This window comes from Harmonia axyridis, chromosome 1, assembly GCF_914767665.1.
Source record: "Harmonia axyridis chromosome 1, icHarAxyr1.1, whole genome shotgun sequence".
NCBI classification, from domain to species: domain Eukaryota; kingdom Metazoa; phylum Arthropoda; class Insecta; order Coleoptera; family Coccinellidae; genus Harmonia; species Harmonia axyridis.
In genome coordinates, this window is record NC_059501.1 from 63887896 (window position 1) to 64107183 (window position 219288).

At 33.5% G+C, this 219288-nt stretch overlaps 9 protein-coding genes, 1 long non-coding RNA gene and 1 pseudogene across 19 annotated transcripts; 6 read left to right on the plus strand and 5 right to left on the minus strand.

Moving 5' to 3' along the window:
• The first annotated feature begins 4466 nt into the window (after positions 1-4466).
• Positions 4467-23033, plus strand: LOC123685982. The gene is made up of 9 exons (XM_045625884.1): positions 4467-4624; positions 13631-13763; positions 15091-15195; positions 15250-15388; positions 18058-18140; positions 18471-18686; positions 19735-19909; positions 21919-22013; positions 22858-23033. Exons 1-9 carry the CDS (start codon positions 4487-4489, stop codon positions 23010-23012), a joined length of 1239 nt encoding a protein of 412 aa, XP_045481840.1. The 5' UTR covers positions 4467-4486; the 3' UTR covers positions 23013-23033.
• A 3478-nt stretch (positions 23034-26511) lies between these two features.
• LOC123685999 lies at positions 26512-29643 on the minus strand. Of its 2 annotated transcripts, none has more exons than XM_045625907.1 (2): positions 29398-29643; positions 26512-26853 (listed from the first exon to the last, which is right to left on the minus strand). In XM_045625907.1, the coding sequence occupies exons 1-2, from the start codon at positions 29511-29513 to the stop codon at positions 26601-26603; spliced, it is 369 nt and encodes a 122-aa protein (XP_045481863.1). In that variant the 5' UTR covers positions 29514-29643; the 3' UTR covers positions 26512-26600. The 2 variants fall into 2 exon arrangements, with proteins under 2 accessions (XP_045481863.1, XP_045481871.1); XM_045625915.1 differs by lacking the exon at positions 29398-29643 and adding an exon at positions 27571-27803.
• On the plus strand, positions 28110-38490 carry LOC123685993 (solute carrier family 35 member F5). The gene is made up of 10 exons (XM_045625895.1): positions 28110-28219; positions 29388-29504; positions 31947-32094; positions 32145-32440; positions 32652-32823; positions 33819-34001; positions 34057-34210; positions 34657-34816; positions 35398-35643; positions 36122-38490. Exons 3-10 carry the CDS (start codon positions 31987-31989, stop codon positions 36195-36197), a joined length of 1395 nt encoding a protein of 464 aa, XP_045481851.1. The 5' UTR covers positions 28110-28219; positions 29388-29504; positions 31947-31986; the 3' UTR covers positions 36198-38490.
• Positions 38491-40501: 2011 nt separating this feature from the next.
• Positions 40502-55049, plus strand: LOC123672922 (annotated as a pseudogene).
• A 704-nt stretch (positions 55050-55753) lies between these two features.
• On the plus strand, positions 55754-65839 carry LOC123686012. Its single transcript, XM_045625926.1, has 9 exons — positions 55754-56017; positions 56073-56136; positions 56249-56311; positions 59151-59267; positions 59329-59415; positions 59775-60116; positions 64891-65117; positions 65199-65410; positions 65738-65839. The coding sequence occupies exons 1-9, from the start codon at positions 55987-55989 to the stop codon at positions 65819-65821; spliced, it is 1227 nt and encodes a 408-aa protein (XP_045481882.1). The 5' UTR covers positions 55754-55986; the 3' UTR covers positions 65822-65839.
• Positions 65840-66654: 815 nt separating this feature from the next.
• Positions 66655-123637, minus strand: LOC123686021 (adenylate cyclase type 10-like). Of its 3 annotated transcripts, XM_045625937.1 has the most exons (29): positions 123601-123637; positions 123519-123542; positions 123143-123382; positions 117624-117899; positions 115192-115406; positions 115059-115107; positions 112988-113095; positions 111753-111978; positions 111467-111663; positions 108601-108838; positions 108191-108446; positions 103619-103867; positions 102446-102717; positions 100160-100312; positions 96558-96669; positions 95195-95462; positions 94687-94836; positions 90203-90417; positions 88258-88654; positions 87509-87621; positions 86631-86778; positions 84051-84229; positions 83374-83630; positions 81790-81992; positions 79560-79725; positions 77480-77636; positions 69446-69543; positions 66902-67040; positions 66655-66846 (listed from the first exon to the last, which is right to left on the minus strand). In XM_045625937.1, exons 1-29 carry the CDS (start codon positions 123623-123625, stop codon positions 66703-66705), a joined length of 5274 nt encoding a protein of 1757 aa, XP_045481893.1. In that variant the 5' UTR covers positions 123626-123637; the 3' UTR covers positions 66655-66702. The 3 variants fall into 3 exon arrangements, with proteins under 3 accessions (XP_045481893.1, XP_045481912.1, XP_045481901.1); XM_045625956.1 differs by lacking the exon at positions 100160-100312; XM_045625945.1 differs by lacking the exon at positions 94687-94836.
• A 3352-nt stretch (positions 123638-126989) lies between these two features.
• Positions 126990-127610, plus strand: LOC123686030. The gene is made up of 2 exons (XR_006748390.1): positions 126990-127367; positions 127461-127610. It is a non-coding gene; the product is annotated as an uncharacterized LOC123686030 (long non-coding RNA).
• A 3788-nt stretch (positions 127611-131398) lies between these two features.
• LOC123686035 (proteasome activator complex subunit 4-like) lies at positions 131399-153690 on the minus strand. 2 transcript variants are annotated; one of them, XM_045625971.1, is made up of 19 exons: positions 153301-153690; positions 150431-150571; positions 150164-150319; positions 149801-150017; positions 148319-148596; positions 147728-148078; positions 147040-147466; positions 146740-146979; positions 145009-145220; positions 144705-144953; positions 143447-143627; positions 143111-143365; positions 141653-142143; positions 140362-140923; positions 138348-139044; positions 135805-136124; positions 133189-133308; positions 132915-133127; positions 131399-132049 (listed from the first exon to the last, which is right to left on the minus strand). In XM_045625971.1, exons 1-19 carry the CDS (start codon positions 153510-153512, stop codon positions 131915-131917), a joined length of 5457 nt encoding a protein of 1818 aa, XP_045481927.1. In that variant the 5' UTR covers positions 153513-153690; the 3' UTR covers positions 131399-131914. The 2 variants fall into 2 exon arrangements, with proteins under 2 accessions (XP_045481927.1, XP_045481935.1); XM_045625979.1 differs by lacking the exon at positions 153301-153690 and having other exon boundaries at positions 150427-150567.
• LOC123686045 (FAST kinase domain-containing protein 2, mitochondrial-like) lies at positions 153116-171705 on the plus strand. 3 transcript variants are annotated; one of them, XM_045626002.1, is made up of 7 exons: positions 153116-153235; positions 160140-160258; positions 160593-160752; positions 164379-165102; positions 168175-168673; positions 171292-171388; positions 171454-171705. In XM_045626002.1, exons 2-7 carry the CDS (start codon positions 160159-160161, stop codon positions 171674-171676), a joined length of 1803 nt encoding a protein of 600 aa, XP_045481958.1. In that variant the 5' UTR covers positions 153116-153235; positions 160140-160158; the 3' UTR covers positions 171677-171705. The 3 variants fall into 3 exon arrangements, with proteins under 3 accessions (XP_045481958.1, XP_045481965.1, XP_045481951.1); XM_045626009.1 differs by having other exon boundaries at positions 153160-153368; XM_045625995.1 differs by lacking the exon at positions 153116-153235 and adding an exon at positions 158873-159031.
• A 725-nt stretch (positions 171706-172430) lies between these two features.
• Positions 172431-190745, minus strand: LOC123686061. 3 transcript variants are annotated; one of them, XM_045626021.1, is made up of 8 exons: positions 190480-190745; positions 182023-182283; positions 179335-179556; positions 178313-178579; positions 175337-175618; positions 174139-174342; positions 173503-173687; positions 172431-172919 (listed from the first exon to the last, which is right to left on the minus strand). In XM_045626021.1, exons 1-8 carry the CDS (start codon positions 190556-190558, stop codon positions 172869-172871), a joined length of 1551 nt encoding a protein of 516 aa, XP_045481977.1. In that variant the 5' UTR covers positions 190559-190745; the 3' UTR covers positions 172431-172868. The 3 variants fall into 3 exon arrangements, with proteins under 3 accessions (XP_045481977.1, XP_045481986.1, XP_045481995.1); XM_045626030.1 differs by lacking the exon at positions 182023-182283; XM_045626039.1 differs by lacking the exon at positions 175337-175618.
• A 5962-nt stretch (positions 190746-196707) lies between these two features.
• On the minus strand, positions 196708-209862 carry LOC123686075 (proton-coupled amino acid transporter-like protein CG1139). Of its 2 annotated transcripts, none has more exons than XM_045626052.1 (8): positions 209642-209862; positions 209494-209595; positions 208702-208849; positions 207644-207765; positions 201329-201704; positions 198905-199089; positions 197991-198142; positions 196708-197030 (listed from the first exon to the last, which is right to left on the minus strand). In XM_045626052.1, the coding sequence occupies exons 1-8, from the start codon at positions 209659-209661 to the stop codon at positions 196783-196785; spliced, it is 1353 nt and encodes a 450-aa protein (XP_045482008.1). In that variant the 5' UTR covers positions 209662-209862; the 3' UTR covers positions 196708-196782. The 2 variants fall into 2 exon arrangements, with proteins under 2 accessions (XP_045482008.1, XP_045482017.1); XM_045626061.1 differs by having other exon boundaries at positions 196735-197030; positions 209494-209580; positions 209642-209855.
• Positions 209863-219288: the final 9426 nt, after the last annotated feature.

Sequence of the window (219288 nt, forward strand, 5' to 3'; positions counted from 1 at the left end):
GAAACTATCTCATCTTCTGGTCATGACCAACAAGGAGATTATACCCAAGTATCTTTCTGACTACCATGATCTCGAATCATTAGGCATTGTCCTAATAGAACGCGAATGCGCGATCATCGTAAGTTCGCGCGAATTTTACTCGTACGAACGCGCGATCAAACATATTGAACTCTAATAGGTGTCCTAACTGACAATCGCACGACGCGGTCGCGCGACTCAAATGTTTGAAACCCTATTCGCGCGAACTTAGTTCGTACGAACGCGCGATCAAACATATTGAATTTGAATAGGTGTCCTAATTGAAATTCGTGCGAAAACGTCGGAGTGGTACCGCGCCCGCGCGATTGCAATCGTCTCTGATCATATTGCATAGGTAGTCAAATGCTTCTGGTGACATAGACATATAATCATAAAATGCAGACTCATCTTCTCGTAAGTCAAAATATTGATTGTGAAATTCACCACGATTTGGTCTCATTTTCAACAAAGCACTTTGCGTCCCACGTTGTTTTTTTTCATTTCCATCTAAATCCGCACAAAACGTCATCCAAATATTTCCCGACAGAAAACATTTTGCGTGTCTGACGTCCAGGGTTGTTGGTATCGACCGTGCCACTGCCCGGTCACGCTCGCTCCCGTCGTCAAATCGCGCGAGCAAGATTCGCATAATCGCTTATTCGCGTTCTATTAGGACACCCAGTTTTTGACGTCGCGCGAACACGCGATGGTCGCATCGCGCATTCGCGTTCTATTAGGACAATGCCTTACACCTCATCATATACTGTGCAGCATTTTCAAAAGCAACAGTGCTAGGTGTGAAGCCATAATAATAATAATGCCAGAACCTCTTCCATTTAATTCCTCCTTGTTAAGGGGGTCAAATTTGAAATTTCAATTGCAATCCCCCTTGTCTTATTGCAGATTTAAATTTTATTTTGTAAGCAGTAAAAATATTTTTTTGTTAATCTGGCAACGACATTTTCCTTCGAATAGCAGAACCAGAAACCTTAATGGCATTTGCCTTGAAGTGTTCACTTCGAAGAACCCCGAAATTTCAATAAGGACTCCAAAGGAACCAATATACAGGGTGCGGCAGAGCCGATTGACGAGTTTTGACAGGTCATAACTCGGAATGTGGAGGGGGCAGGTAGGTGCGAAAGGGGTCTTCGTGTTCCTTAGAGTCAGTAGTTTTTATTTAACACCATGCATTGGACCGGAGTGCATCGAGGATTTACCGTTCGCACATTTTCAAAGAAAACAAAACAACGTCCAATTCCTTCTAGTCGAACAGTTGGTATTTCGTCCCAACTCCCAACTACACCACCAAAGATCAGCTGCTTAGAGTCGAATATGAATCAACCAGTTTCAAATGGAATCAGGTAACATGCAATATTTCTCCATATCTCTAAGGCTCTCACCGTACCGCTAGCTAGCTATGAAGAGATCTAAAGGGGTGCCACTGATTCTTGAGGAGAAATGCGACCACGTCAAGGGGTGGGCTTGGTGAATCAGAACCTGAAATGCTACAAGGGCGGATAAGAAGGGCATATAGGGGTGAATCATAATCACTCAAGCACTCTTTCTCTGAAATTATAATTATCTAATCAATCAACAAATATATAATTTAGGGTATCACGTTTTCGTGGGGATAATTAAAACACTGATGGACGACAGACGACAACTTTATTGTAGTACAGTACTTACTGTTCAGTTACTACCCGTAACTTACTCCATTTTTTCCAGTTTTATACCTGGATTACAAACAAAAAATCATATTGTACACCGTGAATTTCTTCTTCCTTTTCTTATTCTCTAAGTTGCATACCTACGCAATGGTGTAATGGTGCCTGCAGACTAATTAGGATAGGGGAAAATTATTCTCTATTATATCTTTCTGAGACCCTATGAATGAGAAAATTGTATGCACAAGTACCACGAAAGACCATTGTTACACTAATGCAGGTACATTTATATTAAGTATTATAATAATAATAATTAAAATGTTTATTTGACCCACATACAAAACTTTCTTACAATCTGTATAACATTATGCACTAATTAAACTAACAAGAGTTCCTTTAACCCTCAAAATGTCAAAAAAAACATTAGAAAAAAAATATATCTTTCCATTGGCAAGCCACTGGATCTGCCTTGTGTGGGAAATTATTATTTCATTTTTCATTTACTCAAAAACAAAGGGACACTCAAAGAGAAACAAATCAAGATGATACAGAAAAAAAAAACATCTTATCTTGAAAGGAAAGAAAAACTGAGCAAGCAGGCATCTAAACATGAACAAATGAATTTTTATACAGAGCATTTCTTCGACCGCTTCTGCCGACATCATTTTCAACCAATTTTTGATTTTCCTCTTGAATTCATTGAGAGTTGCAGAATTTTTTATTGTTGTTGGAACCTTATTGTAAATAAAGGGGGATAGGTACGTATGTGACCTCTGACCTATCGTATTGTGACGACAAATTCGGCTAGACTCAGACATTATGTCTAATTGCCTTTTGTCTCCACAATAATATACAGTGGAATTTGAGGGGATCTGTAAAATACCAATAAGTGTAGCAGGGAAATATTATCGTTTTTACTGTGGTAACCTCTGTGAATAATAATGTAATACCTAAGTTGATAAAAAAGGACCATGTTTACTACTAAATAATCCGGTCATATCTGATCGAATTTAACAGATGTTCGTACATAGAAATAGTATGCGAGAATTTATACCTAGTTAATACTTATTGAATCAGAAATTACTTACAGTTTTGTTAACTAAATTGAATTGGAACTCGTTGACTTCTTATGTATGAACTAACGTCTGAAACACATCGGGGGTTCAAATAAAACTTCGATTCCTGGACTCGAACCAGTCTCCGGATGCTACTTCCAGGACCGCCGCCAGACATTTAGGCGCCACGGCGAAATAAAATTTTGGCGCCCTGCTTAGCCTAATTTCTCTCAATTTTCGTTGAAAGAGCCTCTGGAATCGTATTTTTAAAGTTAAACTCATCTTGTCAAATTTATCCAAGGACGTTTTATCGATTTCATCAAAAAACGTTCTGCATTATTCAAAAGTATGATGCTCTATAAGTCTATACTGTCCATAGTAAACAGAAAACGTAGTTCTTAAAGGTGCATTCAAGTACATAACAATAGTTAGAGTCTATTCAATCTAAAAAAAATTGGCTCCTGGTAATTCTATTATTTTACTACAAAAAGTGGTCACTGAAAAAGCAGTTTTGTGTCAATAAATATGTCTCGTTTTATTAACTAACTGCGCCCCGGAAAAATGTCCGGTTTGTCTGTCCTGGCGGCGGCCCTGGCTACTCCTCCAATACTCAATGTTTATCTATTCTGTTCAAAATTCCACACGGTTTTACTATTGAATCGCTCCTTGAGAGTAAAATCTCCAAAAGAAACCCTTTCAGATCAGGCTAAAGGAATCTATTAACAATTATAACCCTTGGTTATAGCCCTTTGGGAATAACAACGATAATTAATTTTCACTTGAATTCAGTGTGGATTATGTTATTATAAAAAGAAAAACAACCAACTTTCTTGCCATCGACAGATAATTGTGTAGGCTTGCATATTTTTGAGTCTGGAATTCAACAAGTCTTATTTTGATCTCAAGTCTTCTTTTTGTATAAAGACGCCTCTATACTCCTATTTCTCCGATTTCCTTATTTGGTCTAAATGGGAGACTTTTCTCCGTACTGCATGTCACTTTTTTCTTCTATTTGGTTCTTTGAAAGAGGTATTTCCTCTTATCTGTCATTCTTATTTCAATCTGTAGTATCTTTCTTAATTCCTTATTTTCATGCTCTTTCAGCGTCTCTATTTCTTTTTTTTTTGTCTGTTAAATATTTCGTCCATAGTTTCAATTTTCAATTCTTCTCTAATTTGTTGGTTGATTATATACTATGGGGCGCCAACCGCTGTTCTGATTACTGTATTTAGTGTACTTTGCAACTTGTCTTTATTATTTTCTTTCATATTATACCAGGGTACTCCTGCATACGTAATGCTTGGTACCAGCACTATTTTTATTATCTCAATCTTGTTTTCTGAGGAAACTGTTCGTTAAAGTTCGTTCTTTCATCTAGAATTACTGCCGGGTGTTTTGCTTCCTTTTTCCATTCTATCGTCTGATTTGAACCAAGCTATCGAGTGTGGTAACGTTTGGTTCTGCGGTTGAATCGGTGACGTAGAAGGGTTAATTCATGACGTCACTTGTGATTTTTATGAGTTCATTTCATGATACGAGTACGTTTTCAATTACATTTTATTTCTTGGCTTTTCCAATTTTTTTCTACTTACTTGGTTCCGAGCTTGCTTCCAGTTTGGGATTCGCCTCATCTGAGAAAATTCGTTTATTTAAACGAAACAATTCGATAAAATCTTATCAATGAAGATAACAGGTATGAATTGGAAATATTGATAACCTATAGATATCATAATAATTTTTCATCATCATATGAGTCAAAATAACTATTGTTCATGGAAAAATAGTTTATCAACAATGTATCTGGTGAAAATTGTGTTATTCTTAATAGTACTTGCAGTTGTTAGTGCAGACGATTCTTCAGTCACTTGTACTGAGAAGTATTGCGATGTGAGTATGACAGATGATACATTTGTTTCAGCAGTCTAAATAAAACAGAAAAACACTGTGTGAGTTCAGGATCTTTGAGCGCAAGTTTATTCAGCCGCCTCTTGCGCAATTTGTAGACCACTGAACTACATAAGGTATACAGGGTGGGCCATGGTCGATGGTACCCTAGACTTTTACGGCGACCGGAAGGTAAAATTTCATTATTATCGATCTAAAATATTTTCAATTCTACGGTGTAGCTGCTTATATCCAAACATACTAACAACTTCGATATTTCTAGTAGATCATCCTGTATATTATTACTTTTTTCGGTTTGCCCTAGCCTCTTGATTATTATTGTATCAACTTCCTTGTCCCTATATCTGGATTATTATTATCACGTGTATTATTCACAGGGCCGTCGCTAGCCAAATTGCCGCCCTAGGCAAATACCCAATTTGCCGCCCTAACAGTCTACTCTGCAGAATGCAAAAAAATTATTTTGGGTTATCGGGGTCTTCTACCGAAATATGAGAAAGTTGAAGGCGACAGTTTGTAAAATTTTAATTATAATAACATAGAAAAAATATAAACAAAACCAACAAGTTCAAACTTGTACAAAAATGAAAATCATTTTAGGATTGGTAAGGAACAATAATAGGAATACATAATATGAATGACTAGAACAAAAAATATCTTTCCGGAAAAAATATTCAACGAATTATTCAAATATTAACTTTTCGATCATTTGAATAAATCATCGAAAAGTTAATTAATTGAATGTCAAAATTGGCATTTAAGGATTGGTAAAAACAAATAATATACATGACGAGTATAAATAAACAAATGTAAAGATAGAAATACATAATATAAATGACTAGAAGAAAAATATAAGTACAATATACATATAATGAGATAAGTTGATTAGTGATACAATTCGATTCGAATTCGAAACGTTTTTTTTTGCCGATACTTCTAAGTTCAAATTATGCTGTAAATTGTAAAGAATCAAAAATATGGAGTTTGCTACCAATATCTTCCATATTTCATAATAATATTCAATAAGGACCCGCTCTAGCGTTTCTACCGCCCCGGCAAAAATACAAGTCGACGCCCTTGTTCGGGATGAGATTATTTTATAAAAAGTTAGAAGGGTTTTATGGACGGAAAATGTATTGAGTGTAATGTGTAATTATTTCTTAAAAAAAGTAGAAAATACCTTTCTCCAATATTTGCCGCCCCTCTAGAACAGGCTCTGCGGTCTCAGGTTCTTCTGCTGAGTTCCGACTTTATAAAACGTTTGAATATTTTGTTTTTTTATCTTTAAGATGATAGTGTGTAACAATCGGATGATACGGATGAACCATTATTTCAAATTCGAATGCGCCCACCCCCAAAACTAATTAATTTGATAAAAAATCATATGTGAAATTCTTTGAAATTAAAAAAAAGTATTCAACACTTTCTTCTTGGAATTCGGATTTCTGAAAAAAATTGAAAATGCCGCCCTCCAATATTTGCCGCCCCCGGCAAAATGCCAATTAGCCAGCCTCCAGAGCGGGCCCTGATTCATTATTTAATTAAGAAAAATTTCTTCAAGGGGCAATTGAAAGTTCCGGGCGAGGGAAGTATGAGAACGTTTTAGAAAAATATTATTTTGAAATTTTTGTTTTCTCTTTCGGCACCTTACATTTTGAACATGTGAATTTTTGTTCATAAAGTAGAATATCGTAACTGAATTTAAGCGCCCCAATTTTTCTCCAGGGGGCGCCTGGACAGTTTTGGGGCGCACTACTACCACCCCGGAAACGTAACTGAAAGAAACACGGATCATATTTCTTTGGGAACATTATACCTATTTTCAAATAAATGAATATGATTTTTTCTATTAAGTCTATCTCATCATCCGACGCTTCGAACGTAGGTAGGTACTTCCCAGTGCCGAAAAATGATAATAATAAGGAAATGATGAAAATAAAAAATTATAGAACTTACCTTCAGTAATCTACTTTGAAATCCTTAAATCCAAAGGCAAATCGAAAAATTCAGAATATAACACTCACTTTGCACATACAGTACGATCAAAAAAATATTGTTATATAATGGAACGTGGTATAAAATAAAATAAACTTCTCAGATATGTATTTCTTAGGAAGGATGAGATGGAAATGATGAAATGGAAACGTTTCTCGTATATTTTGCACTCATCTGGGGAATCAGCATTCTGGTTGAAGAATTGTAAAGAAAAATATCACCGGCTACCCTAATAAAGCAATAAAATTGAGCATTGTAGCAAAGAGAAGGTCGACAAGCCTGATTAGTACATGTGTTTTTAGCATCAATATCTCCTAAACAGTAAACAGCTGTGAGGGGGTTTACACGACATCTGGATATTTATGAGTTGTTGAGTATAATGCGGCACCTTTGATGGTTTAAATTGTCTGTATATTTTCGTGTTGTTTCTAACCGATTTAAATCTCATTTCTTACTTTGAATTTCTACACATATGATTTTTGTTGATCAAGATTGAAATGCCGCCCCAGAATTTTGCCGCCCTAGGCGGTCGCCTCCCCTGCCTACCCCCTAGCGACGGCCCTGATTATTCAGTTGTAATGAAATACACATAGTAAAATGATGAAAGGGGCATTTTTTCAAATGGAATGACATGCATATCATAAAATGTATCAAAGGAAAACGAAATTTCCTTTCAGATGATATAACATGTTCGTAAACTTAAGACTCCCTAATTAAAAGTAAGTTTTCATACCAATGGCAATATTAAGATACAAATGCTTCAGATCGCTCATGTGGTGTTTCGTGAATTACGTCATTGAACTTGAATTGAACTTTTTAAATATGGTAAACATAAAAAAAAAATTCTGAAGTAAATGCTACCAGATGACTCGAATTTAATGTTCGACACTGTTGGTATATGGTATATCATAGTATTTATGTGATTTTTTCACGAAATTTCGAATGTAGAATTTAAATAGGTATAAATGAATACATGTGGTCTCCAAGGATAAAATTGAAGTATGAATTAATGAGAGATCACAAGTTCCCGACTTCACATTATTGCTTTCTTAGTTTTTCATTGTAACATATTTCAATAATTTTATTGCTCGAATAAAAAAGTTTTTTGTTATTTTATTCGAAGTTCAATGGGTATAGACACTGAAAAAAATCAACTTGTTTTTATTATGCTTTTAAATCCTTTGAAAAATGCAAGAATCCCTTTCCCTAATGATAACATGCTGTGAACGGCGGGGCATGCTTTGGATCAGATTTTAGAAAATTAATTCCTAATTTATTTACCAATAAATCACGAAACTCTCCAGAATTTTTATAGCCGGCTTATATCTCCGTAAAAGTTTTCTCATCTAATCCCAAATATGTTTTATCGAATTTAAATCTGTAGACCAAACGAATTTACCGATTTGGAACATCAGTAACTATCCCAACAAAGTGGGGCTGCAACATTATGCGCACAAAAATTGTTTTCCAATATTAATTGTTTAACATGGCATATATCGAAAGATAAACAATAGAAGAGAGGTAGGTGGGTATTTTTTTCATCTATTTTCTTTTTGCTCAAGAACAATTTCTTTCTCCAACAAAGTGATGAATAACGTCGTTTGGAAACTGATTATCTGTGTTTTCATCTTATTACTCACTTTGCAGAGTAATTGAGTGATTATATTCTTGATTATCTATACCACACGACTTTCCCGTGATCTGACAAAGCTTTACTATTCCTTCCTCCTCGGCGTTTTTGATATTCCAACTCTTTTCAGGATGGTAAAGCAAATTGCAAATGTTCCTCTGATTTACCGTACTTTTTATCACATAAAAGAATTCCAAATACGTTTTTACGTCTTCATTTTTAATTTTAGAAAAACCGTTTTTTAGTCTTTGATAAGACTTTTTGTATAATATTTCTATGTGAAAATTCCTGAAATTTTTTCGGAGTTATATATGTTGAAATGTTAGATTTAGAATGTAATGATCATAAAATAAGTAGTTCAAAGAAAGGATATTTTGTTCTATGAATAAAATGTCAAATATATTTTTCTATGTATGTAAAAGTAAGTCATATGTATAAAAATTACTATTGAGAAAAAATAAAGTTTAAGTTAATCGTTCGATGAAGTTGGAGGATTTATTGACCAAAAAACCCACTTAATATAAAATAAAACCCTTAATATTTCATCAGGTCATGGGTCCAGTTTAAGCCCCAAAGTGCTACAAAAGTAAAAACAAGCCAGAGAAGATTTTCTGAATAAGAATACATAGGCACGTGGCGTTCCAAGCCGAACAATAAAATCAAGAAATTCAAAGGATTCGAACCCACAAGACCACAGGAATTTACAAGTAGAAAACCATGCAGGAAGAATCAAATGAAATAGGCGCAATTGAGAGGCTGGTGGAAGCTGAATCTTTTGAGATGTGGAATTTTCAGATGACAGTTTATTTCAAAGCAAGTGGACTCTACGCTATAGTGACTGATTGTGAAAAATTTGAGGTTCTAACCGAGGAAAAAGATAAGAAGTCGTGGATACAAAGGGATGCAAAGGCACAGAAAATTATCATCTCTATAGTTGATAAAAAGGTACTTGTACACATGTTTAATTGCCAAACGTCTGCAGAAATGTACCAGAAATTGAAAACGATCTTCAAGAAGGATAACGAAGACCAAAAGTGTAGACTTTTACAGGAGTTTTTTAGTTCTCAATTCGAAAAAGGGAGTGACATTGCAACACATGTAAGTAAACTACAAAATTTAGCTTATAGACTGAAATCATTAAAACAAGATGTAAGCGATGAAATGATGTGTTCTAAAATTTTGAGTACATTACCTGGAGAATACAAATTCTTTAAGACCGCTTGGGAATCAACTACAAATGCTGAGAAGACACTGACGAATCTAGTTTCAAGATTGCTTTCAGAAGAAACTATGAATAAAAATGAAGAAAAAGGGAGAACACCTGTAGCGTTCCAGTGTTCTAGTCTCGATAAAACTTGTTATATATGTAAAAAGGTAGGACATATTGCTCGATTTTGCAGGAATAAAAATAAAAACTATGCATGCACTGATAAATACCAGAATGCAAATCAAACAGGTTATAATAGTCGTATGGTGAATACAACACAGGAAGTGAAATGCAGAATTTGTAAGAAAGTCAACCACACAGAGAATAACTGCTTTTTCAGGGATAAACATAAGAATTATAATAAAACCGAACAAAGTAATAATAAAATTTCTTTTTTAACAGAAAGCAGCAGCTCCAGAGAATTTAGTCGAAACGTGTTTGTCCTAGACTCAGGTAGTACAGCCCATATGGTGAACGATCATAAGATATTCAAGAATCTTACGAAAACTAACAGCGAAATATGTGTAGCCAAAAAAGGTACTAAAATCACAGCTAAGGGAATCGGAGAAATTGAAATGAAAGAATGTACATTAAAGGATGTTTTGTACGTACCAGATTTAAGTAAAAATTTACTCTCAGTAAAGGCCATAACAGAAAATCATGGTCAAGTAATATTTGAAAACGACAAAGTACATATAATGAAGGAAAATGAGAAAATATTAGAAGGAACGAAGAACGAGAAAGGTCTGTATATAATAGAACTCACAAAAGAAGACCACTGGGATGAAACTTTTCTCGTTTCAACAAAAGAAGAAAAAATAAAAAATTGGCACAGTAAGTTGGGGCACATTAATATAAAGGATATTAAGAAACTCATCGATAAACAAATGGTAACAGGAATGGACATTAAAACAACAGACTGTGATTATTTTGAGACACCGTGTGAGATCTGCATAAAAGGAAAGCAGGTGAGAGCTCCGTTCAATACAGAAAGAACAAGAGCTGGGAGACCCTTGGAAATAATTCACTCAGATCTATGTGGACCAATAGACCCTCCAACATGGGATAATAAGAAATATATCTTAACTTTAATGGATGATTATACACACTATGTAGTTATATATCTTCTTGAATACAAGAGTGAGACAGTTGATTTTATAAAAGAATATGTTGAAGAAGTAGAAAGAGATAAAACTATGAAAATAAAAAAGATAAGGAGTGACAATGGTGGAGAATATAGAAATAATAAATTAGAAAATTACTGCAAAGAGAACGGCATAATTATGGATCCCATAATACCTTATTCACCACAATTAAATGGGAAAGCTGAACGTCTCAACAGAACTCTAATAGAAAAAGTAAGAACCCTATTATTTGACATGAACGTAAATAAAAAGTTTTGGGGTGAAGCAGCTAGAGTTGCACTTTTATCCTAAATAGAAGTCCAACAGAGTCATTATCCCTTGATTTGACACCAATAGAGATGTGGACAGGTAATAAACCAGATTTAAAGAGACTACAAATTTTTGGATCTGAGGTGTATGCTAAAACCTTGGGATATCTGAACAAATTAGATAGCAGAAGTGAAAAATTTTTGTTCATGGGATATGCACCAACGGGATACCGTCTATGGGATGAGAGAAAGCAAAGAATAATGATAAGAAGAGATGTGGTATTTAAGAAGAAGGGAGACAATATGAAGAAAAACATGGTAAGAAAGTTTAATGAACATGAATTGACCGAAAACGAAGAGTGTGACTGGAGTATTCAACACAACAATGAACAAGAACCTGATATGGAAATACAACAAGACATTGAATCAGAATGTATTCAACAACAAGACAATTGTAAGGAACAACAAAATGAAACATCAATACATGAAAATGAAATAGAATACATCTATGAAGAAGTCTCTGACAACGGTGATGAAGAAGATTTGAACTCGGGACAAGGAAATTCAACCGAAAGGCAAGATACTAGAACCAGATCAGGAAGAAGAATTAATAAACCTAAGCACTATGACGATTTTGCTTTGCTAACATACAATGAGGCAAAGCAAAGTGAAGAAAGAGACAGATGGAAGAAGGCGATAGAAGATGAGAAAGGATCATTGGAGAAAAATCAGACATGGGAATATATAGACAAGAAGGAAGCTAACGGCACAAAAGTACTTACCAATAAATGGGTATTTAAAATTAAAGACGATGGCACCTATAAAGCAAGACTTGTAGTAAGAGGATGTCAACAACAAAAAGGTATTGATTACACAGAGGTGTTTAGTCCTGTAGTTAATATCAGCTCGCTACGAATGCTATTAGCCATATCAGTAAAAAGGAACTTCATACTCAAAAAGTTTGATATAAAGACTGCATTTCTTTATGGAAAAATCACTGAATATATCTACATGAATGTACCAGAGGGATATGAGGAACAAGAAGGAAAAATCTGCAAACTTAAGAAGTCGCTTTATGGCCTGAAGCAAGCGCCAATGAAATGGAATGAATGTTTCACAAAATGTCTAAAAGAATATGACATGAAACCTTTGAGTATTGATCAGTGTATATTTACAAACCAAATTGGAACTTTAATGTTAGCTATTTATGTGGATGATGGATTAGTAGCAGGAGAAAGAAATGAAGATGTAGACAGTTTATTAAGAAAACTGGAAGAGAATTTTGAGATCAAGAAGTTTGAGGAAGTCGATATGTTTTTGGGAATTAGATTGACGAAAGGTGATAACTGGATGAAATTGGACCAGAAGAAATATACAGAAAGCATTTTGGAGAGATTTCATATGGAAAATGCTAAGTCAGCAGCTACTCCGATAACCGATAATAATGATAATTGTCAGATAGAACTCAAACCAGAAAAATTCCCCTATCGTGAAGCAGTTGGGAGCTTATTATACCTATCTAATAAGACGAGACCAGATATAGCATATGCAGTTGGGTTTTGCAGCCGAAATCTAGAGAATCCAACAAGAGCAGATATAAATAATGTTAAGAGAATTTTTAGATACCTAGTGGGTACAAGAGATGATGGAATCATATACAAGAAAGATGAAAAAGATGAAATGTTGAAGGCATACAGCGATAGTGATTTCGCAGGAGACAAGATGACCAGAAAGAGCACTACAGGATATGTTGTGTTCTATTGTAATGGACCAATAAGCTGGAGTTCGAGAAAGCAACCAGTAGTAGCGTTGAGCAGCACCGAGGCAGAATTTATTGCGGCAGCTGAAAGTGTCAAGGAGGTACTATATGTGAAAACTTTATTTGAATCTATAATTTTGAGAAATATTAGTGCAACTTTGAACATTGATAATCAGAGTGCCATAAGCATCATTAAAAACGCTCAGTTTAATAGACGATCTAAACATATAGATGTGAGATTTCACTTTATACATGAAAAAGTTAATGAAGGTCTAATCAATGTTAAATATTTGTGTACAGAGGAGAATATAGCAGATATATTTACTAAAGCTTTGAATAGTGTAAAGTTTATGAAGCATAAAAATGAATTAGTTATATGAAGTTAATGTTTTTTTTGAAATTTTGTGATCATTAGGACAAGGTGTTGAAATGTTAGATTTAGAATGTAATGATCATAAAATAAGTAGTTCAAAGAAAGGATATTTTGTTCTATGAATAAAATGTCAAATATATTTTTCTATGTATGTAAAAGTAAGTCATATGTATAAAAATTACTATTGAGAAAAAATAAAGTTGAAGTTGGAGGATTTATTGACCAAAAAACCCACTTAATATAAAATAAAACCCTTAATATTTCATCAATATAATGCATGTATTTATTCTTCAATAAAAAATTCATCCAATTCTTTTTTTCCATTTGAAAAAAAAATAATAAATAAAGACTTTCTGCAATGGTGTACTCTTTAAAATGAATAATAATGAAAACCTCATTCAAAGCGATGGACACTAACGTAAAATGAAGGGTACTAATTTCTGAACTGATTGCTGAAACGGTATAGACCCCTCTTAAGTACTCTTTTGACTGAATTAAGTGGAAAGATCATGCAGAATTACATGAATACGAATTTACGTCAGGGTTTTTTGGGGAGATTAGTTTTTGGAGCTTTTTTGAAGTTATTGTAGTTATGAGATATTTTGAATGAAATTCTTTTTTTCCATTGCAGAATTATCCAGGACAAACTGATCCTGCATGCCCTACACTACCATCCTTATGCAACAAAACCAATTCTGACAGCGGATTGTTTTTGCTATCTCCTACTCCTTGCAACTGCTGTGAATTCTGTATTGCGTATTTGAGTGAGTATGAAAAACATTTCATTATGCATGATTTTGTCCTCATAACAAGAAAAATGTAAAAAAAAATAATTAAAATTCAACATTTACCGTTAACATCCAACTTGTGAATGTTGTGCCAAAAAAAGTGGAGCAACATCTAACTTGTCATTTTCCGTTTTCCTACCGAAGACGGTTGAACTACAACGTTTAAATGAAAAATTCAAAAAAATCCGTAAAGTACAAATCATGAATTCTGTATTGCGTATTTGAGTGAGTATGAAAAACATTTCGGGGTTACATAGAAAATTCCGCATGGCAGAGAACCGGAAAAGGTTTTGTTAATTACTTAACTTATCGACAAATCTTTCCTCATCTGTGTATGAAGGTCGAAAAACTTACTGAATTTACAAACTTATAATTTGAATATTCATTTCACTAACTTGCATTTAAAAACACCGTAGGCTAACTGAACAAATATTGTTTCTCCGGTAGGATTTGAAGAGCGGTAGTCATAGAGGTTCTCTGTTACTCTTCTGTGAAATGGATATACAAATCAACACTTAAAATTGAAACAACAATTTCAGCAGAATTTTAGGGGTCCCGGGCCCCCTCTGGTTCCCCCTAGTGTCGCCACTGTCGACTACACTTAATTTTCAAGAAAAATTAATGAAAAAAGTATTCGAAAACAATGAAAAGGAAGTAAAAACTATATAACATATAACATATAATTTTTTGATTTTTTTTTTCAATATAATCAAGTTCAAAAGTAAGATAAACTTAGGGTCAGTATAGCCATATTCACCTGAAGGCAAAATGTAATTGGAGAAATATTTATGTTGAATTGAATAAATCAGTATATGAATTTCCATCAAGGTTTTGTGTTATAATTGAAAGTCTTAGGTTTTTTTATGCCAATCAAAATTATTATATTTGTATTCATGTTGAGTTGAACCGGACATGTAGTAAGGTGCATTACTGGACACCTTTTCTCACACTGAATTTTCAATTTTTTTTTCTTTGTAAAATTATTTGTATTAATCTTGTATTGTGGAAATAAAGTCAATTATTATTATAATATTATTATAATGTAGGGACAGAAAAAATTATATATTAAATGTCTTGAAATTCTTCTTTATTGTTCTTGTGGTCTGCAGCCACATTTGTTTAATGAAGTTTAAATTATCATCATTTGATAAGCAGTACTGGAATTGTGCTATACATATTAGTAAATTCGAATGAGAGTATATGGATATGTAATGTATGCATTGAAAAAAAGTTTATAAATTCATTTCAATTTGTTTCTTCAAAATTAATATGTGATTATATCGGAATCATTTTCTTTCTCTAGATGAAGGTGATACTTGTTCTACCGGTGAAAAAACGAGTGATTCTCCTACTGAAATTTGTGGCCCAGGACTTTTTTGTGATCCGAAAACAGAAAAATGCGTTGCATGTGAGTCGAAAAAATAACTATTTAAGCTAACCATTTTCACTTGCTATTTTGTAGTGACAGGTACACTTTGCCTAGATGCCCAAGCAAAATATGATATGGATAAAGATATGGGTAGAGTTGGCGATTACCAAGTAAGGCCAAACTGCGATGGAGATGGATATTATGTTCCATATCAATGCATTCCTGGTGGCATGTGAGTGTTAATTTAGATTCAATCATCATACACTATGTCCGTAAAGTATGGAACAAATTCATTTTCAGCTAAACAGACCATTTTAAGAAATAATCCTGAAACACGTCGATTTTTTATTTTAATTTACCGTATTCAAAAATAATAATCTAATATACAGGGTGAATTACATTCGAGTAATGACGTCACCGTCAATTTTTTCAAATGGAACAACCCTATTTTGTCTCAATTTTCCGATTACTCTAGCTGAGCTGATTCCAAAAATGTATCACATGTGATTCCAATTGGTACAGGGTGGACAAAAATACAATAGTTTTGTGTGTGCTCATAAAGTAACGCGTAACATTCTTTATTAGTTGAATTAACAATATTATCAAAAATACTTATTGTCTAGCGGCAATTGGTTTGAATTTGAATAAAAATGAGCTGTTTCCAAACATGTTTAGTACTTGTGGTCTAGCAGACAGATTATGAAAGAAATTATTTCTTATCAATTTAAAAAAAACATAGTCAAAAACATAGTTTTTTGTGAAATGTCATTATTTGTTTAGTAATTTATTGGTGTTCAATGACAGTTTAGAACTACAATATTTCTGGTATTCGTGAATGTTTCAATTATTGCTTAGATTTAATTTATTATTTTTGTCCACCCTGTACCAATTGGAATCAACATGTGATACATTTTTGTAATCAGCTCAGCTAGAGTAATCGGAAAATTGAGACAAAATGGGGGTGTTCCATAAAAAAAAAAAATGACCGTGACGGCATTACTCGAAAATAATTCACCCTGTATATTGGATTAATATTTTTAAATACGGTAAATTAAAATCAAAAATTTCAGGATTATTCCTTAAAATGGTCTGTTTAGCTGAAAATGAATTTGTTCCATACTTAACGGACATAGTGTATATGTCGTGAGCAGCTGTTATATGAAATTTAGTAACGTTTTATTGTCATAGCAAATTGAAATACTTATTTCTCATAACCACAAGACTTCCTACGTCCTCTAGCACGTTCAAATTTGGGTCCCTTTGACCTTACGAATGGCTTAGTGTGAGAGTGGGAAACACATGGAGCTGGGCCGAAGTTTTTCACAGATTTCCTAGCGTTTCTACACCCTTGCATTAAGACTGTCTTATGTCCAAGTGGAGATGTGAGAGCAAGTTGATTGAATACCTCCTACTACTTACTTAATAAAAAATGGAAAGCTCCTTCCTGGAAACTGGGTTGGACATATGAGGATACTGAATCAATTAGATTCAAACCTCTTAGCAAAACCATCGGATGTTATGCCAACAACTTACGATTTTGAAACGCCCTTTGAAACGGTTATAAATGACCGTCCTAGTGCAATAAGTCTCGTAAATCGTTTGAACAAATAGTTATCCATATGGTTCACCGATGGATCAAAATCAGAGAAGGGCACTGGCATTGGGATATATGGACCTTAACTGAGGATCTCTAAAGCCCTGGGAAGTGAGCCCTCGATTCTACAGACCGAGATAATGGCTGTTTATGTATGCGCTCAGGAGTGTCCCAAAATGAACCTCAAGGGGGCAATATCTACATCACCACAGACAGCCAAACCACGCTGAGATCCCTGGAATCGTATTGCCAGGGGTCTCTGCTGACTTGGGAGTGCCGTAACACCATAAAGCAACTGGCCAGAGGCAATAAAGTGACTCTACTATGGGTACCAGGGCACTGTGGGGTTGAAGGAAATGAAAAAGCTGATGAAGTTGTAAAAAGTGCATCAAGGTTAACATCTGCCGGACCTGAGCATTTCTGTGGGCTAGGAAAAGACCAATATAAAGCTGCGGTCCAGCTATGGGAGTTGAACAACAGGACAATTCACTGAAATAACATTCCTAGACTTGTTCAGGCAAAGAAATTCGTGACGATTTTACCTACCTACGCCAGAAAGCTCTTGAAGCTGTCACGAGCCGAGCTTCAGGTGGTGGTAGGACAGCTGACGGAGCACTGTCGGTATAAAAAACATCATTTGTACCGTATGGGAAAGTCAGCAGACGAAATTTGCAGGCTCTGTGGATCAGAAGCAGAAACAGCCGAACACATGGTATGCAAGTGTCCGGAGCTGGCTGGCCTAAGAACCATTCACATGGGTAAGCTGGTCCTGGATACCAGAGAGGTAACGGCCAAGGCCCCTAAGGAGGTTGTCAGTTTTATCAACGCCATTGACGACCTCCTTGGGTTTCCATGAATGAGTAGGGTAGAGAACAAAAGATCTACATGGTCGTAGTTCCCGGAAGGCTTACCGAACCAAAACGACCCCAGTTCAAAATAATAGTAATAATAATAATACTTAATAAAAAAACACCACGACCAATTCTACTTTTAGCTACATCGTTGAACAGGTAATCAAATTACCTTTCATTTGATTAATCGCAATCCATTTATTTCCATTTGAAAAAATTAAGTAGAGGGGTGCAGGACATAGGGGGTGAGAAATATCATATTAAAAAAAGCACAGGATAAATTACTTTGGAAATTAAAAATCGACGAGTTCGAGGATTTTCCTTAATATTTCATCGTACAAGAATAATTGAGGAGTTACATTACTTTTTTGGCACGCTGTATATTTGTGATATATACCTAGTGGGAATTAGGTTTTTACCACACCTTTCATAACAAAATTCTCTTTTTTCTTTCAGATGTTATTGTGTCGATAAAGATGGAAAAAGAATATTTGGCAGTATTGATAACAATGGAAGAGCAGAATATGATCTACCTTGCAGTAAGTAGATGTCTGAGTGCCTTTGTATGTATATTCCACATTTTATCGCCCAGTATGAATGGAACCAAATTGAATTTCATATTTATCCCCGCATGAGAATACTTTCAAGGATTGAATGAATGGACTTCATTAATCATATTATTATAATTCAGATATCTATCTATATGTATATGAACTTGAAATATCACATGAATTTATAATTCTTAATAATGTAGGAACGGTCAAGAAGGATATTATGTGAATATTATTAATCGGAGTAGAAACTGTTAAATAAATACTACAAGAATAGAATTTTTAGTAAAATTTCAAACAACTCTTTTTCAATTTCAGCTTGTTCCCGAAAATTCGATGATATGAGTTACGTCATTGGAAGATCTTTGAGACCAGGGGAATACCTACGATGTGCCCAGAATGGAGCATATGAAACTTTGCAATGCATTGACGATAAAACTTGTTTATGTGTCGATACTATTGATGGAGCTGCCACATTCTCAAACGCTGCACCAGTGGAGATATATGCTTTATCCAATAACAGTTTATCTTGTTGTAAGAATCGAAACTTCTTGTTGACCACGTCATCAGAATCATAGAAAATTCACGCAGAATATCGGAAAAAATTAGGACAGTACTGACGTCAAATCAGGAGCTGTAGGCACTCTTTTATTCATGGATCAATTGCATCCTTGACTCCATATGTACCTATACCTATAAAGGGTGTCTCAACGAAAATTTGACCAGCCAGAACTCATAAACGAAGAATTTTTGAAGAAAAAGGTCAACTTTTGTTTTCAAGGGAACGAATTTCCTTCATGAGTTTGTTCCAAAGAAAACCACCCTCATGAAGGTGGCATCAACCCCCAACATTGTTTGAATAGGAAAAAGAGACATCTTTTTCCTTTTGTGGTTTACTTAGGTAGTTTTTTCTGTTCTCTAAACATTAAAGTAACACATCCTCCAATTCTTTCCTATGAAAATATATTGGGTGTTGTTGCTACCCTCGCCCCTCACACTCTCCATCTCTTTCCTGTGAAAAAAAATTGGAGGTTGTTGCCACTCTCAGGTGGTTTTTTCGGAACAATGTCGTCATAGGAATTCTTTCTCTCTAATACAGAACTTGGAAATAATTTTTGGATTCTTTAAAACAGTTGATGCCATCTTCATGAGGGTAGTTTTTTTCAGAACTAATTCATGGTGGAAATTCGTTCCTCTCAAAACAGAAGTTGACCTGTTTTTTTTTAATCTTCGAAAATTATTCATTCTGAGTTCTAGGGGGGCAATTTTTGTTGAAACACCCTATATACGCATCAGTGTTGTTTTTTGGAAATCGAAACCATTTCTATTCCTCCTTTTCTGCTCCACCAATGTGGTAGGATTACGATTTGTCGAAAAATTCATTCTTATGTTCAGAAAACCTTTGTCTAAAATATATCAGACACATTGGACAATAGCAAGTGATTTTTACTCATAGATATTTGGCCTTGGCATGAGAAATTAAATTCAAAATTTATTTGAATAATATAGGTCGCTGCTATTTTTAGTTTGTTGAGAGATTTACTTACATCATTTTTCATTAACAATTTGTTTAAAATTGTAGTTAATGAAACAGTGGATAGAGAAGGAAAATTTTATAGACGATGTGAAGAATTATATATGAATTTGACGAAGGAAATCGAAGAAATAGAGGATAATTACGATATAGCGCTTGCTTATGAACTTCCAGATTGTACACCAGATGGAAATTATGCTCCAGTACAGGAGGATCACCAGTAGTAAGTAAAATCGTTATACATACAGGGCGTTCTGTTTTGTTTCCGACAAACTGAAACGGGTGATAGATCACATCATTTTAAGCAAAAAAGTTCCTATGAACATGGGTCCGGAAATGCTTCGTTTCCGAGATACAGGGTGTTAAAGTTGAAAAAATAATTCGCGTTTTCTTAAATATCTTTCGACTGATTCCAAATAATTGCATGAAAGTTGGTACATGGGGTTTTTTGAGGTGAGAAATTCAAATTTGTGGTCGATTTGGTTGTATACTCTAGAGGGCGCCACTGGCAATCATTTCGTCCCCTTTAAGCCGTAGCAACTTTTCTGTGCTACCCTGAACGTCATTCTGAACTAAAAAAATCGATTTCCCTGACTTTTATAGTTAAAAAAGGTATAACTCATTTAAGTTGCTAGGGGCAACCGTTTCAGAGAAAAACGTATTTAAAGCCAAATCCATATTTTTGTAATCTCTAAAACATGTAGAAACAAATTTGTAATAATTTTAAATTAAATATTTTTTAGGAGTAACAATTTAGAACAAAACAAAATAACATAATAATTTTTAAAGAAGGTGTTCGAAATGTCCACCGTTCTGTTGAATGCACAAATGATATCTTCGAATGATTGATTGTTTTACATTCAACAATTGTTGCGGCAATAGATTTAAAATGGCTATACACAATGACAGATTTTAAGTGTGTTAGGTTCAGATGTCATTGATTATAATTATAGTTAACTAAGTTAATAGCTTATCAACAAATACAGGAAAATGGTATTGGTTACCAAAGGCCCGAACGAAGCATACAAAGAAGAAATCATCTACAGAGAAATAGGATTTTACAGACCTTCGAAGAAAATAAAAACTCAGTATTCGTAAAGCATCCCAACAACGCAATATTTCAGGAAACAGAATATTCAGAACACTTAAAAACAACAATTATATAGCATACCACTTCTACTTATTAGTGGGCAATAGAAAATCCGCATGCATTTCGCCTTAGAAATTTTCAAAAAGAATTCAAATTTAATATTTGAATAGGAATAATTTCATGAAAGGATTTCGAAGCAGTCAAAACATATTAAAGAAAACGCGAATTATTTTTTCAACTTTAACACCCTGTATCTCGGAAACGAAGCATTTCCGGACCCATGTTCATAGGAACTTTTTTGCTTAAAATGATGTGATCTATCACCCATTTCAGTTTGTCGGAAACAAATCAGAACACCCTGTATACGTAGGTATTTATTTTAGAAATGGTATGACGTCACAATGGCATATCTGAGATGTCTACTGTATTCACCTTGAATACGCACACAAATTCGGCTAATTCCTAAATTTTGTACTGTCAACGCTTTGTTATGTTGCCGATATTGATATTGATATCTATTAATGTTTTCTTCATTACTCTAAGAAAATTCATTTACAGTTTTCTAAATATCCCTTCAATGAACTTTTTTTCAGTGGTCTCTGTTAAAGCCACAAGTGTGTTTATTCTTCATAATAATTTGCCTAGTCTTGATTGACGGCAAGGGGGTAGAAATGGGGGGGGGTTAATTTTCAAAATATAAAATCTCAGAAATCCCGCAAATACGAAAAACGAAAATTTCTCCATAAAATGAATCAATAATAATCATTTTACTCTCCTTTGAAATCGACAAGTAAGTAAAAAATCGGACCTTTTTACGATTTATGAGTTTATTATCACTTTCAAGATGAGTACTTTTGTTGCACTACGAGCTAGTCTTTGTCCGAGGTTCATTATTTTCTTTTATCTATCCGCTTTCTCGGCATCGCCCCTTATTTGTCATCTGTGATTTTTGCATTCCTCATTGGCATACAACTACCCGTTGTTTTCGGTTTTTATGTATCATTCTCGTCACAAAATTTCATTATGTAGCGCCAAAGTGGAATTTCAGTTTTCCCCTTCAGAAAAATGTTGGTACAAGGAAGTAAATGAGAAAATAACATTTAACTGATAATATTTGATCTTCAGAAGTTCTCATTTTGCAGCAAATACTGTGTGACACCAGAAGGTATTCGTATGAGCGATTATATTGTGGAAAAGAATTCTTCCAATAAAGAACTTCTAGCTGACATGAACTGCAGTGAGTACAAATCTTAATTTCTGATAATAATTTTCTATTTTTATTAGTATTTGTTGAAATAAAGTTTTGTTTTTTTTTCATTCACTTCATCAAGAATTTATATACCGGCGCATTCGCCATTTCGTACAGTCACGTTTTTCATAACGTCCACTAAGTTACTTTGTATTTTTGTAATATGTAATATTTTCCAATTGGGACGAAATGATTCGAATAAGATTACCTGCTTTTTCTCGTGTTACAACCATTAGTAACACAGACATACAAAAATTAAAAAAGTGTGTATTAATAATATATAATAACCATTATACAAACGAACACCCTCATAGAACAAGGACTTCTGTAAAGAAGTTGTTCTCACTGTGCAAATATTGAAGTTTTTTGCTGACCTAATATTGTAGTGCGAATAATCAGAAAATCGCATATTAACATATTGAAATGGAATTCAAAGTTTCAAAATGACAGAGGTATAGCTTCCCTGAATATTAATTTATAACTTAAGGTGCTTTTTTTTAAAGGTTCCCATCACTACATATTTTGTTTAGTTTGGTTTGAGATTTCTTTATGGATACACTTGCTACTTGCACCAGAAAAACGCTTTCAAAATGTTTAAATTTTTACCATAATAATATTTCTGTTTGTCAAACTTATCATGCACTTTGTCCATTTTGAGTCGTATCTTCCGAGCAGTCAATTCGAATGACTAAATTAATATAAAGACAGACGTAAGACTCGGAATTTTTGTATTAATACAATTTAAGGCAAAGAATTGAATAAATAACAATTGAAACAAAGAATAAACTCTAATGTTTCTTGCACACTCACAAAATATACCTTTCTGTTTCAGAGTGTGCTATGGCTACTGCAATAATGTCGTCTGTTGAAAAACCATCATGCTTGAAAAATGGTAATTATGATCCTAAACAATGTAGGAGGGGTTCTTGTTACTCAGTGGATGAAAATGGTAATCAAATTATATTGACTCATCCGAATAGAGAATAATAAATATATTTCTAAAAATTGTTTAATTTATTTACTTACAAGTGTTTACCCTCGACTTCGCTCGCATAATAATCTCTGAAAAGACCATTGTTCCTCTCTTGAAGATTGATTTCAATCTTTTCGACCTTCCAGTATCATTTTAATAGGATGCCTCAATGATAAATTCGTCAAAAAAAAGAACTTAAGGAAAGAGCAAACATTGAGAATATTTCCTATGAAATCAGCATTCCAATTATGAATAGCCGACATTTTAACTAGTGACCATAATTCGAAAGCGAAATAATAAGAAAACTCTTACAAAAAAAATCTAACTTTCTAATTTTAAAATTCTGTAGGATTTCATCAAATAAAATTATTACAAAAACTTCATTGTTTGAATATTTTATCCTCAGGATTATTTTGAAACATTATTTGAAGATTGATAAAATTAATGTGGAAGTATCGTATAAACTAAAAACTTTCTAGGAATAAAACTAGTTGAAATATAACTCAACACTAACTTTATTTCTAACAGCATAGAACCAAAGTAGTTCTGTGGTACATGGAATATTTACAAGGGTGGGGTTTGTGGTACATGGTATACAAAATTGATTTACATCCAACAATGATAAATAAATATCAAAATTATGACATCATTATTCCAGAACGTACAATATCTGATATATTTTTTGATATATTATTTTTTGTCTAGAAATACAATAATTCAATCTGACAAAATAATGAAATGCATCATTCGAAAATGTATCAATTTAGTAAATAATCAATAAGTTGAATAACAGAATTAACATGAAGACCGACGCACATTTCGGGTTTTTTCATTTTTCAACACCATTTTTTCCTCATCAGTGTCTAATAGTTCAAAAAACTTACTGAATTTACAAACGTACAACTGTAAAAACCAGTGGCGGCTCGTGAGCTTTCATTCAGAGGAGGCCAAGCAAAAAAAATAGGTTTTTGACGTCCCAGAGAAGACAGTGACATTATTCAAAAATTTTGAATCATAGCGGCTAATGAAACACAATAGCTTTTTAAAATTTCCCCTATTATCCGAATCTACACTTTCATCATGTCCTCTAAACGGCAATTCTTGAAAACAAAGGAACATAACTGCGTCAAATAATCTTTTCAAAATATCCCTGTTTTCTTTGACCTTTTCGTTATGATCTATGATAGTTTGCCTATGACCCTGATCAAGTGAATTTACAATATTGAGTTTTCCGAACAATTTAAATTTAATTGATGCGCCTAAATGAGATTTTGATCTGCCATGTCTTTCAATAGACCTCTGTAAATTTTTTAAATCCGAATACCCTAATTTTGACCACACATTGTTTTCTGAATCGTCGGAGGAAAGTAAACAAAACCAACAAAATAATTTATTCCGAACTGTACTTCCGGTCAGCCACTCGCATTTAGTGTACCATTGGACGCAGAAGGAACGATTATAGATAGATAGATAGGATTATGCCTGGAATTGACAATTAAATTTTTCATAGCAGGCTGAGGTGTTTTTGTAGTTTTGGTAATGAAAATTTTGTCATCGTAAGGCATTTGGCTGAACTTTTTAATCAAAATAAAATCTACAATATCTTCAGTAACTCTGAGTTCCCTACTGACACTATCATTTTCATTTCTAGTTTCCGACGTTTCCGTTTCCATTTTTCTCGATAAAATATATCTGAATAGCCAGCCAATATCCTTCCTTACCTACAAACTTTGCCGAACAATCCTAACACGAAACCACAAACAAGACGCCGAAAGGAATAAAAAGTACTGGCCTATCTTTATCTTTCCCTAATTCTTGCGCTAATAAACAGAAACAGCTGAGCTGACCCATCGTTAATCGCCGTGGATCATGTTCGGGCGCTTTCGGTCAACGGAGCCAGGGCCTCCGGCACGTGATATCCAGCTCGAATTTAGACTGGCTGGAGCTTCGTATCGGGAGAAATTTGAAATTCTACGTTCAAGACAAACGCGACTAGAGAGGAATTGGGCCTCCGCGACCCGCGTCTGGAGTCTGCTGTATTCTTTAGCGCATCGCATGCCTGTAGTACGGTGCAGCGATGCGCAATCTTCTCAGTTTTGAAGTCTGTTGCGGAGAATGTATAAATATTGGGGTAAAAAGTATCCAGAAATTTGAATATTCTATTGATTTAGGTTAACATAATATAGTTGGACTTGAACTAAGAATTATAATGCGGTAAAATTTGGGGAGGCCCGGCCTCCTCTGCCTCCTCTGAGCGGCCGCCACTGGTAAAAACATTTCTCTAATTTGCATAAGAGAATAACCGAAAGAAACTTTTTCTCTATACTGAGAAAGCAATCTTAACAGGTATCTAGTCATAGTTCTTCACTCTTATTCTTCTGTGGAATGGATATACAAGTTAACATTTACAATTAAAATAAATATTTGGAGAATTTAATTTTATCTTTTGGTTGATGTTGACTCTAATTGCTTATATTAGGATGGTCATATGAGTCTACTTATAATAATAATAATTTTGATATTTATATTAGATTACTTTCATCAAGTAGATTCATATGACCATCATAATGTAATTTATTGAATACAGTAAACATCATCCAAAATATAAAATTAAATTCTCTTATATCGTTATTTCAATTGTACATGTTGATTTGTGTATCCTTTTCACAGAAGAGTAAGAGAGAAAATTTATGGTTTTGCAAACTCAAAAGTCTCGTTTATACACTTGTATCATGATATACTTTGGCAAGGCGTTCTCAACCAATTTTTATGGGGCAACTTCTCTCAGGAGATTGCATCCCGAGACCTCTGATGAAAACATCAGTATGGCGATATACACCTTTCACCTCCATAGCTCATATACCCACATTGATTCATTTTCCGACAAAATGTTCCTAGTTTTTACGAATAATGATATTCTCTAAGGAGAAATGTATATTTCTTATTAATAAAACTACTTGACCTTGAAATCCAACAACAAGGTCATATTGAATGATTGAATTCGGTCTCCTGAAGATACAGTCTTTCCCCAAGGAGTGGGTCTTTTAAAATGTATAATAGGTTATATCTTATTTTTTATAATTATTCGTTGAAACTTATTTATCCCATTAATATAATATATATAATATACATTATATAATCAGATTTTTTATAATGTTGCTCCTAATTATTTTATAGCTTCAATGTTAGCTGGTAAGATCCAAATCTCGAAAATTTATCTGAATAAGTTGGGTACAAATTTAATAGTGCTGTGGCTAAAATGACGATGAGACATAGTAACAATTAAAGTCTACAGAGAACTGAGAGAATGCAAGAACACACCACAATGATATTGTGAGATGAGTAAAAGAAAATAATAAACAGTAAAATATGTGCATTGTTTTCAAATGGCAATCTTTGATAGCATATCACTTATTACCATGTTTTTCATACCTATTCAGTTTTGAAATTGGATCATAAGAAGGTTGGTAGGTAAGCGTTGTAAAAGAGTTCGTGGTCGAGGAAAATTTACAATTTTCTGCGAAATTCCATTTATTCAAAACAAGACTTTTTGAGAAATAACAATAAACAAATTAAATGAAAGGAAGTCTTCCTCAATTACTTCAACTTCTTAGATAGCACCAATAAGGGTGGTCATATGGTATTACCAATTTATAATGCGAAGGGAGGGATAAAAGCTTCATTGTATCTGGTATCTTGTTCTGGAAATCTTCCTTATTTGCGATCCAACCATAGGTATGATTCATAGATTCTGGAACAGGTCTGATATCTCTGTTATCTTCTTCCTTGTCCGTAAAAACTTCTTTCAAGAATTCCGACTTCTTCGACATTTCATTCAACTGTTTCTCCATATTCCTGTTGAAGGATGATAATTCAGTTTGTAATTTTTAATAATTTTTTAATTCTTTAATTATATATAATATCTCAAAAAATGTTTTAAACCCCTTTGAAATTTTCAGAATTTATTTGATATTAAAAAAAAGGGTATACTTTAAGAGAAATCAATGGATGTTAGTTTCATTGTGAAGAGGAAGGTTTATGTCATTAACGATGGAAAACGATATAAGGCAAATGACCTACACGGCTACGGTTGCAGCACCATCTCCTTTTCATGAAATTTTCATTACCAATTCACATATTTGCTGGCACCACTTTATATTTCAAGTGGCCCCAAAGAAAAAAGTCTGAAGGTGTTAAATCACAATATCTCACTGATCTTGGAATTGTGGTTGGCGCTGAATGAATGACCTGTGAATTTGAAGGTGTTTTTTCTACCACCTAAACTTCACAGGTCATTCATTCAGCCTAAACCACAATTCCAACAAGATCCTCCACAGGATTGCAAGAAATATTTACAAAAAGGAATAAGATAATGGGTAGAAGACCACTATGTGTAAATCGAACAAAAGATTAAACAAAAAATCAATCGTTTCAAGACAAAGACAAACCTGCTGAAAATGATGTAGAGGAAAGGTACATAATTAAATTTCGCTGGCCATAATAGTACAGTTAGTAGGTAGAAGCAGAAATAAGTAGGTATTCAAAGTGAAATATAATTTTTAAATTCCCTACCCATACATATCCATCATCCATTTATATTTGTTGGGCCAGTGATGTGTGGTTCTGATTTCCTTTCTCACGTGCGCTTTCCATATCAAAGTCTCTCGCATTGATATTTTACTCATTTTGAATGAAACTTTTCTACTCCCGTCTAGATAAAAACTCTACCGTAAACAAAAAAAATGAAATCACGAGAATTCAATGACAATTACTTCAAGTTTTATGACATGAAAAAAAAATGATATCCTATTGCATCCGTGGAAATCCCATAAGAGCTACTTATTTTGTATGAGATGTATTACTGACATTTTATTATTTTTTTTCGATAGTCTATTTGAATATTTTATGGTTCTGATTGAGCGATAATATTTTGCACAAAGTTAGAAATTGCTATTTATATTCACTTGCAAAATATCTGCTTGGTAGACCTCTTATAACGGAAATATTGAGTATTGTTTCTCAATTCTTAGTTAATCTTTTTGGATTTTTTTCCTGTTGTGGTGATGCGGTCGAAATAAAATATTGCATAAAGTTTGAAATTGTACATTATACGTCTACATCCATACCTTTTCAACTTCGAATTGAGACTCAACAAAATCAAACTGTTGGCTAAACAATTGTTGATATTGAAATATTTGTGGTGATCAATTCGTGCATAATTGTGAGTTTTAGATTGTGCGTAATTTCAGATATTTCCTTTAGTATTAGTTTTTATTGTTCATTTATTTCTCTTTATTGTTTTTTTTAATCAATTGCTTTTTTCAACTGCCTAAAGTTTTGAACGAAGTGCATGCATTGCTTATCATGGAGAAACTTTTGAACTTCAGATAATTTTCTTTAGTATTTTTTTTTATTTATTCATTTTTCCTTATAGTTTTTTCTCATCAATTGCTTTTATCGATCATCTAAAGTTTTGAACAGAGGGCATTGCTAATCATGGAGAAACTTTTGAGCTTCAGATAATTTCCTTTATTATTATTTTTTCTCATTCATTTATTTCTCCTTATTGTTTTTTCTCATCAATTGCTTTTATCAACCGTCTAAAGTTTTGAACATAGGGCATCCTAATCATGGAGGAACTTTTGAACATTTAATTAGGAGAAATGTGTTATCAATTTAATTATTGTGTGCATTTTTAATCGAAAAAATAATTTTTGATTTCTTATTCGTCTCTCCATGAATACTCATTTCTTCAAATATGCCTAGTATTTTGTGTTGAAGATTCTCATCATAACCATTCTAAGCATAAAACATCTCATATACTCACATTGATTTATAGTACGACAAAATTTTCCTAGTTTTTAAGAAGAATGAGAGAATGAGATTCTCTAAGGAGAAATGTATATTTCCTATTAAAAAATCAACTTGACCTTGAAATTCAACACCAAGGTCATATTGAATGTTTTAATTCGGTTCCCTAAAGACTAAGAAATTTGAATTTGATTTTTTTTTTGATACATGCTTTCCCCAAGGAGTAGATCTTTCAAAATGTATAATAGGTTATATCTTATTTTGTATAATGTTGCTCTAAATTATTTTATAGCTTCAATGTTAGCTGGTAAGATCCAAAATATCGAAAATTTATCAATATAAGTTGGGTAAAAATTTAACAGTGCTGTGGCTTAAATGACGATGGGGCATAGTAACAATTAAAGTCTACAGAGAACTGAGAGAAAGCAAGAAATTCTCCTAAATCGTATACAAGCTCCAAACTTCTGAAACATCCCAAAGAGGCTTTGGAGAGTCGGTATAGAAAATATTGAAATATTGATCTCTACAAAAATGCAATTCCTTTTTTCATTTTAATTAATGTTTTATTCTTTTGGAAGATTCACTCACCGAACATCTTGTCCTACCCAACCCCATCTTTTCGGATACGCTTTTGCAGCTTGAACTTCCTTTGCAACCCTTTGACGCCAACTGAAATCTCTCTCAATGGGTGTCAGGTAAACCATATTAATATTTTATATTATACAACAATAGAACTATATATTATAAATGCACTTAAATACGTATACGTATATAGGTATATAATGAATTCACAAAAGTATACACAAGTCAATGACACATATTTGACTTTATCTCAATTTTGATTAATAATCACAGATAATCTACTGCTCACTACCTATATTGAATAATTTTAGATGAGAAGAAAGTAATTATTTAATATACAAGTGGGATAAAGGCATTATTACTATATGAGAGTGTAAGTTAATGCGACCGAGTGCGTAGCAGGATTTTAGTGTAAGCACGCGAGTAAGTTTTCAGAACTTTATTTGGAACTAAGGAATTTATTGCCTAACAATGAATAAGCTCCAGTATTTAGCAGATCGTCTCTGGAACCAGAATGTGTCGATTTGATTGTTTCTATTGGCTAAAATAGTCCACGTTCCGTCCGAGGGTGGTTAATTTCATTGGCTGCCTATGCACTTCTAGCACTTATTAATTATCTCTCTTATAATTCGCAAAGACCAGTGCAGTCCATAGAAGGATAGGAAGAATGATATGAGCATTTTTACTTGATTTCAGTTTGTGGGTTGTGGTCCTTATATAGTGACTAACACGTAGTTCACGGCCAAGGAAAAATAAGGGAAATAAAAGAACGGGATAAAACACTTATTCAATTTAATTCCAACCCACTAAAAGAGTTTGAAGAAAATGATATTTAGATTTTATCGATTTTAAAGGTCGCTGGCCACTTCTCGTTGCGGCTCGGTCGCAGGACTTTTCGCCGATCTCGGGAACAGATGTGAAAATCTTTACTCTTCTCGTTGTCGGTGCAAGTGTTGCACATATGTTGTAGTTGTAGATTGGACTGAACTCAATTGAATTATTCGCCCTGAAATGCCAAGTATTATGGGCATTCGGGCCATTTTCTTTTCGACCGTTAGCAAAGCCTTTCTACGGATCCCTTAGGGGTGTGGCTTTGCTGATTCCATTCTCCTGTTTTTAGCATTTTGGTTCGAAATTTAACTCAACTCTAATATTTTCGAGGGAATCGATAGATTCCCTATAAGTTTTTGTGCGACTCATTTTTCTTTTTATTTGGATAAAGTTTATTCAAACTCACATGAAGTGGGCTAGAATATTTCTAAGATATGAGGCCTTTCCAAGTTCCTAAAAATGTATTAGGGAGCAGGGAATTTATTGTCTCCCCAGTCCTTTCGAATGAATCCCAGTTGATCGTCTATCGAAATAATATGGGTCGATTTGGTCACTTTCATTTCTCGAAATGGTACACGTGCTACCGTGTGGCAATTTGATCACTCTTATTGGTGGGAATTCTGCTCATATTTACATCTAATCAACAGAACTGGCTTGAGGAGTTATAACAGTCATTTGAGAATAGTTATTTGCAGAAGGAATTGATATTCTTCCACGAGTTTTTGAATGAATCAGTGTTGTTAGAATGAGCCATCTGTCCTATTTGTTTTTTTTTGTTACATTCATTCTATATTTGTACCAGTTCTCATAAAAAATAACGTGTTGACATCCGCCTATTGGATAAATTTGAGGTCGAAAATAATTTCAACCTCAACAACTCAGGCGTATTATCTGTTGATATTTTTTCTCTCAAAAACCGTGAATTTTAGCAAAAATTACCACAGACCTTATTCGTTAAGAATGGATCAGTCTATCCAAAATTAATTTTTTTATTTTAAAATATGAATAAAGAAAAATTTATTGCGAAACAAGTTTGAGGAGTGGCTTTTTCTACCCCTTGAAATCATTGAAATCCTGGGTATTTCACAATTGAATTTGAACAAAGCGTACCGTACATTTGAGAAAGATAAAATTTCCACAAAACTACTTATTATCCGACTAAAAAATTCATTCAAATGTAACAAATGATGTGCGGACACACAGACAGACATAGGTATAGACGGACAGATTTGAAACCAAAGTTGTTCATGATAGTCTGAAATGCATTTTGCGAATGGAAATTTGAAACCGAAGACTAAAATTTTTTTTTGAGCACAATGATTCCAATACCTTCGATAGTCTCGTTAATCGGTATAAGATAATTAGAATAATATTTGAAACAATCTGCCAGTAAGGTGCAAGACTCAATTTTCCATAAACTCATTGTAACAAATTAAATTGAATTAGTTTAGGGACTTTTAAAATTTGATTTTCTAAGGAATCACTGAAAACTAAAAATCCCAAAGTTATTTAAATTTCTTCTCTGGTTATCTTCCTGTCAGAATTGGGAATATAACCTATATTCAAACACGTCAGACTTGAAATTTTAACAGACTGATAACAGTTCGAAAATGATCACATAATCGAAGAATGTTGATAACATCTCGATTTTGAGTTGAAATATCGACGTTAGCATTCATTTACAAGTCATGTTTTGCTTCAATTTTCTTTGATATACTTTGTAGCAGGTTCTCGTATCCTTGAGTATCCAAAAAATTTCAAATAATGGAAGTAAATAGTATTGGACAAACAAAAGCCCATCGTTTCGTTTTGGGTTCAATTCTATTGTTATTAGTTGATTTGTTTTGGGTTTCTTCCTCAGAGTTAACAAAGGTTTGTTGTTTTAATATAGTATATACAATATTAGACATAGTTTTTTTCAGTTTATGGAAGTGAAGGAGACATTTCAGAAACCTTTTTTTTGTACTTATGTCAAGAATTCAATGTTCACTTTGTATCTTTTGGGATTTTTGTTTTGGCCACCATGGAGAGAATCATATACAAGACCACCTATAGCCTACACCTACTTAGATGAAGAACCTGATGAAGAGATATATAATAATGATTTGAGTAGGAGTCTTAGCAACCCTGTGTTTGTACCAATAAAAACTTCTGAATGGGACATAAGAGATTACAATTCTGGAACGGAAAGTGATGATTCTTCTGTGAAATCTGTTAGGTATGTTTTCAAATTTATAAGGTTCTTTTGATTTTGTTGAACACTTCAGTTTATTTTGGTTGTTTGATAGAGCAATGACACAGTAAATATTTTGTTTTTTATTGTTTAATGTTGAATCAAAAGCAGAATTGGACTATGAAGCCCCAATAATTTCATCTTATATTATTATAATGAAGATTGACCCAATTGATATTTCAATGTTCATTTACAGATTCAGTAAATTAGCTGAAGTGAGACAAATGTCGGAGACTGAGGCTGCAGAAGCTTTACTAGCAAGGTTATCTTATCAAGCTAGCTTGAGGGCTGGGGAGTTAGCTCAAAGAGCTGCAGCAAAATTTACCATATTTCAAGTAGCAAGCATTGCTTTCTTATTTTGTCTTTTGGTGAGTTTATAATTTGCTCATAATATTTTCTTTGTATTTTGATATGAATATTGGCTCAATCTGATAAATTGATATAAGTTGATACTAAGAATTTGAACAAGGACCGCATCATTGTGTTTCTCTCTTGAAATTGTTCATCAGGTGGGTAAAATTTAAACTTTAGAAACTGACAATTAAAAATCTATCACACATTGACATTAACAATATCATTCGTTAATTTGTATATTTATGGGGCCAAAGTATTGCATACTTTCCAAATTTATATTATAACTGATGACAATTAATATTGAACATTATCTTGATAAAATAATAGTGTATCAGAAAAAATTTAATATGTGCAAGATATAACCAACACAATTGACCTAATATAGAAACTTGTACTGCAAATTAGCCCATTTTTAGCATTTCTACTTAGCTTTAACTTGGTTTTAATCGATCAGCCAGGAAATAAATTCTCAAAAATAAGATTTGGTTGCATGAGAGGTCTGAAGAACCTAGTATAGAAGTCAAAATAAAAATATAACATAAAACTCCTTCGAAATTGTGCAATAATAATACTGAATGAGTAATAATTGATATTGATCAAAAATATATTTTATAACTTCCCTTAAATCCATATATCTTTTGAGATTAATACCAAAAAAAAAGGAAATAGATAAAATATAATTGATGACATGTGTGCAATAGTTAATCATTTTTCTGCTTCAAAAAAGCAGTTTTTGATTAATTAAAACTGAATATCTGAGAATAAGTATCTTCTCAATTGATTTATTTCATTAATTTTGAACCCTTGGTAAGGTTTATATTCTTAAGACTGAATCTTTCAATATAAAATTTGGAAAATTGAAATTTTGAAATGTTCTTTAATAGAATTTTCTTCCTTAATCTAATGCATGAATATACTGGTGTTCCAGACTATTACATGATCTATAGAATATGTCATCCTATTTTCATTGGATTCTTGAAAACTAATTTCAAATGTTGTTTCCTTGTAGTGGTTTACTGGTAATTATTTTTATCAGTTAGCATTGATGAAGACAGAAATAGGTATGGTAAATGTGCTCTCATCCACCTCCAGTTTGTTTACACTTTTTTTAGCTTCTCTCTTTCCATCTGGAGGGGTGGATAGGATGTCTCTTTCTAAATTATTTGCAATTGTTATGAACATTGTTGGAATAGTAAGTAGAATATTCTGGTGCAATTATTCCAAAATTTAAAGTTTTTTTTTTGCAGGCCATAATAAGTTATACAGATATGACGTTGAGGAGTGAAATAACTTTAGGGGCCATGTTAGCACTATTTAGTGCAATCCTTCATGCTTCTAGTTTAGTTTATTTGAGAAAAAAAGTGAATAATGAGGACAAAATGGATATTCCATTGTTTTTTGGTATGTTGCACATGAGTTTTTCAAATTATCTCAATGAATCTTGATTTGCTTCTCTCTTTTTTCTCCAACATTGATAAGTGGATATTCTTTCAAATCAAGTTTTCGAATCATTGTATCTAATACCAGAGACTGAATATCATTTTTGCTTAACATTAACATCATAAATTATTCTTCATTCAGAAAAATTTCATAGTTTTTAATGAATTTGTTTCTCAACTTGTGTTCCACTAATGTTGAAGTAACAACACTACTATCTATGTAATCTTTGCATACCTTTAACAACTTTCGACAACAGTGTTGTCATTTTCAGAAAAAATCTCTACTTTGTTTTGGAAAATGCCACATCATTGCTGAAACGTTTTTGAATATACGTGAAGATTTGATAGATAAAAGTGGAGGTACTTCTATTTTAGTATGTTTCTATTGAAATCAAATTTTGCTTACAGGATTTATTGGATTTTTCAATCTCATTCTCTTGTGGCCTCTTTTCTTTTTCCTACACTTCAGTGGTTTGGAAAAATTTGAACTGCCCTCAAAGGAGCAAACTCTATTTTTGCTATTAAATGGCCTCATGGGAACTGTGATTTCAGAAGTTGTATGGTTGTGGTATGTTAGAGATTACTTCACATCTCTTTTCAGTTTACAGAAAAGTATATATTACCATCACGAAAACTCGAAAGTTTTTTTACAATCTCCTCATCATATACAAAACATGCTAAATTATTGATTTAAAAGATTACTAGAATTATTTCGGAGGTAGTAATCCCAATTACCAAATCTAATTTTTCTCACAAATTAACAACTTATGTAGAAGATATTCATTTATTTTTTGTGAACTTTTTGTGGCAGATTTATTTTTCGTCAAGCTAAATCTGATGAGTACATAGTATTTCCATTCAAAATTGTCAGGAATCCGCTAATGTTTGTTGATCTATTAATATTTGGAAAAAATATACAATATGGAGCAGAAATGTATTTAGATCTATTTTACCACTTCATTATGGAATTATTCATAAGATTAAAACATTAATGCACATTTGAAGTATTTGCCTCTATTTTTTGATTAGATAAAAAATGAATCTGGATTTTCCAAGTTTTTACTTTTGTGATTATTCGCCCACGTTTTTTTGTATAATTTGGGTTTTACTGTACATACAAGAAAAAAATGGAATATTTTTTATTTTTAGGGGTTGCTTTTATACGTCCTCCCTTATTGCCATAATGTCTATCAGTTTGACGATTCCAATGACTACCATGGCAAATGTTTTACTCAAGAAGATACCATATTCCAACTTGTTCATGACCGGGACAATACCAGCAGTTACTTCATTTTTCGTTGTAATAATTTTTTCTCATTATGAAAATTGGGATCCCATCCTGAATTTGTTACGTTGTGTCTACTTCAGTGTATTTAGAAGGACCAGGCTTATACGGTAAGAATTTATTTAAATGATGAAAGTTGAGGATTCTACGCAATAATATTTGTTTGAAATTGTTTGAGGAGCATTTTTTTTTATTTAAAAAATCACCACCTCAATTCTTTGATCACATATTGATTTCTCGAAAGCAAATAAAAAATCATAAGAAGTCATATGCTAAGAAGTATTTTCGTTTTCTTTGCCAACGAAATGACTATTTTTGGAATATCCTTCAGTTCTAAATGTTATCTTTCATAATTTTCTGTAGAAAAATAATTCAAAAGAACCAACTTATAAAAGCTGATTATTACAGATTTTTTCAAATGATGCGCCTCTGTTTTAGGGCTGAGCATGATGAAATAATTTGATTCATTTTGTTTGCCAAACATCAATAAAATTATGTAACAATACCAATGTAATTAAGTATATTTTCATTTTTATATAGCTCCAGCCCCATACCCCTTTGTTTTTGTTCCAAAAAAGTTTGCTTCAGTTTCAGATTCTCAGAAATGCCTTCGGAACAAACAGAATCATTGATAGGCATCAACAGCAATGAACATGAGGCCTAACTGAGTATACTGATGGTTCCTGTCTATAGTGGTGCTTCATTACGTGATGGCTTTAATTATGTAATACATTCCTATTTTATTTAAAGTGATATGTTATTTTTTATTTCACAATGAAATACTGAAGTTATAAAAGAGAATAATATGAAAAATTTCAGCATTTCAATGGTTTTTGCCATTTTAATTTCAAAGTGATTCCTACATATTAAAGAGCACAAAGATTTAAATTATATTATGAGCAGATGCAATTCACAAATTTTGTTCATATTTTAGACTTTTTTATTGTTTTTAAAAACGTATAGTAATGGACAATAATGTTTGTTCATTGTTTGCTGTTTACAATTTTCTTTCCTCTCATCATAAAGAGGAAAGTAGATTATAATTACAATGAAAAAAAGCAGTGCTTGTCACACCATTTTGGCACAAAGTTATTGGGAAAAATATAAATAACTTATATCTGATTTTTTATTAATGTTGAAAAAAAAACTTGTGGTATATAATATATTAGTATTTTCATTAACTTTATTCTCTGTTTTGTATATCTAATCATCAAAAAGTTTTTTTGAAATCTCTAGTTTTGTATATAGACCATTAAAATTAATTTTATTTTATATAATATAATGTTGAGATTTTGTGTTCCTATTACCACCATATGTTGTACAAAAAATTTTATAAGAAACATTGCTCCTTGGTGTATAATCTATTTGAAACAATATTTATACTAGATATAAATGAATATGATTAATGATACCTTTAGATAATTATGGGCTTGCTGTATGTGGTGAAAATTCCACATAAGATTTATCCTACAGTTATGGTAGGAGCTTCCAAAATATCTAAGTTTGTATCATAATGATATTTTTCTTATCAGACGCCTCTCACTGATGTATTTATACCTCTACTGAATTGTCTTTAACAGAATTATTTCATTATCTTCTTTTTTATTTTTATTGAAACTTTCTTATGTCGTTCTGATTTTATAACACTTTGTTAAGGTTGTGAAAAGTCCATTCAAACCTTACCGTGACCGTAAATGACAAAAAATTCTACAACAGAAGTGATTTAGATAATGTGAAAGTTCAGCCATTATACTCGATCTTACATAAACATTTAAAAGCTCAAGTAGTTCTGAGAGTAAAATCGAATTTTCAAGTAGATAATGATTAAAATACTCAAAATCTTTCATATATTGAATTTGGTTATAGAACCTATTTCAGTTTGATGCTCAAGAATAGTGATTCTCAATTTTCAAATTTTGGTCAGTGCATCGTTTTTCTACACTGTCAAAAAATTTTTGTTTCAAATCTTATATTATAAATCCTCTGTGAAGTTAGAGCAACATTACTATTTTTCTGAATTTATGTGTTTTTGACTGAATTTTTCTTGATGAAGTTTAATTCTTAGGAATTAGTGATGCATATATCATGTATGACCTTATGAACTACACGAATTGAATAAAATTGAGATGAACATTTGCTTCATATTAAAGAAAAATTGGAATATTTGTGGATATATCATAAATATATTTCACTTTCAATCAATTTCAAGATGAATATTCATCTAGTGGAGAGAAAACGAAACAAAATATATTGTTTTTACATATGGTCTCCTTGAATGAAATACAATTTATTCTTGTTCTACTGCCACTGATCACATTATGAGAAAAAATGTAGCTATTTCTCACTCACTGTATGATCTTGCTTTTTGTAATTTTATCTAATCAGTATAGTGAGTTATATGTTGAACATTGATTATAGATAATTGGAGAGCCTATTTGCAAATTTATATTTCCAATTTGGTAATATATGATTGGATAACAGCGTATAGTTTTGCAATGAAGTAATTTTCTAACAGAATTTGATTTTTATATCATAGATTCATCAAATCACATCACATATGCCCCACAAAAAAATCAAGGGCATTATCATCACATACTTCGTGTTTATTTTGATCTAGATGTTAAACACTGTAATGTATTCAAAAATAGAAATTAATTGTTTCAAGTTTAGTATCACTATACAAGAGAGTTATATTTTTTTAAAACTAGAATATCACAAAGATGTATTATTAGAATAGATTAGTTAATTCTAAAGAATTTGAAAATTTTGATTTCACATGAAATTCTTTAATTTTGAATCTGTGATCTTTTTCTTCTGCTTATGATGATTTTAGTAGTTCCATTCCATTGTATATTTGTTATAATAATTGGTTTTAATAACCATACAGCATTTCATGAATATATTTTAAATGATTTGTAGAAAGTTTATACATCAAATATATATCTTGTAAATATTTAGTTTTTTTTGTATTTTTATGAAATTCCTGCATATAACGTTCATAGATTTGATTTTGAACGATTATCATACTCATGGAGGGACTGTTAGATTTAATCATATAATAACAGTAAAGCTCATTCGAAAAATCAACAACCAACAAAAAACACTGCAAATTTGACAAAATGGTTCATTATTTCTGCTTGAAAATTATTCCAAATACAAATATTATAAAAAAAATACTGCAGATTGTGGGTTTATATTCATATATCATATTATTATAATGTTAACTGAACGCTAAAAGCTAAGTTTTTACACAAAATTTGGTGTAATGTCGTTTGTGGAATGACTAATTCCTAAGGTCCCCGAGGAATGGACAAACCAGGGTTTTCATGAAAACTACGGGCTACAGAAGCAATATTCTTAGCTGTTCTTGCGTGGTGGACACGGTTTCGATTCTTCACATCTCTAACTTGCCCCAACAGCTCGAATTTTTCCACCAATTTCACTATTTCGGCGGAGAAGGTGCTTCACGACGACCCAAAAGTGCTTCAGTTTGGCGAATTATGACTGCAAATTTTCCACCTTTTTGTAGGGAATTTTAACAATTTCAATGTGTTATTGAGGGGTGTATCGTTCCATTTTTAGCAGTTTTCACTTATCAAATGTCAAAATATGACAGCTTCAAAAATGACAGCTGCCCAGATAGCAGGCTATTCAAAATTGGAAAACTCTATACTTATCCGATTTTGGAGAAAACTATGAATAGTCGCCGATTGGTTTAACAATAATTGGCTAAAAATTTAAGCTGGAGAGTGCGTGTGAAATTTTTTGGACCTAAATATTTCGAGTTTTACTGGTTCGATATATGTTTATAAAATTCAGTAGTGATATTGAGTCTGTGTATCGAAACCTATTTCCGTGCAAATTTAAACTTTTTAGATATATGGTTTGCATTATGCACTCCCAAACTTCAGATTTAAATATACTGTTCGCATTATATAAGCATGCACAAATAATCGAAAACGTCTCTATAAAGAACTTATTTTAGGAATAAGGGACGAGGAAGCATTCTGATAGAGCCATATACCTATTATAAGTTTTTCAACGATTCACAAAGTTCATATATTATATTAAGTAAAATAAACCTCAATCCATTGTGAAACTATGTAGGTATAGACCTATCGATTTCATATTGAAAGCAACTCTCATTAATAATTTTATTTTTATTTATGAGCTAGGATTCACGTGAGATAATTGTTTCCATCATGTCACATAGAAAATGATAAGCGTTTTTTATTCAAGAGTACACTTTTCTTGTCAAATGCTCTATCAAGGGGGAATTGAGTTGGTGTCATTCTTATTCTTCTCCCACTTAACATCCATGATGTACTATACTAAAATAATTTTTTGTTTATTCAGTATTTCATTTTTTTCTACTGAACAAACCGATGATTCTATGAAAAAAATAGCGAGAGATTTCATGGAATTGAAATATCTCAATTATATTTCTATATTTGGTTGTTTTGATAGATACGGTAAGTGATGTATTTAAGCCCTATTCAATTGAGAAAACTACCCAATGGGCACCGTTTGAATTTTCACGTTGTCATTTTGGTTTCAGAATTTAACGTGTTTTAGATGCGTGTAGATAATTGAATATATTCAACCTATTTTTTCAACGGTTAGTTTGGAAACTATATTTTATTTTAACTATAATACGTTATTCTGGTTCATTATTAATATGCTGATAGTAGACGTTATTTCAATATTGCATTGAAACCATTCAATAAAACCACCTATCTATAGAACACGTTGATTTTACGTTTTATAATAACTACTTCTAATAACACGTTTCCATTCAACGTTGATCTAAACATAATCTACTCTTTATTATTTATTTCGGTAACATACATGTTTGTGTTCAACATTATATCATCGTTCATATTGGATATATCTTTTAATCGACCTCTCAACCTTTTTTTTTGACTCAAATGGTTGATAGTGATAATGAAATATCCGTTTCAATCGATTATGAAACTACGATTTAATCAAGTAAGTCTATCACGTTGATATATGCCCTATTATTCCAAGTTATTCGTACATTATCAAGTAGCGGTATATCCCCATTATCTCAGAAGCTTTCAAAAAAATTTACATTTATGATGAACCCGGAAGTTCAAATAGAAAAATTAGTCTGAAATTGTCTCTAAACCATTTAATTCTAAAAACAGGGCCAATTTGCAAAAAAAAAATTTTTTGGAAAACATCATATTGACGGGTCACTTTCAAATTTTGCTCGAAGAATTGATCACCAAATCCAGTGAACCACCTTTTACAAAATTTGATTTTCTCTTATGTTCGTTATAAGTAAGAATATTTAGAATACATAGAGCTATTTTGAATAAACTGGAAGTACAAGAATGATATTTCTTTATATTTATCAAAACATCTACACAACACATTCACTTGATAATTTAAACGGTTGGTTAGTATATTATACATTATATACATTTGAAGTGACTCTTTGCTATTCCAGCAAAGTCACCCATAACACACTGAAATTGTCAGTTCACTTTAAAATACTGAAGCGAAGTAGCGCCGATTGCGGTTAGGACTTAGATGAGAACACTGCGTGCTGTAAGCTTTAAAATTATTTCCTTCAGACAAAGTCTTCCGCTGTGAAAATATAAGGTGTATTTTGCAGATATCACTGAGTGCTAAACTGACGATTCTATCATTGATCTCATGAAACAATGAAATCCCTCCAAACGATTCCTAAGGCTAATTATTGAAAATCATAAATCAAGACGCTTTGTTAGTTCTTCTCAGCCAGTGCTGAGTAGGCCAATGGCGATTCTTGTTCCAAATACTTTCGAGTCTGCAAAATTATAGATGACCTGTTTCAAATGAAGGATATCAAGCAAACTAAATAAACAATGGGTACCTACCATATATACGGAAATTTTGCTTTTGAAAAGAACTCTTTTGTGAGCTTTTATATACGCCGGTATTACATTTTTCTCCCCTAAAAAGACGCATATTTCAATTTGCTTGACATTTCAATTAATTTTATTTCTAATAAGTAGCTACCGTTTCCCATTTTATTAATTTTTTTTTCAGAAAAACTCAGCATTACTAAATACATGTTTAAGAATTTTTTCTACGTCGAAATGATATCATTAAGAGGTAATGATTCAATAAATATACTCCCGAACAAATTTCATAGTGCCGTATTCTTATACGCTAATTGCAAGGAAATTGAGTATTTTTTGTTAAGGGTAAGAAGAGAAATTTCATGGTTAATCATTATTATTATAAGAATTATGTATGAATGGAAAATTATAAACAAAAAATTAATGAGAAATTATAAGAAATATTCCGTGTTGCATTCACGACTTTGTGACTCGTTCACCAAACAGACAGGTACTGGGTTATCCATGTCGAACAAAACTCTCATCCGAAGCTTCATATAGTTGAAGGTCAGCCATTTAAAAATATGGATCGTTTAACGTGTGAAAATTGTGAAATAATGATTCCGTAGTAAGGATCACGTTGATCTGTAACTGATGTCTTAAGTCCCATACATCATCGAAATGCACACTCGATCGAAAATATTACTGCTGCAAGTCAAAGTGTTGAAGAAGACCTAAATTCATCCATTCCTCGGTGCGCACAACATTTGGACCTCTCTTACGGTATGCTGAGTCGATTTTGCATCTGTATTTGCACTTGGTGGCAATGTAAACAAACAAAATTGTCTTAAACAGGCTAGTGAAAATCCTCATGTAACTGCTAAGAGACATCACATCCACAAAGAGTCAGTGTATTTTGTGCAATTTGGTCTGGTGGAGTGATTGGCCGTACTTCTTTGAAAATGAAGGTTTCACTCAAACCGTTAATTCTCAAGGTTGAAGCCAAATTAATTGATTACCGATTTTTCGGCCTGAAATTAATGATAGGTATGGAATTGGAAGACATGTGGTTTCAGCAAAAAGGTGCAACAAGCAAGAAAAATTGCTAGGACACGTAATTTCTCGTTACTAATACACTGCTCAACAATTGATAGAGATCACTTACTTGTTCTAAATTTATTTCTGAAATATTCGCTCCAAGATTATAAATTTAGTCAGATATCAGAGTATTTTCAGTTTATAATATGGTTCACTTGAGAAAAGAATGAAAAAATGGAAAGTTGGAGAGAAAAAAAGACTTTATTAGGAACACTCAAAATTCTGTGTTTGAACAACATAAAATTTTTATGATGAAACCACAAGAAGGCTGAAGTTTCGGTTAAGCTAGTACCTAGTTGGTCCCCCACGAGCTCGTCTCAAGCATTCTACCCTACGAGGCATACTTCGATCAAACGATTTATAAAATTTTGGGGCAAATTCGTCCAAATATCCCGTAAAGCGTTAGAAAGGTCCTCCAGGTTATTGATCGGTTGTTCTAAGGTTGAAAATTGTCTAGACATCTCAGACCAGACATGTTCGATGCAATTCATGTCTGGAGAGCGAGCTGGCCAGTCCATCCTATCAATAGCATGAGTTTCTAGCGCTTCATAAACCAGACGACTACGGTGTGGACGGGAATTATCGTCAATTAAAATGAAATTCTCGCCCACGGCAGCCGCAAACGGAACAATTATGAGTTCAATAATCATATCGTGATATCTCTGGCTGGTCATGGTGGTGTTCTGCAGAACAACCAACTCTGTGCGTTGGTTCAAACAAATGCCTCCCCATACACATATAGGACCTCCGCCAAAAGCTGTTGTGGGTACCATAAACTGTTCTGCATACCTTCGACCTCTTTCCCTCCAAGCAAGAATACGTCCATCGGAGTTGACCAAACGAAATCTAGACTCATCCGTAAATAAACATCGGCTCCAATCTTCAAGTGTCCAATTGCGGTGCTCCTCATCCCATTGCCGTCGATGAACCCGGTGTTACCTATTCAAACGGGGATGTTGTACCCTCCTACGTGCTCTCAAACCACGAACATGTAGTCGTCGTCGAACTCCTGTTGCAACTCTCAGTGGTCTATTGAGCCGCGACGCCGGGTAAGTGGGATTTCTCCTAGCATTGAGGATCAAAAGACGATCTTGGGCAGCTGTTGTACTGCGCTGCCGACCTCCCCCATGAACATACGCTACTGAGTCGTTTTGGATGAACCTATTCCAAGCCCGACTCACGACACTTTGCGAAACATTCAACCGCCGGGACACTTCTCGCTGGGACAAACCTTCCTGTATCCACCGTATGATTTGGTCCAGTTGCACAGGAGCCAAACGTCTTCTCGGCATGACTGATAAGCTGATATTGTTCTCATTTCTTCAATTATTGTCACCTTATGTGTTTGAACGAGAGAAAAAAACAGATTCAATAACAAATACTTTTTGCTTTTCACTCCACCTATAACAGCCTACAGATAATAATCGATTTTGTGAACAAGAGCCGATGAAGTGAGGAAGACTTTGATATAATCAACTCAAAACATCTTACTTTTTCCTTAGAGAACATATAATGTACAGATATTCACGAGATAACTTGAAAAAAATACAAATGAAGAGAAGTTCATAAGTGATCCCTAGCAATTGTTGATCAGTGTATTTATCGTCTTTGGACTTTTTGTGGCGTGATGCGAATGATTGTTTTTATACCGATAATCCTCAGACTATTGATCTAAAATCCAACAGCAGTCAAATTATTGGTGAGATACTGCCTGAAATATGCCGCCGAGTCGTCGAAAATAACCTCACAAGGATCGAGTTCTATAAGAGATCACGAGGAGGATATTTGAATGTATTCCACATATAATGGCATTATATTGAAATAAAATTCAATCGATGTTTTGAATGGAAGTGTGTTTATTCACATTTACTTTCGGAACTTTGGATAATTCTTTATCATTTTGTAACAATCAGCCCTATTCTGTAACTTCAAATCGAATAGAAATAGTATGGATGGAGTAGAAATGCACCTATCGTAAAACATTCCGATTTCTCAGATTACGATTCGATTCGTTCGTTTCTATTCGAGTTACAGATTAGGGCTGAATGTCTGAACTCTCAAACGATACATTTTTAGAGTGGTGAATCAAATTTCTTTGGCATTAAACATCATTGGTTGATTCTTGGAAAGGATATTAACATCACAAATATATTGAGAGTGACTCAGCTTAATATGGATAGTGATGTTTACGTACTAATACCAAACTTTGATCAGGAAAGCAGATATTTCGATGTATTCGATGTCTACAATCCTGCTTTCAATAATGGAGGATCCTTAAACAAAACAATAATAGGAAAATATAGTGATGAAAATGGTTTTCAAATCAAACCAAGAGGATTGAAATATACTGAAAGAAGAGATATGTCTAATGTTAAGCTAAGGGCGACAATAACAGTCAGTATATTAGAAAGGTTTTGACTCACATTTTTGTTTTTTCATTTATATTGATTTTTTTTTCATTTTATCGATTTCAGAAAAATTAGGTATTCGAAAAAGAATAGCAAAATTGGATAAGTATTCTCGATTCTCTAGAGATTATTTGATTCTTGATTCTCTAGAAAATTTTTCTCGAGTTTCTGAAAATTTTTCATTATGACCATCAAACCCTAAAGTTGTAGATTGCATGTGACCAATAACGAACGAGATATACTCAGTGAAAAAAAAGGCAGTAAATATTATGAAATTGCTTTTCTACCGACCTCTGTATATGGTTGAGAAGTCAATCTGTTTTGACAAGTTGAATACCTTCGAAGGCTAGGCTAAGTAATCATATCACTTTTAGGCCAATCTTTATTTATTCTTTTGTGAGGATTTCGTTTTCTTTATAAGTCCCATTTCAGGAATAATTTTGTTTTCCAGTTACCGGTGAATTTTTCCCTACCCTTATCAGAATATTTGGTGTATGACGGACAAAGAGAGATCAACACATTCAACCGATTTCAAGGCAAATTAATATTATTTTGTCAAGATTACCACAACTTCTCGTGAGTACATTGCTTGTTTTGATTTATTAGGTCAATTCAAAAGTCCCAGGTCTGATGGCAGTGCTTGTATTAAATCCATATGATTTTTAGTTAGTAGGTACTACACCTTCAAACGATAAGTGTCAACATTTGACAGCAGTCTGATCATTAATTTGTGAGATATTGCGTTGTGAGTGTAGCTACTTTTGTTATTTGAAAAAAAAATGGAAAAAAAGAATTTCGTGTGCTAATAAAGTCTTGAGAAAAATACAGTAGGAGAAAAATCCTGGCTTGATGAATAGTTTCCGGGGTCTGCACCAGGAAAATCAACTATCATTGATTGGTATGCGAAGTTTAAACGTGATGAAATGAGCACCGAAGATGGCAAACGCAGTGGACGCCCAAAAGAGGCTGTCACTGATGAAAAAATAAAAAAAGTTCACAATATAATTTCGAGTACTGCTCTGTGCTTCGATATACCCTATCAGAAATAGTAGTTCCTCTATCAGAAATAGTACGGTACCACACTATGTAGTGCTGTCGTGCTGCAATATGCGGCTGGGCTGATTGTTGAAAAGCCTCATCCTCATTGTTTAGTGCTGTTTTTGGGATGGTGATATAATTGGGCCTTATCGTTCTTGCCTCATCAAGGTACAATCGACTATTTTGATTTAACTGGGGAAATCAATGGAAATTTTGTTCAGGAAGCAATATGTGTAAGAAACTCTATAATAGTATCACTGTTATCATGAATGGATACAAGCAGAGAATTCATAAGTCTTCAATCTCAACAAATATTATTTCCCATTGTCCTCATTCTGTAATTCAAAACAAATTGTTTTCCTTTTTCCTACATCCAAGAATTCATCTCTAAACAAAATATTTCGGCTGTAAATTCTAGATGATATACAGCTTCTTCGGAATGTTTGCCCTCGGACAACATTGCCAAGGAATTGGGAAAGAATCCGGCATTGTCTTTCAAGCGAATGGAATATGAAATATGAGGGTTGTTGTAGGTGAACAGAATATTAGATATATTTATATAGAGAGGATGCAAACAAATAATGGAATGTTCCAGGGAACTCTTATTAATCGGGGCATATGCTCAATATTTCATGGTGAAATAATAGTAGAGTCACGATGAAAATTCCATCAAAGCACTAATATATTTGTTTGATTTATGGTTGATATGACCCTTTACTTCACTACATTTCTGGATGTGAAATTTTTTTTGTACTAGTGCGGAATTAGAGTATGCCATAACAATAGTTGTAAGTAGCATGTTACGCATCACTCGAAGTTACTAACTAGTCACTAAGCGGCGATTGCGTAATTCTACGAGTGCGAGATATGTTGAATTATAAAATCGAATTTTGGCCAAAAAAATTTGTTTTACTATGGTAGACCGGGGACTTTTCAATTGGCCTGTTATATACCAGTTCAATAATACCTACAATCATTTTAGTTGGAAGAATATTGAAGTAACTGAATCATGGGGTTATTTACTACCGAACAATTCGTTTGACGGTCTTGTTGGTCAATTGGAGAGGAATGAAACAGATATTTCACTTTCTCCATTATTCTTCAGATCAGATAGATTGGAAAGAATCGATTATGGTAGAAGAACATGGATTATGAAGTATGACATGAACTTTGTTATCGAATGTCTACTGAAACTTTTCACACTTTTACAGGGTGGCATTCATTTTTAGAAATCCGAAAGTACCAGCGTCTTTCACTGTTTTCATGAAACCACTTTCTTCATCTATATGGTTAGCAACTTCCGTTATATTTGTGATTTCTGTATTACTTTATAAACTGATAAGCAAAAAAGAAAATGAGCACTTAGAAGTTAGTCCAGCCAGTTGGAGTGAATTGATTCTTTTCATTTTTGGAACTTTCTGCCAGCAAGGTAAGTGAATTAATTATTAATGTCTTTTTTCTTATTCACTTACAAAAGCATGCCTAGGTATTTCCATTTCCGTATAGGTGAGAGTTCTATCGCGAAATACATACGAAATACATACAATGAATAAACTTATTATTATTATTATTATTATTTAAAATTTCACCAAAGCATTTAAATGACAATAAAGAACGGTTTTGAACTGGAACAATAGTCTACGTGCATATAGAATTTTTCACATATACTAGGAGCATATAATTAAAAGTGGCTATATATTTTTCAACCATTTTCCAGAGCAGAGCCGTATCTAGGTGCAATTGCGCCTGTGGCAATATGTTAGACAGCGCCCCCCATTTTCGATGATTTTTTTTTCACCCATTATATTTTCTTATAATATTTTTTTATTCATAATTTGAGTCATATGCTTTCGATGAAGTTTTAAAATAATAACCAATATTATACAGGGTGTATATGATATAGTTGCTAAAAAATTCAGGGAGAAATTACTTGTCAAAAAATAGGGTGGGTTTTTCATATAAACTTTTTTTTTGCGCCTCCATCTCCTTAGCTGTAGCCCCCTAAAGATGGCTCCCGAAAAGTAGTTTTCAATTTGTGAAGGGTTTATAATTGTTGTTTTTTATTGTTTCATTCATTTCGTATTTGTACCATTTCTCAATAAAATCATCGTTTTGACATCCGCCTATTGGATGAATTTGAGGTCGAAAATAATTCCAACCTCCACAACTCAGACGTATTATTTGTTGATGTTTTTTTTCGAAAACTGTGAATAAAAGCAAAAATTACAAGAGACCTCATTTGTTAATTAGTCTATCCAAAATTAATTTACTCATTGTAAAATATGAATAAAGAAAAAGTTAAGTTTGATAAAACGCAAAAAACTCGTTAAAATAGGGGTAATAACACATGTCGAAGCTCGACCCTAATATTTATGATCTGAATGCGGCACCTTTGAACATACCGACGCTCAACAAATATATTTATGACTAGATTACGGCACGCTTGAACATAGCCATATTTATATTATTTCTTCCCTTAAATTAAAGTTTTGTTGATCTTGAGATCATTTTGGGCAAATTCTATGGAAGGCTAGCAATATTTTAAATGTTTCCAGATTTCTCGGCATCGCTCGTTGCGAGGCGTATATAGGTATAACATGAAAACCGAATTGTGATCTTCCGAATTATTTCGCCTGGACCTCCAATATTTTTTCTTTTGATATTTTCGGGCGCCTCTGTGGGCCTTGCGCCCGTGGCAAGTGCCACATTTGCCACGCCCTAGATACGGTACTGTTCCAGAGAATTCATTCAGGAAAATGGATATCCCCTCAGTATTTCACTTTGGTGAATCGAACTTTTAGATTAAAATGAGGGTTATCCATGCGAGCTTCAACCAAATAAATTTGTTCTACGACTTTATATACATGGTGAAAATCAATCAACGTAGACACTCTGATTCTCATTCCTGGAATCTTCTGATACATCTTTTGGATATACCTTTTTGTCCAAAAATTCAATACCAACTGACAAAATAGTCCGAATCGTGTCATTGTCTTTATACTAGTTGAGTTATTCAATTTCTTGGCCATTTACTAAATTCTACACTATTGGATAATTTATTTTTTTTCGATTGATTTGAATATTTTATTAGTTAGAATTATATTTCTCAACAAAAAAGTATTTATCAAAAAGATATATTAATAACAATTATATAATAATTTTTATTTTTATATTGGATTGCGTTCATCAAGTTGACTCATTTGATCTTTGAAATTTATATTGATAATATATTGATTAAAGTCACCAAAAGCCAAAATTAAATCATCGAAAATTGTTATTTCAATTGAAAATGATGATTTGAATATCCATTTCACAGAAGAGTAAGAGAGAAGACGTACGACTTCACCTATTGAAATAACTATCTCTATAAATATTAGCAGACATTTTCCTTTCAGTAAAACTACGTTGTTCTCAAATGTAACTTAGTGAAACGAATATAAAAGTTATAACTTTATAAATTCAATAAGTTTTTTGAACTATAAGGCACTGATAAGGAAAAATTGTCTGAGAAAATACAAAAATTCCGAAGCGCAAGTCTGTCTTTATTTATTTTAATTTGGTTATTCAATTTATTACGCGTTTACTCAGTTGTATAGTTTTGGATGTTTGTTTTTCTTCTAGTTGGATTTAATTTTTGTTAGTTAGATTTTTATCTTTTTCGAGACGAAAAACTATATTTCAAAAAGATGTATCAGATAGAGAAGATTTTGGCACAATTATATCATAATTTGGATATTTTGGGGGATTTTCTTATTCATTCATAAATTCATGAGTGAGTTGACCCCCTGAACAAAATTCGATCAAATATAATCACAAATTACACAGGCCAACACACATTTTGGTGCCTGCGATTTTTTAACTGTTCCTGAGTAATTTTTGGATGCAGAATGTAAAAAAGTTCTCAGATTTTGTCTATCAGATCTAGTTCTTGAGATTTTTTAAAAAATTGTGTATATAATTTACGTTATAACTGTTATAATATATAATATTACTATTGACAGTTAAAAAAAAACAAAGACACATGGATTTAAGTATTTATTGCAAAAACTTAATTTACATAATTACATTAGTCACTAATCACATAAAAATTTTCTTTTATACGATTTTCTAGAATGGAGTTTACTAGGGCAGTCTCGCTGAAGGCTCCAGCAGTAGTCCACCATCATGTGGCTATCCCATCGTCCTTGATTACGATCTTCCATAGTTTTAATATCCTGGTGGAATCTTTCCCCCTGTTCTTCACTACAATCACCTAAGTTTTCTGGAAAACGATCTAGGTGGCTGTGGAGGTAGTGAACTTTTATACTCATGTTACAGCCGAGAATATTAAAATTTGAAAGCATAGTTTCCACTAATTCTACGTAATTCTCTGCTTTATGATTGCCAAGAAAATTTTGTATTACTTGAACAAATGAACTCCAAGCGTTAGATTCAGTCTCGTTCATTGATGTGGTGAATTGTGGATCTTTAACAAGTTGCCTTATTTAAGGACCATCAAATATACCAGCTTTTAGTTTTTCCGTGCTAATGCCAGGAAATTTACGTGACAAATACCAAAAACAATTTCCATCTCGATTTAAGGCCTTCACAAATTGCTTCATTAGGCCTAGCTTGATATGCAAGGGCGGAAGTAAGATTTTTTCTCTTGAAACCAAAGGTTCGTTGATCACGTTTTGTATTCCTTGAATCATGACATCTCTTGAAGGCCAATTTTTGTTAACCCAGTGCTCATTTTTAGCTCTGCTGTCCCAAAGGCACAAAAAACAAGGATATTTTGTATAACCATTCTGCTGTCCAAGGAGGAAGTTAACCATTTTTAGATCAACACAAAATGACCACTGATGTTCTTCGTATTTAATTTTTCTCAAAACTAATGCTATTGTTTCATATTCTTCCTTCATGGTAGTAGAATGATCAATAGGAATTGAGCCATATTTGTTACCGTTATGTAAAAGAACACATTTTAAACTACGTTTTGAACTGTCAATAAAAAGGCGCCAATCATCTGGAGTGTATTCAGGCAAACCCATTTTTTCTAAGAGCCCTTTTATATTGTTACAGAATACCAAGTCATTTTCCTGAGTGAAAAAAGGCAGCAGATCCTTATCTCTTTTACGATAAAATGTAATATTAGTACCTCGACAAAGTAGATTTTTTCTTTTAATCTGGATGCAAGTAATTGAGCGGATTCCTTTGAGAGATTCAGGTCTCTTATAAGATTTAACCTGTAACTCAAAAACTAGAGCTGATAGAAAAAATCTGGTGGCATTTTTTGGAATCAGCACATTAAAAACATCTAAAATCAGATGTTAGATTTCTGGCACCAAATTTTTTTTTTCATTTTGTTGGCCTGTGTTATAGACAAATGTATTCTCAACACTAATTTCAATCATCATATATCACCAAAACGGAGAACTGTTTGTGTTTTCGGTTTTTAAATCTACAAGATAGGTCCCTTACATCAATGAACAATGGCTGTCAAGTTGCGGGATACCTTATTATAAACCAAAAATTATTCTCCTGATGACTCCTAAAGTGTTTTGCATCAAGAGGTTTAATTTTTCTATTGAAAAAAGGGGATGTTTTAAGGAAAAGCAATGGACCAGTGATTACTGACTAAATGTGAATTTTTAGGAACAACATTGAATTCAACGCTTGTTTGTGGACGTATTGTTATACTATTTGCATTTATATTATCTCTAGTCATCTATCAATTTTATTCTGCAAGTATTGTATCGATTCTTCTGATGAAACCTCCAACTCCGATTAAAACGCCTGAGGATCTATTGGCTTCACAAATGGAATGTAGATCTGAAAATATTCTATATAATAAGGACTATTTCAAGGTAAATAGCTTTTCATAATTGAGATTGAATACAGGTACTATAAAGAATACTCCATTCGATAATGATTTATCAGATATCTATTTCCTGAGAACATTTATGTAATTTAGTCTCAATGTCAGTAAAGCACTATAGACACCTGAATGTATGAAAAATGGTTACCGAATTATTTCAAATGTTATTAGTGTTATTTGTAGACATTTATGCCCTTAATGACAAAACCACATTATAAGTTGTGCAAAGTAGACATAACTACTAAAGCTACAAATGAAAGATTATCATAATTTTTGAACCAGGGAACATATTTGAATACCTTTTTCGTACTTTGCAGCTAAAAAGGCTATTTTTTTCATTGATCGCTAAGGTTTTTGAATTTTTTAGGGGTATTTATCGTATTTATTTATGAGTTTCATGGCTAGAAGGAAATAGTATATTCTAAAATAAGCTGCAGAATGGGCTCCTATTCCAACACGAATGTGTGTTGGAATTGCCTTCTGCAACGAATATTAGACGATATTTTCTCTGTTTCAGTCAATTTTTGTGAATTATTGTCGAAATTCAATGAAAAATTGCCTTATGCCTTCCCAAAACATAACTGATCCTCCTTAGTATGAAACGACTTCTCCAGCAAAAGATAGTCTTTCGTGATGCCCCTCTCCAAAATCCTCAGCAGAAAATTCATTCAAGATAATTGACAAAATGAAAAATTTAGCTCTTCTTTTCAAAGAGTTTTCGACTTTAATAGTCCTCGAGATACCTATTTTCACTAGACAACAAATTTTGTTTGGACGGATTTACACGCAGAGATTATTTCAACATCGAATTCTTCGAATTAAGATATTCAGGCAAAACGATAGGCAGCTGGTTTCATAGCGCAAAAATGAAGAAAATTTGAAATTCTTTGTTTCAAAATATATCAACATTAATTGTAGTCTTATAGAGATAAGATTGAAGTAGAAAATGTGCTTGGTATTTTTAGAGAGCGAAGGATAAAACTTCATTAGACATATTTCGTTATAAACTGAATGGTGATGAAGGTTTTGATCATTTTCTTACACCACAAGAAGGTTTGAAACTTGTTTCTAAGGAAGGATATGCTTTCAACGTAGAATTGGCAACTGCATACCCAATAATAGAAAAAACCTTTCCGGAAGACATCATTTGCGAATTGAAAGAAGTTCAATTGATGAGAGCCCTTCAAATGTTTAGCTCTTTCCAAAAAGGTTCTCCGTTCAGAAAAGTAATAAGCGTAAGGTGAGTAGAACTATAAATAATAATTGTGATATAGATATCGCATGAAACATTTTTCATACGATATAGCACAATCAATATTCTTCCAATAAAAAAACTGGTGGGTGTAGGGGTTAACTTCAAAGTGGATAGAATTAATTTTGAGAATAGAAATCGACAGGTGAAAGGATTTTTCTCAATTAATATTGTGTGGCTCGTCTGACTTCGTTGAATGTCAAATCTTCTTCTTCTTCATCGTCCATTAGGACAGTCCTGTGTTCACATCAATGATTTCCTAGTTGTAGCTGCGATGAAAAAGATCATCTTTTATACCATTTTATAGGTGGTCATCCTGAAGGTCGAGATGCATTTGTGTTTTTCCTTTGCAATCTTTGCCAACCGATCACCCAACATTCTGTTTACGTAGTCTCTCTATACCCTTTGCCGGTTTCTTGCTCATCTTACCACATCCTGGATGTCACATATCGCTCTTAAGTCTTCGCTCCTCTTGTGGTCAAGTAACTTGTATCTCGCTATTGATCTCAAAGTGCTCATTTCATTTTTTTCAGAAGCCGTTTAGTTATGGTCTGGTCTCGAACGTATTTCATCATTGGTCTTACGCTGGTCTAATACAGGGTGAGTCTTTAACTTGTACATATATTTCAACCGAAGATTCCTGAGGTCGAAAGACACACTTTTTGCTGTTACCATTTTTCTGATTCAATTTTTTTTCACACTTAGTATGGCGGCATTCTGGATTTGTCTGGACTTTGATAAAAGTTTATATTCAGAAAATATTCATCACATCAATAAAAAACTATATTCTGAAGATGATTCTCTTCGATTCCATTCCATTTGCGACATAAAAATAAAACAACATTTTTTAAAGGATTTTCAACAGCCTATATCTCCTCAATTAAGCTGAAAAGAATGTTGGAGGAAAAAAATGTTGTCTTTGACCTCAGGAATCTTCGGTTGAAATACGAGTATATGTATAAGTCAAAGACTCACACTGTAGATTTTGATTTAGCTCCTTGTGCTCATATATTTATTCCACCAAATTATTATGTATATCCCAAGTACCCTGATGTTAATGTTTGGGCTTTGACTTTATTCTTCAAATTCCTATTACTAGTTATGTTCATTCCTCGATATTTGGATTCCACAACTTGTTCCACACTCTAATCGTAGGTATACAGCAAGTTTATATCTTCTTGGTTCTTTAGAAACTGTGAGAGATTTTGTTCACTTCACGGATTTTGCATGTTAAAAACTTTCCCTTTTTGCTGCAATTCAAACAGAAGCCTTTGTAAGTTGTCTTCATCTTCTGAGATGATCACTTCGTCATCAGCATAACACACTATTTTTATTTCTTTGTTTCCCATGCGGTATCTCCTTCCAGCTTCTTTTCTTTGTTTATTATGTCATCCATTATGATGCTGAGTATTAAATCACGCATAAATATCGCTGTTTAGTCGTAATAAAACAAAATACCCTTCATTTTGCAGATTGCAGAGATTCGCAGAAGTTGGCATCCTCGACCGAGAAATAAAACATTGGCTGCCAAAAAAGCCAGTGTGTTTGGATACGTTGAGTTCTTCTAAATTCACAGTGGGAATAACCGATTTATATCCCGCTTTTGTAATGCTTTTTCTTGGATTGATCTTCACATATTTGATTTATTGGATGGAAGTGGGAAGCAAAAAGTTTGATTTGCATAAATTAAATAGAAACAAGATACCATTCACTAACTAATTTGAATTGTTTTTGTAGCGCAAAACAATATATTAGATATTAAAATCACCTAGACTATTTTTCCAAACTAACCATCATAAGCCAATTTGCAGAAAATCAAATTCATAATAGTTTATGTGATTTTATTCGTAATTTAGGGTATTTATATTGTATTTGATTATATTGTAGAAACGTTAAAATCGATCACACTCCTTATGAGTGGCAATATGCTCAAGACTGGTTTTGAATATTCTGGTAAAAAAAACTACCTATATTTTATACTCCTCGTCTCCCCCATTTTTTTCATAAGAATCTCATTAACTCATGAACAGTTGAGTCCTGAAAATATTTTAGGGAGGAAGATCATTGTCTTAATACCCAACATGTAAATTTTCAGCACGATATTATGATTAATTTTCCATAACTGCCCAATAGGCCATCGCGGTGAATCACACTGTTTTAAAAAAACTTTGTTCAATAATAACAGAAAATCCAATGGGTTTCTATCTTCTTAAAAATGGTTAAGATTTCTTCTTTTCAGTTTACAATGTCGATAGTGGTAGATAATATTTTTATTATATGTACAATGAAAAACACTCATAAAAAAACACTCTGTGACAGCTTTTGCTTCAAAAAATTTTTTTAATTGAAAATAAGACGTACAAAAGGGATCAGTATCACTGGACTCAGAACTAAGATGCATCCTACAAAGGATCATCAGAACAGAACCATAGATAATTCAAGCAAAATATCGAAAAAATAGTTAATATTTCTGTGGCAGCCGATCTGACCGAGTTACGATTCAAAGTTTAAGTATAGAACAAGCTTCAGACAAAATTTCAAGTTCATAGCGTCATAAAAATCATAAGAAATTCAATTAGAATATCTAGAAAAATTAGACAAAACCATTGACCAAAGTAGGGAGCTCATTCCTTGGAGACCACAGAACTGTATAGGCATAATATGTGACATCACGTCAGTGCTTTTCTTATTTTATCCTTTTTAGAACTCTCGTTTTTTGAGTTTTGATTCAAAAAGTTCCTAATGAGCTCAAAAGATCTTCGAACAAATTACAAATAAGCATCTAAAGAAATGACATTGAAGGGAATAATTATTGAAAAATTTTCATCGGTACCTATGCTGTGAACATTTTATCTATTCGAAATTTCGATTTGTTGCGTTATAATATGTTTTATATTGTCAGTTTGACATCTTGAAAATAAACATTTTGTTAAGTTGATTTATTCATAATTATGTGTGAAAATGAGAATCCAAAAGTAATAGGTGAGAGTGCAGAACTGGTAAGATATAGCAGAATTGTTTATTGAGTCTTTTTCAGTTGATGATGATTTCTTAGACCTCAGAAATGATCAAGGAAATACTTACAGAAGAAGACCATTGAGGTGAGGACCCGCAAAAAATGCAAATACCTACGTATTATCTATAATAGAAATAGGTTTATGTATTCTTAGCATTGATTTAATGCAATGCAATAGTCATCTTTTTTATTTGTAGTTCTCATTCAATAACAAGAGGTTCATCAGTAAATACTCAAGGAAATGTCAGTACTACGAAAGAGTAAGTATTTCTGTTCAATTTATTTCAATCATTATTATTTAAAATTATTATTGTGGACATTGGGGATAAATACTAAAATGAATATCTTCTTTTTTCGTATTTTCATCTGAGATTGTTTTAAATTGACTATTTTCGATTCATTGCTGACAAATTCGACGCCAAAACCAATGGACGGCTCTCATGTGCACAACAACAATGAATGAATTGTGCTAGAAAATTTTGTTTCCTCAATAGCTTCAGATTTAAGGTTGTTTCATTGCACCGTGAACTCATGGCCTATTGTACGCCCATCAGAGCTGTTCTGGCTTTAGTCGTCGTTGTCTAAAGCTTTCCCTCCAGTTCCAAAGTTCTGAAAGCATCTCAGATGGCTTCAAAGAGCTTACTTACGCACTTCTACAAGTCTCTTGTCCAAAGCATTCTCAAGATTCTCAAGAGGTGCTTCCTGAGGCGGCAATGCCCTGTAAGGAATCCAGTGAGAAGGTGTATTCTTGCTAAGATCCAGGTAGTTCTTAGATCTCGCAGTACCAAAGTAACTTCTTGAAATGATCAAACCCAGAAAGATTCCGTCAGAATGTTTCTCATAAGGTTTTTATTTCTTCTGAAATTTTTTCTTGTGAGTAGTGACTGGACTAAACAGGCCATGTTATTCTTGCCTTTTTTGTTGAATTTCCTTCGACACTCCAATATCATCTTAAAATCGATGATATAAGCTCAATATTTTGATTGAATCTTGATTATCAGAATGTATCGGTATATCACGGTATATGTGTCTTTTACTGTATTCATTCTTCGATTACAAGTATCTCTACTCGAAATACACTTGGATAGCGTCCTAACGATAGTGAGCATTTGATTCCAGCTCCGAATATTCCAGTCTCCAGTCGTGGTAGCAGAAGCATGCGTGTGCACCATTTGATGGTATTTTTTTTGATAGATGGTATTGTGGACCTACCCAATTTTATTTTTCACTTGGTATCGTAGGAAAGGTTTTCTCGATGCTAGTCCCCTGGATAGTCTTTGAATGGCCTCATGGGCTAACCTATCTCAAGCCGAGGAGGTGGGAGGTCTGTAATGATCTCCAATGCCCTAGTTGGGTACATTCTCATAGCTCCAGTAATACAAACACATACTAACCTTTGTCTTTCACCAAAGGCACTCCTCCTGCTGTTCTTACTTGTTTTGGTCTATCTCAAGATGAGGAGGTGGGAGATCTGTAATGATCTCCAATGCCCTAGTTGGGCACATTCTCATAGCTCCAGACATACTAACCTTTATCTTCCACCAAGGGCACCCCTCCTGCTGTTCTTACTTGTTTTGGCATGCTAACCTATTGCTCCATGAGTTATCATCAGTCTCACAATCATGTTTTGAGAAGGGCACTCCTCGTGTTGTTCTTACTTGCTTTAACATGCTAGTCTATTGCCCCATGAATTATTATCAGCCTTACAATCATGACGCACATTCATCGTATTATTTTTGAGTTATATCTCCTAGTCTTAACAGCCAAACTTCTACACGTTATCAAGGCCTTTGTTTGTTCCAAAGGTGCTTGCTATCTAGGGTTATTCCCAGATATTTGATTTCCACTCTGATGTGTCCATTCAAAGAGAGAGATTTCAGGCTGGAAGTTTCCTATTTAAAATCCATGCAATTCTTCAATAAGTTATTAGAATGATACCAATTCATTCGAACTTAAATTTAGGAATCAGAGACATAATACGAAAACGAATAGAATCATATCGTTGGGACATCTTATCTATTTAATTTCACTGAAATTTGGTGATCATATGAAGTTATCCGATTATTTAGCTATGTAGCTTTTACATGGTACTTGAAAATAATCAAGATTTTATGATCTAATAACTCAAAGAACCGGAAACGGAACTGTTATTTCAAAATCATTTAGTTATTTGCAAATAGATCCTTTTTGTTCTTTAGATGACCGAAATGTGTTTCCCACATCTCTATTATCATTTTACCATTTTCTTCTACAGTAAAGCCTAACATACTACTCGTTGTAGTTATTCAATCTTGATTAGCGGTGTCCTTTTGGCAGCTTTTCTAGCCGGGACTTCCGAAATTCTGCTTGTTTTGTTGTTTGTATGGTCTTTCATTCGATCCAATAGTTTTTTTTTATATTTCTTTAATACTTCTTCTTCAATTTTTTCTATCTTCAGATTGTTGAGATGAAACTCCTGTGGCATGCCTTATAATCTTATTCTGTCCATTCTGTAGGATCTTCTTCTTGGAGTTTTTCCCATTGTGCCATGTGCTTCCTGTATACGTGATGTTAGGAATTACCACTATCTTCATCATTATTTTTCTTTTTTGGGTTTTGTTTGAACTGTTCTTCCAGTGAGTCTGCACACATCTCGGCCTTTTCTTTATTGGCAACTGAATTCAGATCTCCATAAAAAATGCGTGGAATTTTAGTTTTATATTTCTTTCCGGTTATTGTTGATGCTATTCTTCGCAATGATAAGGTATCTTCTTTTTTTAGTTTTTTCTCTCATAAATGTTTTATGAATAGCTAGTTATCTGACTATTGTTTTGACTTCATTCGTCAGCTTATCTAGGACATTCTGGTCCTCCGGATGGAGTGTTCTTCTATACTTTCTCTTCAATTCAATTTATCCATAAAAAAATGATTACATTACTTGTAATTGATTGTATTCTATTAACAAGGGAAATTTGGGGCAATAACATTCAAAACTTTGATTAGAAGACTGAATTTGGTTGTGAAATGACGGTTCGAAGCTTCATGCGAAATTTCGATAAAAATTTACATTAAAAGACGGGTGCAGAAGCTCCTAACTTGGAAAATAAATTTTACTTCTAGAGTTCTCCCAGGATTGCAGAGATTCTTGAACACATATGGTCAGAAAAAGTCAAACTCTTTCGGTTACAAGAAGAGTAATCGCACCAATGCTCAACCTGTGGATTGCAGATTTCGCAGGTTTGGATTTATATTCATGATATATTTTTGGAGATTTCTTTTAACCCCCTTTTGTTTCTAGGAAGGTGGAAAAGAAAGTGATAAGTTCAAGGTCTACGTCTATTTTACAGGAAAATGAGAGAGAGGAACAAAAAAAAACGTCCGAAAGGTAATATTGTCTTTGTCATATCTTCAGATTGAATTTATTCACATACATTCTAGAAAAAAAGGAAATTTTCTCTGTTCATATTGAGAAATGAATTAAACCCTAAGGGCCAGTTGCACCATTTGCCTAAACATTGATTAAAATTTAAACATTGATTAATTTCTGATTTCTCTTGAGAAATCATAGAGTAATCAACGTTCAAATTTTTAATCAATGTTTAGGCAAATGGTGCAACTGGCTTAAGTTTCTGATTTCTTGCTGATGTTTTCCTGATTTTTATTCGGAATACCATTAAGTGACTTTTATTAATTATAATTATTTCTGCGAATATATATTCTTCGTATTTATATATACTTTTTTAGTCATATCTCCGAAGTTTCGTCGGTTCACAATCACTCATCAGAATCCGGAAAGACGAAGAACGGACAAAAAATACAACCAACACATTCCCAAATCAGTCTCAAAGATGAAAAATGTTCGAAAATTGCAAAAACTAAAAAACCCACTCGAATTATAAGTGAGTCGAAAAAAAAAGAAGATAAAGAATCGCCTGGTAAGAATAATTTACAAATCAACGATGTAATGAAAGAATGTAAAAAGGAATTCGAACAGCAAATGAAGAAAGCACAGACTGTTCTGAAAAAGGATATCCTCGATGGAGAAACTTTGGATCCAAACAAGTTCAGCACTAATAATAACAAAACGTGAGTAACATATAATATATACTCTTTTTGATTTAAATTTTTATAGTTTCAGTAGGGCAATAATCTTGATTATATAATAATGTAAGTGTCAGATTTCAATTGTGCATGATATTTGTGCTATATTAATGATAGATTGATTATGTCATAATCATTTATTACATCCCATGATGAGACAAATTTTCGTAAGTAATTGCACAAGTGCATCAAAATTACCGATAATTTTGCATGACAGCGTGTTGTCATAAAAACTGCATGAGTTCATTTTCATTTTTGGAGAAAGAGCCCTCCACCTTCGGTGTCGGGCTCTTTCTCCAAAAATGAAAATGACCGAATGCAGTTTTTCAAGGAAAACACGCTGGAATGCGAAATTATCCGGTCATTTTGATGCACGAGTGTGATTCGGGGGAATATTTCCCGAATAAACTGTTACATCACTTGCCAAACTGATGTAGAATGGAATTGCCATAGATTCGAACTGTGTAAGATGCATAGAAACTATGCATCTATGAACAGAACAATTATCGCAGTGCAGTTTCACTTCCTACAATGCAATTATCGTAAGTAATTGCACAAGTGCATCAAAATTACCGATAATTTTGCATGACAGCGTGTTGTCATAAAAACTGCATGAGTTCATTTTCAAAAATGAAAATGACCGAATGCAGTTTTTCAAAGAAAACACGCTGGAATGCGAAATTATCCAGTGATTTTGATGCACGAGTGTAATTCGGGGGAATATTTCCCGAATAAACTGTTACATTAGTCCGGTCAATTTAGACCAAAAAATGAGAGTGAAGTTACATAAAGTCCCAACAAGCTGAATTTCTGTGAAATTGTTTAAAATATAATTATAAACGATGTCTAGTAGTTCCCCATCATTCCCCTGTGAGGAAAAAATTTAATTCAAGGTCAAAGGTCAAAAAAATGAGTTTTTCGCGATTTTCAGCAAAACGGTAAGTTTTATCATAAAAGTACCTCAGACAAAAATTGTAGATCATAAAATTATCTATAAAAATGTATCAATACTTTTTTTCTTACGAGCCACCGTTTCTGAGATATAACGATTCAAAAAGTTATAAAAGTTGTTATCGTCATAATATGCACACATTTCCACGCCACCTATAAGGTAGTGTACTTAGCGCTTTTTTTTTAACGTGGTTTCCCCAGTAGGCCTTCTCCACGGGTCAGTTGTGATCCTGTTTAATGTAAAACTATTGCAAAATAACGGAAATTTTCAAAGATTGGGAAAGATAAAAGCGATGTAAATGAAAAAAAAGTGTTGAAGTTTATTCATTTTATTCGTAAGTTATTATTTATTATTATTATTATTTTTACACGCAATAACTGGCTGTGATACGACATCTGCATTTTACAGGAGGGGTAAAACAGCAGTTTTCAAAATGTTTGAAAAACAAGATTTAATTCAATGTGCTGAAGTTTTCAAAAAGAGTAATTCAACTCAACAAGAAGTTATTACCAACGGCATCCGCTTTCTTCTTTCTATGTACGGAGCTCCTAAAAAAACTACCTGTTTAGATAAGCATCGATATGCATGTTTCGTTAAAAATACTAAAAATAAAAAACAAGTTCAATTAGCTTGTCTTCCTCCAACATCTTTTTCGAGTATATTATCAAGTTCAAGTGTGGCTTGGTTATCAGCTAGACCCTACAAACTGGGGTTGGAAGTTGGTCAACAATATATTAGAGCCAGTTCAAACTTTACTTCCACCTGCGCCGGAAAAACTGCTGAACACAATTTTTTGCAACTGCAAAAAGGGATGCAGTGCTAAATGTGGTTGCAAAAAAGTCGGACTGTCTTGTTCTTTGGCATGCACAAATTGTCAAGGCCGGTCGTGCTCTAATATTGAATCACAAACAATGGAGGATTCGTTTGACTCCGACGAAGTATCATGCGATACATCGCTATTGACGCAATTTACTTGCATCCAAAATGAAGATGAAGAAGAAGCAGGAGAAGAACAAGAAGAAGAACAAGAATTTGAATAAGACGAATAAACTTCAACACTTTTTTTTCATTTACATCGCTTTTATCTTTCCCAATCTTTGAAAATTTCCGTTATTTTGCAATAGTTTTACATTAAACAGGATCACAACTGACCCGTGGAGAAGGCCTACTGGGGAAACCACGTTAAAAAAAACGCGCTAAGTACACTACCTCATAGGTGGAAACGTGTGCATATTATGACGATAAAAACTTTTATAACTTTTTGAATCGTTATATCTCAGAAACGGTGGCTCGCAAGAAAAAAAGTATTGATACATTTTTTATAGACAATTTTATTATCTACAATTTTTGTCTGGGGTACTTTTATGATAAAACTTACCGTTTTGCTGAAAATCGCAAAAAACTTATTTTTTTGACCTTTGACCTAGAATTAAATTTTTTCCTTACAGGGGAATGATGGGGAACTTCTAGACATTGTTTATAATTATGTTTTGAAGAACTTCACAGAAATTCAGCTTGTTGGGACTTTATGTAACTTCGAATGTCTAAATTGACCGGACTACATTACTTGTCAAACTGATGTAGAATGGAATTGCCATAGATTCGAACTGTGTAAGATGCATAGAAACTATGCATCTATGAACAGAACAATTATCGCAGTGCAGTTTCGCTTCCTACAATGCAATTATCGCTGTAATTTTCGATAATTGTTCTCCATATACATAGAATTTTTGACAGGAGGGAAATATTCGCTGTAATTTTCGATAATTGTTCTCCACATACATAGAATTTTTGACAGGAGGGAAATATTCATTCATATGGTACTGGATCCAATCAAATTTTTACTATACTCGCAGGTTATGCAGTATGCACGCATATTCCATTGAACAAACATGAGTTGTATACAATATTGGCGAAGATACGTCTTGACAGAGTAAATATCTAATGCGGGGAAGAAATATACAAAATTAGTTAGTTACAAGTAGGCGTGTTTCAAATGATTCGGTCTAGATCAACTAAATTAGTATTTTGTATGAAATGATAATGATGTTTCCATATTTTAATCTTGCGATTTTTTAACACTTAATCATAATCATAATTCGATCATGTTGATACGGTTGTATTCAAGAAAATGATGCCAGAATGAGACTAAAATTTCGAATAGTAATCAGCCTAAGCAAAAAAACGAAATAAAAATGCATCATGGAAAAATATTCTGAAAATTATAAATGAAATGAATACATTAAAATCAACTTATCAGAGTAGACGTTCAATCACATGTCCCCCTTGAGCCTCAAAATAACCGCTGGTGTAACCGAGTTGCTTTAACAGATACTCTTATTCTCAATTTTTCCGATTTTTTAGGCTCCTCGTGTGAATTTTTTCAGCAATTTTTTCACCATAAAATGTGAAGTGGATTTAAATCCGGTAACCTTGCTGGCCAGAATATTAGCCTGGCCTGGTGTTACGACTCGTATCGAATACAGCTAGGAAACGTACAGTTTTTTGATTTATGAATAGCAATAGGAGCTCGCGAATTGGCGCATAGGGCGGCATAGGGCATTTTGAGTATTGGTGGATTCTATACGACACTTATGAAAGAAACAATGTCACTGTGTAAGTGCAAGTATCTAGGATACGGAAACGAAAATACGAGAGATCAAAGAACAAGCATGGAAGATCCTATATGATATATTTTGAATTCGCCCTAAAAAAAATTAATTGAACCATCCTTGAAGTTTTCACAGATAACATTTTAAAATGGGTATAATCCAAAAATCTATCGCACAAATTAATGATTTCCTTATCCACAGCAAAATATTTTGCTGAGATGATATCATGAAATAGAATTAATATACATTTTTACGATTGTAAAGTATACAATACTTTTTACATTTATAGTTTCGGCGATGAGAATTTTTGAAATTTCTTCTCGGATTCTTGAACCAATGCTGCAGACTTCAAATCTCGCCGCTGAATTGCAATTAAAAATCATTGAAATTCCATTTTTTTTCTTAACGAGTCGATATATTCTGCGTTGAAAGAGGATTTAATAAAATATAGACTTATTTGAATTCCACTCGGTTCAGATGAAAATAGTTTCTGAACTGTTCACCAAAAGTTTTTTGCAACTGAAATTCCATTAGTATTCCTTTTTTTTGTGAGTTGCTCACTCTTTGGATTTTTTACTTACCTGGCGCCCATCGAACATCTCTTTCTAGCTAATAGGGATCCACTTCCATCTTCACTGCTTAGCCGGCAAATACCCACCTGTCTCGACTGGACTATTGACCTGAACCTGTGACCTCAGTTGGAATGTAGAGATTTTGGCGCCCAACGTGGGGCCATTCATTTGAGAGAAGCTAGTAGATCAATACTCAATTTTGGAGATTTCGAAATTTTTTTGAAATTATCTTTTTTCTATTTGATTTGTTGAGATGCTTGTTCCAGCACAGTCATACGGCAATTTATTAGATGTGTTGTTTTTACCCGATGTTTTGGTACAAAAAATTTTATGTAACTTTTAACCGAAAAATCTTTTGTAGATATTTAAATCGAGTCATATCAAATCAAAAATTACTATATAAATTGAAACAAATAGCTTCATTTTTCTTCACCTAACCTAAAAATCTTGCACTTTTGTAGATATTTAAATGAAGTCAAATCAATTATTACATAAATTGAAACGAATAGCTTCAAATTTTTTCACCAATAAAATTGCACAACGAATGTATTTATACGCAGATTCAGTCTTTACAAAATCAAATTAATTTTATTGTATCTCAAACCATCTTATCAATGTTCCAGAAAATTTCAGTTAGAAGACCCGAGACTGCCAGCTTCTTATGGATATTATTTATTACCTACATTCAAGAAAAGCTGGACCATTCCATCGTTGCCTTTGCTCAAAAGACAATTTCCATGGGCAAAGCATTATAATGCATTATGTGCTAAAGTAGATCGGAAAACATACGAGTTTGATACTGAAGAATCCGTGTCAGATTCTGAGGATAACGTATCTGCATATTCTACAAGTGAGTATTTCAACTCAACATCGAACCTTAGGGTGCATAGATGGAAGTAATGTTAAAATATTTCTAATTTTTCTATTTCAGTTTCTACAAGTAACTTCATGAATCTTATTTTTTGCTTAGGATGTATTTGTGGAATCTTCCTCATTGGAGGTATTCTTACGGCCTCTGAAATTCAAGCTGATTATTTTAGGCCTATGGAATCTGAAATGGGAATGGTGGAGTTCATCTATGGTCAATTTACGTATATGATTCGTGTGATATTCAGTGTTTTCCACAGGATATTAACTCTTCCAGTAAGTGAATCTTCATTCAAACCTTTCGAAATCGATGCAAGGAAAACTCTTAACAAAATGTTCATTTAATTTCATATAGCGTGCTTTCTGGGAGTTCATTGAGAGATCTTTTGAAGGAAAAGTTGTTTAGGGAACAGATGCTTTGTTTCAAAAGAGTTCACTATTGTTATCATGTTGCTTCTCGTTTATTATTTCTTGTTTCTAAATTTTTTTGTATTTTCCTTGATTTTATTATTTGGGGTTGAGTTGAGTTGGTGCAGCTAGGCTTATGTATTATTTTCTCTTGAAAATGAAGGCCCTATTATCATTATTATTTTTATTTTTCAGGGTACGAAGTTGTTCAGATCGAGTGTGGAGCAGCCGGGACATTGGAGCTTTTTTAACAAATATTTGTATTTCATACCTCAATAGATCTCAATTAAATCGAAATCAGTTTTCATTATTCGAATTGATTATCAAATATGTCCTACGAAATATTTCCTAAGCATAGGGTTTTTACACAAACCAGTCACTACACCGATACGGGGAGAAAGAATTTTTGCTGAGGTTTTTATCTGTTCTTTTGTATCATACGTTGAAATGTATGATGCCTCGTTTATATTTCCTCTGCTAATACTCAAATTACATCTACACATGCTTTGTTGTTTGAATTTGATAATTTTTGTATTGCTCTATCTTGAAAGAATATATAAATATATCTTCCATTAAAATTGGAACTTTGTTTGAGTGGGTTATTAGGAGACTAATAATAAAATTTGATCAAGTATATAATAATTGAATAACAAATTAAAAGTAATTCTTATAATATTATTATAGTTAATAGAAATTGGATATAAAATGCCAAGCTTTCACCTCTGACTAATGAGATAGATTCTAGATGCGTGGAATCAATGAGTTCAATTATATTCCACTCATTATGATTTCTGCTTCACTGAACAGGAATTTCCAGTAAAATTATTCGTCTATTCCAAATATTGAATATTGAATACCGTAACAACAGATCCGTCTAGGTTGAAATTGAGTGTGAATACACAAAATAATATTTGCATTTTAGGAGAATCCTATCATAGAAGTCATTCTCTAGATGAACAAACCGACAATAATGTCATCCATATAATCATTAAGTATTAACCTATCTTCAAGAGTGCAATAGGCATGACTGAATGAGCACTGAAAAGCTCCTGGCTTCAAGTCGATGCTCGTACGTTCTTGTTATTATATTTATGACAAATAATTGAAGAGAATAATAGAAACTTTCGTAATTTAATATTAACAGTTAACAAGCAATGAATCTATACATATAAAGGAGTAGGTAAAGTAAAAAATCCAATATCATCAGTATTCATATCGAACTCCTGATAAAAAACTAAGTTGTTTTCTTCACAATGATCTTTCCAAAAATCCATTTTTTTCTTCGGTAACTCATTATTCCAAGCCTGTTGATATAGGAATTTATCATGAATAAAATTCGGAAAAAACTCAGAAACTCACTTTTCTAGTATGCTTGGTCCATTCTTCCATTAAAAGTATTCCACATTTTTTAGATGCTGCATAACTTTTATCCAGGTACTTTTGAGCCAACTTTTCTTGATTTCTTATACGATAATAATATGCTTTCAGTCCATACAATCTAAAATCAACTGAAATTGAGTATATAATTAACGGCTCTGCAATTATTCTTCTAAGTATTTGAAAATTTTTTAAAGACAGAATAATTTTTATGCAAATATTTTGAGTGCTTTAGTTTTATTTGTCTGCAACCACTATTGTACAGAAAATTACGCTACTAATGAAATCTCTTTTATAAATAAAAATATTATTTCACAGTATGTTAGACGAAATTTCACCAAGTTTCTGAATGTAATGTCATAGGTGTTTCTCACTGTTTTTCTCCTTCCTGGATTCTTTTGTGGGTTAATTATTCAGTTTGATAATTGTTGAGTTGTCTTATATGCACTTGGGATGTTCGGTAACTTTGAGACGTTGTGTGGCATACAAGCACTAAGCTTAGGTTACATAGGGTCTCAAGATCAAATACCTTTATAATTGTATATATATATACAGGGTGTTCTGATTTGTTTCCGACAAACTGAAACGGGTGATAGATCACATCATTTTAAGCAAAAAAGTTCCTATGAACATGGGTCCGGAAATGCTTCGTTTACGAGATACAGGGTGTTAAAGTTGAAAAAAGAATTCGCGTTTTCTTAAATATCTTTCGACTGATTCCAAATAATTGCATGAAAGTTGGTACATAGGGTTTTTTGAGGTGAGAAATTCAAATTTGTGGTCGATTTGGTTGTATTTTCTAGAGGGCGCCACTGGCAATCATTTCGTCTCCTTTAAACCGTAGCAACTTTTCTGTGCTACCCTGTACGTCATTCTAGACTAAAAAAATCGATTCCCCTGACTTTTCTAGTTGAAAAAGGTAAAACTCATTTAAGTTGCTAGGGGCAACCGTTTCAGAGAAAAACGCATTTAAAGCCAAATCCATATTTTTGTAATCTCTAAAACATGTAGAAACAAATTTGTAATAATTTTAAATTAAATATTTTTTAGAAGTAACAATCTAGAACAAAACAAAATAACATAATAATTTTTAAAGAAGGTGTTCGAAATGTCCACCGTTCTGATGAATGCACAAATGACATCTTCGAATGATTGATTGTTTTACATTCAACAATTGTTGCGGCAATAGATTTAAAATGGCTATACACAATGACAGATTTAAAGTGTGTTAGGTTCAGATGTCATTAATTATAATTATAGTTAACTAAGTTAATAGCTTATCAACAAATACAGGAAAATGGTATTGGTTACCACAGGCCCGAACGAAGCATACAAAGAAGAAATCATCTACAGAGAAATAGGATTTTACAGACTTTCGAAGAAAATAAAAACTCAGTATTCGTAAAGCATCCCAACAACGCAATATTTCAGGAAACAGAATATTCAGAACACTTAAAAACAACAATTACATAGCATACCACTTCTACTTATTAGTGGGCAATAGAAAATCCGCATGCATTTCGCCTTAAAAATTTTCAAAATGAATTTAAATTTAATATTTGAATAGGAATAATTTCATGAAAGGATTTCGAAGCAGTCAAAACATATTAAAGAAAACGCGAATTATTTTTTCAACTGTATCTCGGAAACGAAGCATTTCCGGACCCATGTTCATAGGAACTTTTTTGCTTAAAATGATGTGATCTATCACCCATTTCAGTTTGTCGGAAACAAATCAGAACACCCTGTATATATGTATTTCCGAATAAATATTATTATTATTATTCCACCCAGATGTGAGACCTACTTGAAACCTGAAATGTCTTACATTGATTTACAACAACCCCTAGCTTCAATACGAAGAAAACCTCAACCGATACCGGCGATCTCTCAATATGCGAACGCGAACGCGAGTTTTTTATTACTCAAGGCAGTATCTACATCTGGTAATTTCTTGCATCGGGGATGCGACCCAATATGGGCATGGGCTAACAGAAAGGTGATATGCATTTAGTTCATTGTTCGTGACCAGAGGCCAAACTAAACAACCGGCGATGTTTCGATTGATTGAATAAGTTGAACTAATCGATCAATGAAGCATTAGACAAGAGTCTAATTTTTCAAAATTCTTACGAACCCAGTGTTACAGTGTTATTATTATTGTATGGTGAAATTTGATTTCAGGGTTGTTTCTGAATATATTTATTGTTTGAAGATTTAAACTGTCATTTGATAGGCAACGTTTCGGGCAGTGCCCATTTTCAAGCTCTTTTATTTATATATACATATACACATTCTATTTTTGTTTCACCAACTCATTTTGTCGGACGTTATTGTGTTAATGAAGTGAACTTCATTTATTTCATTATTACATATCAAGTGATGGAATCCTAACATGTGATTAAGAAGAGATATATTTTTTAGCATTCGGACAAAAATTACCTAAGGTATGAAAGGTTATCATATTCGGATTGAACTCAGTGGGTTCAGTAAAATAAATATTATTTTATTTATTATAATACTCACTTCGCTTTGTGAACTTCCATGAACTTGGTCTCAAAATCTATGAACTTCATAAGCTGAACTATCACATCGTGATATTTTCTCGCTTCTTTTAGATTACTCTGAAAAGGAATTCATCAGATAAATATCTTCATTTCATCAAAATAGGTACTCATTTTGAATCATTCTTCACTTGCCTCACTTAGGCATTCTTTAATATATCCCTATCGAAGGAATCATTCTTCTGAAAAATTAAGTTAGACTCCCGAAGTGTATAATACCATTGTATAAGAATAATCTCCATACTTTTATACAATGATTTAGTTAAATAATATAGATTTAAAACCTTCGCATTCGCCATTTTGTCGCCTTTTCTAAACGATTAGTGTAATTCCTATATTTTGTGTCGAGAATGGCTTGAAACGACAAGGTTCAACTCACTGAAGACGAATTCGATGCGAAATTTAAAAAAATCGAGCTTCATCAAAAATCTCATCTTATTCAACTCATTCATTCATTCAGGCGAATGAAGTCATATGAGTAGGCACGATCCGAGTTGCTCCGCGGTTTGAAAGATTGTTTACATTCATCTAGAGAAGTTTTTCGAGTTGAAATATATATCGAACATATTATGGCTAATACCAGAAATAAGCCAGATCTGCAATGTATTGTGAAAGACACAATTAATGAATTGTTTTCAAATAAAGAATTCGTAGACAGAATAACTAAGTCGATAACAATGAAGGTGGGGCAAAAACTGGAACAGATGGAGAAAAAAATAACAACATTGAATGAAATATTGAAATCTCAGGAGCGTATTATTATGGATTTGCAACAGGTTGAAAGAGATAATTCTGAAAAAATTAAGAAAATGGAAATATTCAATGATCGTTTACAACAAGATCGAAGAAGAAATAATATTTGTATACACGGAGTCTCTGAAGAATTTGATGACTTGAAAAATGGTGTTATTCAATTGATCAAGTCCAACCTACAGATTGATTTGACTGCTGAGGAAATGTTATCGTGTTTCAGAGTTGGAATATCATCCGGGGTCAACTCGAAACCAAAAACTATAATCATTAAACTTGCGAAAAATGATATGAAAATAAAACTTATGAAAAACAGTTACAAGCTGAAGGGATCGAAGATGTTCATTACAGAAGATCTAACCATGTATAGAAGAAAATTACTTATGGAAGCAAAGGAAATGTTGGGATTCAAGAACGTCTGGACTTCAAATGGTAGTGTTTTTACCAAACTCAAGGGAAAATATATAAGTATAAATGCATCTACTGATATTGCAATTTTGTCACAAGGGTGATATGTTTTATATTTTTGAGTGCAATGGTATGGAATATTGTTCTTTTTGTGTTTATTCTGTAGTAAATACTTAATCTAGATGTTTGTTTGTTTCAATAGCATTAAAAAGTTTCAAGGAGCAACTACCTATAATCGTTCTTCATTGAATAACTAATTATATTATTTTGTTGTTACTATTGATTATTGTTGATAACTATGGAATTTTTTGATGACTTTGAGGATGATGTAAGGAGGGGGGCAGGTGTATGCGGGAGTCTAAGTGAGAGTATCTTGAATATAAGGGGTAGGAAACTTTGTAATATTTTACATATGAATATCAGAAGTTTGAAAAAGAACTTTAATGAATTTTTACTATACATCGAATCAGCGGATGTAAACGATTTGGATATAATTGTTCTCACGGAAACGTGGCAGATTGAGGACGTTCTTGACTTCAGTTTGCCCAACTTTGATATTTTATATAATGAGTCTCATTTCAATCAAAATGACGGGGTTGTTGTGTATGTGAGAAAATCGATCGATTATTCGAGTATCATATACCAATTTACTAATACCAGACTTCTGGAGGTAGAATTTTCGTTGAATGAAATGTCTTACAGCCTTATTGCATGCTATAGGCCACCTTCTTTAGATTTGAATGGTTATATGATGGAACTTGAACATTACCTGATGTCACTTAGAAAATTTGATATCAATATTTTTATGGGCGACATAAATATAAACTTGCTAAATTCTTCTGATATTGGAGTCAATAAATACGTTAATTTAATGCAGGGGCTGGGTTTTTTTCTTATGTGGATAGGCCTACTAGAGTAACTGCGAATTCTTCTTCTCTGATTGATCACATTTTCGTTAAAATTACTAACGAGGCAATAAGAAAGATTGATATAACAACGAATGTCATAACTACCCACTTAACTGATCATTATACATTGTCATTATCATTTTCGAATAGGGATCCAATAGTAAAAGCTAATTTTGTTAAAGCAAAGACCAGAACTAGTTTAAATAAACGTGAATTGAAAAAAGTTCTTGAGAAAATAGATTGGTCGGATATTTTCAATTCGGATAATTGTAATTATGCATTTGACATTTTTATCCGAAAGATCTCTGCTAGTATCGAAGAATGCTCAAAGGTTCAAAGAATATTTCAGAAAGTTCATACTAAGTTGAAACCGTGGATGACACAGGGACTAATAAATTCCATAAGACATAGAGATAGGTTGAAAGAAAGATATTTGAAGAAGGTAACTGCTGAGTCATGGACAGAGTATACCAAATATCGTAATTTTTTGAACAGTCTTATAAAAGTTACAAAAAATAAATTTTATGAGGATAAATTAAACAAGCGGACAATAATTATAGGAAAATTTGGCAACAGATAAATGAGGTAACGAATACGGCGCTCGGGAGGGTTGAGAGTAATAAATACCGAGTTATTGATGAGAGGGGAGAAAATATAAATAGTGATGAAGAAAAAGCAGAATACTTCAATAAATTCTTTGCTAAGGTTGGCGAAACTATGGCTAATAAAATAAATACAACAAATATGTCTGAGATTCCCCTCAGGAACTCAAGGGTTCGTGGTTCACTGTTTCTTTATCCTGTACAGTGTAATGAATTGATAGAAATTATTTCAACATTGAAGAATAAGGCTGCTACAGGTATTGATGGTATATCAGTTGAAATTATAAAAGAATTTCATCAGTTTTTCTTGGCCCCCCTATGCCACATAGTGAATATGTGTTTCATGAACGGATGTGTCCCGGATTCTGTCAAGCAATCTGTAACCGTACCAGTATTCAAGAGTGGTGATAGAAGACTTGTAACTAACTATAGGCCTATTTCTATCATTGGTAATTTCGCAAAGATATTCGAGAAATGTGTAAAAAAAAGATTAGTAAACTATCTGGAGAAAAGTGGGATTTTATCGCAGGGTCAATTCCGGTTCAGGGAAAATCGATCTACCGAAGATGCAGTGAATAATCTGGTTGGTACTATCTTGGAAAATTGCGATAAAAATAAAAAATGTTTGTCTGTATATTAAGACCTTGCGAAAGCATTTGATACGGTTAACCACGCCAGATTGTTACGAAAAATGGAACAAATGGGTATTAGGGGAGTAGGTCTTAGACTGTTCACGGACTATCTAACGGGTCGAAATCAAACAGTCCGAATCGGAGAGCACCATAGTGGATCGATTCCTATAACCATGGGGGTTCCACAAGGAACGGTACTTGGGCCCATCTTGTTTTTGATTTATATCAATGATGTTTTCGATATTCTGGATATGGATGCATTGATTATATCTTATGCAGACGACACTGTTATGCTTTTCGCGGAGGATGATTGGAATCTTGTTTATAAGAAAGCCGAGGATTGTTTAAAGAAAATTTCGTGTTGGCTAAGATGCAATCTTTTGAGTTTGAGCACACAAAAAACAAAATTTATGACCCACTCCTCAACAATCAAAGACCAACCAGAAAAAGAGACAATTAGGATACATGAATTTAAGTGTATGTCGGGCTCACTCTGCCACTGCCCAGTCATAAAGAAAACAGCATCAATTAAGTATTTGGGAGTTATGTTTGATCAGTTTACACGCTGGGATGTGCATATTGGGTATCTGGTTGAAAGGCTAAGAAAACTAGTTTATAAATTCTACCAACTAAGAGCTATATTAGATAGAAAACTACTAAAAACTGTTTACGTTGCACTGGCAGAGTCCATACTTAGTTATTGTATCACAGCATGGGGAGGTCTTGCCAAAGCCCATCTCACCATTTTGGAGATGGCCCAAAAAACCCTCATAAAGATAATTTTGAAAAAAGAAAGAAGATTTCCTACAGATGCCCTTTACAAGGAATCCGGTTTGCGCGAGGTGCGGATGATATATATTTATCGCTGTTTTATGAGATTGTTGAAGTCGCCATCTTTAGAATATCATACCCATCAGGTTTTTACTCGCTCTAGGGTAAACATGCCTCTAGTAGTTCCATTGTATAGAAAAACGCATACACAACATTACATTTCGTATCTAGGACCAAAATTCATCAATATATTGCCTACTTCATTGAGAGATGTAAGTACCTACTAAAAGAAAAGTTGAGAGATTAAAATTATTTTTAGTGGAGAATATCGCAGTTTTTATGGATTTGTTTTAGATTAATTTCCGACATCCCCTGCATCACCTGCTTCTTGATTTCTCATTCCGATTTTTGTATGTTTTCACTATTTTATGAATTTAATTTTTTTTTCTCGCAATAAATGATGTAACAAATGATGTAATAATGGTCTAAAGGATAAATATATATTATTATTATTATTATTGAACTTGCCTAGTGTAATTTTTTTTGTGAGTTCATATTATTAGGTACACTTGGACGAAGTTACACAACACAAGCTTGGCTTAGGTGTCTCGTCCAAATATTGAACTTTGTTTGTATATTTACTTTCCTGAATAAATTGATTGATTGATTGATTGATTCATGTCTCTAGAACTAGAGAACATCAAGAAGAAATTTTCCAATATTTCTGGCACAACAGTTCTTACAGATTTGGGATTTTTCTGGTACCTACATAAAAAAAAATAATTTTATTTTTGCATTCAGTGTTGACTGGGTCATCAGAACCATAGAAAATTCTAGCAGAATATCGAAGAAAAGCAAATATTTCAGTGACAATAGATTGTTGATATAGATGTAGATATAAAATTATAATAATGATCCTAGCTTGGCCCCGTTTCTGTCGGCTTACCGCGTTTGGACAACGACCGTTTTTGCTTGACGTTGTCGTAAATGATCCATTTTTCATCATCAACCACCAACTGCTTCAAAAATGGGTCTATTTTGTTGCGCTTCAGCAGCGATTTGCAGATGGAAATTCAGTTTTATTGCGTTAACTCGTTTAGTACCCATACATCGAGCTTCTTCTGGTGACTAGCCTTATGCAAATAGTTCCAAACGGTTTTTTTGCAATCTTTAGCATTTGGACAATCGAAAAATTATTTTATCGACATTTTCGACAATTGGCCTTCCAGTGCGTAGTGCATCTTTGACATAAAAATTACCGAAACGGAATCGACAAAACCAAAATTGTGCATGATTTACTGTTACAGTATCAAGACCATAAACAATATTCATATTTTCAGCCGAGTGGGTTGCATTTTCGCCTCTATCGAATAAAAACTGTAAAATATAGCGTATTTTCTTTTTGCTAGTGTCCATCTTTGACGCGCACTCAAACTAAACTGAGCCAACTGTTCTCTTGTATCATACGTTGAAATGTATGATGCCCCGTTACATTTCCTCTGCTGATACTGAGATTCATCGACACATATGCTTGATTGTTTGAAATTAATATTTTGCATTGCTCTTTCTCAAAAGAATATATATCGGGTGTCCCAAGGTGAGTGGCCTATAAGATTATTATAGAAACTATTGATGGTGAAGATTTCAAATTTTGTGGATAGATATTTGGCCATGTAAGGTACATTTTTAAAATAATTTCACATTTCCAGTGTTGCCGGATGTACAACAATTAGGCAACAACTTTGTTATTTTAAATGGGACATCCGGTATTTCTATTTTTTTATGATACTCCATAAAATATTAAATCTATTCACTCTTACTTTTCCATCCCTATCTTTAATGGTTTTTGAGTTATTAATTATTTTTCGAAATTTTAGATCAAATTGGCGTATTACGAAAATGACTCTAGTTCGCTCAATATTTGAGATTTAAGTCTGAAATTTTGCAAGTCGTTAGATATTGATTTGATCTGTGTAACTGCTTTTGAATTATGGTTGTCAATAATACAGGACGGACCGAAAAAAATCATCATTTGCCAAGTTCCAAAATTGTAAAAAAGTCTATTTTTTCAAATTAGACACCTAGTTTATTTTTCAATTTTTGGAATCAGGACAACACACTCTACAATTTTTCTATTCACGTCCCTATACCTATCTCAACTGGATTCCGAGTTATATGCGTTTATTAGATTTCACATTGATTCAATAAGCGTTAATTTCTTTTGTATTGTTATTTTCTCTATGTCGTTCATAGATCGATATATCAATGAATCAGTTCAATCCATAAATGTCAAAATAAACAATTATTGCCTAACAGGTGTTTTGTTCCGAGGTTTTTCTATAAATAATGGCTCAAGAAAGATATACACATATAACGCTTATAACTCGGAATCCAGTGGAGATAGGTATAGGGACGTGAATAGAAAAATTGTAGAGTGTGTTGTACTGATTCCAAAAATTGAAAAATAAACTAGGTGTCTAATTTGAAAAAATAGACTTTTTTACAATTTTGTAACTTGGCAAATGATGATTTTTTTTGGTCCGTCCTGTATTATTGACAACCATAATTCAAAAGCAGTGACACAGATCAGATCAATATCTAACGACTTGCAAAATTTCAGACTTGAATCTCAAATATTGAGCGAACTAGAGTCATTTTCGTAATACGCCAATTTGATCTGAAATTTCTAAAAATAATTAATAACTCAAAAACCGTTAAAGATAGGGAAGAAAAGTAAGAGTGAATAGATTAAATATTTTATGGAGTATCATAAAAAAAATAGAAATACCGGATGTCCCATTCAAAATAACAAAGTTGTTGCCAAATTGTCATACATCCGGCAACACCGGAAATGTGAAATTATTTTAAAAATGTACCTTACATGGCCAAATATCTATCCACAAAATTTGAAATCTTTACCATCAATAGTTTCCATAATAATCTAATAGGCCACTCACCTTGGGACACCCGATATATACAGAACTTCCAGGAAAATTTTTGTATTACGAAATCTCATCTTTCTAAAGCCATCTAGTGGAACCTGATCGGAATTATATAACTCAAGATATAAAAAACTAAAGCCATTTATTGAAAAATGATACTGCACCTAATGTGCAACATGCTTGAATGGTTATTAGTCATGATAAAGCGCGTCAAATTTATTTCTCATTGAACCATTTGTTTTTGTATTCCGTATAAAAATATTCAAAAATAAAAACGAATTTATTTTCTATTTTTTTTCAACCATTCGTATGATTGACATTGCGATTATAACATTTCACCATAGACTTGAAATTGATACCACTGCGAAAAGATGTATGGGTACATAATTATGAATTTTAGATAGTAGCGATTGTGCATATATCTTTGATTCCTTTATTTCTTCTTGTTTTTTCTCGTTAATTGATGTTTTTATCGACCATCTGAAGCTTGGAAAGAGTATAAAATTGTGCAATAATAATCATGGGAAAATTTCAAAATATTTAATTAAGTGAAATAAGCTATTGATTTAATATTGGTTTGATTCATTTGATTAAAAATTGATTTTTGATTTGTTATTCGTCTTGCTATTGAAATTGTTATGGTGTACCTTTAAAAATTATTAACTTCCAAACTGAAGGTAAAAAAATAAATTATTACACAAATGGATTCTACTAAAAAGTACCTAGGATGTTTTTGTTTCATGATAATAGCACCAATAAAGTAGAAGTTATGAGAACTTTTCATTTCACGCCATTTTACGATTTTCTCTTATAGATTGAAAACAGTTGAATTTATGAAGTTGTGGTTTTCACCGAATTAATTCTCTCAAAATTCGAGCCCGAAAATGTGGCATTTATTTTTGTCTAGCCCAAAGGGATTTTGAGATTTCCCCACTAGGTGACTAAATTCATTATAACGATAAAAACTAAATATACCTACTCACCCGATTCAACTTATGCACTAAAAGCAACAAGAATCCTTCTAGTATATATATCACAGAAAGTACCGTCCGTATGGTTATGGGTGCCAAATTATTGAGACAATATGTCACATAGTGAACAAATCTCGAAGCTCTTTCCCAATGCTCATTTCGAACACACCTGAAATTATAGAAAAAAGATCACAAAATTATAAAGGTTTTTCATGGGATTGTTTCGAATTGTGTTTTTTTGTTATAATAAACTTCTGTTTTCCTAAAAACTTTCGGTTCATTATGGCTCAACTAAATTTTCAAATATTATACTCCTTCCTATAAGAGAAGTGAATGATTTGTGAGTACTTTTTTTTTATGAGGGTCATCCTGAGTTTTCATATATGTATATTTATACTTGAAAATTATCCAAGCAAAAAGCTTAGAAGTAATGGCCTTCCGAACGTATAAGATATAGTCATAATGAAAAACATTACCCAAGAGTTCACGCTAGAGACAATGGAAGATGGCATATCGAACCACAACATAAAGCATCCACATGGTGAAACACTAACAGCGATAAAACAGTTGATAAAGACAAATAGATGGAAAATCTACAGAACTTCAAATACACAAGAAGATAAGAAAGAGCTGAATATACCTATATAGCCAAATGCTAAAAATTGCACTATGAGAACTGAAAACAGAAAGATGAAAGCAGAGGATTGAAAAGCTAACGCCATAGACCATTCTGTATGGAATATACAAAATTGTTCACAGCGTGAAAAAATGTAATTCCACCACTACATGGATCAAGTGGGATGGAATCCTCAAAGCTTGAAAAAGCTGAAGATTTAGCTGATATAATAAAAAGAGAAGCCAGAATTAACAACAGAAAAGGTTATGAAAATAGAGAATTAATGTTGAAACCACTGAATTGCGAAACCATTCCAAATGCAACAACATCAATAGAGATCAATAAAGTCATCAATGAATTGAAAATCAGTAACGCTCCAAGTAAGGAAAAAATAGGAAAATTTCATCTTACAGAAGATGTCAAGAACAATAAAAAGCAGCGCTAACCAATATAGCCAATGGAATGATGAGAACACATCAACAGAACACTACCCAAAAAGATGAGAAAACAGCAGAAATTATTGTGATCAATAAGCCAGGTAAAGATAGGAGATTCCTACAAAACAATTGCCAGTACTCGAAAAATTAGTTGAGAGAATCACTGCAAGAAGAACAAAGATTAAACAAAAGTGCTGAATCTGATGCTACGGATTCAGAAGAGATTATTCCACAGAACTGCTACTACTAAGGCTTACCGAACATGTTACTGAACAATTTCAGAACAAACCACAGAACTAGTGCTATAAGATGTTCAGAGAGCCTTCGATCGAGTCCTGCAAAATAAAAAAAAAACTACCGGGGAGATAGGAATTTCTACGTCAAAAGAGATGACGCAGTATCTACAAACAGACAGCTAGCAGCAGGAGTCCTTCAAGGTTCAATTCTGGGACATATATTCATACGTCATCCCAAAAAAGAAAATTGTTCACCCTATATGCAGATTACAGATACGGAAATAACAGTCAGAAATCGACTATAACAGACAGCATAATATGCAGAAGTCTGGAAGAAACACTAGAAGATATAAACGAATGTTTCATTGAAAGCAAAATTCAAATAAAAATAAAGTGAAAGAGCAAGGCTATTTCCTACAGAAAAGGGGACTAGAGATCAACTCAAATCTAAGAATAGATGGAGAAGAGATAAATCTTGAAATGTATATTATTAGGCAAATTCAAACTTTTTGAGATAGGAAACATATTGTCTCACATAATATCTAATATATCAACCAATATAAGTAGAAAAAAATCTTTTAATGTTTATTATATGGCAAATTCGCACTTTGTGCGAAATGCTATGCAAAATGAGGAAGGTTTTGACGTGAAGTCAGGATATTATGTGGTCTCCAAGGATGCAAGTGGCCCATGAATGACGAGCGTACCAACTCTCCCGACTTTACGTCTCTCTTAGTCTCTTAGTTTTTTTATGAATAATCTTCTGATTTCCTCAATTAAAAGAATTAAGTTACATTACATACCACAGCCACATCAAAACCGTCAGTCGTTTAGTTGCATCGTCATTTTTGAGGTCTATATTTTCGATAGCTTGTATTTCAAGGAAACTCAAACACTGCTGATATGGCACTATGCAATATCCAACTTCCATGTGGAATAGAAGCGATTGCGAATGAAACCAAACTTGCGCTGAAAAAACAAAATAATATATTCCGATTTTATTAGGAATTATTATTCGAAAGTATATTTTTTTCTGATTGACAGCAAATATTAATATTGGAGACACATATACATCAGCAAAGTATTACTTTTCCTGCCTAGGCAGCAAAGTAAGGACTTTGTTACCTAGGCAGCAGAATGATTATTCTCAATGGGAATAAAAATTCCATAAGTTGACAAAATACACTGCTCAACAAATTATAGGGATCACTTACTTGTTCCGAATTTATTTCTGAAATATTCGCTCCAAGATTATAAATTTAGTCAGATATCAGAGTATTTTTCATTGATAATATGGTTCACTTGAGAAAAGAATGAAAAAAGGGAAAGTTGGAGAGAAAAAAAGACTTTATTAGGAACACTCAAAATTCTGTGTTTGAATAACATAAAAATTTTATGATGAAACCACAAGAAGGCTGAAGTTTCGGTTAAGCTAGTACCTAGTTGGTCCCCCACGAGCTCGTCTCAAGCATTCTACCCAACGAGGCATACTTTCGATCAAACGATTTATAAATTTTGGGGCAAATTCGTCCAAATATCCCGTAAAGCGTTAGAAAGGTCCTCCAGGTTATTGATCGGTTGTTCTAAGGTTGACAATTGTCTAGACAACTCAGACCAGACATGTTCGATGCAATTCATGTCTGGAGAGCGAGCTGGCCAGTCCATCCTATCAATAGCATGAGTTTCTAGCGCTTCATTAACCAGACGACTACGGTGTGGACGGGCATTATCGTCAATTAAAATGAAATTCTCGCTCACGGCAGCCGCAAACGGAACAATTATGGGTTCAATAATCATATCGTGATATCTCTGGCTGGTCATGGTGGTGTTCTGCAGAACAACCAACTCTGTGCGTTGGTTCAAACAAATGCCTCCCCATACACATATAGAACCTCCGCCAAAGGCTGTTGTGGGTACCATAAACTGTTCTGCATACCTTCGACCTCTTTCCCTCCAAGCAAGAATACGTCCATCGGAGTTGACCAAACGAAATCTAGACTCATCCGTAAATAAACATCGGCTCCAATCTTCAAGTGTCCAATTGCGGTGCTCCTCAGCCCATTGCCGTCGATGAACCCGGTGTTCCCTATTCAAACGGGGATGTTGAACCCTCCTACGTGCTCTCAAACCACGAACATGTAGTCGTCGTCTTACAGTGTGGTTCGAAATTAGAAATCCTGTTGCAACTCTCAGTGATCTATTGAGCCGCGACGCCGGGTAAGTGGGATTTCTCCTAGCATTGAGGATCAAAAGACGATCTTGGGCAGCTGTTGTACTGCGCTGCCGACCTCCCCCATGAACATAAGCTACTGAGTCGTTTTGAATGAACCTATTCCAAGCCCGACTCACGACACTTTGCGAAACATTCAACCGCCGGAACACTTCTCGCTGGGACAAACCTTCCTGTATCCACCGTATGATTTGGTCCAGTTGCACAGGAGCCAAACTTCTTCTCGGCATGACTGATAAGCTGATATTGTTCTCATTTCTTCATTTATTGTCACCTTATGTGTTTGAACGAGAGAAAAAAACAGATTTAATAACAAATACCACATTGCTTTTCACTCCACCTGTAACAGCCTACAGATAATAATCGATTTTGTGAACAAGAGCCGATGAAGTGAGGAAGACTATGATATAATCAACTCGAAACATATTACTTTTTCCTTAGAGAACATATAATGTACAGATATTCACGAGATAACTTGAAAAAAATACAAATGAAGAGAAGTTCATAAGTGATCCCTAGCAATTGTTGATCAGTGTATAATTATTCTGGACATATATGTACATTCCATAGCAATCAATCATTCCAACAATTGCAATTTCTATCGAATTTTGTTTTAATATATCACTACAGAAATAATAAAAAGATTGTGAGAATTGTAATACTTCTGTCTGAATGTTTTATAGGTACTCGTATAAGTAGACACACCAGAGTTTCTAGGCATCTCAGTATAGACTATATATCAAAAAACATAAAATAAATGAAGTCGTCACTTCCTCACTAATGATTATTAAGCAACTTCTTACCTGGTGTATCATCAATATTATCCGAACAGAATTCCAGCTCCAGGAGAAGACTGGCAGCTTCCTGTAGGAAAAGTTTTCCCAAAAGTACAGTTACTAAGTTGGATGATATCAACAATAATGTTTCTGTATCATTGAGGGATGCAGCCATGCGGACTATAATGTAACCCATATGTATACCATAATCTAATTCAGATCTTATCAATCTGCAAAATGGATATTCATTATTCAGTTAACAAAATGAACCCCAATGCACGTTTATTCAATAATTTGAAATAAACAAACTTGAGAGCCAATATCTCCCAAAATATATATAATTTAATTCTATAAAACTTTGAGCTTTGAAATTAATCTTTTTGCAGTCAGTCCGCAAGCGTTTTACTGCTCCATCTTAGTGTTATTCACCTATGATGAAGTAATGAATGCTGCTCTAACAAGTGGTGCAAAATGTCAGTTAAACGTTTTTGGGTAACTATAAATTATACAGTCTTTGTGCCAGTCCATATTTGGCTTAACATGCATTTCCTAAGCAGGTGCCATCTTTGGTATCTTGTGTTTCTCCGGGGCTTTTACATCGTAGTTGCAAGCCTTCCTTATAAGGGGGTTTGCGTGATTTTTGGGTTTGTTGAAAGTCTTCAAATTTAGTTTTATTAAATAGTCGTCCAGGAATGGTATTTGAAAGTCTTAATGTATATGTACATTGCTGACGAACCATGGTGCATTTACTGCTCATTTCAGGATTGCATTCTGCACAACTTGTCTATGTAGTTAGAACTTTACCGAGTATAAGTCATGACAGGACAAATGATGGACTAGAAGAGAACTTATTGGAAAAAGACATTTTACTGCTTTTGCAGAGAAGCGGTTGATATAACGTCGCTGTTGTCTATCCCTCAGCCACCTCTGATATGACGTGTTGTTTCCAAGTGAGGTTCTTATCAAGTATCACTCTCAGATACTTGGCTGCATTTTCCATTCGATCCTCCTGCCAAACATTACCACATATCCATGAGGATTTTGCCTCTTCCGGCTGAAGAGAACAGCTGAGCTCTTCTCATAGTTCACTTTGTTTCTTCCTCAAGCAAATCATGATATGATTCTTGATATGGCTTCTTGCAGGTACTTTGTTACCATTTTGAACACCACGAACTGGCAAGAATGACGGTATCAACAGTGTAAAGTTTCATGAAAGTTTTCTCATTTTCGACATTTAATGGAAACAATAACAGCGACAGCAGGGATCCTTGCGGTACTCCGGCTGAGAGTGCCCTCCCTGAAGACAGAACTCAACTTTGGCTCTAAACTTACGGGAATGCAGGTAAGAGGCTGTAAGTTGTACCATGGAGAGTGCAAGCAGTTTTTATATTGTTCCTTGCAGTAGATATCCACTCTATCGAGACGTATTTTTGCCAATCTTCTATATATTTTTATTTCTACGGTTGTGCTCACTGATGTGATGTGGTCAGATGGTAATGGCGTGTAACGGTGTTTACTGAATGTTAAATCACTAGGTATAGATTTGTGATCATTTTTATATCAAGAACTTGATATTATTGGTCTCGCACGAATTGTGTTCAATCAACTTACTTTCCTGTGAAAATTGTCAAGTACAATCTACAAACTGCTGATAATTCTGAACTTTCAACTCTATTGGTTTTACGATAGCAATATCTCAATGCGTGAACCTCAAGTGCTATACAAATATTACGTTTTTTCATTAGTATAACTATGGAAAGCAGAGTGGAAAAACAATCACATATCCTGACAAAACTCGTTTGAGCATTCAAGGCTCTGTATAAGGCTTTGACGGCGATGAATTCAGCTGCTTTCCATCTTCCAGCTGCCTAGAAAAGGGAAAAATGAATAATTTATATATTATTAGACAGAGTTTCTGGATTCTGGTGAATAAACCAGGTAATTTTGAGCATCTAATGAGCTCATCACAAAATTGAGTAGTTTTTTTGTCGGTTTATTGCCTCATCCAATATTTTAGTTGTCATTTCGTTATCGATGAAAATTTTGACGCGAAATTTCAGTATCAGCGCAATGAGATTTTTAAAACAAGCTATTGCATACTCCTCACCCCTATTCAAAATCATGGACTTGTTCCGTTGGGGAATTTAAGTAACAGGAATGAAAAAATCATTCAATTTATTCCCTCTCGAATCGGAAAACGATGGGCAACTACTAATCAGATTAAAGGAGGAAAATCGAGGATCACTCGAATGCTTCAAATGTTGTATAATCCGAACATGTGAACTCACCATTAGTACTTCTGCATACATATTGAGTGCTTCTGCTATATCATTGTAATATTGACAAATGCTCAGGCTCAACTTCTTCGTATGTAACTCAGGAAAAGCATAAAATGTTAACCATTTCTCAAGCTTCACCTTGGTTAATCCGATAGCTCGTTTAAATTTATTTTTAGTATATTTCAAACCTTAAAAAATAAACTCGTGAGAAATAATTCTTGTATCTCATTTTCATTTTCAATTTGGACAGATATTACTTGAACTTTCTGTTTTCTCAGTTACACACCCGATCTATGTGAATCTTATATTCGAGAAGGTAGGTTGGCTGAGATATAATTTAAAAAAAAATGAGGAAAGCATTGACGTTCAATCGTGTTCACATAATATTTTTTTCTCCTGAATTACGGTCCTAATCTGGGAAAATATTGACAGATTACCAGAAAGTCATGTGGTAATGTTCCCTCTTAACTTTTCATATCCATATAAATAAATACAGTGGACTCTCATTAACTCGAAATCCTCGATAACTCGAATTATTCTCAATCCCCTTGGAAAAACCTGTCTAAGACGAAAAAATTTCCATGCATAACTCGAAACGATTTACGGATGTGTTTTACCATTTTTACCTCTATAAGTCGAAGACCTATTTACCTCTATAACTCGAAGTCAGTAGTTAATTCAAAACCCCGCCGCACAAGTCGAAACGTGTCGGTGAATCGAGCATATTTAATGATGCAATAATTGCATCGTGAGGTTTTATGAAATTTTGTTTTATTTGTTGCTTAGTTATGTAAAGGAAGAACTTATTTAGAGTTTTCACTCTCAGCTTCTGAAACAAGCTTAAAAAATTTGAATAAAATGCTCCTGCGTAATAATTGCAATAATTTGTCAGGATGGAAAAAAAGTTACCAAATAAGAAACGAACAAAACACTATAAATTAATGAACTCTTTTGACGTTTTAGAGTCCAAATCAGACTCATCCATCAGATAAACTCTTAAAATATTCAGAATTTGTCGATTGGCTTTTGTGTCAACACAAAGACACCTTGATCCATTTCATTGTGAAATTTGGTATTGTCAATTCATTTTTCAGTAAATTCATCAAATATGTACGATCTACCCTTATTATAGGGAATAAATATCACTATTCTTTATCTCTATAACCCGAATTACCATTTGGTTTACCTCTCGGCTTACCTCTATATGTCATTAACTCTGTAAGTCGAATTTAATCAAGAATGACCTGTATAACTCGAACTACGCCTATGTCGAACTATTCGTAACTCGACGAGAAATCTTGGTCCCGTGGTGTTTCGAGTCAACGAGAGTCTACTGTATATTCATATGTGAACTTTTGAACATTGTCATTTTTCCTCAACAGTGCTTTATAGTTCAAGAATTTTGAACTTTTTGGCACTGATGAGAGAAAATTGTAATAATAATTACAGAATTTCCGAAAAGTAAGTCTGTCTTTATGTGAATGAAGTTATTAAATTTGTTAATCGTTTACTCAAATTGTACAGTTTAAGTTATTTGAAAGTTTTTTTGGTTCATTATTAATATTTCATCATTTTTAGAATAGGAATTGTATTCCAAGACAAAAATAAATAAAGATATCATAAATATATAAAATTGTGAAGGGAAGAACACAATGTTGGAAATTTTTTTATTTTTATATAGAAAAACTATATTCCGAAAATCAATCCTTTCGATAAAATCATTTGCGAAATATAACTGCAAATTACATTTTTCATGGATTTCCAGCAGGGTGTATCTTCTTAACCGAGCCAAATAAAAAAAAAGGAAAACAGTGTTCTTTTTCACCTAAGGGTTTTGAAATATATGTACTATTCAAAGAATCAACCTCATACAAGCAAAATATCAACCTGATCGTATCGGTTCTCAAGGAAATATTGGATATTTCTTTTCCAATATTCTTCTTGAATTTCCTACAGTTCTCATAATGCAGGTCAGGTGGCACATTCAAATTTAAAACTTTTCATTTTGAAGGGACCAGTCATCTTAGATTTTGCGGATATTCCCCATACTCCACTTATTTCCGGGAAATGTCGGGCATTTTTAATTCAAGAAATATAATCATAGGCTGTATCGAATTTTGTGTCGAAAATTATTAACAAAATTCGATCATAACTTTCATTGTTCAAAGTAGAAGAATGATGAAATAGAAGAGATAAGAAAAAAGCTCGGAAGAAAGTAGTTGAATCGAAACGTGATACAGTTCTAAGAAGAAAAAAATGTATGCTAGGAAAATATATGTTGAAATAGAAGAGGTGAGAAAAAGGAGTTAAATAAAAACTTGATTCAGCTTTAAGAAGAACTATTTTATCGACAGTTGTTAGATACCGCACTCTCTCAATATTCCTAACGATCCCAGTCCAAAAAAATTCTTCGACAATACACAAACTTGTGTTCTTGTGAATAAATCATGAAGTGTATTTAATTTATATGTTGCAACTTAAAATAATTGGAATTTTCATTAGTGAGGTATTAGTTACATTTGAAATTTTTACTTTCACGTCGTTTTTTATTCCGCCGTAAGCATACAAAAAATTGCTGCTTCTGCTCACCATATTTTTCCATCGCAATTCTCAATTGGTCTTGAGAATCAACAAGCAGACCAAGCTCTTTGTAAGCTTTCGCAGATATAGTTAAAATTTTCGCTTCAAGAAGTTTTTTTCGCCATTTAGGTGGAGGTTTCTCTAATTCGTATAAATCCTGAAATTTTAATTAATGATTTCAGTGGTTAATAGTTTGATTCAACCAAATTGATAGGTGGAATAAATATGAACCCTTGGAACTTCAAAATAAGTTGGACATAAGATCAGAACTGTGGAACTGCAATTGGATTTCAATTTCTTGCAAAAATACTGACGCCTCTGATTGAACTCTTTGGTTCATTATTTACTCTCATCTCTTACAGAGAAAAACTTTATTTAGTCTCTCTTTCAACCTAGCTTTAACGATTCAAATGTAGGGTTCTCCAATAAGAGGTTTTATTTTGAAATATCAAAATACTGATTGATACAAAAACTGCAACACCCAGAAGAAGCTGTTTAAATTTAAAATTTTTTTGGGTAAAACATAGATAGTACAGCAAGGAGCAAATGATTGAAATTTGGAGGAAAAAACGAAGGGTTTACAATTTTTCTTGATAAATTTGTTAATAATGGGTTTGTCCACTGCAATTTTCTATACACTCCCCAACACGTCTGGGCATTGAGGTAATAAGATCAATAATTCAGAAAAACTAAGGAAATGAACACACTAACAAAAATGAATTTTGGGATAGATATGTCATCAATGAGGGAAACCTTATCATTTTGGACCATTCCCATTGATGATGACAGTTTTCCAAATTTCGATAATGATGTAGTTACAAATTTTCACGATCATTATACTTTAGAACTCTAACTTTCAATAGAACGAAAAAACAATTGTTGCTTACTTCGATGATTACTAAAGCTTGCTTCAGAACATGTTGGGCTTCGGAGATGTTCATATTCGATATACATAAATATGCATATTGTTGCATGTGGTCCAATAGTTTCATGAATTGACCTAGAAAACATATTAATTATAAAATAAAGGCAAGACGTGAAGCTTGTTATTCAATTTTTAGATATTTTGCTCCATCATATCGTTTCTCGATGGCCAAAATTGTCAAAATCCCAAAAATTCCTAACTGATGACTCAGAATCGGACATACTCGCTGAGAACTGAAACTGCAATTGATGGGCACTGAAACTGCTAAAAAATGCCAACAATGGGGTGAAAACTCATCTCAAAATACTAGAAAATTTTTTTTTTGCTGTAGCATTTAAAAAAATTGTAGTGTTTTCAAATTTTATTACAGAAAGCTTCATAGAATTAGAACATTCAAATCATAATATCCAATTTTCCGAGCACGAAGCGAATAAAATTTTTAATTTTTGATTAATTTTTGCAGATTTTACGCTTCCTTACTTATTTTGATTTTTTGTTCAGAATTCTACACTATTGGCATCTGAATTCAGCACCAAATAATAATAGCCTGGGTTCAGGAGCCATTATTTAAAATGACATGTGTAAATAACCTCACTTAACAAAATAAATATTGGTCAAAAATTACATTAGACATCCTGCATTCCGCTTCTGCTTAGAAAACTGATATGTCATAAAAAAATATGATTATCTCGAATTCCACAATTCACTCACCTGCTCCTTTACAATGAACCATCATTTCTTTATGATAAAAACTCAGAATTTGTTGACAGTCGCAGTAGGTGAAATCTGAATTGGCAAAAGTCCTTACTAAATTGAGGTCCATCCTACATTTAGAAATCCTCATTGGACCAAATATCTTTTTCTTGTCTAACAAGCGTGAATCTATTTGCATATCCTGCTCTCTGTACGATAAGTCAATGCTAATATCAAGGTGGCTTCCTGTTTGAGTTGATCTTGCAGTGGAAAATTTTGAGTAGAACGGTATATCATAGTCAAAGAATATTTGATGCATTGTAGTGTAGTTAGGATCAATATCCATATCCATTTTATTCGCCAACGTGCGCGAACTTCTTTCTTTTTTCTTTTTTTTTTTACTTTTATCTGCATACTAAAATTTCAAATTTTTCTTTAACAAGGAGCGAATTTCAAGGAAATACACTCGAGGACAAAAACAAAATCGGATATTTACATTTTACACTTTTTTCTTGAATTTTATAGATGTTATGTGGTGTTGATGAGGAGATAATAAACGATAATAACAATAAGCGTTCACTCCTAACGAAAAAAAAAGTGATTGGAAAAATTAATAACGGAAAAGAAAGTGACTCTTTCCGAATATTCGAAATATTAAACATAACATGAGTGAAACACTGCCGTCATATCGGGAGCTTTTGCGCGCTCGTTCCTTAATTCACCAATTGCACCCTTGGAGAACCACCGAAGATAGGATACAGATATGGAACAGTACAATAATCTAAACATCTAAGTGATATATCATAGGTCTTACTCTTCTGTGAAATAGATATGCAAATCAACATTTACAATTGGAATAAAAATTTTGGAGAAGTTGATTAGATTAATTTTTCAAATTTGATATTCATCATAGATTGTCTTCACCATTTGACCTTTATAAATTAAAGTGATCAAATATTGATCAGTCAACACCAATCAAAAAATAAAATTTTATTTTATGCTATTAAAGTATAAACAAAAAACATGAAAATAATATTATTCATGTGAAATATAAAGAGAAGATCAAATACATATTTGCAATCACTTTTAATCCGTCTTCTTATCGTCTTTCAATCTTAATGACTACGCAATCATTGATATAACTTACATTCAATTTGAATTCCTCAAAGCCAGATACAAGAAATATTGAAGAACTGAACACGCTCTCAATGTGGTTCAGTGCATTTGTTTCTCTAGAATAGGAAATGAACTGAAAATATTCTACAAAATTAACCCTCTTCTCGGAAAACCATATCGTGATTAGAGAAAGAACAATCATTTTTCATTTGCGAAATATCAAAGAAGCCGACAAACTTGATGAAAGTGAAATATTCAAGCAAATAGGATATTCAGTTTATTTTAAATATTGCTATATACTTGATATGTTTTGTTATTTGCCAGAAAGAAATTTGAACTAAGGATTCTGTAAAACAACCGTTCATTAATAAATTATGTATGTATTTTTGAAATTTTTCGATAAGTAATATATATTTGAGAGCCATTTTTAGTTTTTTCTTTACTTTTGAAATGCGGGTTCTTTGAAGAAACCTCTTTTATTCTTCTCAGGCATATTTTCAATTTCATATGAAATTATATTTTTGAGAATCACCTTGTCAAATTTATTCAAGAAAGTTTTGTCGATTTCATCAAAAAACGCCCTAAATTGGCGCTCCGAAAGTCTGGTATGCCGGTCCTGGGGGTGGTCCTCCGAACATCTAAATATAATATTCTTCAGAATATTCGTGAAGCTGATTATAACAGATCGTAACATGCTACGAATGTTTATCAAATCAAATGAAAATTTGAATTATTAATCTTTATTTACTCCTCATTTGAACCACTCAACTCTCACCTTATTCAAAAACATGTTTGAAGTCAATTCATGCCACACGCAAAATTTTTTATTTGGTACAGCAATACTCACATCGTCTAAGCGTCTCATATGACTATCCCAAACGAACGAATCTCTTCCACATGACCGGCATCTCTTAGTTTCTTCATGAAGGTAAATGATGACCTTGGAATGAATATCAATTTTCTGAGATTCCCTGAGTTGGTCGTAAATGTGATCTCTGAAACGTGAATATCGAAATCGCAGAAGACCACAATAGGCGTATTCTGGAAGAGTTCTGCTGCGATCTGTGGAAAGGATGGTGAAGATTATTATTCAAGAATATTTTAATTAGAATGCAAGAGAAAAATTCTTGAAATAACATAGGTTCTTTGATGTAAGTAGGTAATGAACTTTTCAAGTGAGGGTTTGTAATGTTCACTTATCTTCCTTATGGCTTGTTCGCAGTGGTGTCCCTCAGGGATCGGTTCTCGGCCCTATTTTGTTCCTTCTATATACCTCAAATCTTCCTGGTTGCCGTTTGTCGACATTGTCGATACCAAGGTCTATAATTTTCCTCTTATCGCCACAATTCTCCAATAGTATCTCGATAGACTTTCCGCTTGGTGTCTGGAATGGTTGCTTCCACCAAACCTTGGTGAATGTCATGTTTTTCTTCTGTTACCATCATCATCTCAGTCTTTCTACCCTCTAGAGGGTGCAGTGATACTAATTATTGCGGGTATTTGTTTGAATTTGTTGCCTCCACGCGCTTCTGTCTTCGGCCAAGTGTATTGCCTCGTGTACTTAATGTCCGGTCATTTTCTTCAACCTGTCGGTCCATCTCATTGGAGATCTGCCTCTAGATAGGTCTCGTTCCCTCGACTTTACCCTCAACCACAAGATTTTCCATCTACCCTGTTCTTCTAGCAATGTGTCCGAAGTTTCTGAGATACGCTTCGTTGATACGGTACATCAGGCGCTTTTCGATTTTCAATTCTTGTAGAACAGAAATGTTTGTTCTATGTTCCACCCATGACACCCTAAGGATTCTTCTGTATACCCATAGTATACAGAATTTATATATACAATTTTTTTTCGATCTATTTTCTTGAGCGTCCATGTTTCACAGGAATAGACCGCAATTGGGAAGATCAAGGAGTTTGCCAGCATTACTTCCACAGGTTTTTAATTGTTTGGTCTTTCCATATTTTTGTAAGTTTGGTTGTTGCAGTCCTGGCTATTGCCAATCTTCTTTTTACTTCCTCTGAACAGCCTCCATCATTAGTTATTAACGAACCAAGGTATATAGACTACCACTTCGTATTTCGCTACGTGTCTTATATTAGATGTGTCATTGAATCGATTGATGATCATTACACTGGTCTTTGTTTCGTTGATTTTTAAACCGAATTCCTTACTAAAGTTCTCCAATTTCTTCATAATCTCTATCAGTTCTTCTTCGTCTGAAGCAATTATCAAGGTCTCATCAGCATATCTCAAATTACTTATTTTTCTTCCTCCAATCGATATTCCACCTTTCCAGTCGTCCCCAGTCAGTGTGATTTGGGATTGACCATATCGAGAGATCTGACCTGGTCCAGTCATGTTGCTTCTATTACATCTAAAGCACGTCAACTTACCTACCTGGTTCAGAGATCCTTCTGACAGATCAATTCGTAAACTGATTTATGAGTCTTTCATACGCCCTATCAAGGAATACGCTGGAGCAATATGGTGTACTGCTCTTACTGGTGAGATAAATTCTCTCGAGTCTATCTAGAGATGGAATACCAGAATCCCATATGAAATTATCCGACCTGATTATGAGACCAGCCTCCGTCTGAATAACATGATAACATTGGTTGATAGACACACTAAAAGTGACCTAATATTCATGGAAGTTTTGGTTCTCAGGTTGAGGCCATATTCTGCAGAAACACCAATAGTCTCCGATGTCACAATTTCGAATTGAGGAAGGAGAATTTCCGGTCCATTCCAAGGCAGATGTTCCTTTCAAATAGAGCGTTCTCATCTTGGAATGGTCTTCCAGTTCTGTGGTCAAAAGCTCTAACACCAATAGCTTTAAGAATGGGTAAATTGACTGAGATGACTTTGATGATGGAGAAATGTTTACTGTGACTGGTAGTGAAGTTGTGTTAACTTTGAAATAACTTAGTATTTTTTTCTAGTCATTCATTTATTTATCTTCATTCTGGGGAAGTGTACAGTGCATCCCATTTTGGGTGAGACAGCCAGGTTTCTCGCTTGTTATTTAAGATAGAGCCTTGCGGTTTTCACGTTCCTGTCCTACTTTTTCGTGAAACTCAAGTTGGTCTAATCAGATTTTGCATAAATTTTTCCGTTCAAGAGATACAAGGTGATTTTGGAAATTGATACTTTTCGGATCCCTTCTTTATCTCCGAAGTTATTAGAAATAATGCTGAGGTAAAAACTACGTCTGAATCAGAATTCTGCGTAGAATACAGTGGCGTACTCAATATTTTTTTTCGGGGTATGGTTTTGAAGATTCAACACAAACTTATGTTTTTTTTAATGGAACACCATGTGTATCATTACTTCGTTGAATTCGTTATTTTTTTCCCTTCAAAATGATATATGACACTATGTAGGTAGGATGTTCAGAAATGTTAAAAAAACCCTAAAACATCAAATAATGATGATTTTTTGTTAATGGGCAATGGATTTCCCATAGAAAAGAAATATCAATAATGATAACAATAATTTATAGCGATGACAGCTAGATCAGATTGGTTTTTTCCCTCCAATGCCCACTTGATAAAACAATGCTCCCAAATGCATAGTAGCCATAATAACAACAAGGATGTTTGTGTCATCAATGACCTACTACTTTTAAAAATCGAAAGTAATAATCCTCTTATTGAAACATAGAAAATTCATGGCCCATTTACAAAAAAACCATCATTATTTGACGTTTTACTGTTTTTTGAACATTTCTGAACATCCTACCTACATAGTATCATATATCATTTTGAAGGGAAAAAAATAACGAATTCAACGAAGTAATGATATATAGGGTGTTTCATAAAAAAAATATAGGTTTGTGTTGAATCTTCAAAACCATACCCCGAAAAAAAATATTGAGTACGCCACTGGATTCTACGCAGAATTCTGATTTAGACGTAGTTTTCAGCTCAGCATTATTTCTTATAATTTCGGAAATAAAGGAGGGGTCCGAAAAGTATCAATTTCCAAAATCACCCTATATCTCTTGAACGGAAAAAGTTATGCAGAATCTGATTAGACCAACTTGAGTTTCACGAAAAAGTAGGACGGGAACGTGAAAACCGCAAGGCTCTATCTTAAATAACAAGCGAGAAACCTGGCTGTCTCACCCAAAATGGGATGCACTGTACATTGAATTTTTTTTTGTTAGCTTATTTAAGTGCTTATTTGAGATTATATGTGAACTTTAATTGTATTAATGATAATAATAATAAATTGAGTTCTTCCCCACTCTCATAGGCCTCCTTGAGACATCTCAGGAACAGGAACCTAGAACTTGTAGGAGTTAGGAAAATCAGTTATGTTCGGAATAACTTCGTTTCAGTGTTCTATTGCTACTTCAGATACAAAACTGTTAACAGGTTGAAGAGTCTTGCGTAACCAGAAAATTTTTTTACCTGCCCGAAGCTCTAAGTCTCGACTTCGCTTGGACAACGACCTATTCACTGGATAACTAACCTAGTCAGAATTACAATAGAACATAAAAAAATTGTTCGGAAACGATGTTCTCTACTGAAGCGATTTTTAAGTTGGATTTGTATTTGTCTTTGTTTGTTACTCTGTTGATGTCAGACTTCATTATATGTTCTATAATGGCTTCAAATCATTTGATTATAAGCTCTAATTTGGAGTACCACAAGGATCAAATTTGGCACCACTTTCTTTTATATTTATATCAATGATGTCCAGGTCTCTCTTGGTTTTCCAGCTCTGACATATGTGGATGATGTGAAGATCCAACTTCGGATTCGATGTTACTTCAGTCCAAACAGTATGTCTGCAATTTGTGTTTCCTCAACGGACTAACGCTGAATGTGGAAAAATGTTTCAACGTCACATATAAAACAAAATTGGATTATATTTGTTATATAGCTGACAATTGCACCTATTATTGCCAATAAAACTAAATTGTGTGATCTCGAAGTGTTGTTCTACTCTGTGCTGATAAACTGGGTGTGGATATGTTAAGTTTGGTCAGGTGAAGTTAGGTTCCTAGTAGTACTTTTGTCCTTTCATTTTATTGTAACTTATTACTTCACGGATGATGTTATTTTTTCTGTATTTTGTTACCGAATGATTGAGATATTCCTGCTGGGTGCCATAAAGGACTTTTATTATAATTTATTACAATTTGTATAGGTATATAACGTTTTTTTGTGTATATTTTTGTTGTCTTTCATGGGTTAGGTGGAAGAGCAGACACTCCACTTAGAGTGAACTGAACCTCACCCTTAGCCATATTTTTCAATGTTTTTTTTTTCTCTGTCAACTTCAATGAAGACATATTATTATTATTATTATTATATCACCTGAGATGAAAATTCCTCGGCATTTGCACACCAGAACGTCGTTATAACGTGGATCCACACATTTTTCTCGAGAAACTGCAAATTGCGCTCCGTCTAAGAAATCTCCTTGACCACAGCAGAGGATTCCTGCTTCAAAAAATGATTTGACAGCTGTAATCATTAAAAGAAGTGTTATCTTTTTTCAATTCCTGCAGATAAATTTTCCATTCCGTATCTATGCTTCGCGGACGTTCCATAAAATAATATCCGGATAGTTACCCGAAAACAGCTAGAGATATAGAGACAGGCAAGTTAATACATAAATAATCAAGTAATAATATACAGGGTGTTATATTTGAAATATTGGAGTTGTTAGTACTTTTTTATATACGCGGCAACACCGAAGAGCTGAAAATATTTTAGATCGATGCAGGTTCTACCCAAACCCAAGAAACCAAATTTTCAATAAAATTGTACCTTCTGTTTTCTGTAAAAGTCTAGTAAAAGTTTAAAAAGAGGGGGAATATACCTGGAGCGAGTAGACTATAATAGTCCAATGAAAGAACATGTTCTAACAGCTTTCGTGGAAATGCATCGCCCAATGTTGAACAGGATTTCAGGATCATTTGTTCTGGATAGGATAACATCTCAAACAATTGGGTTATATGGATATTATTGGTTAATTCTTCAGGTATTTGGTACATATCTAATTCTTTCTTCAAAGTACAAACTTTTATCTTATCTGTGTTCAAAAAGATTTCATAAATCTTTTCCCTCATGAAATAAAAGTGTTCATTCTGAAAAACAAAAAAAAATTAAGTAAATAATCTACAGAAATTTTATAAGCCATCTTAGAAAATGTAAAAACCGTGAATATATTTGCTTCATATCTAAAATAAGTTTGGTGTTTTAGAAAATTTTTACCTATTTATTTCAATTCATAACATAATATCGAAAGAGAAGTATCAGAAGAAATTTTGGAAATGAAGTCCTTTAATTTCCAGATCTAAGAGAAAATTGCAATATGATTAGAAGGCCAATAAATAATATCTTGATGAGAGCTAGGAAATATCGAGAAAATGACTTCTTTTCCAGAATTTCTTTTGATACTTCTCCTTCGATATAATGTTATGAATTGAAACAAATAGGTATATATTTTCTCAAAAAACTAAACTTATTTTAGATATGAAGCAAATATATTCACGGTTTTTACTCTTTTCAAGATGGGTTACGTCATTTTTAAATTTAATATCTAGTTTCAAAAAAATTCACAGTTTCATCAAACATACTCCTAATTGATATTTTAAGCAGCCTGTTACAACAATCAGTAGGTACTGAGGATTCACAATGAAAGAGAGTTGAACAGAAAGCTATAAAATCCGAAAAATTATCAGATTACATCAAATATTATTACAAAAGGAATAAAAACAGGACCGTATTTCAAGAAAGGTACATAACACATGAATTCTTCCGTTTACTACTCCTTTGAAAAAAGTGTGCCATTCGAAGTATAAATTGAATTCTTTAGACTGAATCATGTATTTTTTCATGTCAATAACGATATTTCTCCAAAAAAATATAGATTTCGAAGTCTAAACGAAAAAACTCAATAATCTGAATACTGCCCTGAAATTATTGAAATTACATTAATCGTTTTGAAGGACTGCAAGAAGTCAATGAACCCACAAAATTTGAATGGAGATCAGAAATTCAGGCCAATTTGCATTAATCACCCTGTATCTCCCAAACTAACAGTCTTAGGATACAAAACAAGCTACTTTTCTGAAAGGCCTGCATTCACCACTAGGCTATGACCAGTCACTCATGTTACACCCTGTATAACCATATGACCGATGGAAAAGTGTTCATCAGATTTGTTTCACCACACTTACCTGGAAGTTCTCAACAAATAAAAACCAGAGGATTCTTTTGAACTCATTCTTATCATAATCTCCTTTTTTCACAATAAAAACCATCAATTCTTCCTTCTGATTTTCTGACATGCTGCAAAATGTATTGTGTAAAGTATCATTTTCACGGTGTTAGTAAATATCGCGATAGTATTAACGTGATAGTGCGACAGTACTCTAGCACTATCACGATAGTAACTGACGAGTAGTTAGGAAACCTATAATTTCACTTCCTCTTTGTAATTTTTTTCTATATACCTATCTACTATAATAACTACGCTATAATAATATAGTTTAACACAAAAAATTGAGCTTACCATTTCCTATGGACGTTTAGGAAGCCTGAATGAGCGAAACAAAATTAAAAAAAATATATAAATGCACAGTAAAGGACAGAACTTTTGTTATTTGATTCTGAATAAGTACTTCAAACTGTAAATTATAAAGTATCCCATGATCTGATCTGATTTTCATTTCAAGGATTTATCACGATAGTCCAGTAGATAAATACAAAAAAGGTGGGTTTGCTGGAAAAAATTCCGAACTTAATGAAACTTGAAAAGGTGGTTCGGGGGTGTTGTGGGATGACAAGTTATCCAACACTAGGACCCTGTGCTAACTTGAGGGCGGCTGAAGAACCTCAACATTTCCGGACTTTTTTCATTTTTTTGCTCCTAACCTCTAAACTAAGTAGTTTTCGAACAAAACGTTCGTTTTCAATTTTGTAGATCATTAAATTCGTAAACCTAATATGATTTGAGATAAAGTCGATCTTTATAGTCCAGTAGTCAAAGCAAAAAAAGTGGGGTGTGCTGGAAAAAAAACTTGATGTACTTCTACAGATTATTCTGAGATGTTGTGGGATGACTCTGTCCATTTATCCAACACGAGGACCTTGTGCTAACGTGAGGAGGCCCGAAGAATCCCAACATTTTTGGAATTTTTTCGGGTTATATACAAACATTAATTTCAATTAATTCTTGTTTATTATTTATTGTTTTACCCAGTTGATCTGATTATTAAGGTTCAAAATAATTATGGGTTGAGAGGAATTTACAGTAAGGTGATAACATGCCACGATAATATTGAAATATCTACTCTCCACATAAATGTAGGATCCAGTTATTATTCCCTGTAACGAATTGAGATGGTCAACCGGATGCTTGGAGACCTATTAGTTTCTTTTAGTGTCGAGGGCATGACAGTTTCAATCAATTTATAGGGAACGAATTGTTATTGTACATAATGTAAAAAGGATGTGTTATTCTTCGGGGTGTCGAAGAATGTGTCATGTCGGTTGTAAAACTTAAGAGATTTACTGGGGTTGGGAAAGTTCTAGAACAGGACGGTTGTACCAGATGTGTTACATCTGTTTCTCAGGTTCTAGTCCTTCTAGAATATTCGATTTCCAGGAATCCGCGAAGATCTTTGGGGGCGGTACGGCAAAAGCCCTTATTGGACTAGGGGATGGTACCTTCCCCTAAGGGTGTGGTCAAACCGAGAGAAGGGAGGTCTATATTCGAGAGAGGGTAGTTCCAATCGGCAGAGAGCACAGTTCAAATTAAACCGAAGACGGGTACAGACGGTACAGTTTAACTTAAGTCGAAGACGAGACAAGTTCGGCCGGTCAACTTAAGACGTACGACGTAAAGACGGTTCGCGGACTAGATTAAGACGAGTCGCGAACAAATCAAAGACGAGACGACCGAAAACTTAAAGTACGATGAAGACGTGATAATAAACGAAGACGTTTCGAGTAATCAACAAACGAGTTGAAGACGAAATTCAGTACCGTAGTGAGAAACTTGAAATTAAGACGTAATTAGGATCTTCTCAATACTGAGTTTGTACTGTATAAGTGTGGCTTTGTGAATAGATGTAAATAATTGAAAAGAGTTTAATCACTACAAATCCAACAAAGTCACGGAGAAAAAGACGAAAGGCCAGGTAATCGAATCATACCTCTAGACGATCGATTAACCAAGCCTACATAAATATAGGCTTTTAGACAAAGCTACCTTCCACCTCCACCTCCCTATGTTTCAATATATCGATATCTCGGTCGATATTGATGAGTTATTACTATAATTACCATAGCATGTCTGGTAATTGTTATTTAGAGGAACAAAACTTTTGTTTTTCGCCAATTTTTGACATTTTGAGAAAATTCTTCTCATTTTGATTGGCTGTATCTCGGTTGATATAAGGTTTAGAAAAAAGTTTCTGAAAACAAAGTTTTGAAGAATTCAATTATCTACAACTTTGGAAATGAACGTTTTGGTCGAAAACTAATTAAGTTGAAAGTTATAAGCAAAAAACCGAAAAAAGTCCGAAAATGTTGAGGTTCTTCCTCCCCTCTTCAAGTTAGCAGAGGGTCCTCGTGTTGGATAACTTGACAGAAGCACCCCCAAACAACCTGTAGAAGTTTCATTGAGTTCGGAATTTTTTCCAGCAGACCCCACTCTTTTTGCATTGTCACTGGACTATTATTTTGATCGACTGTATCTCAATTGATATTGGGTTCACGAAGAAGTCTGTGAATACAACATTGTAGAGAAATAAATGGTCTACAACTTTGAAAATGAACGTTTCGGTCGAAAACTACTTAGTTCAGAAGTTCTGAGCAAAAAAATGAAAAAAGTCCAAAAATTGAGGTTCTTCGGCCCTCTTCAAGTTAGCACAGGGTCTATGTGTTGGATAACTTTACAGAGTCATGCCACAGCACCCCCGAACAACCTGTAGAAGTTTCATTAAGTTCGGAATTTTTTCCAGGTAAAATATATTTATCTACTGGACTACAGGAATAACAAACAAAAAATAAAATAATGGAAGTGAAATTTTGTTTTTATTCATAATTCAAAAGAAAATTGATGTTGGAACTTCGATAATTTATGTTAAGTTACTATGAAGATTTGACAAAGTGCATCAGATTTGATTTTCAAATCACTAATAAATTTATAGTTTTAAAATGTCTGTCCTGGAAGTGAATGTTTATAAAAATACCGGAAAAGGTACTTTAAAATTTTGGTAGTTCTACAGATACGGATTCAAAAGGTATTCCAACCATGGCCACCGCCAGGACCGGCAAACCGAACATTTTGCCGGGGCGCCAAATTTTAAGGCACAGTCAGTTGATAAAACAAGACAGAAAAGCGTTTTCTAAGAGAAATTGCCACTCTTTGTAGTAAAATAATAAAATTATCAGGAGACAATTATTTTAAATCGAATAGGCGCTCTCAACGATTGTTATGAAAATACAAATAGGTACTTAAATGCACCTTCAAGAACTACGTCGTCTTTTCACTATATATTTATACAGCAACATACTTTTAAAAAATGGAGGACGTTTTTTGATGAAATCGACAAAACGTCAGTTGATGAATTCGACACAGTGAGTTTAACTCAAAGAATACGATTCCATATGAAATTGAAAAGTTGCCTGAGGAGACTCCTTCAACGAAAATTTAGAGAAATTAAGCAAATCAGGGGCGCAAAATTTTATTTTGCCGGGGCGCCAAAATGTCTGGCAGTGGCCCTGATTCCAACATTCAAGTTTAAATTCATATCAATATTGTGGTACTTACGGTAATATTAAATTCAATGATGGGGCAATAAGTTTCTCCTTTACTATATCTTTATATGAGCACTCAGTTTTTTCAAAGAATTTTCTTTGTTCTAGATTTGTAAGTAAACTCTTTACGTAACCGACATTTCCATTAGCTTTCTTCTGCAGAAGACTGGAATCATTTCAATGAATTCATATTTTGTCACATACTTGTTGATCAACTTCCTAAGCCGCTAAAAAAGTTATCTTGGAACTACCTCCCCCTCACCTTTTTGTAGAGGGGGAAGCAGGAAAGACTAAGCCTACCGAGAATTTTCGCCAAGACGAAGATCAAAAATTTTTTGTCTACTTTCTAAGCACTAATTTGTTATTTGAAGAAAATAAACTATCGTTCGAATAAAAAATGATGATGCTTGAATGATGTTTATTCCTGAAATAATTAAGTAATTTTTCTTGTTCAAACAATTATGGATATTATTTCAGAGTTAAATAACTATATTAAATAAACACACTTACTAAATTGAAGAAAAATAAATTACATAAACTGCTAGCTTCTTGTAATTAGCTGAACCCAACTATTGATTTCAGAAGAATGAATTCAAATTAAAATTTTATTCATTTTATAAAAATGATTACAGAGTATTCATTAATGTATAAATTAAGAGCAAAACGACTTAAGCAGTGCTTGTATGTCATAAGTACAACCCTAAATATAGGAATGAATATCAAATAATAATAATATAATAAATGAATATTTTCTAGGTGATCTCAGATATAATATTTTGTGGGATTAAAATCAGGTGATTTTGTAGGCGAGTTCCAAGATGGTTTTCACTTTTGCTCGGGTTCTATTTTGGCGCACCCAATCCAAGTATTACTCAAAATTTTGGTAGATTTTGAAGATTTAAATATAATATAATTGTTGGAATAAGTTTGTGATTGTAGATGGCGAGAGCCGAGCAATATCAATTTGGAATTATCTATCGGGTGTCCCAAATTCGTTGTCTATTGGGGGGATCTCAGAACCTCCTTGAGCTAGATAAAAATGAATGAATGAATTTTCGAGATCGATTTTTGAGTTAATTATTTTGGTGAAAACAGCAACCTCATTATCTCCCTTCAAGTTATAAGAGGAAATTGAAAAATGGCGTGAAATGAAAAGTTCTCATAACATTTATCATTGGTGCTATTAACATACAACCTAAACATCCTACAAACACTTTTTTTAGTAGAATCCATTGGGGTAATAATTTTTAATTGCCGTAAGTTTTGAAGTTATAATACAAACTTGTGTTTTTCAAATGTAAACCATAACAATTTCTATAGAATCGCTTAATCCAAAATTTCTTTTCAAAAATATATAACATGAGTATCAGTTTCACACGTCAAATCAACCAAGTGCCCATCTATGACAATCTGTGAACTTCAGGTAATCAATATATTGTTATGGTTTACATTTAAAAAATACAAGTTTGTATCATTACTTTGAAACTAATGCCAATAAAAAATAATTTTTTACACCATTGGATTCTACTCAAAAAAGGGGTTGTAGAATGTAATTGTGTCATGTTAATAGCGCCAATAAGAAATAAGTTATGAGAACTTTTTATTGCACGTCATTTTCCAATTTTCTCTTATAGCTTGAAAACAGTTGAATTTATGAGGTTGCGGTTTTCACCAAATTAATTCTCTAAGAAATCGATCCCGAAAATGTGCCACGAATTTTTTCTAGCTCAGAAGAGTTCTGAGATCCTCTCATTAGACAACGAATTTGGAAAACCCGTTGATTTTTTTCTTCATTACAAGGTAAGTACCTGTTAAAACAATAGGTTGGTCTCCAGCTATAAAAACCAATGTACTTATTCAAAAATTACTTGATATTCAAAATAAATATGGATTCAAAGTTGAGGTAATCTATTTTAAAAAATCACTTATAAGAACTTTTTGGTAAGCAAGATTCAAAAAACTAAGAATTTGTGCTGTGAAACTATCTACGCAGAAATATACAGGGTGTTGTTTCAAGAAACATAAGCCTTTAATAATTATTTGTAACCCAGATATGAATTTTCGGATTTTCCTTGTGGTTATTGAGTACCTAACCGATTTGAGCATTACAATAAATTTGAAATATGTGTACCAAATATGGAGAAAATATTTGAGAGGTTGGCTCGCTTGTTTTAGCCCCAGGAAGACATGAGTAAAATTCATATTCCCCTGTATCTAGGAACCATTTCCATTCGACTCATTTATTGGCTCTGTCTTTGATGTGAACTCAATTCAGTAAAATTATTTCTAGATGACTTACTATTCCAAGTCTTCCGGTATAGCGAAAACTCCAAGGTGCTGACAAACCAATCCACTAATATAGTTCGGTGATAAAGCTTCTAATTTGATTCTTCTCACTGAAGAACTTTTTGCAAACAAACCAGTTCTGGAGCCATGCAATGAATAATCTCTATTTTTAGTCAGAATCAAGAAAAAAGTTTTTGTCTGCAGCAGAGGTTCCAATAATTCCCAAGACTCTACATCTACATAATCAGCGTCATCAACCGTTATTATCGAAGGGTCAGGAAATGCCTTAAATTAACAAACAATATAGTTGAATGAACGTTCATTCTTGATAGGTAAGGTTATCCCAATAATTACTTCGAATGAATAAACATTTATAACTCACGTGTTGTTTGTATAAACAATTTTATAATTTTATCCCATTTTGATGGGGATTTCATTGATAAACTCTTTTCAGAAAAAAAAATTCAGGAAATAAGATAAAAGGCATGGCTTCGATTTATGATTGCTAGTGCACAATGTAGGTGAATGATTTTTGCAATTATCAAATGACATGTTTGTACATTTATTTCAGCAGTAGATTATTGAGATCAAAAGAAACACTTTTCACTAAGCGGATAAACGTTATTTCACTCTTCACTTTGTATTAAATAATATCGTTTTAAAACATAAAAATGGGATAAAAAGAAATTCAAGAGGGGTTTATACCACGTGACTTTTTCGTGATCTGTCAAAGTTTAACTACTCCTCCCTCCTCAGCGTTTTTGATATTCCAACACTTTTCAGGATGAGTGATGCAAATTGAAATGTCAGCCTTTGACAAGACTTCCTGTATAATATTTTATGTAAAAATTCATGAAAAACTAGTTTTATTTTGGGAAAGTTATGTCATGCATGTATTTATTCTTCAATAAAAAATTAATCCAATTCTTTTTTCCATTTAAAAAAAATTAATAATTAAGTATTTTCCGCAATGACTAATGACTAATGCATAATTGTGAAAACCTCATATAAATCGATGGTCTCTAATGTAAAATAGAGCGTACTAATTTTTGAACTGATCTCTGGAACGGTATAGACCCCTCTTAAATATTATTCGAAACAAAATGATATCAAAAAGACTGAAGGTCTTATGATATTTCAGTATTCATTACTTCGATTTGGAGAAAACGAAATGGATAATACGAACCTTGCAACATAAATGTTGCAAAACTTGTGAAGTAATCAGAGATTTTTCTTCCAAAGTGAAAGGCCAGAATTCATCAGTCTCTGGAAAATTGACGTTGAACACATGGTTGATCGACCATAGATTTTTCTGTGGAAAATCGTTGAGGAGATTTTCCAGCTGTTTCTGTCTCTTTTCTATTGATACTTCAGAACAATTTAAGTTTAGATGAAAAGCAATCGAAAAAAGTTTTCGTACAAAGTAGAAGGGGATCTGGAAATTATAATGAGTCATGAAATTGCCTGTTTTCTATATTTAATCAATATATTTTTAGCTGAATAGCTAATCAGTTCACCTTTACGACATACCTACCTATTATCTTAGAATTGATAACAAATAAAATAAAAAACAATAATTTTCACATTTATTTTAATATTAACGACAATTGCTTCGCCAGAACTGTGGCTACTGCAAGTTAATTTTTGATTTTGGTAGATGTTGATTGTTGGTGTAATATTGAAATATTTGTGGAAATTATTTTGTTTTATTTTATTCGATAAATTGAAGCTCAGGTTAGGACCAAATCCATTAAATAGGATTTATATGCGAATTCCTGACTTCACAGAAATAAGCTGATAATGAATAACAATATCATCGAGAGTCAGTTCAACTAACCCATCAGATAAGATCCTATCATATTGCCAAATCTGACAGCATTCATGGATACCTTGCTCTATCTAAATATGTTAAAATTATCAGTTTCTTGTTGATAAATGTTTTCCCTATATTATTACCAAAAAATGTTCAAAGAGATGCCCTCAATTCTTTCATCGCTCGGTAGAAAACTGAGATCCCATAATTTGTTGCATTTTGTTGAGCTGGCTTCTGTTAGGGCGGCATATTGGGTCTTTGTCTAGGTAGGCTTTTTTGATAGAGACGACTGTGATACCCAGAAAAATGTAGTAGACCACTGGATTCTGCGAAAATATCCATGAATTCCCGTTTCAACTATTTCATAATTAGGTGTAATAAAAAGAAATCCATTATTTTTCCACCAGATGTCTTTAATTATATGTATCTCGCGTTGTATAAGTCCGATCGGATTGCACCAGATGATATTTCGTACTACAAAAACTTTCCTGACAGCTTTGTGATAAGTTGACTCGGTTCAGTTTGAGCGCGTGATGGACACTAGCAAAGAGAAAATACGCTATATTTCACAGTTTTTCTACGATAAAGAGGAAAATGCAAGCCAGGCTTCCGAAAAAGTGCAAAGTGTTTATGGTCCTGATACTGTAACAGCCAATCACGCGCAATTTTGGTTTCCGTCGATTCCGTTCCGGTAATTTTGATGTCAAAGATGCATCACGCGCTGGAAGGCCAATTGTCGAAAATGTCGATAAAATACTGATTGCAAAAAAAACCGTTTGGAACCATTTGCATAAAACTGATGGTAGCAAGAAGAAGGTCTATGTATGGGTACCGCATGAGTTACCTAACGCAAAAAAAAATCTCATGAACCGAATTTCAATCTGCGAACCGTGGCTGAAGCAAAACAAAATCGACCCATTTTTGAAGCGGCTGGCGAATGGTGATGAAAAGTGGATCACTTACGACAACGTCAAGCAAAAACGGTCGTGGTCGAAACGCGCTGAGCCGGCGGAAACGGTGGCCAAGCTAGGATGGCTGGCCAGGAAGGTTTTGATGTGTGTTTGGTGAGATTGGCAGGGAATTATCTACTGTGCGCTGCTCCTCTATGGCACAACTGTTAACTCGGAACTGTGCTGCCAATAATATCATCTGAAGAAAGCAATGGCTCAGAAGCGGCCAGCTTTGGCTAATAGGAGAGAAATTCTGTTTCATCAGGACAACGCCAGGTCACACACATCGATAGTGACTCGACAGAAGCTCCGGGAGGTTGATTGGAAGGTTCTTATGTATCCACCTTATTGTTCGGACTTGGCACCTGGTACCATCTTTCAATGGCGAACAATTTTGCTGGTGAAAAATTTGCTTCAACAAATGTTTGTGAAATCGACTGTTTCAATTTTTTGCCAATAGGGATTAGGGCTTCTATGCGAGAGGAATAATGATTTGGAGTATCGCGATTTCGTGCGGATTATTTAAAAACAGATGGACTACAGACGAGAACTTTATTGTAGTACAGCACTTGGAAACGCCCTTAAACACTCTACTAACTCAAATGGTAACTAACTTCACTCTCGTTTTTCCAGTTTTATACCTGGGTTACAAACATAAAATCATAATGTACACCGTGAATTTCTTCTTCATTTTCTTATTCTCTAAGTTGTATACCTGCGCAATGGTATCATGGTACCTTCACACTAATTAGTGTAGGGGAAAGATATCCTTTATTGTATCTTTCTGAGAACCTTATGAATGAGAAAGTTGTAACAACAAGTACCACGAACGACCGTTGTTACACTAATGCAGGTACAAATATTAAGTATAAATTCGACTACTAGATACAGACATTATGTTCTAATTGCTTTTTGTCGCCACAATTATATTGCCTCCAAAATGGCAACAAGTTATCGAACAAAACAGCGCATATGTAATCTGAATTGAATGATTCTAACTATAGTTATCAAAGCCTTGTTTTGCATGCCAAAATAATTGATTTCTTTTAAGCTAGGTTGACATGGCAAGTGGATCACAGCTGTGGTTCAAGAATACATGAAAAACGACCCGTGTCAACGGAAGAATCGTGCGAATATTCACGAAATGAACGATTTATCGTAGTTGACACGAGTAGTGAAGCACAGGCGAGGTTAGTTATGTGTAGAGATCGACTCGTGTCAACGGAGGAGTTGTGAAACTATTCTCGAAACGGACGGTTTCGCAGCCGGCACGAACGTAAAATGGGATATCAAACATGTTAGATATTTAACGTGTTTCGTGGTCTTTGAGCGACCATAGTGGAAGAAGACAAGGGTTATTTTCGATTTTTTTTTACTGAATTGTGCTGTACTAGGTTTGTGATACTTTGTAACTTTTTTTTTGTTACATACGACTTTGAAACTATTTCCCAAAATATGTTTATTGGGTTTCAACGGATGAAATAAATTTTTAGTACATATACTAAATATCACAAAATTCAATTAAAAGCCAGGCCAGCACCGAAGTCATAAATTTTTTGTCTTTCACAGGAATACTCAAAAATTAGAAAAAAAACTCATCCCAGCACATCTGTATTTCGATTTTGTGCTGCACTTATGGAAAGTTGTGCCTTGACATTTTCGTAAAAAAAAATTGAAGAAAGTTAGTCGTGCACTTTCGTTTTTCTTCGGCCAAAATTGCGTCTGATACTTTTGCTACATTTGTGCAGTTGCCTTGTTCTGGTCAGATTTTCAGAAATAACTCTCTACTTTTTCTTCAAAGGATGGAAATCTTTGCTTGTACATGCCCGATGCCATTCCATTTGCGAGATATAACTAAAAATTAAATTTTTTCACGGATTTCCAACAGCCCATATATTTTCAACCGAGCCGATTTGGAAAAAATGGTAAAGGAAAAAGGTATTTCCTTTGACGTCAGGAATTGCGATCTGCAAATTTGGAATTTAATTCTACTGATAAGTTTATCGCACAATGAAATTCCACTCATAAGTCAATGTTTATTGATCACCGTGTATGACAGTGCCAATAATAATTTTTGAATTTTCTCTATGAATTAATTATTTGTGGTTATAAATTCGAGATAAAATCATAAGGCACATACAGGGTGATCCAATATTTCCAAAAATAGAAAAAGTCCGGATCTGATTTGTTCCCGATTTCAGAAATATTGAAGGAAGGCGATAGTAGAGTGACTACACTTCATAATTTGAAATTTTCCTGTCGATAAGTTAAAGAGTTATTGAACTATGAAATTTCACTTATAAGGTTAACATCACCCTGTACACCCTGTACATAGCAAACGGCGATCTTGATACGAGCCCTTCATGATGACCTTTATTTATGCATCCATTTGTCGCATTCTTCCCGGGATACCCTGTCTATAGCCTAACTATAAAAAAATATTCTCAGACGAAAATTTTTGTGAAAATATTAACGGCAAGAGAAAACGAAAAAACAGTCCTATGAAAATAGACCCACAAACGTTTTGCGATTGATCAACAAAAATCACATGTTTAGAAATTCGGAATGATATTTAATTCGGTCATAAACAACAGGCAAGAATACCGACAATGTTAATTCCCATCAAAAAAGAGCCGCATGATAGTCATAAATATCTAGATTGACGCAGAAAGACATGTGCAGTCATCAGGGCTCGTCGGCATCCCTTTGTGCCGACGAAGAAACAACATAAATTTGCCAAATAGGTTATGGCGATACGAATATACGTCGTTTCATCGCCCGTGAATAAGGCGTAAAATCATTGGACGCAATGCACTACCCATGTCAACCTAGCTTTAACTACACCTTAATAACGACCTTCAAACGACCAAAAGCATGTTTTGCAGTTGCCACTGACTGCTCTTGATGTACTTTCGATGAGTTGGATATCAGTTTATCAAAACTATTGATGGTAATTCAAACAATTGATTTGAAAAATGTGTTGAAATATACTCACATCTACTTCACTATAAAGCATCGGAATGAAATGAACTCTAAGGTGGGTGGGTGCTCTCACAATCAACTCATGGAGTAGTCTGCTTTTTCCTTCCTTTGGATACCCTCTTATATAAACTGCATTGATTGTACCCGCTAAGTTTTCCTTATTCTCCAGATTTTTGAAGAATTTCTTGTAGATGTTCTCGCAAATTGATATCTCTTTATCTCGACTTAGTATAGGTTTTGAATCTATTGTAGGATCTTCGAAAAGACTCCTGAAAAATTAATATACTGAAAAATTGCTCCAACTATGATAGTTTTATAACTGATTGTAAAAGTTGTTATTACGTTGGCATTAGCTAAACATGCCCATTAGAAGTGCGTATACAATTCAAATAATCAAAAGATGATGTAAGACCTCTTTATCACCTTTCACTCGAAACAAGTTCATAAATCAATCCTTCTGGAATATTTTCCGATTCTTTAGCTTTTTCCTTCACTATAGAAAAGCAAGACGGGTTCATTTTGCTTTGTATGAAGGTATCTTGATCGCAGACGATTTTATCGCTATAAGCTAGAGACAAACCTATAGACTCCAAAACAGTCCTACCAAAAATAGTTAGATCTTGGCGCAAACTATGACCTATTACTGTGAAGTAAGCTCTACCTGAAAAAAAACTATTCGTTAGAAACAAGATGGAAACCTTGATGTTACACGTATTTTGACCATTCGTTCCGACAATATCAATTCGAATTTATTTTCCAAAAACAATTGTTTTTTTCTGCCCAGATAGCTAGGGATTCATCAAACCATGTAGCTTGAAATTTTAACAAACTACTTGACTTGAAAATCAAGCTCGTGAAAAATTACATACTTGAGCTTGACTTGATTTCAGAGATTTATTGCTTGACTTGATATCAAGCTACTTGATATTACTTGAGCTTGATGATACGCACGGATCCAACGTCATATATTCCTGCAAGCTCATGCGTGCTTAGACGGAATAAGGGGGTTCCTCGAGCTGAAAGATGACTGAAGCGATCGCCAGCAGGAGCGTAACTAGACTTGACTCGTGGGGGGGGTTTACCGCCCCCCCTTTGGAAAAGCAGAATCTTTAAATTTTTATGATTTTTTTTTCAATACAATTTTTTTTTATGTCTTTTAATCAACCAATAACCCCCTCGTTACACCTATGATTGCCAGTGTGATTTTTTTAGTAAACAACAGAGATAACAAGGTCGAATTACGATTATAATGTTACTGTGAAAACATCGCAACATGAAAATATGAAAACATCCTCATCATTTCCTACAAAACCCCAAATTCAGATAATATAGACCGAATCTTTTCAAACCACACCTACTTGTACCTTGTACCCAATCTTCCTCAAAGCGATGTTGAAAATGGAAAGTGAGAATCTTCATATTTCATATAAATCCGTTTTATGGCTTGTTTTTTGTCTTTTCCTTAAGAGTTATAAACATGAATAGAGAAAGCATATGTCATTTTCGGTAAGCAAATTTTGTCCCCAACATGACCTATCAAATTTGACATGAATCGAGCGGAAAATATCAGTGCTACGATACTTCACTCAATTCGCGAGTGTATTCACAAAGAACGCATTTCTTATGTCCCATAGTGAAGCAACGGTTCATATCAACTCAAAATATAATGAGATGAATTCCTAAATATATCAGAAATTCAGAAAACAAACTCCAAGCAAGCCAAACGACGTGAAACAGCGGATGTCACTAGGAGAGCAATAGTTGCCCAACCTTGGATTTCAGCAGGTAGATACAGAAAAAAAAATTCTGCATACTATAAATTCGTAAAATTAGAGAAAATATCGGATTCCGAATATTCAAATATGAATATTTAATTGAGAATCACTCAAATAAAGATATATCAATCAATATAATATACATTAATAATGATATAGTAATATTGTGGATTTGAAAATATGAGCGACAACGTAATTTAACTATGTTGGGGAAATGTAAAAATTGGGTAGGTAGTTAGGTACCTATACTTCCTCTATCTATATTTATTACTCTATGTCTTTACCCAAAGCAATTTTCTAATTAGGGTGGACTTCGCATAACTGTCTCATTGCCAAATCCAAGACGATAAAGACCTTTCATTCAGGGCCAAGTCAGATAAAACACTAAGGCCCAGTTTCACCAAATGCTTTAATCTTGACTTAGCTCTTAAGTGAGGCTTTAGATCACGATTAATGTAATGTAGCGTTACACCACACTCCAAAGCGCCATTTAATCGACCAATCGCGATTTAGCACTAATCGGCCATTTTTGGAGGATTATAACCTTTCAAGCTGAGATTAATAATTATTTATCACTATGGAACTCTTGTCTATGTAATTATTTTTCCGGAAATTTCTAATTTTTGGGTCAATTTTATCAAAATATGACTATATGTATAGGCTCAATATTTCCCATTTAAAATATACATAAACTTTGTTTTTGTGTTTTATGAAATTTATTGCAAAGAATAATTTATTGATATGTTTGATTGAAATATCATTTCAGAAGCAACTTGTTAATAAAAATAAATAAGTTAATAAAATTACTTACATAGTTTTTTTCCCAAATTGTGTGGTTTTGTGAAATGGGATAATTTCTTTTTAACTTCTGCAAGTTTCCGACATTTCGAAGCACATCACTCGACATTTTCGGCAAAAATTAACTTTGTTTTTTGTTTACAAGATGACAAATGTTTTGAAATGTTATGAGTTATGAATGAATGACACCTGACACCTAGCGCCAATGCAATGGTGGTCATCACTGCTAATACGATACAGAACACTATATAGCTTTTTGTTCACAATGTTGCCAAATGGTTTGACTATTTAATCGCGATTTGGTTAATCGCGATCATCTTCGGACGGGTTGATGCATGGTGAAACAGAAAACACTGTTAAGCCTGCTTTAGTAACAAGCGGAGTTTAATCAATCTGGGATCAAGTGCTGTTTGGTGAAACTGGGCCTAAGACGTTAAGAAGGTAATTATATGACGCTAAATTCAACGACAATTTTATCGAATAATTTGAAGAAGAAATCAAACAGATATGTGTAAAATAGTTCATAAAATATATTTCAATACAAAATGAAAATATTTCTTGAATTTTTTTCAAATATTATATTTGGAATGCTAAATGCAAAATATTTTATTGAAATAAAATGTTTCTATAGTGTTCACCCCCAAGTATATAATAGCTTTTCTCAATTTTTTTTTTGTTTTTCGGTATTGATCACGAAACTTAAATGAGTTACCAACCTGTGCCGATGCCAATGGTCACCGAAGTAACTTTAGGGTAGTCCTTCAGAATGTTCATAATTTCAAATGAACAATTCAATGCGGAACGTTGTTGCATCACATGTGCAGCGCCCTTCAATCCAAAAGTAACATTTATCATTGTCACATTTTCCAAGATCGAAACGTAATTTATGTAAGCTTTATATTGCGATGAAAATCTGAAAAGTTTTTTACTCTCATATAGTAATCATCACATAGAGAAATATGAGCTTGATCCATCTGTAATCAATATTTTTGATTCACTTACCTATGCACAATCTTCAATATTTCCACCGTTGCTTTCCACTTCTTCAGATACTTAGCAATGGATGTACCAACCATTATTGTTATCACCGTAATTTCCCTCAGTTCAAGCATATTTTCTATGGGTTCATCAGCTAGCAAACCATCTTTTATACCCTCCTGAAAAAACTTCATAAGTTCTCCTAAAAATACCTCACCGTTTTCCATGACTTCTTGTATCGATGGTCTCACTGAAATACGCAGGTAACTTGAATAATAATAATAAGTTTTTTATACATATTCCTTCTCAGAAAATAAGTAACAAGTTCTTGTGGTTTACGATGAAGAAATATGAAAATTATTTCAAGTTCGAAAATAAAATCATTATCACTTTCTAGAGGCTGTGCCTTGTTGTGATCTGTTCTTTCCATCCCTTACTACTTTCTTCAGGTATTCAAAAAAAAGCACCACATCTTTAAAATACAATTCCTCTATACAGGGTGAGCTCCAGCCGATGGTACCCTGGTCTTTTACGGAGAACAAAACGTATGATTTTGTTAAAAATTTAGATTCTTGAGGAAGGAACCTAGGAACTACTGCCCTATCGATCTAAAATATTTCAGCAGCTTATATGCTGCTTATATCAAAAATAATATCAATTTCGATATTTCAAATACAACATCCTGTATATTATTACTTTCTTTCGTCTTTCTTATCAATCCTGTGGTTGATACAAAATGATTGGAACCATTAGTATAAAATCCCCCTTACGAACCAATGTTTTGCTCTTTTTGCATTTTTTTCTAATTTTGCATAGCAGCTGAAATATTGAGGATGGTACTTTTTCAAATCGACACACTTCATATTCATGCAGAATTTATTGTTGATTTCATCGCCAGAATCATAGAATTTTCAGTCTAAATATCGAAAAAAACCTTATACTCGTATATATTGCAGTGATAACAGATCCGGCAAATATAAATTTTGGGTGTAGCTATTAATTAATAATCACTAAAACCATAGAAAATTCAAGCAGAATATCGACAAAAATTGGCGAATATTTCCATAACAATAAATCCTAAAAGTTGGAAATTTTGTTCACTGGAATGAACACTAATCAGGTCAGGATAATAATTTTTCAGAATTTTTAACAAGCACATTGAAATACTAGGTGACATAATTTGAAATATTGGAGCTCAAAAATTGTTTGAAGGATAAAATGAAATATTTTTCATATTGTATTACAATGCACATACTTACGACAAAATTCATTATTAAGACTGTCTTGTCTGGTCATACTTGTATTGACAGTATTTATTGTAATGAAACTTGGATTCACCATTTCCAAATAGTGGGCTGAACTATCGTCTGCAAAAAAAATTCTGTTTAGTATACGTCTAATATAAGTTGTAATATAAAGAGAACCATTATTTTTGCATGAGAAACAAGGCTTTATTAACATTGTTAGAATGATCCGATTTAGGTCAAATATGCGCGCCGTGTATTTTAATAACTTGACATTTAGAAGGTAACATCATTATGTCTCTATCATAGAAGCCCTTGTCTCTACTGGCAAAAAATTGAGAGAGTCGATTTTCACAATCCTCAATAGAACTGAAATTTTCACCACCAAAATTGTTCGCCATGAACAGGAACAGATGGTCATCATTTGGTTCCAGGTCCGGACTATAAGGTGGATGCATAAAAACCACCCACCAAGCTCCCGAAGCTTCTGGCGAGTCACTATCTCTCCGACCTTTTTTTTTGTTTAAGGTCTAGAATTTACATTCCCTACACCTCTAATTTAATTTCTCCTATTTTCTTCTGTTGTCTGATCGGGAGACTTTCCTCCCTAATTCATGTCACTTTTTTCAGCTATTTAGTTCTTTGAAAAAGGTATTTCCTCTTATCTGTCCTTCTTATCTTGATTTGTAGTATATTTCTTAATTCCTTATTCTCGTGCTCTTTCAGCGTCTCTATTGTCTTCTTTCTTTGTTTGTTGACTATTTCCTCAATAGTTTCAATTTTCAGTTCTTCTCTGATTTGTTGGTTGGTTTTATACCATGGGACGCCAACCGCTGTTCCGATTACTGAATTTAGCGTACTTAGCAACTGATCCTTATTATTATCTTTCGTATTGTACCAGGTAACTCCTGCATACTTGGTATTAGCACTATTTTTATTATCTTCAGCTTGTTTTCTAAAGAAAGTTCACATTTGGGTTTGAGCAGCGGGTACAGTCTCCCGTGCAATTGCCTTGCTTTTTTCTGTTTTCTTCTATATGTTTGTTAAAATTCATTCTTTCATCCAGTATAACTCCCAGATATTTCATTTCCTTTTTCCATTATATCGTCTGGTTTTCTATTTTGATGTTTCCTACTTTCTCTTTCTTTACTGTTGTTCCTCCGAAGTAGATTGCAACTGTTTTCGATGTATTCACTTTGAATCTCCATTTCTTGAAGTATTCCATCAGTTTATCTAGGTCTATCTGTAACTGCCTAGTGATTGTTTTCCGCATTCTACTATGATAGTATATGACAGTGTCATCTGCAAACTGGGCTTCTTGCATCTATTCATTTTCGGTATGTCTGCCATGTATAAGTTGAACAGCAGCGGTCCTATCACGGATACTTGGGGAACTCCTATTTCTCTGATCGTTGACCTGGTACTATCTGTATTCACCCTAAATTTTCTATTTGCCAGGTACGATTGTATTAATCTCGTAAGTTTCATTGGAAATTTCACCAACTTCGTTTTGTATATCAGACCTCGATGCCACATTTTATCGAATGTATTTTCTATATCCAAGAATATTACACCGGTATAACTGAGTCAAATAATCACAAAACTGTCCGAAAAGTTTTTGTAGTACGAAATCTCATTTTTTTGATGCCATCTAGCTGGACCCAATCGGACTTATTTAACGCGAGATACAGATAAATAAAGCCATCTATTGGAAAAATAATGGATTTCTTTTCACTACACCTAATATTTAGAAATCATAAAAGAGGTATAATTTCTATATTTTCATCGTGAAGATTGCAGAGCAATCTCAATATACATATAAAATAAACTAATGATCTAAATTTCTCACGAATTATATTACTCCACGCTTGAAGAAATTTCAAAAATCCCTTTAAGCATTTTCAAATGATCAATTAATTCTCCCATTATTTGACACAATGTATATCAATTTTATAAAGCCAGCAGAAAAGGAAATTTCCATTATTGTTCTATTTAGATTTTTTACGTCGTCACTCTACTACCCCTGACATAACGATTCTATTATGCGATATGTATATAACCATCAATAAAATCACTTAATGCTTACGATATTCATTTCTTCGAACCTGTTTCCAAAGTTTTGTCAGACCAACAACCTGAAAATAGAAAAATGTCAAAAAAATAAAAAAAAACTCAGACAAAAAAAATAAAAAAAATATGTTCTTAGAATTGTGTCAAACCTGATAGTATGGAACATCGCCCAGTGGCTCTAAACTGTATTCAAATGTATGAATGAATTGCATCGCGCTAGGTGATACAATAATATTATTTACTGTCACAGCCTTCCTCGTCTTTCTCACTTCTTCATAAACAGTTCCAAAAAGAATGAACTTGGTGAACTCGTCGTTGCCGAGGAAGCTGAAATACATAGGACCGGCAGTAACAGCGAAATCCACTAAAAGAATAAAATTGTATGATTGTCTAAGTGTAAGTATACAGAGTGATTCACCACGATGGACTATTAGACATTCATGAAAAACTTATCATCATTTTGTGCTGAAAATTTGCATATGAGGGTAAAAGGCTACTACTTTCTTATTTCAAATGGCACCACCAGTATATGTAATATTGCATCGTTAGATAGCTTAATTGATGGCAATAAGCCTTTACTTGAGTATAAACTCAATTGTTCATCTGTCCCATATAGGTACGTATAAAAAATAAATTTTATACATCCACGCGCAAATGTTCAAATAATATGTACGTATAGATGAAATAATAATTTCAAGCCTGATTCTAACTTTCGAGATCATTTCATCATAAAACCATAAAAAATTGAAAGAAAATATCGACAAATTTTACTTTATCATGATCGATTGAAATTCAGTGTGTGTGAAATTACCACCGGAATTTTCATGCCCAATTTCACCAGAACCATATAGGTAGGTACGTTTAATGAAGGAATCTTATAAATTAAAATCCCCAGTGCACATTTTCACCTTTGACTGAAGCTGAGTTCAAACTAGAGATTCACAGCTTGACTTGATATTCAAGCTACTTGACTTGATATCAAGTCCAGTTCTAGTCAAGTAGTAGTTTTCAACGTCAAGTCAAGTAGGTATTTGTTTATGAACTATTTGAAAGATTAACTACATTCCATCAAACTACCTAATTTTCAGTAATTTTGTTATGTAGTGTGCACATCAATAAAAAAATGATTAAATGAAAAGGAACCTTGCAAAAAACACTTCAAAAACAACTAAATAAGGGGATTCCTCGAGCGCCGAGAAACTGAAGCATTCGCCAGTGTAACTATATTAATAGTGTAAGGAATCTATCGATTCCCTCGAAAATATTCGAGTTAAGCTAAATTTCGAACCAAAAGTGTAAAAACAGAAGAACGCGGTGTGAAAACTTGGAATGATCAAAGCCACACCCATAAGGGAACTGTAAAAAGGCTTTGCTAACGGTCGAATTGAAAACGGCCAGAATGCCCATTAAAATCGGCATTTCAGGGCGAAGAATTCAATTAAGTTCAGTCCAGTCTACAACTACAACATATGTGCAACACTTGCACCGACAACAAGAAGAGTAAAGATTTTCACATCTGTACCCGAGACCGGCAAAAAGCGAGCAAAAAAGTACCTGCGACCGAGACGCAACGACCCAAGTCTCCAGCGACCCTTAAAGAACGATTAGATCTAAATATCATCTTCTTCACACAGTTTTAGTGGGTTAGAGATAAATTAAATAAGTGTTTTTATTCCGTTCTTTCATTTCCCTAATTTATTCTTGGCCATGAACTACTTAAGTCACAGTATAAGGACCACATCCCACAATAGTTTTCTCACATTTTTCCGAAAACTATTGGTAGATTTTGGTAGTTTCAGAAATATCTTTCCGAACTTGGCAAAAATGGTCAAGGATTCCATATCAACGCCAGCATCTTCAGCTCCTGTTGAAAGACAATTTTCCAGAGCTACTCTTACAGTTACAAAAACCTGCAATAGGTTAGATGACAAATCTGTAAGATGATTCATGTGTCTTAGATCCTGGATGGAAAATTATGAAATCAAACTAAGCCTGGAGGTTTCTCAATATTAAGAAATTTTATTTTTTTATTATTCTTCATTTTGTTACGATTCATAGTGATTTAATTTAGGTATGTTTCTAGTTCAAAAAAATTTGATATTTTCGGTTCTTTTATACAATAAGTTTGATAAATAAAAGTGTTTTTTTGAAATTGCAAGGTTCCTTCTCATTTCAGTCATTTCATCATTTTTTATAGATGTGACACTACACAATAAAACTACTGAAAATAAGAAATAAATACTTGACTTGAGATTGAAAAACTAGCTTGAAAATCAAGCCAAGCCGTGAATCCCTACTTACCTATACGTAGGTTATACTACTTGTTCTTGATATCTCATGTAACATTTTTAGCAATTCTGTGCATAAAATTCTGTAAATTTTAGAATTTTAGATATTCTTTGTTCAATATATTTATTCATTGTGAAAATCAAAAACACACTATGAGACTGATAAAATGCATCACTGAAAATAAATTAAATGAAGCTGAATCTCAGTAGAGTTACTAAAATATCGTATGCGAAGAAAAGTATATTTTGGTACTTTCCGAATTTATCAAAACAAGAATAATTAAAAAATTCACCTCTCAATTTTTCTCCACTTTCCAGTATGAATTTTCCGTAATGCTTCCTTATAACTAAAGCACAATCTATGGCCATATGAACGTTTTGTGTTATGTAATTTTCCCTTGTGCATTTCCATATCACAACCAGAGCTGTCGGGGAAAATCTGATTATATCACCACCATTGGAGAGAATTTCCTGAACCATTGCCCCGAAAAATGAATTCAACTGATCGGTGAGCTTGAGTTTGAAATCGGCCTTCATCTTGATATGCCTCTCGATAAGACAATGCATTCCTGGAAAAAACCACAGCTTCAATTTAATTGTGACTATGAGGCATTAGGCCTCTAATACCACTACCCAGCTATTTTTTGAGCGTTCATTCTTCGAAAAGATATTATCATTTCGAGCGTCTAATATGGCGTTTGAGACATTGAATCTGGTTCAGCCGTTCAGCCGCAATAGCCCATCAAAGACTGTTGATTTTTACAAGCTCAGCTGAGAAGTTGACAAACCTGTACTTCCAACGCCTGAAGATCGAAAAAGGCTGCCCCGATTGAAAAATATCATAAGACCAAAGGTGGAGGAAATTTAATTACCAGACGATTAAATAAATTAGAACAGAAAGAAAAAATGAGGAAGTTGCTGATTATATACGCCAGGGCAATAAATTAAAGGATCAAAATAAAATTCGAAATTTTTAGCAGTTTTTCAAATGGCTGTATTTCCGACAACAATGGTCGTATCTCAATTTGAAAAAAAAACTTTTTGAAGCTTGAAGATTATAGTTTGATTTTCGAAAAAAAAATTTTTTTTCGTTCTCTACATCAATTTGAAAAGTTGATAAAAAAAAGGCTTTTCTGAGGCTTTTTGGATAATCAAGCGCCGAATTGAAAATATGAAGGAAATCATCAGCATTAAGTGTGCGTTTTACAGTTCAATATCAAACCAAAAATCCCAGAGAATTTCAATTCAATCCATGGAGCGGTATTTTTGTTTCATTCGATCCAATTTTCAAAAACTTAAAGGATCATGAGATCTCTGAACTATAAACATCAAGCTGCAAAAAGTTTTTTTTTCAATTTGAGATACGACCATTGTTATCGAAAATACAGCCATTTGAAAAACCGCTAGTACTAGTATATATCAAAGTATGCATTTACAACTAAAAAAAGAGTATTTACAATTAACAGGGAGTTTTTAAATGTGTCATACAATTATGAGGTGATTGTGGCAGCCGTCTTCATCTTTTGGCCAGTACCTCGTCTCAGTATGTCCTATAGACGAGAGTTTCATATTAAACTGATTATCAGGAATTGCTATACTACAAATTATAAATTCTTAATTGCAATGATTTACCGTATATCAGCAGTAACGGGTTCACCTTCTTTTAGAGGGTCCGGCTTGTTCAGGGAACTCTTTTCCATACTACAGTTTTAGATACTCCTCTTTTATTGTTGATCCTTCTGTCTCCAGATCATCTTCATCTTCGTCTAGTTATGCCCTTTGCAATGGGCTCAAATTGCTGAACACTGGTGCCCTATTTTTCGGCAAAAACACACATTATTGCAACTTGTTTTGCAGGCGCAGGAAATTGAGTTTAATGATGCCTCGGATGCTGGACAGGTTTGGAAAGGTATTAAACTATCTGGAGAAGATTTCTATCCCCCCACATCTGTACCTTCAAAAACGCCTTGAAGGAATGTTGATGAGCGACCAATTCAGTTGGGTACAACGACGCTAAGTTGAAAGTTGATATTTCACTTGGTTGAGAACTGCCTTTGTTGCCTGATGAGTGAAATTCTGCAGTGGATTTCGCTCCAGTATCAGCAACCTAGTCAGAAGTGGCTTTCTGGTCGAGGAAAATCGAGATAACACTCGAGTTTGGAAGAATTTAACCTTATCTCATCGGAAAAATGTGTCACAGCCGCTGAAGGCATACAGAAACAAGATGTGTTATTCCTTACAGCCAGAGGGGAGTCGGCGCCTGGCTGCTTGGCTCCTTTGTCCTTCAACCTTCCGACCAATTCTACACTATTGAGACATATTTTCTTTTTATAGAAGAGCAACAAACTTAATTATGTGACACGTAGTGCTCAACTAAGTACTAGAAAAAATATCTACAACAAGTGATTAAAGATTGTCCTCAAATATTTAACATAATTTGAGTTCTCAGTTCGGACTAAATTTTCTACGTTGGAATGCTTTATCGGAAATTTGACGCTACGAACTGTTTCGGTTTAAAATTCATACCTTGGAGCACTGGAGTAAACGAATAGAATAGCGCCTGAGTCACAATTAAATTCCCTACTTGTTCTTATGACTTTTTCAATCGGGGCAGTCCTTTTCAATCTACAGGCGTTAGAATTTGAGGGCTGTGAATATTCCTCACTTACCTAAGTTTGTAAAAATCACCAATCTTTGAGACCAATGATTGCGGCTGAACAGCTGTCGCTGAATTAAAAAAAAAATAAAAAAATAAAGAAGCGAAATTTTCTGTGGGATAAATACTTTTACAGTTATAAGGGAAATACTGAGATATGCAAAAATTTCGCGCTTTTTAGACTCTCAAATTGGGAACAACCTAAAAACCGTTACAAACTGAGATACCCGTTTTTCAGGGATTGAAATAATTTCCAGCTCTTGGGCGAGTTTTAGGGTCTAGACTCCTTTTTAGCATTAACTTTCCTTGGCTACTCTGGTGATCTCTCAAAATCAAGTAGGAATAAATCTACAGTATCGTCCCAAAATTTTACAGGTATGAGTAGACACACCAGGGTTTCTAGGTATCTTAGTGTTCAAGTCACAAATGCCACGATTGAGTTCATTAATTTCAAAATTGCAGATTCGACACAGGAAAATTGAATTTTGATGTTGAATAACAATTTTAAGGGTTCTGCAAAATTTTACGTGGATTCGAATGAAAAATTCAACAATAACATCGAAAAAATATCACCCAATATCTCAGTCACCACAAAACCAATGGGTTAAGATTTCGAGTGTAACACTGCCAGATGATCACTCTATCAGAACCATAGAAAATTCAAGAATATTTGAAAAAATATTCATTATTTCCGTAATCCCTAGAGAGAGGGTGCACCTACGATCACGGGCGTAGCCAGGGTGGGGGGGGTTTTGGGGGTTCAAACCCCGAAATGTTTAAGATGTCAAAATTTATTAAAACGAAACATGAAGTTAACAGGAGTATAAAGTCGTAAGTAGATAGTAATGAGATTCTTCATCAATTCTAAACATGCATTGAGGACTCCACAATTAAACGAATTTTATTCGATCTAATTCAGTATGTTTTCAAAATCTCGAAAATATTTTTTCAATGAAATATGTAAAAAGTGAATGAAATTATCACTCTCAGTTAAATTCATTTGTGATCTGAAATCTGAATTAAATTACCTCCACGTGATCCAGTCAATTTCTGCTCACATGTGCCCCTCAAGGGAAAGTTATGGGGAAGTTTTGATTTCTTCGATCGTATGTATTTTTTCTGGGTGCTGAATCCGAATCTGAAGTTTAGCACCAAAATTTCGTGACAGAACATTAAAAAAAATTCAAAAAATTTCATCTTCTGGCGTTGTCTTCCATCAAGCTTTTTGTCCGATAAACCTGGCTCAAACGATAGTTCAAAATTGGCGTATTATAAAGGGTGTTTTTTTTAGAGCTATAGAACTTTAAATTGCAATAAAACAACGATGGATTAATCGATTGACATGAATTTTATTTATCCGCAAGATAATCTTGTGGCATTACATTTTAAATATGATTTCTGGCGTATGACCGCCTCGGCTGGCTCGGATGTAGTCCAATCTGGACATCCAATTTTCGATGACTTTTTCCAACATTTGTGGCCGTATATCTGCAATAACACGGCGAATGTTGTCTTCCAAATGGTCAAGGGTTTGTGGCTTATCCGCATAGACCAATGACTTTACATAGCCCCACAGAAAGTAGTCTAGCGGCGTTAAATCACAAGATCTTGGAGGCTAATTCACAGGTCCAAAACGTGAAATTAGGCGGTCACCAAACGCGTCTTTCAATAAATCGTTTGTGGCACGAGCTGTGTGACATGTTGCGCCGTCTTGTTGGAACCACAGCTCCTGGACATCATGATTGTTCAATTCAGGAATGAAAAAGTTAGTAATCATGGCTCTATACCGATCACCATTGACTGTAACGTTCTGCCCATCATCGTTTTTGAAGAAGTACGGACCAATGATTCCACCAGCCCATAAAGCGCACCAAACAGTCAGTTTTTCTGGATGTAACGGTGTTTCGACATACAATTGAGGATTAGCTTCAGTCCAAATGTGGCAGTTTTGTTTGTTGACGTAGCCATTCAACCAGAATTGCTTCATCGCTAATGGACGCAGTGCGCGATACGTATTCCGCACAGAACCATTATTTTCGAAATAAAATTGCACTATTTGCAAGCTTTGTTCAGGCGTGAGTCTATTTATGATGAATTGCCAAACCAAACTGAGAATAAATCACTTGACAGCTGTTAAATCGGTCGCCATCGCGAACAGTAATGTCAACTGGAAGTTATATACCTCGAAAAAAAACACCCTATATCTATCTCTGCTAAAACCTAGTTGATGGGGAAGTTTCAATTTATTCCATTTATTTTCTTTGTTTCTGGGGTGCAGAATTTGAATCTGAGGTTTGCCACCAAAATTTCATGATAAAACATTGAAAATAATGCAAAAAATGTGAAAATTTTCATTTTCGCCGGTTTTTTGTATATAAACTTTCTACACCTAAATTTGAATTTGGGAACTCTGTTGTATAAATACAACGACGGTATTTTTTCCTAAACATATTCATAGGAATCGATGTAAATAAATAAACTAAATTTCAAAAAGTGAAAATGCTTTTTTTCTCAAAACATACTTGAGAAATGAAACTAGTGAAAATAGACTGAATGGGTTGGCTCTCATGAAGTTGATAGATTTAAAAAGAAAAACAGAAGACTTTTTTTATAATATGTAAATAAAATCAAATGTACTGGTTCTTTTCTGTTTTTTATATGGTTAAATATATATTTTATAATAAATATGATTATTGTTATGTCAAGCACTTTTATTCGCATTATTTTCTTGAACCAGTGGCATATACAGAGAACGAGTTTGATATTTTTGCTTTATCATGTACGTACAGGCACAATACGCACACTCATTTATTTCTATGAAAAAAATTCTTATTTCTCCCATGATCCTTTCTGTATACGCCTTTGTCTTAAAACCCCCCCCGAAACTGAAACCTGGCTACGCCCGTGCCTACGATATTTGATATCGAAACCGAAAAGAAGGCGATCTCGAAAATTTTTTTGTTAGATATTGCGTACTATAAATTTTAAAATAACTGAAAGTATAGTATTGTATCACATATTATGTGCTACAATTTTATACTTTCAGTTATTTTAAAAATGCGTTCGTTTATTGGAAATCGTAAAATGTCAATGTAAACTGGAAAACTTTGAACTCAATATTATTAATCGTTTCAAAAACCAATGGGTTTACCATACCTACAATCTTAGCATATAAAAGGCAACATTCTATTTCTCTGGGTGTATAATCATAAATGTCCATGAGCGCTTCATCAGGTAAAAAAGAAGCAAATATTTTAATATGCTTTTGTGATTTTGCAGCTCTCACATCTCCAATATTCTCCGAATCAGACTTTCTTCTATCCAATGCATCTCTCTCTGCAGTATTCTTGAAGAATCTCATGGACCAAATATACTCTTCTTCTGGCTTTATGCGCCCTACAACACGTAAATTCTAGAAACTCACTCGTAGATTAGAACTCATTGTTTGATGATCAAGATTAACCATCCGCAGTATTTGATTTCTCAACATAACACGTTTTCTGTAAACGTTATTATCATCTTGTGAACTTACATAAGCGCTTAGAGGAAAAGTCACCTGAAATCAGAGGATATTGAAAACCAAATTAATTATTTCAGTTTTAAAAAATATTTACTTTTTATAGATGATGTTAATGACATTACTATTGGCAATTTGTCAATAGAAACCACAGGGCAACAAAAAAAAATTTGGTGCCTGGGATTTTAGAGCTGATTTTAACTATGGTTGGGACGCTAAATTTGTACAGGGTGGGCAAATAAGCGAGGTAAGCGGCTATATCTCAGGATCCACCCATCGTAGAGACTTGAGGCATAGTATAAAGTATTCTTTATACTATGCTTGAGGTAAAAAATTGTACCACTAAAGTGAACAAGGGAACACACTAGAAATTGTTTTGAAGTTCATACCTCTACCGCAAGGGGGCGTAATAGCTACCGTCGAGTAGAAAATAGTAATTTACGTAACAAGTCCGGAAAATAGGGTTTTTTTGGACGAATAGACAAAATTCCAGGACGAGCGTAAGCGAGTCCTGGAAGTCTGTGAGTCCAAAAAAACCATTTTCGGGCGTGTTGCGTACAATATTTTTTCGGCAACCATGTAAAATAACACTATCGCTGCTGCTTTCCATATTTTATTGCGATTGCGATCAAAAAACATGCAAATTTTTGACAACTAATTTCATATGAACTGTCAGCCGTTATCTCGGTTGCTATGATTCTATGATTCTTTTCCGGCCTAGTCCGGGAAGTACGTACTTTCTGGACTAGGCGGGAAATGCTACTTTCTCAGAGAAAAAGCGTCCGGGAAGTGAGCACTTCCCGGACGGTTGCCGAAAAAGAATTTTACTCGAAAATGTTTCATATGAAGTTGAAGAAAAAATATCATCACAGTAATCCTTGGAAAATTCTCTATCTTTTTAAATTGTCACTTTCGATTTTACGACATCAAATAAGGGTAGGTGAAAGGCAGAAATCTGACTGATTGAAACGCCTGTAACTTCAGTTTGGCTCAACATTTTTGAGCAAATTAGATCTTGTGTGAAAGATAATATCTTGTTGAATGAGGACAAGATATTCTCATGATGAATTTGTTTTTGCTGCTTTCGATAGGGGACGCTAAGTCAGAAGTTCATTGTTTTGTTCATTTAACTCCGAAATTTCAAATGTAATGATAGGATTTTTTAACTGAAACAGAAATTCCATCAAATTTGCATGAAAAAACCTGAAGGTCGCAACGCGATAATTTCAGGCGTTCTGAAGTTATGGCCGAAAGAAGATATTCTTCAACTGATGCACTGCGAAAAATCAAATTGTGTCTTTAGTTTAGGTTCTGACAGAAACAGAAATCCCATCAAATTTATATGAAAAAACCAAAAGGTCGCAAAGCGATAGCTTCAGGCGTTCTGGAGTTATGGCCGAAAAAAGACACAATATAGTTTTTCACTGCATCAGATGAAGAAAATCTTTTTTCGGCCATAAGTCCAGAACGTCTGAAGCTATCGCTTTGCGACCTTTTGGTTTTTTCATGCAAATTTGATGGAATTTCTGTTTCTGTTAAGAAAATCTTATCATTACATTTGAAATTTCGGAGTTAAATGAACAAAACAATGAACTTCTGACTTTTAGCGCCCCCTATCGAAAGCAGCAAAAACAAATTCATCATGAGAATATCTTGTCCTCAACCAACAAGATATTATCTTTCAGACAAGATCTAATTTGCTCAAAAATGTTGAGCCAAACTGAAGTTACAGGCGTTTCAATCAGTCAGATTTCTGCCTTTCACCTACCCTTATTTGATGTCGTAAAATCGAAAGTGACAATTTAAAAAGATAGAGAATTTTCCAAGGATTACTGTGATGATATTTTTTCTTCAACTTCAAATGAAACATTTTCGAGTAAAATTCATTTTTCTACTCGACGGTAGCTATTACGCCCCCTTGCGGTAGAGGTATGAACTTCAAAACAATTTCCAGTGTGTTCTCTTGTTCACTTTAGTGGTAAAATTTTTTAACGCAAGTCTCTACGATGAGTGGATCCTGAGATATAGCCGCTTACCTCGCTTATTTGCCCACCCTGTACATGCTATCCGTTTTTCTCTGTAAGCTCTACTTTTTTAGGTACATCAACTCATCTACCAATGTGGGTTTCCTTCAGTATATTCGTTTAAAAGAGTTCCAAAATTATTATATATATTTTTTCTCTTAGGTACTCACCAGAGTTAGGGCATTAAAAGGGTCAGTTCAGTACCTGATAGGCAATGGTTCCACTATTTATAGATTTACCTGGAATTTACTGAATAACAGACTGACAATAAAACCAATGTACCTAACATTAACGAATATATTAGTTAATGTTAGGTACATTGGTTTTATTGATTACTTACGTAATAAATCAAAGATACCTACAGCGTAAAAAGACATAAGGTAAATAGACACACATTTCGTTTTATTCGATCTGACTTTTCTCCAAAAGCAGGCACGTAAATTATTATTATTATGAATTTATTGTAGGTAAAATGATTTTTTTACCGTTCCTACTTTTTTATGAAATGTGATATTTTATTTTATATTTTTATGCTTTAGTATAAATAAACTTAATGTTTTTTTGGAATTTTTTGCTTTATTTAAGTCTTTTTTTGACATATTTCCCAGCAAACCATGTTGTTATATGCGCCTTCCCGTTACATAACATCCCTAAGAAATGAGGTATATACCTGATACATCTCAAAACTAATGTATCTGATACATAACATTTCATATATCCATGAAATTATTTGACTTATTCATATATCATATATGTAACATTGTTATATTACTGAAGTTACGTATATGATACATCTTCCAGCATCCCTAAAAACAATATAACTCTGATATCTACTAGTGTGTAATATAGTTACATATCATATATGTAACATTCGCAATATATATTTTACATTGCTAATATTATGTAAAAGCTATGTAAATATAGCATATTCATGATATATTACTCAGATCTATACAAGTACTCTTATAATACATAACCTTTATTAAAGTTGAACTGTTAAGAGATTTTTGCCAGGACTAGTGCAGTGAAAAGTGATATGCATTTTCTAACTTTTGATTGTTAGTTATAAGTGATGAACTATAATAATAATAATATTCATTATTCTTTGATTTTTCATCAATTCCGGATTACTTTCATCGTGGAAATATGTGAGATAAGAAGTGAAAAACTGTAATAATAATATTCAACATTCGATGATTTTTCACCAATTCCAGATTAGTTTCATAGTGAAAATATGTGAGGTAAGTGAATATAAGTATACTTCGACAACGTAACTACATTTAGATATATAAATGCTGTTGTATGTGCCTTTCATTTTGCTTTTGTACTTGCATGCCTGTTAATAGCATAGGTATATTTGCTGCATGTTTTTGTGGATCGTTAATGGAATGTGTGCATGGTTTCTGTCTTCTTCATTCAAATTATATGCATTTTGATATTTTTCCTTTTTATGGAAATTTGCATTTGGGTGTATATAGTTCTGAAGTAATACCACAATTGTTTTATCATCTAAATAAGAAGTATCTGAATAGTGCGCTAGTTTTTACTACTTAGACTATTTTTCTGCTATACTTTATTTATGTTTGTGATGTATATACCTATGTTATTCTCTGCTATTCGTGAAATTAAAACATCTAGATTTCATATATGCACAATACACTTTTCTTCCATCATTATTAATGACCAATGTCAGATCACATAAAGATGCTTTTTGAGAAATAGATTCTGATAAGTTTAATCAAATGTTTTAGTATGATATAAATAATTTTGCTGTTTCAAAGTGAGGAATCACCTCCTGAAGTTTACTCATGTATTCAAAACTTTCATAACTTTATATTATGTAAGAAATTTGTTATTTATCCAATCAGGAAACCTCGTTACTGAGAATTTTAATTGTAAATACCATTTTTTAATAACATTCCAATATGTTTAGGTTTTGCATCTCAATCTTTTATCCAATGTGCAGACTTTGAGAAGATAGATATCAGCCGAGTGGATAAGGCTGGCCACATTGAGGATCAAGAGACAAAAATAAGTTTTGGTTGATGTAGGTACTTTGATTACATTAAAAATTTTCAATAATTCTATGATCTTTCATTTAACAAACACCCAATTGTTAAATTATTAAATCCTGTTTTACTATTCATAAATTATTTGTAATATTTCAAATGTGGTGCATACCAAACGTAGGAATCTGGTTTTTGTTGAATTTTCTAGGTTCAAAATAATAATATTGTTGACTAAAAAATATCTTTTTAGCAAAAAATGAAAGATGGAGTTCAAATATATATTTTTGGAATGCACCTTAATTCATAAGTATCTCTTTTCATGTAATTTATAAGTGATATATCTCTTATTAATTGATGTTGGCTAGATACCAGCAGTTTTAGTTTCAATTGATATTGTGTATCATTTGTTATATTTTAGTTTGGAAGGTATTGAAAAAAATTCCAACAAATTCACTAAAACATAATTTGTGTGGTGTCGGCATATTTAGATTTTTTATATGTAGTTTGATTAGTTTTTCCTCCAGAAAGAATTGTACAGGTATGTATTGTTTTTGAATTGCATAGAGAATTTACTTCTGAGTACCTATATGTAATATAAACATTCAGATAACTATTACATTTTTCTTATGTCTCTTGTTTGTAGCAGATATATTTCTTTTGGTTATATCACATAGAACGGATAAATTTTTTTATATTGCATGGTGAACTTTTTACTGAGTATATATTATGTAATATAACCATATATAGGTTGGCCCAGTTCTTGTAGAGTAACTTGGTGTATTCACTTTTAGGATGAAAGCGTCATAGTCACTTTATAGGTCAATAAATTCACAAAAACATAAGGAGGTTATTGACATCAGGTTGTTCAAAATTAAAGATTTTATTGATAAATCTGGTAACTTGAACAACCTCGATATGACTTCCTTATTATGAAATTACGACCCATATTCATATTATGTTTTCATCTTAAAAACTGAAAACTCTCACAACTGTTATTCTACAAAAAACTGAGCCAGCCTGTATATATTTATATTACATAAAAAGGATGTACCATAAATATTACAGATGTAATATACCAGCGATGTATCATGTATGTTACATGAAATGTAACAGCTACGTATATGATACATAAAGGATGTACCATAAATATTACAGATGTAATATACCAGCGATGTATCATGTATGTTACATGATCTGTACATGATACATGGCAATTTTGTTACATGTTATGTAACGGAAGGCGGACATAGAGCGGTCGTTGAGCGGTACTAGAAAGGCGCGTGTATGTTACATTGTTATGTAACATAGATCGTTGTAATATATATGTTATGTCTATGATACGTATTTATGTTTGCTGGGTTACCTATATGTATTTGTTCAGTTTTGCTGTTGTATTTCATTCAAAAATCTAAAAAAAAATCGGTATTATATATTAATATTATACATATATTATATATTAAAATATTTCAATGTTCTTCATTCACTAGAATTAATTTTTTTTTTGAGCACGATTACAAGACATTATCGAAGTAGGTGATGTTTTTTGTTGGGGGGGGGGCTTTGTTTGAGAATTTTTTCAGCAGGGCGCTAGAAAATTCTTTGCTTCAAGCGCCAAAATTGCTAGCGCCGGCCCTGCCTCCGTTACATATAAAGTTGGCCTTATTGAAGCAATTTGTAAAGGCTCTTGATGAGAATGGGTCATGTTTTGCTTATATAGGGGGTAAAGAATCAGTTGAGCACAGAAAAATGCGGGGATATTTGATGGCCCACAAATAAGACAATTAATTAAGAATCATGCCTTCATAAATTCAATGAATCAATTTGATTGAGAAGCTTGGACATCATTTGTTGCAGTTGTAGAAAATTTTCTAGGCAAACATAAATCTCAAAATTATGATGAAATGGTTAACAAGATGCTTAATAGTTTCATATCTTTAGTTTTCCAGAAAATTTAGGGGACATGAATGAGGAACAAGGTGAAAGATATCAACAAGATGTTAAAGTCATGGAGGACCGCTACCAAGGAAGATGGGACATGCACATGATGGCAGATTACTGCTGGTGTTTAAGAAGGGACTGTTTAAAAAAAACATTCAGAATGTCGCGGAAAAGGAGCTTTCGAAGTGATGAGTGACTATTTGATTTCTTCAATGTTTCTTTTGTTTGTGAGTACCACATAATATAGTATTTTGTAAAATTAAATATTATTCTTATCCTACACATTTCAAAGAAATTTAGTAGTTATGTTGTTAATTTTTTGTTCAAAAAAATATTACTTTCATGTTTTTGATTTACCATAGTCTAACGTGAATTTTTAAGAACATAACAAGTGTGTATTGGTATATTCCATATAGAAGAAAGGGTGGAAATGATAAAATTGATCTCAAAAAATAACGACTCTGCACGAACAACGGCGACTTTATTTAACGAAAGACATCCTGGAAAAAATGGAACCGCTGCTTACGTTGCGCAACTAGTTGCTAAATTTGACGCTACAGGTTCAGTTGGAAACAAAAAGAGGGTGCATGAAAGACACGAAGCGAGGTACGTGGTCTTAGGTCATGTAGCAATAGATCCTACCTTGAGTACTAGGAAATTGTCCGATGTTTCACGCACAACAATCATGGGAATCCTAAAACAACATAAATTCCATCCCTATAAGATACTATTGGTTCAGGAACTGAATGATGATCCTGATCGCCGACCCCAGTGAAGTGGTCAGTGAAATGATTAACGGTAATCAAACTACAATGTGCGATATCTGTTTTTCGGATCTTAACGGCATTGTAAAACGGCATAACTGTTGTTATTGGTGAGATGAAAATCCATAATTTCGTGAGATGCATACTCAGCGTCCCCAAAAAGTAAATGTTTGGGGGGGTATTTATCGAAATCACAATACGGCCTTTTTTATACCCGATAATCTCACTGGCCAAACTTATTTAGATCCATTGGAGAACGCTATTTATCCAGCCTTTATGCAAGTAGTGGAGAATACGGAAGACCATCAAACGATCATTTTCCAACCTCATTTCGTTCAACCAGTGCGTCAGTTCTTAGATGAAAATTTTTCTCACGCCTAGCATCAGATCATCCGATCTGGCTCCCCTGGACTTTTTTCTAGTGGGTCACCTAAAATCCAAGATTTACGCCACCTGGCCTGAGTCACTGGATGATTTGCGAACTCGGATCATTAATGAATGCCGTCAAATTACACTAGAAATCTTGAGTAACGTAAGTGAACGTTTTCAGCAAAACTTACATTATTGCATGCAAGTGAATGGTCCCCATTTCCAGCATTTATTAATCACGAAAGTAACTACTCTTTCACTATTCTATCTGTCATGTAGTAATCGATGAAAATTTTGGGATCCAGTTGCACTCGATTCTTCTTCTTCTTCTTCAACCTGCATTCGTCCACTCCTGGACATAGGTCTCTTTCAACCGCTTCCATGCCTCCCTATCCTGTGCTACGTTTATCCACCTCTTACCAGCAATCCTCCTAATATCATCCACCCACCGTTTTTGGGGGCGCCCAACACTTCTTTTGGTTTCTCTAGGTTGCACTCGATTAGATCTTCAAAATGAGGTATCGCAACACCCCCTCCCTATTCAAAATCAAGGGATTGTACTCACCTCCTTTAGGGGGTTGCATAATATATTTCGTCAAGAAAAACCAAACAAGGGTTTTCAATACCAGATAACAACCGGTATGTGATTAACTTCTCAATAATACTTTAGGATGGCGGCCTTCTCTTTTCTATTAGATTTTCAAATTCTACAATGCTCAAAATGTCAAATATTTGGTAGGGATTTCAGTTTATTCTTCAAACAATTTCAAAGGAATTGAAATCAAAATCAATTTAAAAGTTTCGGATGAATATTTATTCTGTAAATAACATAATAATACAAATTGATGTTAAAACTTTTTCGAAAAATATCAGTATCGTACAGTCAAGATTCACGCAACAAAACAAAATAAAATATAAATTTAACAACCACCTGAAATAGCGATATTTTAAATTGAATTAGATTCTATCACATAATTTTACATCCTCATCCTATAAAGATTAAGTAGATGGAATAAAAATACTATACTAACCAACCAACACACTGAAGAACATAAATTGTGTTTGGTCAATGAGATTCCAGAAATGTCTGAGATTCAATATAGATCCCTTTGAAATTCCAAGCAAAAATCATTGATGTAATGGTTGAATTTTCAACTTCCATAAATAGATATTAATAATTATCGATATATTTTCCTTGATTTTTGCCTTAATTTTCCAACAATTCATCGATTGTAACTCAAGTACAGCTATAAACTTCTCAAAACCCATAAATATAATAAGACTAGTTAGTGGAAACTTCAGTTGATCTACACATAATAGCTGGGAGGCACTGTGAGATCCTGGAATATAATTAACTGATCCTCTGTGAATTGTGTTTTATGTATTTCCCAGTTATCCTGATGCGTTCTTTTGAAATCACAAATTGTCTTTTTGATTGTATCCTGAAAAAGAAATATAATCATAAATATATTCAAATATATGCAATCCATTCATTCAGAGATGCAAAGCATAGTCATACTCGATGACCTATTAAAAGTTTAAGGAAAAACAAACCTAGAATTATATTGAAAATATGGTTTTATGGATGATTTTGTTGGCGTTTTCGAGAATATTTGTTATTGCTGCATTTGCAAAAGTGGGAAGCTGCAATAGACTAAATAACAGATTTTGAAACTCCCTCTTGCAATTTAGATTCATTGTGGGGTACGTTCTCTGAAGTAGTAGTGCTTTCATCGCGCAAAAAAAGATCATTCGCCTGATTTTCGGCTTAAATCCTCAAGAGTCCTATAGATCAATATTCAGGAACTTTAAAATTTTGTCACTTCCTTTCATACATATTAAACTATATCTTATGCATGTGAGATCTAAATTGTACAAGGTGATGAAATGTTCTGACTTTCATCACAACCAGACTCAACATGTTGGTTTTTTATGCATACCACGACTAATAACTATGAAACTAATACTAATAAATATGAAACATCTCCTTCTAGGTGTTGCTGTTTCTCTGTCAGTTAGTATGTATTAATCCTTTCAGTTGGTAATAGGAATTTACCTAAATAGATGTAATAATTTTTAATTTTCTGACTATTACACCCCAAATCATATAAATATATATGCTTGTCAATGAATGTTATAGTTAGTTATAATCTCATACATATATTAAGAAGTCACTGTGTTAGCAAGGCGTTTCGTAAAAGAATTAAATTTGTGATAATTAAAAAGTGTTTTTTTTTTTCAATTTGATTACTATGGATTCTTATCGAATAAAAGCCCCTGCCAATTGAAAAATGCAATTTTACTCACTGGAATAGGCGGAGGATCGTTCAGATGTGGTCCTAATAATCCAAATATGTCCGGAAGATATTCAGGTATGTCATAAGGAGTGGCGCTGATAAATGCACAAAGTCCCAAAATACCAGCATGACGCTTGATCAAATTACCAGTATGGACAGATGCAACTGAATTCTTTATTTTGGATTTCTTCAGTTTTGTCTTTGCTTTCAGTTTGAAGTCATCCTATGGAATAAACATTCTATATAGCTAACTTGATTAATACAAAAAATTATTATAAACTTACCAATAATTGTGTCTGAGAAGGTAAAAAGTTACAGTGGAGAAGTCCACTTAGAAACTTGCAAGCATTCTGTCTAACTTCAGGTTGAGAATCTTCCAGTAATTTCATAACAAATTCTTGTATCTGTAGATTTAACAATTGCGTTAGTATAATATCTGGTACCTAATATTTATCAGGATACATTGAAATTTCCTATATGAAAAAAATATTGAGCAATAAAAAATAACTACATAAATATTCTATCAATTATGAAGGTTAAATAAGTGTACTTGATGTTTTTGAACTAAAGACACAAATGAAAAAAATTTGTATTAAAAAATACGATAATTTCGAAACGGATGACTGCGACTTGCGTATCGATGAAACATAAGATGATTATATGAGTAAAAAAAAACATAAAACATCTAGATGCGATCCTTAACTTTCGACAAGCAGTTTGTTCTGATAGTTTAAGCTATCGAAATTCATACACTGAATTTACGGCTAGATAATTTACTGAATAGCTCAAATTCGTGCCTAAAACATTATTAGGCCAATTGAGAAGTTCCCGGTCTGATGCACAGATGGCGGTATTAGTATTGAATCAATATGATTTTTAGTTAATACCAACCTTCAAACGATACGTGTCAAAATTTGACAGCAGTCCGACCATTAGTTTGTGAGATATTGCGTTGTGAGTGTAGCTACTTTTGTTATTTGAAAAAAGATGAAAAAAAGGATTTCGTATGCTGATAAAATATTGCTTTTTGAAGGAAAAAATTACAGTTGAAGCAAAATCTTGGCTTGATGAAGAGTTTCCGGGGTCTGCACCAAGAAAATCAACCATCATTGATTGGTATGCTAAGTTTAAACGTGATGAAATGATCACCGAAGACAGCAAACGCAGTGGACGCACAAAAGAGGTTGCCATCGACGAAAAAATCAAAAAGTTCACAAAATAATTTTGAATGACCGCAAAGTGAAGTTGATCGAGATAGCATACATTGTGAAGATATCACCTGAACGTGTACATCATATCATTCACGAATATTTGTACATGAGAAAGCTGTGTGCAAAAAGGGTGCCGCGCGAGCTCACAATTAATCAAAAGCAACAACATGTTATTAATTCTTAGGAGTGTTTGAAGTTGTTTAAGTGCAATAAACCGGAATTTTTGCGTCGATATTTGACAATGGATGAAACATGGCTCCATCATTTCACTCCGGAGTCCACAATCGACAGACAGCTGAGTGGACTGCACACGATGAACCGAATCCAAAGCGAGGAAAAACACAACAGTCAGCTAGCAAGGTTATGGCAACAGTATTCTGGGATGCGCAAGGTATAATATTCATTGATTACCTCCAAAAGGGCCAGACCATCAACAGCGATTATTATATAGCGTTATTGGATCGTTTAAAATCGTTGAAAAACGGCCCCATTTTAAGAAATAAAAAAGGTGCTGTTTCATCAAGACAATGCGTCATGTCACAAATCAATGAAAACAATGGCAAAATTGCATGAATTGGGCTTTGAAATGCTTCTTCATCCACCGTATTCGCCAAATCTGGCCTCCAGCGAATTTTTCCTGTTCTCAGACCTCAAAAGAATGCTCGCTGGAAAAAAATTTTACGCCAATGCAGAAGTAATCGTCGAAACTGCCTATTTTGAAGCGAAAAACAAATCGTACTACAAAAATGGTATCGAAAAAATGGAAGATCGCTATAATCGCTGTATCGCCCTCGAAGGCAACTATGTTGAATAGCAAAATCGAATTTTGCAAAAAAATGTGTTTTACTATGGTAGACCGGGGACTTTTCAATTGACCTGTTATGTTTATAATTTTGTTCCGAAAATTTGCATATTGAGGTTTGAGACAAGAATCTTTCTCCATAAAATATTTTCAAACTTCTACAATTTCCGGTTATATTGAAAACAAACTACTTCTTTCTTATTTCAAATGGCACAACCAGTATATTATTGCATTAGATAGCTTATTTGATGGCAATTTCAGCAATATGTCATAACATTGGTATGAACTCAGTGGTTAATGAGTTAAATGAGGTTCTTAGGAAAAAAATGGAGGATTCAAATTTTTTTGAATATTACTGCAGCTTCTGACAATATGTAGTATTGAAAGACTGTTTGAGGTTAGGACCAGAAATGTTCATGATCAAATTCTAGATTTTTGAATTACAACCTATATTTTTTATTTTTCCAGTCAATTCTACGTATACAAAGAGGGGGTTTCGCAATCTCTAATCCTAAAATGAAAACTGAATCACTAAAATTGGCATCAATTATATATTGGGTGTTTCATTTGAAATAAGAAAGTAGTGTTCTGTATCTGGTATAACCGGAAGTTAAAGTGGTCTGAAAATATTTTAGGGAGAAAGATCATTTTCTCAAACCCCAATATTTCAGGAAAAATTATGATTACTCTTCCAAAAACATCTGATAGACCATCGCAGTTAATCACCCTGTATAATGAAATGAAAACCACTATGGAGGACAAACGAAAATTTAATCGCGATAAAACTATAATCGAAAAATGGTTATTCCATTTCACAATAAGGAAATTAACCTCCCTTATGATATTTTATAGGATAAAATAAGTAAAATCGATCGCAAAAATGTTACCTTGGCAATCCATTCCTTTCTCGATGAGATGACTGGCATGTTGTGAAAAACAAACGAAGATAAAAATTCTGCTAGTATGGCCCTCGCAGTCCACAGTGGACACAATATTCCGAACTCGATTATTTCAATAATTTCGGGAACATCGCTAACTGATATCAAATTTTGAGCTAAGAGAGCCAACACGTTCAAACACATTGGTTGAATTTCATCATCCACATCATTGCTTTGAAGAACACAAGTTACTGGCAGTATTCGGTAGAAGTCCATGGGTACAGATAGATTCAAACGACACATCAAAAAGGAGGATATGAATTTACAAACTGAAAAAAAGGATGAAGCATAATTGATATATTTGAAATAATGATTTTTCGTCTAAGAATATTTAAAGAAATATACATATTGGCATGACAGACAAGTTTTTTAATTCCGAAAAAGCACCTTCTCGAGCGGGAGTAGAACCCGCAACCTCCAAATCACTAGTCCGATGCTCTCACCAATCAAGCTATCGAGGAATCCGCAAGTTCCAACGTTGGATATAATATGCAACACATATTGACTGAATATAATTTATTCCCAAACTCGAAATGAATATTACCTACGTTTCTTACAATTTCCTTGTTATTATCCTTAAAATTGACCTTATATTAGATGCAGTAAAAAGAAACGATTATTTTTCCAATAGATGGCGTTAGAAATATAAGATTTTGTACTATAAATTCTTTTGCGACAGTTTTGTGATTAGTTCAATCAGGTGGTCGTTATCGAACGCAACAAATGCGTTCGAGCCGAGCATTGAAAGCCAAACGGCCGCAATACAACGAGAGACATGATGAAGTGATTTTACAGCATGAAAATGCTCGACCTCATGTTGCGAAAGTGGTCCATGGCAAACAATTTTGCTAGTGAAAAATTCACTTCAACAGAGGCTTGTGAAAATCGACTGTGTCAATTTTTGCCAATAGGGACAAAGGCTTCTATATGAGAGGCATAATAATATTAGCTTAAAAACTGCAACAAGTTAACGAACAAAACGGCACATATTTGACGTGAATCGGATCATACTATGGTAATGAAAGAATTGTTTTTCATGCAAAAATAATAGATTCTTTTCACTACATCTTATATAATGTTGCAGACACACCCTCAATAAAATTGCAAAAAAACACTTAAAGGGTGACTTCCTAAATATACCATTAGGCTTTGTTGGAACTGAACGGATATTAACCAAGAATGTTTTTTTATCCATTTGAAATGTTTCCAATAATTCATTTCCTGAAATGACATTAACTCAAATTGAATAGTCTGATTATAATTTGCATTCAATACTTCATATTCCATCTTAAGTTACTCAAATAGAGTATTGAATTATTCGCCCATGGTTTGATGCAAAACTCATTAAAATTGAAATAACAATAAAAAATTCTGCTTTAATAAGTGACATTATAAGTGAATCAATCAAAAATATCCCATTGTCCTTTAATAATGTATAATGACCTTTAATGAAGTAGAAGTGTATAAGATCACCACGATAATGCAACATTAATGTGAATAGATTTTGATTTTTATCTTGAAATGATTCAAAAAATGAACAAAAAAATTTTATTTTTGATTGAAAATTTGAATACTTCTCTTCCACCATGTCGATAATAGCTACTCAAACTGGAAATAATTAAAAATATGTCATATAAAAGGTTTATCGATTAGAGGGCCACAAAAAGAAATATATACTGATTTCGATCCTTTTCATCTTCATTGAACGGAAAAACTGTTGCTTTTGGGGATCGAAAAATCTACGAATCATTTGATGTGTTCTGTGGTCTTTCTCCGAAGACGAGCAAAGTGATGCAGTAACGGTAATGGTGAACGTTATCGTCCTATGACCCCTATGAATATATTGTATCCATCAGGACGGCGTCACTTGCCTTATCGTCCGTCCAAGAGTTTTCTACTGAGCATGTCGTTTTGAGGTTTGACGATAATAATTGATCGTTACAAAGTTGTTCACACTTGAGGCTTTGGTTGTAAGGTAATTTGAATGGTTTATGTCAATAAGCAATCGACCTCCAAAGGATTCAAGACCGAAATTAAAGAGTGCATCATCAAAATCAGGCCATTTTTTTAAAGAAAATAAGATTTTGCCCTATATCTCGGGAAATAAGAATTTTTGAGCCGTAGTATGTATGTATTACATTTTTACACTATTCTTCAACGTAGATTTCACCTAGCCAAAAAAAAAATGGGTTCTCATTTGAAAAAATGGGTTGTCATGGCTAAATTTGACATTGAAATCGATACACCCTGTATGTTCAATTGAATTTTTAATTAACGGAGGAGAAACATTGGTATGTCTTCTAATAGAAGTCAAAAAATAAGAGATTTTCATGTAAAAATCAGATGAGAAATTTTTCAATAGAAAAAATTTCTAGCCCAATCATTTTAGGCCACTCTCGGCCCAAAATTCTAAAACTATCGAATCTTGCCCTCTTATTCATACACCTTTGTAATCAAGTTCAAACAAAATCACTACATACACTACAACTCACCTACTTTGAACACTTTCAATGCATCTTCTCTATTTATATCTTTTATTATTGGTAAGGATACATCACAGTTTTGATTATTGTCAATTTTTTTTAAAGTGTCATAATACAGCCAATTCATCGTAGGCATATATTCGTCAAAAAGTTTGCTCATTTTCGGTGTTCTATTCTGTATACCTCCTGGGGGCTCATAATCCGAAAGGAATATTATCTTGAGGGCCGTACTAATCTTAATTCTGATCAACTGGAATGGATGAGTCATATGTTTTCTTAAATAATCCATTAAACGATTATACAGATCACAGTTCCTCCAAGGTTGCATAAAGAGTGTGTTAATGAACAAATGCAATTTTGAACTTGCAATCAAAGATGTAGGATCCGATAAAGGATCGTCCAATAAATATTCCATTAACCAGTGATATCTACGAGAATCTCTTGACCTCAATGATAAACACAAACACATTGACCAGTCTTGCAAAGTTTCCGTTAAAATATTTTGGATTGCACCTTGTAGGATTGGAATGGCACTATGCCAAAGTTTTTCCGTTTTCTCGAATGACCAGTGTTTGGATCCTCTGATGACACCACTTAGGATTTCAGCTGCACATCTTTGATGAGATTCCTGTTTTTCTGATGCTAGTTTCTCCAAATGTGGAAAAACAATGTCAAGTATTTTGTCTTGGAAGAGTTTAGATATGTACTGAAAATTCACATATTGTAAGGATCAATGGCTAAATCAAAGAAAAGTATATATTTCATTAAAGATGCATAGGATGAAATCATAATGGCGATTATTATTAGATCAAATAAAAAACAACTAAACAAATTTTAAATCAAGAAAAAATATACAGGATGAGTCGGGAGGAACGGACCAAACTCCAGGAGCGTTCTTATGCGGTTCTCATTTGTTTTCTAGATACAGTGTGTTAAAGTTAGAATTTTTAAGTTTTTCTCTTATAGAATCTACACTTCACAAGATGATATCCAACTGAAATTTGGCATAAATATTACCATTAATAGTTCACACCCTGTGAAATGCCAATTTCGATAAAAATCTACAGGGTGATATTTGCTCTGGAACACTATCCACTGTTTTCCTCCAGAACTTTTTTTTTTGTTGAGCCACTTTTGATTTGAAAAAATGTAAAAAAAAATCTTTGTTGATATACTAAACTTTATGGTCCCTTGTAGTTTTGTCGTATCTCCTATCGATTTCGAGAAAAAAATTTCAAACGATTCTCTCGAAATCCTGAGAAAAATCCAAATTGTCATGAAAAGTCGAATTAGTAAGCTAGAATAATTTCAGTATTAGTTTTTATGGTTATTTTCCCGAACTGTAGCAATGATTCATAAAAATTCGATAAACTCGTACAATCATAACAAAAAATGTATAAACGTCATTATTATTATTATTCAAACTTCAACAAGTATCTTGAAAACAATTGAAAATCGTATAAGAACATATGAATTTTTTTAAATTATTTTCACGTGTAGAATACGCTCCTGGAGTTTGGCCCATCGCTCCCGACTCATCCTGTATATTGAAAAGGACTCTATGATCTTTTCAGTTAGAAAAATTAGGATTTTGGAAAATCACTGGGACCCGTCAATTTTATTCTTAAGGGGGATATTTTTTATTACATAGAAAGATCTTATTATTCCTTTACGTAATATTCGAATTGAAAATGAAATACCTCTGAATATATCTGGAATAAGAAATGATTACCAATTTCAACAAGACAAAGCTAAGAGAGTAAAATTTGATGAGAAACACGAGTAAATAATGAGCTGGACCAAGTTTCATTTGGGATAATTACAAAATGCAGAATGTACTGTAGGAACTTCAATCCGAATTTGTTAAAGGATTCACCGATTTCTAAAAATTAAAGAAAAAATCGAAATACATTTTCAGTTTATCCATAATGCATCAAGTAAATTTTCAAATGAATTTGATAAATTCGCCAAGCGATTGCACACTGGAAATGGCTTTCAAAATAGAAACTACCTTTCAATTTACCTTGAATATATATGACCTATTGGCATTGAAGTGATCGGCTCCCTTTTTGTCCTCAAGTGCAAAATAATACAAAAGCTTCGTCATATTATCGTCGTTGCAGAAAAAATTAAACAGTTCTTTTTGTTCCTCATTCATCATCTCAGGACAATCGATAAGGTTCGGTTGTTCTTCGGGTGAACAATAAAGTTCCAGTTTTTCAGGCCACATATAATATCCTATAGATTGGTTATGTAAGTATTTGGGTTCATTCCAGTCCTTTGAACTCTGAGGTAGGTTGTTGGTGTTGTACAAGAGCCACTCATTATCTTTCCTGTGACCTGGAAGAAGGGGACCGTTTTTCGTTGAACCCGAAAATGTGAATGGATCTATTTCTGTTTTTTTGAATTTCAATTTGTTTTGGAACAGGATATAAACAACCACCTTAACGGCAATCTTTCTAACCAGAATTGAATCGTTAATAAGAGCTTCAACAAAATATTTCACAACGGATTTATTATATTTGACATCCACATGTACGATATCTCTTAAGAATCCAATGGCGAGAAGATGATATCTCCAATGCCTGTAAAAAATTAATTTCACACCATCAACAACAAGCAAATTTGGAAAAGAGCAGATTATTTTTCCAGTTATAGAATATCTCTGCTTCTAAACATCAAATCATCACATATCGTTTTGTAGGATATGAATTTAAAAAGCTTTCCTTCTCTTGAAATAACATACTTATAGATACACACTGATATGAACAGTAAATTATTTAATATGATGGGGTTCAGTAGAGCAGGATGAACTTTTTGAACTAATAACTAATTGGGTTTTTTGTGTGAAATTGTTTTGTCAGTGAGGACCGTGCGATCCCAGTTCCAGTATAGTTCATAGCTGAATAGAAAATCTAACAAGGAGAATCAAAGTTAAAAGTTGCAATGGCAGCACCTTTAACATACTTTGAACCTAAATTCTGATAATTCGATTTTTTTATTTACTTTCTCGTTATTGTTCATTATTTTAAAGTTCATAGCCTTCGTTCTACTTTAAATGTATGCTGGAAAATTTTCATATTATTTGTTTTATTTTTTCTTTTTGTAAATGAATTGTGTTGGACAAGATCAACACCTGTATTGGTTACAAGATTGAATGAATGTATCTCTCTCTCTCTATCATAGTGTGATCCTTCATCATTTTACATTATTATATTATATAGTTTCAAAATCCGCTATAACGAGGAATGATCTTAGTCAACTTTTGGTTTGAAAAAAAAATGAGAAAAAAGGAAAATTTGAATTGTACTTACAAGTCATTATTAAGGCATGAATTCAAAAGTAAATTCATGCAATTTTTGTAATCAGATCTCTTCTCATCTTGTATCTCCTGTAAATATTTAGAGAAGTCATGTGCTGTATTTTCGGAATAATTCGAGTTTCCATATATCTCTAGAACTTTGTGTACAGTTTTGTCTGGGAATTGTGAATCAATGTTTGGTGTTTGCAATGAGGAAGATACAGTCTCCGATATTTGAGTAATCAAGTTTATGATTGACAATTTTTCTGAGGGCATCGAAGTAACAAGTAAAGGCCATATTTGACTGATAAATTTCCAATCTCTTCTAACCATCAATGAAAAACTTTTACCACCATTAAGTATATAAAGACAACCTTTATATTTTGCATGATTATCCTGGGTATTCATTTGCAATATTGTTCGCAATTTCTCAGTAAGTAAAGTATAGCAATAAGGAAAGAAAGCCAGAATGACGAAGAGTTTTGATTGTCCACGTAATCTTACCTAAAAAAAACAAAAGGATATGAAATTCTCTGAAACTATATTAATGTTTCAACCAGAAAATGTGTTAATCTACTCCAATAGGTACAGAATATATACATACATAGAAACATTATTTCCTAAGTTATAAGTTTATTGGCTGATTTTCAACTTTTACTGGATCATTGCATTCTGGCATGAGTCAGAGTTTTATACAGTGTTTTTCCAAGTTTTTCAGTTGCCTATAGCGAGAATACCCGAAAATTTCCAAAAGAATTAAATAGAGAAGAAACAAGGCTAACGGAAGACAATTTTTCAAAGACAATATAAAAAAGTACCGGAAATTGAACAATGAGAAAAGTACTGACGTGAAGTCAGGAGCTTTTGAGCACTCGTCATTTATGCGTCAATTGCTCCCTTGCAGACCCCAGAACAGGATATAGGTACATGTGGTCTCTAAGTGTGCAGTTGGCGTATGAATGAATGAACACTCAAAAACTCCTTTCTTCAAGTCAGAGCTATTCCCATTCTTTTTATGTTCTGCTTAAATTTTCTATGGTTCTGACACCACTATTAACACGCAATTGGAATGGCTATGTTTCCTATACTAGTGTTCCATTGTTACGTCCCTCTCATCATGGTGCTAAACCGATGGATATGGTCGTATCATGAGATGGAAGGCTTTAGTATGAAAGTTGAATAAATTTAAAAAAACTTTGAAATATAAAGTGATAATTAAGATTGGTGGTAAGAACTTCTAGAATAATAGTATTCAGTAAAAGTTTCACTTCAAAATATACATTATGTTCAAAATCCAAATTTATTGCAACACACTCTGAAACGAACAATTTTGTTAATCTGTTAAGTGCTTTTTTGTTGCAATACTTGAGAAGTTATCCATTTAAATCAAATATACAGTCAAAAAATAATACAAAGCTGATTTTTAATTTTTTCCTCAACTGATTCTATTAAAACTTTAAAAAGTACTCACATCTCTGTAAGCTGAAACTCCTTGTTCAAATAAATCCAACATTACTTGTTGGTGAGTAGAAGTAAATTGTGTGGACCTACTTGTGACAGACCTAAGTAGTTGCTGCAGATTTAATCTGTCTATCAAAATAGTTCTTGTGTGTCGTTTTCTGTAAATCACTGGACTCTGGCTCAATTTTTTCTTGAATGAAAAATGCTTCCAAGTTTTTTCCGTATCTGAGAATTGCTGTTCATTAAGAAGTAAAACTACATATATCTGTAAAAGAAAAACTTAGAATTTATCATAACCAAATTGATTGATAGCAACAAATAACAAAGATCCTCTAAATATACTAACATTAGCAATTAAATTGAAGCTTTTGGTATCACCTTCATCAATTTCAAAGAGTTTTCTCTGTACATTATGCAAAGCATCAACAATAGACTTTCTCACATTTGAACCATCTGGCATTGTGATTATTGGAATAGATTTTGTTTCTACACTCTTGAAATCTGTTATTTCTGCATAAGTTTTTCTTCTGAAATGTAAAAGTCTATTATTCATAAAACAATCAGATTTGATAGTATTATAAGTAATTTCTGCATTCATACCAGGATATATTTTTGGCAAAGGTAATATCTTCAAAATGGATAAGTGATATAGACATTTATATGTAATTCAAATCATTACCCCTTGTATCCAAATATCACCTGTAGATATGAGTGGTAAAATTTAAAGCTATAATTTTGGTTTAATATTATTGATCATTCTAGCAAGGGAATACAATTCATGAATTTCTAAGGCAAAATTAAAGAAATCACATTTTGAAAAATTCATATCTACAAAAGTTGACTATTGTGATGATTGCACTAAATACGATACCAATTGTAGGTAAGAAATATCGACTTTGTAAGCAGAACTAATAAAGGACTTCACTAAGATTCCAAAGTGACTTTCTACCCAATCTATAACTCCTTTAGTAAACGATATTAATTATTTACCTCAAAGTCTTCACTACAATAGTTTCAGAGTTATGAATTTTTCAATCGTCTCTTCTGAATATATGAACATTACAACCTCCTTCATCAACACGCTCTAGTAGAATAGTGGGGCCACAACTGACCTTAAGGTCGCGCTGCAATTGTAACCCCTTACACAATCAATCTAGTAGCCTAGTAGTTAAATTGCTAAGCCAGTAGTAAGTAAGTTCTCAAGTATCCCCAACATGATTATCTGGACGTTGTCAGATTGAATATATTTTCAAATGCTCAATGGTATTACATTATTCAAAATAAATATTCTTTATATTTTTGTTTGTTTTATGTTTTTAGATATTTCTAGTTATTTACTTCAATATTTTTTAAATAAACAAACGATTCATTCACGTAGGATGTAAGAAGTGTACTCTTTGTGGAGAAACCTGTGAATTGAGTCAAATATCATATGAGAAGTTGGTCCCTGAAAGGTGTTAGCACATGTTGGGGAAATTATTTGCTTATTGTAATTATTGTATGCTCTCTATATCTCTCATTAACACTCAGGTTTTTGTATAAACCGATATTGATAAAAAAATATTTTAAATTACAAATTACTATCAGCAAAAAAATCAACCTACAAGTCCATTGGGGGTTCATCCCACATTGGAAGTAATGTATGAGCAGCCATCATAGCCTTTATAATTTTCAATGAGTTTCGAAGCTCTGTACGAGACAAGACAATTTTTCCAGAAGAATAATTTTCCATTTTATCTAATTCTGGTATCAGGTAGGTGTTGAAGATAAGTTGAATCTTCTCTACTTCATCTTTTCCTGGAATATACCAATCAACTTTCAGGTCATTCAAGGTGTAAGGATGTGCCCATTCTCTGAAAGAAACATCACAATGCAAAATAGAGTTTCTTATAACTAAATTAAACCTACCGTACAGAAAAAAATTCTTTCACATGTAATGAGTAGCTCTGATTTGAACTTTTTCTTTCCAAAGGAGTAATAGTAGCGAGTGTGGTTAATAAGTATGTAAGCATGTTTACACTTATTTTGGATGCCCGTACAGAAGTCATATGCAGTGTTCTATTGAGAATTTTCATAAGGTCATCTAAATATGGTAGAATATCATTTTCTCCATCAACTACCTATTGAAGAAATCAAAATTCATTATTATCATTAATATAAGAATATGAATCATGGTGAACTATAAAAACAATGAAATTAAGAAAATATAGAAGTATTGTTTGAAATTGCTTGAAAATCAGACCAAACTTCATATAGTAAATAAAAAAAAACTTGAGAAATACAAAAGACTCAATCATCATGAGAAGGAATCAGTTTCATACAACATAAAGTAGGGAATTTGAACCGATTCAAATAATTCTATCCAACTGTTTCTCTATGATAATAATAAATAATTCTTCAGTGCCAGGTGGACAAGGAAAGGTTTTACAAAAATATCACAGTATCATATAAATTATCAACAAAGACAGAAAAAATATTAATAGAAGATCATACTTGAAAAATTCAAGACTAATTTGGCAAATGTTTTCTTGAACGATGGATCTCCAATATTGTGAAATAAAATATAAAATAAATCTGGGCCTTTATAGGACAATAGATTTGGTTCGAAAAGTGAATTTTGTCATGTTTACATCACTCCAAAAAAATTATTGTAAATCATTTTTAAAGTCACACAGTTGAATTAATGATAAAATTGATGATCAATTAGGCAGAGAAAGAGGACACTATGAAAAAAGATCTGACTATCATACATACAATACAAGCTCTAAGGAAGATTTGAATATAACAGCAACTAGAGTGTGAATAACTTAATGAGAAAAATTTAGGCATCAGGCTTTATGAAACTTCCATCAAAATACAGAATGATTTAAGGTAAGATGGAATGTAACCTGATAGAAAACCCACCATATAAATTGATGGAATTTTAATTTGATTTCATAGGATCAATCAATATTCTTATTGCATTTTGCTTTATAATTTAATACATTTATTGTTATTATTCACAACAGAAATTCAGTATATAGTGTTTCTTAATTCTAAGAGCAGCAAAAGGAAATGAGAGATTCCTTGGGTAACTTTAAGAAAAAAAAGGCTATAAATATGGGTCGAAAAGGCTCTGTTTTTGAAATACAGAGTGTTTCTTATAGTTCTACTTTTTTGTGATGATAATACCACCTTATCGAATCTTTATAAATCCTTGCTACAAATTTGGTAAATGAGTACCAAAACTTATAATAAATTTATTCAACACAGCTTACTACTACTAACTGGATCTTTATAATAATTTGGATTTTCCTGAGGATTACTAGAGAATTGTTCAACATTTTTTTTCTCGAAATCGGTATCAGAGATACGACAAAACTACAAGAGACCAAAAAGTGTAGTAATGGACCAAAGTTTCGTTTTAATTCTTTTTAAATTATCAGTGGCCTACCAAAAAAAGTATTGGAAAAAAGCAGGCACTTTTCCAGAAAAAATATCTCTCTGTTGAGATTTGCATTCAAAATAAGCATATCACATGATGAAGAAAACAATGAACAATAGACAGATAATAGTGAATAAAATTGGTAGGTAAAATGTTATGAAATCTCATATGTCATTTCATCATAAGACTTACAAAGAAAGAAAAAGATACTTTACCTCTGATAGAATCACTAAATTGAATAATATTTCACCATCTAATTGTTCTTCCTTTTGGGCATTTACATTTTCATTCAGAAATATTTCAATTTTATTGCATAAATAGGGAACAAACATTTTCAGAGATTCTTTGCGGTGAACCTTGGTAAAACAACCACATAAAAGTGCTGCTAATTTTCCACTAACATCAACTTCTAAAACGTTATTTGAAATGAAATTGAAAACTTTTTTCAGGGCTGCCTGTAAATAGTATAAAAAAATTAATTACAGAGCAAAAATACTGTGAAAGATAGTACACACCGTGAAAATTTTTGGAGAACATTGACCAAGAACAGTGCAAATAGTGGATTGCATAGCCTTTTCAGCCATTACTTCTAAGAAACCTTTTGAATTTTGTTCACCAGTTTGTTGTTCAGGCCTAATAAAATCTAAGGAGCAAGATTCAATCCAAACACAAATTCTATCAATGAACTGCACAATGAAGTCCTCAAAACCTGCAGTTGCTTCACAAATAATATGTTCTTCTTCGGTCATATCATCATAGTGGTTTGCAGCGTCGGATGAGTCAATTACTGGGATCATTGAAATAAATTGACAGATAAATTGAAATGTTACCACACATTTATTGAAATCATTGGGATCTATTCCGGGCAAAACCGCTATCAATAATGGAATAATATGTGTTGGACCTTCAGGATAGTTATTCTTAGCTCCTTCGACTAAACACCTGAAAAAATTTTTCTTGAATCAGATCATTCTTCTCAATTCTAAGATACAACTCAAATTCATTCTCCAAATTACCGTGAAAAAAATTCAAGCAGATAAATGTTCCTGGGAAAAATTTTCAATAAAAGACCTACTTTGACAAAAGCAACAAGTGTGTAAGCAAGTACCTACTATCAAAGTACAGAGAAGATTTAATAACAAGCTCATACTCAAAAATCTTGTGTTATTGAAATGGAGTAAGTGTATATGACTTACAACTCACCTCGAAACAGATATAACAGCACTCATAGTAGATATAAGCCGATGGGGCTCTGTCAAACTATCTAAAGCAGCATATAATTTCTCTAAGATCATCGGTATTATAATATTTGGTCTCAAAGCAGACAGATGTAATAGGGCGAAATTCACTTCATTGGAAACACGTCTTGAATACAACGATATGTCTAAGCACGGCTTCAATATATTTACAAATCTGTCAATATCATCATCACTCAATTTAAAATCCTCCGGAACTTCTTTTCCCCAACATTTTGGACGGTAACGTTCTATATAAATTCTTTGAGCAAATTGTATTGAAAGTTTGCTTAGAAATTCCTTCAATTTTGTAGTCCACCTGAAAAGATTGAAAACTTGATAAATATCTGTAGCACTGTACGAGTTGTGAATTGTGGGGCATAATTTCGATTTATTCTGTATTTGTGTTGTAAATAATGGAGATGATGTGAGTAATTTTCCATTATCGTAACAAGTGTATACTCGGTTCATGGTCGATGTGGGAATATACATATTGTGATTCAATGAACTCATTTGAAATATATGTATACATATGAGAAATTTCTTGATATATAATTACCTTCCTGAATTTGCACTATATAAAAAAGATCTTATCATGTGCATAAACTTTTCTAAGTACTCAAAAGAAGTGCCTGTTTTGTGATTAAGAGTACTTATTATCCAAGTAGCAATGGAATTAATTCCAAGATTATACTGCTTGCTGGATGATCTCAATTTGAAATGGACTGGTAAATTGAATGAACGTACGAATCTTGCATACATTAAGGGAAAGTATGGTTCAAAATTGACGTAACCAATATTATTAGCACCCAGCCTGGACATAAGAGACATCATCGACTGAAATGAAATAAATAAAATAAGTATACTTGAATACAGCATAGTTTTTCATCTTGAATAGAGTGATCCATATTTTAGTTCAATAATTTTGACGTTGGATAGAACATGAAAAAAAGTTCATATAAACATATATCCTAACACGCTTAGTAATCGAGATACAGGGTTTTAAAGTTTGAAAAATAATCAGTTTTTTATTTATAACTCTAGTATAATTACATTCATTGTTTCAATTTTTAGATATTGAAGTCTAGATAATGTAATATCTCCAATCAGTTTAGTATCTCCTGTCAAAATTATCCAGTGGCGTAGATATTGGGGTGCGATGATCCTTTTCTTATTGAAAATCTACACCACTCTCTTTTTTTCACTTCTGAAATCAAAAAAGCTTCACTAAAAAAAAGTTTTCTTGAATTTTTCCATAGCTTGTACCATTTTCGAGAAAATCGAGTACAAAGCAATTACTATTCACAAAAATCATCAAAAATTAATATTTCAAATATTCGCATCAGTGATAAATGAAAGTACAAAAATTGACGTAACGTATTATAACACTTTCAGAAGACATTTAATTGAACATTTCAGAAAGAACATTTGTCAAACACTTAAATAATAAAAAATTTTTGGGAATATTTTTAAGTGTCTGATAAATGTTCTTTCTGAAATGATCACATAAATGCCTTCTGTAAGCGTTAAAAAACACTCAATTATTGTAATTTCATTCATCACTAATGGGAAAATATGAAAAATTAATTTTTGTAGAATTTCATTGATAGTGTTTGCTTTATACTCGATTACCCCGAAAATGGTACATGCTATGAAAAAAATTCGAAAAACTTTTTTTTTCAGTGAAGCTCTTTTGATTTCAGAAACTAAATAATTTTCTCGAAAAGAAGGCAGTGGTGTAGATTTTCAATAAGGAAAATGTCATCGCACCTTATATCTACGCCACTGGATAATTTTGGCAGGAGACATTTCGAAACATCACATTATCTAAGACTTCAATACCTAAAAATTAAAACAATGAATGTAGTAATAATGAAGTTATAATTAAAAAACTTGATTTTTTTTCAAACTTTAACACCCTGTTTCTCGAAACAAAGCTTGTTAGGATATATGTTTTTCATGAAGAGTTGTTCTATCCAATGGCAAAGTTATTGAACTAAAATCTGGACCACCCTGTATATTCAAAGATATGAATATTTACATTTTCCCAAGAGCAATCATTTCTACATGAATTCCATAAGGACATAAATTCTGAAAACCATAATTCATAACTGACTGCAGCTTCTTCGGCTTTTACACATGTAGGTAAAAGAGCATCTAAGGCACAAATGCACAACAGCATTTCGGAGTCATCTAATGGACACATTTGTGGTTTGTACTTATTGAGAATATCTTGGGTTGCAGATGCTGGAAAATACCTGAAAATAAAAATAATAAGAACAAAAGTTTTTCAACAAATGTTCTTTTATCTAATATTGTTATTAGTTGATTAATTAGGTTAAAACACAATTAAGCATATTTGGTATATGAAGGATAATATATACTACATATATGATATATTTACGTTCTGCAAGTACTGATGATGGATAATATATCATTTTCCATGGTAGAAGGATATTTGAACATGCCATTTTTCACATCATTTTGAATTCTGGTAAAGAGTTCATAAAGTGGTTTCCAATCAATTTGTAAGTCATCTCTGGATATGAGATATTTTTTTCTAAAAAATAAATATGAATATATATTACATTTTTTTTATGGCACTTATAGGTATGTATATGTAATTATTTGATAAATTGACATTGAAAATACAAGGAAAAGAAAGACTTACTTCATTAGTACATTTAGTATATGACACCATCTGGAAATGCAAAATGGATCTTGCTTTTCAATCGTAAGTACTTCAAGATATAATTTTATCAATTTTATGTGATCCTCCTTTGAAAAAAGATAACCATACAATTTGATATACCTAAAAATTTCAAAACTCATTAAATTTGTTGCGATATACAAGTATCCAATTATTTCTACTTTTGAGAGATCGTTTCCCCAACAGATCATTTCATTGCGATACTGTAATTTTAGAATTTTGAGCCAGAATTGATCTCGAACAATAAGATTCAAATTACTGATGGCAAATCTTGAATTCGATTCTGTTTGTCCATCCGTAAACACGATAACTCTTGAAAGTAAATATCTAGAAACTTGACATTTTCAGGTTAGAATCGGATCTCAAATTATGGTGAGTTCGTTAATGGAAAAAATCCGACTAGGGGTTCCGTAAATAAGGACATTCGAAATTTTAGTGCGTTCGACGTCCGAGTATACTGGAAGTGATGTGGTATTGTGATCATTTTTGGGATCTTTGGATTTTTTGGTCTCCGATTTCATATTAACCATTAGGAAAATTCATTTTAGACCATCCTGAATTCTTTGTGTCTGTCTGTGTGTCCACACATACCCATAATAGCTTTCATTTCTACAATGTCTATCCGATTTTATTGATGTTTGGTATGGGTATTCAGTTTACTCATAACAGCCTTAATTTTTACAATCCATATCCGTTTACATTGAAATTTGCTAAGGGTATTCAGCTTAGGCCGTAGATTTCATTCTGCTGTAGGGTATGTTGAGCATAGTCAGATTATGATGAAATTTGATGTGGATATTCGGGTCGAGAATTTGAAGATTCAAATGGGCTTCAACCTAGGAAATCATCTCTTCATTAAACTTTTTTTCTGGAGCACTTTTAAACCGTTGTTGTCAATGGCGTGTTGTCTGAATAACACTTTCCTAAGCACTATTTCGCTTACACATTATTTTTTCCCATAAAAGGCAGTGTTTTGGGGTGAAATTCATTTTATTTCATTTTCGATTAAGAAGCAGTGCCGGCGCGAGTAAATTTGTCGCCTGAAGCGAAGAATTTTCGGCGCCCCTGCTTAAAAAGCATCAATAACAACATGACCTTACTCAGAAAGTCATAATGTGTCGAAGTGATCTTAATAAAACAATGCCACACAAAAAAAATTCAGCTTATTTATATGTAATATGCAAAATCGTAAAATTTTTTATATGTTGAATGTGTAACCATCGGCTTTCAAATAATTCGAATGCGAAGGTGGTGTTGTTTTTCGTCTTTGAAAAATACATAACGATTTTATCCCTTTTTCAATAGGGATAATAGGGAATTCTATTTATATTGGTTGGACTGCCATGTGTTATTTATTATACTGGCAGCTAAGTGAAGGCGGTTTGAACATTTTTATTGAAGGGAATGTTAACAAACGCAGTGGAGCGAAGCAACCTTATGATGTTTTTAGAATCAAGGATGAAATATGAAAAGACGACCATCAGACTGTGCCGAATTGTCGCCCCTCAAATACTGACGTCTGAAACGGTAGCTTCACTGTTTCACCCCTAACGCCGGCCCTGTCAAAAAGTGTACCATTACTTAACCTTCAATGTGCCATCTGCTGGCCAGGCATGAGTGACGTGTTACAAATTCTTTCTTTCGACGAATTATGTGACATTTACCCCGTTGCGACACACGAAATTCTCTTAGTAATACAAAATATCAGGACAGATTCTTTGTTCGATAGAACAGATTCAGAAAATTATAAGGAATATCGAGAAGGCCACTAAAAATGCTACCAGTGTGCCCATTTAACCGTTCACATTTTTGATCAGTGGTATTCGTTCACATTAGTTGAGAATGCAGCTTTAATAAAAGTATTTACTCTTTGTTGAAATCTGATTCGGCTAGAAAACTATGAATGTTTCGACGAAGCTTGGGGAATAATTACTACACCCCCCTGGATCCGCCACTGGTGTAATAACCCCCCTGGATACGCCACTAGTGTAATAAGGGCTCAATAGTGAACGTTCCTGCAACTGGGTGTAGATATGAAAATAGGCGTAAAACTAAAGACAAGAAAATAGCTCTTGTAAAGAGCTGGGAAGTGTATGAATGAATTTTTCTCTAATGGATTTTATTTTACTCATCTCCAAATGTCATCTTGAAATATAAAGCGTGACGGGCTAAAAATATTTATTTCTCGCACGGTTTTATTAGTTTATATTGAATGTATAAATCGAAAGCAAATAGTAACCAAGTTCATATATAATTATGATCCCTTTCTTTTATTCATTTATAATTTTGTATCATTTTCAAATGAATAACACGAAATTGACAGTTATACATAATTTGCTCATTGTAAAAAACTTTGATCCCCGCCACTGGCTGATAATGATATCCGCTTTTTCCAAGTGAATTAATAATTTTATGAAATATACTCTGAAAAATTGTAATTCAGGGGTCGTGAATATATTCATCTTATTTCGCGGCGAAAAATTCAGGAATGTTTTTGAATGTCATCATGTCATGTGAAAAATTAAATTAGATTATTTCCAATTTAGCAATGTATCATTTAGATTAAAATCTCAGAAAAATAGCAATTTTTTAATCGACTCAATTAGATCATAAAAAAAATGTTTTCATTTATTTTCGGAAGCGAGACCATGTTTTCTTCAAAGCCTAACAAGAAAAAGAATATACTATTCTCTGGTGCAAACATGTGCAGTGCAGTGATCCAATGATGTGCTTTGACAAATGAATTTCAAAAATTGAATATTTTGGGTAAATAATAATAAAATATACTGGATTAAACATGGAATCATAACGTATTTATATTATCTACTTACTGAACCAAACGTAGAGACCATAACAACAAACCAGGCTCAAGTTCTCGAACCAAAATACTCTTGATAAGGTTAGTTTTTATAAGTTCTAATTCCTCCAAAGCTTCTTCATAAATTTTATCGCCAAAAGGCAGTAATCTATTGTAAGGTACCCCTTTTTGAGGTTTGAAACCTAGTTTTGAAACCAATTTATTTACAGCCTCGTCATCCTCCATTGCTTATTACTACAATAAAAACACCTCACAGTTCAGACCAGACAATACACAATGAATTTTAAAATCTAAGTGCAAGGCTTATATGCTAATAGAAAATTATTCAACAACTTGCTATTTTTACTTTTTCATCCAGTCATTTGACGTTTCACGTCAGTTTTCTTTCTAGCCTATCGTTGACTGTCAGAATTCGATCCTTTTACAGGTTAACCAACGCACGAAATTCTTACTCTTCCTGTTAGATTCTAACAGAATATGTCGTCTTATGTTTTTTTCTTGAAAAAAGTTGATAATCGCTAAAAAAGATTAAAAAATTTTAATATCTTCCGAAATAATTTTTTTATCAATATGTAAATAATGTGAAACGGGGGATATAATCTCTATCCTCAACGATTGTCAAGTTGAAAACCAAAATTAGTATTGATTTCTCCAGTGGTGGCTCATAATATATTTATAGTGTTTCGGGAGATAAAAATTTACACGAATACCAGTGATAAAAATTTACCTTAAAATGCCACCTACTTTTTATTGTGGGAATTTGCTAAAAACGGAAAAAACGCAAACAATTTTGTAATCATTCAGTGATGTAAATTCTATGTAAAAAGTACGGACATCGGGATGAAATAATGAAGCATTGTATTCAGGGAACGAGTAATCAAATAGTTCCTGCTGTTTCGACGCTGAATAACTATGTTGAATTTAAAAATGAAGATGAAGTTGCTAAAACAATACATAAAATCATGACAATGACAAACAGTTTTTTTACAAGTTCCATTTTTCTTGATTAGGTACCCATTTAATAAACTGAATCTGCTGCTAAGACGGATGTCTTGTTTCACAGTTCCTAGACCAAAGTATCAGCGCTTGAATTATTTTTGACTCTACAGGCTGGACCGAAAGTGGTGAAACACAATTCCACCCTGTTCCTTCAAATGGGAATGCCCAATTTCTATATCATATAGAATATATTATAATCTCCATGAAATTCTGATTTCGAAATACCCCACTTGTCATCATTTATCTGTGGTACTTTTTGACGTAGGCTACTTTTTCGAAAAATTTCATGGTTATAAAGATTTAAACTAAATGTCATATCTTGTTAACCGTTCGATATATTTTTTATTGGATTCCCAAAGAGTTTTCAACTGTTCTGCAAATTTCCGGATCACTCTACAGGTGGTCCGATAAACACTGCATTTTTTTTAAAATGACCTTTAAAAAATGTCAAAGTCCATTTCTTCAAATGACACGCCTCGAATATTTTTTGCCTGTCAGATAGCCTAGTGAGTAGCCTTCATTTTTTTTTACAAAATGCTTTGCATTTCATGTTTTGCACTGAGACTGACAGTATATTTTTCATCGCATGCAATTTCAAAGGGATAAGATTACTCAACTCTTGATAATATTTACTAATAATATCAATTGAAGGTATGCCAAATGAAAGAAATCAAGAAAACATTCATTTTCACAAAATGATAAAGAGACAATTTTTGACATTTTTTATTCACGTTAATACACTTGGCCAATAAATTAACGCACCACTAAAAATTTGTCAAAAGTTAAGATACATTTTCGTCAGAACTACCCGTCCTATTTGTATGTCTTTTTTTATTGACAGCCTTTTTTCTTCTGAACGTTAGCGTGTAAACCGTATGCGCATAAATACCTATTTTTTACAAATACCAGGTCTCGCAATTGTAGCCTGTTTTTTTCATGAAAATTGTAACATTTGTAGAGTGTAATAGTAACATTACCAAGTTGGAATTAAACTTACACTTATCCTTATATTTTTTCAAGATTTTCTTTTTTGATTCACTTCATTATCTTTTTTATTACTCGAGAAAGATCATTTTATAGCATAACATGATTTTATGGAAAATGAAGATCCAAATTTAACAACGAAACAAAATATTAAAGAACAATTAAACGATCGTGTCAGTAGCGAGAATTTCAATCTCTGGCACGAATCACTTCTTGGCAACGACCGACGGCTCATACTTAAACTTTATGTAACTTTGGTCCTGGTCTTCCCAAATATAATCGGTCTCTGCGTACGTCTTCCAAAGTATTCAAGTAACGTTCCTCTTGTAATCTTCTGCAAAGAATATCCCAGAGATTCTCTATGGGATTTAAATCCGGGCACCGAGCTGGCCATACCCTGGTGACGATACCGACTTCCTCTAGATAATTTCTCACAACTTGAGCCGCGTGAGGCCTGGCATCATCTTGCATCAACAAAAATCGTTGACACATATATATATATATATATATATATATATATATATATATATATATATATATATATATATATATATATATATATATATATAATACAAGATGTCCCGGGAAATCTTGCCAAATGCGACAAAGGGATAACATGAATGAAGGTCATCATGGAGGACTCGTATCAAGAGGTCTCAATCGCCTGAGTACCTTCGTTTGCGATATACAGGGTAATGTTCATCTTATGGAGTGAAATTTTATGGTTCAATAACTCTTTAACTAATCGCCCGAATAATTTCAAATTTTGAAGTTTTGTCACCCTTCACTATCGATTTCCTTCAATATTTCTTAAATCGAGTAAATCAGATCCGGACTAGGAAAATTTCAGACTTTTCCTATTTCCGTGAATATTGGATCACACCGTACGTGGACATTACGATTCTTTCCCGTTTTCGTAATCACAAAGAATTAATTTAAAATGAAAATTCTAAATCTCTGCGTGGCACGGTCATACAGTGTGAGCAATGAACATTCCCTAGAGTCAAATTTTTTAGATCAATAACTCTTCAATTAATCCACGAAATTTCATGGTCCAAGTAATCTTGAGTTTATCCGTAGAATTATTTCGGAAATTGAAGTTTTTTCGCCCTTAACGAATGCCTTCCTTCAATATTTCTGGAATCGAATAAATCATACCGGAAAATTTTAGACTTTTTCTATTTTCATGAATATTGGATCACCCTATACGTGAACAATAAGATTGTTTTTCGTTTTCGTAACCACAAAAAGTGAATTCATTATAAAAATTCTAAATCTCCTGCTTGGCACCGTCATACAGGATGATCAATAAACATTCCCTTATGAGTGGAATTTTGCAGTTCGCCTTTCACTAGCAATGGAATCGACAATTCCCGTTATTTTCTTAGGAGCTGGCTTAGGTTGATCCAAAATCAGTGATTCTTAAAAAATCTCAAGTTAGATTCTCGTTAAATGTTTGGTGCGGTATCTACAACAATCGTTTGATTTGCCTTAATATTTTTGAAAATAGGTAGACAAGAAGAATTTATGAAAATTTTTGTAAACATAATTTTGTTTGTTAGAAAGCATTTCAATGGAAACATTGTGGTTCCAACATGATGGAGCTAATGTGCACCAACCAAAAAAGTGCGCGAATATTTGACTGAGACTTTTGAAAACAGATAGATTGGCAAAGTGGAAATGTTGCTTGGCCTCGAAGGCGATAGTGAAGGCTGACAAAACTTCAAAATTTGAAATTATTCTGTGGCTTAGTTAATGAGTTATTGAACTGTGAAATTTCACTCATAAGATGATCATCACCATGTATGTATATCCTAAATGAAGGCACTCAGACGATTGAAGCCTCTTGATACGAGTCCTCCATGATGACCTTCATTCATGTCCGTTTGTCGCATTCTTCCCGGGACTCCCTGTATATGGCGCAAATAGCATTACATGTGGTTTCAAAATCTCTAATATGTAAGCGGGTCACTGGATTTTGTGGCTTATCCTTTGAGCAATATTGAAAACTGACATATCCCAATAATGATATTTTTGACGGGCTATCCAAATATGTTATCGGAAAAGCTATCGATCCAAGGCATGGAAAGTTATTGAGGAAAAACCGTTTTTCCACAAAACTTTTTTTCGGCAAATTTAACTCGTTTTCAAAATGAGAAAACAGAAGAATTTTCATTGCAAAATATATTTCATAATATTTTCTGAATGCTCAATCGATTCTCAATCTGAATATGTAAATATAGTGGTAGTTTTATATTTATTTCAAGCAATTCCATTCAAAATCAACTTGAGGAAATTCAGATTTCATATTCGGAAAATATATCCATGTGTCTGTGGTTCAGTAAATATTTGATTGTCAAATTTTGAAGTTTTCATTCTCGATTATAATAAAAGCTAAAATATAAAGCTTCTATTATAATCTCTCTTTCCTTCTTCTTTAACCACGAAAGTGGCTTTTTTTATAATCAAGAATGAAAACTTAAAAATTTTACAATCAAGTATGTATTTATAGAACCATAGACAACAGGGATATTTTTTTCGAATATGGAATCTGAATTTCCTCAGGTTGATTTTGAATGGGATAACTTGAAATAAATATAAAACAACCACTAAGATGTCTAAAAACATGGTGAATGCACTCGTCAAATTTTGAATGCAATAACATTCGACTAAATTGAAAATATTAGTTTGAGTTCGTGGCGGCGCCGCAATGTCATACTTGTCATTTCGATCTTTTTTCTGTTGTTTTTGATTGGATACATTAATTAAAACCCGATACTGACCAATCAAAAGCGACGTGTAACCGAGAATGATCGTGCAAAGTCGTGAAACAAAACACGAAACGTTTGCTGGAATGAATTCAAATATTTGTAATAGAGAGAGTTTATTGGTATTTCAATTACAAGAATTACTTCCATAGATCATAACTATAATGAAAGATATACATATAGGTACATAATGGCACAAAACTCGTAAATAATAAATAACAAGAATCTTAATTTGTTGATAGCGCTACCTACAAATTGAGGTTTTACTGCGCATACGGTTTCCACACTAACGTTCAAGAGGAAAAAATCTGTCATTCAAAAAAAAAAAGTCAAAATCGGACTAGTAGTTTTGACGAAAATGTATCTTTCAATTTTGCCTAATTTTTAGTGTTGCGTCAATTTATTGGCGAAGTGTATATGATCACCTGTATGTTGGTGTCACGAAAAGTTTTCATAAAAATGAAGAAATTCGATAGGGTTCATGTACAGTTTGATCTGATATCCATGTAAACAAAATAGAAAAAATCCGAAATTTTCCCACTCCAGTCTGGATTTTTTCAGTTCCAAACGATGAAGCTCGAAAAGAGTGATCCAGTTGTGTCATTAGTTTTGAAGTTGCAAAACTCTTCTTAAACAAATCTTCTGTTCCCTTAACAACTTTTCCTTCAAAATTTTACACAATGAGCTCATAGACAGCACCCCACATGCAATTAAATAAGTGGAGGACCGCTGAAATATGGCTGAACCTAATCTAGGCAACATAAGCTTTTGTCCTATTGCCTTTTGGCAACTTCATGAACATCGCGTCTAAAAATCAACTTTTCCTTCAAATAGGGAAAATGAAAGAACTACTTTCGCCAGAAGTCCAAAAAAGTCTTAACCAATACAAAAATCGCAGTGCAAGAAGTCTAAGAGCCAGTGGACGGCAGACTACACATATGGGGGCTAGCTAAGCGCGGTTGCGGTGGCCTCAGCTACCATCAGGAGCAACAGGTGTGAAAATTTTATGAACTAAAAAAGTATTTTAGGAGAGCTGCCGATTCCATATGTCGTAATACACTTTAATAGCTATTCAGAAACGAATAGAGATAGAACAACTCTTTTCATGAAAAAAAGTTTATATAAACATATATCTTACCAAGCTTCGTTTTAGAGAGGTGTTAAAGTTTGGAAAAAATTGCGATGAAAATATGTAATTGAAAACGAATGGAACTAGTTTCTACATATTCGAAATATAAATCAAATAAAGTACAAAACTGAATCAGAAAACAAAGTTTTTTGAAAATTCCGTATAATTGATCACGAAGTGTATTCTTGAAGAATTTAATGTTCTCAGAATCCGTTCGATCATTCTTTTTGTACCTCTAGCTAGACCTGCAAAGGGTCTATGTAGATTGTATTGTCCCAGCGAAGATTTTACTGCGTCTATTTAAGGATCTATTGTATTTTGTACGTTGTCATGTGATAAAAAATCTTTGTATTTACCAAACGACAATTTGATTATAAAAACGAGACCGTACTAATTTGAATGATAATTTATTTGTTTGGATTCCGAACACTGACAGAAGAACCAAAAATGGCGGTGTGTGACTTCACACTAATAGAGCGTATATGGCAAAACACCAAAACGATTATACCACGTTGCAAAAGGTATATTCACTCATCAAAATGCTCGGCTTTATTGCAAACTTTATTTAAAACATGAGTTTAATCACTGAATATTGACTGAATATTCATTGAATAATCACTGAATAATCGTTGAATAATCACTGAATAATCATTGAATAATCACTGAATAATCATTGAATAATCACTGAATAATCATTGAATAATCGACGAATAGTTGAATATTCATGACTACTCATGAATAATCAAGCATGAATATTTGTTTGAATGAATTATTTGAATAATCGAATAAATTAATGTATGAATATTCGAATACAAAAAGGCGAAAAAGTCCCAGCCCTAATCCGGACCCCTGAGTGCCGGCAAAAGCATTTATTCATTAAAGCTATAGCTATAATCCAGACACACCACATTCAAATGTTTCAAAATGATACATGGTATCAATTGATTATTTTTTTATGGTTGAAATTTTAAGATTTCAGAACAGCATTCCGATGATGTCCTTGAGTAAAGCCTTGCGCACGATCATCTCATCAACACATTCTCATCACAATAAAATTCGTAACTTTTGCAGTTCAGTTACAATTTCTAAAGGTGAGTATTCAATTATGTATTAGGATCTATCAAATCCAAAGTAGCTCATAGATCCAAAACAGTTAATATGGGTAATATCAAAAATCATTCCTAACAAACAATTCAAAAATTACAATGAAAATTTCACAAAAATAAAAAAAAATATATATTTCGATAGAAATTTGACAAATATCCTATTTCCACTTTTTTATTATTTGGATAATAACAATTCTGATTTAAAAAGGAGGGGAAATATAATAAATGTCTTTTAATTTTGATCAAAATAAATTTCCATCAAGTAACGACTGATAGTTCAATCCATTTATTATATTTCGATTGGTGAATTTTTTTTCAGATACCAAACAAACAAGTCCCGATATTTTGTTGAACAAATTCAAACATGCCACAAGCACAAGCGAAGTTCTAGATACATTCAGTCAACATAAAGATGTGATGAACATTAAACATATTATGCAAGCCCTTAGATCTGTGTTTGTTCTTCAAAAGGAAGGAAGGTAATTATAAATCTTTAAATTATTATGCTACTTATCATATCTTCTCTGCTTCAACTGAGAGAATCATTTTTCTAAGAGATTTGAACATAATGGTGTCCACTCTGCTTTTATGAACAATGGATACTAAATCTGTTTTGCATCGGCAATGAAAGTACCGGGTTTTTCACCATAATTTGACCCGCTCTTTAACTTGAAAATAATTTCTACAAAAGTTTCACGAAATCGACTAGTGTTTTCTGAAATGATTTCACAAAACGAAATATATACAGGGTGGGCAACATATTGATAGAAACTTCATTTTTTCAAATGGAACAGCCTGTATATTTTTCTATATTTGACTAGCTCTTTTACCCCTGTTTTCGAATATATTACATATGTTTGGTCTATCTCTCTTATTCTGAGTACCACAGAGTTTCAAATTTTAAGGACCACCTGGCATGCTCAGTAATCAGTTTTCAAGTGGTAGGCTGCGATGACTCAAAATGTATTTTTTTGAGTTATCTCGTTGGCAACGATATGACATACGTTTTTCACCATAAATTGGTATTCGATGATTTTGATGCAACTCCATATATTCTCGCCTTGTAGCTTTCTTATTTTTATTGTTGTTTGCATAAAATGGAAATATTTCAAATTTTTCCGCTTCTGTGTAGTGCATATTCGATGAATAGTTTCATTCAATGACAAACGCATGTCATATATCGTTGCCAACGAGATAACTCAAAAAAGGGCATTTTGAGTTATTGCAGCCTACCACTTGAAAACTGATCACTGAGCATGCCAGGTTGTTCTCAAAATGTGAAACTCTGTGGTACTCAAAATAAGAGAGATAGACCAAACATATGTTATATATTCGAAATCAGGGGTAAAAGAGCTAGTCAAAAATAGAAAAATATACGGGGTGTTCCATTTGAAAAAATGAAGTTGCAATCAATATGTTGCCCATATTTCGTTTTGTGAAATCATTTCAGAAAACACTAGTCGATTTCGTGAAACTTTTGTAGAAAAAATTTTTTTGTATCTCTTTTAGTAACAAAGTGAAAGGGAGGGTCAAATTTTGGTGAAAAACCCGATACATAATAATATATAATTGAGAACGCGTTACTCCTAGGCCGACGCACAGAGGTGACGCCGCCTGTGCCATACATTTTTTTTTTCGTTAGTAGGTAGGTACTAAGCTTCAAAAGATGCAAGTCAAAATTCGGTACTATGCTACGTAGTAGATTAGAGGGCTACAGGGTCATATGCATGGGCGCCCGCAGAAATTTTTCTCAGGGGGGGCAAAATGAAAATAATTGAAAAACAATAAGGCATCCATGATTGTCGTAGGCGACATCAGTATTCCGTTTCTTTCTATTTCTGTATTTATATTTATCACCAGCGTCTACTCTGAATTTCAAAAGATCGCTAAAAGTGGTACAGGGTGGACAAAAATACAATAGTTTCGTGTGTGCTCATAAAATAACGCATAATATTCTGTATTAGTTAAATTAACAATATTATCAAAAATACTTATTGTCTAGCGCTAATTGGTTTGAATGTAACACCCTGTAGTTTGTTACATTTTTAGATTAATAAAAATGAGCTGTTTCCAAACATGTTTGGTACTTTTGGTCTAGCAGACAGAATATGAAAGAAATTATTTTTTATTTTCATACATTTTTATCAATCTAAAAATGTAACAAACTACAGGGTGTTATATTCAAACCAATTGCCGTATTTTTGATAATATTGTTAATTTAACTAATAAAGAATGTTACGCGTCACTTTATGAGCACACACAAAACTATTGTATTTTTGTCCACCCTGTACCAATTGGAATCAACATGTCATACATTTTTGGAATCTGCTCAGCCAGAGTAATCGGAAAATTGAGTCAAAATGGGGGTATTCCATTAAAAAAAAATGACGCTGACGTCATTACTCGAAAGTAATTCACCCTGTACATTAGATTATTATTTTAAAGTACCGTACTTTAAAATAAAGAATCGACATGTTTCAGGATTATTTCTTAAAATGGTCTGTTTAGCTGAAAATGAATTTTGTTCCATACTTAACGGTTACGGACGCAGTGTATAAGATGAATTTATAAACAAATTGACACGCATGGAGTGCTTTCGGTTCCATGATTTTTCTTCACCCAAGAAGTGCTCAACGCGCCTAAAAAAGTTTTTAATTCAAAAAATACCTCTGCCGATTATGGATTATATGTATAGTATGTAATTCCATTGAAAACCGGAAAATAGTTGTGAATCTATTACTTTCCTTTTTTCCTTGCCCTTTGGATTGAGAAAGTAATATTGAAGGTGTTGTGCTGAAAAATGAGGCATCCAAAATCTCAGGGGGGGCCATGGTTCCCCCTGCCCCCCCCCTGCGGGCGCCCATGGTCATATGCCTATTCTACATGTTTACTCAAACTAGTAATAGTATTGATGAAATCAGAAAATGTAGCAGAAAATATATTGGTCAATACCACTTGGTCCTTTTCGTATTTCACCAAAAATATTTACTTCAGTGGTGTGGTCCTTGGGATGCGAAATCATTTTCTTAAGAACTCGGTATATCATTACCGAGATTTTGGAAGTAACTGGAGGTAAAGATTTCAGTTTTTCTAACATGTACTATGGAATTTTGCCAAACGTCTTAGTCGAAATCATTCAAAACCTCTCCCATTTTCTCCATGACTGTAGAATCATTTGACGGTGTCTGAATTATTTTTTTTAAACATCTCTTAATAATTTCCCAAACCAGTTTCATTTATGAAATACATTTCATCAATAAAACTAGTTTGGGGAGTGATCAAGAGCCGTTTCAGAAACTTCTACCAAAGAGAGTCCAAATTGTCACGGTCCCTAATAAATTTCTGGGAACTTCAGAAGCCCTCGTATATTTGAAATAATCTGGCATACTTCAAGTGACTTCGAATTAACTTTATTCGAATAAAAAAAAAAAAAATTAGTTACACAACGAACTAAAACTGAGTACAAATGCTCATTTAATTAATCCTCCTATGGGCCCGCACTGGTCTATGCGAATCATTAGAAAAATAATTAAACAGTAATAGATGCACTATAATCGAAATATTCCTGCTACCTACTAGTGATTTCGGATATACTCTATACGTATGAATGAATGAAGGTGCGCTCAAAAGTTCTTGACTCCAAGTCAGTGCTTTTCTAATTTTTATTTGTTTATTATTTCCTTCTTAATGTGTATAAGAGAGACAATATAATCAACACAAACATAAAAACAAATGAGGAGAGGAAACTTGTGTACAATACGACTAAAAGTGAGTCGATTGACTGAATAATGTCGTCTATGAATTATTCCTTGATTTCTTTCAATATTCACAAAAGAAAACTGATTTTATTGAAACAATTTAACATTTTCTAAACATTGTTGAAGCGTGTATCTATTCATTATTAAGATAAGTGGCATAACCCACTGAACACTAATTACATAAAAAATGTCAAACAATACAGTTTTGTCATTATTATTCTTATATGTGTGAATCATTTCTTTGAAAACTTTGGATCCGATGTAAATGCTTATTGAATTGGCTCCTGCCATTTTGACTCGATCTTTTTTTGTAATAGGGATTCTAATCCATTCATTTCACTTTTCAGGTCCGACCTATCAACGAAGAGTATCATCAGCAGCAGAAAATTTGCTCAGCTCTGTGAAAAATTGAAAACTCTAGCTGGTATTATTGAACCTAATGAAACGATAGAAGCTTTGAAAATTGTCACTTACGTAGGGGTTCCCAAAAATAGTACAATAGTTCTGGTTTTGTTACAATTGTTAAGGCACAATTTGAACGATTTAAATCTGCAGCAAATAATATTCTTAGATTTTTTACTTGGAAATTATTCGGGGGTGCCACTTGCAGAAGCACTTAAAATAGCATTACCAATTGTATTCGACATACAATTACCTATCAAAATGGAACGCGAAAATATTCAAAGTCTCAAAGAATATTTGCACTACGCGTCGAAACACCAACTATCAAACCAATCAGTAGATCTTATTTTGTCTAAAACTATTAACTGCCAAGAAAGATATGATGCTAAAACAGCGAAAAGCATAATATGGTCTATATGCGACATGCGTCCAAGGCCTTGTTTTGAGAAACTTTTGAAAAAAAATGTCAGAGTATTAACACAAGTTTTAGATGAATTACCATTCAAAGATGTTGATATAACTCTCAAGAAATTAATGAATTCTTATACAAAATACGAATATCCATACTTTAGGAATGAAGAGTTTTGTAATGCTGTAGCTTGCCTTGCGATGGACAAAAATTTATCACTCGATCAATGCATCTACATCATGAAGAAATTAGAGCAATTGGTAAGTTTTTAAAATTTGCATGAAATTTCCAATTAATATTGAAATTGTTCGACAAAAAAAATGAACACCTCTGATCAAACTCGCCCTTTCGTTGATTCTTGTCTTTGTTCAGGGCGTCCCAAATTATTTGTTCACTGAAAGCATCTCGAGAATTAGATTTGGAGAAAAAATCTTCAAGGACCCCCTATCTTTTTTTTTCATAATAATAAGATATCAGAAATCAGATTGTAAATCTTGCTTCATTCTCGAGTTACAGAGCGTTTCTGAAAAATAACTTTTTCAAATATTTCGCTATATACATTTTGGTTTCGTTTTGAGATATTTGAAAAAAACTACATCTTCAAAAATTGATAAAAGATGCATATGATTTAATCATTTCCTTAAACATTCACATGAAATTCAGATGTATTCTGCTGAACTAATTGTTTTCAGTACATGCACTTTCATTGATCATTAGAAAATAGCGAAATTAAAAATTCTTGTTGATTTATTTCGAAATACTACCCTTTAATCGGAAAAGGTGTATCAATTAAAAAAAAGGAAAAAAAATCGAAATGGGCCTATTCATTTAGAAAATTGCCGTCAAGCTGGCTATCTTCACTTGCAGAACGTTTTCCATAGTTTCAACCAATATTATTTTGTACCTAAAACAACCAGAACAAATGATTTTGCCATTTTCAAATGATCAATGATAGTACATGTAGTGAAAACGAACAGTCTAGAAGGAAACGTCAAAATTTCATGTGAATGATTAAGTTAAGGGGTTAAAGTCGTTCAGACAAAAAATTTTAATTCGATTGCACAGCCATCTATGACGAATCGTGAAAAATTGTTCGTACAATACTTTCATATTTTTTTTTGCTGTAGAATACGCATCTGTAATAAAAAACAGGGATTCCCATTTGAAATTTCAAAGTTATTCAATTCAAGTTTTACCCCATTTGATAACGATTTTTTTAATGTTGAGTTTTCGATAACTTCTAATAATCTTGGCCAGGCGTCCTCGGCTACTTTCAAATGTGCGTCTTGTCTCAGTGGAATGAGGTTGTTCATCCCGGGATCATTGATGGAATCATCAGTTGGGCACGAAATCATAGAGGAAAACAAATCAGATCAGATCAATTAATCACTCAGTGATATCTACCAAATACACCTCCCCTCTCCATAGCCGAGCATGGTACCTTCGCTTGAAGAAAAACAACTTTTTTTTTTTGCTGTACAGCAGTTTAATATAAATTTCTATAAAATATGTTACAGAGTTATATATACAAGGGGATATATACAATGTTTACATGCTTCTTAAAGTATGAGTTGCAGACTAGTACCTAACTCAAAGTTTTACCTAGTATTGAAATTTGGATAATGGATTACATAGGTTTTATAAAAGAGAGTGTAAATTTTTACTGAGGCATGTCGAGTGCTTGAAGAAAAACAACTGTCGCTCAGTTGGGTTAACAAGAAGAAGGTGGTTTAGGAAGGGATCGGGAAGGGGTTGGATTCACATCATCAAGTGTTGAATTAGTTTGTGTTTAATTTTCTTAACTGGAATTGAATAATTATTGAGGTGCGATATCTTTTTCAGTTTTGTTATTTTGATTCCGAAAAATGATCGAGTTTCGTTTTTGATAACATTATCTAATGAGTCTATTTGAGAGTCTTTTTGGAGATCGCTAGTTTTGGTTTCTTTAGGCTTATTGAGTATAATCCTTAAGTATTTGTTCTGAATACGTTGTAGTTTGTCATAATTTGTTTTTGAAGTTTTACTCCAGACCGGGCTCGCATATAGAATCATTGGTCTTATACCCTGTTTGTAGGTATATTTTAAGTTTAGATTTAATACTAAGTTTACTATCTCTACAAATCAATGGGAAGACGCTACTGAGTTGCGAGTTGGTTTTCCTAATTATTTCATGAATATGTTGATTGAAATTCAATTTTTTATCAAGAGTGACCCCTAAATATTTCAAATAATTTTTCTCTTCTATAGGCTGGTTATAAAATAACAATAATTTGTTGTTTGATAAACGTCTTTTATGAGTGAAGTAAATTAAGTTGGTTTTGGATGCATTGATTTTGATTTTCCATCTGTGGTAATATTCCTCCAAAATGGTGAGGTGCTCTTGAAGATATTTGGTTGATTGCGGTTTGGACCAGGACTCAGAAGTTATAGCCGTGTCATCCGCGAAAAGATAAATTTTTGTATTTTTATATTTGGGAATGTCATTTATAAAAATTTTGAATAGATCGGGTGATAATAATCCCCCCTGCGGAACTCCTGCTGTAATCGGGGTTTTTTCGGATAATACGTTTCCTACTTTGACTTGAAATGTCCTGTTTTCTAGATATGATATAATAATTTTGATCAGGAATGATGGAATATTATTTTTAATTAATTTGTAAATGAGGCCCATATGCCAGACCGTATCAAATGCTTTTTGTATATCTAAACTAATCATAGCTGAAATTCTGTTAATATTGAAGTTTTTGGCAATTTTATCTGTGAGATTAGCAAGTTGCAGAATAGTGCTATGTTTTTCACGAAAGCCATATTGTTCATCTATAATCAAATTTTTCTCCTCCATGTATTTTCTTAGGCGAACTAGGGTTATTTTTTCAAAGATTTTTGATACTGTTGGTAGTAAGCTAATAGGTCGATAATTATTCGCAAATTTTGGGTCTTTTGAGGCTTTAGGGTAACTTCGCGTAGAACGGTTGGGTTTATATCCCAAACTGTTCCGATCTTCCGACAGATGCGCAGCCCATCATGCCATCTCTCGGGCAAGCAAATAATTACTACTAGAGAATTTGTGAGTTGAAATATGAGAAGATAATAATGCATTGTCCCAAAATTCATACCTAATTCAAAATACGATCATTTCGGGAAATTATAATTTTTTTCGAACGATTCCAAAGGATTGGAAATAATGAATATAAAAAAATTTTTAATTAAACTAGTAACTAAAGTTACTCATTTCAAAGAATTGTGACTCTTAATTCACCTCTGATGAATTTGGAGTACACATATTATATGCATACATTTTTTTTTTTTATGAATATTCGTTTTCTTTTCAGGATGTGATCAACAAACCCTTCATTGATTTTGTATTCGAAAAAATATCAGAGGACCTTTCGAAAATAGATGACTTATATTACTGCTACGTCATTTTGAAATATATGGCAAAAACAGATTATAGACCGGAAAACTGGGATGAAATTATAATTAAAATCAAAGATTCTGAAAAAACAAAAATAGACAATATTGAAAGTCGCAAATTAGCATTGGCATTATGTTACCATCAGATTTTCGATAATAAAATAATCGACGAAATTTTCAATAACAGTCTTGAAAAGAATCTTACAAATAGAGATTTAATTCGGCAGTATCTTACAGTCTACTACTCGTTAAAATTGCATAGACCTGAGTTGGTACCGAAGAATTTCAAACCGGAAAATTATTTGGAACTAATCGACACACATAAAGAATTCCCCTTGGAGGGAGCATTATTCAGTGCTTTTGGAGGCGAAAAATATGTGAAGACTGGAGTATATTCCAAGGAAGGGATTTTTATAGGTGAGTAGTCATTTTTATCCATTCAAATATGCATTTTAATTCAATTAAATGCGTTTCATTTTAATACGGATTTCAATTTCATTTAATTGGGCTAAATACATATATTCTTTCAATTATGAAAAATGATTTTATAGGAAATATAAGTATAATAGCACATATGTACGGGGTGTACATACTCGATATCGAAAATAAGGTATTCAATATAGCTGTTCCTATATAGATACTAGATAATATTTAATAAAAAATTAACGGTAGTCCTTAAGGCCATTAAAAAACCGTATGTTTTATTTAACATTTCAACAGTGTTTGTAATTTCGATACCAAGTAATTTTTTTAAGTTGAATCAGTTAAAAATCTTGAAAAGGAAACATCTTATGGAAAAATGTTTCGAAAAGTTGATGGTTTTGAAGGTAAATTCCACTTATGCTATATTTCCTTCATCATTGTGGTAGAGGGGGTCAAATTTGACATTTCAAATGGAAACTCCTTTTTCTTGTTATAGATTCGTATTCTACAGCAAAAAAAAAACAAATTTTCGTATGGCCAATCACAGATGGCTCTGTAATTGAATTTCAATTATCTTATTATGCGCGTTCAGCAGAAAGATCGGTAGCGTAATTAGCTCCGATGCTGATCAGGTATCAGTTTGGTAACGTTAGTATTCTCTGCTGGACAGGTTGCTGCTCTTCTTGACAGTAATAGGTTCTGTGGGTCCTTCTTGAAGGTAACTTTATGATGAGAAAAGATTTTCTGTTATAATTTCGATTTTTATTTCCAAGTTTGCTTATGGTATTATTACTTCTCATTCTTCAATATATGGGAAATTTATTCAGACTATCATTTCAGAATGTTAATAAATGTATATGTTTCAGTTTCCATTATTGCTGTAATTGAAATTTAAATTTCGTCCCAAAATCACTGTCACAACTGTCCCTCTCCCTTCCAATGGAAGAGGTTATGGCATAAGTAGACTTCTATCTCAAAGCCATCAACTTTTTATTCGAAACATTTTTCCATAAGATGTTTCTTCCGAGTATTTCAACTGATTCAACATAAAAAAATCACACGGTATATTAGTCAACTCCTAATTTATACGCACGATACAGCTTTCTGTGTTACTTATAATCCGTTGCCAAGAATCTAGGTCTTGTTTACTTATTGGTAAGCTAATGGCGCAAGTAAGAGATTCACCGATGCCTAAAACACTTACATACGTCGCCATAAGGGCACAATTTCACAACAAATCAAGAACCAAAATTGGAGAATTTCGTTTTAATTTATTCACAATAATACTTAGATCAATAAATCACTGTTGACTTTTCATTAATAGAAAATGAGAATTAATTCAAATCGAGAAAAAAATAATGGAATCGTACAACATTAAGTACTACCCAATGGGCACGTTTATTCAACATTACCGTTCACGTTAAAGGTTTAATTTTCAACGTTGTCATTTTGGTTTCAAAATCTAACGTGTTTCAGATACTTGTAGGACGTATTTTTTGTCAACGGTTAGATCTGAAACTAGTTTTCTAATATATCAAATACGGTATTTTTATATATTATTAATATGCTGATATTGGACGTTATTTTAACATTGCATGAAATCATTCAATAATCACCTATCTAGAGAACACATTGAATTTACGTTTTCTAATAACTAAATCATGTAGCGTTTCCGTACAATGTTGAAAACATTTTCACATTTACTTCAGCGGTTGTTTACTACATTATTTATACTTTTTTTTTTTGTTGCGACTCTTTGCTATTCCAGCAAAGTCACTCATAGCACGCTGAAATTGTCCGCTGAAGCCAAACAGCGCCGAGCGAGGTTAGAACTCCCCTCAAAAATTACCTTGGGTCAAGTACGTCTCGCCAAACATTGTATTTCGAATATACCAGAAATATTACAAAAATAATTCATACGTGTCTATTTTTTGTTAGGTAAAATACTCAAATATATAAAAAATTGTTTTCGATCAACGTTTCTTTCGATATCATAATAAAACAGTATTTTTACGTTCAAAAACAACGTCCAATATCGAATACTTCGAGCAAATGAACATTATTTCCCGCGACATTTTTACTAATAATAAACGGTTGGTCACAACGTTATATAAACGTACCTGTGCCCATTGGGTAAGTGCAACATTGAGTACTATAGATCACAGAAAGTAATATAATATGTAATAACAATTGTCTTCGATCGGAAAATACATTTACTGTTTTTGATACGCCAATATATTTATACGAAAAAATCAAATATCCAAGGAACCAAATTTTATATTTAATCCCTTCCCGTTCTTCAGAAACTTCGAATAGACAACCTATCAAGTTTGGTATACCCTGAAGAAGTGCAACAAGAGTTCATTCATACTATTCAAGTAATCTTCGTGAAATAAAAAAAATGCATTTTTGGTCATATTTTCATGAATAAACAATTTATTATTATTCAATTTAAGAGACCCTGTACACTATACAGTCTTTCAATGGTCTTAACAGACACTATCAAAGTATCATTTTATAGTTCAGTCAGTAGTGTGTCTCTTGTGGAATGTTGACCAACTTCAAAATTAATTCTTCTGTGTGATGCTCAATTATTTCCATTATTTTCTCAGATCATATGATAATATTCAGAAAAGGTGGATATCCAGTTTCGACTAATTACACAAGCAAGTTCATAGAAGACTTAGATATTTCTGAAGATAATGAAATGTAAGTATTTTCATGCATTCATCTGACGATTTGTTTGTTATAATTGGTTCTCATTCTATTTTCAGAGTATTAGTTATGTGTTTACATCCTGAAGCTTACACTAAGGAAAATTATCTGTTGAAAGCAAATTCATTTCGTTTGGAGCTATTAGAAAAATTAGGATATACTGTTGTGCCTATGTGTTTGGAAAGTTGGAACTCTTTGCTCGATCATGAAAAAATACCGTATTTAGTACAGAATATCAAAAACAAATTACAACAAGATATAACCCTTAATACTTATGGATAAAAGAACAAACCAATAGTAGTACCAAATTATTTTGTTTTTCATTTCTGATTCTGTTACCCAGGCATATCTGGATCCTATTATGGAGAATTTGAAGAGACACATTTTAGTCCAGTAACTATCCCAATGATGGATAAAACGAAGGTTTTATCAAGGTGAAAAGTATCCTTGGTGGAAACAAGTACATATTATATGAATTTCATTCAAATTCTTTACAATTGCGCCAAATGCAATGAAGCCTTTTCGATTTGGAATCTCATTGGTTCTCGAAGATATTCTTATATATTTGAAAATTATTGATTTTCATGTGAAGTTTGTAGATTCATGAGTACGTTATTTATAAAACACAAGGTACGATTTTTCTTGACTCTTCACAATCATAAATAGTATATTGTGAAACAAGTGGGGAAAGTCCAACTTTCTCCACATGTTGCACACTATACTTTTCTTACAACTGCACAAATTTAAACAGTTCAAGTAATGTACCTATTTCAATTAAAAATGTCCTTCGTTGGCAGCGGTTGACAATATCTGATTATTTCTTCGTTTCCATAGAAACGACGTCTCAAAAGCCCAATTTCATTGGTCTACCTAGCGGGGTGTGTGCAAAGTGCCATGTGGAATAATATTTCTCACAGTATGAGCAATACATAGTTTTGAAATGGAGAAGCTATGAAGAATACGCTACTTTCCATAGCAGTTGTAGGAAAAATATTTTATTTTGTCCCCACAAATCAAGTCAATGAAGGACTATTCATTTATTATTCTTTTTTTATTTATTGTAAAAAAAAATAAAACAATCAATCCAAATATCATTTTTGCACATTTTCATGAAAGAAACATATAATTATTTTCCATAGGTATTGCATAAAAATGCGAATTGGGTATTTTGATGAATCTGATATTATTTATCATATTGACATTTTTTTATGGAATCACGAAGCTTTCAGTACTTCTTAGATGTTGCATATATGCAGATACCCGCTGGTGGTTGAATCTCGCTTATGTTATGGCTTCCTTGTTAATGTCTCCGACTTCTTGAAATTTATAACAGGAATAGCCGAATGAATGTTTCGACACTTGACACATTTTCCACTGGATAAACTTCGCTTAAACTTAGCTCTTCTTTTCGAATTATATACTTTGTTTATCTATTTACACAATATAAAACCTCTTTTTCCATACACAAATTAAACTAGTTCAGTCTTTCAATCAGCTTCTTCGCAGCATCTGGTGGTATAAATCTCTGAAAAATAAAATTTTACTTATAATATATCTGAAAAGTTTTGATCTTCTCGTACCAGCTTAGTAGTTTGATGATAGCAGAAGGTGATGAAGCTTGGAGCCATGCTGCCTTCAGTAGAAAGAAGGCAGTAAAGTCAATTTTTGGTGATTTCTAATTTTTTGACTTAGATTGGATTGATTTCGCCGTGAAGTTGATAAGAAATCATCCTCGCGTCTATTTCAACTAATTATTAACACGACAATTCCGAGTAGACATGCTGAAAGTTTTTGTCATCATATCAAATTTATAACTTTTAACTTTACGGCCTTTTTTCTAATAATGGCAGCATGGACATCCCAGATTTGGCGAGGCGTTCTCAGCAAATAAAAAATAAACTCAAATGCAATATTTTCAGCGTTTTTCTGAAAAATTCAATATCTCAGAAGCTATTCTCCACATTTTTCGAAATTTCCAGAAAGTCAGCTGAATACTCATATATATCAAACAGTGGACAGTGTCATTTTTATCATATTTGGATCCACAAAGGATTGAAGGGAATTTTATGCAAAAAATTGTTATATGAACAAGGGATTATTCAACCTACCTGACCCAAACCAGCTACCAATTGTAGAACGGATCTTTTCGGTGGTCTACAGTATTTTTTATCGCCTTCTTGACAGCAAAGGTTTGGAAAGCAGTCCAAGGCATTATTACATGACTTTGGGAATAAATCAAAAATTGGAGGAGGTGGCGGAGTACACTGAATGTAACTGGCAAAAACTCGCAGAGCTGAAAAAAATAACAAGTAAAGTATCTGATAAAAATTATTGAAAACATTAAGAATATGTCGTATACTTTGAGATCCGACTACAGGTTTACTACGCCCATCCAGTTTTCATTGAGAATAATTTTCAAATGAAGTATGAAGGAATTCATGTTCCTAAACAACTCAAAAACTAATAGTTACCGTTGCGCGCATGAGAGCAAAACTGCTTCTGAACTAAGTTATCATTTTTGTTGCATTTATAGGTACTTTGAATTCATTCATACTTTTCATTATATTCATAATGTATAGGTACATCATATTGAAGCTTTTTTATTCATGATGAAATAACTATGTCTTTGTGTCCCAAAAAAAATTTGAAGAAAATTACACATGTGTACTGAACTTAAATCACAATTTATGAAATACTTTCACAACTTTCAGTCAACACAAATGTACTCTTTCAATTTGACTCACGCTCGGTTGCTCTATCTGCTAAGGGAAACCTCTGAAGAGATGGTTGCGGTGTTCTGCAATAACTTTTATTCCCTCCACTACGATATTTATCAGGACAACAAATCCTTGGTCTACAATCTGCATCAGTCTCGCACTCCCTCACTTCAAGAATTTCCACTATAGCGTCAACTGGACAATTTCTCTCCACAAGACCAAACCAAGATGCTGAAATTTACAAACTGAAATCAATAGGTTTCGGAATAGACAACAAGAAGGAATTTTATGCTGATGCCCAAAAATAGTTAATTTAGCAATCCAGAGCAAAATCGAAGTAATCTCAAGGTTGGCTGAAGAATTTCGTTGGCATGATTTGAGACTAATAGAAGTTAGTGTTAGTTTTTCAGTCTTCACAAAGTCTCATTTGGAGTAGATCTCAGAGCCTCAGCCTTTCATACTGAGTAGTATAAGTTTATACTATGAAGATATACAGGTTTGTATCGGCGGCCAATTTACAGGTACAATGTTACAGCGCTTCAATGTTTGTGAGTGAATTACATAAGTGTAGATTGTTGTGGTTATTGCCACAATTGTATAACAAATACCATAGATTTCAAAATTCAAGAAGTGACCAGAGACTTCATGTGCCTTCAGCTTTATACTACCAATGCCTTTTGGTCAGCAACCCTCCATCTTGCATACAAAACCATAGATGTCTTTGTCGAAGATCTTTGGTGACCGATGGAATACCGTAGTGCCATAAAGCGACTGAAGTAAGCAAGGTAACTTTATGACATAATAATATTGAAGACAATGAACCTCCAAAAATATATCGAAGGTAACATTGAACCCTGAGCACTCATTTATGCGCCAATTGCACCTAAGAGAGCTATTGGAGGTCAAATGGATACCTACTATATAGGGTGCAATTGGCACATGAATGACTAGCACTCAAAAGCATATTATCATAGAGGCATACAAAAATAATACACGTACCGATACGTCCTTTCAACAATATTCAAATTCTCTACATTGATGTCTCGCGTATAGTTCTCTATAAGAAAGCAAGTGAGCGGCACAAAAGGGTAGATATATGTTCCGCATGTAGCATCTAATACGCATCAATGAATCGTCTTTGATGCCCGGTGTAAAGAAGGCCAACATTACTTTGGATTGTATATTTCCACTGACTCATATATTTAGCGATTGAAGATGAACTCACGGGAATGGACAATGTCAGGCTTTCGGGGTAGTACTCCTTTTATGCATCTATTGGAACAACAAACCATATCCTTGTTTGATTTTGAGCAATCACCATCGGTCACACATGATAGTGAAAAAAAAGGTATTCGAACTCCTTTTTCTGGACATACTAGATTGTTCAGTGTAATGTTTTTACTGATGATTTTCAGATCTGTTACATTTTCATGTGGGGCTTGAACAATGGGTCTATTCGAGGGTCTATCCTTTATGTCTTCTCTCTTTATTTCTAGCTTCTTTGTAACTGAAAAATAGATTATAAGTTGATCATTTTGACTTTTTTGACAAAATCAACAATGATAATATAAATCATGTATGATGGGATTCTTCACTATAATCGAATTCTTCAGAAATGTTGTTATCATTAATATTTTTATGTCCCATATCAACTATAATATTATACCATTGTTGCGATTTTCTATAATATTCAACAATAAAATGAGTCAGTAAGTAATATTATAATATAAATAATATAATATAATAATAAAATACGCTTTATTTCTATACTGAAATACACTGATCAACAATTGCTAGGGATCACTTATGAACTTCTCTTCATTTGTATTTTTTTCAAGTTATCTAGTGAATATCTGTACATTATATGTTCTCTAAGGAAAAAGTAAGATGTTTTGAGTTGATTATATCAAAGTCTTCCTCACTTCATCGTCTCTTGTTCACAAAATCGATTATTATCTGTAGGCTGTTACAGGTGGAGTGAAAAGCAATGTGGTATTTGTTATTAAATCTGTTTTTTTCTCTCGTTCAAACACATAAGGTGACAATAATTGAAGAAATGAGAACAATATCAGCTTATCAGTCATGCCGAGAAGACGTTTGGCTCCTGTGCAACTGGACCAAATCATACGGTGGATACAGGAAGGTTTGTCCCAGCGAGAAGTGTCCCGGCGGTTGAATGTTTCGCAAAGTGTCGTGAGTCGGGCTTGGAAAAGGTTCATCCAAAACGACTCAGTAGCTTATGTTCATGGGGGAGGTCGGCAGCGCAGTACAACAGCTGCCCAAGATCGTCTTTTGATCCTCAATGCTAGGAGAAATCCCACTTACCCGGCGTCGCGGCTCAATAGATCACTGAGAGTTGCAACAGGAGTTCTAATTTCGAACCAGACTGTAAGACGACGACTACATGTTCGTGGTTTGAGAGCACGTAGGAGGGTACAACATCCCCGTTTGAATAGGGAACACCGGATTCATCGACGGCAATGGGCTGAGGAGCACCGTAATTGGACACTTGAAGATTGGAGCCGATGTTTATTTACGGATGAGTCTAGATTTCGTTTGGTCAACTCCGATGGACGTATTCTTGCTTGGAGGGAAAGAGGTCGAAGGTATGCAGAACAGTTTATGGTACCCACAACAGCTTTTGGAGGAGGTTCTATATGTGTATGGGGAGGCATTTGTTTGAACCAACGCACAGAGTTGGTTGTTCTGCAGAACACCACCATGACCAGCCAGAGATATCACGATATGATTATTGAACCCATAATTGTTACGTTTGCGGCTGCCGTGGGCGAGAATTTCATTTTAATTGACGATAATGCCCGTCCACACCGTAGTCGTCTGGTTAATGAAGCGCTAGAAACTCATGCTATTGATAGAATGGACTGGCCAGCTCGCTCTCCAGACATGAATTGCATCGAACATGTCTGGTCTGAGATGTCTAGACAATTGTCAACCTTAGAACAACCGATCAATAACCTGGAGGAACTTTCTAACGCTTTACGGGATATTTGGACGAATTTGCCCCAAAATTTTATAAATCGTTTGATCGAAAGTATGCCTCGTAGGATAGAATGCTTGAGACGAGCTCGTGGGGGACCAACTTGGTACTAGCTTAACCGAAACTTCAGCCTTCTTGTGGTTTCATCATAAAATTTTTATGTTATTCAAACACAGAATTTTGAGTGTTCCTAATAAAGTCTTTTTTTCTCTCCAACTTTCCATTTTTTCATTATTTTCTCAAGTGAACCATATTACCAATTGAAAATACTCTGATATCTGACTAAATTTATAATCTTGGAGCGAATATTTCAGAAATAAATTTAGAACAAGTAAGTGATCCCTATCAATTGTTGAGCAGTTTATTTGCTGTGAAACGAAAAAGCGGATGAACTTCCAAAAAGGGCATCAAAGTTTACACCCGTTGATCCTGATCCCTTCTGTGGGCTTGGAAAATACCAAAGCAGCTGCCCAACAATGGGAGTGGGACAATAGAAAACCCCTCTGGAGGAATACTTCGGGTCTTGCTCAGGCAAAGAAATTTGTGGTACTTTCACCGACCTATACCAGAAAGCTCCTGAAGCTTCCACGAGCTGAACTTCGGGTAATGGTGGGACTGCTGACAGGACACTGTCGGTGCAAATACCTTTCGTAAGTCAGCAGATGAGATCTGCAGACTCTGTGGAAAGGAAATAGAAACATCCGAACACATGCCCAGAGCTGACTGGCTAAAAACCACATATGGGAAAGTCCGTCCTGGATACTCACGAAGTAATAGCTAAGGCTCCTAAGGATGTCTTCGGTTTTATTAACAGCATCGACGGCCTCCCTGGGTTTGTATGAATAGGTGGTGGAACAAAATATCAACGACCCCGATTCCCCCGATAATAATATCATTCTAGCTCTCCTGGAATATTTCTGTCAGTGATTGGCACTACTAGAAAACCTAAATTCCAAGGTGATTTTGCAAATGGTCTCAAAAATCCTGGCTATTTTACCGCCTTTGTTAATGTGTCAAGTTTAAATATTTAGATTTATTATCCTCAATCATTCTGTTGAACAATCTTGAGTTTATTTCTCACTGTTGTTTTCGTTTCGGCATTTCATTATATTTTACTTAGCCTTTAATAAAAATTTAATTATATCCTAGATTTATTCAATGTATTTTCACTTCATTTTCGAAAATTGGAAGAATTCGACTTACCAGTTTCTTGAACAACATGTTTCTGTGAATGAACCCCCTTTATGCATCTATTTTTGCAGCAAACCATTTTTTCTCCTGATGCTGAACAATCATTATCAGTTGTGCATAGAAGAGAGAAAAATGGAATACGTGCATCATGTGGACACACCAAACCGATATCTTTTACGACAGGAGAAGTTGTAACACTTTGAATCACAATTTTTGTTGGTAGATCATTTGACCTCTCCACCGAATCATTTCTTTCTGTAGCCAGTTTTTCTTTAGGAGCTGCAAATGAATTATTCAGTCAGATATATTTCCAGGAAAGGATAATAAACAAAGAACTATGATTAGATACTGCAAGAAAAAGTTTATTTCAAATAGGGATATAAAAACAAATTTGATTTTGATAGAACAAATATTGTGAGTGAAGCAATATCAAACTTTCCTTTGATTTACCATTCAAAATACGTTTTTACATCTTTATTTTTAATTCTAGAAGAACCGCATTTTCAGCCTTTGACAAGTCTTTCTGAATAATATTTTATGTGAAAATTGATAAAAATAAATGTTTTAGGAAAGTTATATCATGCATATATTATTCATTCTTCAATAAAAAGTTCATCGGATTCTTTTTTTTCATTCCAAAAAAATTAATAAATAATGATAATAATAATAACGAACTCTTTAAATTAAATAATAGTGAAAACCTCATATAAATCGATGGTCTCTAGCGTGAAATAAAGCGTACTAATTTTTGAATTGATCGCTCAAACAATAAACAATAAAGACCCCTCTTAAAACTAATATCAAAGTTACTGTGGAACGCAACAATTGTTATTTGAATAATAAAAAGGTGAAAATAGGATAACTGTTATTTAATTTCATTCTAAAAACTGAGTTGAATGATCATTAATGAATATTTGAAGATTATGAAAAATAAGTGCCTATATATTCTTCACATATACATACCTAATTATCTATGGTGTGTTTTTCAACTTGGCAACGTTAAAAAAATATAAAGTATGATATTAATAACTCACTTGATTGGACTTTTTGTTCCTCCTTCCGAGGTATTCCTTGAAGGCACTTTTTAGAGCAACAAACCATTTTACTTCCGAATATCTGGCAATCGCTATTAGTTCCACATGGTAGAGAAAAAAATAGGATTCGGGTATCTTTATTGGGACATACGAAATTATCATTTTTCGATATTTGCTTCTCAGTTACAGTTGGTTGTGTTGTTACATCGAGAGATCTGTCCACTGAAAAAAATATCACTATTAAATTTTTTTGGACAATACAAAGAAATGAAAGAACTGCCAGAAAAAAACGAGATTGTTAGTACAAGATAAAAAAGGCTCAATTCTGTAATATACAGGGTGAGTATTTGACTTGTACAGGGTGGGCAAATAAGCGAGGTAAGCGGCTAATCTCAGGATCCACTCATCGGAGAGACTTGCGGTAAAACATTTTACCACTAAAGTGATAAAGAGAACACACTGGAAATTGTTTTTAAGTTCATACCTCTACCGCTAGGGGGCGTAATAGCTACCGTCGAGTAGAAAAATGAATTTTACTCGAAAATGTTTCATTTGAAGTTGTGGAAAAAATATCATCAGTGTAATCCTTGGAAAATTCTCTATCTTTTTGAATTGTCACTTTTGATTTTACGACATCAAATAAGGTTAGGTGAAAGGGAGAAATCTGATTGATTGAAATGCCTATAACTTCAGTTTGGCTCAACATTTTTGAGCAATTTTTAGATATCGTCTGAAAGATGTTGATTGAGGACAAAATATGATCATGATAAATTTGTTTTTGCTGCTTTCGGTAGGGGGCGCTTAGTCAGAAGTTCATTGTTTTGTTAATTTTATTACGAAATTTCAAATGTAATGATAGGATTTCCTTGACAGAAACAGAAATTCCATCAAATTTGCATGAAAAAACCTGAAGGTCGCAAAGCGATAATTTCAGGCGTTCTGAAGTTATGGCCGAAAGAAGATATTCTTCAACTGATGGACTGCGAAAAACCAAATTATGTCTTTAAGTTCTAAGAGAAACAGAAATCCCATCAAATTTGAATAAAAAAAACCAAAGGTCGCAAAGCGATAGCTCCAGGCGTTTTGGAGTTATGGCCGAAAGAAGACACAATTTAGTTTTTCAGTGCTTCAGTTGGAGAATATCTTTTTTCGTCCAGAACATCTGAAGCTATCGTTTTGCGACCTTTTGGTTTTTTCATACAAATTTGATGGGATTTCTGTTTCTCTTAGAACTTAAAGATACAATTTGGTTTTTCGCAATCCATCAGTTGAAGAATATCTTCTTTCGGCCATAACTCCAGAACGCCTGACACTATCGCTTTGCGACCTTCAGGTTTTTTCATGCAAATTTGATGGAATTTCTGTTTCTGTTAAGGAAATCCTATCATTTCATTTGAAATTTCGGAGTAAAATGAACAAAACAATGAACTTCTGACTTAGCGCCCCCTACCGAAAGCTGCAAAAACAAATTTATGATGAGTATATTTTGTCCTCAATCAACAAGATATTATTCTCCAGACGAGATCTAATTTGCTCAAAAATGTTAAGCCAAACTGAAGTTACAGGCGTTTCAATCAGTCAGATTTCTCCCTTTCACCTACCCTTATTCGATGTCGTAAAATCGAAAGTGACGATTCAAAAAGATAGAGAATTTTCCAAGGATTACAGTGATGATATTTTTTTTTCATCTTCATATGAAACATTTTCGAGTAAAATTCATTTTTCTACTCGACGGTAGCTATTACGCCCCCTAGCGGTAGAGTTATACACTTAAAAACAATTTCTTGTGTGTTATCTTTATCACTTTAGTAGTAAAATTTTTCACCGCAAGTCTCTACGATGAGTGGATCCTGAGATACAGCCGCTTACCTCGCTTATTTATCCACCCTGTAAAAATACAGGGTTAATATTATTGATAAGGACAGACGAGCGTGTTGGTGTGAACAGATCTAAAATATCTCCAAGGATTCCCGAGATATCTCCAAAAACTAAAAATCGAGATTTTCTTATTTTCTGTATAACTCATTTGTTTCTGGAGATAACTTCAGGAAATTCAGTTTGAAGCGATTATCCAATATCCTGTACACAAACCAGTTAAATATTTCAGAATCGGTTCATTATTCAAGAAATAATAATGTTGGATATGGTTAAGTTGAGAAATTTTATCATTTCAACTGCGATGTTTAGAGAACAAAAAAAAACTTCTCACTAAACCAAATCCAGCATCTTCTCCTTATTCAAAAAATATTGAGGGTTGTTGCCATCCTCAGGTGGTTTCTACGGATTTTGAAAATTATTTTTGGATTATTCAAACTCTTAGGTTTGTACTGTTCAACTGTCTATTCAGCATCACCTTTTGACGGTAAGTTCAATATTACATTATTTTGTGAATAATGAACCGATTTTGAAAATTTTAACTGGGTTGTGTTCTGAACATAAATAACTATCTGACTAACCAACACTCGACATCTCTTCCCTTTTCAAAAGAAGGGTTGGGGAGGAAGCCACTTTCATGGGGGTGGTTTTTTTTAAACAAACACATGATAGAAATTTGTTACCCTCAAAACGGAAGTTGACCTGCATTTCAAAATCTTCGTTTCTAAGTTCTGGGGGAGTCAAATTTTCGTTGGAACACCTTGTATAACTATAATATGTAAGGAGGGTATCTTTTGTGGGATGAAAACTTACCATTAGTGCTTGATTTTGCAATCGATGCAAAGACTCCTCTTATGCATCTATTATAGCAACATACCATTTGTTTGCCAAACACTAAGCATTCGCTATCATAGTCACATGGTAATGACAAGAAGGGAATATTTACTTTTCCTTCGTCTGGACACACAACGTTCTTGACATTTTCTAATTTAGTTTTGGAATATGATAATTGATTTATAGAATTGCTTGTGTTATTCCTATTTTCTTTGGCATTAGCATGAAGATTTTTGTTACCTGCAAGGATCAAAAACGTTTATGAATATTGAACATTCCAACTCGAAGTAATCAACCATAAAGTAAAAGTAGAAATGAAGGTAATTGTGAAAGAGAATATTGGAAATGAAAAGAGAAATATGGATTATATCAATGCTGATTGCTGACATGAATTCAGCAGCTTCTGCGCCCAATAGACTGATTCATACATATATTCTATTTGATGAAAATTCAATAACGCTCACAATTTATATAGCATAAACCTTCAGGTAAGAGACCACCTGTGCTGTGAAAGACTTGGGGCGCGAGGCCATGGGCGGTTGCCTCTGGTTGTAGTAATCACACTTTATCAACAGAATCTTCATAAGCGTTTAACGATCGTTTCGAAAACGATGTTGTCATCTTCAGAAACTTAAATAACTTTAAGTTTCTTCTTGTCATCTCCAGAAACTAAAAGTAATATTTAGTTCCTCCAAGGCCGTAGCCAGATGGAGTCCGGAACAATCACCCACACACACCACCATCCCCTCCCCCCCGATTTTTTTTCAGAAATACAGGATTCGAATTTCACCGAAATACTCTCAACTTTTCCAAATCGAATCTTTTATTTCATTGCATATTCAGAGGTAAGTATTTCTCAATAATTCATACGATCAAACGAAGATCAAAAAAAAATTGTCTATTTCTCGAGCGCAATGTATGAAATAAGATCTGTTTCGTGGATTAAGTATACACCGAGTAATTTTTTATGATGAATCAGTCAAAAATCTCGGAAAGGAAACATCTTACGATTTTCGTCCCAGATATTTTGCTTCCTTTTTCCATTCTATTGTCTGATTTTCTATTTTGACGTTTCCTGCTTTCTCTTTCTTTACTGTTGTTCTTCCGAAGTAGATTGCAACTGTTTTCGATGTATTGAATCTCCATTTCTTGAAGTATTCCATTAGTTTATATATAGAGGTCTCTCTATAACTGCCTAGTAATTGTTTTCCGCATTCTACTGTGATAGTAAATAGCGGTGTCATCTGCAAACTGGGCTATCTTGCATCTATTTATTTTTGGTATATCTGCCATGTATAAATTGAACAGCAGAGGTCCTATTACTGAACCTTGGGGAACTCCGGCTCCACCTGTAGAGAGTTTCATTTGCTCCTTTATATTTTCCGTACCAGTGGGTGGATCGTTGAATGCCCTTTGCGAAACCCAAGCTGGTGATCTGGAATCTTTTTCTTTTCTTCTGCGAAATCTGTTAGTCTTCTGTGAATAAATTTCCTAACCACTTTACTAATTGCCGATAATAAACTTATGGGTCGATAATTCGTTGGGTTTTTTTTGTCTTTTCCTTTCTTCCAAATTAATATTGTATCCGCCGTTTTCCATTTGATTGGATAATATCCTGTTTTTAATATGAATCTGGCTATTGCAACGATTTCATATTTATTGGTCGCAAACGCCAAAATAATTTTCTAGGGCTCAAGTCAACGAGACTCCAACCAATCCTCCCCTTGAAATTTTTTTCTAGCTACGGCCTTGGTCTCTTCTTGTCGCCTACAGAAACTAAAAAGTAGCTTTTAGTTTCTCAAACTTTCAACATCGTTGTCGAAACGTTCGCTAAGTAAACTCTCTTGATTGAGTGTTGTCTTCAACTTTAGAACACTATCTATAGACTAATTTGCAAGGGATCGTACAAATTTCTTTCCATTCTTTCTCATTCGATCTCTGGATCTCTCATCTGTCGAACTTTTTGTCGGATATGGCTAGAAAACTGTTGATCCAACGTGAACACTAATCATTCAGTGGCAGAATCAGATTGCAAAGTTAAATGGTCAAACATGTTCTGAACCGACCAAAGTTACTGATGCTTTCGAGAAGTACTTTTCATCAGTGGCGAGGTCTTGCCTTGTTGGAACTTATGGTAACATGTTGTCTAGCTCATGCACTGTTTCTCCAAAGGCAGAATCAACTTTTCTCCAATTCTGTGGTTATTCCGTTCATTCTTCCACATCTTGTAGAACAAAATCGTGCGAGAATATATCAGAAACGCACAGTTTTCATGGTTATATTTTATTATTCTATGTTGGTACTCCGAAGTTTCCGCCACGGCTTTATCTGTCAATTCATCAATTTGCCTTAAAGAAATCAGTTCTGCCAACCAACATTTTTCAATGCAAAAATCACTAAATTACAGGGTGTTTCCTAAACATGCGGCAAAAATTCAGGGGGTTGTTCCTTGGACTATTCTGAGAATATTTTGTCCTTTGATGATTTTTGAAAAACCTATTTGTTTCGAAGAGATAGGGGAAACAAAATTTCAGATAATAACATTTTATTATGAAAAATTACATGAAAATTCAACTCAACCTACAAAAACTGTTGAAAATGACCACCTCTAGCCAGCATACAAGCATCCAATCTTCTCCTCATTGACTGCCGAACCCTTTCAAAAACACCAGGATCATTTCTTATTAAGTTACACCCAGCAATGATCCGATTTCGCAAGTCTTCCACATTTTCTACTGGAGTGGTATAAACTAATGATGATACCATCTGCACTTATCAATTTTTAGTCAAAAAACTGGCCGTTTTTAGTAATTGGAATGTTGTTAAACAAATTTAAAAATAAATTGTACCTACTTAGTAAACACAGTGCGGTACGCATTTTCATTTAAACTATTATTAATTTTAAAAATATGAAAAATGTTGTTCGCCCTGTATCTTCGAAACAAAGAGGTTTTTCAAAAATCATCCAGAGACAAAACATGCTTAAAATAGTCCAAGGAACAACCCCCTGAATTTTTGCCGCATGTTTAGGAAACACCCTGTATATTTATGGAAATATTTCATTAATTTCAATGAAAATGCAATGAATTAGAGAAAATAATGTATAATACTCCTACAGAAGGCTCATTCTACCACTCGTTCATTCCAAAACTCGCCACTTCGTGGCTCGTTTTTGAATTTTGAACTCGTGGAAGAATACCAATGCCTTCTGCACTTGTATTATAAATAACTATTTTCTTTTACCTAGTGGATAAATATGAAGTACTTGATGCTATTAGATTTAAAAAAATAAAACGTGCCCTGATCTGGATTGTATGTCTACGAGAATTCTAAAAATGATAGCCGACGATGTGGAAGATCATCTAGCACATATGGTTAATCTGTCGGTTTCTTCTAGTGTGTTTGCTGCTATATTGAAGCATGCAACTGTACTTCCAATATATAAGAGAAATGATGCTTATAACATAGCTAACTATCGACCTATATCCATCCTTAGTGTTCTTTCCAAAGTCATTGAAAGAGTGGTAATGAATCATATGATCAATTACCTAAACAAGTACAATTTAATTTCTAATTGTCAGCACGGTTTTAGAGCTAAAAGATCCAGTCTATCCGCTGCTCTCTACTTTTTTGATCATGTTTATCGCTCTTTGGATGGGGGACTTTACGTATGTGGTATATTCCTTGACCGCACAAGAGCTTTTGATTGTATTGCGTCACAGTTTATCATCAGTAAATTGTACAATCTTGGTTTCAAAGGGAATTTTTTAGATTGGATTTCAAGCTTTTTATCGAATCGAACCATGTCTGTGAAAATCCTTCAAACATTTTCAGACAAATATGAAACTGAGTTAGGAATTCCTCAGGGTTCTGCTCTGGGACCGCTACTGTTCATTCTCTTCATTAATGACTTGCCCTGTCACATTGCTGATGAGTGCTTGGTCATTTTTTTTATGATACTTCTGTGGTGGTCTCGGCGCCGAGCCGGGTTGTGCTTCTGAATCGCTGTAATATTATAGTTGCGACCTTCGTAGATTTGTGTCAAACTAATGCTCTTATTGTCAATATGTCTGAGACAGAATCAGTCATATTCGAAATAAGGAATTATATGGTAGAGCCACTTCGACTACAATATCAGAACATGGAGTTGAAATCAAGCGATTCAATACAGTTTTCGGGTTTATACGTTGATAATAACTTGAGATGGTGTGAACACGTGGATCATGTTTGCAGGAAATTGAGCTCATGAGACTCACTTTCCTTTGATGCAATTTCAAATGTATTTTATATTTTATGTTACAGCCATATAGCCTATAATATTTTAGTATGAGGTAATTCTGTTGAATTCAACAGATCACTGCAGACCTATATTTATTGCAAATGGTATTCTGACAGTAGGTACCTTGTATCTTTATTCTCGAGTCTCTACAATATGTTAAAGAAAATGAATCACTATTTGTCAGGTTATCTAGTTTTCACAGCTACTCTACAAGAGGCTCAGAAACGTTATTCATGCCTATTCATAGAACTACAACATTTGAGTCATCTCCATTATGAAACTGCACGATCATTTACAAAAGTCTATCAAAATTTTGGGTAAATTGAAATTTAAAACGAAAATTAAGTCAGTAATGCTTTGTAGGGCATACTATAGTGTTAGGGAATACTTAGATGATAATTCTCTTTTGTGAATGTATTTACATAGATTGACTTGTCCTATACATATAATGTCTCACAGGATCAATAAATATTATTATTATAATTTGATGTATCTGTCAAATACTGTAGAGTGAATCTTTGGTGATGGTTTTATTATTTCTTCTCAAAATAATTATTAAACTCATAAGATTCTTATCCTTGTTTAGAAAAGGAATGCTGAATTTTCTAATTTAACATTGGCAAAGCAGAACAGTTGCATATGTTATGGAATAATTGGATTTGCTAATAGATACATAAATAATTGAAAGTGAATGGAATAATGAATACAATTAAGATTTCATCTAAAAGGTAAACACAATAATTATTCCCGAATACAAATATTTCATTGAGCCCAACACATCATCATTATTATTACTCACTTAGAAGTTGATCTAAGTTACATCAGAAAAATCATTCGTAATTGGGACTATAGTTTCAAATTTATTTTGAACTCTTGATTCAATGCAGCGATGATCATTCTAATGACGGTTATACAGGATGGTCACAGTCGATGATACCCTTGAATTTTACGGAGAACGGGAGTTCCGATTTTATTGAAAATTTGGTTTCTTGGGTAGGGACCACTGCTTTATCGATCTAAAATATTTTCATTGCCGGTCGGTGTTGCCGCTTATGTCAAAAAGTTGTACTAACTTCGATATGTCAAATAGAGCACCCTGTATATAATTATTTTTTTCAGTTTGCCGTAGCCTCTTGATTATGACAATGAAATTTATTTTTAGATGATATAACATGTTCCTATACCTAAATTGTAAGCTTTCTTAATTAAAAGCAAGTTTTCATCCCAATGGAAATATTAAGATACATTTGTTTTAGATATCCATGAAATATCATAGAACTTTTAATAAATTATGATAATTTGAGAATCAGCACCAATTATACAGTATTGTTGAGTTTATCAACGAATATTTAATTAATAGACCATTCAAATGAAAATATTTACACAAATTAAGTTTTGATGAAATTGTTTGTTCTTCATGGCCAATGCGTATAAATTTTCTCTTGTTCATTGGTTCTAAGTCAGAGAACACATCTCAGTGAACATTCTGCATTTTCTTACTACAATTTAATCGTATTTCCTGTGAAGAATGAAAGAAGTCCATTAAAATTTGTCTATACCATTTATTGCCTTTCATTTGAATTTATTTTTTCTATATTCTATCTGAATTTTCTATAGTGCTGATGCTGCGATCAAATCTGCGAATTTTTAGTTAAGCTCATCACTATTTTTTTTTATCTAATAACAAAACTCAACTCGATTGGATCGGTTATGATGGGTATATTTTTTCCAAATTTCTTCTCAAATTTTTTTTGGTTTTGATTGAGCGATCAACATGAAATTTTGCACGATACTTGTACTAATCACTTACATCCAAATACTTAAAAACTCTTATTTCACATCTAAATGCAGAAATTCAACTCGATAGAATTTGCAGTTTTGAAATTATCAGGAAATTACGAACCCGTTGACGGTATTGTCCATTAGCCAACTCAAAATCTGGATTTGCTTCAAAGTTATGAAGAGATACCTCATGAGCAAAACCCTATAGTGGGAGTACGATAATCTCATATTGAAGCACAGGTGACCATGGCAATGGCCTCTGGTTATGGAATGTTTTCAGACAAACTTGACCAACCTTCACCGAATTGGAAGTTGGAAGAAAGTAGTTTTCAGTTGAGTATTATTTATGATATATTTTTATAAACACCCACTTATTGAGAAGCAATGTCGCATGCACTTTCATTTCATTCAGTTCCGGTATATCTCTTGCAAATTTTTTTTAGGAAGAAAGTTATTCTTGCTTGATGTAACTCTATTGAGAAACAATCGAGTTGAATGTCATTCACTAATATTTCAAAAATATCGATATCGATTCATATTTTGAGATAATATTCAAACATAATTTCAGAATTTCTTGTTCTGTTTCCTAATGTTACTCTTAAGGAAATTCATGGATCATACAATTGCCAATGTTGGCAATTGTATTTCTCCAGTACCTAATATATTCCATGAATGTTTAATGCTAGTATTCAAGAACACGATATTAATTACAAGTACAACAAATAATTATGTAATTGAAAAAAAATATCGGTACGATTATACGGAATACAATAACATATGAATTTTTGAAACCATATACCGGGTGTCCCAAGTTATTGTATACAGGCAATATTTCGATTATTTGACAAGATATCAAAAAAAATGCTTTGAATAACATCAAAGTACCTTCCCAATGATGTATAAAAAAGATTCTTACATTTGAAAGCCCTGTGGAAGCTACCCCTCACTCTTTATTTTCAAATGGCACCCCCTGTATATTGTCAGTGAAAATCATTCTATTTGGAATACAACGATATCACATTCTTGGTATTTTTTTACGTTATCTAATTATCCTTATAAAAATGAAATGCCTCCACCCATGTTCGTACGAACTTCACTTATGAGAAGTAGATGAAATTTTTGTTTTAAAAAACAAAAAACTTGTTTTCAATGTTTCTTCGTTTTTTGAATTCCATAATAGGAATTTTGGTTGCTATTCATACTTCACAAAATGTAAATGTTTTTGTTGTTATAAATAAAAAATACCATATATGTACTATCGTTGTATTGCAAATAGTACGACACGCAATTTCCACTGACAATATATAGGGGGTGCCATTTGAAAATAGAAGGGTAGCTACCACAGGGCTGTCAAATGTAAGAAATTGTTTTACACATCACTGGAAAGGTACTTTGATGTTATTCAAAGCAATTATTTTATTATCTTGTCAAATGAGCTAGATTTTGCCTGTATACTTGGGACACCAGGTATTATTTTCAATATTACATACAGGGTGTCCTGGGAAGAATGCGACAAAAGGATACAATGAATGAAGGTCATCATGAAGGACTCGTATCAAGAGATTTCAATCGCTTGAGTGCCTCCGTTTAGGATATACAGGGTAGTATTCATCTTATGAGTGAAATTCCACAGTTCTATAACTCTTCAATCAATCGAGCGAATAATTTCAAATTTTGGAGTTTGCTCACCCTTTACTATCGCTTTCCTTCAATATTTCTGAAATCGAATTAATCAGATCCGGATTAGTAAAATTTTAGATTTTTTCTATTTTCGTGAATATTGGATCTCCCTGTACGTGAACATTATGATTCTTTTCGTTTTCGAAACCACAAAGAATGATTTCATAATAAACACTCTAAATCTCTGCTTAGCACCGTCATACAGGGTGATCAAACAACATCCATACTTATGCTGAAATATATAAGCTATCTTTATGCGCTGACTTGAAGTAAGAAGCCTTTTAATGCTCATTCGTCTACTTCTCCCTGAAGTAGCCTACCAGTGTTTAATTTTTATTTCGAAATTCATCAATTCTCACTTGGTTAAATTATTATTCTAGAATCTAGTGCAAGGTTGTTATGATCCTGTTGTATAGTACGAAGATCATCAGACCTAAACACACTAGTTTTTTTGATATATCACTGTGAGAAATGTATACGAGTACGAAGAAAGGGTAATAGTTTTGAGTAATTTTTATGTTAATAACATTGGAGCGTATTTTCTTTTGATCATTGTTAATAAATAGTTTTTCTTCAATTATAAGACTTGTACCTACATTTTGCATCAGAATCCCGAAATTTTGCACCCATGTTATGAATCTCTCTGTATAAATTATTTTCGAAAAAACTTCGATATGAACTGTGAATGTACTTACTTGATAATTGCGTTGAATCTTGGCACAAAACTTGCATAAAACATAGAAACAAAACAAAATCGAACACAAGAAATTTCATAATTGATTGTGAGAACAAAAAATCGCACTTTATTCGGCAAACATAAGTGTTAATGAAAGTTTACAATCGGGGTTCATCAAGATACCAAACAGATTCGGAGAAGAAATCACTTTTACTTTCGTATGGAATTAAATACAACTGTACAACTGTGGGTTACTCGATCTCCGTTATGGCAGCTAAACAAGAGTTATTGCAACATCATTCGAATTGAAATTGAAAGTATGAAAACCTCAAGTTCAATTAATGCAAATAATTTCGTTATATAAAGTGGGTTTGTTATAGTTCTACAGTCAGGTATTCATCTTTAAATATTTGACGAAATATTGAATTTTTCCCATGGATTATTCCCATGATCTGCAACAATAAAATTTTTTGCCCCCAAATTTTGATCGAAATTGATCATTGAAGTATAGAGTAAATGCAGTTTTGAATTTCATTCCTAATAATTTCCACAAAATGTTTTATTTGATTCCTCGATTTAGAGCATCTGCGATGCTGTAATCTTAGGGGAGGTTCAATTTTGATTAATAATTTGCATTAATTAACCTTTGGAATCTTTCGAGGAAAAATATTTGAACCATCACAGATTTTCACATTTTACGTTTTGAAATGTGTAAAATTCAAAAGTCAGAGAGTGTTACAAAAAGCGGTTACCATACTGCATTTTCCTTCGTCGAAGAAAAATAGAAAAAGAGTAGTACAATGGACTAGTTTTTATTTTTTTGTTAAGGATTAATTCTAAAAATTTAAGTAAAATGAAACAAAAATGTGGAAGAATCATTGAAATATCTCTAGAAATGAAAAAGTTATGGGACTTTGAAGTTGCGCATGGAAGAATAATTTCATAGTCTAGTGTGTGACGTCACGCCACTTACACGAGGCGACTGGTATTCGCAGAGTGCTTACGAATTCATTGGTGTACAATCAATTGTGCCGTTCGTGTCCTGTTTTGTTCGTTACACGATGGCTGAAATGAAAAAAAATCCTACAAATATTGTATTGTGCCTATGTGTTCAAGCACGACAATTAAAAACCCCAATAAATTGTTTTTTCATGTACCAAATGACATGAATCAAAGGAAGAAGTGGTGCAAATTAATGAGGCGTGACTTAATTGGACCTAAAACTACTTCATATGTGTGTGAAGATCATTTTGATGTAAGTACCTATCAGTACTAGTTGTCTATTTCTGATAATAAAAATACTAAGGTGTAAGTTGGTTTGAAATAAGTTATTGAGTAAAAATAACTTTGTCCTTTCACGAAGCCTTCTTCCATTATGGTGACATAAAAACAAAACTCGAGTTAAAACTACACTGTACAACTACAAACGGCGGGAGAGCCTTGGCGCGGCTAAGTATTTAAACGTAATTTATGGTGTAGCGATCACAGGCAAGTGGCGTGACGTCACAGACGAGTCGGAGACCAAAGACATTCCGCGCTAAAATACGTAAATTTGAATAATCTATTTCTCAGTCATTTATTGATGGATTTTCAAAATTTGTTCACTGATTTATCAGTTTTGCTCTATATTTTAATTCTATCGTGTCAAATATAGTATTATCAACATCACTAAACTAGTCCATTGTATCAATTTTGAACACATTGATTAGTTAATTTGAGTTAATTCTTCAGTCTTGAGCTATTAAAAATGGCTGTAATTAATCACGCCAGGGCATACTCCAGGCAGGGTGTTATGGCCAATTTTTTTAGAGTTTCAGCAGATATTTCCGCTAGCATTAATCGTGCTTTCCTAGTTTTTTAGGTAAATTTCAGTTTCAATAGGTAAATTGATATTTACCTATTGAAATATATATACCCACTGAAAAATGGGATTGTAATTTCTCCCAATACTGTTAAAAAATTTTGGAGAAAAAAGAAGGCGTCATTACTGCCTGTAATTAATAGTGGAAGAAAAAGTTTGCAATATGATTACACCTTCAAAGAATCATTGAATGAATACAACAAAATGTGAATTTCATTCACCTAGATGAAACTTGTATATTTGAAAATAGGAAGCACACTTGACAGTGGACTCAACTCAAGGTTTGCCAAGGCCCAAGTTTATTTATGGGTAAAGGCAGAAGATCACTTTTATGAATGCTGAAACATTTGATGGATTTTTACCAAGATATGATTCAACCCATGACATCATTTCATATATTCATGTGTTCTCAGATATCTTCTTGATAGTGCCAATCCGTTATCGGATATTGGAGACCATTCTGGCTATTGTGACCTTATTAACTGCTGCACGAAACAGTCCAATTGTTGTTTCCGAGAACCAGACTCTCAAATTTCTGAGCCACGAAATTCTCCTCCTGCCGGGACCTCTCTTTCCCTCAACCTTGCCTTGTAGTATTAGCTGGAGAAGGCCGTATCGTTGTTCATTCCGCATGATGTGGCCCAAGTACTCCAGTTTCTTCCTCTTCACGGTGTCAACAATTTCAGTTTTCTTGTTGACTAATATTAGCACCCTCTCATTGGTAATGTACAGTGCATCCCATTTTGGATGAGACTGCCAGGTTTCTCACTTGTTATTTAAGATAGAGCCTTGCGGTTTTCACGTTCCTGTCCTACTTTTTTGTGAAACTCAAGTTGGTCAAATCAGATTTTGCATAACTGTTTCCGTTCAAGAGATACAGGGCGATTTTGGAAATTGATTCTTTTCGGACCCCTCCTTTACCTACGAAGTTATTAGAAATAATGCTGAGGTGAAATCCACGTCTCCAGTGGCGTCCAGTGGCGTACTCAATTTTTTTTCGGGGTATGGTTTTGAAGATTCAACACAAACCTATATTTTTTTCAATGGAACACCCTATATATCATTACTTCGTTGAATTCGTTTTTTTTTTCGTTCAAAATGATGTATGATACTATGTAGGTAGGATGTTCAGAAATGTTAAAAAAAACACTAAAACATCAAATAATGATGATTTTTTGTGAATGGGCCATGAATTTCCTATGTTTCGATAAGAGGATTATTACATTCGATTTTTAAAAGTAGTAGGTCATTGATGATACAAACATCCTTGTTATTTTAGCTACTATGCATTTGGGATCATTGTTTTATCAAGTAGGCATTGGAGGGAAAAAAACCAATCTGATCTAGCTGTCATCGCTATGAATTATTGTTATCATTATTGATTCTTCTTTGATATGGAAAATCTTTTGTCCATTAACAAAAAATCATCATTATTTGATGTTTTAGTGTTTTTTTAACATTTCTGACCATCCTACCTATATGGTATCATATATTATTTTGAAGGAAAAAAAATAACGAATTCAACGAAGTGATGATATATAGGGTGTTCCATTGAAAAAAATATAGGTTTGTGTTGAATCTTCAAAACCATACCCCGAAAAAAAAATTGAGTACGCCACTGGATTCTACGCAAATTCTGATTCAGACGTGGTTTTCACCTCAGCATTATTTCTAATAACTTCGGAGATAAAGGAGGGATCCGAAAAGTATCAATTTCCAAAATCACCCTGTATCTCTTGAACGGAAACAATTATGCAAAATCTGATTAGACCAACTTGAGTTTCACGAAAAAGTAGGACAGGAACGTGAAAACCGCAAGGCTCTATCTTAAATAACAAGCGAGAAACCTGGCAGTCTCACCCAAAATGGGATGCACTGTACTCTGTCCAACACCAACTGATTCGGAGTATTCTTCTGTAGAGCCACATCTCGAATGCTTCAAGCTTCTTACACGAAGCTTCTCAGATATGAATTTCAAAAATTCTTTGGAGAATTACTGAACCGAGGATTTTTATGGAATGGAGACAAACATGGTTGGATAGATAACCAGCAAAGCCGATATCAAGCTATTCAATATACAGGGTGTTTCCAAATTCGACGTGAACCTTGGAGGACGTGTTAATATGACTCATTTGCTGTCGTTTGAGCCATATTTATTGATATCCGAAAATCAATAGTTTTCGAGATATTTGAGTTCTTGTGATTTTTAAAAGATTCTCGACCTTATTTTATTTTTCGTCAATTTTTCTACGTTGACCAAGTTTGATTATAATTTTGGATTATTTTCATTATAAAAGGATTTGATATGTATGAAAAAAGCAAAACTATGCTGTATTAGATATTGAAAAAGAATTAGTATGATTTGAATGTTGGTATATGAAAAGGAGAGAAATCAATTTCTAATATCAATTTGCCTGTAACTTTCGAATTCCACTATTTATGTATGACAAAATTATTTCAAAAACTTGCCAAATTCCTTCTTTTTCACCTAAAAAGTTTTCGTTAGAATGCAGTCACTAGTTTTGTTTCAGCAGATTTTTTTATAAATAAACCTTTTGAATTCTCGGCATACAAAATAGTGATTGTGTAATCAAAAGGGATCAATATCCTATCACTAATGAAGTATTCTATTATTTTGTACAAGATTATGTCTACGTTTATTAATACTGAATATGCAGATATTCTTTTTATATATGAATGCAGCCATGGAAATGTTTCCGATGCCCAGAGGTAATATGCAGATTCCCACACAGGCGTATTCCTCACATGAGTGTCTTTTCATCAACCTAGCGCAGATTCATGGAAACAGTAACCATGCAGAAGGCTAAAAACGCTGGTTCTCCAGGACTCCCTCCGAAACATTCTAGATGAAGATGAAGCAATATTACAGGCAGTAGAAGATGCTCCTGCATTATTAAGTACAAGTAAGACTGCCAGTGATGTTGGAATATCTCACAAAAAAGTATGGTCGGTGTTGAGAAAAACCATTTGCATCCCTATCACTGTTCTCCAGTAGAAGGATTAGGAGATGGTGACTATGCTAGAAGACTCCAATTTTGCCGACTTATTCTGAATGCTGACAGAGGGAATGCTAGATTTTTATTGAGGATCCTATGAACAGACGAAGCTGGATTTAATAGGGAAGGGGTGACTAATGTTCACAACCTCCATTATCGGTCGAATGAAAATCCGCATTTGATTCAGAAAACATCTTTCCAAAGAAAATTTAGCAATGATGTTTGGGTAGAAGCAATAGCCAATTTTTTGATAGGTCCTTATTATCTAAATGATAACTTAAAAGGAGAAAATTATGAAGAATGTTTGGGGACGAATATGGACAGCTTTTTGGACGAGGTTCCTTTGATTGACAAACGTGAAATTATATTTTCCAACAGGATGGGTGTCACTCACACCATAGGCTCAACGTTCGTATGTTTTTAAACGAATTGTTTCCTAATCGGTGGATAGGTGGGGAAGAACCTATTTCGTGGCCAACGAGAAGTCCAGAGCTAACACTGTTAGATTTTCATGTTTGGAGCAGATATAGTACATTAAAGGGAAATACATACACAAGCACAACTTGTGGAGAGAATAGACGAAGCAGCGAGAATATTGAGAGTTAATTTCAGGCGGAAAGTAACAACTGAAGAAATCAGAAAGAGGGCACGTGCTTTTATGAGGAATGGTGGAGGTTATTTCGAACATAATTTATGATTACATCTTTCAACAAAATTTTGAGTTCAATTGCAATAAAACAATATTTAATGCGTTAATTTTCTATCCCCTCTCAAATGAAAATCTTCTGAAATGAAATTAGTTACTACATTCTAACAAAAACTTTTTTAGGAAATAGAGAAGGAATTTGGCAAGTTTTTGAAATAATTTTTTCATACATAAATGGAAGAATTCGAATGTTGAAGGCAAATCTATATATAATTTTCTATTCTTTTCTTCATATATATCAACTTTCAAATCATATTGATTCTTTTCAACATATAATACAGTTAAGTTTTGCTTTTTTCATACATATCATATCCTTTTTTGATGAAAATAATCCAAAACTTAAATCAAACTTGGTCAATGTAAAAAAAATTGAAGTAGGTGGGAAATCTTTTGAAAAACACAAGAACTCAAATATCTCGGAAACTGTTGATTTTCGGATATCAATAAATATGGCTCGAAACGATAGCAAATGAGTGATTCTAACACCTCCTCCAAGGTTCACGTCTAATTTGGAAGCACCCTGTATATTGTATATGTTTTAACAGGAGCAATCAGAAAATGTCCCCATTCAAATAAAAATTGACCTTTCTCCGAGTTTTCCAGTAGGTAAACTCATACTTACAGAAATATCTGGGTGGATTCTACGATAAAAACTACAAATACATAAAATTATTTATGTTTGACAAAAATAATATTATCATTATTCCAATATTTTCGTTGTCTGTGTTTACCTCCAATCTAAATTATTCGGGGCAATAAACAAAATATAAAATTACAAAATATAGATAGAAGTCCAAATAGTAACAAAAATATATTCTTGATATAAATGAGCTTCGCTCGTTTGAAATTATGTGGCCAATTCAAAGAAATGTCCATGAGAACGGGAATAATGATTCCCAAGATTGGCACTACTGTTCCAAGGATGGCCGTTACGAAACACTCAGGAAATATTAACTCCGTGTAAGCTTTAGACAGCATATAGGTACCTGAAAAAAAATTTCAGCACTGATTTTTATTAGTACAAAATTAAATACTATTTTCTATATACATAGAATGCAGTTGAAAATTTTGAATTACACAGTACACGGCTAGCTCCAAAAGTTCAAAGTGCGCTAAAAAAATAAAAGATAAAAATTATTTGCCAGAAAATTTATATAGAGGTTGAGTCAAAAATGTGTACCGAGTTTTCTGGAGGTGATAGTACATTGAGAAATGAGTATAGTTTGATGAATAAACTTATGGCCCAAAATGCATATCAAGGGAGATATATCCTTCCAATGTTGATAAAATTTGAAAAAAATTCTCCGTATAAATTCTAAACGGTGAATGCCACCAGGGTTTCATTATGAAATGCTTTCCAAGGAATCGATCGAAGGGACGGTTCAGTTCATTTCAGACGTGATACATTGGATCGAAGATCGAATTCAAAATAATAAGACGTTTTGTTGCTTACAGATTAAGAAAAAGGTCGAAAAAGACTATAGAGAGTAATGACCATTAAGCCCATGGCTGATCATTCAAGGTGAATTTATTATTGGAAAATAATAATCTTTACATTTGTATGTACCTAGTTCTTGAGTTTTTTCTTAATAATAATTTAAGTTAGAAGTTAAAGATAACCTATATTTTCGATCTGTATCTTTGGAAAAATAGATAGCACGATTCAGTTCATTTGCAATGTCGTACCTTGGATCGAATTCATGAAACATAATGTTACTTTCTAAAGAAATTGAGACCCATAATATGAAATATTGCCGTAAGTTACCGATATACAATTCAAAAATACCGCCAAAAACGTCTTGACGAAACATGGCGGACTTTTGACAGTTTTATGGCCAGTTGTCGCCACTGTGGTAATATAGTCACTGTAACCAGTACTTACTGCTGGAGGCATCTATTGACAAACAGCGGGAACTTGATTGCGCACCTAATATTTTCGAACTTACCTGAAACCATAACAGGTAATGCACACACGAAAATCCTTGTGCAAGTACTTCTTTTTTTTGTTTTTCTCCACATAACCTCCACAAAAATGTATTCATGAAGTCCATAGCTAATGAATGAATATATGGAGTAGAGCCCAGTAGAAACTGCCAAACTGAAAAATAGAAAACTAAAATGTTGGAAATAGAATATATCATCATGTATGATATAGTGGTTAATAGTTTCATAGGAATCTTATTGTTTCATTCGCCTTTTTATGCATCTTTGAAATATTTCTGATCAATGAATATGTAAATTTATCAAGAAGTACACAATGCCTTCTTTCCAATATTGCTCTAGACATTTTTCATTTCACATTTCGAATAGTTATGGATATTTTTAGTCTTAAAATATTCAGAACTCAGAAGGAATCATAATTTCGTTATGAAATCAATGAGATAGTTTTGGTGCTTATTCCCGAACTGTAGCTATAGTTCATAAAGATTCGATAAACTATCATCAGATTAAAGTAGGGCCACAAGTGACACCCTGTATTTCGAAAACAAAGCGTTTTCGGGCCCTTGTTTGTAGGAGTTTTTTTTCTTTAAATGTTTCAAGAAATTTCTAATACCTCCAATTTAGGAATAAGATGTATATCTCCAGCACCTATTACTTATAAAGTTTTATAGTATCATGATATATACTAAAGAGCCGGCAGCTCATCTTGTTGGTAAATCTACCTAGGTGGTATGTTTACTAATTGGCAGATACAGCAATAGTCTACCTTGCCAGCTTCATCCCTTTTGAATATATATATATCTATACCATATTCCTTTCAATATTCAGTTCATTCTTATATTTTTTTCCATAAAACATTACATATACTTGAGTTCAATTTAAAATTCAATGTAAATTTTACAGAGAAATAGTTACTTACATTTCATTCGTCCTGAAATATATTGGAATATTTGAGATCATAAGACTGTCAAAATCAAATTTCCAATAAAGGGAAATCCCTAGAATGCATTGCATAAAAATGATCAACAACATTCCCTTGGTCATGATACCATAAGGTTTCAAGAACGTCCTTGGTGATTTAAGGTGATGATCCAAATATATTAACTGGAAAAATCGAAGGAATTGAAATATGAAACAGATTTTGCTTTCAACATGAAGGTTTTTATTTTGCAATTCAAATGAAACATGTTTGATGAAGTTTTATTTCATTTGGAATTTAGTCAAAGTAATTAATTAAATGCACAAAACTTATAAAATTAACTTATCCATACGATGATTATCGAGAATTAAAAGAACCATTCAATATTCAATTTTTTTTTAAGCTTTTCAATACGCTTTTGATTGAAGGCGACCGAAGAACCTCAACATTTTTGGACTTTTTTCGAGTTATATTTAGTTTCAATTAATTCTTGGTTATTATTTATTGATTTCACCCTGTTCATCTTATTGTTAAGGTTCAAAATAATTATGGGTTGATAGGAATTTACAGTAAGGTGATAACATGCCACGATAACATTGAAATACATAGATATATACTCTTCACATAAACATAGGCTTTTAGTCGAAGCTACCTCCCACCTCCACCTCCCTATGTTCAATATGTCGATATTGATGAGTAATTACTATAATTACCATAAAACGGCTGGTAATTGTTAGTAAGAGAGTCAAAAAAAAGATTTGTTTTTTGCCAATTTTTGACATTTTGAGAAAATTCCTCTAATTTTGATTGACTGAATCTCGGTTGATATAAGGCTTAGAAAAAAGTTTCGGGAAACAAAATTATAAGTAATTCAATTGTCTTCAACTTTCAAAATGAACGTTTAGGTCGGAAACTAATAAAGTTGAAAGTTATAAGCAAAAAACCGAAAAAAGTCCGAAAATGTTGAGGTTCTTCAGCCCCTCCTCAAGTAAGCACAGGGTCCTCGTGTTGGATAACTTGACAGAATCATCCCACAGCACCCCCAAACAACCTGTAGAAGTTTCATTAAGTTCGGAATTTTTTCCAACAGAACCCACTTTTTTGCTTTGTCACTGGACTATTATTTTGATCGACTGTATCTCAATATTCTCAATTGATATTGGGTCTGCAATAAAGTCTGTGAATACAAAATTGTAGAGAATTTAATGGTCTATAACTTTGAAAATGAACGTTTTGGTCGAAAACTACTTAGTTTAGAAATTATGAGCAAAAAACTGGATAAAGTCCGAAAATGTTGAGGTTCTTCGGCCCCTCAAGTTAGCACAGGGTTCTCGTGTTGGATAACTTGACAGAGTCATGCCACAGCACCTCCGAACAACCTGTAGAAGTTTCATTAAGTTCGGAATACTTTCCAGTTAAATTGTATTTATTTACTGGACTTTAAGGGGTAATACACAGATTGTACCAAAATAGTTTGAATGGCCATATTTTTCCTTACGGAACACCTTTTTTTTATTGAAATTTCAGATTGTATGGCATAAATTAACCCAATTTTGTTCGAAGTTTCATATGCTTGAACTTGAGATGTTTCGATTTTTTATAAATTAGGTGTCTTTAGAAAATCTAATTACTTCGAACCAATTTGTTTGAATGAGATTCTGAAAGTGGATACTAGAAAAACGGAGGCAAGTACTGATGACTTTTTGATAATCATTGAGAACTCTACTGGGTGTTCAAAGTGAGACGATTCATTGATAACTTATTCAAATGTCAATATAACGCTAATGACCTAGGTGTCGAAGCGAAATTTATAAATAAATAAATGTCAATATCGGACATATTTCAAATGGCATACCATGTATTCTATTTTCAATCAGGTAGAAAATTTTATTATCTATACCATATGAGAAATATAGGGTGTGCTTTTTGGCGAAAACCCGGTAGTTTTCAATGATTATCAAAAAGTCATCAGTACTCTCCTCCGTTCTTCTAGTATTTATTTTCAATTCATTCATTTCGAAGTTATTAGGTTTTTCCTAAGACATATTACCTAAGACAAACTAATTCATGAAAAATCAAAATATCCCAATTTTTTGAGAATGTAGTTCTAATGGACCTAATGTTACTGTATCGAAAAAAAATCAAAATCAGGCGATTGTAATGCACAAAAAGGAATTTCAATAATTTTGCATTCGTAAATTAAAATGAACATTTCAAGATATTTCATTGAACATCCTGAGCTATCCTCTCGATTCAGGTTTTAACTGAATGATAAGTAAATAAATGATCTCATTATTATTTTCCTTTTGGTGATAATGGACACATAGAAGGAAAGAAACCATATAGTATTTGTGCATTTGTAGTCCATGGTAATAATCTTCATGTTTTAAACCGTTCGATGAACTATATTTAAGTTATACTCACTACTGTTACTGATTCAAATGAAAACACCAAAGTAGCTATATAAATTGGCAGCGTGATCAATTCGACGTCCAGCATTTCAAAACTTCCAGTTGGTTCGAAATCTTGTGCAACATATCCGAAGAATATGAAGATAGAAGCTATCAATAGAATTACACCCAAGACAGCAAATTGAGCTACTATTCTCAAATTTATCATAATGGCTGACAACAGCAGTGGTATGAAAATGGACGTATGAAAGAGAATCGACATATTGACTTCGAAGTCTAGCCAATTTCTGAATAAACCATCTGCCACTGGTGCAATGCGGAGAGCCGTTGCACCGAAAAGGCAACATAATCCCAGTTGGGTCAATATGAAACAACCGTCAACCAGATAACTGTAAAAAAAAATAATTATGCATACTTTCAATGTAAGACACTGTGTTTTGGGGATGGGTAAATGAACCTCGGTAACTAGGGGAAATGCGGACAAAATGACATACTGTTTACTTTATCAATCATATACACTGCTCAAAAGAATTAACGCACATTATGGAAATCTCAAATTTATTCTACAACTGAAGGTGTTCTCAATGATAATTATTTTTATCAGAATTATGCATGCATATGTTATCCACTTTCAACGTTTTTCTTCAATACAGATGTTTTTTCCCAGCAGGAATAAAAAAAGATGAAATTATCAGATTTTGAATGTATTGGCTCCATTCTGAAATCAGTTGTTCTTGATCAATTCTAGTGATCAATAGTTTCGTTTGGTTTTCTACACTCGATCGCTATGCAACGCGAAGAATCAGCCTTTTCCCAATGGATATGCTCTCTCGCAAAATCCAAACGCGCAGTTCGATGGGCTGGGGTAAGAGCTGGGCCTCTTGCCGCGACACGAGGCCTCAAATCATATTCTCTGAGGCGATTTCTCATTGTCTGAGTGCTAATTTGCACCCCATGAGTTTGCTCAAGCTGATTTTGAAGGGGGCGAGCGGTTGCAAACCGTTGTCTCAACGAAGAAACTCTCCAGTAACGTTCTTGAATGGCAGTTGTTACCTATGGTCTACCCTGTCCTTGTCTTCGGACATTCATACCTGGGTCCCTGAATCGCTGCAACATTCTAGACACACTTGTATGGGAAACTCCAAACCTTTCTGCAATTCTTGTATATGTCCACCCTTCTTCTCGCAAAACTACTGTTTGGGCACATTCCTCTTGGGTCGAATTGCGTGTTTCGCGTTGCATAGCGATCGAGTGTAGAAAACCAAACGAAACTATTGATCACTAGAATTGATCAAGAACAACTGATTTCAGAATAGAGCCAATACATTCAAAATCTGATAATCTCATCTTTTTTTATTCCTGCTGGGAATAAACATCTGTATTGAAGTAAAACTTTGAAAGTGGATAACATATGCATGCATAATTCTGATAAAAATATTTATCATTGAGAACACCTTCAGTTGTAGAATAAATTTGAGATTTCCATAATGTGCGTTGATTCTTTTGAGCAGTGTATTTTTAGTTATTGCAATAATATTTCCATTTTGGTACTATATAGTATACTAACTTTGGTTAGTTGTTTTCAAGTATTATAAGCTGAAAATTGAATTGAACTATAAAAATAAAAGATATAAGAAGTTATTTTGACTTCTAACAAAATCCATTCTGTCCGTATACTAAGGACAAAATGACATACATAATATTTAAATGCAAAGTTCGCAAATAAACCTTTTGGTTTTTTTCGAGACAGTAGCAAACGATGTATGAGCCAGTGAAAACATGTAGTCACTGTTCACCAGATTTGGAACGTCACTGCAATGTTTTCTTTACCACCGGGTTTTTTTCATCATTGAATAATATTTTAGTAACTTCTTGTTTCTTCTTCTTGTGTGGATTTTTCACAACAGATTTAGCCTTGATTTTGTCAAAATTAGGTCTTGTCCCTGAGGAAGTGGTGACAGAATTTCATTACGAAAGGAAAATGATCCTTCAGAAGTTCCTAGTCTATTGTAATCATCAGCTATCGATAGGTAATTTTCCTATTTTATAGAAGATGGGTTCATACCAAAAAATTCACTTTCTATCACGTTTAGTGGAAGCAAACTATGTACAAAATAACTTGACGATGAGATCATTAGTTTCACGTGAAAATCGATCTATAAAATTCTATATTATTTCCAAAAATATATTTTCTTCACATGTATCGGACAAAATGACATACTATGTAGTTTTGTCCATCAGGAGAGTATGTCATTTTGTCCGATACTTACTTTTTATAATATTGAAACACAATTTGAAAACAAAACCAGTAATCATCTCAAAACTTATACATATTATTACGTTATGAACGTAATAACAATAATACATTCAATATACAACGAATATTGTCATGACACTCTCCAGAAGTAATTTAGAAACCAAGTGAACAAAAAAAATTCAACCGACCAAAACACATTTGTGGACCTAGCACCAATGAAACAGGCAGTAGGATGTCAATTTCTTCCAAGGATTCTCTACAAGCGGTACCTGAATCACTGTAAAACCCTGAGCTATACGGCGCCAATTTTGAAAAAATTCAAAAGTTCATTTTGTCCGCATATGTCATTTTGTCCGCATTTCCCCTAATCATTGGAAAATGATAGTCTATCGAGATTTCATAGAAAATCTGAAGCAATGTCAGCCATTCCAATAGCCAAAAACGTGGGTACCTACTCATAAAATATACACCACTTCTTGTATGAAACATCGGCAGTATCAAACTACTATCTCTAAGCTGATTAGTAGAGAATGATGACACAAATTGATCATGGTTTTCATCAATTTGTGACAAGAAGGATTATTATTTGAGGTGTAGATTCAAACGCGATAACTGAACCCAGTTTTCTGGAAAAATTGATCAATACGAATAATTTGAATTGTTCTGCTGAACATGTGTTCATTACTAAATTAAAATTTGAAAACAGTTTCAATGTTGTTCTTGAGTTAGCTCCGTTTCTTTTGAAAGATGTGGGTTTCCGTTATCTAGGTCGGTCCAGGTGTCGCGTCAACTCAGGTCTACTTTTTGTATAAGGACTGGAATATTATTCCCTGTGCCTCTACTTTAATTTGTTCGATTTCCTACTATTGACTGATTAGGATAATTTCCTTCCTTCTGCATGTCACTTTTTTCTTCTATTTGGTTCTTTGAAAGATGTTTTTAGTCTCATCTGTCGTTCTTATTTTATTTGTATTATCTTACTTAATTCCCTATTCTCATCCCCTTTCAGTGCCCAATTGTCTTCTTTATTTGTTTGTTAACTATATTCTCAATAGTTTTAATTTTCAGTTCTTCTCTGAATTGTTGGTTGGTTTTATACCATGGGGCGCCAACCGCTGATCTGCTTACATTCTTCATCAACTGATCTTTCTTATTGTCTTTCGTATTGTATCAGGTTACTCCTGCATACGTAATGCTTGGCATTAGCACTATTTTTTATTATCTTCAGCTTGTTTTCTAAAGATAGTTTATTTTTTGGGATTAGCAGTGGGTTGTCTTCCGTGTAATTGCCTTGCATTTTTTCTGTTTTCTTCTATCTGTTTGTTGAAGTTCATTCTTTCATCTAGAATTTCAGATATTTCGCTTCATTTTTCCATTCTATCGTCTGATTTTCTATTTTGAAGTTGCCTGCTTGCTCTTTCTTTACTGTTGTTCCTCCGAAGTAGATTGTAACTGTTTTCGCCGTATTCACTTTGAATCTCCTTTTCTTGAAGTATTCCACCAGTTTATCTAGGTCTATCTGTAACTGCCTAGTAATTTATTCCCCATTCTAATGTGGTAGTAAATATTGCTGATTGTCATATGTAAACTGGGCTATCTTGCATCTATTCATTTTTGGTATGTCTGCAATGTATACGTTGAACAGCAGCGATCCGGGGGAACTCCGGCTTCAATTTCCTTGGAATTCAAATCCAGTCAGATCTAAAGTTCTCATACCATATAAATGAACTTGTTAAGAGTCTTTCTAGAGCAATCTTCGTCATAAGAAGAATGAAGCAGTTGGCCGGCCAACAGGCAGCGAAGGTGGCTTATTTTGGCTTTTTTCACTCGGCTATTTCGTACGGAGTACTTGCTTGGGGAAACATGCCAGGAAGGGAGCGCATATTCGTCAAGCAAAAAATGGCTTTACGAATAATATGCAATGCAGATAAAACATCGAGCTGTAGACATTTATTCAGGCAGGAAAACATCCTTACTTTGACATCCTTATTTATACTCGCCTGTGTCGCCTATATCCATGACCATAAACATAGTTTACAGCTCAATAACTTCAACCATGAGTACAACACCAGAAATGCAAGTAAGCTCATCATCACCCACCACAGACTGGCCACGACCCAACTAAGTATAAACCACCAAGCGGTAAAAATATATAACAGCCTGCCGGAAAGATATAAGGAACTGAGCAACAAAAAATTACGGAATGTACTCAAGACAGAACTGGTGCGGAAAGCCTACTACAGATTGGAAGAGTACTTCACAGATCCTATAAAGTGAAAAAATGTATGTTACTCGTGTAAAAATGTCCATTGTTTTATATTACCTTTACTAGTAACGTTATTTGACTGCTTTATATAATTTTAATAATATTTATGTATATTCATATGCCTGTAATTTGTGTATATTCATATGCCTGTATATACCATATTATTTATGACTCCCCATGTAATTTTGATGGGTTAAAATGGTAGGATCTTTGTGAATTTACATTGATTACTATACAAATAAACAAATATACAAATTTCTCTAATCGTCGGCGTGGTATTTTGTACTACAAAAACTTTTCTGACAATTTTGTGATTAATTGATTCAGTTTAATCTGAACGCGCGTCAAAGATGGACTCTAGCAAAGAGAATATACGCTATATTTTACAGTATTTCCTCGATAAAGGCGAAAATGCAAACCAGGCGGCTGAAAATGTAAATAGTGTTTATGGTCCTGATACTGTAACATCCAATCATGCACAATTTTGGTTTAATCGATTCTGTTCCGGTAATTTCGATGTCAAAGATGCACCACGCACTGGAAGGCCAATTATCGAAAATGTCGATAAAATCATGGACATTTTCAAGTCCGTAAGCAATGTAAGGTAAGCACTGTTTCGATTGCCTAAGAGCCGAAGATTGCAAAAAAAACCTTTTGGAACCATTTGCATAAGGCTAGTCTCAAGAATAAGCTCGATGTATGGGTACCACACGAGTTAAAGAAAAAAAATCTCATGGACTGAATTTCAATCTGCGAAATGCTGCTGAATCGCAACAAAATCGTGGATCACTTACGACAACGTCAAGCGAAAACGGTCGTGGTCGAAACGTGGCGAGCCGTGGCCAGACTAGGATTGACGGCCAGAAAGATTTTGCTGTGTGTTTGGTGGGATTGTCAAGAAATTATCTTCTATGAGCTATTCCCTACGGCACATCTGTTAACTCGGAACTGTACTGTCAACAATTGGACCGTCTAAAGGAAGTTACCACCCAGAATCGGCCGGCTTTGGCCAATAAGTAAGGAATTGTGTTTCATCAGGACAATGCCAGGCCACACACTCGCCAGAAGCTCCGGGAGTTTGGTTGGTAGTTCCTTATGCATCCACCTTATATATTCCGGACCTGGCACCAAGTGATCGTCCATGGCGAACAATTTTGCTGGTGGAAGATTAGCTTTAACAGAGGATTGTGAAAATCTATTGTCTCAATTTTTTGCCAATAGGGACGAGGACTTCTATGAGAAAGGCATAATGATATTACATTCAAAATGGCAACAAGTTATCGAATAAAACGGAGAATATTCGACCTGAATCGGATCATTCTAACTACAATAATAATAGTAAGCCTTTATTCCTAACATGTATAATATAATACCCAATTATAATATAATAAAGAATGGTTATTAAAGCCTTGTTTTTCATGCAAAAATAATGTATTTCTTATTACTGCACTTTATATTTGATTTATATTGGATAACGTTTTATAAAGTATTATATAAAGCGAAAAGAACGAAATTACTTTCTCCCCATTATTTTATTTTTGATAAAATTGTATGTTGATAAAATTGTTTGCAACTGCTTTCGTTTCGTTCTCAATATAAGGCACTAACACATTGCCAATACCTTAATTTCTGATGTCATTGATTATACATTATTTTTATTAATTTCACATATCGGCCAATGAAAGACCAAATACAATACCTAGTGGAAAAATAAGAACTACAATAAAATCCTAAGAAATTAGGAGATTTATAACAATCTGCCAGTGGTATAAATCATACATTATATTTAGTCGTCTTATACTTACTACGATAGTCTCGAATATCTTCTTAAATATATTGGTCCAAACTCGAATGCTCTTTCTACTGAGAGTGCGTACTTCATATAAGGGACCTTCATGGTTTTGCATACTCTATATTTTGCCTTGAACTGGAAAAATTTTCATTGATAAAGCTGTAAATAAGGAGTAAATTGGCATTTCAGTTCAAAATCAAGCATTTTCGTATCATCTGGTTAATTTTGTAATTCATAGTACCGTTTCACCAGTTTTCTGTTGTCTGAACAATTAATGATTAATTAATAAATGAAGATTTTCCAATATAAGGTTTCATTTTGATATTGAAAAATCGAATATGTTTATTTAGTGAAGTATCACCTAGGTCATCTGCCAGGTTGAATTTGGATAATTTAATTAGACAAATGAAGGAAAAACCCGATGGATTATGTATTAGATTATATCGTTTGGTGGATAAATAAATAAAATAAATAAATATGCGAATATTGTGCATTATAAAATAGATAAACAACCATGACAATCCGCCAGTGTGTACATCATTGTATCTTATGTCCTCAAATCTTAGAAATTTTTAAAATAACCAATAGGAAAACAATCAATCTTTATCTGTTGATTGATTGAGATCGTCTTTCTGTTTGTCCTTCGATAGTGTTATCTATTTATAGGATCTGTTTATTGTTTTTATGGCAAAATAACGCCGCATCGACTGAATTTATCATTATATTCAATAAATATCAATGTAGGTAGAAAAGTTTCTAACGACGGGTTTCAAAGCCACGATCGCTAGAAATCCAAAAGAAACATCCGAAACATTTTTGACTCACTCTGTTTATGTCGATATAATAATATATGATCATTATACGTAAAAAAATCACTCCAATATTCATGCCAAATTTCAACAAGATCGATTCATCAGAACCGCTCATATAGATAAACTAACCGACAACAATGACATAATGTTAAATCATATTTCATATACAGTTTTGTGATCTTCAATCGTATATAAATGAATGAGCGCTTAAAAGCTACTGATTTCTTGAAACTAACAATTTAAGAAATGCAATTCTCACCAGAATATATTGGCAGTGAGCGCATATAATTCCAATCGACACTGTCATAATAATTCCGATAATCCAACCTTCACGGAAAACAAAACCGGCTTGTAGTATTCCCGTTCCAACAACCCCATGAATAAGAAAGAAAAACGCTTGGACATTCCTGGAAATCAAAAAGTTATATTAGTGTTTCGAATTTTCCTCAGAGTAATAAACATATATAGAGGGAGCATTTGTCATTTTCATTTGTCCCCAACATGGACTATCAAACTTGACGTGAAGCGCGCAGAAATGAAAACATCAGTGATACGATATTTCACTCAATTCGCCTGTTTGTCCACAAAGAACGCACTTATTATGTCCAATAGTGAATCAACGTTTCATATTAACTCAAAATATATTGAAGTAAATTACCTAAATATATCAAAAATTCAGAAAACAAACTTCAAGCGCCCCAAAAGACGTGAAACAACCGATGAAACTAGGAGAGCAAAAGTTGCCAAACCTTGAATTTCAGCAGCTAGATACAGAAAATAATATATATTCTGCATACTATAAATTCGACAATTGGAAAAAATATCTGTTTCCAAATATTCAAATTTGCGTATTTAGTTGAGAATCACCCAAATAGATATATTTCATTCAATATAAAATTCATTCATATCGATATAGTAAAATTGTGGATTTGAAAATATATCACAACCCGACAACGTAATCTAACCATATTGGGGACATGTAAAAATTGCGTATACTCCCTCTATCTATGTTTACTACTCTATGAAATTTTCCAAAGCTCCGTTTACTTACGAAATGGCTGGTTGTTTAGGTTTTTTTTTACTGTACGGGTCATAGTCTGTTTCTGGATCTTCTGGTGGATAGTCGATTCCGAGTGTGCTACTTGGAAAAACTCTTTGAGGATGCTATTTTTTTGGTGTAAATACATGCATGTACTCACCTGGTTCCATTATCAACCATCGTCTCTAATCAAAGTTCTTTTTTCTGAATTAGACATTGGGGCACTCGTGTTCTCAATTGTGATTGAACAAATATTGAGATTTTCCTCATTCAGTAGGAATAGATTAAGATAGAAAGAAATATTATCTTTTTCCTGATCAACAATGATAATGCACACCATAGGCGTAACAAGAAGTAGGAAGATTTAGGGGTCGGTAATCCTTACCCTTATAAATTAATAGCATAATTAATTTCAATAAATTATTCTTCTGTCATCAGTAAAATATTCAGAACCTTTTGTCGTAAAACTTAATTCAAATTGTGCTCTTAAAAACATCAAAGGTAGATAATACCGCGAGTGCGTCAACTTTTATCGATAATTTTTTTATTTTCCTCGAAAACTGGTTTATTTGACAAAAATATAAAAACAAACCGATTGATATAATCACCAGTCCGTTAGGAAATTCGGTTTGTTTGAATGTTTTTGCCTTTTGAGTGATAAAAATAAAAAATTATCTGATAAAATTTGAAGAACGAGTTGTATTTGGAAAGATTATTTTTTTCGACAATTCGAATGTTCAGTATTCTCTCGGTTGATGGCACTGAATCAGTTCGTGTTCCGTTTTCAATAAACCTCGAAACACTTTAAGCCGTCACTAATGACAAATTCAAAGTAAAATTTTGTAAACAAGATATTATCGATGAGGAAGCAATATTATCAGTATAATCCCGAGTGATTGGCCAGATTAGCATTTCTATTAGTTGAAACCACTAAAATACAATTTGTTTCATGTGTAGATGGCTGAGCCTGGCACATCGAGAAAAGACAAGAAGAAGAAACCACTAAAATGTCAGATTTTGACATGCAACAAAAAATAATCAACCAATATAATTTTTTTCTAAAACATTCTGATCTTTCAGCAAATTTCATGCCCATTCGAGATATTGGGACTAATTTGCTGAGGTTCTTAGAATAGCTGAGATATTCTTGTTCTAAAGAGAAGATGATACTGATTACAATAGTTTCGGATATTGCTAATGGGTGGTGCATAAAGCTTTTTCTCTTTTCGCTGACTGAATCTCTCTTATCACTCCGCAATCCATATACATACAAATTTCATCAATATAAGACCAGTAGAAGGCAAGATACCATGTTTGAGCAAGCTCACCATGATTGAGAGATACGCAGCCCACAACGTCGAGCAAATAGACACTACAGTACATTAGATCATTGTCCATTTTTAATTCTCATTTAAATAACAATCGGAGATCCCTTATTGTAAGTTTGATGAGGTGTTTTCAGCCAAATTTGAAAGTGCGCCCTCTCGCAGTGGATTGCAGGAATACTGATGGAATCTTCAGCATGGCAGTCAGTTTTCGCTGTCATATACAGTATACACGTTCAATCTCCATAGCGGAGCACCGTATCACGGCTGGGTTTATATTCCAAGCGGTGGAGATTTTCCGAGAGATGAGCAGCCCATGACGCTATCTCTCGACAAGCAAATAGACACTTCAGTATAGAAGTATTAGATTATTTTTCATTTTAACTCTCATATGAACCACAGAACCACCATAGAAGATCCGTCATTGTAAGTTTGGCGAAGCATTCTCAGCCAATTTTGAGAGTATGCCCTCTCTCAGAGGATTGCGGCGTTTTGTTGCGGGAACAATGATGGAATCATCAGAATGGCACTCAGAATTCCCTGCCATATACACCTTCATAGCGGAGCATGGTAACTTTGCCGTAGCATAGTATAAGAATTTGTATGTACACTGATCAACAATTGCTAGGGATCACTTATGAACTTCTCTTCATTTGTATTTTTTTCAAGTTATCTCGTGAATATCTGTACATTATATGTTCTCTAAGGAAAAAGTAAGATGTTTTGAGTTGATTATATCAAAGTCTTCCTCACTTCATCGGCTCTTGTTCACAAAATCGATTATTATCTGTAGGCTGTTACGGGTGGAGTGAAAAGCAATGTGGTATTTGTTATTAAATCTGTTTTTTTCTCTCGTTCAAACACATAAGGTGACAATAATTGAAGAAATGAGAACAATATCAGCTTATCAGTCATGCCGAGAAGACGTTTGGCTCCTGTGCAACTGAACCAAATCATACGGTGGATACAGGAAGGTTTGTCCCAGCGAGAAGTGTCCCGGCGGTCGAATGTTTCGCAAAGTGTCGTGAGTCGGGCTTGGAATAGGTTCATCCAAAACGACTCAGTAGCTTATGTTCATGGGGGAGGTCGGCAGCGCAATACAACAGCTGCCCAAGATCGTCTTTTGATCCTCAATGCTAGGAGAAATCCCACTTACCCGGCGTCGCGGCTCAATAGATCACTGAGAGTTGCAACAGGAGTTCTAATTTCGAACCAGACTGTAAGACGACGACTACATGTTCGTGGTTTGAGAGCACGTAGGAGGGTACAACATCCCCGTTTGAATAGGGAACACCGGGTTCATCGACGGCAATGGGCTGAGGAGCACCGCAATTGGACACTTGAAGATTGGAGCCGATGTTTATTTACGGATGAGTCTAGATTTCGTTTGGTCAACTCCGATGGACGTATTCTTGCTTGGAGGGAAAGAGGTCGAAGGTATGCTGAACAGTTTATGGTACCCACAACAGCTTTTGGCGGAGGTTCTATATGTGTATGGGGAGGCATTTGTTTGAACCAACGCAGAGTTGGTTGTTCTGCAGAACACCACCATGACCAGCCAGAGATATCACGATATGATTATTGAACCCATAATTGTTCCGTTTGCGGCTGCCGTGGGCGAGAATTTCATTTTAATTGACGATAATGCCCGTCCACACCGTAGTCGTCTGGTTAATGAAGCGCTAGAAACTCATGCTATTGATAGGATGGACTGGCCAGCTCGCTCTCCAGACATGAATTGCATCGAATATGTCTGGTCTGAGATGTCTAGACAATTTTCAACCTTAGAACAACCGATCAATAACCTGCAGGACCTTTCTAACGCTTTACGGGATATTTGGACGAATTTGCCCCAAAATTTTATAAATCGTTTGATCGAAAGTATGCCTCGTGGGGTAGAATGCTTGAGACGAGCTCGTGGGGGACCAACTAAGTACTAGCTTAACCGAAACGTCAGCCTTCTTGTGGTTTCATCATAAAATTTTTATCATTTCATTCAAACACAGAATTTTGAGTGTTCCTAATAAAGTCTTTTTTTCTCTCCAACTTTCCATTTTTTCATTCTTTTCTCAAGTGAACCATATTATCAACTGAAAATACTCTGATATCTGACTAAATTTATAATCTTGGAGCGAATATTTCAGAAATAAATTTAGAACAAGTAAGTGATCCCTATCAATTGTTGAGCAGTGTATATTGTATATTCCTTATACTATGGCCGTAGAATGGTTGGGCTTACCTGAGTCCGAGAATTGTGCAACCCACGATGCCACCTCCATGGCAAAAACTCCATACATAAAAAAAAGCTAACAATTCACTCTCTGTGTAATGAATATTCTATGGATATATCCATTTGTTACATGTTGATGAACATACGAGGATATTCGGACCTGAAATGGACTCGAAACGAATATTTTCATTGAAAATCGTGCTGTAAGTTGATAAGTTTTGAGTTTTTGGTGGTTTTTCCTCATTTCAAATTCATTCCCTTCAACTTTTGAATTTTTCATTTTAGATACAGGGTTTGCTTGAATAATCCCCCCCTTTTCATACGTAGAATTGACTGAAAGAATGAAAAAATATAGGTTGTAATTTGAAAATCTTGAGTTTTGATAAAGGTTGTACAAGTTCATGCAGGGCCGTCTCTAGGGGAAAGCAGGATAGGCGGTTGCCAAGGGCGGCAAAATTCAAGGGCGGCATTTCAATCTTGATCAACAAAAATCACATATGTGGAGATTCAAATTACTGAATGAGATTCGGTCAGCAACAATAAGAAGGAATACCGACAAATTTAATTAACATCAAAACCATCATAGGTGACTCATAATACACATAAATATCCAAATATCTTGTAATCTCCTCATAGTGCTGTTTAGGAGTTATATTGACTATAAAAAAATAATACATGCTCTCATCAGGCTTGGCGGCGTTCGCTTTGCTGAACGTTGCCGAATTTTATTGCCACTTGGGACGGCTTCTGGATTATTTTTCTTTTCAATTCTCCGATCAGAATGTTGATTCCTCAGAATGGAATGCGAAATATACGAGAAACGATTCCATTTCACCATTTTCAACTTATCCTTTTTAATGAATATAAGAAGTTATATTATCTCATACCACATTCCATTACATTATGAAATTTTTCATTTTTTATATCAAATTAACAATAAACTAATTAATTAGCATGAGCGCATTCGAATTTAATTGTTTAACTCGATAATCTTAAAGAAAAAAAAATGAAATATTCAAGCTTTTCATGAAACTGAGCAGAAAAAACTGAAATCGCAGGGCCTAGAGGGGCGGCCAATAATGGAGAGTGGAATTATCTACTTTTTCCGAGGAATCTGGATTCCTGGAAGAATGAATTAGATAATTTTTTTTCAATCTCAACGAATTTCACAAATAATTGTTTTCATCAAATCCTCTAATCTTAAATATCTTTCCATCGATAATGTCTGCAACATCTATTCAAATCAAAAATAATGATTCATCCGCATCATCCGATTGTTTTATTCAATCATTTCAAAAAAAAAAAAAACGAAATGTTCGAGCGTTTCATGAAGTCGAAACTCAGCAGAAGAATCTGACATCCGAATTCAATTCATATATTTCATCATTTATTCGTAAGAATTCAGTTGAGCACGTTTATTGGTTATTATACATTCCACGTTTCCTAAATCATTCGATTCAAATTTGAATCCATAAAAAAAATTACACTTACAATACATTTTCTTTCCTAAAATACTTCTCATGAAAAAAGTGAGGAGTTTTCCACTCTGAATCTTTGAATACAAATTCACCAAACCAACCAAAGACCTGGAAATGGTGAAATGGAATCTTTTCTCGTACCTATATTTTGCATTCCATTCTGAGGAATCAACAGTTTGATTGGGGAATCGAAAAGAAAAATAATCCAGAAGCCGCCCCAAATGGCCAATAAAATTCGGCAACATTTAGCTAAGCGAAGGCCGACAAGACTGATGAGTGCATATAATTTGTTTAGAGTCACAGCGTCGAAACAGCACTACGAGGGGATTACGCGACATCTGGATATTTATGAGTATAATTAATAATGCGGAAGCTTTGGTTGTTCTTGATGTTCATTAAATTTATCGGCATTCCTTCCTGTTGTTGCTGACCGAATTGAATATCATTCGGTACTTTGAATTTCGACACATGTGATTTTTGTTGATCAAGCTTGAAATGACCCTGCCTGCCCTAAGTGACGGCCCTTTAATAAACATGAAACAAAAAACATTCTACAGACACTTTTTCCATTGGTGCAATCATTTGTTTTTATTCATATCAGTTTTCAAGCTATAATATGAACATTTTTTTCAATGCATACCATAAAAATTTCTACAACAAATAAATACGATTTTTTCCCTTTTCAAAAAAATATAACATGATATAAAAATTTTTATCAAACTCTAAAATCTTCAAAAGTTGCAATTTCACGCGGCAAATCAACCAAGTGCCTACCTATGATGAAAAACTTCAGATAATCAAAATATTCCGTAGTCACCATGGTCTTCGGATTTAACACCGTTAGATTTTTTCTTTGGTTACATTCAAAGAACAACACATTTATCAATTTGAAAAATTTAATGATAATTTAATGAACACGTATCGCCACTGCTCCGCTTATTTTTCAAATATTATTAGAAATATTCAAACTGACTAAGAATCTCATACTAAATGGGTGGTACAAGACGAAACCCTGACACCCAGGATACTTCGAATACGATTATCCAAGAAAGGATGTCTAAAATGGAAATTAAATTTCAAGAGGGATTGGATAAACTACGTAAAGATTATATAGAACAGAATTCTTCCACCTTCGATCAGGGAATTCCTGCAAGCTTAGAAAAAAAACTCAAACAATTCGAGATCGAAATCAAGGAAGACATCAAAAACCTAAAAGAAGAACTTTTATCGATTCAATCCAGAATTCAAAAAAATGAACAACAAGTTGATAAAATTCAAAACAGTAGCAACAATAAAAAGCTTTTACTGAGGGGTGTTCCCGAGAAGGATAGTTCCAGCGATATGACGAAGGAATTATTGAATATTTTCAACAAGAAAATGAATATCAACATCCAACCAACAGAATTAGTCACCTGTTATCGCCTGAGAAAAAATGATAACAAACAGAAGGATAACAAGCCGTCCCCTGTGATTGTCGAGTTCGTTACCCAGTGGCGTCGTGATGAAATTTTCTTCAGTAAGAGTCGACTAAAAGGATCCAATCTGTTGATATCTGAGGTGCTACGAAGGGATGAAATACAACTATTCCAAAAGGTGCGACAGGCTTTCGGAAATAATTCCTGGACGAAGAGAGGTAAAGTCTTCGCTTTGCATAATAACAAGAAAATTCATATTCAAGATGAAAATCACTTGAGTCTATTAATTAACTAACAGCGGAGTGGAATCATATGTTTTGGGACACTGTTATTTTTCAAAACATTTGTTGAGAGAGTCGTAAAACTTTATAGTAAATTTGCATCTGCGTTCACTATTTTTCTTATATTGTTTTTGTAATGATATTTCAACTCCATACACATTAATCGCTGGAGATCTGATCACTAACATTCAAATACATTTAATGTAGGTTTTTTTTTTTTTTTTTACATTTTTTTCTGTTCTATGTTATGAAAGCAAGTAGTTTAAAAATTGGTCATATAAATATAAGATCTCTAATTCCAAGTCTTGAAGAGTTCAAACAATTCATTACCTCGAATAATTTCGATGTTGTAGGTGTATCGGAAACATGGCTCAATAAAACAATTAACTACGAAAACATCATAATTGACGGATATAGGGGTATCTATCAAAGTAAAAATGGTAGAGGTGGAGGCGTGGGATTATTCATCAAGGTAGGTTTTAATATCACACGCATTGAAAATGAGTATACAAATAACTCTAGTTTTGAACAAGTCTGGATTCGAATGCGTCTAAGTAAGATGGATATTGTTCTAGGATGTATTTACAAACCACCGCAATACAGTCAATCTAGCTTTTTGACAGATTTTGATGATATTTTATCCTCATTAGCACCTCTTTCTGACAATATATGCTGTGTTGGTGATTTCAATTTAAACTACCTGAATTACTCCTCTAAGGAGGTGAGAGAGTTCAACCTTCTGCTCAGTTCCATGGGCCTGGCCCAAGTTTTTACCCATCCTACTAGAGTAACATTACAAAGCGAATCCCTAATTGATCTGATCATTATGTCTGATAATATGGAAGTGGTCAAGTGTGATACCCTGGCCTCAATGTTTTCAGATCACGAATTCATTTTTTGTGAAATTCAAATACCTACTTTAAGAAAAAAAACAGAATTCAAAGAATACAGAAACTACAAGAATATTGATATACAGCAGTTCGATCAGGACTTGCGCTCCATTCCTTGGCGGAATATTCTCGACATAGACAATGCTGACGGGAAAGTTGACTTTATTAATTCAAATATAAACGCGCTGCTTGATCTACACGCACCAATTAAAAAGATTAGATTGTCGAAGTCTAAAAGACAACCCTGGCTTGACAATGTTAGACACCTAATGAAACTGCGTGGCAAAGCCTTAAGTAAATATAAGAAAAATCGCACTGATGAGAACCGAGCCCACTATAAATCATTAAGGAACTTAGTTTCTTCGAAAATTGAACATGAAAAAAAACTGTTTCTACAAGAAAAATTTTCAACAAATAATAATCTTTGGCAAGAACTTAAATATTACTGCGGTGATTTCAAAGATGGCATCACCCAAATACCTGAAAACTTGAGAAATCCTGATGAAATCAATCGTTCTTTCATTTCATTAATTCCACAACCCGTAGTTGATCCGGAGGACACTATAAAATTCTACTCGCAAAACCGGAAAAGATCGTTAACCTCTATCCTCAAGTTCACTACTGTATCAGAAATGGATGTGCTCAAAATAATCTCTCAGTTGAAATCTAAAGCCTGTGGCATAGATGGCATCAATATACACGTACTACATCTTTGTACCCCGTTTATTCTTCCATTTCTAACTCATCTCATGAATTACTGTATTTCCAACTCAGTTTATCCAACTACATGGAAAAAGGCACTTGTAATCCCAAAACCAAAAAAAACATCTCCTAAAGAATACAGGGACCTCAGACCTATAAGCATCCTCCCATGCTTATCGAAGATTCTTGAAAAAATAATTAACGAACAACTAATTAATCATATAGAAGCTAACAATATCCTTCCTGAAACACAATCTGGTTTTAGAAAATATCACAACTGTTCTACCACTCTAGCAGATATCACGGATGACATCTTTCGTGCCACAGATAATGGTAAATCCACATTGCTTGTTCTCTTAGACTATAGTAGAGCCTTTGACACCCTTGATCGGTCTATATTGTTGGCAGCTCTCCACTACATAGGTTTGGATGAAAGCGCGGTTGCCTTTTTCAATAGTTATTTTGATGGGAGGACTCAAAGAGTCATGATAGACGGTGTTCTATCCGAGGAACTACCTGTGACTAGAGGTGTTGCACAGGGATCAATTCTGGGAGCAACTCTTTACATAGTGTACACCTCTGAGCAAGATTGCTCTTTTAATAAATGCAAAGCTCACTACTACGCAGACGATACTCAAGTATGTATATCCTTTGACAACACTGATGTCGTTGAAGCTTGTAACACGTTGAATCTCGAACTTGAAAAGCTTATGAATTTTTCAGCTCAACATCACCTTCACATCAATGCAGAAAAATGTACGGCATTACTTTTCGGTCCTAAAAATTGTAGAGAACAAACTGAAAAATTGGTGAATATAAAAATCGGTGATAAAAGTGTGAAGGTTGAAAACGGCAAACGTAATCTAGGAGTGATTTTTGATAATAATCTAAGATTTGATGATCATGTCTCGAACTGTATTCGTCGGGCATATTACAAATTAAGGCTGCTATATTGTAATCGGCAGTATATCCCAGAGAAACAAAAAAAAATTTTATGTGACTCCCTTGTATTGTCAACTTTTAACTTTGGTGACGTGATTTATGGGGAATGCTTAACTGCAATAGCCAGGGCGAGAATTCAGCGTGTCCAGAATTCATGTCTCAGATTTATATACGGCATAAGAAAATTCGACAGAATCTCTCATAAACTCAAAGAAATAGGTTGGTTGAACATGAATTTCCGCCGAAAATTACACTCAGCCTGCTTCTATCATAACATTGTGTTGAATAAAACTCCGAACTATCTTCATAGAAAAATAATATATAGAAGTCATGTTCATAATATAAATATAAGAAATAGAGGTCTTATAACACCACCTATTCATAGAACGACCTTTTTCGAAAGAAGTTTCACCTATAACATCGCAAAAGTCTATAATCCTATTCCATACACCTTCAGGACTTTGAACATAAAAGCGTTTAAAAATAAAATGTTTGAATTATACTTGAAAGAACAGAACGAGCCCTAGTTCTTCTATTTTCTTGC

What these genes read in the sequence shown, in the direction of transcription:
- LOC123685982 (XM_045625884.1), top strand. Translation starts at nt 4,487, where the DNA reads ATGAGTCAAAATAACTATTGTTCATGGAAAAATAGTTTATCAACAATG. An exon ending in ATTCTGTATTGCGTATTTGA is followed by an intron (nt 13,764 to 15,090) that starts GTGAGTATGAAA and finishes TTCTTTCTCTAG; the next exon opens with ATGAAGGTGATACTTGTTCT. An exon ending in TCTAGCTGACATGAACTGCA is followed by an intron (nt 22,014 to 22,857) that starts GTGAGTACAAAT and finishes TTTCTGTTTCAG; the next exon opens with AGTGTGCTATGGCTACTGCA.
- LOC123686045 (XM_045626002.1), top strand. Translation starts at nt 160,159, where the DNA reads ATGATGTCCTTGAGTAAAGCCTTGCGCACGATCATCTCATCAACACAT. An exon ending in TTCAGTTACAATTTCTAAAG is followed by an intron (nt 160,259 to 160,592) that starts GTGAGTATTCAA and finishes ATTTTTTTTCAG; the next exon opens with ATACCAAACAAACAAGTCCC. An exon ending in GTTCTTCAAAAGGAAGGAAG is followed by an intron (nt 160,753 to 164,378) that starts GTAATTATAAAT and finishes TTCACTTTTCAG; the next exon opens with GTCCGACCTATCAACGAAGA.
- LOC123686021 (XM_045625937.1), bottom strand. Translation starts at nt 123,625, where the DNA reads ATGTCATTAACATCATCTATAAAAA. An exon ending in GAACTTGTTTCGAGTGAAAG is followed by an intron (nt 108,447 to 108,600) that starts GTGATAAAGAGG and finishes TTAATTTTTCAG; the next exon opens with GAGTCTTTTCGAAGATCCTA. An exon ending in ACGGTTTTGATGTGGCTGTG is followed by an intron (nt 77,637 to 79,559) that starts GTATGTAATGTA and finishes CTATAATTTCAG; the next exon opens with GTGTGTTCGAAATGAGCATT.
- LOC123685999 (XM_045625907.1), bottom strand. Translation starts at nt 29,513, where the DNA reads ATGGTTTACCTGACACCCATTGAGAGAGATTTCAGTTGGCGTCAAAGG. An exon ending in TGGGTAGGACAAGATGTTCG is followed by an intron (nt 26,854 to 29,397) that starts GTGAGTGAATCT and finishes ATCCTTCAACAG; the next exon opens with GAATATGGAGAAACAGTTGA.
- LOC123686075 (XM_045626052.1), bottom strand. Translation starts at nt 209,661, where the DNA reads ATGGTTGATAATGGAACCAG. An exon ending in CTCACTGCCAATATATTCTG is followed by an intron (nt 207,766 to 208,701) that starts GTGAGAATTGCA and finishes AAATTTTTCCAG; the next exon opens with TTCAAGGCAAAATATAGAGT. An exon ending in TATTTCAGGACGAATGAAAT is followed by an intron (nt 198,143 to 198,904) that starts GTAAGTAACTAT and finishes TCTATTTTTCAG; the next exon opens with TTTGGCAGTTTCTACTGGGC.
- LOC123686061 (XM_045626021.1), bottom strand. Translation starts at nt 190,558, where the DNA reads ATGAAATTTCTTGTGTTCGATTTTGTTTTGTTTCTATGTTTTATGCAA. An exon ending in AGATTCAACGCAATTATCAA is followed by an intron (nt 182,284 to 190,479) that starts GTAAGTACATTC and finishes TGATCCTTGCAG; the next exon opens with GTAACAAAAATCTTCATGCT. An exon ending in GGAACAAAAAGTCCAATCAA is followed by an intron (nt 178,580 to 179,334) that starts GTGAGTTATTAA and finishes ATTCATTTGCAG; the next exon opens with CTCCTAAAGAAAAACTGGCT.
- LOC123686035 (XM_045625971.1), bottom strand. Translation starts at nt 153,512, where the DNA reads ATGGAGGATGACGAGGCTGTAAATAAATTGGTTTCAAAACTAGGTTTC. An exon ending in ATTGAAAGTGTTCAAAGTAG is followed by an intron (nt 136,125 to 138,347) that starts GTGAGTTGTAGT and finishes CCTTTTTTTCAG; the next exon opens with TTTGTAAATTCATATCCTCC. An exon ending in GAAAGGAATGGATTGCCAAG is followed by an intron (nt 133,309 to 135,804) that starts GTAACATTTTTG and finishes TTAAATCTACAG; the next exon opens with ATACAAGAATTTGTTATGAA.
- LOC123685993 (XM_045625895.1), top strand. Translation starts at nt 31,987, where the DNA reads ATGGAAGTAAATAGTATTGGACAAACAAAAGCCCATCGTTTCGTTTTG. An exon ending in CTTCCTCAGAGTTAACAAAG is followed by an intron (nt 32,095 to 32,144) that starts GTTTGTTGTTTT and finishes AGTTTTTTTCAG; the next exon opens with TTTATGGAAGTGAAGGAGAC. An exon ending in TTATGAACATTGTTGGAATA is followed by an intron (nt 34,002 to 34,056) that starts GTAAGTAGAATA and finishes TTTTTTTTGCAG; the next exon opens with GCCATAATAAGTTATACAGA.
- LOC123686012 (XM_045625926.1), top strand. Translation starts at nt 55,987, where the DNA reads ATGTGTGAAAATGAGAATCCAAAAGTAATAG. An exon ending in TGAGAATCCAAAAGTAATAG is followed by an intron (nt 56,018 to 56,072) that starts GTGAGAGTGCAG and finishes AGTCTTTTTCAG; the next exon opens with TTGATGATGATTTCTTAGAC. An exon ending in AATGTCAGTACTACGAAAGA is followed by an intron (nt 56,312 to 59,150) that starts GTAAGTATTTCT and finishes TTTTACTTCTAG; the next exon opens with AGTTCTCCCAGGATTGCAGA.